The following is a 288,358-nucleotide window of genomic DNA, read 5'->3' on the forward strand; positions in this document are numbered from 1 at the left end:
TAATACTCTCCTCAGGGCTCTCTCTACTTCCACCCCATTCAATTTATAACTGTTCCGTAATCCCTCTATGTTTTCAATGAATTCAGCTGGACCTAATTTTGGATGTTTTATGTGTTCTGTAGCCTTTTATATATCACTGTCAGTCCATGGTCGAAAAACAGTCATAGTCAAGGGATATGGCTGGCCCAGTGCATCATTCTGTCCTCCCCTTGGGTTTGGGACCTCTATCAAGGGGTATTCCTCACCGTCCTCCACACCATACCTAATAGGAGGTTTACTTAGTCTCTTGGCTCCTGCTGGGGCACCTAGTACATGAGTTATGGCGTCAGTTAATGTTTCAAGGATTGATCTGTTCATCTCCAGGACTGAACTACTGTCTGGAGAGATTGAGGAAGTGGAATTGGGGTTTTGTTCAGAGGCGGTTCCTTTGATGGGTGGATGTCACAGGGAAGGTGTTACTCTGAGCAGTTACTTGCACCTGAGGGGGAGGACCACCATAGGGAGGTGGTCTCTGGGTACAGCAGATGAGATCATCCTCTTTGTCCACTAGGGGCAATTGGGCTTGGCATTTTTCCTTTGTTCTTCCTTCTACCCTAATTCTAGCATGCTGAAGCCAATATTCCGCCATTTTTAACTCATACTTTTTTTTGAACTTTGGGTCCTGATATTTTAAGCTTATCCACAGGACCCCAAAATAGAACTTTCTTTCTTTTTAATTTTTTTTTAGTATTCTGATTCAGAACTTAGCCTTTTGACTTATAAATGTACCCAAATATAAACAGCATTGCATCATTAACACTCCACAGTTGAAAGTCTATGAATTCCAAAAATAACTCCAATCCAATATAAATATTTACTTAGACTATTTTTCAAACTCTTTTTCCCACCAAAAGTCCTAATATTTTCACAGATGCACAAATTAACCTCTGTCAGGCAATCTGCATTTTCTTGTTTCTGAGAAACAGCTTCTTGACCTTCATAGCAATGAAAAAATCCTCAGCCTTTTTTTTTTCATTTCTTTTCACATTCATCAAGCCACCCGATAATTCTACAACATTCTATTTACTCCAAAATGCCATCTACCTTCTTTTTCTTTTATGCTAAGTTTCAATATATACAATATAACCCTTCTGTATTGTCATAGCTAATCAAGGGTTAACTTTTACAACGTCTTGCAGGATCAGGAGAAATCCTTCCATGAGGGGAGGGGGAGGGGGAGAGAGTTCAGTGAATTTGCCTTCTTATCTGCTGAGAAATACCAGCACAAAAACCATGTCAATACAAGAGAAAAAAAAACATCAACAAAGATAAAGTAAACACACACAGAAGAAAATTAGCCTTGCGATCTTTGTAGATCACTTAACTAAACAGCGCTTAAAATAGTCAGGCAATCAACCTCTGACATTCGGTATACCTCAAATCTTTTTGTTATCTGTCCGGACAGCGGGCGACGTAATTTTTTACCTTAGACAACGTCCCCAAGTGTCTCTGTCTACGAGCACTGGATCATCTAGATATTATACGATCAATACCAATGTCGGCAATTACAACACATTAAACCAGAAGCAAGAGAAAGAGAAGAAAAGACTCAGAAAGAATTAAGAATAATTTAAATTATCTTACCTCTCAAACACCTGGACTGGATCACACAAGGTTCGGAAACAGACAGTGGAATTCAGATCTATGGCCCCGCCCCTTTTTCACCAAATAACATTGATTGGGGGGACTTGTAAGGTTCGGTGAGCTTCAAAGCCCAATACTCACCGAAGTGTTGTCGGGCCGTCTGATCTGAAAACCAGCGTGTTGCTCCCGGCTCGAAAGACCAAAAATGTTAGGAAATTCCCTTGTGATCAGTAAAAAAAACATCAGGTGTTCTGAGAAGCAGACAATTTATTTCTGATGTGGCCCACAACAGGGAGACATGCTTACAGGACGAAAGCTGAAGAAAAAGTCTCCACAAAAGAAAGTGTTCCGCCCTCACATATCCCACAAGAATAACATCTCCGTGCTTCTATTGGCTGAGGGAACATAAATAACGTGTCATGGCACAGGCTTGCACTTTATTAGCTATCCATGTTCCCGTACATTCTTAGGCTATCATATTTAGTTAAATCTAATGATTCTACAACTTACTATGGAGTTAATTAAGACAAAACAATACAATGAGTTAATACAATAATGTGCTCAGAAGTAAGCTTTTTAACAAATCAGTCTCAGGACTATTGTTTTTCTAATAGTCACACAATAAACATTTAAAACTTTTCTAACATTTATACTCTGACAGGAGATTTAAACTATAATAATTTCTCAATGGGGTCTGTACATGGCTTAAATCAAGAAGCACCTGTGATGGGTTGCTTAGGAGGTGATATTGATTAAAGTAAGTTCTTATTCTTATACACAGAACTTTTCCAACAATCTGAAATGTTGCTTATCTTTTATGGAAAATAAATAATATTACACTGCGTATGACATATTTCATCAGCCAACCTGGAAAGATAATCAGATGACCCAATGAAAGATTGCTGTCCTATTGTTGGCAAGACAGCAAGACATCTACCTGTCTATACTAGTCTTATATTATATATATTTAAATAATCTATTCCCCTTATGGGGTTTACCAGGAGACTATAGCTTTCAGTTGTTCTCATTTAAAGCAATCTTAGTACATACTGAACAATCAAACTACTATTTTATAAAAATAAAAAAAATTATTAACTTAAAGCTGGCATACAGTGAGGAAAGCAGTCGCTAAAATAAAGTGATTTCTCTCAACATTTTACAATAAAACCTGGTAAACATATGCTCTATATGTATAAATGCCTCTATCTTAAGTGGATATTTTATGTATAATATACTGTAAACTGTACAGAATATACTATAAAGACCTGCCTTTAAGTATGCCTTCAAATATTCACCTGTTGTCTGCTTCAACCAGGACATACTGTATGCTTAACTGTTTTTGAAAAATGTGATAGACATGCAGGCAGGTGGCCAGTATGTTAATATGAATTGAATGCCTTAACAGTGTGTACACTTATTTACCAATTTAGGAAAATATGGACTATAGCTTCTAAAAAACTACAACTCCCACCCCTAAACGACTACACTCCCTTATGGTACAATAGGACCCTTCCTGAACTTCAACAAATTCCGGATAGTGAAATGTGGTGTAAATGGGGCATTTTCTACTTATCTCATATCACTATTAATGGAAAACTAAAGTCATTTCATAGCCTGCAATCAGAGTTTACTCTGCCCAATAGTCAGTACTTTCAATACCTACAGCTCCGTCACGCCTTTCATGCACAATTCCCTTTAGATGACCTCTCCTTAGGTAGCAACCCCTTGATGGAAGCCATCAAAAACCCTGACCCCAAAAAACTCATCTCGCAATTCTATGTCATGCTCTCACTCCTTCCGATGACCATGGTGGCCTACGCATTGAAGGCTAGGTGGGAAGGAGAGATGAATCCCATAGAGGATGATGAATGGAGTGATGCTCTGGACACATGTAAAATGGTATCCCCCAAACTCTCTGATTGATCGACCCAAATTTTTATAACTCATAGGGCACATCTCTTACAACTACTGCAGTGCTTGTCCTATGTGTGCTCAAGGCACTGGTACCTTTTTCCACCTTTTGCGGAAATGTCCCAAAATCCAGACATTTTGGTCACAAGTGGTAAGATTTCTGCATGACACGATGGGCTCCCCTATAACACTCCAGCCAAAACCGTGCCTTTTAGGCATCTTCCCAGACTCCAACAAATTTACCAAACTATTCCTACACGAAACATTGTTTTCTGCGAGGAAGGTGGTTGCTAGAGCGTGGATGAGACCCAATCCCCCAAACATCACACACTGGATCACAGAGGTTAATACTGTATTACCATATAAGAAGCTCATATACACCCATAGAGGCTGTCCTTCCAAATACGAAAAAATATGGGATCGATGGCTCAAGAACTCTGCAACATGTGTATAGTGAAAAAGGCCCTGGGTAGGCCCCTCAATGTATCCAGGGAGACCGCAGCAGGTATTTATTACTGTATTAAGAAAATCTGTACCGCATATTTGTCAATGTTTTGATATTTCTTTATTTTTGTATGTGCTATATTTTAATAAAAAAGATTTTGGATTAGAAAAAAGGGTTAACAGTGTGTGCTTTGGTGTGCCTCCCCCTGCATGCGTCACTTCCTGTCTTTGGTGAGTGAAATACAACAGGATGTCAGGCCTCATGGCTTTTGGGAAGTCGAAGGTGTGGCTTTACACTGAGAAATGTGATTGCTGTTTTTTAGTGGAGTACCCCCTTAACTGGACCCCACATGGGTCTGAGGTCTGGACTTTCTTAATATTGTCTTTTGATGACACAACTGGACTTGCCAGCTTGGAACACCACAGCATTTAAGTAAGAGGGAACCTATGTCAGAGCTCTCTGTAAGAAATGCCAAACTATCAAGTAAAGAAGTTCCACATTAAGTGAAGACATCTGGTCTGATTCTTTTGAAGAAGAGTGTGAATTTATAGAAAACATATTTGGTGAACAGTGTGTAACACTACAGGTTAACGCTTCAGGTGTTGAAGTAAGTGAAGTAACAAGAAGGAGGATCAGCCAGTGTTGGAGGTTCCGTAGATAGGGTTGTGTGGCACATGTTGCACCCTACTGAGCAGTTAGGCTCCTATCTTAGGGCCCACTGCAGAATGGAACCAGTCCTAGAGAACTGGCTTGGAATCATGGAGTGCGAGGCCTAAAAAATTTTGAATCCATCCATGCAGACCAGATTTTGTCATATTTGGCGGGGCAACCTCTACTATATGTCAACTGATACATAGGAAGTGCAGAGATAATCACCTAAAACCAATTGTTATAGGATGGCGGGCATGAGAGGAGAATCTCTGGCCTAGCATTATAAGGGGTATAAAAAAGTAGTAGTTGATCATGTTTCTGAATAGGAAGACAATTATAAATACCCAGCAACAAAACAAGGGGTCAAGTACAAGAAGATGCAGCACCTTGCACAGCCTATTTGCAATTTGGCCCCAATAAGCAAAGAGCTCAAGCGCATGTACTATTTAACTATGACCCCCCAAGCTCTCAGTGTCGTTTTCATTGGTTAAATTACAGCTGAAGAGAATCTAGGTTCTTTATAAACCAAAGTTTGGATCATTTGGGGTTATTCAACTATAGTTGCCTCCAGGTCTAAAGCAGGAATACCTTTGGGAAGAGTAAACCACCAATGTAGAGTTACCAACAAAGAGACCAAATAACAAAAAATAGAAGTTGGATAGAGCGGAACTGGCTGTGTCTATAGGCAAATCTGCTGTTAGAAATCTTGGGGCCCCTACCTGACAGCACCCCGCCTTAGAAAACTTTAATAGTACATTTTCTTCTATAAATACATAAAAATCACAAAATAAATCTAAAAGATAAAACCACGGAAAACTGCATTGCGTGAAGCTTGTCGCCCAAAAAAGAGCAGGAGCTTCTTTGGGCGACAAGCTTTGTGTGATGCTGTTTGTCACAATTGTCGCATGATTCTGTGACTTGACAATTGCAGCAAACCACACTGCGTTTGAGTTGCCATTAAAAATCAATAGCACCTAAACATGCATGTCGTGTTTTGCCATGATTGCAGTGCCAATTGGAATCACTGCAATTCTGCCCATGATCCCAAATCGCCAGAAGTGAACAGGGCCTTTTAAATCAATTACAAAGATCAGTTCCCCTTGTAGTAGTTAAATCAATTGATCCTCCTGTGTGTTTCAGCAGCAGCTGCAGCCCTCGGTGGGGAGAGAATGAGAACTGGCAGTGCTGTGGGAGGAGGGAAGATCGGTGATGAAGGACCCAGAAGGGCGGTGATTGGTGTGGCAGGGGGAGAAGTGCAGACACTGGAAGTGATAACCCTGCGTCTTTTCCTGAAGCTGGGAAAAGGTGGTAGAAGGGAGAGGAGGGGAAACCACTGGGCTTCAGGGGATGCCACAGGCGGATGTTTTATAAATGAGGCAGTACAGCTGGCGTTTCTGCTTGTCTGGTGCCCGAGCCCCACATGTGAACTGATGGGGCTTGGGCCCGGTACAGGAGGGCCAGTTGTACTGCCTAATCAGTGGCTCTGTCTATAGGGATTTGCAGTGTGGTAAGAGCTAATCTGGAAGATTTACCTGCCTATAGGAAATATGAGAGAATAGCATCAAATATGCAAAAAGTAGGAAGGGGAAGCTAGATTGGAGGGAAGATCATTTTCATTTAGTACTTCCCTACAATATTTATACAGCACTCAAGGAAAGAGTCCTCAGGGATGCTGTAGCAAAAAAACTGACAAAAAGACAGAACACACTCATATCAGACTGTACAGCAGGGGTGCACGACCTTTTGAAGAGTGAGGGCCACTTAAGCATCTTAGTAACCAGTCATGGGCCACAGTGAGCAGATGACAGTTCTGTGTCCACTCTGCATATGAAAAGCGGACACAGCCCACTCTACTCTATGGGCCCTCTCATCTGATCAAATGGAAGGGGACATAGCCACTTTCTGTTTTTTTTAGCAGATCGGATTGGAAGGAGGCAGGTGTTAATAAACACAATTCTGTTTACATCTGCCGCTCCATAGAGGTGAATGGAGGGTCCGATTGGGTCAGACAGATCATGTTAAAGGGGCCTAAGGCTACTTTTACACTGATGGTCTGCGATCTACCCACACCTGTGGCTTTCCTGCAGGTTAGCTGTACCTTGCCATAGAATTCTATCATATCCTGCAGGTGTGGTGCACTTTCTGAAAGTGCACCAAACCCACAGGTAAAACCAGAAGTCTATGGTTCAATGCAGGTAAGCCGCAGGTACCCTGCGCTACACCTGCAGATCAGTTTAAAAGCATCCCAGTAACCACTGCAGAACAGTTGCCTATGTGAGACACAGCTTTAACCCTGTTGAGAGGAACTATTCCACATAAACTGGAATTCCTTGCCTTGAAGTGGGCAGTGGTGAACAATTTGAAAGATTATCTGTATGAAGTGGACTTTGAGGTCAAGACAGATAATCCACTCACCTAAATACTCATTACAGCCAAACTAGATGTGATAAGATGTAGATGGCTGGCTAACCTATCTGGTGTCTGCTTTAGCCTGAAGTATAGCCAAGGAGCCTCACATAGAGATGGTGACACCCTATCATGAGGACCCCTTGACCCTGAGACTCCCCCAGAAGAGTGGACTCTACAGACATCAGAAGGATTCCAGGCCATATTCCAAGGGATAGAGCATTATGTCAAAGGAGCTACCAGAGCTGAAGCCATTTGAGTCACTACTACAGGTGCTCCCAAGCTCTACTGTGACCTCACTCAAGTGAGAGGTGGAGAGAGCTTACATTATAGAAGACCTAAAAAGGATCAAGCAGAAGACTCTTTATGTAATCTCACCCTGAAAGCCCTGGAGAGTGGTCACTCAGAGCCATTACTAGTAAACGCTACATATGAAGTACATTTGTTAACAAGGAGCACTATCTACTACAGCTATGTGAGGGGGTGGTCTACTGAAGAAGCCCCTTGGATGGTCAAGTGCCCTTGGTTGTGTCAAAAGAGCACCAGAAACAGCTGCAATTAGAGATTAAGAATACAAAACTTGTTTAGTATTCTGCTGGGTCCGCCTTACATCCTAGCTTGAGTCCCTGTGAATGCTGGGAAGAATGGGGGATTGTAGGAGAAGTAGTTCCAAACAGGCTAAGTTGCCTTATGGACTGAGCAAAAAGAAACTACAGATTTCAGAGCGATTAGAGATCTCAGTAGAGAGGAAAAGAGGGAGGTTGTTTTTCCCAGGATGAGGAGAAAAGCTGCTAGCAGACCGCTTACCACCACACCTGAGAGGAAGAGAGATGTAGTGGCAGACATCCTGGGACACTAAAGAGTTCCACAGATGCTGACTGAACCCACTGCCTAATCAAGGGGGAGGATACCAAACAGGGGGAGCTCACCTGCTATCACAAGAGATGGTGAGAGGCCACTGGCAAAACCCTACTACACTTTAACAAAGAGGAAATGTGTTGCCTGCAAGCATTACAAAGCTAGTGCCTTTATCAGCGCTTGAGAGGATATTATATTGAGCACGTGAACAAGCTGGCCAGCAGAAGATAGCGGGCATATTACAGATTGCTGATTTGTTATGGTGGCGTAGCTCTCCTTAGTTAGAATTGCCACAGCATAGGGTTTAGATTGGGTTGCTCCCTACACCAATTGTAAGTTTTCACTGTATATTTCTTGCCACCGTTCATCTATTTACAGATTATTTTTTTTGCTGTGTTTTTAACCGTTTGCTGTGTTATTACTTTTGTTCATATCTCTGTTGCTCCCAGGATACTGCATAAGAATCTGCTAAAAACATTCCCCACCCAGCCAGTTGTGTCCGAGTGCGTGGTGCTTTTTGAGGAGTTGTAAACACAGAAACAGGGGACCTAAGAAACAGCAACTCCTTTGGGGGTAAGCGAAACATAAGGAAGATACAAAAACACTGAATTTCAAAAGAGCCAACCTTCCCTAAACTATGAACTTTTCTAGAAGCTATAAATTGGGATAAAATCTTAGGAACAAAGAACACGGAGGAGAGATGGGTTGGGTTCATCATCAGCATTCAAACTTTATAAGAATTATAATTAAGAATTAAAGAATGCAACAAGAAATGTAAGTGTGCAATTAGGGCAGCTAAGATAGAACACGGAAGACACATAGCGGAGGTCACAGGAAGCACCCTCATGCATAATAGAGGACAGAATTAGAATTAGACTTGGGAAACTTAACATTAATAAATCACGGGCTTGCACCTGAGGGTACTTAGGGAACAGTCTGACTGGAATGGTACCAGTGGATTGGAGAAAAGCCAATGCAGCACCAATATACATCCCTGGGAATTACAGACCAGTTAGCCTAACATCACTAGCATGCAAGCTCCTGTAGGGGATGATAAGGCACTATATACAAGATTTTAGCAATGAAAATGGTATCATTAGCAGCAGTGGCATTGTTAAGGGGTGGCTATTGAGGCTGGAGCCCCGAATCTGGGGCCCATAGCCCCAAGTCCCGAGCTGTCTGACACCGCTTCCTGCACAGCCAGTGCACTCGGTGGTTCACCGATAGCCAGAGAAGAGTTGTAATCACTCACTACTATGAATAGCTCCTTAGCTTCCTTATTCTTCTCCTTCTCCAAACACCCCCCCCCCCCCCCCCCATCTCACCCTGCTCCTCAATTCATCTCTGCTCTAAAACTGAATATAGTACCAAGCTTTTTTTTCAGACCTGCTCTAATTGTATTTACATCAATATATCTACATTAAAGTGTTTGTAAACTTCATTCATAAAAGTTGACCACATATACATGTAGTGTTTACTTCTCTCTCTCCAAAGCTCTAATTGCCGTGTCTTTCTGCTGCTCCATTCTCCTGTTATCAGCAGTAATTTCTGACAAGTTCTCCGACACACGAGATAGCAGCTGAAAATTTGTGTCGGGGAGGGAGCTTAGAGATAGATAAGCAGAGAGCTTGTCTATTCACAGTACAGCTCTGCATGTTCCTTTGTTACTCTGCCTATGTGGAGTGGGGGGTGTGTGCCTTTCCTCCAATCAGTGTAAACCCAGACTCCACACCCACCCCTATGTGCTGCTGAAACAGGAAGAGAGATTGTTAACACGATCTGCACTTTCCAAAGAACCTGGAAAGGGAAAGACAGCAGATATACGTGTATATGTAAAACTTATATTGGGAGATTTTGTTTCATCTGTGTGTATCATCTGAGGCTGTTCACTTCACTGGGTACAGGAGAGGGTTCACAACCACTTTAATTAGTGTTTGAGTGTATTTCTTTTTTTTCCAGAGATTCTTACTAACATTCTATTCATAGAGACACTTTGTTAATCTACATTTTAGATTTTTTTAATATTTGTGGAAAAAAAAATCCTTTTCTCACATTTTTATTCAAGTTGCTTTTATTTAACAAAATAATAAAGAACATTTATATCTAGGTATTTCAGGGGGCAAGGTTTTTTGCATTGTTTTTGTAATATTGCATTTCTTTCTTCCACGTTTGCATTTAGATCACTTTAAGTACTAATCGTATCATAACAGACCTGTACATGCCCGACATCCTTTTTCATTCAGGCTGGGTTCACACCGCTGCGGGGGGAGAACCGGATGTGATTCGCACAGCAAATCACATCCGATCTCTGTAGCGATGCGAGTACAGCCATACAGATAGTATGGCTGAACTCGCAGCGGTCCCGCAGCAAACTCGCACGGGACCCTTTTTTGGGTCCGCAACGGAATCGGATCGCATGGGGGTTCACACCATGCGATCCGATTCCTGTGCGAGTCGGCAGATCGCACTGCGATATGCCGACGGATCTGGGGGTGTCATTAACATAACATTGACACCCCCAGCCGTCCGCATAGGGCAGTGTGAACTGCCGGCGGGAGTAATGCGATGCGGGAAAACGCCGCGGATTCGCGGCGTTCCCGCATCGCAGCAATGTGAACCCGGCCTTAGTGTGAATCGATGTTTAAAAACTCCTCTTCATGCAGGATCTCCATTCCCATGCTTAAGCTCCGAGGGGCAGAGCACGTGGTTGAGAGCGATAACACCAAATTTAACACACCTGCTCCCCATTCACACCTGAGACCTTGTAACACTAATGAGTCACATGACACTGGGGAGGAAAAATGGCTAATTGGACCCAATTTGGACATTTTCACACAGGGGTGTACTCACTTTTGTTGCCAGAAGTTTAGAAATGAATGGCTGCGTGTTTAATTATTTTGAGGGGACAGCAAATTTATACGGTTATACAAGCTGCACACTCACTACTTTTCATTGTAGTAACGTGTCATTTCTTCAGTGTTGTCATATGCAAAGATAAAATAAATATTTACAAAAATGAGAACGTGGACTCAATTTTGTGAGATACTGTACCACATAAGTACACATTTAAATATATATATATATATATATATAAAACAAAGATAGCACATTCCAATCACAGCCCACATGTATACAGTAGATCAAGTATTTAGAGTTTTATGCAGACCTCCACAATAATAATATACCCCAAATCCATCCTCTGTAGATCTTCCACAAATGCAATGTTACCTTGCAGATAGTGGCATCCCTAAACTAATACTGTCTACAAGTCGGACAATGCTGTCACCGATGGACAAAGTCACGACAACCATGAAAACATGACCCACACATAATGCCCCGATGGCTTCCCCTATGACTACTATAAAATATTCCTTCCAATCCTACTCCCGCATATTTTGAAACTGTTTAATGGTTTCCTGCATAAAGACTTTATATCATGAGATATGCAAGCTCCCTATATTATGCTAATACTGTAGCCGAAAAAAATAACACCTTATGCTCCAAGTATAGGCCCATTACGCTGTTACATTTTTATTTGAAAATTATTACAAAACTATTGTCTCTCTCAGATTGAATACAGTCCTCCCTTTTTTAACACATGGACAAAGTGGGATTAATACAATTTCGTCAAGTAGGGGCAATATTCGAAGGGTTATTGATTTTATAGATAACTCAGAAGAGAGGTGCTTCTATGCAGTTTAGATGCAGAAAGGTTTTTGATTGACTGAGCTGGACTTCTATTCGCCACTCTTGTATACAACAGCCTCAAAGGGCCCTTTCTCCACGCTATTAACACCTCTCCTTACTTCTGGTCAAAACCCCATATGCACCTTCCTCCCTATCCAATGGCACAAGGCAAAGCAGCCCACTGTCTGCTTGTCCATTGGCCTTGTGTATAGAACTCCTGGTGTCCCACATTAGGGAAAGACACAAATATACATAGAATTTCTGCTAGGAAAAGAGAATTCAAAATATCACTCTTCGTCGATGGGGAACTCCTCACTTTAAACTTGTGTCATCCTTCCTAAACTACACAAGACCCTGGGCACATAAGTTTCTTTTTCAGGGTACAAGATTAATCACTTTTAGGCCGCGTACACACGCGCGGACTGTTCGCCCAACTTTGTCCGCTGAACAGTGTTTGGGCGGACAGTCCGCTCGTGTGTGGGCTTTCAGCGGACAGTTTCAGCGGACAGTTTGACGAACAAGGTTTTACGGAATTTCCGAAAAACTGTCCGCTGAAACCTTGTTTCAGCGAACAGTCCGCTCGTGTGTAGGCTTGTTCGTCAAACTAAGTTCCGCGCATGCTCAGAAAGGATTTACACGCCGAAAGTTATAATGCAGTGTATAGGACGTCGTATTTTTCGTCCCGTCGTACGTGCCGTTCACGTCATCGCGCACGGTTTCATCAAACTGTTCGTCCGTCGTGTGTGGCCATGTCCGTCCATGCTAATTTTGAGCGGACTGTTTGCCGAAACTGTTTGACGGACAAAGTTGGGCGAACAGTCCGCGCGTGTGTACGCGGCCTAAGGCCTCATATACACTGCTGCTGGTAAACGGACGTGCAGAGGCAGTTGGATTCTTTTTTTCAACTGACCCTGAACTCATCCAATGTTATCTTATGTGTACATGTACACAGGTTCGGTTAATGTCGTTTTTAGGCAGTTTTAGGCGTTTTATAAGCTTTCCTTTGAAGGCAAAAAAAATGAGTACAGACGCCGAAGTCTCTGACGTTTCAGATGCCAAACGCAGTAACTCGCATTTAGCCGCATTTTGTTTACAGGCGCTGTTCATTTTTGGCTATTTTGAAGAAAAAAAAAAAACACGTATAAACACAAACGCAGTAAAACGGATGTTTTAAACATGGGTTGCTATCTGTCAAGTTAAACCGTTCAGGAGAGTTTGTAAAAACATCTCGTGTACATTAAGCCTAAGAATCATTAACCACTACTCTCTGAATTTGGTCTTTTAGACTGTTTTCTATCCATTTACAAACTTATTTTTCCAAGACTGTAAACCTTACCTTAAACATTAGCCATGTTTGGGGAACTGAGTCAAATGCTTTTGCAATATCCAAGTATACCACATGCACTGCTTTGCCTAAGGGTTTACATACCATCTAATAACAAGAAATCAGATTTGTCTAAAAACCTCTAGTCTCAAGAATCCATGCTGTCGACTGCTTAAGGTATTTTTTTTTTTTTGATCCAGCAAGAACTCATCTATGTGGTCTTTTATTTAACTTCTATACTTGGGAAGATACTGGAGAGTTTAACAGGTCTATAGTTACTTGGTAAAGACTTTGACCCCTTTTTAACCACTTGCTTACTGGGCACTTAAACCCCCCTCAGTCCCAGACCAATTTTCAGCTTTCAGCGCTGATGCACTTTGAATGACAATTGCGCGGTCATACAACACTGTACCCAAATGAAATTTTTATTATTTTTTTCCCACAAATAGAGCTTTCTTTTGGTGGTATTTAGTTACAGCTCGGAGTTTTATTTTTTGCTAAACAAACAAAAAAAGATGCAAAAAAATAAATTAAAAAAAATCATGTTTTAATAGTTTGTTATACAATTTTGCAAACGGGTCATTTTTCTCCTTCATTGAAGTGCGCTGATTAGGCGGCACTGATGGCTGCATTGGTGGGCACTGATGGGCTGCATTGGTGGGCACTGATAGGCTGCATTGGTGGGCACTGATAGGCTGCACTGGTGGGCACTGATAGGCATAGTTAAGGCGGCACTAATAGGCACAGATAAGGCGGCACTGATGGGCACAGATAAAATGGCATGGATGGGTGGCACGGATGGGCACTGATAGGTACCACTGATAGATGGGACTGATGGGCACTGATAGGTGGCTCTGATAGGTGGCACTGCTGGGCACTGATGGGCGGCACTGCTGGGCACTGATGGGCGGCACTGCTGGGCATTGATGGGCGGCACTGGGGTGCAGCACCTTTAAGGAAGATTGTGGGCACTGTGGGTGGCACTGTTGGTTGCACTGTGGGTGGCATTGTGGGTGGCGCTGTGGGCACTATGGGCACTGCTGGGTGGCACTTACTTTCATTCAGGATGGCACTGCGGTGGGCAGGTGGGCAGCTGTATTGCTGGCCGTGATCGGGACTTATGTCCCGATCACGGCCGCCGGTGATCGGCTTTTTTTTTCTCTCCTCGCGCTGTCAGCGCGAGGAGGAATAATAGCCGATTACTGGCTCCGTTCTGTCACATGATCAGCTGTCATTGACTGACAGCTGATCACGTGATAAGGGGTTGGATCGACCCCTTGCACGGATCGGTGATCAGGCGAGTCTCGTGGACTCGCCGATCACAGAGCGCGCCGCGCGCGCCCCTCAGGGGGCGCGCAGGCCGCTCGTAACCGGGACGACGTCAATAGACGTAGTCCCGGAAAAGTAGATCCGCGCTAATGCCGTCATTTGGCAATAGCGCGGATCTCAAGTGGTTAATGGCTGGATTGTCATAAGGCCAATATGGTGCCTATATTTAAAGAGTCTGTAAAAATTAGAAACAATGGCTTTGAAATTACAGAGATCAATTCTTTTAAGATCTGTGGGTGTATGCCATCTGGTAAAGGTGCTTTATTCATCTGTCTAAATATTTCTGGACCATATCAATTTTGAGCCATTGTGGATCATTTGGGGCTATGTCAATACCTTCCCATTATGGACATAAGCTCCCCCAAGCTCCTTTATATACAAAGAGCTAGCAAAGGAATTTAATAAGTTTGCCTTCTTTGTCCCCAGTCACCCACTCCAGATTTTGTAAAGGGCCTACGTGCACAGACCTGGCCTTTTTACTATTAATAATTTTGAAGAATTTTTGGGGGTTTGTCCTATCTTTTGCAATCTGATGTTTCGTTTAGAATTTTTGCTTCCTTGATTTCAATTTTTTAAGCTTTCATACATACACACACACATAATATACATTATATATATATATATATATATATATATATATATACATATATACACACACACACACACACACAATATACATTATATATATATATATATATACACACACATATATATATATATATATATATATATATATATATATATATATATATACACACACACACATATACATATATATATATATATTTTTTTTTTTTTACTTTGCCTGTGAGCCACATAGGTTTTGTTTTTGGGAATATATTTTTCAATGTGTTCACAGTCTTTGAAGAATTCCCATTTCTGTTCTTTATCAATGCCAATATACCCCTCTCATTCTAAAGTCTTGTAGAGCAGCCCTTATCCTTGGAAAACTTGCTCTCTTAATGTTAATTGTTTTTATTTTTCCAGTATATGTTTGTTGCTTACAGCAAACATTAAATTAAATCATGTTATGGTCACTGTTATAAAAGAATATCTGGGTATGAACATTAGTAATAAGCTCTGCATATAATGCTTCAGCCTCATCACACTCTCCAACTAGGTCCGCTTTCACACTTGCTTTGAGATCACTCCTCAGAGACAGACACCACCTTTCCGTTTTTTATTCCGTCTCTCCAAAGGAGAGCACAGCTAAGAATATTAATGGCCCAGTCATGTGAAGAATGAAGCCAAGATTCAGCAATACCATTTAAATCATAGTTCTCTTTAGCATATGGGTTGCACCCAAATCCTGCCCTCTTACACCAGGACTTTAGCCATGCATTCACTTCTCTAAACTCCATGTCTTCCCTGTGTTGCGCACAGCACAGGAAATATTGTGGAGAATTTCACCCTGAAGGTCCTTCCTTTCAACTTGGAGCCTAGTTCTTTAAAAGGATTCTTAAGGAGCCTCCACCTTCCATGTATTCAGGCATTGGTTTAAACATGGCCCAAGACAGCTGGGTCATACCCAGCTCCTTCCAGTAATTTATCAACCGGATCCACCACATGCCAAACCCTAGCTAAAGGGAGACCGCAAACCATTTGGTTGGGGTGATCCTGGTGACAAATTATTCAATCCATTATAGAATCGTCTATTACCACCACTAAAACTCCCTCTGACTACAGTAATCCATCTTCCTACTTGATCATCCTGACTTACCCTTCAACATCAGCCCCACTAACCACCTGCTTAGTGAGAATACCCCCTTTTTTTGCAAGGTTATTCTTTTGTGAATTGAGCATTTTACATGCAAAAACAAAGAAAAGACAAGCAACACAAAAACTTTAAATATTGTACCCCAGTAACATTTTGATATATTCAGCTCATAATCTATTGAAAGCTTTAGAAGTTCATGCAGTTACTCTTTAACCATTTGAAGCCTTAGACCAGTTCCTTCCTAAATCCTCTGAAATACCAGAGCATTTGTTTAAAAGAGGTCTTGGACCCACATTTTATACCTTTTAGCATTTATAGTCCACCTTACCTAGTTGTCAACCAGCCGCCGCAGTTGTACAGCAGGTTTGCACGGCTGCGCAAATTGCGGTCATTGTACATAGGCTGTTTTAAGAAGTTATAGGGGATGTTAGAGCTGGGCGATTTTCTCCACAAAAAAAAATAATCTGCGATTAAAATAAAAACTCGATTCATGATTCGAATCTTTTTTTTTTATGGACACCGCGCCGGTCCTGAAGAGCTGCAGGCAGGAGTTTTTAGACGAGGCCGCGGCTTCGGCCTATACATTAATCAGTGGCTATTTTTAGCTCTGATCACTGTATAAATGTCAATGGTCTGAAAAAAGTGTCAATAGTGTCCAATCTGTCCGCCGCAATGTTGCAGTCCCGCTAAAAATCGCTGCCGTTACTAGTAAAAAAAAAAAAAAATTACTAAAACTGCCATAAATCTAGCCCCTATTTTCTAGTTGCTATAACTTTTGCGCAAACCAATCAACATACGCTTATTGCAATTTTTTTTTACCAAAAAAATGTAGAGTAAGAATACATATAGGCCTAAATTGATGAAGAAATGTTTTTGGGGATATTAGAGCAAAAATTAAAAAAAAATTTTTTTTAACCACTTCCAATTCCAGCTATAGTCATATGATGTCTGCAGGAGGGATCTCCCACCCTGGGCGGGCGTCATATGATGTCCTGGGACTTCCCGTGCGCCTGGGGGGTGCATGCGTGCCGCGTTACTCGGGAGCTGATGCATGTGCCCGGCAGCCATGATGTCCGCCGGGCACCCCTGATGTGTGTAAACCCACATCTACATCCTGTCAGGTGAGGAAACCGATCATGTGTTCCCAGTACAGAGGAACACCGATCATTCTCAACCCCTTGTGAGCCCCCTCCCCCTACAGTTAGAATCACTCCCTAGGTAACACAATTAACCCCATGATCGCCCCTAGTGTTAACCTCTTCCCTGCCAGTGACATTTATACAGTAATCAATGCATTTGTATAGCATTGATCGCTGTATAAATGTGAATGGTCCCAAAATAGTGACAAAAGTGTCCGATATGTCCGCCGCAATGTTGCAGTCACAAAAAAATAAAAAAATAAAAATCGTAGATCGACGTCACAAAAAAAAAAAAAATGAATACATAACGGCCTAAACTGAGGAATTTTTTTTTTTAAGAAAACAATTTATAAATTGTGAGGTTATTTACTATAGCAAAAAATATTTTTTTTTTCACAAACTTGACGCTCTTTTGTTTATAGCGCAAAAATAAAAAAATCGCAGAGGTGATCAAATACCACCAAAAGAAAGCTCTATTTTGTGGGGGGGAAGGCTAAAAATGTAATTTGGGTACAGTGCTGCATGGCCATTGTCATTCAAATTGCGACAGCGTTGAAAACTGAAAATCGGCTTGGGCAGGAAGGGGGTGCAAATGCCCTGTATTGAAGTGGTTAAAATGTCGCTCTTTTTTGTTTATAGCGAAAAAGGTGATCAAATACCAACAAAAGAAACCTCTATTTCTAACCTCTATTGGGGAAAAAGGACAAATTTTGTTGGGGGTACAACGTCACACAACCGCACAACTGACAGTTAAAGTGACGCAGTGCTGGATCGCCAAAAAAAATAAAAAATGGCCTGGTCATTAATGGGGCAAATTATATCTGGTCCTTTAGTTAATACATCGTTTTTGTTCCTGGGACAGGGGCTTATAATCTGGATACATTTTTATTTTCTTGTTTTTTTTCTAAGAAGAAATAGTAAATCATTAGAAAAATTTTTAAATCTTAAATTTGTAAACTCCCATATACCGCAAAATAAAAATCAACAGTCTGTTAAATAAAATGTTACATAATTGCAATATTTTCATGTGGTATAGTGAAATGGTTAAGCTCAAAGTCAACATTGGTGTTTTACTTGGTTTGTAGTAGCAGCAGAAGACCCTGAGCTTAGCGCTAGATCCTGGCTGTCACAAATTAAGGGAGATTGACATCAAGCTAAAAATTTAGCAGGTTAAAAAAAAAAAATCAAAAAAAAAAAAAAAGAAGGTATGAAAGTCTGAGCAGCAACAGAAATCTAAAATTTTACATGCCCTATAAATCTCATTAAAGACAAAAAATAGTACTAACTAGTACCACTACTATTATTAAATGATATGAGATTTTTTTCAGTTTTCTTGGCTACATCAACAAAAAAAAAAAAAAAAAACAACCAAACAAAAAAAAAAAAAGGTTTAGGGACATTCAAATAAAAGAAACCTGTAATTGTGACAAATGGGAGTTGAGGCAATAAAGCATTCGGCAGTGAGCCTAAGGGTGTGTGGGGTTGAATGCGGGATAAAGCCTGAATGAGGTCAGTGTTGTAAAGTAATGAATTGCCAGATGTATAAAAAGTCCATTTGTAATTAGTGCCAGCTTACTTCCAACACTGGAATAGGAAAGCATTGTTAACATCCTCCCTTCTGCATTCCATTATATAATGATAGAAGGAACGGCAAGTACCAGCACCTCTTCGTACCCAATGATAAAAAGTATGAACTTTGCTCATTTGTGCTGCAACAGTTACAGATTTCTAGATTCTGTAACCATAATGCCAGAAATGTGAAATTCAGTAACCAATGCACAATCCAAACACATCGATGCACACCATAATAGGAATACACATTTTAGTTTATTCAATTTAATTTCTTTGTTTTTAAAAGTTTAAAAAAAACCTTACAAATCAAGAATAAGAAATACATTTTACAATACTAAGTAGAGATGCACAAAACAAAAACAAACTGGAGGATTAGGCAGGTGACCATGACTAAACCAGACCAAATCGCTCTGATCTTTTCCTCTTCTTTGCCTGCGGGAGAAAGAAAGCATACAAAATATTAACAAAAAAGTCTCACTCTGTAAAAGACTTAAATTGTGTGTGCTATGTTTATTAAAAATGAAAAAAAAAAAAAAAAAAAAAAAAAAAAACCCCAAAACCTTAAAACCGTTTAAAAAAATTGTTTAACTGCTTGCTACCCGCCCACCATCAAATTACATATACGTATATCATATGATGGCGGCACAGAACGGCCGCTCTCACGTGCCCTCAGGGGCACACACCGCGGTGATCACAGCCGCACTGTGTTGCTAGGACACATTGCGACCCTGATCTGTGTAAAGAGCCGCGTCCGTGGCTCTTTAACCATGTGATCGGCTGTGTCCAATCACAGCTGGTCACATGTAAACACGGAGATGCTGGCAATTGGCTCTCCTCACCTGCCTCAGTGCCCCGATTACAATATATAAAGTGTAAAAATACCATGCCCACCAATGCCAGCATACAGTGCCCACAAGTGCCACAAATCAGTGCCCATTAGCCATGCTAGTCAGTGCTGGCAATTAGTGCTGCCCATCAATGCCCAGTGTCGCCCATCAGTACCGCCTGTGACCACCAGTGCCACCTAACAGTGCCCATAAGTGCAGTATATTAGTGCCACCTCACCAGTGCCAACCAATTAAGCCTATCAGGCCCATCAGTTCTGCCTCATCAGTGCACATCAGTGAAGGCGAAAAATTACTTGTTTACAAAATTTACTTACAGAAAAAAAAAAGTGAAAAAAAACTTTTCAAAATTTTTGGACTTTTTGTAAAAAATTAAAAACCCAGTAGCAATTACATAGCAGAAAAAGCTCTATTTGTGTGAAGTAAATGATAAAAAAAAATTGGGTACAGTGTAGTATGACCAAGCAATTGTCATTCAAAGTGTGACAGCGATGAAAGCTGAAAAATGGCGTGGGCAGGAAGGGGGTGTAAGTGCCTGGTAGGCAAGTGGTTAAAGAGGAGTGCACTTTAACTAACTTACTAAACACTTCACCTTCCCAAGACAGCCTGAGCAATGACCCTAATTGGGAATCTATAGGTATAACTGGCAAATGACACTTTTCTCTCTCTGAATGGCATGGCCAGAATGGACACATTCTGGAGCTAAATTGTGCACATATAGTCTGGTACATATGCTGTGGTGAAGAGAACCGCCATAGAGAAGCACAGACGCCTGTGCTGAAGACTAGTACTCCCATGATTCCTCTAATAGCAGATATTATCCTCATATTGATGCATGTGAACAACAGAACTCTGACAGAGTATAAATGTGGTCATTTAAGTAAAACAGGGCACGATCACTACGTTTTAATGTACCGTGTTGTGCAGGTTTCAGTTCATATAATGGAACAAAATGGAGACAGACGCCTACGTCCTTCCACACTGATCGGTTTTGCCTTACCAAAAGCGGAAGAAAAATGCATGACCAATAAATCCTATGGAAGTCTTTACACCAGTCAATTGTGGGTCAATTGCAATTTTAACCACTTCAATACCAGGCACTTTTACCCCCTTCCTGCCCAGGCCAATTTTCAGCTCGCACACTTTGAATGACAATTGTACGGTCGTGCAACACTGTACCCATATGACATTTATAATTTTAATCACACAAATATAGATTTCTTTTGGTGGTATTTAATCACCACTGCTTTTTTTGCTAAATTTTAGCAAAAAATAAAACAAACACATTTTTGTTAAAAACATTTTTTGCAAATCTTTCTAAATTAAATTTGGCCAAAATGTATTCTGCTACATTTCTTTGTTGAAAATAACCCAAATCCGCATACACTATGTTACTAAAAGTATTGTGACACCTGCCTTATGAACTTTAATGGCATTCCCAGTCTTAGTACATAGGGTTCAATATTAAGCTGTCCCACCCTTTGCAGCTATAACAACTTCAACTCTTCTGGGAAGGCTGTCCACAAGGTTTAGGCGTGTCTATGGGAAAGTTTGAACATTCTTCCAGAAGTGCATTTGTGAGGTCAGCCACTGATGTTGGACGAGAAGGCCTGGCTCTCAATCTCTGCTCTAATTCATCCCAAAGGCGTTCCTACCGGAACAGTAGACAGTGCAAGGTATTTAAGAGGCATGGCAAGATTTTTGAAGATGTAATTTTTTTTTTTTTTTTTAAATACCGTCACCAGTGCAGTACAGGGTCATCATAACATGGGTGTGGTGGTGATCAGGATTGATTTTTTTTTTTTTTTAACACATTTTGACCAGAGCAATATAATAATGTTACCACGGTAACATTGTACTACTCTGGGGAAGTGATCAGTTTTTTGTTTTGTTTTTTACACATTAGGTTTGCATATATCTATGAATTTCATTACTCTATGCAAGCATTTTACTGAATTAAAAATCGATTCAGTTTGTTTTGTTGTGATTAGCCAGAGCTAAATCACAGATGAGCTGCGATTGGCCCAGTCTGTACCATGTGATCATACTGACCAATCACAGCTAGCAACACAATTGTATACAATGGATGGCTTGAAATTAAGCCATCCATTGTTTACAACTATCATGTGACCTGCTGTGATGGGTTACAGCAGTCACATGGTACAGGCAGTGAGCAGGTACAGTGGTCATCAGCTGTGCCCTGTGGACGTAGCCAATGACAGAGTGTACCTCTGTGGAACGCGATCGAGGAGGTGGTCATAAGACGCCTGCCCGGATCTACAAGAGGTTCCTGGCGGTGTCATCTTGTTATAGTCTGGACGGGAATCAGTTAAGTCATGCATGCTGCATTTTGGATTCACTGGAAATGTGGCAAATATGCTTATTTACCACATTTTTATAACCGTGCAACTTGACGCAGCCTTTGTCCTTGGACATGGTGCTTCTCTGCACAGTCACTCTGCATTTGCTTCTGCTGCAAACTGAGGCACAGTCTTGCATGTCTACAGCATCAGTTTACTTCAACCACTTCACATCCAGGTCAATTCTGACATGTCACTCCTACATGCAAAAATCATTTTTTTGCTATAAAATTACAGAGAACTCCCAAACATTATATATGTTTTTTTTTTTTTTAGCAGAAACCCTAGAGAATACAATGGCGGTCATTGCAACTTTATCTCGCATGGTATTTGCGCATTAATTTTTCAAACGTGTAAAAAAAAAAAAAAAGTTTCATGCTTTACCCAACATGTGATGCTTCAAAATTGCACACGCTCGTGGAATGGCGCCAAACTTCGGTACTTAAAAATCCCCATAGGCGATGCTTTAAAAAATTTTACTGGTTACATGTTTTGACTTACAGAGGTGGTCTAGGGTTAGAATTATTTCTCTCACTCTAATGTTCCCGGTAATACCTGACAAGTGTAGTTTGAACACAGTTTTCATATGTGGGCGGGACTTATGCGTTCGCTTCTGCGTGCGAGCACACGGGGACAAAGGTGCTTTAAAAAAAAGTTTATTTTTATTGTTAATTTTACCCAATTTTTATTTTGACACTTAAAAAAATAAAATTTTGATCACTTTTATTCCTATTACAAGGAATGTAAATATCCCTTGTAATAGGAATATGACAGAACATATTTACAGTGAGATATGGGGTCAATAAGACCTCTAGGCTGGGAAGTCTTAAATCAAAAAAGATCCTGGCTTCCCAGCCAAGGCAGTGCCGGTTTTTTGAATGCAGAGGCCGGGCGTGACGTCATAACATCGCGGCCAGCCTCCGACGATCGTAGAGACTCCGTGAACCATCTGGTCTGCCGGAAATCTCTATGGTGGACATCTGGGTCTGGCGGATCCATCGGTAGGTAGAAGCACCGTAGGGCGGGGGACGTCCCCTTTCGCCATCCGTAAGAATGATCAAGTGGTGGAACAGCCCCTATGAAGGGAATCTCCACCAAAAAATGCCGATATCTGAATGATACCTGTAGCCTCAGGTATCATTCAGATATACCACCGCAAAATTCGAGGCCGTCATATGACGGCCTGCCAACGGCAAGTGGTTAATGCAGCAAAGCTGCACACTTCGGGTGATGGTCATAAAAAAAGAAAAATTGCATAGCTATTTATCCTATGAAACCGCATGTAAAATTTGTTCTGTGAATGGGGCAGCAAAAACCAACATTAATAGATTCATTTAAAAGTTGCTTTTTTCATACAGAATAGAATGAATCTAAAAAAAAAATCCCTTATTACGGCCACTAGATGGTGCTGACAATAACAGAAAAAAGTATTTTCTATGACTGCCAGCTCCATCTAGTGGCCAATATACAGTATTTCACCTAATTATTTTTTTTTTCCTCTTACTTTGATTTTATTAAAAATATTTCCATATAAAATTGTACAACAAAAGGTAGTGCCCACATACCAAAGAAAGACATGTTGCATTATAAAAGTGTATATAATATAGAACATGAAACATATAAACATGTAAAAATCCCACAGGAACCCTTACCCAAATACGACAGATTAATTACAAAATACTATTGGGGAAGGTCTTGCATTACAGAGACCTCTAAATTATAAGGGGAAGTGTAGAACGGTATACTGCACTACTCATTATTTAACCCCAGGATATTGTGGCCATATTACAACAAGATTATAGTCTATAGTTTACTACTCCCCATCTTCAACTCCCACAGGGGTGTAGGACACATGACAGACAAAACAGAACAAGACTAGACCAGACAAAACATGACAGAACAATGCAAAAAAGAAAATATGTATAAATAAAAAATAAAGTGACCAGGGGAGGGCACTCAACTTACTCATCCCAGCGCTAAACAGAGTTCAGGACTTACAGACCACCCGTAGATATTTTTTTCATTTTGGGGGATTCCCTGGGAAATTTCCAAGGGAGCCAGATTTGACAACATTGTTCATATGTGTCTGATTCATTTGACAGGAGTGTATCCATCCTCTCAATATGGTCAATCTTGATAATCCACTCAGAGGAGGAGCATGTGCCGTTCGCCAATGGCACAGCATGACTGCTCTTGCTGCCGTCAACCAATGTCTAAGGAGGCCTTTTTTTCAATCATAGACATGTGGACATTCCCACCAGATATGCAGCAGTGAACCTTTGGCGGACTGGCAGCGCCAACATAGATCTGTGACATTTTGGTATATCTGACGAAGCAGAGTCAGGCATCTGTACCAACGGGAGAGAAGCTTGAAATTTGTTTCATGTGCCTTAGTTGCTAGTGACATACAATGGGTAAGGGTAAACACTTTCTCCCACTCCTCTGATTTAATTTGGACATTTAAGTCTGAATCCATTTATTTGTGAATCCCGAAAGATGAGGGTGAAGTTTTACAAGAACCACCCTATAAACCGCAGAGAGAATATGGTCTGGAATAGTATCCTATAAAAGAAAGGATGCAAAGGTATCCGGTTCTCTATTAAATACATCTCTTAAAGAGAAGGAGGATAGAAAAGGACAATAGTTTCCGATATTCCAGCTAATGTGTAATTGATTGCTGTTGTGTAGGAATCAGTTCTGACAGCAGTGGAAGAGTAACCCGACAAAGGATATTTGGCGGGTGGATTCCTTGCTCCATGACAGAAAAGGTGTCTGCGTCACCACCGGGGGAAACCGTGGATTACCAAACAAGGGAGTCATCAGTCCCACTTTTGGGGAAGAGTCCCAATTCAACTTGCAAATTATTCCACACATGCAGTAAGTGCACTGTAAGGAAGGATGAAGAAGAGAGTGAACCACGGTCAGAAATATCCAACCAGGGAAGCACCAGGAGATCATAGTGGGCAATCAACTGCTCTATATGAACCCATTAAGATGAAAATGGTGAAACCAGTTCACTAACCTAGACAGTGGACAACCCTGAAGAGTATCATTTTGGATTGAAAAACTCAGATACAATGATTGGTTGATCGATATTTTGGCACTTGGTTAACAGAGTGCCATAATTTTTTGTAACAAAACTGGTCCAAGTCCTATCTGCCCCAAAGTTTGTTCCAAAAAAGTACCAGCTAACACGATCAATGCCTTCTCTGCATCAGAGAGAAGGCAAGCTGATAGTTTTGCCAATTGGACATAATCAAGAAGCAATAAGGATTTAAGCGTGTTATTGCAGGTTTCTCTCCCCTGAACAAACCCAACCAGGCCTGTTGCAATTAAAGATATAAGGCGATAACTGGAACAAAGCCTTAGATCCTTATCCAGTTTAGGGGGTAGTGTTATATGAGCCTCAAGTGTTTGAGAAGGGAACCCCTATTGGTGGCAGATATGCTATTAAACACCGGTACCCGCTTTCAAGTCATTGACAAATTTGACAAATTTGTCCCAAACTGGAGAGGCGATTCATGCCTGAGGGGGGTTTCGCGCCTCGAGACATTTTGGATTTATGAATTGAGGTGCTACTCCCCCTTCGGCATGAATACAGACTGGGACATCAATAGCTTTATTAATCAGGCCTAATTTATCTTACTATGGATTATTAGTGCCTCATATTATCTCTGTTATTTATTTTGATCCATATCTTTATTATTTCTTCATTCCCTTTTTTTGGCTTTTACACACCAATATACCCAACATTTATTTTTAGGGTACTCAAGTTATACTTTTTTATTCATTCCTCAGTCTGTGTTCTCTGTGACACAATGTTCAATCTACCCTATACACTTTGCATTCCCATTTTATTTTTCCTTTCACATGCCCTCTTTTCAAATCTCTGTCCCTTGCCTGAATCTAGATATATGCGATTATTATGCATTTTTTCTAGATCACGTGGGATTGGGGACGGACACCCCTTGACAAACTTACTTTTTCACCAATTTTTAGTTTTACTTTTGGCATTAGTTGAGAATATGCCATATTTATCATATTCTAAGCTCACCCCTGGGTTTCAGGCACCTCAAGATTTTTCAGGTCAATGCGTGCGCAATTTGTATGCACTGCATTTGACCCATGCCACTATTCCCTATATATTTTTATTAGACACTACCTTTTGGTTATCAGTTGTAAAATCTCCTGAGTAAGATGTATATTCTGACTATGGAGTGATGTCTATTTTTTCTTTTACTTCTTTCTTGTTTTGTTTTTGTATTTGCGTCCCTTTACTTGTGGTATCTTTTCAATCCCAAGTGCCATGACGCTTTTGTGGTTGTCATGGTTGCGTCGGGCCCTATTAGTGGACGTGACGTGATGTTGCCACACCTTCTACATTCCCCGTGATTACCTTGGTTTTAATTAGCCCTGGATCTATCACTGCGCATGACGTGACGTAATTACGTCACTAGTCATGGCGCATGTGCAGAGTGACGTACTCTCGGATCGGCCCTTCTGCTGCTCGCCACGCCTTGTGGCGTGTGACGTTCACCACGTGGGAAATGGCGCCAGGTTCAGACGCCTCTCCCTTTCCTATACTTTTGTGGAGCGATGTAGTGCGTGACGTTCACGTTTACACGCCCCCTTCATACCTCTGCATAATGACGCAACCCGTGACGCTCACACATACACGCCCCACTCCGTCGTCACGCACTTGATACGTTCTCACGCTGCTCGTTTTGATCCGCAGCGTGGAACGCACAATATGGAGAAATTGGCGCCAAGCCTTGAATGTCCCCCCTTCCTTACATTCCTGCATAATGATGTGTAAACATACACGCCCTTGCTCTATAGATGTGAGCCCTTTTCAACCACTCCCACATCTAGTCACATGACATATACACTGAGTGATTGGTGGAGCCTTTCCTGTGTTATTGCACGTCATGACACTTTTGATCATCTGATCCGAACTCAAAAAGACTGATCAGCACGTATGAATTGTCTCCATGGTTACTCATGCATATCTCCAGGTTACACACTGCTAGTACAACAAGTAAGAGACATCCAAATTACATAATGACAGATCTCTATCAGACATTATTACTGAGACCTCCACAGCTCCATCTATGACTTAACACAAATATAAACTAGTCCTTTCATGTGATGGTACAATGCAGCCTATGTATAATTAACAATACATGTCTGATTTCTTTGTACTAGAGCTGGATGTGTTTTTGTACACGCTTTATATGTGCATTGAATCTTCCTGCATTTATGCGTCTGATGAGGCTATGAATAATGCAAATGCAAACTAGTACTTTCAGGTGAAGGTACAATGTAATTTATGTATATTTAATAACGCATGTCTGATCTTTTTGTATCAGTGCTGGATGTGTTCTCTGTATATGCTTTATATGTGAATTGAATCATCCTGCATCTATATACCTGATGAGGTTACGAACAATGCAATCTATTTAGTGCTATCCATGCGTGAGCATGGTGGCATATTTTTTATATATTTTTTAGATTTTATTGTTATCAATACCAATTTAACAGTCTGTATGAGTGACATTTTTAGATGTTATTTGTAGTTGCTTATTGTGTCTGAACAGGCTTATTCTGATCTGACTAAACTGTTCACTGTATCTTTAAGAGGCTGTCTGAGATCGGATTCCCCGCCTCTTGGTAGGTGGAACCTCTTTCTCATTCTTTATATATTTGTTAGCAATGTGGTGGGCTCCAACATGCCCCTGTTGAAGACACATATGTCGAAACGCGTTGGGCAAGCTGTTGGCACCCCACATTGCTTTTAATTTCATTTTATTTTTTATGTGATCACTAAGTCATTAATTATCTTTTGACTTCAATAAACCAACATTTTTTATACCGTTTGACCCGCACCATGTGGAGCCTTTTTTTCTTTTTTTCTCCGTTCTTTTGGTTTAAAACTTCACAACATCCCCCTCCCCATTCGGGGGAGATTGGAGTATTGGCACAACGGGCTGCGTCTGAGCTTGATTACAAACAACCCTGACGTTCCATCTGAAAGGATCCATCATTGGGCCTACAACCGCCCGGAGCTCTTCCATCAGCTCAACAGACCTCCCTCCTTACACTCCTTGGTCCCAGATTGTGACCTCAAGCCTTCTAGACTCAACCGTCATATGACTGTGTGAGTCCAACTGTTCCGGTAAGAAGTATTTATCTACTTTTCTCTGATGTTTACAGTCAAGCAGATCCACATGAATACATTCGCCTAGTGCAACTATTTTCCTCCTCTGACGGTTTGGTCACCCCTATGCCAGCTACATAGTGGAATGAGCGCCTGATGTTGGACTTTTATCTCTAGGCATTTATATTTATGCGATTTTTGTCATATTATTATTTCTATAATTCATGTTGATCACATTTATTATTATTGAAGCGCTACACTGTTTTTACTATTTTACTTGTGGAACTTTGTTTGTTTTTGGTGTTGGCTGCTGTTGTGGCCATTTTTTCACAAACTATAGCGCAGTGTTTTCCCTTTAATTGTATTAAACACCTGGAGCACAAACTGTGTTATATATTCCGTAGTCTTATAGAAGTTAGATGTGAATCCATCAGGGCTGAGACTTTTACCAGACTGTGAAGGAGAGTCTAAAGAATTCCCACTATCCTCATCCCTTTTTGGAATGTCAATTTTCTATACATATTTCGGTATGTGGTGACTAGAAGAGTTTAAGTCTACAGGAGACTATGGCAGAGCAAGGATGTACAAAGCTGTGAAATAGTCACAGAAGGCTTGTTGGGGAGTGTTTGGGTCTGAAGTGATTTCCCCTGATGGCAACGTAATACTTGGTATGAAGGGTGTAGAGACGAAGCAAGTGGTCTCCCAGGCTTATTTCTATACCGGTATCTTCCTAAAGCATAAGCATGTTGACCACTGCTATGTTAGACCTATAATAACTGCAAAAGTGATGAGCTGGTTAAGGATATATCAGCCAATAGCTCTGGAGACAGGGAGTTATGTGAATTCTCTAGAACAAAACTTGGACAGAGTATCTTGTATAGTTGTAGATCTTTCTTTTTTTGAGGTGGAATGTTGGAGAGACAATCCTCGCAGCACCACCTTCAGAGCTTCTCATCATGCTCATGGGTCAGCAATAAAGTTTTGTATCGCTACCACAATTGCCTCATGACAAACAGAGTCTGACATAAGAGTTTCATTTAGACGCCAGGACCAGACAGTGCACGGAGTCTGTGTAGGGCATAGTGTCAAAAAAAAGAAAGAAAAAAAGTGATCCGACCAAATAAAGGACCTGATCTCTAGAGAGGGATTCCATTCCAGTATATGAGGTCCCGCAAAAAGGTAGTCTAACCTGCAAGAAGATTGGTGGGCTGATGAGTAATATGTATAATTGCGATTTCTAGGATTTAAGATACGCCTAAGATCGAGTATTCTGTGTCCAAACAACTATTTTCCAAGGACCCTCAGATGGCTGTAAGAAATATTTGATCGCTTAGAAGTGTTATCTAGCTGAGGTTCTAGCACCAAATTAAAATCTCCTCCTACAAGGAAGGTGCCTTCTGCAAATTCTGTCAGAAGGTGAAGGTACAGAGTTATTGCCGTTATATTATCATGGTTTGGAATATAAAGATTAGCGATTGTAAAAATCTTTGTTCCAAAGCCGAAATTTAAGTCCCAGATTCTATTTGGTATGAAGAATACAATCTGATCTGGAGAGAAAATAGCTTAACATTCAGTTTTGCTACAAATTGTATAGAACAAATAAATATGCATGTAGTTTCATAGGATGAAAAGCTCTGCAATTTTTTTTTTTAAATAAATTAAGCCCTTACATTAGCTCACCAAACTGTATTGTAATTAAGAGTGCAGGGCTGGATTTTTTTTGGACGATGAAGTGTGTTGCGGCTTCTGATCAATGTTTATTAGAGTCCATATTTGTTACTGAAGTAAAAGAAAGTTTCAGATATGTAAAATGTGCAACAAAGGCTCTTACTAAATTAACAGATCTAACCAGGTGTCAAACTTACAGAGCATTATTACACTTTGCAAAGAAACCTCTGCATATAATAGAAGGGAATTGAGACGGTTTCTGCTCAGCTACTGACAGTCACTAATGGGTGTCAAAGAAGCAGGTCCAGATGGACATCAAGCTCATCTAGAATGACACTTCAGCTTTAATGGCACAAGAGGTGTCTGTAAAAGTCAAGTCATGCATTTTCCAATATATGGGAGCAATGCTAAAATGTTATGTGCAACACTTGTATTGTTACGAAATAAGGATGAGCTCAGGCGTGTTTTCAAACAGCACATGCAGAGCCCGCCAGGAAGCTAATCACAGGCAGAGAGACATTTCCCGATCTCTGCAGCCGTGCATCGGGAAATGTCTCACCGCTTATGATTAGCGCTCCGCAGTGCCGACATCCTGGCGGGCTCTGCACGTTCTGTTTGCGAACACGCCTGAGCTCATCCTTATTACTAAACCATGGCCCCTTTTACAGTGATGTTTTTCTTCTGTTATTGCCAAAAGTGGAAGAAAAATTCATGACCATTAAATACTATAGAGCTCTTCACACCAGTCAGTTGCTGCATGTTTGGTGCGGTAAAAAAAAAAAAAAAAAAGGTGCACCTTCCCAAAAAAACAAAACAAAATGGAAATAGCTTCAAACGCAGCAAAAATGCACTTTTGGTTGCGCTTGAGTCACATCTCCTCTTTTTCACAGGTGTAAAATGCACATATGCATTTTTACAATGTTTTTGCAACAGAGCAGTGTGAAAGCAGCCTAATGCCACGTACACACGATCGGAATTCTCGTCGGAAAAAGCTCTGATGGTTTTCCCGACGGAATTCGGCTCAAGCTGTCTTGCCTACACACGGTCACATCAAATTGCGATCATTTATAACGCGGTGACGTACAACACGTACGGCGTGACTAGAAAAAGGAAGTTCAATAGCCAGTAGCCACTGTCTCGTAGTTGACTCTGAGCATGCGTGATTTTTGGTTTTTGATCGGAATTGCATACACACGATCGGAATTACCAATAGAAAGTTTTTCCATCGGGAAAATTGAGAACATGCTATCAATTTTTGGCTGGCGGAAATTCGGACAGCTAAATTCCGATGGAGCATACACACGGTCGCATTTTCCGATGAAAAGCTCTCATCTGTCTTTTTCTGGCCGGAATTCCATTCGTGTGTACAAAGCATTAGTCCTTGGGTTGGTCCTTGGACATGGTGCGCTTATGCCCTTGTTTCTGCTGCAAACTGAGGCACAGTCCCGCATGTCTACAGCATCATTTTTCCTTAATGTAACTGCAAAGCACACTTGGGGGGGTATTTATATTAAAAAATAAATTGCAGAGCCATTCATCCTATGAAATGCCATGCAATTTTTTTTTGGTGCTAACAGGGCAGCATTTACCCCATTCTAGCAACGGAGCAGAGTGAAAACAGCCTAAAATATAAAATCAGAATAAAACCCAATAATGATAAATGCTTCAGAGTGGAGGAACAGTCGCCGCGTGCGGAGATTGACAGACATATCATAAACCATACACTCCCCTCTAATACATGCATAAGGTAGAGGAGCACCTTACTATATATATATATATATATATATATATATATATATATATATATATATATATATATCCTATTTGAAGGAATGATGTGGGTTTGGTTACAGGACACCATTTTCTAGGTGAGAGCCATGTCCATGGCCACCTTAAATGTGAGCCCTTTTAAGAGTTTGGTAGGGAATGTAAACGCCACTCAAGCTGGAACGGATGTAAAAAGGCTCCAGTTTATGCTGTAAAAAGTTGAAATGTTTGCTTGCACTTCAATTTTATAACAAAATAAAATAAGAGTGTACTGTATATTAGATACCCATGTAGTGAAAGTCCGCTCTGGAGATATTTAAGTGTACAGAATAAAAAAAAACGCCACCACTTCATTAAGTATTACAGACCATGTGAAAGCCGCAGTAAAGAAGCTCAATAAAGTATTACACAGCTGGCATACAGCGCTTTATGGACACTGCTTCCTGTTCTCACTTCCCCCACTCTTAGCAGCTCCCACTTAGGTGCCCTTTGACCCACGATAAGGACTAATTGGCCAGCCTTCCCCCATCCGAGGCTGTTAGGAGGGCTCCTGGTCTCTGTGGCATAGAGTTCACACTTCTGACAGAAGCCCTCATTTTTTAGCAAGGTAACCAAAATCCAGCAACATTGCATATTTGACCTCACATTCCAGTTTTACAAGCCACTGCATGAGTTACATTACAAACACATCATCTACTTCCAGCTGTGTTTTTACTGCCCGTGCAAGGCAACAAAGTATTAAGGAAACCATGTAGTGCCTCAAAATATATTTGTGCGACATACAAGTTTACAAATTGGCTTTAGAAATTCAACACTAGGAACTTACTAAACTATAAAAACATGTAATCAGATTTATAAAACAAGGATTTAGTGAAGTGAAAATAACACCTGCTGAATTCAGTTTAGCTTCTTTGAATGCTTGAATGAGGTGATGCACTCAAACTGGCACCTGCTACAAATCGTGATTTAGCACTGTGCAAAAGCCATCACTAGCCACATGAGATCTAGTACATGGGAGAAATTTAAAGCTCACATATCGGTAGAAAGTAAAGTCTTCAATAGCTTAAAGTGTATGTTTGGATTTTTTTTCTTTTTCCCTTTTAGTTTGTCCCAATCTATGCAATAGGTACACATTTTCCTAGGTTTTGTTTTTTTAACCACTTCAGCCCAACTCTGACACTCCTCACATATATAAAAACATCTACATTGTTTTGCTAGAAAATGACTAATATTGCTTTAACCCTTTCGCTGTTACGTCTTGAGGGACCTGATAAGCAGACTCCTGCGCCTGTCAGATGGAAGCTTTCGGGCATTGCGCTACCACCCAATTGCTGTCGGTTACGGATTGCTTCCACACACGTCCACTCTCCTCCCCTCCTTGTTGCTGACCTGGAAAGCAGCATAATTGTAATCGCTGGGTCTGCCTGTCAGTGTCCCTGGCTAGCGTGTCTGGGTAAAAATGTATTGCAATGCGATCTGCATTGCATTACATTCAGTAATGCAACATTTCTGTGATTGAATTAAAAAAAAAAAAATATGTTGCACTAAAGCACATACCACCCCTCCAAAAATAAAAATGTTTCAGAGTCTTCCCTCAGATACACACATATGCATAAAGGGGGGCATGCACATTAAAACAGCCATTGTGATACACGTTACATATTACCACACATGCCACAGAGCAATATTGCTAGCACCAAACCTCCTCAGTAACGCTAAACTGATCACCTATAGGGGGCTTTTAAATTGCCACCCATGAAAAATATAGGGTACTGAAGTTTGTTGCCATTTCTCTATTGTCTCATTGCAACCTCATCTTTTATATTTTACCAAACAATTGGGTAATATATTGCGTTTGTGTGCCCTAAAATGATCTTTATAAAGTGTATTTTTTACTGTAGCTAGTCGTTTCCGGTAATATTTTGTAACATTAAAAATTTGAATTACCAAAATTTTATTCTCTAGGATTACATAAGAGTTAGGGTGTTTTATGTAATCTTCACTACTAAAAATTTTTTTTAAACATGTGTGCAAAAAAATTGCAAATAATGTTCTGGAAGCAAAAGGGTTAAAGTAAAGGTTTAATTAAATATGATCACAAAATGCATGTAAAATACAATTTTGAAAACTAAGGAATCATAACAGAAAGCAATGTTTTTAAAAACTTAGCCGACTTTCTAGCCAGTAACTGCATATAAGAAACCCTGCAATTTTTTCCTGTTTCCTTTAGTTATAGTTATAAGCTGCAATTTCTGCACGTAAACTGGTCATAATTGTAAAATGTTGTGTCCATAAAGGATAGTGCTCATAATTACTGACAATTTTTACAATGATTTTATTTATGCGTCTGATCAGGTTGTCATAGAGCAGTGATGGCAAACCTTGGCACCCCAGTTTTGGAACTACATTTCCCTTGAAATTCTAAAACTACACTGCAGAGTGCCTGAGCATCATGGGTAATTTAGTTCCAAAAGATCTGGGGTGCCAAGGTTCACCATCACTGGCATAGAGGGACAAGAGGTGGAAAAAGAGTGGCAAAAAAAAACCCTTTAAAAAAAAAAAAACGCATTTTAAGCATACATACCTCAGAATCCTCGGAAATGGATGCAGAGTTTGTTACTATACCAAAACGTTCCTTCCTTTTCTTCAGCTTTTCATCATCTTCAGTCTGTATGGGTTAAAAAAAAAGTGGGTGGGGGGGGGGGGGGGGATTAATTTTCCTATACATATACTACATACATTATATACTGTATACATATATTCCAATACAATAATAAAGAGTGATTCAAATCAGGTTTCAAAAGACTTAATATATTTGCATACATTGCCTTCATAATTTCCTTAAAGTGATTCAGTGTGGAGTGAAATACTACTTCGCCAACTGCAGTTGCATGTGGTGGGCAAGCTGAAGGTTCATGTAGTAACCAAGGTTCATGGTTTTTCCTGAGTGGAAAGCTGAAGAAAGAGTCCATAAAAAGTGTACTCGTGTACTCAGTGGCCGACACACACTTAGCTTATAGCTAGAGCCTATGTGCAAGCAGATCCTTCCCCTTAAATTTGTAAAAAAATTCAGAAAAATACAATGGGCCTAGTGAAATGAAGGGATAAGCTTTGCAAAACCAGGAAACAGTAATGTTTCATTAGCCTAGGTTTGGTCACTACCCTTAAATGAAATATGCCATGAAAGGAATAGATGTAGGTTGCCACCGCTGACCTTCTCTTCTAAAATTGCTGGGTAGGCAACCTGAAAAAACGATTCTGGTTTCACTGATTTATAAACATAAAAACTTTAAACACTGTAAGGTAGTCACCAAATGATGGTAAGGTTTTAAGTACTTGCAGAAAAATAATAAAAGGATTAAAATATTATCCATGTAAAAAAATTAAAGCGAAGTTTGTGCATTTAAAAAAAAAATAAAACAGTATAACGGTCAATTGTCTCATTTGTTTTTTTAATAGACAAGAAATAGTTGTTTTCAAAACAGCTGCTACAAAAGGACACATCAATGATCATTTAGGATCAAGAAGGAATCCTTAGCACTACTGTGAGGGTTAATGGAAGAGCAAAATGTCATTAGGTTTATAAGCTATATAAATTGTAAAATTTCAAGTTGAATTAGCACACCTCCTGTGAATTTTCCCCAACTGCCAGAAAAGCACCACTGACTATTGAACTAAATCAACTCTTCAGAAATATCTAGCCCACTTGACCTCTAGGCCAGCAAGGGTCACAAGGAGGCACACATACAATGCTCCTCACTCTATCTTTAGCCTTATGCTGACAGCTTTTGATTCATGGGCTGCTGGAGCCCATCTGAGCTAAATTACCCCTATCCAAAAGCCATCAGGCAAGGCATTTATCAAACCTCTCCCTAGGTTTGTTTCTGCACCAGGCCATGCTCAAGTGCACCCACGGGCACCAAGCAGCTGTTAGTGACCTCCTACATGTTAAGTGTCAGATGGCGTATTTTCCTTTTTTTGTCTTACTTTAAATCTGACCTACATAGAAGTAGGTTTTCATATGTAATAAGAAAAAGATTAAAAAAAAAAAAAAAAGATCAAAGAAGTGAAAATGTGAGCACATGGTGGCAGAGATAAATTGGGTAAATTAGGAAAAAGAAAAAACAAAGATCAGCAGTTATAAGACATTGTGAATACAACTATATTATACAAAGTCCAGCAAACACGGGGATGCAGCTTTGCAGGAAAGAAAAAAATAAATAAATAGAGGACGATGATAATAAAGATCTATGGATATCGAATGCAACACGAGCCAGCCATGGTTTTAGAACGTCTAGCATTGTGCCCTGTCAGTATGAAATCATGGATAGGTAACTGAAATTACTTAAATGGTTATTGGTAATATATAAAAAAAAAAAACTTCAAATTACAAAATTATGCATCGAAATATATACGTTTTCCCACAAGAATGTATGTTTTATCATTCAAAAGCATTTACAACAACTTCAATTAAAGAAAAGAAAAAAAAAGGTGGTGGTAAAGAGTAGATGATTTCCATGCATAACTAGAAATCAGAGCAAATATTTAAATTGATAAATCCGCACAAGATCTTTTAAGGAAAAAAAAGGCGCAAAATTGTTCAATATCATCGGAAGGGTCTTTTTTATAGAGAAAATTTTTAATTTGTAACTGGATACAAAGAGTTTTGCAATGCCTTAAGACATTCATTTTTAAAAAGTCACAAAAAAAAAAAAAAAAAAAAAAGTTAACCACTTCAGCCCCGGAAGGATTTACCCCATCTGACCAGAGCATTTTTTGTGATACGGCACTGTGCCACTTTAGCCGACAAATGCGCGGTCGTGAGACAGTGTACCCAAACAAAATTGACACATTTTTCCCACAAATAGAGCTTTCTTTTGGTGGCATTTGAGCACCTTTGCGGTTTTAATTTTTTGCATCTTCTACATATTTTTGGTTAAAAAATAAATTAAAAAATGCAATAAGTGTATATTGATTGGTTTACGCAAAAGTTATAGCAGCTACAAAATAGAGGATAGATTTATGGCATTTTTATTATTTTTTTTTCCATTTTTACTAGTAATGGTGGGCATCTACGATTTTTATCAGGACTGCGATATTGCGGCGGACAGAATGGACACTTGACACTATTTTGGGACCGTTGACATTTATACAGCGATCAAAGCTAAAAATAGCCACTGATTACTGTATAAATGTCACTGGCAGGGAAGGGGTTAAACACGAGGAGGAGATCAAGGGGATAAATGTGTTTCCTCAGTGTAGTCTAACTGGGGGGTGGGACAACTAGAATATGAAAGATCACTGCTCCTGATCACTGGGAGTAGTATTCCCCTGTCACGTTGCTAGGCAGAACAGGGAAATGGCTTGTTTACATCTCCCTGTTCTGCCTATCCTCCTTGTAATCGTCGGCAAACAGAGTCAGCGGGAACCGCAGGCACGCATGCCCGATATTTGGAAAATACGGAAGGATGTATGGGTACGCCCTTTTGCGCACCTGTGCCATTCTGACGATGTAAATTGGCGTGTGGTGGTCGGCAAGTGGTTAACCTGACTTGGAATCTTTTTAATCTGTGGATGCGGCAAGCAAACGCCTTACCCAGAAAAGGCGCTGTGAAGAACGCATGCCAAGTGTGGTTTGGAATCTGGATGCAGTTAATTACATAGATCTCAGACTAATGGAAACTGAGTTTACTTTTCAGACTTCAGCACAGTTGAAGTATTAGCTTAAGTCCCTAAGACATCTGGGACTCAATATAGGGCAAGATATTAATACAGAATGCTAATATACAGTGCCTTGAAAAAAGTATTCGTATCCCTTGAAATTTTCCACGTCATGTTACAACCAAAAACGTAAATGTATTTTATTGTGATTTTATCTGACAGACCAACACAAAGTGGCACATAATTGTGAAGTGGAAGGAAAATGATAAATGGTTTTACACATTTTTTTTACAAATATATTTACAAATACTTTACTCTGATACCACTAACTAAAATCTAGTGGAACCAATTGCTTTCAGAAGTCCCCTAATTAGCAAATATAATCCACCTATGTGTAATTTAATCTCAGTATAAATACAGCTGTTCTATGAAGCCCTCAGATGTTTTTTTAGAGAACCTTAGTGAACAAACAGCATCCATGAAGGCCAAGAAACATACAAGCCAGATCAGGGATAAAGTTGTGGAGATGTTTAAAGCAAGGTTAGGTATTAAAAAATACTCAAAGCTTTAAACATCTCACAGAGCCCTGTTCAATCCATAAGCCGAAAAATGGAAAGAGTATGGCACACCTGCAAACCTACCAAGACATGGCCATCCACCTAAATGGAAAGGCCGGGCAAGGAGAGCATTAATCAGAGAAGCAGCCAAGTGACCCATGGTAGCCCTGGGGGAGCTGCAGAGATCCACGGCTCAGGTGGGAGAATCTGTCAACCTTTATGGAAAAGTGGCAAGAAGAAAGCCATTGTTGAAAAGAAAAAAAAAAAGCCATAAGTAGTCCCATTTGCAGTTTGCGAGAAGCCATATGGGGGACAGAGCAAACGTGGAAGAAAGTGCTCTGGTCAGATCAAATTTGAACTTTATTGTCCAAAAAAGAAAAAAAAAAAAAACTGTGGCAGAAAATACTGCACATCACCCTGAACCCATGAAACATGGTGGGAGCAGCATCATGTTGTGGAGATGCTTTTCTTCAGCACGGACAGGGAAGCTGGATGGAGCCAAATACAGGGCAAAAAATTGCATTTGAAAAACTGCTGTGCAAATACAGTGTGACATAAAATATTGCAACAACCACCATTATATTCTCTAGGGAGTCTACAAAAAAAAAATATATATATATTTAGATAGATAGATAGATAGATAGATAGATAGTTTGGGGGGGGGGGGGGGTCCAAGTAATTTTCTAGCAAACAAAAAAAAATGATTTTAACTTGAAACCAACAAATGTCGGAAAAAGGCTTAGGCCCCTTTCACACAGACGATCCGTTCAGGTTCGCCTGTCAGTTTTACAGGCGGACCTGAACGGATGCTCCATAGAGGTCTATGGAGTGTCGGATGTCAGCAGTGACATGTCCGCTGACCTCCAACCTGCTCCGATCCGAAAAAGTGTGACAGAGGAAAAAGCTATTTTTCCATCCGTCATCGGATGACGACGGACACTGCGGTCCGTCGTCACCCGATCTCCCATAGGGGAGAGCGGTGCTGTGACAGGTCCGTCCCTGCACAGTGTGCAAAGACGGACCTGTCATCTTCCTTCTCAGCAGAGATCGCTCCGGCGATCCCCGATGAGCAAGCGGATATCCACGGGGCGGATCAGCACTGATCTGCCCCGTGTGAAAGGACCCTTAGTGTTTAAAGCGGAGGTCCACCCTAAAGTGGACCTTCCGCTCATCGGAACCCTCCCCCCCTCCGGTGCCACAATCGGCACCTTTCAGGGGGGAGGGGGGTGCAGTTACCTGGATAATCCAGGTAACTGCACCCACTTCCGGGACAGCTCTCTGCGGAAAGGGGCGTAACTTACGCCCCTTTCCGCAAGTGCCCGCCCCTTCCCGCAAGTGCCCCGCTGCCTGCTGGGAAACACACAGCTCCCAGAGGCAGCGGGGAGCGTCCTTATTGCGCAGCGCAATTTGCGCATGCGCAGTAGGGAACCGGGAAATGAAGCCGAAAGGCTCCATTTCCTGATTCCCATACCCAAGATAGCGGCGGCAGGACCCGACAGACGACCTAGCGATCGGCTTCGGGTGCCGACATCGCGGGCGCGCTGGGCGGGTAAGTGTCACTATTTTAAAAGTCAGCAGCTGCAGTATTTGTAGCTGCTGGCTTAAAAAAAAAAAAAAAAAAAAAAAAAAAAAAAAAAACCCGGAGTCCCGGTGGACTCCCGCTTTAAGTGGTTAAACTTTTTTCACTTACACACAAAGTCTATTCCATTGACAAATTGTTACAATGTTTATACTTAAGTGCAACTGATAAAGAATGTTTTGATTCTTGGCAGACTGCCCAGTTTTTCTCTTCCTTTCTTTTGAGGGCTGTGGCTTTAGAAGAGCAGAGAGAATTCTTTGCATATAAAGAATTGTGAGAAACACTTTAGTCAAGATGGCGATAACTATTCTTGATGATTAATTGTGCAGCTCTAATCTGTGGCAAGACTTGAAAATTGCTGTTCACAGACACGTGAGATATACATTTAAAAAAACACATGGTCAATACCTCCCCCCCACCCTTTTTTTTAATAAGTGATCACATAACCTCTGTTCTCAGCTGCATAAGCAGCTCAGAGAGCTGGGAGGAGGAGAAACAGCAGAACATGGATCTTCCCAGTGAATGACTGTGCAGAGGGAGCATTTCAGGACAAGTCGGATCAGAAGCAGAGCAGACCGAGTTCTCAGCACTGCTAGAAAACTGACCATGCTGTGCTCTCATGACCAGTGTGCTAAAAAAAAAAATTAACAGGATCGACAGAAGCACCATGGATTTCACACAAAGGAAACAATACAAACAGGATACTTTTTTTTTTTTTTTATACAAGTACATGGTACAGCAGGCACATATCAAGAATATGAAATGTTGGGTTTACATATTCTTTAACTACATGGCTCTGTTTAATGGATTTTGCATTTTCAGGAGTTGAAAGAAAGCAAAAAAAACAAGTAAAGCTAAATAAGGGAACGTAATATATAGTACATTTTGTCTATACAGATATTGATTCAGATTATTGTACAAGAGTGAGAACTGTCTCTCTTTAATTGGCATATACTGTAATCAGTGGTCTTGGATTCACACTTATATTTAGAGCATCAGATCGCAATTTGCAGCCTTGTTTTGCCATCCATTTACAAATCATTAAGACCAAGTTGCTGAATTTTAAATACCTTAAATGATGGCTATGTTGGAAATAAACTTTGTATTGAAATGTATATATTGGCATAGGAGATTAATTGATATGCACAGAACACACTTCCTTTAATGTCTGTGCGAAAATATACTGTACACGGGAACGCCTCTGCCTGTTTGGAGATGAATGCTGGTCTTGGAGCAAGTTAAAGTATTTCTGAACAGAACTTCTGCAATTACATGCAGGACTTCACAGACAGCTGAACCATCTTTCTGACCTACTCAATAGGGAGTGGCGACATCTTGGCCCAAGGAATATGCAGCATGGCAGAGATTCAAAATTCCTGTTGCTTTCCTCCCCCTGCCGTGGTATATACCAACTCAGTGCCTTTATACCACCAACCACGAGACCCGACAAATTAAGGAAGTCTCCCTGTGGTTAGATTAGACTCGTTTGGATTACTTTATTTACACTCACTCAACCCTCCCCATTCTCCGTGCTCTTAAAAAACAGTAATTAACCCACTTGAAATCAAACTACAAACAAGTAATACAGTGAGACAATATCTAGAGGATGAAAATTAGGAAGCACTTGATTGCTGAAAAGGTTAGGCCAAGTTCATTCTCAGGGTAAGAGTTGTTAACACTTTCCTCTGAATCATGAGATTCATTCGCATCTTTACAATGTTTAGTGCATCTATAGAAGATACCTGACCAATGTCAAAATATTCAAATACAATAAAAGTTAAATAATGTAATAATACAAGTATTAGAGAGTACGGATCATAAGCTGACAGAAGTCCTGATATGTTAGGTGGCCACAATACACCCCAGACTGATGAACCCTATGTATCCTCCTAAAAAAAGATTCTAAAATGGGAGCCCCACTTAAAACGGTTTTAATTGTTTACCATTTCAAGAAAAAAAAAATCTAACTTACATAAAAATCACAAGTAATCATCATCTGTGACTTTTGTTCTTCTGTTTGTGCGCTGTTGTAGTGTCTGCAGCCGGGATATGCAATTAGCGGACCTCCAGCTGTTGCAGAACTACAAGTCCCACGAGGCATAGCAATACTCTGACAGCCACAAGCATGACACCCAAAGCCAGAGGCATGATGGGACTTGTAGTTTAGCAACAGCTGGAAGTCCGCTAATTGCATATCCCTGGTCTATAGACTGAAGATAACAGCTTCAGACAACAACTCTGTAGAGACCAAAAAGGAAAAAAAAAAAAAATGATGCACTTAGTCTGGCGGCGCTTTTGTTTCCTTTTGGCATCTCCTAGTTCATGTGCACACTGCCACAAAACACCAAGACCCCTTTCACACTAAGCCATCACGGGCGTCAGTGGTAAAGTGGCGCTATTTTTAGCGGCGCTATTCGACCATTAGCGGGGCGGTTTGAACCCCATGCTAGCAGCTGAAAAGGGGATAAATCCGCCTGCAAAATGCTGCTGGACCGGTGTATCCGCAGTGCTGCCCTATGGATTTCAATGGGGAGCAGCAGTGAGTTCACTGCTCCTTCGCTGCTCCAAAGAAGCTGCTGGCAGGACTTTTACTGACGCCCTGCCAGTGCACCACTCCAGTGTGAAAGCCCGAGGGCGTTCACACTGGAGTGAATGGAGCAGCTGTTTTAGGGCATTTTGCATGCACTATTTTTAGCGCTACAGCGCCTGCAAAATGCTCCAGGGGTCAAAATGTTAATAGGTTCTGACGGTGTAACATAGGCTTAGACAGCAGCTGGAAGCACACCCTAAATATGGATGTAACATTCTTCTAAAGGTAAAAACGTAGCCTTTAAAATACTGCAACTTCCATAACCTCTACCGGGTAAAAGTTCCACAGTTAACCATTTAGGGCGGCACAGTGGTGTAGTGGTTAGCACTCTCGCCTAGCAGTAAGAAGGGTCACTGGTTCAAATCCCAACCATGACACTACCTGCCTGTTTGCATGTTCTCCCTGTGCCTGCGTGGGTTTCCTCTGGGTACTCTGGTTTCCTCCCACACTCCAAAGACTTGCAGGTAGGTTAATTGGCTTCTGTCCAAAAAAATTGGCCCTAGTATATGAATGGGGACCTTGGATTGTGGGCTTCTTGTGGGTAGGGACCAATGTGAGTGTGCAATGTACAGGGATAAGGACAATTGTAGACACTCACTCAAGTTGAACTGGATGGACTGGTGTCTTTATTCAACCTTACTAACTATGTAACTATGCAATACTATGTAACCATAGAAGGGGACTCATGGTTTCCAAAAAGAAGGCATTGTAACCAACTTTTGTCAACTGTGTAATACATTTTTATTTGTTCTGTAGTTCTAGGGAAGGTCCGTTTTTTTACTAGTGTAATGTGGAAGGTGTTTGGTTTCGGTACTTTTCCATCAAACCCTAGGGCAGTGGTGGTCAACTCTCTTGATGTGGTGGGCCTCAAGTGCAGCCCCCTACATTACCAAATGGCCACACAAAATTCAATAAGAATAATAATTAAAAAAAAAAAAGGTCAGAGACCAGAAACAGCCAACATGGAATATATACAGTAGCCAAACGAGATGGTCAGAGATTGCAGATATGATCAGAAACTGAATGCGTTATAGGAGTTGCTAAAGACATGCTTCTGGAAACAGCCATAAACTGAAGACATATTACATGAGGATGCTAGAAATACCCACTATAACAAAGCAATTGGGAAACACAGATTAGTGCCTGCAAGGGCCCAAAGGGCTGCAGAAAATGTACAAAAGCGCTGCATATGCCCCCAGGCTGCAGGTCGAACACCAGAGACATAGGGACCAATAAATAAAAATACAGGAGATCAACAGTCTGAGGTGCTGCAACCACCATACCCACCAACAAGTATTCCACTGTCAGTCGCATAGCTTATTAAACTTTTCCATTCAAATATGGAGTTAAAACATGGAGTTAAACAACTGAACATTCTTCCCATATACATGTGCCTTTTTTAAATTGAGTTTCAGCCTCACGATTCAAAATTGTAGGATGTGGTTTAGTAAATTCTCCCATTGTGTCAAAGCAATAAATCACATATTTACTTAGTGAATGCTAAGTGAATGAGGTGCAGTTGTATTCACCTCAGTCATCCAAGCAATGGCCTTTTTTTTTTTTCCCTTGCAGAATATTAGGTATTCAAACCAAATTCAAAATACAAGTGGGCGCTTGTATTATGAATTTGGTAATAAAGCAGGTAGGCTTCTTGCATGTTCCATATGTGTTCTGTTCACACAGGCTTTTATACAGTATATTGTGTCCACAGAGAATCAAAAGGTTTCTGAATCTGTACATATTTCGATTTGCTTTAAAGATTTTTATTCAGCTTTATATTAGAGCTGCACGATCGTTAAAGAATCGAGATCGCAAATCAACCCCCCAAGCGATCTTAACACAGCATTTCTTAGATTCAGTGCAGAGCGTTCGCTGCTCAAGCCGACAGCTATCAAAAAAGATGAAGAAAAAAAAAAAAAAACAGGAAGATTGCCAATTTTATCACAACATTGCTCGGGCAAGATAAAAGATTACCATTGTAACATTTCCTTCTTTTAGAACAAAAATTAACTTCTGTCTGTAAATGAGGGCAGTTTAACCACTTATAGGAGTTATAAAGGCAGAAGGTTTTTTTTTATCTTAATGCATTATATATGTGTAGCAGCCTCCACAGCACCTCCTAATTACTTACCCGAGTCCCTTCTCACTCCAGAGATATCCACAAATGTCTAAACCGTCTGGGACACTACCCTTGATTGGGTGAGACACAGCAGCGGTGCCATTGACTCCCGCGGCTGTCAAAGTCAGTCAGCCAATCAGGGGCGGGGCCAGGTCGGGGCTCTGTATCTTAATGGATACACAGATTGGCTTGGGTGCCCTCATAGAGAGCTGCTGGCTAAGGAGGGCACTCAAAAGGAGGGAGAGGCCAGGAACAGCAAAGAGGGACCCAAGAAGAGGAGGATCCAGGCTGCTTTGTGCAAAACCAACTGCACAGAGGAGAGAAGTATAACATGTTTGCTATTTATTTTTAAATAACCAAGCCTTTAAAAATCACTTTAACCGATAGCCGGCCAGCCGCCGCATCTATACTTTGGAAGATCTGGCATCTGATGGATTTACCCGATTTTATTATAAAACATTTAGGCAAACCTTGGCCCCAAAATTTGTATTTGCTTTCGACTCAATATTAGAAGGCGATCCTTTCCTGAAGCATACTTCCCAGGCACATATCACTGTATTGATAAAGCCTGCTAAAGACCCCTTGCTCTGTGCCAGCTACACAAAATTGCTTTCCTTAAAGTACAGTAAAGTTAAATAACATCTACTTGCCTCAACTGCGCAGTTCGTTTTGCCACAGTGTGGCCCCAATCCTTGACTTCTGGGGTCCCGCCCCGCATCAGATAACCCCCTAGTAGATGCGATCGCCCGGGGGGGGTTACCTTGCAGGCATGCTCCCGAGTCGTCCATAGACGCCGAGTGTAGGACTCAAACCCCCGGTCACCGAATTTGATTGACGGCTGCACTGCTATCAATCTATCCAATCAAGAGCTGAGAACCCCGGGCAGAGGAAGAGCACGTCTCTGCTGTGGAAAATTCCAGGGCTCAGGCAAGTAAAAGGGGGGCTGGTCACTGCCAGGTGTTTTTTCATCTTAATGCATCCAATGCACAGGGGTTTACAAATCCTTTAAGACTTAAAGCTATTTACAAATATATTGGCAATAAGATTTCTTCCCTATCTGGAAAGTATTATTCATGCAGATTAGTCAGGCTTTGTGCCTGGCAGGGAGGCGGGGGACAACACTACCATTTACAAAAAACATAATAGGAGGTCAAACCCAAACATTTTCAATTTGTATTCAATCAGGCAGGCCCTTGCACTACATAGTTGAAGGTAAATCTAAAGAAAATTGTATAATGTATGGCCAGCTTAAAGCAGATTAGTAAAAGAAAAAAAAAAAAAAAAGAAAGAAAAAAAACTCAGCAAGGGCATTCTTTATAAAATGTTTCAATGTATTTTAAAATGAAACTCATGTAAGTACCCGATTTTGTCTTGGTATTAGCCTCCTTGGCATTAGGAAGCAAATGTCAAGTAAAAAAAGGACTTGCATGAGTTTCATTTAAAAAACCCATCATGCAATCAGGCTGGGAAAAGGAGGGGCGCCACTAGGAGACAAATCCATTGTGCTTTAGTACACAAGAGCTGGTAAAGTACATATGACAAGCGGAGTACAAAGAAAAATAAACAGAGGAATGAACAAGAGGACGACTCATCACTATGGTACTGCTGCCCCTTCACCAACCAATACAAGCATGAAACAGGGGGTGAGCAGGCTATATTTGACTGCAGTTGAAAAAAGTCCATTCACCAACCTAGCTTTAGTGCCTGGTAAGGCTGTTTGTATATTAAGACTGGAATGACAAAAATAGAAAATCTTTTAGACCTAGAACTCTCTCTCTCATTTATATTAATACAAACACACATACACACACCTCAACATATTTAGAAATAACATTGCTAGGGCTTGTATATAATCAAGGCTGCAATATATGGCATGTATGTCCATTTCTGCAGGTCTATTATTTCAATAAAATGTAACCATTTAGTAGTCCCACGGAGGAGTTGAGGGATGTAAATTAAAGTTGTAACCCTAGTTACACCACTTGTGCCTATGTGTAAACCTATAATAAGGCATGGTTTAGGAGAGATTTACCGTATAAGCTTGCATCAACCTCATCAGCGCATGCACACTAAACAGCTCGCTTGTGCCGTTTATTTAGCAGCTGTACTGCTCCCGCTCGCATTGCACGGGAGTGACATTATCACAGCTTTGGCCAATCACATCGCCGGAGCGGGCAAACCTGGCAATATCTCCGGGAGACATGTCGCCGGTCACAGCAGTGTATGGGTACCGCTGCAACGATCTAAGGTATTTCATAATGAGCTAGTATGCAATGCATACTAGCTCAATATGCCTTTGTCTTACAGGGTTTGTTTCTCTTTTTTTTTCCTTTGGGTTTACAACCACTTTATGTACTAGAGCAATATATTCATTTTCTTTGCACACAAAAAAATCTGCAGTTTTGGCTATAAAAATTACTTAAAACCCACACAGAACTTAATGTGTTTTCTTAACCACTATCAGACCGAACCATTTTGCTGGCTTTAAGACCAGACCACTTTTTGCGATTCGGCACTGCGTTGCTTTAACTGACAATTGCGCGGTCGTGCGAAATGGCTCCCAAACAAAATTGGCGTACTTTTTCCCCCCAAAAATAGAGCTTTTTGGTGGTACTTGATCACCCCTGTGGTTTTTATATTTTGCGCTAAAAAAACAGCGACAATTTTGAAAAAAAAAAAAAAAAAGATAATTTTTTACTTTTTCTATAATAAATATCCCCCAAAAATATATATAAATTTTTTTTCCCCCTCAGTTTAGGCCAATACGCATTCTTCATATTTTTGGTAACAAAAAACAAAAACATAAAAACGCAATAAGCGATTATTGATTGGTTTGCGCAAAAATTTCTAGCGTTTACAAAATAGGGGATCGTTTTATGGCATTTTTATTAATTTTTTATTTTTTTTACTAGTAATAGTGGCGATCAGCGATTTTTACTGTGACTGCGACATTATGGTGGACACATCGGACATTATTGGGACCATTGTCATTTATACAGCAATCAGTGCTATACAAATGCAGTGAAGGGGTTAACCAGGGGGCGGCAGTGTAGGGGTTAAGTGTGTCCTAGGGGCGTGTTACTGTGGGGGGCTGGGCTGTGTGTTGGTGAACACTGATCTCTGCTCCAATCACAGGGAGCAGAGATCAGTGTCACTTGTTGCTAGGTAGCCTTCCCGTGAGACAATCGTGGGTAATCCTGCTGCGATCAAGTCAGCGGGACCCGCGACCGGACTACAGGGGTCCCGACCGGCAGGTGCATGCGCCGCTATCAGCACGCACGCGATGGCACGGTGGTAATTTCAAATGGACCTACCTGTACGCCAATTTGCCTGCCCGTGCCATTCTGCCGACGTTCATCGTCGTGCGCCGGTCGGGAAGTGGTTAAAGTGGAGTCCCGTAGAATAAAAAGGTTGTTGTCCCAATTAAAAAAAAAAAAATAATCTTGCATAATATTTCCGCAACTGTTTATTAAATGCATATTTTCAGAATCAAAAATTGAATAAAATTTATTTTAGGGCAACATGCACACACACATACAATACTTTGTTAAAGGGGTGTTCCAGCGGGGAAATTTTTATTTTAAAAAAGTCAGCAGCTAAAAAAAATTAGCTGCTGACTTGTAATAATGACTTACCTTTCCAGGTCGCCCGCCCAAGGCTGACCTGTCTCTCGGGTCCCAGCGCCGCCATCCTCACTAAGGGAAACAGGCAGTGGAGCCTTGTGGCTTCACTTCCCGTTTCCTACTGCACATGCGCAAGTCGTGCAGCGCTTTGTGAATGGGAGGTGCTTTTTTAGGAAACACAGTTCCCAGAACACAGCGCACCCCATTACCCAGAAGACAACGCAAGGAGGAGAGAAGACCGAAGATCACAGCGAAGTAGGAAGAGGCAGATTAGGAAGACTGCCTAGCAACAGGGATTTCTGGTAAAGTAAACCTTTTTCTTCAGATGTTTTTTTCTTCATTTTTTTTTAAGAATATTAATGCTGTTTTTTTTGTTGTTTTTTTTCTAGGGTGGCCCTTCACTTTAAATATAAAAAATGAGGTTGCGCCACGTAAATAGATACCAAACATGTGAAGCCTTGAAATTGCAAGTGCCCATAAAAAGCTACAGCACCCAAAAATCTCTGAAGGCAATGCTTTAAAATTCCTAAAAGCCCATCAGTTTAAAATGCAACTGTGAGCTCTGGTGTTAGAATTTTTGCTCTTAACTTTATTGCTATCACAAGTGGTTAACAAACCCCCATGTGATAGCACTGGGCAGGTGACAGGCACTCTTTATGGAGACATTATTGTCCCGCCTGTCATCCAAAGCATCTAACCAAGCACAGATCATGGCTGGTTAGATGCTTCCCTGGCTGTATCAGCCTGGAAATGATAGCGCAGAATCCAGAAGCGATGAAATCATCATTGCTTCATTGCTTCCCGGCGGAGGAAATCAAGGAATGGATGGGAGATTGCCGCCTGCAGAATAAAAGCGATCAGGTGGCTATACAGCTGCTTGATCGCTTTCAGTTTACAGCCCGAAACTGGCTGAGGAAAACAAGCACAAGTGGATGGATGCTACAGTCATCTGCTTAACTCTTCACTCTTTGGTTGTACGTAATATGTCCAAGGAGCTGAACTGGTTAAATTTCTAAAATCTACTATATACATTCACTACATTACCAAAAGTATTGGGATGCTTGCCTTAAACACATGAACATTAATGCCATTCCAATCTTAGTCCGTAGGGTTCAATATTGAGTTGGCCCACACTTTGCAGCTGTAACAGCTTCAACTCTTCTGGGAAGGCTGTCCACAAGGTTTAGGAGTGTGTCTAGGGGAATGTTTGACCATTCTTAAAGAAGCGCATTTGTGATGTCAGGCACTGATGTGGACGAGAAAGGCCTGGCTTGCAGTCTCCACTCTAATTCATCCCAAAGATGTTCTATTGGGTTGAGGCCAGGACTCTGTGCAGGCCAGTCAAGTTCCTCCACCCCAAACTCGCTCATCCATGTCTTTATGGACCTGGTTTGTGCACTGGTGCGCAGACCTTTTGGAGCAGGAAGGGGTCATTCCCAAACTGTTCCCACAACAAACCTATTTGTCCCCTGCTCCATCTGTCAACCATTTGTCATATGAAGCTTCAATAAAAGGATTTTTGGAAGTGCACCCATCCGAAATTATTTCTTCATGGTTCACAGCATGAGAGCTGGGCTAGCACCTGACTAGTGTGTGTGGGGATTAACCAGAGACTAGCTCACCTGTTGTGGCTTTTCTTGTTCTCACAACAAAAGTTGGGAACATGAAGTTGTCCAGAATGTCTTGGTATGCTGACACCTTAAGAGTTCCCTTCACTGGAACTAAGGGGCCAAGCCCAACCTCTTAAAACAACCCAACATAATAATCCCCCTTCTACCAAATGATTTGGACCAGTGCACAAAGCAAGGTCCATAAAGACATGGATGGATAAGTTTGGGGTGGAGGAACTTGACTGGCCTGCAGGGAGTCCTGACCTCAACCCAATAGAACACCTTTGGGATGAATTAGAGTGGAGACAGAGCCAGGCCTTTCTCGTCCACATCAGTGCCCGACATCACAAATGCGCTTCTGGAAGAATGGTGAAACATTCCCATAAACACTCCTAAATCTTGTGGACAGCCTTCCCGGAAGAGGTGAAGCTGTTACAGTAGCTCACAAAAGTGAGTACACCCCTCACATTTTTGTAAATATATTATCTTTTCATGTGATAACACTGAAGAAATGACACTTTGCTACAATGTAAAGCAGGGGTGCCCAACCAGCGGCCCGGGGGCCACATATGGCCCACGATCTCCTTCTGTGGGATGGCAGATTGGCAGGCCCAGATCATGGGTTGCAGACCCGCCATCCCAGAGCATCTGTGTTAATGAAGCCGGCAAAGCAAGTAGGTGTGGAGCAGAGCTGTATAAGTTGATGCTTCCTGTACAGCACTGTCTCTTGCCACAGGTGGAGTGATGCCAAATGCACTCTGCCGGGGACAGCAACAGCAGGCGATACTTGAATGGAAGACTGTTATTAAAGGTCAGTTAATTATTAAAATTTCAGTATATATATGGGCATACCTGCGCAGTGGTTACTGGGCTGCTTTCAAACTGATCTGCAGGTACAGTGCACCTTCAGGTTACCTGCACTGAGGCGTAGACATCTGTTCTTACCTGTGGGTTTGGTGCGCTTTCAGAAAGTGCACCACACCTGCAGGATATAATAGAAGTCTATGGCAAAGTGTAGCTAACCCACAGGAAAGACACCGGTACACTGCGCTGCATTAGTGTGAAAGGCCCCTTTCACACAATCAGTCTGACTCAATCGAACCCTGCTTTCACCTCTATGAAATGGAAGATGTAAACAGATTTGTGTCCCTTTACACCCGCCTACCTCCAATCTGATTTGCTAAAAAATAAACAGAAGGGGATCAATCCCCTTCTGTCAGGGCGGATCGGAGGTCCCATAGAGTAGAGTGGGCTGTGTCCGTGTTGCTCTTTCATCTGCCTGCTCTGCTCATTGTGGCCCACGACCGGTTACCAAGTCGCTTAAGTGGCCCTCGCTCTTCAAAAGGTTGGGCACCCCTGATATAAAGTAGTGAGTGTACAGCTCGTATAACAATGTAAATTTGCTGTCCCCTCAAAACAACTCAACACATAGCCATTAATGTCTAAACCGCTGACAAAAGTGAGTACACCCCTAAGTGAAAATGTCCAAATTAGGCCAAAGTGTCAATATTCTAAATATCGGCATCGGCCAGAGAAAAACCCCATATCGGTCGACCTCTATACTCTACATTGTAGCAAAGTAATTTCTTCAGTGTTGAAAACAATATAACAAAATATTTACAAAAACAGGAGGGGTGTACTCACTTTTGTGAGAAACTGTATAACTGCAAAGGGTGGGCTAACTTAATATTGAACCCTACTAAGACTGGGATGCCATTAAAGCTCATGTGCGTGTAAAAGCAGGCGCCCCAATACTTTTGGTAATATAGTGTATATCTGTATGGACAAATGCTGTATAGTTTTCTTTTGAGAGTTAAACTCTGTTCTGTAATGAAGCTCTCTCCACGAGATCTGTGCAGATCTTCAGTGGGAGAGATCTGGCTCTTTCTGAAACAATTATTTACCCCTAAATTCTTTGGAGAGAAACATGTTTTGGTGCGGATGTTTATGAAAAAATAGAATTACGCAAACCTGACTAATATAAAAACCAAAAACAAATATCAGTAGGGGTTTTATTTATCGTTTTCACATTCCTCTTAAATTAACTACCATACTGCCACAAAACAAATATAAATGTGGACAAAATTGTTGCTATCCTATTAGCTCATTGAAACCATGCTTCATTACTCTTGGAAAGTGAAGAAAGGAAAATGTACACTTGTATGCATGTCCCAGAGTAAAGCAAACAATGTTTGAAAAAAAGACTTGTTACCTCTAGAAAAAAAAAAAAAAAAAGTATAAATGTGGAAATTATGATATTTCAAACACTTATTTTAATACTTTATTTAGGAGGTTAACCAAAGCATTGACATATGTTTTATATACATATACAGCATTTTTTCAGGTTGTCATTGCACACATAAGAATCAACAGATTTATGTTCTAGGTATGCAGTATCCAGGGGCGATCATCTGCCCAACAGTCATTTTACAACTGATTAACAAGGAGTGTTCACCCACCTTTCCTTGGACTGTGCCCAGTACAATCTCAGCCAGGTGAGTATTAACCACTTGACCACTGGGCACTTAAACACCCTTAATAACCAGACCAATTTTCAGCTTTCGGTGCTCTCGCATTTTGAATGACAATTACTCAGTCATGCAACACTGGACCTATATGAAATTTTTGTCCTTTTTTTTCACACAAATAGAGCTTTCTTTTGGTGGTATTTAATCACCGCTGGGTTTTTTAGTTTTTGTGCTATAAAAGAAAAAATACAGAAAATTCTGTAAAAAAATGAATTTTTCTTTGTTTCTGTTAGAAAATTTAGCAGATTAGTAATTTTTTCTTCATAAATTTTGGCCAAAATTCATACTACTACATATCTTTGGTAAAAATAAGTACAAATTGGTGGATATTATTTGGTCTTTGTGAAAGTTAGAGAGTCCACAAGCTATGGTGCCAATATCTGAAAATTGATCACACCTGAAGTACTGGCGGCCTATTTCAATTCTTGAGACCCTAACATGCCAGAAAAGTACAAATACCCCCCAAATGGCCCCTTTTTGGAAAGAAGACATTCCAAGGTATTTAGTAAGAGGCATGATGAGTTTTTTGAAGTTGTCATTTTTTCCCACAAATTTATTTTACTTTTTTTTTCACAAAATTGTCATATTATCAGGTTATTTCTCACACACAGCATATGCATACCACAAATTACACCCCAAAACACATTCTGCTATTACTCCCGAGTACGGCGATACCACATGTGTGAGACTTTTACACAGTGTGGCCACATACAGAGGCCCAAAATGCAGGGAGCGCCATCAGGTGTTCTGGAGCACCCAGGACAATTCTGACATTTCTCTCCTACATGTAAAAATCATCATTTATTTGCTAGAAAATTACATAGAACCCCAAAACATTATATATGTTTTTTTAGCAAACACCCTGGAGAATACAATGGTGGTCTTTGCAACTTTTTATCTCGCACGGTATTTGCGCAGTAATTTTTCAAATGCTTTTTTTTGGAAAAAAAAACTGTTTTGTGCTTAAAAAAAAAAACACAGTAAAGTTAGCCCAATTTTTGCATACTGTGAAAGATGAAGTTATGCTGAATAAATAGATAGCTAATATGTCACTCTTCAAAATTGCACACGCTCGTGGAATGGCGCCAAACGTCGCTACTTAAAAATCCCCATAGGCGGCGATTTAATTTTTTTTTACTGGTTATATGTTTCGAGTTACAGAGGAGGTCTAGGGCTAGAATTATTGCTCTCGCTCTAACGTTCGCAGCGATACCTCACATGTGTGGTTTGAACACCGTTTTCATTTGTGGGCGGGACTTACGTATGCGTTCGCTTCTGCATGCGAGCACATGGGGACAGGGGCGCTTTAAAAAAAACATTTTTTTTATTGTTCATTTTACTTTATTTTAGTTTGACATTTTTTTCCCCAAAAATAATTTTTTTGATCACTTTTATTCCTATTACAAGGAATGTAAACATCCCTTGTAATAGGAATATGGCATGACAGGTCCTCTTTACAGTGAGATATAGGGTCAATAAGACCCCACATCTCACCTCTAGGCTGGGAAGCCTGAAAAAAAAAAAAAAAAAAAAAAAAGATCCTGGCTTTGATCGTATTAGCGATTTGGTAGAAGCACCGGAGGGCGGCGGGAGGGGGAGGGGGGGGTGTCTATGGCTGGGTATTGCAGGGTATCACTGACTATTGCTGGGTATCTCAGAGTATGGCGTTGCAGAGCATTGCAGGGTATTGGCGGGTGTTGCAGAGCATTGCAGAGTGTTGCAGGGCATTGCGGAGCCTTGCAGGGCCTTGCGGAGCGTTGCAGGGCCTTGCGGAGCGTTGCAGGGCCTTGCAGAGTGTTGGCAGGGAATTGAGGGGTTAAATTTCGGTGAGCAGCGATGTGGGCACTGCAGATGCAGCCCACATCGCTGCTGACACCGATCTCTTCCCCCTCCGCTGTACCGATCGGGTGCGCGAGAGCAGAATTCTGGGAGGCCGTTAATTAACGGCCTCTCAGAGTTAACCACTTGCTTACTGGGCACTTAAACCCCCCTCAGTCCCAGACCAATTTTCAGCTTTCAGCGCTGATGCACTTTGAATGACAATTGCGCGGGCATACAACACTGTACCCAAATGAAATTTTTATCATTTTTTTCCCACAAATAGAGCTTTCTTTTGGTGGTATTTAGTTACAGCTCGGAGTTTTATTTTTTGCTAAACAAACAAAAAAAGATGCAAAAAAATAAAAATAAATAAATCATGTTTTAATAGTTTGTTATAAAATTTTGCAAACGGGTCATTTTTCCTCCTTCATTGAAGTGCGCTGATTAGGCGGCACTGATGGGCTGCATTGGTGGGCACTGATGGGCTGCATTGGTGGGCACTGATGGGCTGCATTGGTGGGCACTGATGGGCTGCATTGGTGGGCACTGATAGGCTGCACTGGTGGGCACTGATAGGCATAGTTAAGGCGGCACTAATAGGCACAGATAAGGCGGCACCGATGGGCACAGATAAGGCGGCACTGATGGGCAAAGATGGGCACAGATAAGATGGCATGGATGGGTGGCACGGATAAGTGGCACGGATGGGCACTGATAGGTACCACTGAGATGGGACTGATGGGTGGCTCTGATAGGTGGCACTGCTGGGCACTGATGGGCGGCACTGCTGGGCACTGATGGGCGGCACTGGGTCGCAGCACCTTTGAGGCAGATTGTGGGCACTGTGGGTGGCACTGTTGGTGGTACTGCTGGATGGCATTGTGGGTGGCACTGTGGGCACTGATGGGGGGCACTTACTTTTATTCAGGATGGCACGGCGGTGGGCAGGTGGGCACTGGCAGGGGGCAGGTGGTCAGCTGTATTGCTGGCCGTGATCGGGACTGATGTCCCGATCACGGCCGCCGGTGATCGGCTTTTTTTTTCTCTCCTCGCGCTATCAGCGCGAGGAGGAATAATAGCCGATTACCGGCTCCGTTCTATCACATGATCAGCTGTCATTGGCTGACAGCTGATCACGTGATAAGGGGTCGGGATCGACCCCTTGCACGGATCGGTGATCAGGCGAGTCTCACGGACTCGCCGATCACAGAGCGCGCCGCGCGCGCCCCTCAGGGGGCACGCAGGCCGCTCGTATCCGGGACGACGTCAATAGACGTAGTCCCGGAAATGTAGGTCCGCGCTAATGCCGTCATTTGGCAATAGCGCGGATCTGTAGTGGTTAAACAACCGCCCTGAAGCCTTTAATCGGCAATGGGCGGTTGTTAAGTGGTTAATCATGGGGAGTTGTGAGACTGGAGGAAAATGACACGATGCATGTATAGTGTGCAAATGGTAGACAAAGGGGGAGATTTACTAAAACTGGTGAACACAGAATCTGGTGCAGCTGTGCGTAGTAACCAATCAGCTTCTAACTTCAGCTTGTTCAATTAAGCTTGGACAATAAAACCTGGAAGCTGATTGGTTACTATGCACAATTGCATATTCTGTGTTCACCCGTTTTAGTAAATCTTCCTCAAAGTGTCTTCCAATAGATACAAGCTAAATTCAATGGTCAAGGTACATTAGTTTCTGACCGCACCATTGATACCTTTTTGAATGACAGTGGGCTCAAGGTAAGATGACCAACGAGGACTCTACTGTTGAAAGAAAAAACAAACCAACCAGACTGTAATGTGATAAAATGCATGACAACAAAATTACAAAATCCTTCTGGGACAGATGGGACAAAACAAGAGCTTTTTGTCATGTTACATCAGAGACAATTAAAACAAAAGCATCTAAAAGAACAGAACATACATGGAGGAAGCTTGGTGACGTTTTGGAGTTTGGCCGCGACTAGCACCTTGAATACAGATTATTCAGGGTACAATGAAATCTAAAGACTACCAAAAGGAATTCTGTGACAAAATGTACAGCCCAACGTCAGAAAGCTTTCTTGGTTCAAAGTGATGGGTTTTTCATCAAGACGACGACCCAAAACACACAGCTAAAAGCACCTAAGAATGACTAAGAACAAAACATTGGACCATTCTGGAATGTCTATGAGCCCTGTACCTAATCCTATTGAACATCTATGGAAAGAGCTGAACTATATGGTTTCGGGAAAACAACCTTCAAATCTGAAATATCTGGAGCAGTTTGCTCATGAAGAGTGGAGCAAACTACCTGTCGTCGGGAGCATAAATCGAATTTCAAGCAGAAGAAATTGCATTTGTGCAGTTATTGCCACTAAAGGTTGGGCAACAAAATATTAGTTTAAGAGTCCCATTTTTGTCCATTCTAGTTTCATTTGTACATCAAAAGCAAATACATGGATGCAAATAACTTTTTGTGGTTTTAAAAGGTTCTTCTTTCATGTTGATGGTTACCAAATCTTTCCAAATCTGTAATAGCTTTCCCGGCCAAAGGCAATTCTGCTGATAAATGTATACTTTATTAGCCACTTGCAGACCACACAATAGCCAAAAGATGGCTATAGCATGGTGGGCTAGTTCTGGGAGGGCATGCTCTGTGACCGCTGTGTCCCCTGGACACAATCACAGATCAGGGTAAAGGGCCAGAGTGGCCCTTTACAATGTAATCAGCAGTGTTCCATCACAGCCAATCACATGTAAACAGACTTGTCGGTTATCAGCAGTCCTTTCCTCATGCTCTGTGTATGTGTGAGGAAAGAAGATCCAAAAGGATTTGTGGCAAAAGGTAGTTGAACTGTATAAAACAGGAAAGGGATATCAAAAGATATCCAAGGAATTGAGAATGCCAGTTAGCAGTGTTCAAACTCTAATCAAGAAGTGGAAAATGAGGGGTTCTGTTGAAACCAAACCACGGTCAGGTAGACCAACTAACATTTCAGACACAACTGCCAGGAATGTTGTTCGGGATGCAAAGAAAACCCCACAAATAACTTTAGGTGAAATACAGGACTCTGAAAACATGTGGCGTGGCTGTTTCAAGATGCACAATAAGGAGGCACTTGAAGAAAGATGGGCTGCATGGTCGAGACGTCAGAAGAAAGCCATTACTACGGAAATGCAACAAAGTATCCCGCTTACAATAAAGCAAACAGTGCAGAGACAAGCCTCAAACCACCTGGCACAAAGTCATTTGGAGTGATAAGACCAAAATTTTGCTTTTTGGCCACAACCATAAACGCTACATTTGGAGAGGTGTCAACAAGTCCTATGATGAATGGTACACCATTCCTACTGTGAAACACAGAGGTGGATCCCTGATGTTTTGGGGATGTGCAAGTTACAAAAGGCACAGGAAATTTGGTCAAAATTGATGCGAACATGAATGCAGTACGTTATCAAAAAAATGCTGGGGGAACATTTGCATTCATCAGCCAGGAAGCTGCGCATGGGACGTACCTGGACATTCCAACATGACAATGATCCAATATCCAATCACTAAATAAAAACTTCCGCCTTCACCTCCTCAATATCTTCAGAATTCGACCCTTCCTGACTAATGACACCACAAAGCAACTCATTCACTCCTTGATTATTTACCGCCTTGACTACTGCAACTCTCTCCTTAATGGCCTACCCTTAATCTGGCTATCCCCCCTTCAGTCTATTATGAATACTGCTGCTAGACTAATACACCTCACTAATCGATCCGTGACTGACGCCACTCTCTGCCAATCCCTTCACTGGCTTGCCCTACCCCACCGTGTAAAATTCAAAATGCTAACCATAGCATACAAAGCCATCCACAACATCGCCCCCATCTACATCACCAACCTCATCTGCAGATATCGCCCAAATCAACCCCTCTGCTCCTCCAAGGACCTCCTGCTTTCTAGCTCCCTTGTTACCTCTCATGCTCACCTTCAAGACTTCTACAAAGCCTCTGTCCTCCCCTGGAACTCCCTGCCCCAGTCTGTCCGATCAGCCCCTATCCTGTCCAGCTTTAGGAGATCCCTGAAAACTCATTTATTCAGGGAAGCCTATCCCACACCTACCTAAAAACTGACCCCGAGCCACCCCCATTAAATCATTCTCTGCAGCTATTACCTTTTGTACCATCACCCCCTCCCTTTAGAATGTAAGCTCTACGAGCAAGACACCTTTTGTATTGAACTGTATTGTAATTGTGTTGTCCCCCCTCTATACATTGAAGCACTGCGTAAACTGTTGGCACTATAAATCATGTATAATAATAATATAATAATGATCCAAAACACAAGGCCAAGTCGACCTGTCATTGGCTACAGCAAAATAAAGGTTCTGGAGTGGCCATCTCAGTCTCCCGACCTCAATATCATTGGGCCACTCTGGGGAGATCTCAAAACGTGCAGTTCATACAAGACAGCCCAAGAATTTACAGGAACTGGAGGCTTTTGGCCAAGAATGGGCAGCTTTACCATCTCAGAAGATAAAGAACCTCATCCACAAATACCACAAAGACTTCAAGCTGTCATTGGTGTTAAAGGGGGCAATACACAGTATTAAGAACTGGGCTATGTAAACTTTTGACCAGGGTTATTTGGGTAGTTTCTGTTGCCATTTTGATTTAAAAAAGGAGAAAACACAGTTGATTCATAATAACTAACCACGAGTGAAAGAAAAGTTTGTTATCTTTCATATTCTCTGAAAAATGGCTAAGAAATCATAAATACTGCCAGGGTATTTAAACTTATGCACACTACTGTATATAGTTTAGTTTGTGGACTAACTTACTGACTAAAACGGGTGTAGGCAACCTTTTAAACACAGTGAGCCTAAAAACAAAAATGAACAAAACAGAGTGCCAGCTACATAAAAAAATTGTAAACTTAACACTTTCAACCATGGAATGGAATCAAACTAGCAAATGCTGTAAATTACGAGAATATTAGTAATCAAATATTGAGCTTTGCACCTGCACAACTGATAACGCCAATCCCTGAACCTTTGCAACCCACATTACTCCAATTTCTGTATCTTCACAACTCAGTTCACCCTAATTCTTGCACCTTCACATCACACCAAAATCAGGCCCAATTTCTTCCCCTTCACACCTCAGATCAGCCCTAATTCCTGCACCTTAACACCCCAGATCAGTCACAATTTCTGCACCTTTAAACCTCAGATCAGTCCCAATCTCTGCACCTTCACACACCAGATAAACTCCAGTTCCTCTGCACCTTCAGACCCCAGATCATCCATTTTCTGCACCTTCAGACCATATCAGCCCCAATTTCTGCACCTGTAAATTAGTTGTTCCCAATAGCAAACGTGGTTAGGAATCCAAAGCAAAACAGTGTTCAGCAAGGTGAAGGATGGGGTCAGTGGGGTAGTGCACAAGGGTCAGTGAGGCAGAGTACAGAGGTCAGTGGGGCAAAGAATGTGGTCAGCAGAACAGTGTACAGGAGCTGCATATAGGGGTGTTGGAAGGGCACAAAGAGTTCCTCCTCCCCAAACAGCACATAGCTGAGATGAGATTATTTTACAGACACAGCGTCCATTCTGCACAGTGTTTAGCTGGCTACTGCAGCTTTGCTGATGTTTTGATCTGGAGATTTCACGGGTTAGAACCGCGACATAGCAGGCAGATGGAGGCTGTATTTGTAAAATAATCATATTTTAGCTATGTGCTGTGCGCATGGGTGGGGATGGGAGGAGCGGCTAAGCAGGCTGGGCACAGCGTGCTTCGAAGGAGGGGGGCGCAATGTGCCCTATATGCGGCTGAAAATTAAGAACCATGTTGGCTAAACGAATGCCAGCCGAATGAGGTGGGAGGAACAGGAGGCGGGAAAGGGTTAGCTGTGCTTCTTGTGTAGCCAGCTGCAAGAATCGGATTGGCTGGTTATGTGGGTGTCCAACCCTTCGCGTGCCATCCTAAATGCAGCCACCTGCAGGTCTGGCATGCGCAGGGGGTTGTCGAACCCCTGGACATAAACACCGATTTGGGTTATTTTCATTAAAGGAATGTAGCAGAATACAGTTTGGCCTAAATTTATGACGAAAGATCATTTATTTGCAAAATTTTAAAATGGAGATGAAGAAAAACACTTTTCCCCAAATGTTCGTTCTTTTTTCTTTTATTTAGCAAAAAATAAAAATCACAGCGTGATTAAATACCACCAAAAGAAAGCTATATATTTGTGGAAAAAAATAATAATATATGTAGGTACAGTGTTGCATGACCATGCAATTGTCAAAGTGTGACAGTGTTGAAAGCTGAACATTGGCCTGGGCAGCAAGGGGGTGAAGGTGCACAGTATTGAAGTGGTTAAGTTTTCTTGCTCAAAATGTTATGAATGTTTTATTTCTCAAAAACAGCCCAATCTTTGGTGGCTCCTAGGAAGCTATACATGATGTCTTGAGTATACCGCTTGATAAATATTTTGCTGTAATCACTGACTGTAGTAAACACAAGAACACTCCGCTTTAATGGAACAATGCATGCCTTGTGCTTTATGCACTTAATGCACAGCTTTATTAAAAGAGAAGTACTTTTTTAATTTTTTTTAAATTATACTTACCTAGGTGGATGCAGCATCAGAGCAATGCTGCAGCCGTCCCTCGCCGTCTCTGCACTGAGAACTGAGCCAAACATCGCCGATGGCTTGGTTTTCACAGATCCTGAGAGGAGAGCTGCTGACTTTCAGTCAGCGTCTCTCCTCTTTGCTCCTCCATGTTGGAGCATTGAGCTGTAGAGGGGCAGGAAGCAGCCATCTCAGGAGCTTGCTGAGACTGCCATCAATCAAGTCAGCTGGTGGATCCAGACTTGGGAAGTCGGGATGATGTGCTGCATCAACTGATGGCAGTGATGTCAGTGGAGTGCGGACTTCAAAGCATTGAAAAGCGATCACAGGAGTGCTAAACGAATCGCACTCCTGTGACCCATACGAGAAGCCCAGCCTAAAAAGCTCAGGCTGGACTTCTCCTTTAAACAAAGAAAACCCAAAATACACACAACTGAAAACAGACATACAACGTGAACAAAAGACTGCCCAAAACAGTCAAATCTAGTTTCATATGCACCAAGTCATCTTTGGGAAAGAAAACGGATCTACATGAATCAGAATTTTGCTGATTCCCAGTCATTGAGCTACTTGTCTCTAGTGATTGTAAATCAAGTCACAATGGTAAAAAAAAAAAAAAAAAAACATGCCATAACAGATTATAGGAAGAAAGGTAAATATTTGCCAAGATGTCAAACTTTATATATTGTTACATTGACCTTTTCACCAAAGGCTAAAAAGAATTGCGATCAGAAAATGTAAATAGTACAAATTATATTTTATATTAGAATTAAGAGTTTTAAAATGGCTTTGATAGGCACGACAGCATATCATAAATAGCCATTCATTTAAACAAAAGGACAACATGCTTGTAATAAGGAGTGAGCCTTACTGAACTTGTTAGTTGTAAGGGAACAGGAGGGGAGGGGAAAAGTATTCTGGATTAGGGTTCTGTATGCAGGAGAAAAGAGGCAGCGGAGCGTGGGCTGAGGGCCATCTGAAAGCAACATTAGCCTCTGTGATTAGAGCAGCAGGGAAGACTAGTCGACCGAAAGATATCTGCCTTTGTTGTTAGGGTGGGGCGGAAAATTTGCATTTATATAAATTACTTTCACTCTAACAGGATTGGCAGAGAATTTTTTTTTAATAGATGGGCAATATGACAACTGAAATGGTGCAGATAACATTTGTCTAAGATTATGAAGCTGCTTTGAGACTGCAGTAAGCTGCCTAATGCCTTAATAACTTGAAAGCTTATTGACAGTTGGTCTTTAATTACAAAAGTTTAAGAAACCAATTCAATAAAAGTACACACTGGTAATTTTATAAACGAACATCGGGTGCCAATTGTGCTGACACTTAAAAAACCCAAGAATCTTGGAGTTTACATACACCTTAATGTTGCACATATGCTCAGACAATAAATTAATCTTATTTGCTCCTTTTACGATCTGAAATATACCAATGAAAGTTTTATTATATATTCAACAGTGCTTCTGCACTGTTATCAATTAGTGCCGGTTTACAATAGGGCGACCTGTCAGGCGACTTAGCTGCCCGACAAGTCGTGCTCCATGTAGTGCAATGGAAACGTTCTAGTAGGAGCGACTTAAGTCGTTCCGACTTAGAAAAAGGTTCCTGTACTAATTGGGAGCGACTTGCATTGATTTCTATTAAAGAAGTCGTTTTCAGGCCGCGCTGAGGTCACGCTGTGCAGGGTGGCTTCAGAGTCAGGCGACTTTGAAGCCGCCCCAGTGTGAACTGGCCCTTTTTTCCTGCTATGGACTACAACACCCCTCACCTCTTATGGAGAGCAGATGGAGGTTCTTTTGTAGTCCTAACACCCCCCTTCCTAGGATGACAATGCTGCTCATTACAGTTGTCACCTCGCTACAGGAGTGAGTTAATGGCAAAATTACTTGGTTAAAAAAAAAAAAGGGGGGGGGGGGGGGGGGGAGAAAAGAAAACTATTGCAGCCACCACATCTAAGGACTGGTAAGCTGCAATATTATCTACCAATTTATGTTCTTGGGTTTAGAGTGCTGAATCATGGAAACCTGCAAGGTAACCACATGATTTGGAAAACAAAAAAAACTAAATGGCCAAGTTTGATATTCTAGCATAATGAAAAATTAACCACATTAATTAGCATTCCAGAACACTAAACCATATAGAACAGTAAAGGCCTTAAATATCATTACTGCATATAGCCTCTGTCTTAAAGTGCAAGATAATCAGTTGTGCGACACTGCTTCTTTACTTTAAATATATATTTATTAGGGATGCAGCCAAACAGTTGAGCCTTTAATGGCAAGACTGGCACAGTTCACCTCAGTTGCTCTTTCAGCTTGCTATGCAGTGTGTGTGACTGCTCCTGTGAGGCATTGTTCTACATACAGCAAAACACATGCTGGACACATGTCATTAGTTGACAGCATCTACTGATCTTTTGGTTCATTGGAAAACATGCTTTGGAAGGTTTCCATGGAGGTGCTAAAAGGCTGGGTTGGTGAAAGACTTGCAGCGTAGAGCTCTGTACACATCTATGTTTTTATTTGCACCACTATGCTCTGACAAGCAGGGTTGGTGGCTCCTAAAAAAACTCAACAGTTCATGACAACGCTCACTGAACCAGAAGCGAGGGGGGAGGTTGATGAGGTAAGAGGTTCTTGTAGTAGTGACAAAGACTAGTTTTGTTTCACAGCAGGGATACATGAAGAATAAAAATCGGTCACCATGTGGATGGAGATCAGCCTTCTCCCCATTTTATATTTTGGGGTAAAAAATAAATACATTTTGGGGGGTGGGAGAATGACCATTTGAATTTTTTTTTTTTTTTTTAGAAAAACACAAGTTCTCTTAAGAAACTCCACAGCAAAGAAAAGATCAGGCAATTACTAAGTTACTGCGATTAACTCTGCTCAATTCTACTTGTTTGTATATAGGAAGCAGGCAAAGCGCTCTGTTTCAGTAAAATACACAGCAGTTTGAAAACCACTAATATGAGCAGGAAAGCCCAAAAATGTCAGCATGTAAACTCGAGTCACTATATTGTGGACTCGCTCATCTGTAATCTTCCTCTGCTAAACTCTGATGCCCTGCAAAAGTGGAAGGGACCCCAGGCTTGGAGGACTTTAGGGTCCATGGATTTTCGCAGAAATCGCTATGGGACTTGGATCCCAAGGTCTGAGACTGGTGAAAGGAATGCTTCTTGGAAGAGGATGGAGCAGCAGGTTTCTGAACCACAGGCTTTGACTTCTTTTTGAGTGGTAACAGGGTACTTTTAGCCACCATTACGTTCTGAAAGTATTCAAACGTTTCTCTTGAAAAGGTCAACGTTCCACATGCTTCCTGCAGGATAACTTCATAATCAACACTTCTGTAACACAGCACAGCTGTAAGATTCTAAAACAAATAAGTTGTTGAATGTAGTCCTTCAAGGTATCCACTAAAGTGGAGTACACGTGGGAAATCGTCCACGTTTCTGCTTTTTTCGGGATCCCACTCTATCATACCACAGGCTCATAAGCTGGTAATCGCTGGTAAAACTACAGATATAGGGAAAGCTTGCCCCACCCCTATTTTTTTAACCAAGATTACGAATACCACCAAACACCGCTATAAAGATAGGACGCCCCCATTGAGAGAGTATAACATTGTGGGTACAGTGTTGGCCAGTACTACAGAGGAAAGATTTGGGGTAATTTCAGGATGATTGTACAATGAGCAAACAGTGTGACCAGGCAGTGGGAAAAGTAAAACGAATTCTAGGACGCATCACTAGAGCAAACACCAGCAGGAGGAGGGAGGGAGGTCCCGATACCCATACCGGGCCTTGAAAAAGTATCCATACCCCTTGAACTTTCACATTTTGTCACTTTACAACCAAAAACGTAAATGTATTTTATGTGATAGATCCAAACACAAAGCGGCACCCAATTGTGAAGGGGGAATAAAAATAAGATAAATGTTTTTTTTTAAATGTTTACAAAGAAATGTGAAAAAGAGTGGCGTGCATTTGTATTCATTCCTCGTGCCAATACTTTTAGAACCACCTTTTGCGGCAATTTTGGGTATGTCTCTAATAGCTCTGCACATCTAAAGTGAAATTTTTGCCCATTCTTCTTTGTACAATAGCTCAAGCTCTGTCAGATTGGATAGAGAGCGTCTGAACAGCAATTTTTCAAGTCTTGCCACAGATCCTCTATTGGATTTAGGTCTGGACTGGGCCATTCTAAACAAATGAATATGTTTAGAGGTTGACCGATATGGGTTTTTCTCTGGCTGATGCCGATATTTAGAAATCATGGCGGCCGATATATGATGCCGATTTTTTTGGGCCGATATGTTAGGCCGATTTTATTTTTTTCCTTTTTTATTTATTTTTTTTAATCCCCCTTGATCTAACACACCTTTCCCACTGGGACGTTTTTCAGGCGCTTTTGGGCTAAAAATAGCACCTGTAAAGTGCCTGCAAAATGGCTCCCCTGCAGTCTGTGTGAAAGACAGAGTGCTTTCACACTGAGGCGATGCGCTGGCAGGATCTTAAAAAAAAAAGTCCTGCAAGCAGCACGTTTGGAGTGGTATATACCGCTCCTCCACCACTCCTGCCCATTGATATGAATGCCCATTGATATGAATGGGCACCACTGCCGAAGCGCTTGCAATGCGATTTGGCAGCAGTGCTTCATGGGCGCATTGAACCTCTTCCTTGGCCGCTAGCTGGGTTATATGTGCCCCACTAGCAGCCAAATAGCACCGCTAAAATGATGGTAAAGAGCCGCTAAAACTTGCGTTTTACCATCAACGCCTGCCCGCTCCAGTGTGAAAGCAGTCTTCATAAGTGATACAGAAAATTTCTTACATTTAAACATTAAACAAAACAAACCTTCAATCAGTTTACTTGTATGTATGATTTAGATAAAAAAAATATATATATATATATTAAAACAGGTAGTCTTTTGGACGAAAAAAAAATGGGCTAACTTTACTGTTTTTATTTTATTTTTATTTTTTAAATAGTGTATTTTTTTCCCAAAAAAATGCATTTGAAAGACCTCTGTGCAAATGCCGTGTGACATAAAATATTGCAACAACCGCTATTTTATTCCCTAGGATCTCTGCTAAAAAAATATATATAATTTTTGGGGGGTCTAAGTGATTTTCTGGCAGAAAATACAGGATTTTTACTTGTAAGCAACAAGTGTCAGAAAAGATTTAGTCTTTAAATGGTTAAACTGAGAACTTCTACACACAGAGATGACTTCATTCATTCAAGTGTAAACATTGTATCTTTCTGTTCTTTTCTTGGCAGCCTGCCCAGAGAGGAGGAAAGACGTTTCTATGACGACTCAGCAACTTACACTGACTTCTATTACAGAAGTCATTTCAAAGTCCCACTGTAGTTCTAAATCGGCTTTTTATCAGCACAATCGGCCGATGCCGATTATTTAAAAAACTGCAAATATCGGCCGATATATCGGTCGACCTCTAAATATGTTTTGATCTAAACCATTCCATTGTAGCTCTGTCTGTATGTTTAAAGTGGAAGTAAACTCCCCTATCGTTTTCAGCCACAGAAGCTGCCATCTTTGCCTCTGTTTAATCTTCAACTGCTATGGTGCTGCACATGTGATTCGTTAGGACACCAGCCATTGGATGGTTTGATAGTTTGGCTGAGAGCACAGCCAATGTACAGTTAGCATTCCCGGCATGCCTTTTTTTTTTTTTTTTTTTTAACTGTTTAAATCCATGGGTTTACTTCCACTTTAAGGCTGTTCTGTCTGCCGCAGTCTCGAGTCTTTTGTAGACACTTAACAGGTTTTCTTCTAAGGTTGTCCTGTATTTGGCTTTAACCTGTTTCCCATCAACTCTGACCAGCTTCCCTGTCCCTGCTTCAGAAAAGCATCCCCATGATGCTAGCACCACAATGTTTCACGTTGGGGATGATGTGTTCAGGGTGATGTGTAGTGTTACGTTTTCCACCACCAGCGTTTTGCTTTTAGGCCAAAAAGTTAAATTTTGGTCTCATCTGACCAGAGGACCTTCTTCCATGCGTTTGCCATGTCCCCGATGCAGCTTCTCACAAACTGCAAATGGGACTTATAGCTTTCAACAATGGCTTTCTTCTTGCCACTCTTCCATAAAGCCCAGATTTATGGAGTGTACGACTAATAGTTGTCCTGTGGACAAATTCTCCCACCTGAGCTGTGGATCTCTGCAGCTTCTCCAGAGTTACCATGGGCCTCTTGGCCGCTTCACTGATTAATGCTCTCCTTGTCCAGCCTGTCAGTGTAGGTGGATAGCCATGTCTTGGTTGATTTGCAGTTGTGCCATACGCTTTCCATTTTCGGATAATGGATTGAATAGTGCTCCGTGCGATGTGCAAAGCTTGGGATTTTTTTTTCTTTTAATACCTAACCCTGCTTTAAACTTCTCCACAACGTTCTCCCTGACCTGGCGGGGTGTTCCTTGGCCTTAATGGATGTCATTTGTTCACCAAGGTTCTCTAATAAACGTCAGAGGGCTTCACGGAACAGCTGTATTTATACTGAGATTAAATTACACACATGGATTATATTTACTAATTATGTGACTTCTGAAGGCAATTGGTTCACTAGATTTTAGTTAGGGGTATCAGAGTAAAGTGGGCTGAATACAATTGCACACCACACTTTTCAGATATTTGTAAAAAATGTTTAACAACAAGGTTGGTTTTTATTGAGACAACATCATAACAGTTTGGCATTCAAACAGTACAAACAGGTGTGTACAATACAGGAGTGGCTTACAAGAAAGCAACATTAGTTCCAGACATCAAGTGAGACAGTATTACAGAAAGGTGTGCAAATGGCTAAACCAAGCAAATGACCTCACTGAAGGGGAGAAGTAGAGAGGGGGGAGGGAAGAAGGTAGAGGAAGGAAGGGAAGGGAAAGGAAGGGAAGGGGAAGGGAGGGTAAAAAATGTTGAAACCATTTATCATTTACCTTCCACTTCACAATTATGAGCCACTTTGTGTTGGTCCATCACATAAAATCCCAATAAAATACATGTTTTTGGTTGTAACATGACAAAATGTGGAAAATGTCAAGGGGTACAAACACTTTCAAGGCAAGGTGTACAGTTCTGGAGACCCCACTTAACCCAAAATCAAAAAGATACAAAACATGCATAAGGGGGGGGGGGGGGGAGACACCACAGGCAGACTCAATAAACTACTCTGTCTTTTTTCTGTCACTTTATGCTTCCATGTTATAGGATTACATTACCTGTGGCCTTAATCTACCTCAAATATAAATCAAGGTAAACAAGGAAGGGTACATCTGTGGATAAGCACTCTGTGGGGCATCCACCATACTGGTCAGTAGAAGGTACGCCGTCTCAGCCGATCTGTGGGCTCTCCTGGCCAGCAGGAAGATGGTATGGTGGTGGAGAGCTGGATAAGAGGCTTGAACACTTCCTGGATCACAGTGCTAGAGGGGATGACCTCACAGGGTTGATTGTGACATGTTTCTCGGCTGGCACACGCTGGTGGTGGAAGAAATGCACGCTCCTTCTACTGACCAGTGTGATGGACGAATATTTGTTTTTTCTTGCATATCTTTGAGACTGCCTCTGCTTCCCTGTTCAGGCTGGCCCTGAAACAATAGACTATTTTAGACTGCATAGCAGCCCACTGGCCATGGAGCTTAAGTACTATAGGATCTGTTTCAGTACCAGCGCCACATGTATATTTGTTTGTTCATATTTAAAAGGATGACTACTTATGAGTGTTGAGGAAAAACCTTGTGGCATACTTCAAGGGGTTATAATTTTTTTTTTTTAAACAAACATATAATACATACCTCCACTGTGCAGCTCGTTTTGCACAGTGGCCCCGGTCCACCTCTTTTAGGGGCCCCCGGCGGCGCTCTCAGCTCCTTCCCACATTGGTAAACCCCCTGGGAGAAGGGCTCTCCCTGGGGGGGGGGTTACCGTGCGGGCGTATGCCCGAGTCCGGCTTTTGCATCCATAGACATAGAATACCGGACTTGGCCCCGCATCATTGGACTTGATTGACAGCAGCAGGAGCCAATGGCTGCGCTGCTATCTATCCAAGCAAGAGCCAAGACAATGGGCAGAGAGGGGGGCTGGTCAGTGTCAGATGTTTTTTCACCTTAATGCAAAGGAACCTCTTGCAGTCTATAAAAACGAAGTCCAGAGATAGCGTAATCAATGGCTCCTGCTTAGACTACCAACTTAATAGAAGCCCAACCTCTCTGCTCGGGTGTATTAGCCACAAACTGAAAATACGTCTAAAAAGATTTTGCTTTCAGAAAGAGCATAGATGCCATATATTGTAGTGTATGTGCAAAGGGGTTGACTGAACCACCAAAGTCTATTTATAGATTTAGCAGGGGGGGAGAATAGGGACGTTAGTCCCCTGGGTCAGAGTGATCCTTAACTGACAATAACTCCTTCATAGGGAGAACCCCCCTTCACACAAGACTCAGGGTTACAATATGTACAAGAAGAATGAAGTCTTGCAATAAAGGTGTGCTTCCACTTGTCAGCCACCCAAAAAATGTCCTGGATGTACTCAGGCAATGAGCTCTGTGACCAAGGACCACTGCAGGTGGCCTGAGGTAGTCTGACATGTGTCTGGCCAATGCTGTATCAACTAAAAGTACTTTGTGATTGCCGTGTAAGCACTGGGAAGCTGCCAGAGTGCATGCAGAAGCAGGTGTGATCACGATAGCTCTGCCCCCAGCCATGACATTATAAAGCCTAGAAAAATAAGTAAAGATAACTGCAGTACATTGTACCAGGCTCAGCTGCCGCACAAAACATACATCAAAGTGCTTTACACAATAAAAAGGAAGGTTCCCAAACCTGCCACAGAAATAAGAAAGGAAGCAATGGAGGTTGCAGCACATAAAACAGTACTCAGCCATTGCACATGGCATTAAAAAAAAAGGCACCCAAGAGCAATAAAAAGCCCCTCACCCCAACACAGAAGGTGTAGGCTGTTGAAGCTCACCTCAAGGGTGAGCAAACAGAAGCATGCAGAATACTGGCCTGACTTATAGCAACATCTTGTAAAACTGAACACAGATGGGGTTACCAAGCAGTAATTCCAGGCTGTGGCAGAGCGAACACCAGAATACTTAATGACCTGGGAAAACCTGCACTTCTTGGCTGACTGAAGAAACTTCTAAGAATTCAGGGCTGTGGCAGACAGAGCATCAGTATACTTAATGAACTAGTGAAATCTGCTCTCATTTGCTGACTGGAGAGACTTTCAGGGTTTTAATATATGGCTTGAATCTATCAGCAGCTGCTGATGGAAGAAAAGTTGTGCAAAGTAAAAAATAAAAATAAAATCAACTGTAGAAAAAAATGTCTTGGACTCTCCTGAGCAAACAAGCAAACAAATAAACAAAAAAAACTGAGGGTTGTTGGAAGTGGAAGGGGTTATGCTGGGCTGTTTGCCATTGTCCCTTTCTCCCGTAGGTGGCAGTATAACCCAAAGGCAAATTACAGCTCAGTATAAGTTCATACTGTACAGCGAATAACACATACGGCTCAGTACACTGTCAGTAAGTGCCGGAGAAGCAATGTATAATGGACATGTAGTCCTGGGCAGGAGAAGGAGGCGATTTAAAGCAACTGTAAAATGCAGAATGCCTTCTATGCATTGGGGTAAAAACCCTTCTGTGGCCAGATCTCCCCAGACCCCCCTGTATACTTGCCATATCTCGATCCTGAACCATGGGCACAGCACTGCTCTCTTGCCCTCCTCACAGAACTCGCATGTTGTCAACCAGTGAGAAAGGAGCAGGGGGTGAGGCAAAGCACACAGTGCAGCTAGGGATCAAACACACACTAAATTATATAAATTACACACACACATATATATATATATATATATATATATATATATATAACTCCCTTCTTCCTCTTTTTTAAACCCCCTGCGATTTATTGTATACTCCTCTGATATTGTTTGTTCCCTTATTATTCCCCAAGCTATGGCTGGGTGGACAATCCAATGCTGGCTAGCCTGCCCTCTTCATAACTACTGTTTAAACCTGGGGTCTTAAACTGGTGGCCCTCCAGCTGTTGTGAAACAACAAGTCCCATGAGGCATTGCAAGGACGACAGCTACAAGCATGACTCCCACAGGCAGAGGCATGATGGGACTTGTAGTTTTGCAACAGCTGGAGGGCCACCAGTTTGAGACCCCTGGTTTAAACTATTGATGGTGACATTGCTTACCAGATCTATATCGGACTCTAAGTGTTGATACCTCGCTGAGCAGCTTTGGTTATTGTGCATCCTTCAGCAAATTTCCAGTGAATTCTGTTGTGATAGCCGTTTGGTACAAGATTGCATGCCAACTATCCAAAAAAAATTTAAAAAATCGTTGAACTCGAAAAACGGATAACTAGTGTCATGCTGCTGATCTACCAAATGACATTAGTCTCAGAACTTTGGGGAGCATTTAAATAAAATGTAATAAGCTAGAGACCCTAGGGAACCCCAGGTTCTATTGTTGAGGATTGCTGCTCTACAGGAACCCGAACCTATTTTTCTTCCATCTCTTGAGCTTCTCTGAACATGGATCCCAACCCTCAACACTTACAAGCGGGAGCTCCTATCAGATCAGTATTACAAACTTGTGCATATTTTATTACGTTACTGCTGCTTGATTTTATTTTTATTTTTTAAATATGCTTATCAGGCTATTCTTCTACTGATAAAAAAAAAACAAAAACTGGATTATAGAGATAAACTAAGGCTTGACCGCTTTCGTACTAGCATGTAATATCCATACATTACAAGACCATTTTAATTTTAAAGTGATTGTAAAAGGCACAGCCCAACTCTCCCCTAATACTTTCCTGAGCCCCTTCTCAATGAGGCGATGTCCATGAGAGCCTTGGCTCTCTGGGGACTTGTACTTTCGATTTACAGTTAATCACAGGCAATGAGCCAGAGACGGACGGGGTTGGGCCGAGTTGCAGCTCCATATGTGAATGGACACACAGAGCCACGGCTCAGGAGCACGCCTGTTGTAGGGGCAACCGGCGGGAGGGGCCCGGAGCACTGACGGGGGACCCAAGAAGAGGAGAACCTGGGCTGCTCTGTGCAAGACCATTACACAAAGCATGTAAGTATAACATATTTGTTATTTTAGAAAAAAAAAATACAGAAAAAAAACCCCACAAGACTTTAATTTTGCTTTACGTTAACCACTTCTGGACTGTCCACCGCACATATAATGCAGCAGGGCAGCCTGGCTGCACGAAATGATGTACCTGTACGTCATCTCATGCATGAGATACTGTGGGCAGCCACACGCAATCGCAGTACAGAGAGGCAGAACGGGGATCTGACTATGTAATCAAGGCCGATCTCCGTTCTGACAGGGAACATCATGGAGATCTGCTGTTGAAATAGGTAGTTGGAAGCCCTCTCTCAAACTATACTCTTGCAGGTCTGAACATCCCCCCCTTATTCGGACTATGACTAACAAATCCGAATGGTAACAAGATTTGTAAATACAAAAAGAAAATTATCACCACCATAAAAAGTAATGCAGGCCAGTAAAATGACAAACCACCTTAATAAAAAAAAAAAAAATTAAAATAAAAAATAAAATGCAACAAAAATAACTTCACACTGTAGAATGTATAAATATAAAAAAAAAAAAATTGTAAAAAATCATGCATCGGTTACAGAGATGAGACACATGTACCACTAGCAGGGGTGCTTACAACGATTAACTTTTTTAAATGTAAAACATTTACCCCAGAAAAGGGGAAAAAATAAAAATAAAAAACTGCTGTAACCGATAAAGCGTTAGCTGGAGTTTGGCTTCAATCTAATACTTTCCTCCCCCAGACATGACCATGCTGCTGTCCAAAGGTGCCCTGTGTGCTCATTCATCCAGAGCGGGTACACTAATAGAAGTGGCGTTATTGGCCAGATCACCGAGTGAAAACAGGGGGGGGGGCCTACAAAAGAAACCTGATGCAGCCACATCTAATGATTGGCAAGTTGAAATATATTACATTTTTGATTTGGGGTATATTAAAGCTTTACCTTTATTGCTATTGCAAGGGGCTAAGAAGCGGAAGAGCTCTGGAACCACAGCAGGCAGCATCAGCACAATTGCAATACTGTAAAAGTGATCAGGCAGCTCTACAGCCGTTCAGGTAAAATTTTACCTGCAGGTAGTTAAAGGTGATCTATAGCATTGATATACCATTATAATAGCATTACAAGCAATATTTAATTTTTGATGATTCTATATAAGTTTACTTGAAAAATCTCCTTTCTTGTTGTGAGTGATGCCCGTCTGCTGACCATATTTTCAACACTTCCTAGATTTCCCAAGTGCTTTGTAGTTTCTTTACTTTTCTTAACTAGACATTTCTTGATTTCATGTCTAATTACTGCAAGTAAATGCATGGGATTCTTAAAGAAATAGCAAGAGAGGGGAGAGAAGCGACAGGCACGTTCCTAGTACAGCAATAGAAATGTATTTAAGATTAAATTCTTTAACCACTTAAGGACCGCCGTATTGCCATTGTACGTCAGCACAATGGCACAGGCAGGCACAATCACGTACATCTACGTGATTGCCTTCCAGCGGGTGGGGGGTCCGATCGGACCCCCTCCCGCTGTTTACGGCGGTCCGATTCGGTCCAGGAGCGCTCCGTGATGAGGGGATGGCCGTAGGTTCACCGCCAGGTTTTTATAGCGCTAGGTACCCCGATATACTACCCAATAATGGTTTTAACCCCCTGATTGCTGCTAGTTAACCCTTTCACCCCCTTTCACCAGCGATCACAGTATAAGTGTCACTGGTGACGCTGGTTAGCCAGTTAGTTATTTAGGTTCCCCGTCAGGTTTTTATATAGCGCCAGGGACCCCCATATACTACCTAATAAAAATTTGAACCCCCTGATTGCCCCTAGTTAACCCTTTCACCACTGATCACCGTATAAGTGTTACGGGTGACTCTGGTTAGTTTGTTTTTTATAGCATTTTATATTCAAATCCGGAAGGCAGTGCTTGGTTTTCGGGGTCCCGTACGTGGCTAGGCTCCCAAAAAGTCCCCCACATGTGGTATCCCCGTACTCGGGAGAAGCAGCAGAATTTATTTTGGGGTGTAATTTGACTTCTGCCCATAGCATGTGTGAGCAATATATCATTTAGTGACAACTTTGTGCAAAAAAAAAAAAAAGTTTGTAATATTCCCGCAACTTTTGGCAAAATATAAAATATTCCATGGACTCAACATGCCTCTCAGTAAATAGCTTGGGGTGTCTACTTTCCAAAATGGGGTCATTTGGGGGGGTTTTGTGCTATTTTGGCATTTTATGGCCTTCGAAACTGTGATAGGTAGTGAGGAGTTAAATCAAAAATTTGCACCCTTAGAAATCCTGAAGGTGGTGATTGGTTTTCGGGGTGCCGTGCGCGACTAGACTCCCAAAAAGTCCCACACATGTGGTATCCCCGTACTCGGGAGAAGTAGCGGAATATATTTTGGGGTGCAATTCCACATATAACCATGGCATGTGTGAGCAATATATCATTTAGTGACAACTTTTTGTAAAAAAATTTTTTTATTTTTGTCATTATTCAATCCCTTAGGACAAAAAAAAAAAAATATTCAATGGGCTCAACATACCCATCAGCAATTTCCTTGGGGTGTCTACTTTCCAAAATGGGGTCATTTGGGGGGGGATTTGTACTGCCCTGCCATTTTAGCACCTCAAGAAATGAGATCGGCAGTCATAAATTAAAAGCTGTGTAAATTCCAGAAAATGTACTCTAGTTTGTAGACGCTATAACTTTTGCGCAAACCAAAAAATATACGCTTATTGACATTTTTTTTTACTAAAGACATGTGGCTGAATAAATTTTGCCCTCAATGTATGACTAAAATTTAGTTTATTCGATTTTTCTTATAACAAAAAGAAGAAAATATCTTTTTTTTTCAAAATTTTCGCTCTTTTTCCATTTATATCGCAAAAAAAAAAAATCGCAGAGGCAATCAAATACCATCAAAAGAAAGCTCTATTTGTGGGAAGAAAAGGACGCAAATTTCGTTTGGGTGCAATATTGCATGACCGCGCAATTACCAGTTAAAGCAGTGCAGTGCGAAATTGCAAAAAGACCTCTGGTCCTTAAGGTGTTTATTGGTCCGGAGCTGAAGTGGTTAAATGACAGTAAATGGATTGCACTCATGTAGTGCTCAGTGAATGCAGGCTTGCCCAGTCCAGTGAGAACAGAAAACCGCATGGTGACTCTTGGATGATGTGCTGCGGTCACCCGGAGGTTTTCTGTTCTGGTGTTTTTGTCCCCTCTCTTGCTTTTATCTTATACAGATCCTGGGTTCCCGGCCCTTACTTGAAGCAGCCTTGCCACCCACTGCAGGAACACAAGACTCATTTAAAAAATCTTCACTTTGAAACACTGTTTATGTTTCTCATAAACTTTCATCTTTCCACCTTTTTCATATCAATATGATTTATGAGCATTTGTGTACCCTGATTGCAAATCAGATTCCTTTAGCACTCAATTTCACACAAGCTTTGTGCATGCTTTATCTTTTAGTTACTTCTTAAAGAAATACCTTTTCAAACTTCAAGATTGTTTAGATTAATAAAAATATGCTAGAAACTGAAAAATACAAATGTTGAAATTAATATAGAATTTCAACTTTCAACCACAGATGCACTTTAAAGCATATCTAAACCCTAAAACAGGGTGGATATAAAGCAATGATTCAAAAATAAATCTGATATTTTCTTAATTTAAAATAGATTTTTGATTATCAAATTTTAATACCGTAAAATGCTTTTAGAATAAAAATCTCTCTAAATATAGTTTTCAATTTAGGATACATCATTTTTTTTTTTATTCAGCATGAAATGGAGCTTAGTTATGTAGCATGAGGCTGTATATTCTGCAATATTTACATGTTTGGTAAACTCATTCAATGAATCCAAGCTCTGCAAGCTGAGATGACATGCACTGCATTCACACAATGTCACAGTAAACATGAGATAAAACAAAGTTCAGGAACATTCCTTTATCCCATTGTTTTGCAAATCTATGTACACTACAAACTGTATGACTGAATTGGTTCTGATATCGCTGTTTTAACCACTTTCAGACCGGACCATTTTTTGCGAATTGGCACTGCGTCGCTTTAACCGACAATTGCGCGGTTGTGCAATGTGGCTCCCAAACAAAATAGACGTCCCTTTTTTTCCCCACAAATAGAGCTCTCTTTTGGTTGTATTTGTTCACCCCTGCGGTTTTTATTTTTTGCGCTATAAACAAAAATAGAGCGACGATTTTGGGGGGGGAAAAAAACGCATTCTTTTTAACTTTTTGCTATAATATTCCCCCCCCAAAAAATTATATATATATATATATATATATATATATATATATATATATATATATATACACACACACACACACACACACACACACATTTTTTTCCTCAGTTTAGGCCGATACGTATTCTTCTGCATATATTTTGGGGGGGGGGGGGAATAAAAATAAAAAAAAACGCAATAAGTGATTATTGATTGGTTTGCGCAAAATTTATAGCGTTTACAAAATAGGGGATAGTTTTATTGCATTTTTATTAATATATATATATTTTTTTACTAGTAATGGCGGTGCTCTGCGATTTTTATTGTGACATTATGGTGGACACATCGGACACATTTTTGGGACCATTGTCATTTATACAGCAATCAGTGCTATATAAATGCACTGATTCCTGTGTAAATGACACTGGCAGTGAAGGGGTTAACCAGGGGTGGCAGTGAAGGGGTTAAGTTTGTCCTAGGGGCGTGTTACTAACTGTGGGGGGCTGGGCTGTGTGTTGGTGAACACTGATCTCTGCTCCAATCACAGGGAGCAGAGATCAGTGTCGCTTGTTGCTAGGCAGAACGGGGAGATGCTGTTTACATCGACATCGCCCCGTTCAGCCTCCCATGAGACTCGATCGCCGGACTCACTGGGGTCCCGACCAGCGCGCGCATGCAATGGCAGGGCGGCAATTACAAATGGACATACCTGTACGCCAATTTGCCTGCCCGTGGCATTCTGCCGACGTACATCGTTGTGCGCCGGTCGGAAAGTGGTTATTAACCTGACAGCTTATTATTCTAAATAGGAAACCTTCATTTTGTTTGCAAATATTAACGATTCTAACTACCAGCAAGAATAAGTCCTTACATTTAAAGAACACCTGTCATTTCAGGTCCATCATGGCAGTGCATGTTAGCTGCCACGTCTCTCACCTTGTTGTGTCACTGCCGCATCACCAGCCGTCCCATTAAAGTGAATGGGACTGTCAGCAAGTCAACAGCGGGTCAGAGGAGAAGCCGCTGTGGGACACTGATGACAGTTGCTCTTTAAAAAATATGATTTAAATCAAGCCTTTTTACTAGCGATTTAAATCAAATCCACCCTGCCCTATAATAATAGCTTAGCGGTCCTTAGACATTGTGGCTGCATTAGCTATCCTTTTTCTACCTTGTGATCCTACGCATTACACACTTCCTGTCCCTGGATGGCTACATTTTCTTCTCCACTAGCAAAAACATTACATAAGACTTTGACAAAACAAACTGGATAAGTACATGACTTACACCAACCGAACCGTCTTAAGAGTAGACTGCTAGTAACCAAGCATACATTTTTATTTTATTTTTTTGATAGAGCAGGACTCCTTTAAACCAAACCATTGACCTTCTGGACTTTATTCTTTAAACCATTAAAATCCTTTCAGCTGGACATTTTAAAATGTGTGAATATATAAAATTGTTTTAATTTGTATGGCTACCATGGAGTTCAAACCAGATTTTCAGACAATCATACAAAAAGCCAGACAATTCCAAAAGGTTTTCCCTGCAACTGTATACTCCACACTAGAAGATCATCTTTAGCAAGGTTTGTATTGCCTAGGGCAATATTTACAAACACTGTGAAGGATATATTAACCAAAAACTTCATGCAGGTGAACCTTCCTGGAGAGTGTACTTTATGGCATATCTAGAACGCTGTGAATGTCTCTGGATGTTAAAGTATTACAAATATACCATAAATGTAAATTTTGGGAAGAACTGTGTCTCGCTACCATAAATTTCAAAACCCATGCAGAAAACTGTTGGGAAGGAAAGCTCCATTTTATAGGGGCAATACTGACAATGTTCATTTAAGAGACATTTTGGATAGATGAGGTGTAGTAAAATAAATAAAAATTCATAATATAATTTTATATATATATATATAAGAAATGTGTACCCAGCTTATACAAAACTGTGCCTTAAAACATACAGTTCATATTCAATATCAACAGTACGGAGTCATAAGTTTGATTTAAACACTTTACTAGAGTAACACAATGACTGCCAGTGTATTGAATTTCTTAACGCGACAGAAAATAAGCAGGTAAAATAATAATCATAAAAAATCTGAATTAAGCACGCATGTGAACCTCAAACAATCATACCCATTCTTCTTGTGCCCCCTGCCCTCTCCTGTAGCTATTTTGTACACACATTAACCCCGCAGGACTGCTGACCTCTGCCTCTCGCCTGCCACAAAAAAAACGTCATCAAATATTTTGCCTGCCAGTTTGGGGCAGCTAATCTTTTGCAATGAGTGACCACAATTCCGCAGGGACCACATTTAAAATATGCCCTCATTAAGAAGAATTAAAAGGGAGGAGGGATAGGGGGTGACAAGGTTGAAGCCATTCAGGTTAGAAAGACCTTCTCAAACAGACTTATGGGCTGGTTAGGGGACACACACTGGTAAAGAAAAACTGAAGCTGTGCAACAAATACTTCCTATATCTTGCATGTCAAAATAATATCCAAGAATATTCAATTCATAGCTCTAGAGAAAAGTCCATATTGCGCAAATCACTTGAAGTTAGATTGAGGAAGTTGCTTAGCAATTATGATTCCTGTGGAGAATAAACAAGCTCTATAGTTTGTTGGACAAAGAAATTTGATGTTAAGCATTCTCGAAGCAGTAACAAACGTTAGACAGCATTTCAGGAACCAAAAAAGGAATTTTGACTTGCTGAAAATTCTATACCCTGGAGTACAGTACAGGACACAGGCAACTTATTTATACCACCATGGGATACAGTCTTATACCTTCAGGTGATTGGACACTGGCAAGCTCTTGAGGACTCAAGGGTCGCATGCCGCCCCCCCCCCCCCCCGAGCTTCAGTTCTGAGATACATAAAACATAGGCTATGTTTTGGAAAAGGCTACCATGTTGGCCAGGGATTCTTAGGGAGTGTCTCCAGTGACAGCAAGGGTGGTTACTGCACAGGAAAAAGAAGTTAGGGTCTCCAGGGGGCACAGGGTGCCATAAAGAGGGCCTGATACAAGGAGGAACTTGAAGGTTCTTGTGCAGAAAGACAAGCCTGAGGCCTTAGAAGAGATGGATAAAGCTGAACCCTGACCTTTAAGAGTGTAGATAGCTAGATTCTGGTCTTAAACGGGGCAGGGGGCCTAGACTAGGGGTACAAAATAAACTCTGGAATTGAATATACTTCTCCAATGCTAAACAAGATTTCCAGGAACAAAAATAAATACTGAATGTGGCTTTTTCTTGCATGCAGCAAGGTAGCAATGACAGAGTTAGAGATCTCTCTGTTCCTTTGGATCTGGGTTTCAACAGCTTTGGCTGAAAGGCTAGAGGCTGTGAAGACTGCTGAAATTGAGGGTCTTGATTAGAAAGGGGCCAGAGGTCTTCTGAAGGAAGTTTGAGGGTGACTCTGTATCAAGATGTTCTGGACCAATACAGTATTTGAAGAAAATGGTCTTCCTATTCCAGCCTATATAATGGAGTAGGGGAGTAAAATGCTGAGCGAAAGAAAGGCTCGAGTGGCTGGAAGCTAAAGCAGAGGATAGTTATAATAATTAAGGGTAGACTTGGAGAATCCGTGGGAAACGAGAAAGCACAACTTCTTGCGATAACTGAAGATTAGGCTGCCCACTCCCTGTATTTCCTAAATGTGGCTTAACACACTGTATATGTCTGAATGAAACTACTACTTTACTTGGTCCAGATGGTGGGAACTGAAAATAAGCTGCCCACTTCGAAGTGGTGGATTGGAGAAACTTGTGGACAATGAGTATTTGTCAAATAATAAAAAATATTGCCTTGCTCCATATTTACACACACATTTTTAAATGCATACACTGAGAGGTTTGTTTAGGACAGGGACTGCAGTCAACCACAGGTATAGAACAATAGAACATTTGTATACTCTATCTCAACTGGAGAGGGTTCAGAAAAGTCTTCATAGACTGCCCATTCTATCTGTTCATGAACAGTAATTGTTTTAGAAGGCTTAGTAGGTCTCTTTGTGCCCAAAGGGGTTTGGTAAGGCAGAGGTGGGTCTACCTTTTACAATGCCAGACAGACAATGGACAGCTGCAACAAGCTTTTAAACATCAGCAAGCATATTATGGGAAGCTCCTGCTTCAATATGGTGATTATGCGGGGGAGAAATATCTTCTGCAGTTTCCTCCAAAACTGCTTCTACATCCTCTTTCCCCCCAGGATTCTGCCTCATCTAGGACTGATAAATTAGGGTCTGACTCTGGTTGAGAAACAGGAGTAGGAGAAGCAGAGCGTTTTTTACATTCTCTGGACAAAGATGGTTGCATTAGGGCTGTAATTTGCCCAAGAAATTGTGACAGATGCAGAAAATTGCGCTTTTGTCAAATAGACTAATTTGTTGCATTACACAAAATAGAACTAGAATTAAATGTTGTTATAGTACTGGTTCTTGCTCCAGTGCAAGGCAGCATCACTCCAATGCTCATTGGCAGACCATGTTTGCCTGCTGTTTCTAGTTGGCTACCTTTTGCATGGTCTCAGCCATAGCTATAAGTGAAGGTATTTCATGCAAAAAAGGCTTTAGGTATTTTTCAACAACTTAGCTTTAGCAAGTGCAAATTTAATATGAACAAGTTAATATATTGATTCTAAATTAATGATAAAGCAAAATTCTGAAATTACTCTTTACAGAAAAGGCCATCTCCCTAATTTGGCAGATTGGCAAGACGTCTTCAAACTAGGAAAACCTAGCTGCCACTGAATTAAGTGGTTTAGTGTATAAATAAAAACTATAAAAGTAAAACTGCAGTTTAAAGCTTCCCTGTGAGGTAAATAAAATTGTCCAGAAGGATATCCCTATAAAAAAAGAGTAAATTATTACTTCTGCTGCTGAACGGCACTCCGTTTTGATGGCCCCTCTGCAGACCTCCACATTGCTACTGCAGTTACATAGGAGTCAGCGGGTAGAAGTCCATAAAGTTAACTTGCAACAATTTTTTTTTTTTTAAAACAGCCAGGAGAGGTCTGGACTGCAAGGAAAGAGCATTTGAGGTGAAGACCACACCTTTAAAACTGGTTAAAAAAAAGTAGCTAAAGTGGTTTTTGCAGTACATACCAAGGAGATGAGTGTACACCTGTGGCCTCTCTACTACCCTGCTCTTTACTTTAAAGTACTGTATATCTAAAGCACTTCCCCCATCCTTCCCAATTTGGGTAGACTAGGGAATGGTAGAAACCAGTCAGTTTTTTTTGTAATTTCTGTCCCAATATTTCACTGTACCAGACAGAACTGTCGCTGGTTCAGATGCTTCCTTTCAAATACTTTTTTTCCTATTCCTGTTCTTGTGACAACTCCTAATTTAGGATTTCCCTTTATTTTAGTTCCAGTGACAGCGGTCACCAGTACAAATGGAGAGGGTCATTCTCCACAGTAGGGATACGCAGACAGCGCAAAAGCCCAAATGCCTGAGAAACCATCAAAACTCTCTATAAAAAAATAAAAAATCATTTGGCTTTAGATACATTGTATGATGTTGTAAAGCGGTGTGTTAATAACCACTGCCATCTTGAGTAACAGCCTCTTGATACTTTAATCCTTTCCCTGAAGAAAGGGAGGGTCTCCCTGAACTCGCTTTATGACTGATGTCCCTCCCGAGGGCAGGACTTTGTTTGACAGAGTCCAGTGGCTGCAATCTTCCTCCAAATTAACTCTGGCCAAGGCCGTGTAATCTGTAGGAGTAACAGGATGCCTCCAAACACTGCTGTTCTGCTCTACAGACTTCCTTTTCTGTGAGTGCATTTTTTGATTATTTTCTAAATGTTACCACATTTTAACTTGCTACATTATAGGAACCTTTGCGCTGTTCTCTCTGCTTGTGCCTGCATGTACCTGGAGCTCCCCACTCTGGATTGGCTGGCTGCTTTGGACTAATTTCAGTGTTATTATACTACAGAACAGTAGTACGACTTTCATCCTACTTTGCTCTGCGACATCAGTCCTACATTGGTCCTAAATCCATCAGACTTTCATGAACAGTACAACTTGTCCTTTGACCAATCAAAACTAACACACAATGGGAGGGGCTACAGCAGGGGGCAGGAAATAACACAATGTCGGATGCCAAAGTCGGATGGTTAGGACAAGGATCTGACTTTTATCCTACTTCAATGATAGTCAATGGGTGATAGTCAATGGGCTGAAGTAGTATCAAAGTCAAACCAAAGTAGTACAGGGAGCATTTTCAAAGTCGGACAAGTTAAGATGGCTCCCATAGGGAAACATTGATTTTCACACGTCATGCGACATAAGCTCCCAATGTCGGAGTGTTTGTCGTACCAGTGTGAACTCGGACTTAAGATTTTTTTTTTTTCTTTGTCTACTGCATGGGACTAGCCTTAGATAGAACGTTATGATAATTAAGGATTTTTGTTTCTTTTTCATCTTTTATTAGACAATTTCATTTTTTTTAATTGAATTTGTTTTTAGTCAGTGCTATCTAGGCAGACCGCCTGTTACAGGTTAAGTCATTACCCATTACTGATCACAAAGCATTCCTGCCCCTATATCTGCATATTTACTTTTGTACTGTGTGTCACTGATTATTTGGCAGTCTGTTTGGCATGGTTAAGGGCTAGTGGTTTTCTGTTTGATGAGGCATTGGCAGAAAAACTGTAGAAAATTACAGCAATCACATTTCGAATTCCAGTTGTCACAAGATTTCCACAATGATTTCTAGTTGACTGCTGTACTTTGCACATTATCATTGCCCTACGCACTTCGTTGAATAAGTGTTCATGCATGATCTTGTGGCAACAAATGTCTAGTTCTTTTGGATATTTAGAGAGTAACCAAAGGCCAAACGTTATCTTTAATTTTTGGATAGTGTGAAGAGGGATTAGAACACCTGTGCATTTTTAATTGCTGTCTGTATCCTTGTAGGGAGATTCACCCATCCTATTTGTCCTGTTTACTATTATCACTGAAAGTGAAAGTAAAACAAAATCCCACAATTTGGCTTGACACCAGAACAGCATTAGACGGGACACTAGGTGACACTGGCGACACTAGGATTCTCTCCCTTTGGAGGAAATGACTTACTTCTGGTTTTGGAAATGGGACAGAAAGTGAAGGAAACCCTCTCCTATAGGCAAACAAACAAAAACTCCTGACAGGGGTTATAAAGCTTTGCTTTAAAGTGTATGTAAACCCGATTCATGAAATTTGAGCTGGGTGTTTTGTTAGCTCTCTTTAAAGCACTAAGTCCTGTGGGCTGTCTCCTCCCCCGTTCTTATCAGCCTTATAACTCCTGATTAAGGATGAGCTCAGGCGTGTGCAGAGCCCGCCAGGAAGTTTGCACTGCGCTAATCACAGGCTGTTAGACATTGTCCTGATGCGCGGCTGCAAAGACCGGGAAATGTCTCACTGCCTGTGATTAGCGCAGTGCCGACTTCCTGGCGGGCTCTGCACGTGTGCTGTGCGAACACGCCGGAGCTCAGCCTTACTCCTGATAAGTTCCATGTCACATATGATAAAAGGAAGTATAAAAAATTGTATCCGCGATTAGAAACAAAAAACAAAACAGCTGCTGTACACTATAACCCAGATACCAGGCACAAACAACATGTAAATAAAGAGTTCAGCGCTAAAAATATACTTGCAATATATAACAATGCATATAACAGGTGAAAGATTAATAAAGTGCATTCAGTGCAATCAATAGTGTCTGAACAATATATGAAATAGCAAACTATTGCATAAAAAAAAAAAATGTGCAAAAATGTAAATAAAACATGTACTAATCAAAGTGCAATAAGTTCCATCAGTTGAGCAAAAAAAAAAAAAAATTTAACTAGAGATGAATTTCAAGCATAAATATCAGTGCAATATATAAAAAGGGTGCAAATCTCTGGGACTAAAGTCCATGTGTAAATTCCATTGCAAAACCGTGTTGAAATGATGATCAAACACTCAGCTGTCTGACACCCATCACCAAAGTAAAAAAATGGAGGCTTACCAGAAAGCCTGTGACCACCCCTTACTCAAGGAGGTCATACAACGCTTGACTGGAAATCTGATCCACTGAAGAAAAGCCCAGGTGTTCTCTCAGGTGTCCTTAATTGGGAAACCAGAAGGCTCTCAACAAACCAGGAAGTAGTGCCAAAAACCATCAATGGATCAGCTAGCTGAAATTTATATGGAATAAAAGACTCCACGAAATTTAATAAAAGGTAATGCACTTACATCAGATTAGTAAAATGCAGGCAGATAGATGCATAAATCCAAACGAAAATCTTGCAAATGGCCAGATAGTGATTGCGCATTCACAGTAGCGTGTGTACATATCAGTCCCGACAATCGTTTCGTCATTAATGACATCAGGGGTACCTATATATTGCACTGATATTTATGCTTGAAATTCATCTCTAGCTAAATTTTAGGTTTTGCACACTTGCTGGCACGTATTACACTTTAATTAGTACATGTTTTCTTCTATTTTTTGCATATTTCTTTTTTATGCACTATTTTGCTATTGATTTCCTATATTGTTCATACACTATTGATTGCACTGAATGCACTTTATTATTTTTTGCACCTGTTATATATTGCAAGTATATTTTTAGCACTAAACGTTTTATTTACATATGATAAAAGCAACCTGAGTTTTGTTTTAAAAAAATTCAGAGCCCTGAACTATTCAACACATCAGCTCTGAAAGTCTCCACCTATGAGGAGAGGGGATGTGTGGCCTTTCCTCCAATCAGCTGTCTTGGCTGTATGCCCAGGCTTTACGGCAGTGCTGAGCAGGAAGAGAAAATCTAACATGATCTGCACTTTCTAAAAAAAAAAGTATATAAAGCTGAAGACAGCAGATGTACATGCAAAACTTATGTAGGGAGATTTGCTTCATCCCTGTGTATCATCTGAGGCTGTTCACTTCACTGGGTATGTGTGAGGGTTTACATCCACTTTAAGTTTACTTAATGTGGGAAAAAACAACAAAACACTGAAATGTATTAAACTATGGTTTGTAACTTTTTTCCCCTAGATTTATTAAACAATTTAATATTTCTAAATTACAGTTGGAAAACAAATACATCCTAGCCAGAAACAAAAAACACAGAAAATGTTCCAAGATAACTGTTTCAAATTTGGAATGCTGCTCACAAAAAATAGAAGGAATAAAAGAGCCATAAATTAGCTGGGGGAAGGGTTCTTGTATTTATTAAAAAGAAGCAATAACCTTTCCAACAAGGAGGTGTGAATATGTCATGCACAGTGCAAGACAAAGGCAGTTAACTGGACCCTCATAAATGCATCTTATTGCAGGATAACACTACAGTGTGAGATTTACTTTGCTTGAGGTGGAATTTTGTGAAATGGTGATCAGATGGAGGCGTAGCACAAGGGCACACCTGGGAGGGTCAAACATACACATTACAAGTGACTCTTAGTTAAGAATTGTTGGATTAGATAAAAGCAGTTGCTCTCCCTCTACCCTCCTTCCATATGTTGGTCAGTTCTGCAAAACGGCAGTAGAACCAATATTCAAGCCAAAAGTAATAAAAAAAAACAAAAAAACAAAAAACAAACAAACACAAAACCACACACAGACAATGTAATACCCAAAAGGTTATGACTTGTTTACACTCTATCTGCAGTCGTTACAGAACACTGAACAATGTGCCTTTATATAAAGCATCTGCAAATAGTAAAATGCACAACTAAAGAATCAGAACACATTTGGCACAGTAACATTTCATGCTACATAAACTGAGGAAGCCTTTGTGCTATTAAGCTATAAACTAAGGTCAAACCCCCCAATTGTGTTACAACAGTTGTAAGGGGGGTTTTGAGAACCTCGATATGTTTTATTAAAACATTTTATGAGAAATGTAATTTTCACATTTTGTATGTCAAATAGTTGCTAAGACAATGCATATTCATTTCTAATTACTACTCGATTCCAACCAACTACATTCCTGTACCTATACGCCTTTAACAAGTGTAATGAAACCAGCCAGACCAAACTGCGTACTTTATTAATATTTTGCAGATTCAACATTTTTAACTAATATATATATATAAATTAAACAAAAATCTCAACACAGATGATGTTCGTATTGTACAAATGTACAATACATTTCAGAATACAGATGGGTAAAATCCCTAGCTAGGCTATAAAATGCTTCTGGTATTCCGAAAAGCTCTTTTGCAATTAAAACATTTAAAATATTTATAGCGTAACTTGCATACAGAAATCTATGTAATCTGGATTTAATTTTTTTAAGTAACCTGCGGCCTAACGTTTTCACAAAGTTATTCTTGATCATCCTTCCCATTTGCCTGTATGAAAGGCAAATCCAAATGTTGCTCATACTCAAACAACACACAGGAAAAAATTAGAGCATGGTCTGGCCTTTAACACATTTATAAAATGATGCTTGCATCAAGCTTTTGTGACTTTTGTGTCATGCATATCAGAGTGCCAGACCTGATCAGAGTTATGCCCCATACACACGGTCAGAAATTCAGATGGAAAAGAAGTCAGATCGGATTATGTTGTCACAAAATCCGATCGTGTGTGGGCTCTATCGGACTTTTTCTGTCGGATTTTCCGACTCACAATGTTTGAGAGCAGGATCTAAAATTTTCCGACGACAAAATCCGATTGCATAAATTCCAATTGTGTGTAGACGACTCCGACGGACAAAGTGCCATGCATGCTCAGAATAAACTAAGACGAAAGCTATTGGCTACTGGCCCATTTATAGTCTCGACGTACGTGTCGTACGTCACCTTGTTCAGAGCGATCAGATTTTCTGACAACTTTGTGCGACATTGTGTATGCAACACAAGTTTCGGTGTACAGGGCATATGGGCTTGTTTCCTTGAAAACACATGCCCGATTTTTATCACACGTTTCTGTGTATGACCATGTACCTGGTATGGCTAAACCCTAAAATGGAAGTCTGGGTTACACATGTCCTGAACTCTCTTAAAATAAGGCTCTGTGGGGTTGATTTTCTAAAACTGGAATGCGCAAAATCAGGTGCAGCTCTACACAGAAACCAATCAGCTTCAGGTTTTATTATCAAAGCTTACCGTATATACTCGAGTATAGGCCGACCCGAATATAAGCCGAGGCCCCCAATTTACCCCCAAAAAAACTGGCAAACTTATTGACTCGTGTATAAGCCGAGGGTGAGACATGCCTGTCCATCCCTGTGTGTGTGTCCGTCCATCCCTGTGTGTCCGTCCATCCCTGTGTGTCCGTCCATCCCTGTGTGTCCGTCCATCCATCCCTGTGTGTGTGTGTGTCCATCCATCCATCCATCCCTGTGTGTGTGTGTCTCCATCCATCCATCCCTGTGTGTGTGTGTCTCCATCCATCCATCCATCCCTGTGTGTGTCTCCATCCATCCACCCATCCCTGTGTGTGTGTGTATCTGTGTGTGTGTGTATCTGTGTGTGTGTGTGTGTGTGTGTGTGTGTGTGTGTGTGTGTGTGTGTGTGTGTGTGTGTGTGTGTGTGTGTGTGTGTGTGTCCAGCCTACCTTTGTCCCGAGCCTCCGTCCCGTGCCTTGCCTCCTTGCCGCCGTTCCGTCCCGTGCCTTGCCTCCGTTCCGTTCCGTCCCGTGCCGTGCCGTGCCTTGCCGTCGTGTCGTGCCTTGCCTTGCCTCCGTCCCGTCCCGTCCCGTGCCTTGCCTTGCCTTGCCTTGCCTCCGTCCCGTGCCCTCTTCGGCGGCCATTGTAAAATTCAAAAGCCGCGCCTCCTCCTTCGCCTGTGATAGGCGGAACACTGAATTTCCCAGCAGCCTGTGTTCCGCCTATCACTGACGTCGTATCATCCTCGTCCGTAGTACGAGGATGATACGATGTCCGTGATAGGCGGAACACAGGCTGCTGGGAAATTCAGTGTTCCGCCTATCACAGGCGAAGGCGGAGCCGGAGGCGCGGCTTTTGAATAGAATGGCCGCTGTCTGTCTGCTCGACACGCTGATCGAGCGGGCAGACAGCGATGACTCGAGTATAAGCCGAGGGGGGCACTTTCAGCCTCAAAAAAGAGGCTGAAAATCTCGGCTTATACTCGAGTATATACGGTAATTGAACAAGTTGAAGTTAGAAGCCGATTGGCTACTGTGCACAGCTGCAACAGATTTTGCACTCTCCATTTTAGTAGATCCAGTGTCTCAAAAGATATTGGTCATATACTAGGCTGTTTTTTCCGTTATGGTAAAAAAAAAAAAAAAAAAAAAAAAAACTAACTGTCGTCATGCAGAAAACTAATAATCCCTTACCTTTTTTGTGACTGGAGAAACGCTGACACCAAACCTTTGGGCTCTCACTTTAAGTTTATCAACATTCACCTAGATGAGAAATATTTTTCACCAATTCATAAAAGTTTGTTTATGATTGGGAATATTTTAAGAAAAAAATCCATCATGGTGAAAGAATCTAATACTAGGTTTAAAAACTTTCAAACCAAATAACTGCTGCAATTCTGCACTAAAAAAAATAAAAAAACAAAAAGAAGCGACAATGATGTAACCTTTACCCCAGGTCCAAATATTCATTTTTACTATTCAGTAAAAATTTAACGCTAAATGCATTATTAGTCTAATCTATTCCATTAGACTATGGGTGGCAATAATGCAAACTTACCAGGGATTTTGCACCTGTGGTCTGCCCTAAAAAAAAAAAAAAGAAATAAAAAAATTGTTATTCAGAAGAACTGCCACAAAACATAAATAAAGAGGCATTAATACTTAGAGCAATACAGATAAACAATTGATAAGGCTTCATGTACACGGGATGTTTTACAACCTCCCCTGAACAAATTAACTTTATGGAAGGTAAAAAAAAAGTATTTTTTGCCACAATTGTGTTTAGGAGTTCTTAAAAAATAAAAAATAAAGTCAAATAGTTAAAAATGTATCTCAATTAAAAAAGCCTGTAAACTGCAATGCCTGTAAACGAAACACGAGTTACCACGTTTACAAGCCGTTACAAGCATTTGATGTTTCAAATGCCTCTGAATGCATTTTTTTTGCCTATAAACTACTATAAACACCCCCGTGTACATGTACTGATAACAGAAGAGAGTTAAGGGGCAGCTGAAAAAAAATGCCCAACTGCTCCTAAACGTCTGTTTATCAGCAGCAGTGTACATGAAGCCTAATTCCCAATGCTGACAACTCCATTCTTATTCTCACCTTTCTGCTCAGTGGAAGGAAGACCAAACCTTACAAGGAAACAAAAAGCAAATGGTGAGCACATGTAATGGAGAATATTTAAATACAAAGATGAGGTTGCAGTATATTCGTGCATAACTGTCATAATTAGTCTGCATGTGCTACATATGCAACTGCTCCAAAATGACAACCATAAAAAAATACTTACCGTATAGCACGAGCTGCCTTTTTGCTATCCAAATTGGCAGGAACATTAAACCTTTCAGCTCTTTTCTGAAGTCTCTGTGGGGAGGCAAGAAAAAAAAAAATCACCAGATAAGACATTTGCTCTGCAACATTTAATTGACTGGAGTGTGACCACCTAAACTATTGCTCTGCACAGATAAATAAAAATGGGACATTAAAGTAGAAGTTTCAGGCCAACAGTAAATAACTCTAAATCTACTGGCAGCCACATTCTAGGACTAAATTTATCTAAATCCTGTAAAAGCAAAAATCCCTAAACATAACTTTTCTGCAGCCAATCCGGTCCAGTCTCAAGTGGTGGATATTGTGTGAAAGACAGCCGACAATGGCTGGAAAATGCCTGGGAAGTGACGTCACCCATATACTTACTATGGGGCTTCCATTGTCAGCTGCCTCTCCTGCACACGCCTACACAGAGAAACCACAGCTGACAGCTCAGCGTGGATTGGCTGCAGAAAAGGTATGTAGGTATAGCGATTTTTGCTTTACTGGTTTAGATAGATTGATCTTAGAATGTGGCTGCCAGTAGATATATAGTTAGTTTTGGGCGGAACTTCTACTTTAATACAAGTGTCACTAGTCTACATATTTATGCAATTCCCCTTCTACGAAGTGGAGGAGAACAGAAATGGAATTGAAGGAGTCCTCCACTTTGACAAGGAAGTGGAAACTCTGGGATATGTTGCACACTCAGAAATCCTGACCAATTACTTGATCATTAATTGTAAAAGCAGTTTCTACATTTTTTTTTTTTTTTTTTTATAGCTTTAGCTAAAGAGAAAATCCTTGGGCTTATAGAGTGAAGGCTGCCATAGCTAGCAATGTCCTGACAAGGTTAGGGCTGGCTACCATGCTAACCCTCCAGCTAGTTTTTTTTTTTTTTTAAATCATCGATGTGGAACAAGTAACAACCAAGTGAATTTAAAACTTCTGATCTTTAAACAGATTGAAGACTACATAAGTACTGATGGGGAGAAATAACACGACAGCCAGGCAAGACGCAATAGAAGACAAGGACAACAGCCTCCTTATTTCTCTCATGGAAGGTTTAATTTAAGAAGCCTTCAAGTTAATGTTATATAGTGCATGTATAACTGATCTACAGTAGACACAGATGAGAAAACTTGGAAGATTTCCACAGTCCTTTTGAATGGGCATTGGTTGCTTTTTTTTCTTACTAAATAGGGGGCAACAAAATAAGAAGTAATGCTGTAAAAAGATGTTTCTATAGCATTTGCAGATAGTATGAGGCGGCTATAATGGAACACAGGAAAGAGATTCTCTTACACACACACACACACACACACAAAACTGCCATTCCCAAAAAATCCCACACAAGAAAATCAGTTATTCTGCAGAGAAGAACAGACTGCAAGGCAATATTACACAAGTCTTAAAGATCTAAATTTCTGGACAGGTGTATACCTTTAGGTATAAGTTGGTATTGGTAGTTTTCTGAACTTCGTGTCATTTTGAAAAAAAATTATTTAGCAGTCGTAGGCACCGAATGCATCATATCAGTAATTTACAGTCAGTTTAAATAATAAAAATCTATTTCTTACATCAGCCAGAGGCACCCCACTTGTTATCTTCACCACTTTCGTCTCTGTTTCTCTGTACAAAATAGAAGACAGAATATATTAAGCCACATTATCTTTCATAGATTTAAAAAGTTAAATATATTATAGTAGTGCAAGGTTTTAGATGGTTGACCATCATGCATCATCTTTTGCTGTAAATGGAACTTAGTTCAAGGTAAAGCATAAAAATGGCAAGACATCTTAATTTGGTACATGTACAACATTATGTTTCCACTGTAATTTTAGAACAATTATTCAAAATTTCCAAAATGTATAGATTAAACTGTTGCAGTCTTCAGGTTCACCAAAAGCAGGATTCTGAGTGAAGTCAATCAAATGAACTGGGAGTGGCCACATGGACTGCGTACAGGTATTTCCTTCATTATGAAAACACAGGGACCATCATCTGGAAGTGAAGGTGGTCTTTCATAGAAGAAAGATTCAGCAAGCAATAATTTAATTTGCAACAAGAGGACGAACGTGTCAAACTTGCCCCTATGGCTGTGACACAAGGACATTTTCTTTGTAGGAAGTTCCCAGGCTTTAAAGCAAAATGAAAGTCAAGTGGTGTCAGGCCCTTAAAAAGCTTTCTCCCATAAAGTGTGGGTCGTAAGAGCCCCATAAAAGCAGAGGTGCTCACTCAGGGGGAACACTGCAATGCTTTTGTTCCAAAATCTTGGAAGAAGTTTTTCCCATGGGGCAGTAAAAGGTTTAACAACTTTCACAGGAAGCACAGTGGGGTCATAGGACAGGACGTGCCATTCCACACACCCCAGAGAAGTCAATACGCACTGCAAGTTTTAGGACTCATCAAAAGGCATTTTAAAATGTGCCATTTTCTTTGTGCCCATAGTTTAGTCAATGTAACATCAGGTCACAAGACAATCTGTCCATTCCAAACAACGTGACCACCATGGCTGTTCTTTCTGAACCCTTGCTAATTAAATAAAGACAACTGTGATTCTTGGAGGGGGAGACACTTACAGGAACACCCGCTCAACTTGACCACATCACCTGCGTACAAGTGCTGCGTCATAAAAGAGTAAGAAGCATGCATCTACTATAATAATACTACTAGATGAAAAAAAAAATTCATCCTTTTAACAATGCATGCAAGAAACCAAGCCAATAAGGAGTATGAACATGATTGAAACCTTGTTTCTTTTTCTTTAAAGTATGTCAAATCATTAGATATAGAAAATGTGTGCACTGAAAAAAAAAGAAAAGGGGAGCAGATTTCCATGGGGCTGTGTTTTTAAAAAGGTGCAGGGACCTTTTTTTCTGCAGGAATTGCAGGAACAGCAGCCCATTCAAATAAATGGGGTACTGTGCACCACAAACACATGTGAGCATGCAGAACTGCTTACACATAAACCTAGTCTTAAATCTCTTCCCAGGAAGATACAGATAGGCAACATTTGTTAACATGTTATTAACATGAATGCCCTGTAGGTAGAAGCATGTTGGTTGCAGGCTATAAAAGGTTCAGTGCTGCCAAGACTGGCGAGTAGTTACATAGAAGTATTCATATAAAAATAGAACAGAAAGTGTCTTTGTTTCCAATGACATACATGAAATACAGTTCAAGACACTCAATCTTTATAGATCATAACTCTATGTAGATTGATATAAATGTATAGTATGTAAAGCACTGTCAGCATTTTTTTTAAATACCTGTAATAAAGCAAACTCATGCTTGTGCTCCATAAAACAAAAAACAAAACAAAAGGTAATTTATACCTCAACAATGAATACCTTATATTTGCTTAGTTTTTCCTTTAAATAAAAAACTGAAAGTACCTTGTTAGAGCTGTTCAATGCATGCAAAAATTCTGGTTTATTGTGCCAAATTACTAGTAAGGCAGATACCTTCCTGCTCTTTCTGCCTCAATTAGCACTGTTTCCAGTTCTCCATGGACTACAGAACACCTTCTTCATGCTATGGAGGTGAAAAGATAGCAAGGTATTCTGCAGCCCTAATACACTTCTTGCCTTCATCCCCAGGTAAAAATACATAAAACCCAATGCAGACATCACACCAAGGGTATGATAAGATGCAATATATTATACCAATATATTGTTCCTGGGTTTTGATGCACATTATGGTATATGTAGTATCTTGAAACAAACTTAAAACGTATTTATTTTTTTGTGAAAACTTATTAAACTGAATTATGTAGATGAGCAAAAAAAAAAATAAAGCAGTTAACTAAAAGTAATTTGCTGGTGACCGCTACAAACTTGCAATTAAATATACATCATTTTAATCTTTTACTTAGCACTCAAACTTATAACTCCTACATGATTTTATTTGATTTTTTTTTTTTTTTTTAAATAACAGTTCTTAACAATGATGGTGTTGCACAGTTCTTAACAGATGCAATGTTCTAAAGTAAAATTGTTACCCTCTTTAGATGAGTACACAGTGCCATCTACTGGTAACAACCACACACAAAAGATCATTTAAGAGGAAAACAAAATAACCCTATAGAAACCCTATAAAACAAAAAAAAAAAAAAGGAGGCCTAGTCTAAGCTCATGCAATTTTAAAGTGGTTGTAAACCCTTACAAACCACTTTGACCTACAGGTAAGCCTTAATCTAGGCTTACCTGTAGGTCAAAGTGGTTTGTAAGGGTTTAAGGCTTACCTGTAGGTCCAAGAAATATCTCCTAAACCTATACGGTTTAGGAGATATTTACCTGAAGACACCGCTGTCTACGGCGTGCAGGAGCACTGGGTAAGCCGCAGATCGCGGCGATATGCCGCGAGTGTCGGCTTCTGTGCGCATGCTGTGATTCGCCGGAACAGCGAGACCCACCAAGAAGATGAATGCTCTGAACTACAGGGGACAGCAGTGACTTTGCTGGCTCCTGTGTCAGGTAAATGACACATAATGGACTACTATGCGAAAATTAGAATATTGTGAAGGCGTTCAATATCGTAGACTTATGGTGTCACACTCTAATCAGCTAATTAATTTAAAACGCAAGAAGTGAGAGGGAGAGAGGCGCCAGGCAACCAATGGTGTAGCACAGTTCAATATGGAGACGTATATGAAAAAAAAAAATAAAATAAAAAACACAATAAAAAGGTTCCACTCACAAGGTGACAAGCAATGCCCTGACAGGCTCTGGGAGTGATTCTGCACGGGACCTAAGAAACAGTCCCCTCTGATCTCATCGGCTGAGAAAGGAGGAAAGACTAGCCTCTGAAACGCGTCCCGACTGGTTACTTCACCCGAAGGGCTTGACAGGACTCAGTCTCTTGACGGCTCATGCTCTCATCGTCTTCCTACACTCCCCCTTTAGAGCCGCCGTTCAGGCGAGGCCCGTTTCTTAGATCCCTTGCAGGATCACTCCTAGAGCCTGTCATGGCATTGTTTTTCACCTTGTGAGTGGAACCTTTTACTGATTTTTTATTTTTTTTTATACATCTCCATATTAACCAGTTCCCGACAGATATACCGCGGCAGAATGGCTCTCCTGGGCAAAATCCCGATTATATACAGGTTTGCCCAGGATAGCCACCAGAGGGCACGCGCGAGCACAGCCGGAGGCACACGCCCACTGCACAGAGGGGGAACCTGATGCCTGTGGCTGGCAGACACGAATGCCCCTGGCCACACACGATCATGTGCACGGGAGCCAGCATGGGGATTTGTGTGTCCCTGTGCTGCCAGAGGAGAGAAGACTGATCATGTGCTTCTACAACGTAGGGACAGCGATTGGTCATCTCTCAAAGTTAGTCCCATCCCCACACAGTTAGAACACAACGAGGGAACACACAGTTAACCCCTTGATCACCCCCTAGTGTTAAACCCCTTCCCTGCCAGTGGCATTGATACAGTAATCAGCACATATTTATAGCACTGATTGCTCTGTCAATGGTCCCAAAAATGTGTCTGATCTGTCCATCGCAATACCACTAAAAATCACAGATCACCGTCATTACCAGTAAAAAAAAGTTAATAAAAACCGCCATAAATCTTTCCCGTAGTTTGTAGATGCTATAACTTGTGCAAACCAATCAATATACGCTTACTGCGTTTTTTGTTACCAAAATATGTAGAATACATATTGGCCTAAACTGATGAAGATTTTTTTTTTTACATTTGGGGGATATTATAGCAAAAAATAGTTTTTTTTCCTTTCAAAATTGTCACTTTTTTATTTATTTATTGCGCAAAAAAAAAAAAAAAATTGGATTTTTACATCATACTTACCTGTAAATCCTTTTCTTTGAGTACATCATGGGACACAGAGTCAGGCTAACATTCATTACCTGCTGGGTTATATTCCATCATTAGGTGAATGGACACTAGACCAAAGGTCTTTAGACAGAAGTGATCCCCTATATAACCCCTCCCATACAGGAAATACTTTAGTTTTGTAGCAAGTACTAAATCCTCAAAAAAGAGGGGAGGGATCTTTGTGTTCCATGATGTACTCGAAGAAAAAGATTTTACAGGTAAATATGACGTAAAAATCCTATTTTCTTTTTCATACATCATGGGACACAGAGCCAGGCTAATATTCTTTACCTGCTGGGACATCCCAGAGCAATAGCCTTGAGGGGCAAGTACACTGCGACCGAAAGCCGAATCCTCGGCTGCTCGAACATCCACTTGATAAAATGCCGTGAACGTATGCACTGAAGATCAGGTAGAAGCCTTACAAATCTGAGCCATAGCTAGCTGATGGAGAAAAGCCCAGGAGGTTCCTACACCCCGTTAGAATGAGCTCTCACCCTAAAGGGAGGAGCTTTATGGTTTCAGACCGTAGGCCTGAATGACCAACTGGTGGACCTAATTGGCAATGGAAGCTGCCTGCCCCTTCCTGGGTCCTTTTTTATTTTTTTACCAAAACTAAAACACAAACTAAAAAAATAAAAATAAGAAAGGTCTGCTCCTTTGATCTCGACAGATCTAAACAGATAAACCTCGACTGCCAGGACAACGTCCCGATTTAAATGAAAGGCCGACGCCACCTTTGGCAAAGAGTATAGAACAGGTCTTAACACGACTGTCATGGAGAAGGATCAAGTACGGTTCCCTGCATGAAAGGGCAGCCAACTCGACGCCCTTCTAGCCGAGGTGATAGCCATCAGGAAGGCTGGCTTGCGTGACAGCAAGTCTAAAGGAATTTCCCCAATAGGTTCAAATGGTTATTTCTGTAACATGGACACCAAGTTCAAGTCCCAAGGACACATAGGTGATTGAGAGGGGGGGGGGGGGGATAGTTGCCCCTCGAATAAAAGTTCAGATCAGTAAATGGGAGGCTAAAGGCCTTTGGAAGAATACTGATAGGGTTGAAACCTGACCTCTGACTGTACTCAAAGCCAAATTTGATTTCTACAGCTGACTGTAGAAAAGAGAATTCTCCCAATCACATTTCCGAGGATGCCATTTTCTGGCTTTACACCAATACAAGTCTTCCAGACCGTATGATAAATCTTCCTAGTGACAGCTTTTGTAGCGTTCACTAGAGTAGACACCACTGGTCCCGAGATGCCACGGTCCTTTAACACCCTGGCTTCAATAGCCAGGGCTGTCAAATTTAGAGTATAGGACCTTGAGACAGTAGATCGGGGCGACGTGGAAGCATCCATGGCCCATCTATCGTCACTCTCACGATCTCCAGGAACCAGGGCCTTCTGGGCCAGGCTGGTGCCACCAGAATGACTGGAAACGCCCCTTTCTGAATCCTGTGCAACAAATGTGGAAGGAGAGGGATCAGAGGGAAAGCAAAAAACAGAAAGTACTGGCTCCACAGAACTATCAGAGCATCTGTTACAATTGCCAGTGGATCTCGTTCGAGACACAAACAGCTGTAGTTGTTTGTTGAACCTGGACGCATTAGGTCGACCTCTGGCCATCCCCAACGTTCCAAGTTTCCAGGAACACATCTAGGTGTAGGGACCATTTCCCCCGGGCAGATCTGCTGGTGGCTGAAATAATCTGCCTGTTCTCTACTCCCAGGATATGAATTGCCGATATTAAACAGCACATGTCACTCTGCCCAGGCTAGCAAGTAGTTCACCTCCTTCAGAGATAAAAGGACTCCTGGTACCGCCCTGGTGGTTTATATCAGCCACTGCTGTGGCATTGGCAGACTGAACCCTGATGGGGTAGTACTGAAACTCCACCATCTAGGACCGCAGGGCCACACGTACTGCTCGTAATTCTAGGACGTTGATGGGCAGGGTCTGCTCTGTTCCTGACCATTTCCCTTGAGCTGTGAGCCTGTCTAGGGTCGCTCCCCAGCCTGAGAGACTGGCATCTCTAGTCAGTACCCTCCAAGTTACCGGGAGAAAGGATTTTCCCTTTTGCAGGTTCTGATCCTGCAACCACTAGTTTAGGCTTAAGCATGCCTGAAGAGATAAGCACATTGGATAATCCAGGGCTTTTCTTCCTCTGTTCCAAGCCAACAAGATGTCTTGTTGTAACGGCCTACAATGGAACTGGGCATAGGGCACTGCCTCGGAGGATGCCATCCTCCCTAGAAGACTCATACAGAGGCGACTGGAGGGTTAGCTGGTGCCCCTCATCTGATGCAGCTGATCCTTCAGGGCACAGATCCTTACAGATGGCAAGAATACTCTTGCTTGAACTGTGTTTAGGATCAAACCTAAATACCTTAGACTTTGAGCTGGTCTCAAGGCTGACCTTTCGGTATTTATGATCCAGCCTAAGCTTTTTAAATACCACGCTGTATACATTATGCTCTGTTCTAGAGCCTGTACTGAGTGATCTCTGAGCAGGAGGTCATCCAGATACCCAAGCACCAGGATCCCTTGGACCCTTAAAAGACCCAGTACTGGTGCTAGGACCTTTGTGAACACCCAGGGAGCTGTAGCAAGCCTGAAGGCTAGAGCAACAAACTGAAAATGACATTCTACTGCAAAACGTAGGAACCTCAGATGAGGCTGAAAGATAGGTACGTGCAAGTACACATCCTTTTCATCGATGGAGGCTAAAAAGTGTCAACTCTGGAGTGGGGTTACTACTGAGCGGACAGACTCCATCCAAAAGGATTGTATCAATAGATACTTGTTCAGGGACCTTAGGTCCAAAGCGGGGCTGGTGTCCTTGTTTGGTTTCTGAGCCGTAAACAGGTCTGAGTAAAACCCTGTGCCCCTTTCGAATACCGGAACCTCTACAATCACTCCTTCATGCACTAGATGATGTAGTGCCTGAAGCAATAAGTTTCTTTTTGGAGGATCCGAGGGATCGCTGGATCTAAAAAACCTCTGAGGATGAACTACCCATAACTCCAGCTTGTAACCGCGAGTTATAATTGAGGTGACCCACTCATCCTGAATTGTTTTCCAAATGTCCGCAAAGTGCAGCAGCTGCCCCCCCCCCCCCCCAACTGATGGAGTGGGGGCGTCCCCTTAAAAAGGAGGGCTTGGTGCTGGGTTTAGAAAAATGTTGGACCCAGGGCCTTTTCTGGCCCTATGGCTTGCCCCTGGCCCTAGCACCCTGTTGGTGGCGGAACAGCCCTGACACTGACACCTTTGAGGAAGCAGTCCCTGGAACATCTGGTACTTTTCTTCACAGAAAGTAGAAAACTCTTCCCTTCGAAAATCTTTTGGATAGATGTGTCCAAATGATCACCAAATAAACGTTCTCCATGAAACCAGCCAATAGCTTTTTACAAGGAAGCTCAGTTGATCAGTTCTTAAGCCATAAAAGTCTGCACATATGTACAGACAAGAGAACCAGACGAGAAACCTGCTATATTGAATCCTTTAAAGCAGGGGTTGACAAATTTGCTTGGAATCTAGGAGCCAGCTAAAAAAGTTAGGAGCCGGGTCCGTGACGGCGATCTGGACCTGTCCCTGGCCTGACATGGAGACGAGTGAGGGGAAGATAGCGCCCCCAGCCCCCCACCTGTCTCCAAGTCATTGCCCATAGCTCTTAGAGGGACATTTTTAAATTGCATTTTAGTGTAAATATGAGATGTGAGGTCTCTCTGACCCCAGATCTCATATATAAAAGAGGACCTGTCATGCTTTTTTCTATTACAAGGGATTTTTACATTCCTTGTAATAGGAATAAAAGTGACACACATTTTTTTTTTTTTTTTTTTAAAAGAACAGTGAAAAAAATAAAAATAAAAGTTAAAATAAGAAAAAAAAAATGTTTTAAATGCGCCCTGTCTTGCCAAGCTTGCGTGCAGAAGCGAACGCATATATGAAAGCGGTGTTCAAACCACACATGTGAGGTATCGCTGCGATCGGTAGAGTAAGAGCAATAATTCTAGCCCCAGACCTCCTCTGTAACTCAAAACGTGCAACCTGAAGAATTTTTTTAAACGTCGCCTATGGAGATTTTAAAGGGTAAAAGTTTGTCCCCATTCCATGAGCGGGCGCAATTTTGAAGCGTGACATGTTGGGTATCGATTTACTCGGCGTAACATTATCTTTCACAATATAAAAAAAAAAAAAAATTGGGCTAACTTTACTGTTGTCTTTTTTTTTTTTTATTAAATAAAAAATTTTTCCCCAAAAAAAGTGCGCTTGTAAGTCCGCTGTGCAAATATGGTGTGACAGACAGTATTGCAACGACCACCATTTTACTCTCTAGGGTGTTAGAATAAAGAATAATAAAAAAAAAAAATATATATATATATATATATATATATATATATATATATATATATATATATATATATATATATATATATATATATATATATATATATATATATATATATATATATATTTTTTTTTTTGTTTAGGGGTTCTAAGTAAAGGGATGGAGAAAGACTGGCCCATTAGCATTGTTGGTTGTAATTCCAACGGCCACCACAAGAGGGCGCCAGATTCCAGAAGGAACCATAGGATCACAGAAGGCCTCAAAGCCGGGGGCTCAATTACCGGCCGCCTGCGGCGCGGCCCGACGCGATCGCGCGGGGGGGGGGGGGTCCACGGAGACGGGATACCCCCAGCTATGCTGCCCCAGGCGCAAGGTCGCTGATTCTAGTCGCCAATGCGACCTGGCGACCGGGTTTTGTCGAGCCCTGCTTTAAAGCATCAACAGCAAAACACAGCACTCAAGGAATATGGTTAGGCCTATTTGGCAGTTTGACCTGATCCTTTACGAACTGGCAAATACCAATTGCTGCAACAGCTGGCTGAATAGCTGAACTTGCCAAAGAAAAGGAAGCCTTTAATAATAACTCCAATTTCTTGTCAAGAAGGTATTTCAAACCCTCTGCAGATCTATCTACTGGACAAGTTAAGTTCTTGTTGAAGGAAGAGACTGCTGCATCTGCGGCTGGCATGCTACATTTTTTAAACAAATTTTTCATCCAGAGATACCAAAGAGGACCAGGGGGCTCAGTCACCTCTGCAAAAGGTAACTTAAAGGCAGAACAAACCATTTTGGTCAGAATCGGGATCAAAAGCCTCTGTGACAAACATCAAGTGGGTATCTTCTTATCCAGATTGCTCGGAAGCACTAGTCTAAACCCCATCGAATCCTGATCTTTAGGATTCTTCCCCATTCCTGCTGCAGACTAGGAGACACCAGGGAGGAGGATCTGTCATGCTTCCTACCACCCTGCGGGATGGAGGCAATCATGCTGGCAATCCTGTGCTCTAACCCGGCTAGGGCTGAGGACAGTTCATCCTTAGTGATAAAGGGCAGGGTTGACTGTAGGCACAATACCAGATAGGCGTGGATAGGGAGCCTCTGGTCTTTCAGGGGATACGACACTAGGGATATGACTAGGTTCATCAGGAACAACTAATGACATAGGTGTGCCCTTCCCTATGACGTTAGTCCCACTCTTTTTGGAAGACATTAAATTCCACAAACAGTACTTGGGTGTAGTTAAAACACCTCAGAAGGGAGACCCTTTAATGGGGCTCATCAAGCCCCTATGCAACAATCCTGCTAAGCAACACCTGGTGACTCACGTAACCCGTGTAAGGAAAAATAAACCACTGCAAGTGTCTGTTCAGAGCCTGCTCTGTGTCCCACAGCTGCCTTCTGGAAACACCACATGCTTGGCCTGCACAGCTTAAATAAGCTGGGTGTGCGCCAGAACGTTCTATTCATGTGTGCGCACGCCCACGGTCCCGGCGAGCATTTGTGACTATTCGCGTACAACCCAAATCTGTGTGCCCAGATAAAGGTTACGGCACATGTGCAGCAAAGCCATGGCCGCCAAACAAACTGCTGAGACCAGCGGAGCTCTAGCGAAACACGTGAGCCATGGCGAAGTGGTGCACCATCTCACGCCATCATACAGCTAAAAAACAGCCAGGTACAAGCAAAAAATAGGATTTTTGTACTCACAGCAAAATCCTTTTCTCTGAAGTTCGACAGACACAGCTCCAGTAATCTTGACTGTAGGGTTATTATGCCACCTTCAGGAGAGGACTAGGCAGAACATGTGATACATGTGAAAAACAACAGAACTTTACAGTTCTGCCCAGGGGGCGGTCCCTCTGGTAATAACCACTCAGCCTGCTTCCTGCAGCTCAGTACGTCAACAGGCAGTAGAACGTAAACCAATAGAAGGGGAGGGTGCTGTGCCCATCAATGAACTTCAGAGAAAAGGATTTTACTATGCGTACAAAAATCCTATTTTCTCTTTTGTTCATTGACTGACACAGCTCCAGTAATCTTGACCGTAGGAATGTCCCCAAGCAGTGTCATAACGAGGGGTGGGAACAGCAACATAACTTCACAAACAACAAAAAGTGCTCCCTAACGGGGAATCACCATTTGAACCAACTGCATCAGAACTTGCAGTCAACATACGCATCAGAGTGCATTAACATTCAAAAAAGGTAACTTTTTCTTAACATAAACAAGAGTGTAAAATTGCAACTTTTTTTTTACTTCATAAATTTTTTTATTCATTTATATAATAATTTAACACCAAGAACATAGCAATAACAGAAATTACAGTATAAAAAAAAAAAGCAATTATGAAAAATACTTTCTTCACAACATAAATGTTACAATATTCTAAATTATATCAGATAACAATACTATTTCCTCAGCTACCCAAACCCTCCCACCCTCTTCCTAGCTTCCCCCCACCCCTGCACCATATAAGTGTACTTGTATCCACTAATTATACGAAAAAAGAAAAAATTGCAACATTACCTGGCTGCCTGCAAAACTCTGCAGCCAAAGCAGGCATCAGAAGATGCGCTTATATCCACTTTGCAGAATTTTGCAAAAGTGTGAACAGACGACCATGTCACCGCCTTACACACTTGAGCGACAGATGCTTGATATAGGAAGGCCCAAGAGGTCTCAATTGCCCTGGTGGAGTGGGCCGTGACTGGAAAGGGGGGCACCTGTCCCTTCAAGGCGTAAGCCTGGACCACGATCTGTCTGATCCACCTGGAAATGGATCAAGACCACCATTCCTTTTTTTGGACCAGGTACCGAAAAGAACAGAGTCTGACTTCCCGGAAAGGGAGTCCTGGCAGACAGATATACCCTTAGAGCCCCGGACCACATCCAGGGAATGGAGGGCTACCTCCTTAAGATGCGTTTAGGACACAGAGATGGCAAGGTGCTCACTAGAGAGTGAGATGCCAGGGGTCATTGGTAAAAGACAGCCAAGGCTGATATCTGTCCCTTGATGGTGCTTAAGGCCAGTTTCTGGTCCACTCCTCGCTGTAGGAACAACAGGATCCTGGAAATGAAATAGGTGCGCGGACGCCACCCCATCTCCGCACACATGGAGATATAAGCCTTCCACGTACGATGGTATATCTTCCGAAAAGATTTCTGTGCCCTTAACATAGTGGAAATCACTGAGTCAGACAGACCTCGGTTCTTTAGCACCTGGCTTTCAACAGCCATGCTGTTAAAACCAGTGACAGTAAAGCAGTATGGAGAATCAGGCCTTGTGACAGAAGGTCTTCTCGCAAAGGAGCTTCCACCACCAGGCGTACTAGGTCGGCGTACCAAGGACGCCGAGGCCAATCTGGGGCAATCAGTATCACCGGAATTCCCCTCGGCCTCCACTCTGCGGAGCAGACGTGGTAACAGTTTGAGCGGAGGAAAGGCGTAAATCGGCCGGTACTGCTCCCATGGAGCCATCAACGCGACCGCCCAAGGATCTCTTGTCCTGGACACAAACCTCCGCACCTTTTGATTGAGCCGAGAGGCCAGGAGATCCACATCTTTTATGCCCCACCGCAGGCAAAGAAGCCTGAATACCTCCGGATGCACTGACCACTCTCCTGGGTCCAGCATCTGGCGACTTAGATAGTCCATCTGCCAGTTTTCTACTGCCGGGAAGTATATGGCCGACAGGGCCGGTACGTGCCGCTCAGCCCACCGAAGGATGTGAACGACATCCCGCGCGGGAGCTGAGCTTTTTTGTTCCTCCTTGATGGTTGGCATATGCCACCGCAGTGGCATTGTCTGACTGGATCCTGATTGGACGTCCTCATAGTCTCATCGACCATGTGGAGAGGCATAGCCTGATCGCTTGAAGTTCGAGCACATTGATCGGCAACTGGGATTTTTCCCTTGACCAGAGGCCCTGGGTCGAATACTCCCAGCACTCCCCCCCCCCCCAGCCGGTCAGGCTGGCATCCATTGTGATCACTGTTCAATGAAGAGGTAAGAACGACTTCCCGGACACAAGGGCCGGAGATCTTGGCCACCAGAGAAGAGAGTCCCTGACTAACTGGCTCATCTGATCTGTTGATCCAGTGATAACGGAGATTTGTCCCATTTTGACAATATCTCCTTCTGCAAGACTCTGGTGTGAAACTGGGCGTACGGTTCTGCAGAAGCACAGCAACGACCACCTGCGGTTCATCAACAGCTTCACAGTGGCTCTGAGAGTCTGCAGTTTGTCTGAAGGGAGAAACACCAGTCTCGAGAAAGTAATTTCTATTGTTTGGGTGTCATGACACATGTCATGACACATGTTTGTGTGTAATGTTAGTAATGTTTGTTAGTAATGTAATGTTAGTATGCGTTTGTGATGGTTTTTGGTTTGTGTGCAAAATCATCAAATGCAGCCTCACCAGCGCCCGTCAATACAGCCTATCAGTGTCCATAGAATGCATGAAGGTGAAAAACCTCCATTACAACCACATTAACTGTTTTGGGGAGGGAGAGGGGTTAATTAATCTACAATGCCATTTGTAATATGCAGCACAAAGGGGTTAATGTATTACCAATGGTCACTGATGCATTAGTGACCAGTGGTAATTAGTGAACCCCTTTGTGCTGCATTAGTGGCACCGTGGTCAGTGATTATTAACCCCTTCATGCTGCATCATAAAGGGGTTAATTAGCACTGCCACTGGTGCCACTAATGCACCACAAAGGAGTTAATTGTCACTGCTCCCTAATGCATTGGTGACCAATGGCAATATATTAACCTCCTCCATGCTGCATATTACAAATAGCATTATAGAGTAATTAAACCCCCCTTCCCCTTTCAAAAAAATAAATAAATAAAAAAAAAAGTTAGGCACTACAGCAGGAACACACAGATAAGACACAGCATTAGTCAGCAATGTTCTCAGCCTCTGCTCAGTCACTTGTCCATGACAGTGGACGCTCCAAACAGGTAACAATTCCTGTCCAGTTGAGAACACTCCGTCCAACAGTGAAGTGTCTGCGTGAGTAACATTAGCCAGGTGCGGGAGCGCACTGCAAATATAAAACTGTAGTAGCGGCCATAGGGTGACCACCATTCCAAACTGCCATTCAGGGACACCCCACTTCCAAAAAAGGTGGGTGGTCTAGTCTCGGGGCAATTTGGCAGCGGGTGTTTTTTTGGGCGGATGGCTGGTGTTAGCACTTAGATCATCCCGAAACCATGCTTGATATGGTGTCAGGATGATCAATTCACATTATTTGTATTACCTACTTTGTAATATAAAAATAAATGGTTCAACTTACTATAATGCAGAATTAGTGGGAACCCTGAGCATGTCACTTGCCATCAGATGCAGCTTGCCTTCGTTGTCTGCTACCAAATGCAGCTTTTCACTTGCCACTGTTGCCTGCCTGCCGCCAGATGCAGTGTGCCACTTGCCACCCGCAGCATGCCACCTGCAGCCATGTCACTTGCCATCGTTGCCTGCCACCAAATGCAGTGTCTCACTTGCGCCCATAGCCTACCACCAGATGCTTCCGTCTGCTGACCAGCTTTATTGAGATGCCAATTTCATATTCCAGTAAGACTTGGCACCTGCCCACACTGCCAAAAGTACCAATAGTCGATTTAATGATCATGGTAACACTGTGCTTGATTGGCCAGCGAATTCATCTGACCTAAACCGTATAGAGAATCTGTGGGGTATGGTCAAAATGAAGATGAGACACAAGATTCAACAATGCAGATGAGCTAAAGGCCACTATCAAAGCAACCTGGGCTTCCATAAAACCTCAGTGATCACATGCAAAAGGACCCCCGACCAAGTATTGCTTGCATACTATACAGACATATTTTTCAGTAAGCCAACATTTCTGTATTAATCTTTGTTTTTATTGGTCTTGTGTAATATTCTAATTTTCTGAGATACTGAATTTTGGGTTTTCACTACCTGTAAGCCATAATCCTCAAAAATAAAAATAAAAATGCTTGAAATATCAGTCTGTGTGTAATGAATCTATGTAATATGGAAGTTTCACTTTTTGTATAGAAATACTGAAATAAATTAACTTTTTGATGATATTAAAATTTTTGGAGATTCACCTGAATATATTAACTGGAACCAAGGGGGCCAAGCCCAACCCCTGAAAAACAACCGCACACCATAATCCCCCCTCCACCAATTTATAACCTTTTTTTGAAATGCGGTTTTCTGGATTTTTTGCTATTCGGTCTCTCACTGTTAAAAGGGTTGTAAAGTCTAAACATTTACCTTAATTAATTCCTTGCATTTAGGTAAAAAATGTTTAGGTGTCAGCATCGCTCCCTCAGCCCCCCTTTCAATCCAGCAGCGTGCATGTCCACAGATCATTTCTCCCCTCACTTTCGGGTCTCATATTAAAATTCCAGACTGATCATTTCTTTGCCCACTAACATGCAAAATCAGCAGGGGATCAAATACTTTACACACACACACACACACACACACACACACACACCTCAAAATATTTAAAGGAACACTTTTTAAACAGTATAGCATCAAGTCAATTAAACTTTTGGGATATTGACCTGGTCATTTAAGTAGCAGAAGAGATGTTAATCAGTTTCAGCTGCTTTGGTGTTTGGTGCACTAGATGAACAATGAGACGACATCCAAAACAGGAAAGGTTTTACAGGTGGAGGCCACTGACTTTTTCCCTACTCATCTTTTCTGACTGTTTTTCACCAGTTTTGCATTTGGCTAGGGTCAGTGTCACTACTGGTAATATGAGGCGACACTAGGATTCTATAGAGGTTGCACAGGCAGTTCAGCTCCTCCAAGATGGCACATCAATATGTGTCATTGCCAGGTTTGTCGTGTCTCCAAGCAGTCTCAAGAGCATGGGAGATTAAGGGAAGCTGGACAGGGCCATAGAAGGTCCTTAACCCATCAACAGGACCAGTGTCTGCTCATTTGTGCAAGGAGGAACGGGATAAGCACTGCCAGAGCCCTACAAAAATTACCTCCAGCAGTCCACCAATCAGAAACAGACACCATGAGGGTGGCCTGAGGGCCTGACACACTCTAGTAGGCCCTGTGCCCACTGCCCGGCACTGTGAAGCTCGATTCACATTTGCCATTGAACACCAGAATTGGCAGGTCCACCATCGGCACCCTGTGCTTTTCATAGATGAGAGCAGGTTCACCTTGACCACATGTGACAGACATGAAAGGGTCTGGAGAAGCCCTGGAGAACGTTATGCTGTCTTTAACATCGTTCAGCATGGCCGGTTTGGTGGTGGGTTAGTGATGGTCTGGGGAGGCATATCCATGGAGGGATGCACAGACCTCTACAGGCTAGACAATGGCACCCTGACTACCATTAGGTAGCGGGATAAAATCCTTGGACACATTGTCAGACCCCACACTGGTGCAGTGGGTCCTGGCTCCATGTGGGGAGAGTATGCAGCCAGTTCCAGGAGGATAAAAAAAAAAAATAATAATTGTATACCACTGAATGGCCCCCACGCTCACCTGACCTAAATCCAATAGAACACCTCTGGGACATTATGTTTCGGTCCAACTAGGGCTGCCATGGATCGTCACCGATCCGCGATCCGAATGGGTCGCCCTGTTCGGATCCGCACATGCCGGAGTGCTCCGTGGTCTTGGCCTTAGAAAAGGCTGCGGCTTTGGCCTAGTTCCGGAGCGGCGGCCATCTTGGTGCACCCGTCAGCGTTTACAATGTGATCGCTCCGTCAAATGACAAACCAGGGGAGAAATCGGATGCCAGCAGCTCGGCCATACCCAGCCATGCTCAGCCAATATTACATTGGGGGAGATGACGGGGATATTACAGTGGGGGAGATGTATATTACAGTGGGGAGATTGTGGATATTACAGTGGGGACTATATTGTGGTGGAATTTTCTCAGGTTTTTGCAAATTCAATTATTATTTGTTGATCTGAAAAATGATCCGATCCAAGGAACGATCCGTGAGTTTTTTGGCTTGGTCCATATCTGGGAGTTAACACCCCAGGACACCATCTGTCGTCTCATTAGGAGCATGCCCCGATACTGTCCATTAAGATTTTGAGTTGCTGCAATGAAATTTCAGCAAAATGGACTTGCCTACTGCATACTTTTTTCACTTTGATTTTCGGGGTGTCTTTGAATACAGCCCTCTGTAGACTGATAATTTTCATTGCCAAACGATGCGACATCTTTTCATTCCTAACACACTACTCAGTCCATATCAGTATAGATATCAAGCATATTTTTCCCCACCGAGATCAAAATGTTCCTTTAATTTTTTTGAGATAATTTTTCTATCTCATGACTACGAAGGGGGATGGGGAGATGAAAACTATATAATTATCTCCTTCACTCCCAGCCCCACCCCTCTTGGTACACACTTCACAAGTCTGCAAAAATGAAACTACCGTATATACTCGAGTATAGGCCGACCCGAATATAAGCCGAGGCCCCCAATTTACCCCCAAAAAAACTGGCAAACTTATTGACTCGTGTATAAGCCGAGGGTAAGACATGCCTGTCCATCCCTGTGTGTGTGTCCGTCCATCCCTGTGTGTCCGTCCATCCCTGTGTGTGTGTGTGTCCATCCATCCATCCATCCCTGTGTGTGTGTCTCCATCCATCCATCCATCCATCCCTGTGTGTGTGTGTCTCCATCCATCCATCCCTGTGTGTGTGTATCCATCCGTGTGTGTGTGTGTGTGTGTGTGTGTGTGTGTGTGTGTGTGTGTGTGTGTGTGTGTGTGTGTGTGTGTGTGTGTGTGTGTGTGTGTGTGTGTGTGTGTGTGTGTGTGTCCAGCCTACCTGTGTCCCGAGCCTTTGTCCCGAGCCTCCGTCCCGTGCCGAGCCTCCTTGCCTCGCCGCCGTGCCTTGCCTCCGTCCCGTCCCGTCCCGTGCCGTGCCTTGCCTCCGTCCCGTGCCCTCTTCGTCGGCGCCTCGGCGGCCATTGTAAAATTCAAAAGCTGCGCCGCCGCCTTCGCCTGTGATAGGCGGAACACTGAATTTCCCAGCAGCCTGTGTTCCGCCTATCACGTACATCGTATCATCCTCGTCCGTAGTACGAGGATGATACGATGTCCGTGATAGGCGGAACACAGGCTGCTGGGAAATTCAGTGTTCCGCCTATCACAGGCGAAGGCGGAGCCGGAGGCGCGGCTTTTGAACTATAGAATGGCCGCTGTCTGTCTGCTCGACACGCTGATCGAGCGGGCAGACAGCGATGACTCGAGTATAAGCCGAGGGGGGCACTTTCAGCCTCAAAAAAGAGGCTGAAAATCTCGGCTTATACTCGAGTATATACGGTACCTGTCAATCACCAGTAACTCCACCCCAACCAAATTTTTTTTACAGGAAATCAAATTTGCTTTAACAAGATGGATATCATTTGCGTGCTGTCTGCAATGTTTCTGGTGTGTTTACACATGACTGAGTAACGGTCTTGTTTATTTTTGTCAAAGTCATGTGACCGGTGCAGCGCTGGCCACAGGGTGGAAGATCACAGCTTCCTCTCCTGATGTATCTTGCACAATGTCAGCAGTAATCTGTGTGCCTCCTACTCAACTCCCTTGCCTCAGGACGAGGGAGAATATAGGACACGTGACATCGCTAAATCGGCTCAAAAAAAAGGTATTTACACTTTCTATATACATCCGACATACACAAATGCAGGGAGACAACAGGAAGTGGGAGGAAATCTACCCCTAGGAAGGGAATTTCACTCCTGAAAGTTATCATGGGAAACAGCTGTCCCCACTGAAGCTATTTCACCAATCCCGGTTTCTATGACAACTCAATAGACAGAAAAACAAAACATTACGGGGTTTTAACCCTTCCCTATGCAATCCAAAAACAATTTTGTTTTTTGGCTGGAGTAGCACAAAAAAAAAAAAAAAATGTACCCGTTCCAACTTGCATACAGATTCAAGGCAAGTACAAACCTAAAGAACCTATCTTCTATGTAACCCAAGGACTGCCTGTATATCATTACCGACATTACCAATTTCCTCCAACTGCTTAGCCATTGTAAAAATTGTGTCCATTAATATAGAGCAAACATATTGGGGAAACTGACTAGGTGGCACAGACAAAAATGACTGTAACTCCCCCCCCCCCCCCCCCAATTCATCTACAGTACTTAGTTTTGCAGATCTTTTTCACACAGTCACAGGTAAATAGCCTGTGTACTTCTGATATGTTGCAAATTACCAAAGCAGTGCATCTACTTGTTAGTAAGCTTAAAAAATGCACTGTGGGAAGTCACAGGACACTTGTGTAAAATAACTTAAAAGTATGATTTAGGATACCAAAATGCATTGTAAAGCCACATCTGGGCCTCTGTTGGAGGCTGCTGGCGTTTTCAGCACGTCCGCACAGCACAGATTGCCATCTTGTGTGGCACAGTGTCCCCCTTCTACATGTTCCTATTCATTTCCATTTCACATGGAATTCTATAGCAAAATGCCACAGGATTCCAGGACCCCCTCTAGTGAAATATTTATTTAACAGATTTCTTGATAATAACGCATAGCAAGATGACCATCTCCATTTGTTCGTATACTACCCCGATTATCAAACAGCATTTTATTCCAAGGTATAAAAGCACAAAATCTGAATTTACATGTCAGCTAATCCTCCTTTAGTGACATCAGAATACACGTTTGAGAAGATTAAGATGAAAGTTTATCTGAAAAGATCTTTTTGTAATCTGCATGGGAAACCGCTAAATGAAAAGGGGGAATAAAGGGTAAGAGGAATTGTTAGGTAGATACCCTGCTGCAGGCACTAAGCCCTTTTCATAAAGTAGAACTTAAAAAACGACAGGGCAAACATCTATAGTTTAAGTCAGAAGTTTATCTGAGGACAAAGAAACTTGCACATTACGTAAATTCCACCATGCACTGAAAACAAATCTACCAGTCTATAAGTATGTAAAATGTACTCCTTACATAACCTTCTGAATAGTGGAATTAAATTCTGTTAAACCAGATTGTTGAATTAGCTGACAAAAATGCATAGTCCTACAACTCCAACAAAGTGTGTTATACGTTTTCCACCAGATTGGGACACTATAGCTCCTAACCATCTTTTAGTAGAACATCCACTGCACCCAGAAATCAAAATAAAGAACATTAACATTAACCAAAGTTAATGAAGGCATGAACATCCCACACAATGTTCAAACCACGCTTTTGAAAATGTACTGGATATATGAATTGAAGTCTTTTTCCGCGTGGTTTGAACATTGTGTGGTACATTAACGCCTTTATTAATAAGGGTTAACGCTTTTTTTATTTTGAATTCTGGGTGCAATGGATGTTCAGTTCTCTCTAGAATACATTTTATATCGTGTTTGTTTTTTGTTTTGATTACAATGTAATTTTAGAGTACATTGTTTTAAGGAATGTAGTACTGTTGGGTGGATCCTGTGTCATGGGTCCACCTCATGGTGTCAATCTATTTAATACTTATTCCACTTATCCCCATTCTAAGGTTTCATGTTTGTCCTTAGACAGTGTCATTTTTTTTTTATTTTGTTTATTTTTTGGGTTTAGTCGGATTATGCCTTCAGTTAATTTACCTTTTTTTGTTTATATTTTCCCGTTTGTCATTGGTGTCATTCTGTGCCAATGTCATCTCAGATTTTCTTTTTAGTGAGGTCATTTCCGGTTTGTGACTCATGCTCTCAGTGTAATATATGGTTTCTTTTTATTTAGTGACACCGTTTCTGCCCCCAACCTCTTCACAGCGAGGCTTGGAGAGCATTTGGCAGTGCTGGTTTGCTTGTTCCTAGAGGTGATGCCGTTTCCTGTTCTGGCCTCTCCAAAACAAGGCTTGGAACACATGCTGCAATGACATCCTATTAGTTACTGGAAGTGATGTCGCTTCCAGTTTCTGTCATTTCAGAATGAGGTTTACTTATTATACAAGTACAGTGCCCTACAGAAGAAGAACATCTCAGATTATGTCTTTTAAGACAAAACGCATTGGGATGCTCTGCTGAAGTCACAGTTTTATTCCCAAGCGCTTTTCTTATCTACTAAAATTTGAGTGTATTTCCTCCTTTATTGAATAAATTACTTCAGAGATTTAAATAGGATTACACTATGTGCCTACTTATTCTTCCTTTTCATAAATTTGTCTTATTGGAGCAACTATCAATGTGGCTCTCTGTCCATTACGTATACCATGGAGGTCCATTGTCAGAGTTGGTCTTCTGGTTGGAAGTCGTGTGCTCTGTGACAGTTTCCCCTGGGTGTGTGGCCCTACAAGCCTGACTGACCCATTGGGTGTACACTCATTTGTGTGCAATTGCTTCAATAAGCCTTTTGACTCTCTGGTGGTGGATCACTTATCAAATTTGGGCATGTTTTCCTTTAAACACTTGAACTGGATAATGAGGTGACAGTTATTTTCAACCACGTTTTGGATATCTACAATTTGTTTTGTTCACCTGTCCAAACACTACAAATTAATTTTAAAATTATTTTTTCCTTCACATTATTGGACATCATTCACTCATATTTTGATTGTCACATAGTACGTTATTTTTTTTGGTCTATTATACACATATATTTTAGTGTTTGTACACATTGTCCACATATATATGTTGTTTGAGTTTCTTCTTAGATCTCATATTATATATTTTTTCCAGTTTATTTTGAGCACTGCACTTACTGTTCACAACAAAATTGAGATGACTAAAACTAAAATGCCATTTTAGTCAAAAGACTAAAACTAAATTGAAATTTGACTTCAAAATTAACACTGGTCTGTAGTTAATGTTCATACCTCAATACCATAAAATAACAAAATTAGATTTTTCACTCCAGCAGTATATAATGAGTTTGGAAATTGTAGCGAAAGGTTTAATGCATTACAATTTAATTACACCCATTTGATTTTAGACAAATAAAATGAGTTTTAGTCGACTAAAATGTATTGAAAATTTTAGTTTATTAAAACATAGGACATTTTAGCTGACTAAAATACTGGAGATTTAGTCCAATAAAACTAAAACAATTGCAAAAGACTAAAGTGGGGCTAAAACCAAAATGCCATTTTAGTCCCAAGACTAAAAATAAAATTTGCTGTCAAAATTAACACTGTACACAGTTTTCAAACTAGTAAAACAGATTCCCTAAAGGTGCCCTCCTAAACCCACTCAGCAATATTCAAGAACAGACCAGCATCTCTACGGGAAAAAAACTATTTTAAAGAATTTAAAAGCTTTCTTGATGGAGGCATGTTTGAGCATAGAGATGGTAAAAACAGTAATTGTGAAGGAGACCTGTTACCATTTCATTGACTGGGAATGTAAATAGTTGATAGATGCAACATTTAAAAAAGGCTCTCTGTTGTAAATAGAGTTAAAAGTGATGCAGATTCCCAGATGTCTCAAAAACATAACCTGTTAGTAAACATGGGGAGAGAAAAAACAATGACCTAAGAAAACTTTATGCCAACCACACTTGGATGCAATCAAGATGTTTACTTCTCTGGGACACCTTGTAAATAGTTACAGATGTTAAAGCGGGATTCCACCCTAAAGTGGAACCTCCGCTGATCGGATCCCTCCCCCCCTCCGGTGTCACAATTGACACCTTTCAGGGGGGAGGGGGTGGAGATACCTGTCAAAGACAGGTATTTACACCCACTTCCGGGCATAGACTCCCGTGGGAGTCTACGCCATTTCCTGCCCTGCCGCGCTGTCTGCTGGGACACACACGGGTCCCAGTGACAGCGCAGAGATTTCCTATTGCGCGGCACAACTCGCGCATGCGCAGTAGGGAACCAAGAAGTGAAGCCGATTCGCTTCACTTGCTGATTCCCTCACCTAGAATGGTGGCGGCAGCAGCCGAGGGATCGCTGGAACCCGGGACAGGTGAGTGTCCATTTATTAAAAGTCAGCAGCTGTAGTATTTATAGCTGCTGGCTTTTAAAAAAAAATTTTTGGGTGGAATCCCTCTAAGTTTTTCCCCCAAAAAGACCATAAAACCTCAGTACTCCCCATCAATTAATTTTCTTGGAGTCTATTAAGGCTGAACTGCAGGAATTCAGCCACTTTGTAAAATGTGTAGGCATCCTATGAGTTAAGTCCAACGAGGTGCATGGCAGCTTCTAGACTTCTCTTTAAGATGACTGAAAAAAAAAAAAAAAAAAAGGTCACCACAAGAGGGAAAGGACAATCTAAACAATATAACACCAAACTTGAATTGATGAGATGCTAATGAACCAAAAACATCACAAAAGAGGTGGAACAACAAAATCCTGAAAACGACCAGAAAGAACTGAGGATGAAGCCAAAATATCTTCTGATATACAAGGATGTGTCTATTGGAAATAGGGTGAATTTGGCAACGACTTGTCTGACTGCAGTAGAGGTCCCTGATGATAGGATAATCAGCCTCACCCAATGGCGTCAATGGAGACCAAAGAGGTACACCCCATAACCACAGGGTAACTTGATTTCAGACTTCCAGGCAATCAATACTCTCAGTGGATCCAATGACCCCACAAGCCTTACGAGAGTGTGAACTGGGGTTAACTGTGGTAGCCAGACTGTCTAAACACTGACCTGTTGTAACCATGTGGTGGCAATATAACTAGACTCAAGGTAAGAGACAACACCTCAGTTACTCAAAACTCAGGAAAATGGTGGCCAGAGGAGATAAGAGTCACAGAGTAAGCAGATAGTAGGAACAGACCAGAAATGTCAGCACCTTGTGGTGAGTTTGCAAAACAGAAGCAGCACCGGAGTAAAGCTTCCCCAACATTGACATTACACTCAGTGGAGGATGTCAGCACTCAGTCCCTAGCAGAAAAATTGAAAAGCACCCCGGGGTGCAAATACTGAGGTAGCCCTTGGTGCTCTGACTAATCAGCCAATTTAAAAAAGAGTTAGAGACAAGCAAGCAATGACAAATGCCACAGCTCTGGACCTGAAAAAAAACTGTACTAACTTTTACCAGTATTTAAAAGTCAGCAAAGCACCACAAGTAAAACCCAGTTCACAAAGGTCATTCCAGGCTAGCCCTGCATGTCCAGTCCAGATAAGTCTGGGTATCACACTCTCTAAAACCAAGCTGAGGAAATGCTGATCCAAATAGCTGCCATGTAGAGACCAGCTCTAGCAGCGACATAGTGAGGTGTCTTGATTTAAATGAGAAGTATGGCTCCCCTGCACTGAAAACCGACCTATCGTACACCGCCGATCACTCGGTTTTCAGTTTTGTGAGCAGAGAGCTGCAGAATGTCAGGTCACAGCTCAATGCTCTTCTCCCTCCATGCTCATTGGAGCACTGAGCTGGGGAGGGGGCGGAGTGGCTCGCTGAGAGAGGTATCCGTCAAAGCACCTTGCAGATCCGGACTTCCGTTGTCTGGATGACTGTGCATGGACTAAAATCCCGCTCTCTGCTGGAAACGGGTCACAGGAGTGAAAACGCACTGCACTCTAGTGATCCAGAGGAGAAGCCCAGACAAACGAGCGAGAGGCTCCTCACACCTAGCACAGGAAAGACATGATTCACATCATAAAAAGACCGCCCATAGGCCATGGCCCCTCAGTATTAACAAATAACTGAAAGCACAGATAAAATTATAAACACTTTCATTGGTACAACTAACTTAGCGTTACATAATTATTCCTACAAAACAGGGACGACGACTGATTGACGCCTTCCTGGAAAAGAGCGTTAACAGGCAATAACCCAATTAAGGCAGTCCTCCAAGGCCTTCTCCAGGTTCCACAAGAACCACAGGGAGGCAACAACACTGGCATAACATCAGTATTTACCCTTTGCACCAACTATAAAACACCGGGTGGGAAACCAGGCTATCCTGGAAGACTCCTAGGGGGAAAAAAAATAAAAAATAAATAAAGTTACCGGTAAGGCTAACTCTGGTTTTCTCCCATCATCTTCCAGGGCAGCCTCTGAGATAAGAAACTTACTCTGCTAGGGCAGGACCACTGCCTGGAGGACCTCTCACCCAAACATCTGTTCCTTATCAAAAAAATAGGTCCATGCGGTAATGCTTTGTGATCGTGGAGTAGCTGGACCACGTTGCTGCTCTGCAGATCTCCTCCGGTATGGCACCGGCTTTCTCTGCCCACAAAGCTGACACCACCCTGGTTGAATGTGCCTCAACTAGGGGCACTTGGCTCCCTGCCAACCTGTATGCCTCTGTAATTGTGATTTTTAACCATCTGGCAATAGTGGATTTTGACGCTTTACATCACTTGCGTGCTCCTGCAAAGTACACAAATAACAACTCTGACTTCCTGAAGTCTCTGTTGACTTCTAGATAAACTAAAAGACTTTCACCTGATCGTCTCCTAAACTAAACTTTCCTTCCTCATAAACCTCTGAGGAGGAAGAAAACATTGGCACGATGATGTCCTGTGTAACGTGGAAGATACTTTGGGGAGGAAACTAGCATCTGTTTTGAGCACAACCCTATCTATACTCCAAAATCAACAAAAATGCCTCTGATTGAGAGCGCCTGCAACTCACTCTTCTGGCTGAAGTGATTGCAATCAAAAAATCGCCCCGAGGAGCCAAAAAGAAAAAAACTGCCCATGAGTGCCTGCCCCAGACCTTCACCACCACTGTGATTGGGATTAAACAGAGGAAGAGCCCAGCCCTTCACCGGTGGTTTCCCATCCAGGGAAGGACATTTGGTCACAAGGACAAGCCCCCCCCCCCCACCAAGAATAAGACATGGTCCACCCCTCAAGCTTACCTGAGAGGTGCTGGTGCCAGAAGAACCGGAATCACCCGTCTGAGAAGCTTGCCATAGCCTCTGCCACTGGCTCTGGATGCATTACACGTCCACTCTCCACGCTCAGGTGACCAGAACCTAGTCTCCAGCACGCCTGATGATGTAGCTCTGCCGGAAGTAATCACATCACTTCCGCTCGGAGCACAGACGCCCCCACCTTCGGCACACAAAGTTCCTCTTTGCCAAACCCAGAACTACCGGGTGAACAGGCGCCGCTCTGGTCCAGACATGCACCCTGCAACCGAGCTGGACACCACCACCCATCCGCCAGACCGGGGGGGTAACAGATGGCAGCGGAGGAATGAGGTAACCAGCGCAATGTGGGAGGGGTCATGCCACATTTTCAGGAGTCAGACTCTGAGTCTTACGGCAGCAGTAGCAGGACCAGCAGCCCTCTCTTTGCTGGCTAGAGAAATAGCCACCGAGGCAGAGGAGAAGGTAACTTCAGGTGCTCACACAGGACAGCCCTGAGCATGGAGCTCCCCAGGTTCCCAACATACTTCCTTCCCGTCTGGCAGGAAACACAAAAAACTGAAGGGGAAGCCCTGGAGGACCGCCTTTAAACAATTTGGGTGAACGCATTTCCTGTCCTGGAGAGAGGAGCCATATGTCTCAGAGGCTGTCCTGGAAGGCGATTGGCTAGTAAAACATTTTTTCTCCCAAGTTAAAACAATGGAGGGCGGAAGATTTAATAGATGGAAAGTCGAAAAGAATGACTGAAGTTACGCTTTAAAGGAAATTTCTTGGGGTCCACCAGAACTAGTGTCCTCATCACAAGATTTCCCCACTGTTTCTTTTCTAGGGACAACCAAAATTTGGGATTTTTTTTACTTTCAGCGATAATGGTAAACAGGAGAAATAGAGAGGGTGAATCTCCCCAACAGGGGCACAGACAACAATAAAAACTGACAGAGGTTCTAATCCATCTCCACTCCATCCAACCCCATAGATTGATCGATATGCTCAGGTTATACAAAACTTCTGTATAATCTTTTGGCTTCTTCCAACTCATCAGCTGCCAGCAGTATCCATAGATCTGTACAATTAGAAACTTAATGCACATTTTATTGAAATTGTTTAATGTATTATATCTACTCTACCTTTGTGTGAATAAATGTAGTAAATTTCCTCCAGCAAAATTTTTTTTGGTATACTGTCAAAAGTGAATATGCCTAAAGAGAAAATGTCAAGATGTCAATCACATACATACATATGTACGTACATACGTAGGTATGAATGACAATTGCTTATGTAGGTATGACACACAAGAACTTGAGAACTCATTGCAGGATGAATATTAAATGTGAATTAGAGAGCACCTGTCAGGATATATAGGGCAGAAGAACACATAGCAAGATCACTATTTCATGACAGAAAACACCTGACAGAATATTAAAAGCACCATAACAAATATTACATAAACACCATAAAACACCCACCGGGAGAAATATGAGAGCTTTAGGAGGACCCAGATGTGCAAGCATCCATGGTAGGTTACATAGAACGAAAACATTACAGATTTCCTTGCCAGTATAACCATCATAGGAGCACCCACGGCAGGATAAATGTTATGAGCACATTAGTGCAACAATGGTGAGAAAAATACACTGTGGAAGCGAACGTCGCGCAAAGCAAAACATATTTGAATAAAACAGCATCACTGAATGTTGTTTATTTGTGATGCATACAACATCTTCAGTTAGTTTATTTCTGTTGCTTTGGGATACAACTCAGCTCTGCCATGGTCCCTGAATCATGCAGCTTTGTGACTTATCCTAAGGCAGAGGAAATAAACATTTGCTTGCGTACATAAATCCACAGCCAAAAGGAACAAAAAGAAGCAAGGAAAGAAGAATCAGTTTTGTAGAAGTTGCAGGATAGATTGTACAAGTCAATATGAAGAAAAAACATTCTCTGTTAGAGAACCTTGCTAAGCAATATTTGCATCCAAACAGGTCACACATTGCCCAAGTTTTAGCAAGAAAAAAAATAAATAAAAAATAAAAAAGTTCATTGTATACAGGAATTTTCTAACACAGAAATATGTTAAAAATGTTGAAAATCTGAAACTTTTTTTTTCTGGCTACTCAACCTCAACATGCGATATCATCATTATGATGTAGGGGAGGGGTAGGCAGACAACAGTGTTCAAGGCATCCTTCCATGTCAGAAATTTAGTTTGCAAAAAATTCAGGTAAAGTGTTACAAAGGTTTTATTTAGCAAGTTCAAAAGCTGCACACTTTAAAACGTTTCTCCATTTGATCGGAGCGTTATCAAAATGCTAAGAGCACTTGGCCAATGGTAATAACCTGCAAAACTTTCCAAACTTTTTCCCGATGCTACAATTTACACAGCATAGTGCAGTATATGCAAATGAGGCAGACTTTTTAGATCAAAGAAAAACTAAAAAGATCTTGTGCCCAGTAAATAGGTTTAAGTGCATAAAATTACTAAATAAATAATTCCTGTGAATTTAGCTGCTGTGGATTAAAACAAGTGCTATTATAATCAAAACACTGAATACAAAAGACAATTTTATAAATAAACTGCGCTGTGCTAAACCTTCATAGACAAAATATAAAGCATGACCATAACAGACATGCTATAGTGATAATAAATAACATTAAGGCTAAGTAATCATATAAAACTGTGAAAAAAGGTTTATCCTCCTGTTGGGGCACACGCTGGTTTGCTATACATGCACAGCTGTGGCCATTTTTCCTCCACATAGCCAGTGCTGGTTCTTATAGGCACCTACAAATGCGAGTACATTTTTTACAATATTTCTGTGTTTTAATAAAATCAAAAATGTTTTTATGCTATGAGACCCTCCCTGGCACACAATCTGAGAAGGACCCATAGGAACAAGCCACTGGAGACTTAGGAGTATATCCTCAAACACAAACACTACTGACCTGAGTAGCAATAGTAGGTCAACAACTTGTGGCGAGTGTCTGTGTGGGAACACTGGAGGCACAGAGAAGTGGAAGTGGAGCACCTGATCTAGGACTTCTTAGGTCCCTTTCACGCAGGCTGTCCGATCAAGTCCGTCTATCGGTTTTTCAGGTGGGACCCTTCATTCTCCCCATGGAGCGGTGGATGTCAGCGGTGACATGTCCGCAAAATCCAGGATGGATGGTGGTCCTATTTTCCATCTGTATGGAGAATCAGATGAAAACTGACAGGCGGTCTGTTTTCACCCGATTTCCCCATAGAGGAGAGTGGACTTGGGTCTGTCTCTGCTCCGCAGAGTTAGCAGAGATAGACCTGTCATCCGCCTGCTTAGCAGGGATCAGCAGAGCGATCCCTCCCAACAAGTGGAGTGCATCAGGCAAAGGCGCCCACGTGAAAGGAGCCTTACTTGATTTATTTATGGTTTATGATTACTTAGCCTTAATGTTATTTTGTAACGCTATAGCATGTCTGTTGTTGTCGTGCTTTATATTTGGTCTATGAACAGCAGCTTTTCAGACAGTTGGTCTCAAGGTACTTTTGGTACAGAGTTGTGCAGTTAAATGCTTTCAGCTCCAAACTCAGGGAAATACTGCAAAGCCAACTTTCCAAGTGGAGGTTCTAAAGAGGACAAGATAGTTACTCTTACATTTCTCCTGGTTTGCCAGAAGGCTCCTCCTCTTCCTCCTCCTCCTCCTCCTCCTCTTTCTTCTCAGGAACATCTACAGGTTTTTGCTCTTCTTCCTAAAATAGGCCATAATAAAATCTCTATAAACAAAAGTTTTCGATCACTGTGAAACTGCTACAGTACATTCAGCTTTACAAATCCATTTAATAGGATTTCAATATTTTAACCTTTTCACTGCCAGAGCTTTTTTTGCATTTTTTTACTCACACATGTAAAAACAACATTTTAGGTCTGAAGATTACACAAAATACCCAAACATGATATATTTTCTAAAAGCAGACACACTAGAGAATAAAATGGTGGTAGTTCGGATTTTTTATTACAATATTACCGCAAAGGTCTAGGAAACGCAAAATTTCAGCAACATACACGCTAAAAGTGAATTCTAGGGCAAAAAATAAAAAAATAAATCACAATAGAACAACCCATATTTTTAGTAAAATATAACAGATGAGGTTGCACCAAGTAAATGGATACCAAACATGTCAAACCATAAAATGTGTTTATCCGTTAAATGGCAACAAGCTTCAGTACTCTATTTTCTAGAGGCGACGCTTCAAAGGCCCACTATAGGTCCATCAGTTTAAGTTTAGTGTTACAGGGGGGGTCTGGTGCTAGATTTATTGCTCTCACTCTGGTGTGTGCAGCTATATGTAACGTGTACCGCAATTGACGTTTTCTTGCATAAGTTCCCCCGACACATTCGTTCGTAAGTGCACAGTTGTGCTCATAAGTTTTCATACCCTGGCAGAATTTATGATTTCTTGGCCATTTTTCAGAGAATATGTATAACACAAAAACTTTTCACTCATGGTTAGTGTTTAGCTGAAGCCATTTATCATCAATCAACTGTTTTCCGTTTTTAAATCATAATGACAACACAAACTACCCAAATGACTCTGATCAAAAGTTTACATACCCCAGTTCCTACTACCGTGTATTGCCCCCTTTAACATCAATGACAGCTTGAAGTGTTTTGTGGTATTTGTGGATGAGCTCTTCATCTTCTCAGACGGTAAAGCTGCTCATTCCTCTTGGCAAAAAGCCTCCAGCTCCTGTAAATTCTTGGGCTGTCTCGCATGAACTGCACGTTTGAGATCTCCCCAAGTGGTCAATAAAATAGGACTGAGATGGCCACTCCAGAAGCCTCACTTTATTCTGCTGTAGCCAATGAAAGGTCGACTTGGCCGTGTGTTTTGCATCATGGTCATGTTGGAATGTCCAAGTACGTCCCATGCGCAGCTTCCTGGCTGATGAATGAAAATGTTCCTCCAGTATTTTTTGATAACATACTGCATTCATCTTGCCATCAATTTTGACAAAATTCCTTGTGCCTTTGTAGTTCACATATCCCCAAAACATCAGTGATCCACCTCTGTATTTCTTAGCGGGAATGGTGTACCTTTCCTCATAGGCATTGTTGACTCCTCTACAAATGTAGCTTTTATGGTTGTGGCCAAAAAGCTCAATTTTGGTATCATAACTCCAAATGGCTTTGTGCCAGAAGGTTTGAGGCTTGTCTTGGAGTTTGGTTTATTGTAAGTGGGATACTTTGTGGCATTTGCGTAGTAATGGTCTTCTGGCAACTTGACCATGCAGCCCATCTTTCTTCAAGTACCTCCTTATTGTGCATCTCGAAACAGACACACCACATGTTTTCAGAGACCCTGGCAGTTATGGCTGAAATTTTAGTTGGTCTACCTGACTGTGGTTTAAGTTTCAACAGAACCCCTCATTTTCCACTTCTTGATTAGAGTTTGAACACTGCTGACTGGCATTCTCAATTCCTTGGATATCTTTTTCAATCCCTTTCCTGTTTTATACAGTTCAACTACCTTTTTCCCCACAAATCCTTTGACAATTCTTTTGCTTTCCCCACGACACAAAATCCAGACATGTCAGTGCAGCACTGGATGAAAGATGCAAGGGTCTGTCAGGAATCCATTAACTTATTGACCTTTTATACACACAGGCCAATTACAACCAAACAGATCACAGGTGAGGATGGTTACCTTTAATAGCCATTCAAACCCCTTTGTGTGACCATGTGTGCATGTTATCAGGCCAAAATCAGCAGGGTATGTAAACTTTTGATCAGGGTCATTTGGGTAGTTTGTTGACATTATGATTTAAAAAGAGTAAACACAGTTGAGCGATAATAAAATAGCTTCAACCAAACACTAATCATAAGTGAAAGAAATGTTTTTGTGTTATTCATAAATTCTACCAGGGTATGTAAACTTATGAGCTCAACTATATATGCGGAGGGGGGGGGGCAATTTTTTTGGGGGGGTGTTCTGATTTTTATGCGCTTCGGTGTAACTATTTAATTTTGTAAAATGATTTTAGCTGGGGACACAGAGAGGTTGACCCAGAAGTGAGTCATAAATGCCGCTTTCTAGGTCACAGCAAGAAGGGGAGGAACGTGAATGTGTTTCCGCTCTTCTCCCTTTCCTCCATGTCAGTTTAGGGCCCATAGATGGGCAAGCAGAGTGCAGCCGCCTGAATGTTTTCAACTGGCAGGTAGCAGTCTGCCCGTCAGTTTTATACACAATTCCCTTGCCGTCAGGTCCATACGATGTACAGGCCTGGCAGCGAAAGGGTTATTAATGACTGACAATGCTTAAGACTGAATTGCAGGGAGATAAAGACACAAGGCTAATTCAGTTAGATTTTAATTAAATTAAGTAGAATTGTAAAAATAAGAAATATATTTTTGAAATGTAACTAGTTTAAAAAGTGGTTGTAACCCTCTCCTATACCCAGTGACGTGAATAACCTCAGATGATACACAAAGATGAAACAAATCTCCCTATATAAAAGTTTTACTTGTACACTCTTCAGAAAGCGCACATTGTGTTAGAAATCTTTCTTCCTCTTTCAGTAGTGGGTGGGAAGTCTGGGCGAACACTGTATGTGAGCTGATTGGAGGAAAAGGCACAGCCCAACCCAACCCCCCCCCCCCCCCCACACACACACACACACACACACACACACACACACACACACACACACACACACACACACAGAAATAAAAGAAGACGCAGAACTATATTATGAAAAAATGACAAGCTCTCTGCTTATCTACCTTTAAGCTCCCTCTTCAAAACTAATTTTCAGCTACAGTTATCTCGTGTGTCAAAGAACTTGTCAGAAAGATATGATACTTAGAGCTTTGGAGAGAGTCAAGTAAAAACACTACAGATATATGTGCTTGGGTCAAATTTCATGAACAGGGTTTACAGTGCCTGAATTTGACTTTGTATCGACTTCTTGGAATCCTCTGTATAGCAAAACTTAGCCTGGGAGAAGAAGAGACACAAAAGAATCGTTCATACCCTTTTGCCGACAAGAAACATGTTGACAGATGGAGAGAAGAGTGATGAACTTATCACTACTACTTTACTGTCCAATCACAGGCACAGGCAGGGGAGATTAGGAAGTTACCAGGTTGTATTGCCAAACTGCAGAAGAGAAAAAGTCATCAACCTGGCTGTGCTATGCTTTGTAAATCTCGGACCTGATGGATAGAAATACAACTCCTTTGACATGTAAAACAGCTTTTATACATTTTTTTAACTGTGTATTTGGCAGTTTGCCTAGAGCTCAGCTTCAAGGCGACACAGCTTTGCCACATAGCACAGCCCTTTCTGGCAGGGCAGGAGATCTGATTTTTCTCTGCTGCAGTTAAAGGATAAGTTCAACTTTTTTTCCCCTTTTTTTTTAATAAATAAATGTACATTTTGTTTTTTTTAACTAGGAGCCTGGAAAGCATTGCACCCGCAATCAGCAGATCTACAGACTTATCAGTGTATCTGTTTGCTCATAAGGGCAGGCAGTTACACATTGACAGGAAGAGACAATGAACTACTGCACGCCACAATGCCCTGGGTGGTTCATTAAGGACTTCAAACTGAAAGCCACAAAGACGGTCAAGTACTTGTAGATTCCTGTTCACAGGATTCTGAATGATGTGACAGCAAGTGAGGGTATAAGATCCCCACTTGCTGGCACTAGATGCAGAGGATGGAACATGCAACTTGTTCCCAAAGGAGAACTTATCCTTTAAAAGAAGTCCAGCCAAAGCTTTTTGGCTGTACTTCTATGGATCACAGGAGTGGGGTTCGTTTTGCACTCCTGTGACCCATTTTCAGCAGAAAGCGGGCTGAAATCCGCGCTCAGCTGACGTCACCAATTTCAGCCCAGGCACCACGTCATCTCCACAATAAAATCTGGATCCGCCAGGTGCCTGGACTGACACCTGGCTCAGCAAGTCGCTAAGAGCCTGAGATGGCTGCTCCGCCCATCGACAGCTCAGCGCTCCAGAAAGCGAGGAGGGGGAAGAGCAGAGCTGTGACTGACAAGACAGTCTACAGCTCTCTGCTCACAGAGCTCTGAAGACCGAATGATCGGTGGTGTTCAATTGCTCAGTTCTCAGTCTAGAGTCAATTGGGGACAGATGCAGCATTGGACCCATGCTGCACCCGCTGAGGTAAGGATGATTCGGGAACAAAAAAAAAAAATCCTTTACTTCTCTTTTAAAAGTAAAATTTGCAGGTCCTGTCCCTCCCTCGGTCTGTACCTGGACAGTGAAAGGAGAAGGAGCACATTGACCAGCTCAACTTTAGGTCACTCTGCTCTCTACCAGCATGATCCTTGTTAGCACATAAGCACTGCAGCACAGGCTCTTTTACTGCTTCTCTCTTTCAAACTGAACTCTGCTGTACAGGGAATGCGAATGGCTTATTCGGGTACTTACACTGCTTGCATTGAGAAAAATATATTTAGGGCCCGTTTACACTAAAACGCAGTGCGGGAAAGCTACATTCCCATGTGCCTTCCTACACCGCATTCCAATCCCCCTGGCCTTACGATCTGCTGCGGGGGTCAGTGTAATGTTAACGACACCCCAAACACAGGTCGCAAATGCAGTACATGCTACAAAAGTACCATGTGGTTGCTGTGCATTTAAAATAGCGCATGTACCACTTTTGGTGCAGTGAGATTTCAGCCTATTCAAAATGAATAGGGCTGAAATCATATGGGCATGTGAATCACCCAATGTTCCTGTGCAATTCACATGCAGTTCCTAGTGGCGGAGGGTGGCTCTCTTTTACAGCGCTTTGGAGCCTCGTCCCCCTTCCCTCCCCAAGCGCCACCTGGCTGTAAGCAGTTGGGTTAGCTGCCCATAGTAGAGATTTAGGAACATCTGTTCCCTCGATCTCCTCTGACTAGTGAAGCCAGAATGGACAAGGAATTTGTCATTTTTGGTTTCAGGGCAGTTTCTCTAGCCATTACAGCTATCTGCCATCTGATCAAACACAATCTCTGCAAGTTCAGGGAATATCTTGGGGACTAACAGACCACCAGAATGAGTGTCCTCATTGGAAGATTTCCTCTCTATTACTTTTCTGGGGACAACTTAAATTTGGGATTTTACTAATAATGGTAAACAAGACAAATGGAGGAGGATGAATCCCGCTAATGGGCACAGACAGCAATAAAAGCGGACAAGCATTCTAATCCCTCTGCACTCTATTCAAAATATAAAAGATGATGGAAAAAAACAAACAAAACCCCCCCCCATAAATATGCACTTAGGTCCAGCACGCTAATGAAAGCAGTGATTGTACCACACATGCGAGATGCTTCCACGAATGTTCGCGTGAAAGCAATAATTTTAACGACATAGCTCATGTTTTAACTCTAATACGAATAACCGTAAAGGCATTAAAAGAGTCACCTACAGATAATTTTAGTCAACATTGTTAAATACTGACGTGCTTGGTATCTATTTACTTGATGCCACATTATCTTTTTATAAATATTGGCAAAAAAAAAAAAAAAAAAAAAAAAAAAAAAAAGCAGGTACTATACTGTAATCGTGTGTACGAATATGTATTTAAACATGTTACGGTTTCAGAAATGCCTGTGCAATTATTGTGCAACATAAAAAATTGCGACAACCACAATACTATTCTCCAGGGTCTCTGCCTTCAGAAAATATATCATCATGTTTGGAGGTTGCAAGTAATTTTCTAGCAAGAAAGAAAAAAAAAAAAAAAAAAAAGGACAGCAGGTGGTTAAAATGGTATTACCTCAGTTTCATCACCAAGAACATCTTCTTCATTGGCCTCGTCTTCAGCTGTTGAGTAAAAAAAGGAAACGTTACATTTTAAGACTATGTTCATTTTAAAGGCAGAATGACAGCCAGTATTTTATAAGTGTTAAAGTAGAACTATAGGCAAAAAAAAAATTTTTGGATAGCGTAAGGGAGGGTTATAACGCATGAGATTTTATTTTATTTTATCATTTGTCCCCCATTGGGGAGATTTCCTCACGTCCTGTCTCATAGCCAAAACAGGTAGTGAGAGGAAATCCCTTAAAAATGGGAAAACCTTGAGGCCTCCCACGTCACCAGAAATTGTGTCCCCATTGGAAGATTTCCCCTCTATTCCCTTTCTGGGGACAACCCAAAATTTGTGAGACTCATTCACTTTCCCTAACGGGGGGCACAGACATTGCAATAAAAACCCAATAGGTGTTCTAATCCATCTCCACTGTCTTTACACACAAATAGAGCTTTCTTTTGGTGGTATTTATTAATAAATAAATAATAAAAAACAAAAAAACACAGAAAATGTTGAAAAAAAAAAACAACTTTAGTTGGTCAGAAAATCTTGTAAATAAGTATTTTTTCTCCTTCACTGATGAGGCACTAATATACAGCACTGATGGGCACAGACTGGCATCACTTGTTGGGCACTGATGATCAGTGCCCCAATTACCTGTACAGTCTCCCCTCACACTCTCACATTTACATGTGATTGAAAAACAGCCGATCACATGGTCATATGTCTTCCCAGAACGATAGGGGATCCCACCCGCCATTTCCCTATACGGCGGGAGGTGGTTAAGCAATGTCAGCCTCTATGTTACTTGGATAGGCTTTCTATAAATAGAGGTCACTTGAAAAATTTACTTTAGTAAATCAAATATTTTATGCATCAGGCTCACCAACTTACCAATATACAAATGCTTTGTTACTGCAAGGCAAAGTGACATGTTCACATTAACGCTGGCCCCTGAAGAGGCTTACGTGTACCTTTCCTATGTTCCGAAACAGCTCTGAATATGAAATCAACATTACATATTTCCAGTCACTCCCGTGTGACGGTTCTAGAGCTGGTCATTCTATGATGAGTTCTAAATTTTTACCTGGTTTGGGAATTAGTACTATGTGGGCTTCCCTCATGGACGGGGGTAGGGAATTTGATTAAAAAATGTATTTAAACAGTTCATGGAGTTTAGGGACTAGAGTATCTGTGTATGTAGTGTAAAATTCCAGGGGGAGGCTGTCCGAGCCAGGGGCCTTGGACGGATTTAGCTTTGATAACGCCTGCTCCATCTCATCCCTAGTAATGGGGGCCTCCAACATCTCAACCTGGACTGGCAAAAGTCTGGGCAGCGCAGTCTTGTTTAATAAGGCAGTTATTTCAGCCCCTGGAGTGGTAGCAGTTGACTTGTATAGATCAGCGAAAAACACCCTGAACTCCTCCACCACCTCTCCAGGGTCAGTAACCAGAGATCCATCCAATGCTTGGAGGGCGACCACCGAAGGGGGTCTATGATCCATGTGGGCCAGGTAGGCTAGCAGGCGCCCAGCATGCTCTCCGCATTCGTAAGATCTCCTGTTAGCATAAAATATCATCTCTCAGCTTTTTCAAATAGAGGTTGGACACTACCCTGGATTGCATTTTAAGCCGATCTGCCGTGACGGTGCGAGGGGTGGTCTGCAAATTCACGCTCCGTTCGCGTCAGGGACTGCTCAGCCTGCTGCACCACCCGGGAGGCGGTCCTCCGGTACCTGGAGATATGTTGAGATAGGTACATTCGAGCATGTAGCTTGAAGGAGTCCCACATACCCCGAATGGTGTGGTGTCTTTATTAACTTGAAAATAGAATTCCCATTAACTGCCCGCTGCCTCCAAGGCAGGAACCACCTTTAGCCAGAATGGATTGAGCTTCCAGGAGTATGGCGCAACTGGCGCGTCGATTTGGAGCTCCATCCAGTATAGGGAGTGGTCGGAGAGGATAAGAGGATTAAAGCCCACTTTGCCTAGGCGAGGAAGGAGGGTTCTAGAAATCAGAATCAGGTCTATAAGTGACATGGTTTTATGGGCGGCAGAAAAACAAGAGAATTTTCTTTCCGAGGGGTGCTGATGCCGCCAGGTATCAACCAGGGCAATATCAGTGAGAAATCTGCCAAACCTAGTGTGCGAGCAGGAAGCACTATCGGAGGGGGCAGTCCCAAGCCTGTCTAGGTCCCTATTAGCCCCGGTATTGAAATCCCCTAGCCAAATGGCGAGGACAGTGGGGAAATTGGGCCATGAACGCTAACCCCTCGTTTAGCACCGTAAATTGAAATGGAGGGGGAACGTATAGCCCCAAAATCAGTATCTCTAGGCCATGTAATTTAGCGTGTGCAAATAGGTATCTGCCCTGTGGGTCCATCTTCAACAGCAGCAGGGAAAAAATGCACAGTCTTGGCCACTAGAAGGGCAACCTCTCTGGAATGGGTGGTATGTGGGGCCTGGTACACCCATCCCACCCATGGTTTCTTAAGGGACAACATCAACTGGCTTGTAAGGTGGGTCTCAACCAGCACCATTATATCAGCGTTTTGTGATTTAAGATAGGAGAGAACTGCATTTATCTTGGATTTAGCCCGGAGCCCATGCACATTCCACGTTATACACTTCACATTAAGCATTTCATCCACATACAAGTATAATCATCCCATAGTTGTGTGCCCCGCGAACCACCAACCCAGGAGGGCTGAGCGCCGGGAACAGCACATATCCGCAGCCCTGTGCTCACCAAAAAATTGGGGGAGCAACGAAGACCCGGGGTGCGTTGCAAGCGGCCAGCCGGCAACGACATGCAACAGTGCTGCGCCCAGTGAAGCCCATGAGGCAACAACAGGGGATCAGCACCCTGCTGTATCAAGAACTATTGCCATATCTGTAAATCCATAGAAAAAACAAACAGAACAACCAAAAGAAAAAAAAAAATTCTTCTTAAAGTCAATAGTGTAACTGAATGCTCCGGAGTGGCCACCATGGTGGAACAGTGTCCAACACACCAGAGCTGCCTAACCCGGGGAAACCAGGCTTGTGAGCTGCTAGGAACAGTGCAGCATCCAGTCAATGAAAGCTGGCTCTCAGAGCCACACAGCTAGGGGGCGATTTATCGCTGTATAGCTAGCAGCAGTGCGGGGGGCGCAAACTCCGGGGTTACCTGAGCAGGATAGTTCACAGGGGAAATTTGGTGGAAAGGAAGGTGATCGGTAGGCAGTCCCGGGCTTCTCCAAGTACGCCGCCGCCAGCAATGGCTAAGTTCAGTTTGGAGCTGTAGGAGCGGATCGGTATTCAAGATGGGCTTGATAACAAGGGAGCCTTGCACACCAGAATGGATGAGGGGAGAGGGACTCAACAGATGGGTAGTAATGTAACTGTTATTGGTCTTGGGGGGGGGGGGGTGGACAGCCAACGGAGTGTGCAGGAGTGTAAAGGCACAGTACCTGACAAAGGTCCAAAATCATCCCCACCAGGATTCCATCCACCTGGGATCCAGATCGCTAGAGCCGGGTACCCCGGGCAGGAGAAGAGAGTTGACCTAGGTGGGCTCGCGGGCCGGGGCTGCTCGGTTCTCCAGCCAGGTCAGCACAGCCTCTGGTGTGTCAAAAAAAAAAAAAAAGTGCTCTGTCCTCCCCAGCAACCCGAAGGCGGGCCGGGAAGAGCATTGCATATGAATAATTACGGATCCGTAGCTGGCGCTTGGCCTCAGTAAAAAGGGCTCTCCTCTTCTGGACCTCCGCAGAGAAAACCTTGATCTCGACATTCTTAAAGGGGATGTTGCGTTTCCGCCTGGTAAGGCGTAGGACAGCGTCTCGATCCCGGTAATTCAGTATCTTTACTATGAATTTCCACGGTGGTGCCCCTGGGGGGGGGGGGGGGGGGTGTATGGGGGGGTTTACCGGCCAGTCTGTGGGCTCTTTCCACTAGGTGGAGAATTCCACGCGGCCAAAAGGTGGAGACAAGGAGTTTTTCTAAAAACAATGGAGGGTCCACACCCTCCTCACCCTGGGGCAGGCCGACGAACCACAGGTTGCACCTCCTGAGGAGGTTCTCCAGGTCGTCCTGTTTGGCCATCACCGTGGAGAGCTGGTGTTGTAGGTGCTCGGTGGTAATTTGTAGTGGCGGCATTTCATCCTCCACGTGGCCTATGCGGGTCTCTGCCTCAGTCACTCGGTCTCCGAGTTTCTGCAAATCCTGACGCAGGAGGGAGACACCCACCTTCACCTCCTCGATCTTCCCCATCAAGGTGCTCTTGCAGTCGGATATAGCCTCCAGTATCCTAGCATTTGGGTCTGGCGGGGAGTTGGGGCCGGTGCCATCTTCCTCCTCAGGTCCCTTCTCGGCATGGCGGTATCTCGCCAGCTTTGCAGCTGGGTCGTGCTTAGCTTTAGGTGGCGACATGGTCCCGTCAGCAGCAGAGAAGCTGTGGTGTCCAAAGGCCGAAGTCTGTAGGTTAATAAACCCCCAGGATATTAGGGAAACGGATAATGGGCTAGCGGAGCTTTCGTGTAGCACTCATACCATGCCAGTCAGGCCACGCCCCTGTTCTGCCTGAATTTTTAAAATGTTAATGGGCAAGGCCATTCCTGATCTTTCTGTACCCCAACCTAAACAAAAAAAAGGTTGGCATATGTTGATTTCATTTCCCAGGTAACTGAAAGAAGGATTTTCCCCTTCTCAGATTTTTGTATGTTAAACAAACTGAGGCTCTGGTGCACTCAGCCTACAGTACCTGGTATTTCATCCGGGTACTAACCAGGCCCGACCCTACTTAGCCTCCAAGATCAGACGAGATTGAGTATCATCAGGGTGATGTGGCTGTAGGCTTTGGAGTCAGAAACATTGGGAATATAGAGCTTGAATTCTCTGCTTCAAGCAGATAGGATACTGCTTTGCAGCAGTCTAGAATGAGATTGAGCATAAAGAACGGCCTCAAATGAAGCCACCATCTTTCCCGACAACATCACCCAAAGTTGAATTTGGAGAAAAACATCTTGCTTCAACTACATAGATCAGTCCTTTATGATGCTGATCTTAGCCTGGGGTACAAATACCCTTTTCTGGGTGTACATATGATTAGACCCAAGTATTTTCTTCACGTTTTAAAAGAAGATTCCTCCTAGGTTGAGAATCTGACCTAGATATTCCAGGTAGTCGAATGTGGTGACCATACTTTTGGTCTAAGCGGGCTACTGACTGGTCTAACAAGAACAGATCGACTAGGTAAATCATAATCGTTATACCTTGGGCCCTCAATCTGGCTAGAAAAGGAGCCAGAATCTTGTACTTGAGGTGTAGCAGCTAGATCAGAAAGCAGAGCTACATACTGAAAAAGAAGATTTTCCACCTTGAAAGAAAATTACTACTAGTAAGCGAGGAAATAGGCATATGGAGATATGCATCTTCATGCAAAAAGGGGGAGATTATATTCAGCAACTGAATTTTAGATTTTTGAGATCTAGAATGTCCATTTGGATTTAACCAAATGCCAATCTCTGCTCTTACATGGGGGCCACCACGAACACTTTTTGCCAAAAGATGGACCAATGCTAGAGAGATTTTTTTTCTTTGGATCCTTAGGAACATTTGATCTGAGAAAATGAGGAGGCAGAAACTCTTGGAACTCCAGTTTGTATGTTGGAGCTATTGAGGAAGGCCTCCATCCGTCTTGACATTCCTTCTGCCAGATCCCTGAGAACTGTAGAAGAATTCTCCTTATTGAGCAAGTGGGAGCACCTGCTCATAAGGAGGCTACAGCATCTTGTAGGCTTCTTCCCTCAAGACCTCTTTTGTCCCTGGGGTTAACCCTGAGAATTACCCTTTGAACCTGACAGCGGAGACCGTCGTGACTGCCTGGAGGCAAATGCCCCTGGCACAGAAGAAGCTTTGAAATTAAACATTTACTCCTTCACTTAAAAGATAAAAGGGGGCATCTTTCTTTTGCTAGAAGTTCTTGGATATATCCAAAATATCCCCAGATAGCTGTCTTACCGCAAAAGGAAGACTAGCCAGGAGCTTCTTGCATGACACTTAGCGCAGGCGCAATCTGTCATAGCAACTATTGCAAACATAAAGCTGCCTTCCTGGACCTGCCGAGCAGGATTAAAAACACCTATTAAAACTGGTTTCTCAATGATTAACCAATTACTGTCAGCGCAGGTTGAGACACTCAACCTGCCAGAGAAAAAAAAAAGTTATTTTTTTTAAAAATAGGAATTCCAACCTTTTATCCATTGGATCCATAAGTATTTGAGTAATGTCTGCCGGACAAGTCAAACTTACTCACAAAGGATATAGTAGCGTTAATTGCTGGCATACCCCACTTAGTGAATTCTCACTAACATAGGATAAAGTGTGAAAACTTTTTAGAATGGAAAATAATGCTTATCTGGGTGATTCTCCAGATTCAAATTTTTTTTCCCAACAAGAATGGACAGGAAAAGGCCCGCACAGCTTGAGGAGGCTTTAGCGAACCCAAACTCTCAGCTAAGGGTACATAAATGTGCAGCGGATCATTCAGCGAGAAATTGTACCGTCAATCTTACAGATTGTGAAAGCTGACTCTACCGCAATTGCCACCTCACAAGAGGAGTCATCAGCCTCACCACGGTCCGCTGAAGGAATCGTCTTCTCCTGCCCCTAGTTCCTCAGCCTGAGAGTCTTCTAAAAATGTAAGAGAACCTGTCACACCTTGACCATACTGGGATACGATTAAAGACGCTAAACTTTGTTTAAAAACCTACCATGGTTAAGGAAGAAAGTAAAATGAACGGGGCTGCAGTGTTGAAAACAGTTGCAAACATTTCATGGCCCTGATGCTCACTGACCAGCCACCACCTCTCGCTCTTGAAGGATGCCAACATTGTGCTAAGCCCCGCCAAGTCTGTCATCTACGATCCCCGTTCTCTTTCAAACAGAGTTTTCCCAAGCGAGCGTGTTCTTCTGAGCCTATGGGATCTTACAGAGAGGGGAGAAAATGGCGCAGAGAGCCTGAAAGCCGCCGGGTAGTGCGGCGTGCCGTTTGCTTTTTTGGTGCTTCTTCCTCTTGAACAGGGGTAGCATATAGCACAGGTGGGGGCACCTGGTGGGGAGGAAAAACCCCTAGACTTACCGGGGGTCTGTTGATGCTGGGAGGAAAATGGAAACAGCTGCTCGGGACACATTGTGAGCTCTATAGAGGAAGCCCCCAGTGGTGACACATAAGCATGACAACATTTACTAATCCAAAAGAGACATTGATAAGAAAATTCTAAATTTCTTAGAAAAACTCCACTTACCTTTCATGCCGCAGGGTTTTCTGTGGTAAAACCAACAGACTTCACCCTTCACTGTGGATTCCGTTAAATCTTCAGGGAGCTGGGGATCCTCGAGGAAACCCACAATCCTGAACCTGTAATAGCACCCCGCTAGTAAAACTTTATGGCCTCCAAAAAAACAAGGTCTTGCCTGTAAACGCTTGTCTTTTAGACATGAGGTACCATTCAATTCGGCCTAAAAAGACACTTTGAATGGATCTGGCTGCATGGCTAGGCCCAGCAAGGATTGCTCCAGTGGAGCTCAGCACAGGACATCTTCACTCGTGACCAACACCTTAGACACTGGCGGAAAAAAAATTAGATACTCCCAGTAGTGGGAGGGGTTATATAGGGCGTGCCAGGGTCCATCACCTGAAGGCAGCCTATAACCGACATAGTAGCTACTATGGCTCTGTGTCCCGTGATGTACGATAAGAAAATCTAATTTTTTTGAGATGCACCTGTATGCTACCAACCAATATCAAAGCATGATATTGAGCTTACTTTGTAATGAAATGCAAACGCAATGCTTATGTGCAAAAGGCAGTAATCCAGAGCAAGTCGTTTTCAGTTTACTGTATCCGGGGTCAGCTTAAAGAATTTGACTGTTTACAGGTTACTGCACTTTAAGTATACCTAAAACCCCAAAAATAAATAAAAGTAAACCATAAAAATATTGCAGGTTAGTAGCCCTTGGTGTTACAGCTGCATTTCTTTTCTTTTATCAAGCTTTTTTCACCTGGTAATCCTGTAAATACTACACTTTCTGTGCCAGGGTGGCTACATCACTCCTCCACTGTGTCTATGAAAAGGGGGGGGGGGGGGGCATAGCCGTTACTTTAAGCTGTGATCCTAATATGGACTATAAAACAAGTTTGTATTTCTTCATCTTCATTTCACGCGAGGCAGGGCAATTGGTGGTTTTCAGAAGATAGCCAAGAAGGGTGCAGCTCAACAGAAGTGACAACACTGCATTTCTTGCAAGACCAACAGGTATTTTCTGTACTTGCCGAACATATTCTTAGCTTGAGAAAAAAACAAAACAAAAAAAAAAAACAAACAACTAAGGCAGCCCTCACATCCAAAGACATTAAGTGGAAATATATTGCTTTAGTTTAGTTGGCCTTTAACATATCAATGTTCTACCGACCAAGCATAAGGGCCAATTCACACCATAGAAACGCAGTCCGGATGTGTTACAGGTGCTTTGCTGAATGCGCGGTTTTGATGTGTTCCAGTGTGTTATTGATGCATTTTTGGTGCGTTTTTGATGCAGTCCAGTGCTCCCCCCCTTTTTTTCTTAACCTTAAGAAAGGAGAAGTGTGATACAATGCGTTTTTGGTGCATTTGGGTGCATTCCGGTGCGTTTTACAGCATTCCAGTACAGTCCAGTGCAGAAAAATGCAGCATGTTCTACTTTTTTTTCTGGAACTGGAACGCACTGGAACTGCATGCACTGGTGTGAACTATGCCACTGGAAACCATATAACCTACTTTTCATGCGTTTTTGATGCAGAAAAAAAAACGCACTGGTCCACATGTGGTGTGAACTGGCCCTAAATTAAACTTTTCCCTGAACTTCCAATGACCACAGCAATATTTTTTTTTCTAAAGTGGGAGTGAACTCCCTAAGATTTTTACCTATAGGCAAGTCTAGAAAAAGGCTTACCAATAGGTACAGTAAATATCTCTTAAGCGTGCACAGTTTAGGAGACATTTACTTTAGATGCAGCCAGTGACATCAACTGCACATGCACTCAGAAGGAACTGAATAACCATATCATTCCTTCAGAGCCGTTCAGTAAACAGTGACTCGTGCGCATGCGTGGGAGTGCCGTCATCACCGACTCGGTCATTCATATCGTTGAAGCCCTCAAACCCGGAAGGAAGACCAGGTGAAGATGGAAGCACCTTCAGCGGTGACAGCACACCACTGGAGGGCTTCAGTTTCAGTCTGTCAAAATGTGCTAGTAAGCGATGCATACTAGCACATTATGACTTAAAGCGTTTGTTACCCAACATTCCATATTCCTGATATGTGCCCGCTGTACCATGTATCCGGTTGTCTTTTGTATTGCTTCCTTTATGTGAAATCCCTGGTGTTCCCGCTAGTTCCTCTGCTTTCCTATTACAAAATGACCACACTAAGCAGGAGAACACACTGTGGTCAGTTCTCTAGCTATGCTGGGAACTCAGTATGCTCTCCTCTAATGATCAGACTTGTTCCGATATGCCCCCCCCTGCACAGCCTGTCACTGGGAAGCTCAGTGTACTGTTGCTTGTCCTCCCCCAGCTATTATGCAGCTGAGAACAGAGGAGAGATGATCACATACACACAAAAAATGTTTTGCCTTTCATTTTTAAACTGAATGGATTGTTTTACAAGGTGATTGTTTCCAATCACTTTAAACTGCCCGCTGCTTTTTTTTTTTTTTTTTTTTGCAGTTTACTACCACTTTACTACAATGAATCACAAAACAGCTTATTAAAAAAAAAAGAAAAAAAGTGTCTAAATTAAGCACATTTCTATTACACACTGCCAAGTAAAGGGTCACCTTATGTTTCTATAGCAATATAGTAGAAAGAATCCAATAAAGGATTTTCTAAGGGCTCGGTTACATCTGCGATTGCGGGGTGGTAAAACCTCATGGTTGAGTCACATTTTTACCAGCCCTCAACGGCTGCCACTTTTGCTGCTGAGGCAAGCATTGGGGTTGTACACATGCCACTGTGCTACGCTTCACAGCCAAGGCAAAGAATTTGTGAATGTGGCTGCAATGCATGCAGTTGTCTGGCATTTAAAAGGGTTAAGCAGGCAAGGAGGGCATACATTGCCTCTTCATCAGCTGTCTTTTGCCATCTGAAGTGTGATCAGGACACGGATTGTGCTTCAGCCCAGCCCTCGTTCACACTGGAGTGATTTGTCATGCTATTTGACAGGTCAAATCACATGACAAGTCACAGCCTATTGCCGGCAATGGCATCATTCCATTCAGTGAGATTTACGACTTTGCGGCGCCACACTGAGTCGCAAAACCAACATTTTTTTTCTTGTATTTTAGTGTAAATATGAGATCTGAGGTCTTTTTGACTGCAGGTCTCATATTTAAGAGGTCCTGTCATGCATTTTTTTCTATTACAAGGGATGTTTACCTTCCTTGTAATAGGAATAAAAGTGACACAATTTTTTTTTTTTAAAAGCACAATGCAAAGAGGTAAAATAAATTTAATTCAAAGCGTTTTTTAAATGCGCCCCGGCCCGTGTGCAGAAGCGAACACATATGTGAGTAGCGCCCGCATATGAAACCACACATCTGAGGTATCACCGCAATCGTTAGAGCAATAATTCTAGCTCTGGACCTCCCCTCTAACTCAAAACATCGCCTATGGAGATTAAAGCGTAAAAGTTTGTCGCCATTACACGAGCGGGTGCAATTTTGAAGTGTGACATGTTGTGTATCAATTGACTCGGTGTAAAATCATCTTTCACAATATAAAAAAAAATAAAAAAATTGGGCTAAGTTTACTGTTGTCTTATTTATTTTTATTCAAAAAAGTGTTTTTTCCCCAAAAAAAGGGCGCTGGCAAGACTGCTGCGCAAATACGGTGCGACAAAGTATTGCAACGCCTGCCATTTTATTCTCTAGGGCAGTAGTCATCAACCCTGTCCTCAGAGCCCACTAACAGGCCAGATTTGCAAGATAACTTAAATACATCACAGGTGATATTTGCTGCTCTGTGATTGCAGTATTCTAGTCTGCATCCCCAAGGTAATACATAAAACCTGGTCTTTTAGTGGGCCCTGAGGACAGGGTTGATAACCACTGCTTTAGGGTGTTCTACATATAGAGAGATAGAGAATATAATATATATATATATATATATATATATACACACACACACATACACATATACATACACACATATACATATACACACACACACACAGGGGACGGAAAGCATTCAGACCCCCTTACATTTTTCACTCTGTTATATTGCAGCCATTTGCAGTTCATTTTTTTCCTCGTTAATGTACACACAGCACCCCATATCGATAGAAAAACACAGAATTGTTGACATTTTTGCAGATTAAAAAAAAAAAAAAAAAAAACTGAAATATCACATGGTCCTAAGTATTCAGACCCTTTGCTCAGTATTTAGTAGGAGCTCCCTTTTGATCGAATACAGCCAGGAGTATTTTTGGGAAAGAGGCAACAAGTTTTTCACACCTGGATTTGGGGATCCTCTGCCATTCCTCATTGCAGATCCTCTCTAGTTCTGTCAGGTTGGATGGTAAACGTTGGTGGACAGCAATTTTTAGGTCAAGAACAGTCACAGAGTTGTTGTGAAGCCACTCCTTCGTTATTTTAGCGGTGTGCTTAAGGTCATTGTCTTGTTGGAAGGTAAACCTTCGGCCTAGTCTGAGGTCCTGAGCTCTCTGGAGAAGGTTTTTGTCCAGGATATCCCTGTACTTGGCCGCATTCATCTTTTCCTCGATTGCAACCAGTCGTCCTGTCCCTGCAGCTGAAAAACACCCCCACAGCATGATGCCGCCACTACCATGCTTCACTGTTGGGACTGTATTGGACAGGTGATGAGCAGTGCCTGGTTTTCTCCACACAGACCACTTAGAATTAAGGCCAAAAGTTCTATCTTGGTCTCATCAGACCAAAGAATCTTATTTCTCACCATCTTGCAGTCCTTGAGGTGTTTTTTTTTAGCAAACTCCATGCGGGCTTTCACGTGTCTTGCACTGAGGAGAGGCTTCCGTCGGGCCACTCTGCTATAAAGCCCCGACTGGTGGAGGGCTGCAGTGATGGTTGACTTTCTACAACTTTCTCCCATCTCCCGACTGCATCTCTGGAGCTCAGCCACAGTGATCTTTGGGTTCTTCTTTACCTCTTTCACCAAAACTCTTATCCCTAGATAGCTCTGTTTGGCTGGACAGCCAGCTCTAAGGGGGGTTCTGGTCATCCCAAACGTCTTCTATTTAAGGATTATGGAGGCCACTGTGCTTTTAGGAACCTTAAGTACAGCAGAAATGTTTTTGTAACCTTGGCCAGATCTGTGCCTTGCCACAATTCTGTCTCTGAGCTCTTCAGGCAGTTCCTTTGACCTCATGATTCTCATTTGCTCTGACATGCACTGTGAGCTGTAAGGTCTTATATAGACAGGTGTGTGGCTTTCCTAATCAAGTCCAATCAGCATAATCAAACACAGCTGGATTCAGATGAAGGTGTAGCACCATCTGATAAGAAATGGACAGCACCTGAGTTAAATATATGAATGTCGCAGCAAAGGGCCTGAATAATTAGGACCATGTGATATTTCAGTTTTTCTTTTTTTTAATAAATCTGCAAAAATGTCAACAATTCTGTGTTTTTCTGTCAATATGGGGTGCTGTGTGTTAGAGGTCGACCGATATATCGGCCGGCCTATATCTGGCGTTTTTTAATTAAACGGCATCGGCCGATTGTGCTGTTAAAAAAGGCAGATTATAACTTCAGCACCACTTGCAAAAGACTTCTGTAATAGAAGTCAATGCAAGTTGCCTCAAGACTTCAATGGAATGACTTTGTCTCCTCTCTGGGCAGTCTGCCAAGAAAAGAGCAAAGAGATACAAAGTTTATAATTATCAATGAACTGAACTTACTGTTTAGGAGTTCTCAGTTTAACCATTTAAAGACTAAATCTTTTCTGACACTTGATGCTTACAAGTAAAAATCCTGTATTTTCTGCTAGAAAATCACTTCGAACCCCCAAAAATTATATATATTTTTTTTTAGCAGAGACCCTCGGGAATAAAATAGCAGTTGTTGCAATATTTTATGTCACACGGTATTTGCGCAGAGGTCTTTCAAACGCAATTTTGGAAAAAAAATACACTAATGATTAAAAAATAAAAAAAAGAACAGTAAAGTTTGCCCATTTTTTTCATCCAGAAGTTTTGATTACCTGTTTTTGTGTATTTAATATATATTTTTTTTTGTTTTGTTTTTTAAATCTAAATTAAACATACAAGTGAACTGATTGGAGGTTTGTTTTGTTTAATAAATGTTTAAAATGTAAGAAATTTTCTGTATCACTTATTACTTAAGGCTGCTTTCACACTAGAGCAGGCCGGCGTTGACGGTAAAATGCTGCTAGTTTTAGCAGCGCTATTCGGGCTGCTAGCGGGGCACTCATAACTCAGCTAGCGGCCGAGGAAGGGATTAAATGCGCCCGTAAAGCGCCGCTGCCAAATCGCATTGCAGGTGCGGTTTACACTACTCCAAAAAGGTGCTGCTTGCAGGACTTTATTTTTATTATTTTTTAATGTCCTGCCAGCGCATCTCCTCAGTGTGAAAGCACTCGGGCTTTCACACAGACTGCAGGGGAGCCATTTTGCAGGCACTTTACAGGTGCTATTTTTAGCCCTAGGATTTGGGGGAAATAAAAAAAAAAAAAAAAACACGGCCTAACAATCGGGCAAAAAATAAATAAATAAATAAATAATCGCCATCATATATCGGCCACCATGATTTCTAAATAAATATCGGCATTGGCCAGAGAAAAACCCATACCGGTCGACCTCTACTGTGTGTACATCAGGGCTTGACAAATTTGCTTGGAATCTAGGAGCCAGCTAAAAAAGTTAGGAGTCAAGTCCGTAACGGCAATCTGGACCTGTCCCTGGCCTGACATGGAGACAAGTGAGGGGGAAGATAAACTTAAATGATTTTAGCAAATGGCTGCAATATAACAGAGTGAAAAATGTAAGGGGGTCTGAATACTTTCTATCCCCACATATATATTTGGGGGTTCCAGGTAATTTTCTAGCAAAAAAGAAAAACGATTTTAAACTAGTAAACAACAAGTTTGAAAAATAGGCCCGATCTTAAAGTGGTTAAATAAATCAGGCCTACAAAATAATGGAATGTCTGTAACATTCAAAGTATCCCCATTTATTTTGGGAAATTCACTTTAAATACAAAACATTTGCAACCAAGTCATTTGATATGAGATTTTTAACATCAATAATTTTCCAACCGTGTTCATCTAGATATGCTTGAAGCCTGCTGATCAGGTCACTCTTATTCCCTTTCACGTCCAAACCTCTGGCCAGGCATTCCTGTTTGAGCTCTGCCAGCTGCAGAAATAAACAAAAAGAAATTGGAAAACTCAGCATTATATTCAACCATATTCTACAGTTAAGGTACAGTCAAATATCAAGGTCTGTTTTCTAGTGCAGTTTCTTTAGGTAGAATTTCAGGTAACCCTAACTTAGTTCTAAAAATGCTTCCTCCCCCACCTAACACTTCTGTTGATTAACCTGTGTAAGATGTATATACTTAGCTATTCTTGCTCGCTCTAGTCACGCGTTTCCCCTGGTGTCAGCCAGTGGCAGATGCAGGGGAGAAGAAAGAGCGTTGAGTGCCTCGGAGCAGTGACGTCACCCCTATGCTCCTATGGTGCATCCAGGTGGTCCCTTCTCTCCCCTGCAGAGAACTCAAGAGTAAAACAATTCCTAACAGCTGATGCCAACACCTTCCAGCATAAGTTTCCTGTAAAAATATAAATCGCTCTTTTCTATTGCCACCTCAGTGTCCGTGAACCTGGCACAATTCCCATAGGGGCCTAGACCTTGGTTATCATCTAAGCCTGCCTTTACCCATCCTGCTGTTAAAATAGGAGGAAGTCTCAGTGGGTAAAAAAAAGACGCCCCAACGTAGCCCATTTGTACCCGTTCACTGACTACATGTCTCTCTACATCAGTGAAATGTGCAAATATTTTTTTTACAGAGACTATGTACACAAGGCATTTCCTAATTCCTACAGTGAATGTTTTTATATTCGGTAACGAGTTTATAGCAGCATAAAGATCATTAGTGAAATATAAATTAGTGAGCTAAAATCATTGAAGGTGCAGCCTGTAACCTGGGGGGGATCCTGCATAGAGAATGAGCGCATCTGTTATGTTGCTTTGAACTAGGCGGGGACTGAGCGCTGTCATGGGCAGTCGGGCACCATGTCTGGTGTTATGGCAACTGCGGTCATAATTAAATTTCAGGTCAGAAAGTGGTGCAGGGAAAAGGGGAGTGGGCACCCTCGGGTGGTTGGAGGGTGTTAGTGCAGGTTGTGCTTGTTCACTAGCCTGTCGCCCACCACTGTCTGCGGCCCATGGGGTGGGGACCTTTGTTCTACTAAAGTAGCAAGTGTGTGCAATGATAGCCACAGCTCAGTGACTGCAAGGAAATGTGGTACATGTAGCATTAAAACAGGCCATTTATGTAGCTCCCCGGCAGGCCAAATGGCAAGCATTACAAAAATAGTGGAAACAAAAGCCAAGCCAAGGATGCTTCTCTAGGCTATATGAGGGTGGCACATAAATGAATGAGGCTTTAGCGCAGTACCTTTGGTACAAAACAAGATGAACCCGGTACCTGTGTGTATTCACCCAAACTGAAATTAAAAAGTTAAAAAAAAAAAACAAACATAAATAAAAAGCGCCATCAACAGATTTGTTTAAAATTATGTAAAGCTAGTGAACAAGTTCTCAGTAAAGGTCAATTTTTTATTTGAGCATTAAAGTGGTTGTAAAGGCAGAAGGTTTATCTTAATGCATTCTATGCTTTAAGATAAAAAAAAAAAAAAATCTGTATGAAGCAGCCCCCCCCACCTACTTACCTGAGCTCCACCTTTATCCAGTGCCCGGGACACCAAAACATGACAATGGACTAGGGATGCACCGAATGGGTATTTTGGTGCCGAAAACGATACCGAAAATGAAAAATACACTAGGCAGAAAACCGAAACAGCACCAATAGTTAAAAAAAAAAAGATTTTTATACAGGAGATGGTCAGAGACTGGGGACATGCTACAGGAGATCAATGCAGCCTCACCAGTGCCAATCATGTGCTGCCTCACTGTGCCCAGCAGCCTACCCGTGCCCATCATGCAGCCTGCCTGTGCATATAAACATACACATATAAACAAACACACAAATAAAAACACAAAAATATATAGATCGCTTTTTTAAAAATTGGCAGCTGCAGCTCTGTACCTTCAATCTCCATGCCGGGTACTGCACTGTAGGGGGAGGCAGAGAGCACAGCACACACTGTGCTAGACATCTCTCCCTTGCTTTCACTTTCACAGTAAACAGCGTGACCGAGCTCCTGCATAACCGATTTACACATCACCTGAGGATCCACATGCAGCCAACATTTGGGGAGAGGGGTCCCCCACGGGCCATCTGCAGCATGGGTGAGGAGGGAGGGAAGGAGGAGAGAGTAAGGATGGGCGCTGCAGAACGACACCCCCTTGATGGGGGAGGCACCAGGGACCGGGACCCGCCCAGCAGTCATTATCGGCGTGAATTTTCTTTTGGCAAATTGCCAAAAAGGCCATTTTCGGCCAATATGTTTCAGCGGGCGAAATTTCGGTGCATCAGTACAAATGGACAGCCACAAGAACAAGGTATAGGACCCAGGAGGCGACGCGTTTCACACTGAATATAGTGCTTCTTCAAATGGTTTCAAACCATTTGAAGTACAATGTCAAAGTACAACAAAAAAATAAACAAAAAATTCTCATAGTTAAGTGGTCACATAACTGCTATTCTGCACAGTATCCGTGACTGGGGTAGATATCTAATAGGAATAGATAAGACTAGTATCTAATACTAGACAGCAGGTTTCCAGCAAAGTGTAGCAAAGTGGGCCAGTGGGCAGTCTCACGAGTCTGCTAATCAGCCTAAAGCAGGCCATAAATGATGCCATTTTCTTTCCTGCAACCATGTTACCAAAAAATAAAATAAAAATAGATTTCCCCATCAGCACACTAAGTTTTGATGGGGTAATCCCTCCCAAGGAGCTATTGTGTTCTCCAGGCGGAAGGAAAGTGGGGAGTCATCCCTGTCAAGAGAACACCAAGATTTTTGCTAGGGGGCTATAGGCACTGGAAATAATCACATTCTGGAAATCCGACATGCTGCTATAGTTAATGAAGTACTTCGATACAATCTGCCTGCCCATACATGGATTGAATCTTGGCCAGTCCATGCTGAACAGGCTTAAGCTGGCCATAGATGGATCAAAATTTGGCCAGTTCACTGGAGACCAGTCAACTTTCAAATCGTATGCAGCCTGTCCAGTTCAAGAGCAGATGATCTAGTGATTGATTGCTCATGAACGGGCTTGCAGGAAAACTTTAGTTCGATTGGCAATGCAGCCAATAGGCTGCAGCACTGATCAGTGTATTTTGACAGTAGAGGAGTCCAGCTGACACAATAGTGTGGATGGGGGAATTAGTTCAGTTTTTTTCATTCAGCAGTGTATGGGCAGCTTTACTGTGCATGTCTGTCAAAGCTACCACTGAACAGAACAAAAAGTTTGAGAAGAAGGCTGGAGACTAGCAGATTCACCAGGCATTTATGACATTTTGAAGGTACAAGACACAAAAGGCAGGCATAGGAAATATGCAAATCAATATTTAAAGGATTAGAGTACTGTTTTTAAGTTTACATACACCAAATGCCGAGTGGTTTAAATTTATAGGCTAACTTTATGCGATTACAATCCTAATTATGCAAAACTGGAGAAACTCGAGTTTTGCATTAGCTATAAAAAAAGTGACATTAAACAATAGTTTTATTCAAAAATAAAAAAATAAGTTAACAAATAGCCACTATTTAACGACTTCAGCCCCGGAAGAATTGCCTATATGGCACTGCATTGCTTTAACTGACAATTGCGAGGTTGTGCGACGCTGTACCCAAAGAAAATTGTCAGGCGACATGGCTGCCAAACAAATTTGACGTCTTTTTTTCCCCACAAAATCGCTTTCTTTTAATGGCATTTGATCATCTCTGAGGTTTTTATTTTTTGCGCTATAAACAAAAAGAGCAAATAATTTCAAAGAAACACAATATTTTGTACTTTTTGCTGTAATACATAGCCCCATTAAAAAAAATATATATATATATAAAAAAAAAGCTATTTTTTTTCATCAGTTGAGGCTACATATTTATGGTAATAATAAAAAAATAAAATAAAAAAACAATAAAAAATAAAAATCACAAAAAGTGCATATTGATTGGTTTGCGCAACAGTTATAGCGTCTGATGGCGGTGATCAGCGATTTTTATCGAGACTGCGACATTATGGCGGACACTTGACACATTTTTGGGTCTATTGACAATTATACAGCAATCTGTGCTATAAAAAAGCAGATTACTGTATAAATATCACTGGCAAGGAAGGGGGTTAACACTAGGGGGCGATCAAGGTGTTAACTGTGTTTCCTGTGTGTGTTCTAACTGTGGGGGAAGAGGACCGACTATAGGAGATGAGGGATTGTGGTTCCCAGCTTGTAGGAACTCACAATCTCCTCACAGAACTGGTGTGTGTGAGTATGTATGTATGTATGTATATAATAGATAGATAGATAGATAGATAGATATACACACACACACACACACACACACACACACACACACACACACTAGAGCTGCAACTAACGATTAATTTGTCTGTCGACTAATCTATCAATTATTTTTTCGATTAGTCAACGACTATCTGATCATTTACCAGTAACCAGCGTCATGTCGGAGCGATCACATTGTAAACGCCTGGGTGTAGAAAGATGGCCGCCGCTTCGGAGCTAGGCCGAAGCCACGGCCTCTCCTAAGACCGAGACCGCGGAGCGCGGCATGTGCCGATCTGACCGGGGTGACCCGTTCGGATCACGGATCGGTGACGATCCGTTGCACCCCTAGGGATGGCGGCAAGGAGGGGGAGAAGAGAGGGGGACGGCGGCACGGAGGGGAAGAAGAGAGGGGGGCGGCAGCACGGAGGACAGCGGTAGATACTAAGCACTGTGACGCATCGACACCCTGCACGCACGTCAACGTATTTTTGTAGTCGACATAATCGATTACGTCGACTCGTCGTGGCAGCTCTAATATATATATATATCCAGGAATGTTGGCGGACCTCAATTTCACTGTCGTGATCTTGGCCTGGACCGGCTCTGTGACGTCAGCTGAAAACAGGCCACAGGAGTGCAGAATGTGATCCACAGGAGAAGTGCAGCCAAGCGAGTTTTGGTTTTACTTCTCCTTTAACCTCTTAGGGATTGCCTCTTGGCCCTTTAAGAGGTTTATGAGGGCGGGACTTAAGACCATGTAACCGCCAGCATTGGCTGTCCCATGGCCCCAAAAACTTCAATAAGGTGACGGCAACTGTGCTGGGCGCACGCTCTCGGCACAGGTGTTTTGTAGCAATGCCACCAAATGCGGCCCTTTGGTTCCAAGAGGCCACATATTTGCGTACGACTAGTGCCAAGGGGTTAAGATCTAGGGTGTGGCAAACATTGCTGTTCACTGTTCAGTTTCAAAACAGCAAAGATGTTCACGTAGAAACTACGCTGAACTTAAATCGCTGCATCGCGATTTGGTGTCCCGGGGGGGGGGGGGGGGGGAGAAAAACGACCAAGCGCCAAGCATATAGTTGTTAATAACTGTTTTAATAAATCCTGTGTTACAATCAATTAAGTGCCCCATTGTAGGTGCTTTTCTTATTAAAAATTCTAGAGCTTCATACCTCATTAGTCAGTGTGTGTGCGCGCGCGCGCGCACACACACACGCGCACACACACACACACACACACACACACAATACATGCCTCTCATGGTACTACTTACAGTGAGCCCTTAGACGAGCAGGTGACACGGGATCACCCAGGGCGTGGAGTCTAAGGGCCAGCCGGTATTCTGCCAGGGACCCCCTCACGAGGATTTGGGCTTAGCTGCGTGCTGACCCCAGGTCACGACCCCCAGGTTCACCCTGCTCACTAGGGGAGTACCAAAAGACACTGTCAGACAGGATGGATGGATGAAGCAAAGGAGAGCCGGATGACGAGCCAAGGTCTGAGCGGGCTGCAGACAAAGTAATCAGGAGGACAAGCCGAGTCGGTACACAAGAGATCAGTTCACGAGAGGTCAGGTTAACTACTTCCCACCCAGCCACTGCATATATGGCCGGGTGGGCGCTCTCTCCTTCTAAGTGGACGTTCAGGAACGTCCATCAGAAGGAGCGGGTTCCCGCGCAGCGGCGTGATCCCCATGCACGACGCATCTTAGATCGTCAGAAGGGCTCTGCGATTGGCCCTGCTGAGTATGATGGCCGTAAACAATGTGATTCATGTGATGTAAACAAATAGCCGGTTGCTAGGCAATCGGCTCTCCTCACACCGAAGTTGTCGCTGAGGAGAGGAGAGCGGATCTCTGCAGCCGACTGGTGATCAGTGAGTATGAGCTGTTTTTTTTACAGCTTTTTACTCACTGGATCACCAGTCTAGTGTCACCACACAGTAAAAACAAACAAACAAAGGTCCCCACATAGTAATGACCCCCCAAAACACACGTTCCCCACATATATAACCGTAAAATCACATGTCCCAATGATCATTTGCACACATACATTTGTGATCACCTGCGCACATCTGTACATGATCATCTGTACACATATGTCCGTGATCACAAACTATTATACACTTAACAGGATTTTTTTTACCAAAAACATGTAGCAGAATACATTCTGGCTTAAATTTATGACAAAATTTGATTTTATTGCATTTCTTTTAAAATAGAAAAAAATATTGTTTTTTTTCAAAGTTCCTTGCCAATTCAAAGACATTTGAAAGCATAAAAGGGCAGAAGGGGAAAGCTCAGGAATTCCAGCTGCTAACCAGGGGCCACTATGTTGGGGACCCACTCATCCTCAATCTCCGCCTGCCAAACTTCAGTGAAGACCTGCAAATTTTCCCCCACCGAATCGATTGGGGACTACCATTAATTGTGAGGACTTGTCCCCTTAGGAGTCCAGGTCTTTTTACGAAACTGGGAGTGGGATTTGGAGCCTGAGCTTAGCGAAAGGAATGTTTTTTTTTTTTTTTAACCTCCCTGGCGGTATGATTAGTTCTGGTTTTAGGTGCTGAAAGCGGTACAATTATTTTGCATGGAAATTTGGCGTTTTATATTGTAGTCCTGTAATTCTTAGGAATAACTCTCTTAAATCTGTTCAAACCAGAGTCTAGCAGACATCCCGGTTATGATAAAGTTTATAATATAATAAAAATTATTCAATAATGTAATCAAATCCAAAAACACTGAAATTTGCTCATTTGCAGAATTGTCGCTGTCATTAGATTTAGTGTTTGATGTCGAATTTCTCCACAAATTGCTATCGCTCAATTCTGCAAGTCAGGGGTTGACAAATTTGCTTGGAATCTAGGAGCCAGCTAAAAAAGTTAGGAGCCAGGTCCGTGACGGCGATCTGGACCTGTCCCTGGCCTGACATGGAGACGAGTGAGGGGAAGATAGCCCCCAGCCCCCCACCTGTCTCCAAGTCATTGCCCATAGCTCTTAGAGGGACATTTTTAAATTGCATTTTAGTGTAAATATGAGATGTGAGGTCTCTCTGACCCCAGATCTCATACATAAAAGAGGACCTGTCATGCTTTTTTCTATTACAAGGGATTTTTACATTCCTTGTAATAGGAATAAAAGTGACACACATTTTTTTTTTTTTAAAAGAACAGTGAAAAAAATTAAACCAAAAGTTAAAATAAGAAAAAAAATGTTTTAAATGCGCCCTGTCTCGCCAAGCTTGCGTGCAGAAGCGAACGCATATATGAAAGCGGTGTTCAAACCACACATGTGAGGTATCGCTGCGATCGGTAGAGTAAGAGCAATAATTCTAGCCCCAGACCTCCTCTGTAACTCAAAACGTGCAACCTATAGAATTTTTTTAAACGTCGCCTATGGAGATTTTAAAGGGTAAAAGTTTGTCGCCATTCCATGAGCGGGCGCAATTTTGAAGCGTGACATGTTGGGTATCGATTTACTCGGCGTAACATTATCTTTCACAATATAAAAAAAAAAAAAAATTAGGCTAACTTTACTGTTGTCTTTTTTTTTTTTTTATTAAATAAATTTTTTTTCCCCAAAAAAAGTGCGCTTGTAAGTCCGCTGTGCAAATACGGTGTGACAGACAGTATTGCAACGACCACCATTTTACTCTCTAGGGTGTTAGAATAAATAAATAATAAAAAAAAAATATATATATATATATATATATTTTTTTTTTGTTTTGTTTAGGGGTTCTAAGTAAAGGGATGGAGAAAGACTGGCAGGAAATCAATTAGCATTGTTGGTTGTAATTCCAACGGCCACCACAAGAGGGCGCCAGATTCCAGAAGGAACCATAGGATCACAGAAGGCCTCAAAGCCGGGGGCTCAATTACCGGCCGCCTGCGGCGCGGCCCGACGCGATCGCGCGGGGGGGGGGGTCCACGGAGACGGGATACCCCCAGCTATGCTGCCCCAGGCGCAAGGTCGCTGATTCTAGTCGCCAATGCGACCCGGCGACCGGGTTTTGTCGAGCACTGTTGCAAGTGATTATAATTTATTATCACCGTTTTCTAGTTGGTCTAAAATCACTTTTGACATAAAGGGACACTTTTTGGTTGCTATGGACAATCTCCAAATTCCAGGCAGAAAAAACAGTATTTATAATATAAAAGTGCATGCAGGGCACTGCACAGACCACTAGGGACAAAGGGGGTGTGTCATTTTTTTTTTATACAGTACTGTAATGTGTAAGATTACAGTACTGTGTGTGTTTTGTGTATTTTTACTTTTTTGAATTTGGCGCAACGTAACGTCGCAGGGAACAGAGCTCGGCGGCATTGGGGCAGTGTGTGAATCAAGCGGAGGACAGCTCGATCACACAATGCGGAGGACATCGCTGGATCCAGGGGACAAGGTAAGTAACTTCTCCCTGTGTCCAGCTCGGGGTTACCGCTTATGATCGTAAAATCCTAACCCGAGCCAGACTTGAGATTACCGCCAGGGAGGTTAAGGTGTGGCAGGTTTTTGTTCCATAGGCTTCAAAGACTTCTTCAGTGGCAACAGGGTACTCCATCTTACAGCTACCTTTCGGATGTACTCATCCAAAGCAAGACCAAAAAAAAAAAAAAAAAAAGTTTCCTTTGAAAGGGCAAACGTTCAAAATGTTTTTCTTGTTGGGCAACTCCAAGGACCAACACTCTAACCATAAGATCCAGCGCATGTGTACTAACAAGACCCCAAGTGGGGAACGTTGTTGAATGTGGTCTTTTAAAAAGGTATCCACTGGGAAACTAAAGGGATGTCGGAAATCTTCCAGGTATCCCCGCTAGTAGGGACTCTCTTGTCATGTGATAGGCCCAATCGTTTAGTCTCTGGAACAGCTGCAATTGAGGAACTAACTGAGCCCCACAGGATACATTGCAATGGGGGCTGCATCCAAGTTCCTCCCTGCCCCATGAATGCATTTGCAACCCCTCTCCCCCTAAATACCCTGTTATTTGCAATCGCTGAGACATAGCGTGCCAACAGCAAAAATAGGACTTATGCTGGGAACCAGCAGTCCAAGTCAACTAAGAGGGTACTGAGGAAAAATGCACCAGTGCACTGGTTACCCACAGCCTCCTATTTTCTGCCAGTGCCCCACTACCTTCACTGTGTGGGCTCAAAAAAAACAAAAAAAAAATTGCTGCTACCACAGTGCCTTTAAGCATCACAAAAAATGTAAAATATTGCAAATTAAAGAGAGTTCACAATACAGTTCTTGTCCTGACCATGAGGGGGAAAAGGCGGGGGGGGGGTCACAATTGAGGGAAGGGGGTAACAGCAGGAACTACTGCCAGGACACACTATTCCATGCCACAGGATGGGGTTGGGGGGAGGATACAATCTTTACCTCAGGGCAGGTCAGGCCACAAGGGCATTCAGGGACTCGACTCCCCAGCTGGAGATCACTGTTCTGGACCAGTATTGCACCCTGCCAATCTACAAGGCAATACATCATTGCACGGGGTCCCATCATGCACAGTCCAGTGCTGACTTGCAACACTACAGGCTCTCCCTACATGTCTAGTGCAAGGTCTGGGTACCATTCCTCTGAACATAGTAAGCTGTAGCCAATGAACCCCGAAGAGCTAGTCTCCTAATCCCAGATGGAGCCATCAAGAAGCTATTTCCATGCAGACTGCACAGACATGACCATCACCTAAGACACTAGAACAGTGGTCTCCAAACTGCAGCACGGGGGCCAGATGTGGCCCTTTACTTGCCTTTATCTCTCCCTTGGGGCATTATTCCTCCAACTGACACCAATGATAGGGCATCAACCCCCCCCCCCCCCACCTGCCATTAAAACCAATGATGGGGCACTGATGCTGGGGCAATTTCTACAACCACTGGACACAGTCTATCCCGCCCCCATGAAGCCTAAAGGAAAGAAAACTGGCCCTTTGCTTAGAAAGTTTGTAGACTATTGCAATAGAAGAAGAAAAAAAGAAATAAACAAACACACACCTAAAAGTGGTTCTAAAGACAAGTTTTTTTTTTTATATCTTAAAATAGGAGCTCCAGGCCCCCCCCCCCCCCCCTTTTTTTGTTTTTAAAGTCAGTAGCTACAAATATTATAGCTTCTAACTTTTAATATTAGGCATCCAGCAGTGTCCTCACCCGAGCCAAAATTTTCATCAGCTATCAGGTGCTGCTGCTGCCATCCTAAGAGAAATTGAAGTTAAGCCTTATGGCTTCACAGACGTTTTTATACTGCGCATGCACAAAGCACGCCAAACATTCTGAATGAGATGCAGCCTTCTGGGACCTGTGAAGTGTCCTAGTTGGCTGTGGGGGAAGAACTTATGGCTCAAATTTGCCACAGTAAACTGAGACAGAAGTGGGAGCGAATACGTGCTCTCCCCTCTCCACCAAAAAGTGCTAAAATGGCAGCGGGGATAGAATGGATATGAAGATACCCTGTGTCCTGGGATGTACAGTAAAGAAATCATGACACGCAAAATAAATAAGCATGACATTGCTTCCAGATTACTAGATCCGAGACCCAAACGAAGCATCAGCTTTGTTCGGGTCTTCAGCCGGCAGACGTGTCGGCTTGTTGCTCGAGCCTCCCGGTGGGATGGGAGAACCCAGGCAATCGGCAGAAGGCGGCGGGGGTTGGCTAAGCCGCAGTGGTTGTTATTAAAATAAAGCTGACCGTCCGCTCTAAAGAATGGTACCAGGCATCACCCCAGTAAAACTCCTTGAAGCAATATCAGTCTAGTTTGCGACAAATACCAATTTTTTCAGAAAATGCTGATATCGGCCTGATCGATAAATCAGTCAATCCCTACTTTAAACCTTTTTCTGCCAGATCCATAGGTTGCACAGACCTGACAGCAGGGGGTTTCACACACAATCCGGTGGCTGCAGCCACTGGGGTTGTGTGTGTGGCAGACTCCTGCCAGTCAGGTTAAAGCATTCAGGTGACTGCACTGCTGACCTATTGCTCACACACACCCCAGCACTGGTGCTCGCCCCCCTGCTGCAACGTTTTCTGGGCTCAGCTCGCCCATCTGCGGGTCTAGGAGATACATGGCAGGTGCCGGTGGCTGAAGGGGAAAGAAAAGAATGGACACACTTTCACTCACCTCCCCTTCTTGTTGTGAAAACAACATCTATGAGGTCACTTACGGATCAGCATCTAGTATAGCTGATTAGTAATGTTTTGCAATGCGATTTCCATTGCCAAACATTCAATGGTGCCCAGAGGAGACATGCAGGGTGTTTCAGACCCTGCATGTCTCATTAAAGAGAACCTGTCACCTAAAAATCATCACATAGGGAACTTTTTCCACCCGATGGGATGAAAAAAAAAAAAAAAAAAAAGGTTACGTAAATCAATTTTATTTATGCAAATAAATGAAATGGGACCCAAGCACCCCTAAAAAACAAAATTTTTGAGGCCCCTCGCCCCAAAATATATGCATGTACAAACATAAATGCATACGGCGGGGGCGCCAATGCAGGAAAATGTTGTTTGCGATATGTTCCATATTGCTGCAAACGCCAGTGGGAGAGATACAAATCTAACACAAGATCTCTTCCGTAACACTAAACTGATACCTATAGGGGGCTTTTGCAGCATCGCCTAGAGAAAATATAGGCGACTGGAGTCTGAAATGTTAATTATCTATTTTCTCAGGGCAACCTCGTCTTTTATATTTTACCAAAACATCTGAGTAGTTTATTGCGTTTGCTTGCCCTACAATTCACTTTGGTGTGATTTTCCTGCTATTTTGCATTTCCTTGACTTTTGTGGAAACCCAACCCATGTGACATATACCATGTGACACCGCCCCATTGTCACTATATAAGTGACCGCACAGCGCGGCTCTGGCATTCCGGCCGGAGAGCTCGTCGAGTCAACATCTCCAGGAGAAGAAGAAGAAGAACAAGAAGAAGAACAAGAACGGAAGGCGGCGGCGGCGACGACAGCGGCGACAGAAGACCGGGCCACCGCCTGTAAAAGAGCTACAAGAAGGCGCGGTGGCCCGGCAGAAGAACCGAAGGCGGCGACAGAAGAACCGAAGGCAGCGGCGACAGAAGACCGGGCCACCGCCTGCAAAAGAGCTAGAAGAAGGCGCGGTGGCCCGGCAGAAGAACCGAAGAGGGGGACAAGACCCCCGAAGTCGGGAGAAGAGGCCGGCGGCGGGGAGGAAGAAAGCCGGACTCCTCCGCTAGTAAAAGAGCTACACACAGATAGCGGAGGAGTCCGGCGAGAAGACCCCCGGAGCTGTGCAATAAAATATTTTTTCCCTGTGTTGTGTTTTTTTTGTACTTTATTTCACAGGTGAATGGGTAGGGGTACATTGTACCCCATACTCATTCACATAGGGTGGGGGGCCGGTATCCGGGGGCCCCCTTCTTAAAGGGGGCTCCCGGATTCCGATAAGCCCCCCGCCCGCAGACCCCGACAACCAACGGCCAGGGTTGTCGGGAAGAGGCCCTTGTCCTCATCAACATGGGGACAAGGTGCTTTGGGGTGGGGGGGGCCGCGCGGCCCCCCTTCCCCAAGGCACCCCCCCCATGTTGAGGGCACGCGGCCTGGTACGGCTCAGGAGGGGGGGCGCGCTCGCTCGCCCCCCTTTCCTGGCCGGCCGGGTAGCGTGCTCGGACAAGGGTCTGGTGTGGACTTTGGGGGAATCCCCACGCCGATTTTTTTCGGCGTTGGGGTTCCCCTTTAAGCCCATTCCAGGCGGCGGAGCCCGCGACGTCTCCCTCGCGGGCCCCGCCTACCTGTACACGCGCTCGAAATGGGCGGACTTTCCGAGCGGGAACAGTTTGCTCATTTCGAAAGTAGCCTACACACGGGCGGACTGTTCGCTCAAACACAGTTTCAGCGGACAGTTTTTCGGAATTTCCGAAAGACTTTGTCCGTCCAACTGTCCGCTGAAACTGTCCGCTGAAAGCCCACACACGGGCGGACTGTCCGCCCAAACACTGTTCAGCGGACAAGGTTGGGCGAACAGTCCGCCCGTGTGTACGCGGCCTTATACCTGCGATACCTCCAAAACAAAAGTGACGCTAAGGCTTAATGTACACAGGATGTTCTACAACGGGGGTGCCCAACTTTTTGAAGGACGAGGGGCACCTAAGCAACTTGGTAACTGGTCGCAGGCCACAATGAGCAGATCAGGCGGATGACAGGTCCGTGCAGAGTGGACACAGCCCACTCTACTCTAAGGGACCTCCGATCTGCCCTGACGGAAAGGGATTGATCCCCTTTTGTTTTTGTTTTTTGCGAATCAGATTGGAGGTAGGCAGATATAAAAGGACACAAATCTGTTTACATCTGCCATTTCATAGAGGTGAATGGAGGGTCCTATTGAGTTATACTGATTGTGTGAAATGGGCCTTTCACACTATTGCAGCGCAGTGTACCTGTGTCTTTCCTACACTTTGCCATAGACTTCTATTATATCCTGCAGGTGTGGTGCACTTTCTGAGAGCTCACCAAACCCACAGGTAAGAACAGAAGTCTATGCCTCAGTGCAGGTAACCTGAAGGTGCACTGTACCTGCGGATCAGTTCGAAAGCAGCCCAGTAACCACTGTGCAAATATGCTCATATATACACTGCAATTTTAGTAATAAACTGACCTTTAATAACAGTCTTCCATTCAGGTATCGATTGCTGTTACCGGCAGAGTGCATTTGGTATCACTCCGCCTGTGGCAAGACACGGCACTATACAGGAAGCATCAACTTATACAGCTCTGCTCCACAGCTGCTTGCTTTGCCGGTTTCATTAACACAGATGCTCTGTGATTGCGGGTCTGCAACCCATGATCTGGGCTTGGCAATCTGCCATCCCACAGAAGGAGGTCACGGGCCACATCAGAGGGCTCTGCGGGCCACTGGTTGGGCACCAGTTGTACAACCTCTCCTGAACAATTTAACTTGACAGATACTACCCAACATTTAAAAATGTCTGTTTTGCCACGTTTACATGCAATGCTTGTGTTCAGAGGCTTTTGTTTCTCAAATAGTCAAAAATCTATCACCATTAAAAACGCCTGTTACAAGCTGTTACAGGCGTTTGGGGTTTCAAATGCCTCTGAACATCTGTCCCGAACGCATTTATTCATTTTTTTCCTTTCCAGAGAATGCTTCTAAACTCAACTGCCTAGAAACTACCCCGTCCGTGTACATGTACTGATGAGATAACAGAGGAGAGTTCAGGGGCAGTTGAAAAAAATGCCCAACTGCTCCTAAACGTCTGCTTTCCAGTAGCAGTGTACCTGAGGCCTTAGCCGCGTTTGGCGTCTGAAACGTGGAAATCATCGGCATCTGAACTCATTTTTTTGCTTTTGAAGAAACTCTGTTAAAAGTGGTTGTAAACCCTTTACAACCACTTTTTACTACAGACAAGCCTACAATTAGGCTTGCCTGTAGCTACACTGGATATCTCCTAAACGTGCACGGTTCAGGAGATATCCCTGTATTTGCATGTGCCAACGTCATCGGCACATGCACACTTAAAGAGGGATTCCACCAAAAAAAAAAATATTAAAAGCCAGCAGCTATAAATACTACAGCTGCTGACTTTTAATAAATGGACACTCACCTGTCCCGGGTTCCAGCGATGCTGGCAGCCGAGGCCGATCGATCGCTCGGCTGCTGCCGCCACCATTCTAGGTGAGGGAATCAGGAAGTGAAGCGAATCGGCTTCACTTCCCTACTGCACATGCGCAATAGGAATTGTCCGCGCTGTCTCTGGGACCCGTGTGTCCCAGCAGACAGCGCGGCAGGACAGGAAGAGGCATAGACTCCCACGGGAGTCTATGCCCGGAAGTGGGTGTAAATACCTATCTTTGACAGGTATCTCCACCCCCCTCCCCCCTGAAAGGTGCCAATTGTGACACCGGAGGGGGGGGGGGGTTCCAATCAGCGGAAGTTCCACTTTAGGGTGGAACCCCGCTTTAAGCAGTGACACGTACATGTTGTTGCTTTAGCCTGTGCTGTTACTGGTGGCTCCCATGCGCTTGCGTGGGAGTGATGCAATTGCGGCTCAGGCCAATTACAGTGCCAGAGACGCAATTCCCGGAAGTGACCCCTGGGAGCAATGTCAGCCACTGGATCGGTGAACGAGGACCGCTGCGGGGGCTTCGATCTCAGGTAATTCATAATGAGCTAGTATGCTATGTACACTAGCTCATTATGCCTTTGTCTTGCAGGTTTTTTTGGGGGGGATTTTGTTTTAGGGTTTACAACCACTTTGAACGCAACTGCCTAAAACAGCAATAAATTAGACTGTGTACATGGTCACATAAGAGAACATCAAATGAGTTCAGGGGCAGTTGGGAAAAAAAAAAAAAAAAAAAACGTCCAACTGCTTCTGAAAGTGCGTTTAGCAGCGTCCCATGTACATGGGGCCTAAAGCTGAATAAAAGCCTCTCAAAAGCTGTAGGTTCTGTAAACGAGCATTGCCATAGACTTCTATGGAGGCTTTGAAGCACCGCTAAAGTGATGTGGGGTTTCATTTTTGAAGCAAAGCAAATATGTGAACAGAACTGGAAGCTAACTACTTTATTTAGTGACCGAAGCTATATAAAAAAATAAAAAAAAACACGTGTCTGATGCCATGTTTTGAAGCAAGTGTACATGAGCCCAAGGTCTACACTAGGCATACTGTACCCCCCCGAAGGGACCAATTCTTAGAAATATGTACACTTCCCTAGTCTAAATATTCACCATGATCACCCCCAGCACCAGAGTATGCCTAACTCTGACCAGCTGTTGACTTATACATTGGATGTGCTGGGAGTTGGCAACCAAGGTCTCTAGTCCAGAGGGAGGTGGAAGATGCCAGGAATAGAGGACAGTGTGCTCCTACATTCCTCTACAACACGAGTATGTTCAGTACTGAGCAGTCCTCACTCCCACACACATCAGCCCTTCTCATATATGAGAGAGTCCCCATTTCAGACCACACAAAGCACCTCTCAACTGGTTTCTGTTGTTTCCGCCATACCTTCAGCTTCAGAATATCTACAGTTTCCGCCATGTTTCTTACACGCCTCTGTAGCCACACTCCCGGCGATTGGCCCGTCGCACGCGTGACGTCACGTCCACAACAAAGCGCGGGAGTTTTCACCGCTTTTCTGTTTCCCGAAGCCGCAGGTAAATCCGCCGTTGGAACTCCCCCCGGTACAACTCCACAAGCCGCTTGACTAAAACGAAGGCTCCGCCAACCGCTACACAACACTTACTTCTCTGCGGGCCGGTCACCTGACTCGGAAGTTCTTCTCATTGGCTGGCCACGTTGTAAGGTAGGGAGCATGAGCCAAACAGAGAGAAGGGGAGGAGGAAGCGTGTGTGGGAGCGAATCGGAGTTGTGCGCAGGAGAAATACGTCACACCGTCGTCGCCATCTTTGTTAGGTTCAGAGACCTCATTGTGATAGCGGTAATAGGGCTGGGCGCCATGTTACGTGCGGAATGTCGTCACTTGCTCTCCGCCCTGAACTTGTGGTAGCGGAAGTGGCGGCGTTTCCTGGAGACCGGTGACAGGCGGGGGCCCTAGCTACAGGTATATGGTACCGGGGGTGGGGATCGGAGAGTGTGGCGCCCCCTATCATACTGCATAAGATACCACAGAGTGCAAAATGCATGCGACTGTCTGCCCAATGGGTCTCCACTGCAGAGAAGGTGCCGGGCCTCCATCATGGGGCCTCCTCCTAGGAAGTCCTAAACTCCAGGCACATGCACAGACTAAATCCACTCTGTATTTACTAAGAGGTCATCACACGAAGCTTAGTCTTTAAGTGGTTAAACTGGCCTCATCCAAGGGTCCTTCAGGCCCACCCCCCACTAGGAATAATAGTCCTCGTTGTCCATTAAAAAGGAAGTAAAGCCTCAGGAAAAAAAAAAAAAAAAATACACCCTGCAAGGCAAAGGCATAATGCACTAGTATGCATAACATACTAGCTCATTATGAATAACTTTCCTGAGATGGAAGCCCCCAAAGCGACCCTCGTTCGCCTCCTCTGACACCGACATCTATCCCGGAGTGACTTCCGGGTATCGCGGCTCCGGTGATGTGACTGGCCGGAGCCGCGATGACGTCACTCCCGTGCATGCGCGCTGGTGCCACCACTAACGACATGATCGATGTTAGAAGCGGCATGCTCAGTGCGCCTGCGCCCGATGTCTATGGTGCAATTTCTGCAAATATCTCCTAAACCTTTTAGGTTTAGGAGATATTTTTTGCACCTACAGGTAAGCCTTAATCTAGGCTTACCAGTAGGTTAAAGTGGTTGTAATCCCTCCCTGATGACTTTAACCTATAGGTAAGCCTAGAATAAGCCTTACCTATAGGTAGTGGAAATCTCTCCTAAACGTGCGCCCTTTAGGAGATATTTCACATGTAGTCGGCGCATTCGCTGTGAAGAAACGGACCTCCGTGCCGTTTCTTCCCCCGGCGTGTGCTGTTACTGACGGCTCGCATGCACGGGAGTGGAGTAGCGTGGCTCCGGCCAGTCACAGAGCTAGAGTCCACGGAAGGAACAGGGACAAAAATACCTGCTCAGGGGACAGCCATGGATTTGTTTGCAGGTAAGTGTCACATTATGCTTTTAATTTGCAGGCCTTGCGGAAGCAAAAGAGAAAGTAAAACCCGCAATGGTACAGTAAAAAATAAATAAATTGCGGCGCTAACCAAAAAAAGCATATACAATCAATAATTGACTAAAAAATATATAAAGTGCAATAAGTGTGAATCACCTCACAAAGTGCAAATTGTGCGATTCAATAAATGTAACTAAAGTAATTACTGCGATAATAAATGTGCTCACATAATATATACATGCCCGAAAAGAAAAAAAAAAAAAAATTGTAAAATCCAAGGACATTAAAAAAATGTGCAAAAAACAATTTTATAAAACCAAACAAATATGTAAATAATAAATGCTCATTAATTCCAGTTCATGCAAATGCTTCGTGAACAATAAAACAAAGTCCATGCATAAAGGTGACTTCCACAGTGTGTACTAATCCAGTGATTCAATTCAGTGCCAAGCCAGTGCACCACCTGTTTCCCCCAGCCTCTCACCTCAAATACTTGATAAAGAAGCACAATTTAAAAGCCAAAGCTATTCCATCCACAATCGTCCAGCAGCTAGTATCCAGCTGAATCTTTCTTTCCCAGGTTCTTCACCTCTCACATAAGTATAGAACAAAAGGACAGGGGGGCTCTCATGTGTAGTATACAGATTAAACGATTTTAATAACAAAAAGTAGCAACTTACAATTAAGTAGACAACAGCGAATAGATGTAATATCGATCCGAACTTCCGGTCTCGGCCGCGACCGGAAGTGGCAAGTGCAACACCACAGCTCCTTCCCTGACGCGTTGCGTCACGATCACATGACTTTTTCAAAGGGTAATGAAACCCGCAATGGTATTTATTACACCGTATCAAACTGTCCCATTTGACTCCAGGGCACATTCATTAACATTTGTGGGCATTTAGGTATTCATTTTTTAACTCCTACTACTACATATTGGCCTTATTTCTGCTTCTATATGTGCTTGTAAAGAAATGTAACAAATTAAAATAACCCTTTGTCTTGCAGAATGAATGTTGGGGTGGCTCATAGTGAAGTGAACCCCAACACACGTGTGTTGAACAGTCGAGGAATATGGCTGGCTTACGTTATTCTAGTGGGTTTTCTTCACATAATCCTCCTGAGCTTTCCCTTCTTCAGTGTTCCTGTTGTCTGGACCCTGACTAACGTCATTCACAATTTTGTAAGTTATTTATTTTAAATATACTTTATCCTTTATAATATGTACAAGTACATTTAGGGTAGCCCCTGTTTGTGTGTTTTAAGTTTTGGGGCGGTTCCTTCCCCCCCCCCCCCTTTCTTTCCCCTTTCTTTGCCATTCTGCACTATAAAGTTTCTCTAAAATGTTTTTTTTCCTATAGATCCAGAAGGGGACAATTAGAACGTGTCAGGTTTTTATTTTAATTTTTGGGAAAACTATATTGAATATTAAAACAAAGTCTGGACAGGCCTGGGTGCTTGGTAGTGTTGTTTTGGTAATTCGTAGAGAATTATCCTTCCTAGCAATGTATAAACCAATAAAGAACAAAAAACAGTTTTTTTGTTGGGTCCCTTCTGCTGGCTAGTGGAGCTGGGTTCTGAGGGATTTGTATTTGTTAGTAAAACTAATCAGCTTGTTATGCTTGCCCATGTCCACATTTTGTAATTCTTTTTCTTATGCATTTTTCTATCAGGTCATGTACTTGTTTCTGCACACAGTGAAGGGGACTCCATTTGAAACCCCTGACCAGGGTAAAGCTCGACTTCTCACTCACTGGGAGCAAATGGATTATGGAATCCAGTTTACATCCTCTCGCAAGTTCCTCACAATAACCCCAATTGTTTTGTAAGTAATTAATTATTTTTTTTGTGCTGTTTATGCCATTGTACAGTACATAGGAAAAATTGTTAGCAGGCCAAAAAGGACTTTTAGGCATACAGAGTCTCTTCCGACATAAAACTATAGCTGCTAACAAAGTAAAGTGTGCATGTTCTGGGCACATCAGAGATTGAGATGGCCAGAATGTAAACTTTGCACAATAGTGCTTGCATTTAGATGATTCTGAGTGTGGGCTGTCCATTCCACAGTGAGTAACAACTAAAAAGTATCCGGTTTCCTAAGTGAAAGATTGCTGCTTCAGTTTTACCTGCCACTATTGGTTATAGTAATAATCTATAACATGCTGCAGTCCTGAATCTTAAGTGCTGTATTGGATTTTTTTATTTTTTATGTTGCTTAGAATGAAGATTGCGATTCTCGTGGCGTAACAGCTTTCACATTATACAAAAAACTGAGCTAACTTTACTGTTTAGTGTTTTTTTTTTTTTTAATCCATTAAAGTGTATTTTTTTCCCAGAAAAAGGCTGCTGCGCAAATGCAGAGTATTATGGGTGCTGAAATTAATCGATACATCGCTATTCAGGTGTCCCCGATGCGGCATCGATACGACCAGTAAAAATCGATTGCCGGGTGACGTCATCCCGACTTGCCCTGCCCCTCGTGGGAGAGCATTCCGAGCATATTGTTAAAATAACTTTTTTAATAAATCCTGAGTTACAATCAATGAAGTGCCCTGCTGTATGTGCTTTTTAAAAAATAATGGAGCTTCAGACCTCGTGTGTGTGTGTGTGTGTGTACACACATGCCGCTCATGTGACTGCCCAGCCCGCCTCTCTTTCACAACGTCAGTGGGGAATTCTCAGCTGACGTGAGAGGCGGGCTGAGCAGTCACATGAGCGGCATGTGTGTACACACACAGAAATGAGGTATGAAGCTCCATATATTTTAAAAAGCACGTAAAGCAGAGCACTTCATTGATTCTAATTTGGGATTTAGTAAAAGTTATTTTAACAGTAAGTAGAGTACAAATGTGTTTGTACTCTACTTACATCTTGTACACGCTCTGACAGTTCCCTGGCTTCCCCATTTGCACTTTCCAGCACATTTCCACGTTTAACTCCTATTGTGCTGGAAGGTGCAAAAGGGGAAGCCAGGGAACTGTTAGCACAGAGACAGTACAGGGAACTCCACAGGGCTGTTTGTCAGATGTGGATTGTAATTCCTCCTGACCTCCCCAGCAGGTGTGTGTGTTTGTTTATGCCTGTACCCTGTAGTGCACCAGATTAGTGCACTTTTTAAGGGAGTGAGGTTATTTTTAATTCAAAGCGGAGTTCCAGTCAATTTTTTTTAATTGAAAGTCAGCAGCTACAAAAAAAAGTGTATCTTCTGACTTTTAATAAAAACACTCACCTGTCCCACAATCCAGCGACGTGGACACCCAAACCCTCCCTTCTCTACCACGGCACTGGCAATACTACTGTGGGCATCCGGCTGTGACAGCTTGCAGCATCAGTCTGGTGCGGACATCTCACTGCGCTGTCCTGCATAGTCGGGCAATATTCTGGGACCTGTGATGTGTCCCAGAAGATTGCAGGTAGGAAGGGCTGCCTAGCCATCCCAAGCAGAAGTGGGAGCACGTCGGTAATAGTGATGCATCGTGGAATCGAATCGACCAGATAATCGAATCGTGAGACCAGTGAAGATGTGCACCTCTACTGCGTATGTGTGTGGTGTGACAGGTGTCTGCTTGAGCGGATAACTCTGTGCACTGAATCGAGGAAATGCTTTTTTAAGATTGGGAGAGGAGTAGAATTGTGCTCTCGATTCTTTAACGATTAATCGTACAGGTCTAGATTCAAGATAAGGGATGTGAGTCAGAACGCTTTCAGGTTATGTAAATAAACTGCTACATATCTCTAACAGCAGTGCATGGATTGTGTTTTGTGAAGTTAGAACATTTCACAGTTGTTCAGATAGAGTATTAGATGACCACAGAATTAATTGTTTGCGTACCTAAATCCCCTTTCTCCCCCCCCCCCCTTTTTTTTTTTTTTTTTTTTTTTATTATTTTGCACTGTAAATTCATTAGTATTAATAGATGCTAATGGCCTAGCAAAGATGTCTGCTGCCATCATACCAACAAGTGGGAACCCAGAGAGGGGAAGGGGGAGCCGCTGCATGTTCCCTGACCAGCCAGGCCCTTCTTGGCACTTGCCCTAGTGGAAATAAACCAGCCTTAAAACCACTACAGAAAAAAAACGCTGCTGCCTACGCCAAAGAGGGAGTTTACTACCAGCTAGGACTGACCATATGTGGTGCTGCTTTTTTTTTTTTTTCCTGCTTAATGTCCTACTACTGTAGGTGGTGATATAACTTTCAAGTCTTGCCACAGATTCTCAATTAGATTTAAGTGGAGACTTTGACTGGGCCATTCCATTGTAGCTCTGGGTGTATGTTTAGGGTCGTTGTCCTGCTGGAAGGTGAACATCTGCCCCAGTTTCAAGTCTTTAGCAGAATACAGGTTTTCTTTTAAAATTGCCCTATGTTTGGCTCAATCCATCTTCCCATCAGTTCTGACCAGCTTCCCTGTCCCTGCTGAAGAAGAAAAGCTTTCCCACAACGTTGCCACCACCATGTTACACGGTGGGGAAGGTGTGTTCAGGATGATGTGCAGTGTTTGTTTTCTGCCACAGTTTTTTGCTTTTGGGCCAAAAAGTTCAATTTTGGTCTCATCTGACCAGAGTGGCTTCTTGCAAATTGGACTTCTTGTGGCTTTCTTTCAACAATGGCTGTCTTCTTGCCCCTCTTCCATAAAGGCCAGGTTTGTAGAGTGCACGACTAATAGTTGTCCTGTGGACAGATTCTCCCACCTGAGCTGTGGATCTCTGCAGCTCCTCCAGAGTTACCACGGGCCTCTTGGCTGCTTCTCTGATTAAAGCTCTTCTTGCCGGGCCTGTCAGTTTAGATAGATGGCAATGTCTTGGTAGGTTTTTTTCTCTCTTACGTTCACTGACTGACACAGCTCCTTTATTCTTGACCATTCGTTTGTTATGCCACCTTCAGGAGAGGCCAAGGCAGAACATGTTAACATATACAAAAAACAGAACTTTCTAGTTCAGCCCAAGGGGCGGTCCCTTCAGTAACAACCCCCAGCCTACTTCCTGCAGCCTCAGTTTTTTTTCTGCCTAGTGAAGGAGATGGACTTGGGAACCCTGTGGGCCCATCGGTCCGTGGATTTTTTCTGCAGAAGTTTTCCTTTTGCGCAAGATTGTGATCTATCAACAGCCGGCTGGGTGACAGGCTGGATACCCTCATCCTTGTAGTCTCCCCAGCCTGGCCAGCGAGTGTGTGCAGACCAGAGCTCCGTGTTGGGTCAGCCACGACATGCCCCTCAGGCTCCAGGGGCGGCCGGTGAGCGCAATGCTCCAGGGCACACATATGACCGGCTACTGATGTCTGCGTCAGTGTGCCGGGCCGGCAGCCACCCCCTACTGACCGCAGAGTGGGTCTGTGATGGAATGTCCCCCAGCTCATCCGGACTGGTAAGTACAGCTCTCCCTGCCTCGTGGGGCTGAGCAGCTGGGCATTCCCTGGGAGGTAGATTCGGGGGTCCCTCGCCTCCCTATCTTCCCAACCCCCCCCCGAGGGGGATGCAGCATGGGCTGCTGAGTGGTATGTGTGCCACATGGACAGGGGCCCCCTGGGGGGGGGCTCTCACCTTGGGAGGGGGGCTGCTCTGGGTGGCTCTGCCCTGGGTGTCTGTTTTCTCTCCCCTGGAGGTCTGTTTATGCTGATTGCTGTAGCGCTGTCTGCTGCCATTTTCTCTGCCTTTTTTCTCCCTTCATCTTTTAGGACAGCATCTGGAGAGAGCTCAGCTCCACCCACTTTTCCCAGGAAACACTGCAGATTACTTTAAAGACAGGACACTTCCACCATGGCCTCAGTTGTAGTGTTTCCTCCGGCCATGGTGGAAGCGCTGCAGGGAACCAGGGGGTGCTGCACTTTCTCCAGGTGGGGAGAGTTGGAGGCATTCCGGTTGTTGTTGTTTTTATTTTTTATTTATTTTTTTCTCTTTTTGTCTATAGACCTGGCCCAGCTTCCTCCCTTCATGCGCGGGGGTTGCTCCAGCGTCCGCTCTCCTTCATACCCAGGGGGGTTAGGCTGTGGGGAGTCTCTGCCCTCTATTAGACCGGGGGCAGAGGCTGAGACGCGGCTGTGGTTCTTATCTCGCGCCCTTTGCACAGCCTCATGCCTTCCGGGGTTCGGATGGAGAGGGCATCATTCTGGCCAGGGGCAGGACTTCCGAAGATGCGGCTTCTGGTTCCAGCAGCTGGAACACAGGGAGAGGTGGGGGGATTCACTGGCTGAAGGGCAAATAGAACTTGAAGTCTTAGTCTTTTCTATTTGGCAGCATGTTATCTCTTTGTGGTTGGTTTTCATGATTTAGATTGGGGAATGATTTCTTTTTTTTTATGTATTTCAGAAGGTGAAAGAAAAGACCAAACATTCCTCCCCTCATAGCAAGAGGAAATGTCCGTCATGTAAAAACATACTTAGAGAATCCTGGACCAAGGTTTTATGCAGGTCCTGCATAAACGATTTGGTTAAGAAAGAAGCTGCTTCCACTACTCCTGCGTCTGAGCAAGGAGCTCCTAAGCTCCTTTCGGAAAGAATTGTCAGATACTTTTGAATCTTTCCCGTCTTATTTAGATAGACGCCGAGCTGCAGGTAACAGCTCAGCACCCCATTCTCATTCTTCAGCTTCTGCATCCAGAGGGGGCAATGACTCGGAGGATGAGGATCATAGCCGGTCCTCAGCTTCTGAGGAGGAAGCAGAGGAAGTAAAGGAGGCTTCCTGGTACATCCTGGTACAAATTATCTCTAGAGGAGGTGGATAATCTTCTGAAAACTATCCACACTACTCTGAACATCATAGAGGATAAAGCCCAACTGTCGTAACATGATAAAATGTTTCAGGGTATGGGCGAGGTGAAACACAGATTGTTCCCGGTGCATACGTTTCTATCCGAAACTATTAAAAGGGAATGAAAGGACCCAGAGAGGGCTCCTTTCTTTTCCAGATCCCTCAAACGCGGGTTTCCTTTTGAAGAGGATAGCTCTCAGGTATGGAACAAAAAACCTAAACTTGACGCAGCTTTTTCTCAGGTATCAAGGAATACGGATCTAGCGTTTGAGGACATGGGTATCCTAAAAGATGCCATGGACGAGAGGGCTGACTCTCTTCTAAGGAAGGCTTGGGATTCAACCATGGCAAACTTAAAGCCAGCTATGGCATCAACAGTGGTAGCCAAAAATCTGGAACACTGGCTGGAACAGTTAAAAGCCCATATCGAGGCAGGAACTACTCGAAAGGATCTGCTTGATACTCTGCCTGTCCTTTTAAAAGCGGTAGGGTATATGGCAGATGCCTCGGCCGAATCCATTAAGATGTCAGCCAGATCCTCAGCCTTGATAAACTCAGCCCATAGGGCTTTATGGGTTAGGACATGGACGGGGGACGGGGGATACTGCCTCAAAAACCAAACTATGCAGTCTTCCGTTTGAAGGAAATTTTGGTTTTTGGCCCCGATCTAGAAGCAATACTTGACAGAACGGCTGACAAGAAGGTCTTTCCTGTAAAGAAAAAGGTGAACCTCCAGGGTACTAAGAGACAGAGAAACTAAAGAGACAGGATATAAAAGGCCCTGGAGGCCTCAGAGAGGGAGGGGCAAGTCGGGGGTGTTATTCTGCCCCCCTACTCCCCAAACCCAAAGAGCCAATGACGGTCTTCCAACTGTGGGAGCAAGGCTACAGGCCTTCTTTCCACAGTGGAAGTCAATAACAAACAGTCTGTTTATCCTCAAAACAATAAAAAAAGGTTACATATATGTGCCCCCCCCACCCCCCCGAGGAGGTAGGGCTGGGGTGTTACTCACACATTTTTCTTGTAAAGAAATCGTCGGGCAAATTCAGATTGATTCAGAATTTTGAAGATTTAAAACAAATCAATCAGGTACAGGAAATTCAGGATGGATACAATTTTCTCGGTAAAGAGTCTCCTGACTCCAAACTGTTTTATGGCATCCATAGACCTAAGGGATGCTTATCTCCATGTACCTATAGCATTGCAAAAATATCTATCTAAGGTTTGCGGTCAGGGCGGGAAGTTCAGTCCTACATCTTCAGGTCAGAGCTCTTCCGTTCGGGCTGTCCTCATCTCTTAGGATATTTACAAAGATCGTAGCAGAGGCCCTAGCCCCCATCAGAGTAGAGGGAATATCGATCGTCCCATACTTAGACAACCTTTTAATATTTGCCAGTACAAAGCATCTATTAGAGAAGGACTTGGGAAGGGCGAGAAGACACTTGGAAGGTCTCGGTTGGTTAATAAACAGGGAGAAGTCAAACATGATTCCATCTCAGTCGATAAAGTTCCTGGGATTCACCATCGCCTCCATACAAAGAATTTTTCTCCTGGAAGAGAAAATAGAAAAGGTCCAAAGTGCAGTGAAGAGGACCCAGATAAACCTGCCAATTTCTATCAGGGCAGCTATGACGGTTTTGGGTCTCCTCACGGCATCCATTCCAGCAGTACAATGGGCGCGCCTCCATGCAAGGGATCTCCAACAGGCAATATTGAGAAATTGGTCATATGGAGAGTCCTTGGAGAAGCTATTCAGAATGCCCCCCTCAAGTTCAGAAGAGGCTCTGGTGGTGGAGTCGTCACTCAAACCTAGACAGGGGTCTGCTTTGGTGTTTCCTGGTAGACCGGATGTTAACAGATGCAAGCTCCTGGGGGTGGGGTGCCCACCTGGAGGGACAGATGGCCCAGGGGAACTGGACAGTCAAAGAGGCCAGGAGATCCTCCAATTGGAGGGAACTAAGGGCCATCCTGTTGGGACTATGGGTCTTCAAAAAGCTGGTTCAGGATCACCATATCCAGGTCTTATCCGACAACGCCACAGCTGTATCTTGTATAACAAGACGGGGGCACAAGAAGCAGGGGTGCTGCTATCTGTGGCCAGTCAGATTCTGTCCTGGGCGGAAAACAACCTGAGGTCCCTATCAACGGTACACCTAACATGCGACCTGAATTTAGTAGCGGATTTTCTGAGCAGGGAAAAAATTTGGGAGTCAGAGTGGAGTCTGAACCCCGAGGTTTTCCAAGAACTAACAGGAAAAAAAGGGGATTTCCTCAGATAGATCTGTTCGCATCATAGAACAACACAAAGGTTAAGGGCCTTCTTTTCTTTAAACAGACAAGACCAACCGTGGAACTTCCACTTGTGCTACGCCTTCCCTCCTTTTCAGATGATCCCTTTTGGTTCTGAAGAAATTGCAAAGGGAGACCACGAGTATGATTCTAGTGGCTCCTTTCTTGCCCAAAAGGACGTGGTCTGCAATCGTACAGAGGATGGTGGTGGGACCGCTTCGGAGAGATCTCCTAACCCAGGGACCTCTTCAGCATCCAAATATCAAGCAACTCAATCTGACAGGGTGGTTACTGAGGAGCAGATCCTAAAAAGAAATGTTTTTTTCCGATAAGCTGGTCTCAACCCTTTTAGGGAGTTGAAAAGAGCAATTTTTATTTTAAAACATGGAAACATTTTAACTCCTGGTGCTTATCGAAAGAATTCCCTCCACAGGAGATACTTTCAATTCTAGAATTTCTCCACGAGGGTATGGAGCTAGGGTTGGCGGGCAGTACCCTGAAAGCCCAGGTGGCCGCGTTTTATCTTTTTTTTTTTTCTTGAGAGACAGTTATCTCAGGAACCGCTTATTAGATTTTTTTTTTTTTTAAGGCATTGACTAGAGCTAGGCCAATACCTTTTTTTTAAGTTTTTTCCGAAGTGGGACTTATCACTGGTTTTGCAGGCATTGACCAGAGAAACCTTTGAACCCCCAGAGGAAGCAACGATCAAGTTATGGTCGTTTAAACTAATTCTCTTTAGTGGCGGTTACATCAGCTAGATGGGTAAGCGAGCTGCAAGCCCTATCTATAGTAGAGCCTTTCTGTTACATATTTCCAGACCGGGTAGTGCTAAAAACTGATTTGGGTTTTCTGCCAAAAGTCTCAACAGCCTTTCATAGGACACAGGAAATAATTCTCCCTACCTTTTTGGCCTTCACCATCAAATTCTAAAGAGAGGTCTTTCCATAGCCTAGATGTGAGAAGGTGTCTATTACACTATCTAGAGATAACAAGAAAGTTCAGGAGGTCAAACTCTCGCTTTGTCCAGTTCTCAGGACCATGTAAGGGCTATAATGCTTCCAAAAATACTATAGCTAGGTGGCTACGAATGGCTATTAGAGAAGCCTATAGAGCATCCAGAGTAGAGCCTCCCACAGGGGTAGTCACCCATTCCACTTGTGCAGTAGCAACGTCCTGGGCAGAAAGAGCAGGGGCCTCTCCGAGTCGGATCTGTAAAGCAGCTACGTGGACAAGTTTCTTCACCTTCACCCGCCACTACAGGTTGGACTTGCTATCGGCATCGGATCAATCGCTCGGCAGAAAGGTTCTGCAGGCGGTGGTCCCACCCTAGAGTAAGTACTCTCTTATCTCCCAGGTGCTGTCCTGAAAGACAAAGGGAGAAAACCCTAGTTAGACTTACCGGTAACGGTATTTCTATGAGTCTTTCAGGACAGTGCCGATGACCCGCCCTAGATTGTATTTGAAAAATGTGTTATTGCTATGTTCTGCTTATCTAATTTCAGCATGGCGGGAGGTATTCTATGAACAACTGAGGCCATGGTGGAAGTGTCCGGTCTTTAAAGTAATCTGCAGTGTTTCCTGGGAAAAGTGGGTGGTGCTGCGCTCTCTCCAGGTGCTGTCCTGAAAGACTCGTAGAAATACCATTACCGGTAAGTCTAACTAGGTTTTATTTATTTATTTTTTTCTTACTGTCCCTCTCTGTATACAGTGCTTTGGCAGCCATGTTTGGTGTGACCAGGGAGGAGCATGGTCAGGAACCATTTTTCTGTAGTTCGGCACCCATTTTCCCTATGATTATGTCCTTTATACTGGATGCTCGGTGGCCATTTTGTTGTAGCCTAGCACGTTTTTTCATACCCAGCGCTGATCCCTGAGGCTCAGAACAGCACGGTTTCCTCTCACAGACACTTGGGAGCTGACACAGGCACACCTAGCCGGTGGGGGCCCCTCAGCCTGCAGAAGCTAGGAGGATGGGACTATACACCTGTCCTAAGTCCCCAACAGGTGGCAGACAGGGTGGGTCAGCATGGTTCAGATGTTTCTTCCCCCTAACTCCCTGCAATTGCAACCGGCATGTCTGCAAACAGTGCAGTGCCTTTGGACACCTTGTCGACGTTCCTGAAAATGTTTGTTGCTAGTGTGGAGGCGGTGTGCGGGGCAAGGTGGTAGAAAGTGGCCCCTGCGCCCCTCTCCTCCTCTGGGGAGAGCTCTGACGCAGACTCGGGCCCCGCTGAGATTGGTGGCCCCTGCTCTGTCGTTCAGATGACGCTGATCAGGACCGATCGGACAATGAGGATGAGACCCCATCTGGGTCCGCTCAAGAAAAGCGCTAGTTGGAGCACTTATCACAGCTGTGCCTGATACCCTGAAGATCAGGATACAGCAGGTCCTTCTGCTGCAGTAGTGGTCCCGTAAGCCAGCCCGTACACTTAAGGTGTTTCCGTATTGGACTTATTTCATTAAGTTCATATACAGCAATGGGGGCGACCGCAACGGACCCTTTCAGTCCCAAAAAGCATGGCAGTGTGTTACGCCCTTGTGGAGAGCCTTCTGCAATAATGGTCAGCTCCTCCGGTCGTTATTTGCAAAAAACGTTTAACCATTTATCATTTTCCTTCCATTTCACAATTACGTGACACTGTTTTGGTCTATCACATAAAAATTCCAATAAAATACATTTACTTGTTTGGTTGCTGTTAACATGTTGGCATGACAAAATGTGGACAATTTCAGGGGGTATGAATACTTTTTCAAGGCTCTGTATACTTAATGGTTGTAAAGGTTAGTTTAAAAAACAAACAAAAAAAATGTCATACTTGCCTCCGTAATGCATACTAGCATTATGCCTTTTTGTGTGGCAGGGTTTTTTATTTTTTGGGGGATTTTTTTTTTCAGAGGTTTTAAGACGTTTTGGTCGCTGTATTTGGTATATCCCTCTGTTTTAGAGGGCCATATACCTGCAAACATCTGTAATATTCATGGTCTGTCTTTTGCCTCCTTAATCTAGTAAGTTCTGATATCTTCTCATGTGCCGTCCTGAAAGAGAATTTGGGAAATCCAGAATTGGATTTACTGGTAACTGTTTCCAGGAATCCTCCCACCCTTGCGTTAGCTTTTTTTGATGTATGTGTTTTAAGTCTCATTAGGTCCTTCAGTTCTCATTTATTTATTTATTCTCCTTTTATAACTGACAGGTTTGACAGAAGAACTTTCTAAAATGTTTTGTTGTTAATATTTTTTTTTTTTGGTGATCTTTTTCCTGTTAGAGGAGGAGTCTTCTATCTATCCTGATAGACCCATGAAAGTGGAATTCAAGGCTAAAATGAACAACTTTGTTTATTGTAAACGATCACCTTGTAAAACAAGCCATTCGGTTTAAGATGGACATGAAAGGCGAAACATTTTTATATAGCTATCAAAAATTTTAACTATATTCTTCCCCCCACACCCCTGCTTTGTGTGTGTTTTTCTTTTTTTTTTTTTTTTTTTTTTCCTCAGCTGCCTAAGAGTTGGGGGAGGAGAAGCATTACACTGAGCTTCCCAGTGAATGGCCGTGCAGCTGGGGCATGTCAGGAGAAGCCTGATCATTGGAGGAGAGCAGGCTGAGTTCCCAGCAATAGCTAAAGAACTGGCCATGATGTTCTCTCCTGCTTAGCGTGGTCAGTTTTTAATCAAGCAGAGGGACTGGCAAAAACACCAGGGATTTCTCACAAAGGAAGCAATACAAAGAACCGGATACTTTCTCATACAAGTACATGGTACAGCAGGCACATGTCAGGAATGTGAAGTGTTGGGGTAGCAAATGTTGTAACTGCTTGAAATAAATAATAATAAAAAAAATGATTTTAAGGGATTACAAAAAGTTTGTACACTGGTATGCATTATATACTACAAAAAAAAAAAAAATAGCCATATAAAGTTTGCTATGTGGAGACCATACAGTATAAATGACCCATTAACCTCCTCTGTTTTCTTTCAGATATCTCCTTGCAAGTTTTTATACCAAATATGATGTAGTCCATTTCCTTATCAACACTTTGTCATTGATAAGCGTCCTCCTTCCAAAACTTCCACAGTTCCATGGCGTCAGGATATTTGGGATAAACAAATACTGAAGAGGACTTTATATCCAGATATCTGCCCTCTGCCCGTCAGATAAGACACAGTCTGTTTTGCAGAGCTTGCTGGGAAAGTTGATATTTATTCTTGTGCTGAAGATAACTGGCTATGTTACGTAGTGTGCAAAGCAGCTCTTCTTGTATGCACTTGTCTTTTCTAACAGCTCTCACTGAATGTGGGCAGATGGATAACTGTTCATCTCACGTGGCATGTCAAAGCCCATATTTTAGACATTACATCTCGGACAATGCCTTTGTGCTTTAAAATCATTTAGTTCAATCAGCCATATGTTGTTTTTACTGACAGATGAAAAACGTACAGTGATAATCACCAGCTGTGCTCAAAGGAAGGAAAATGTGCTTCAAAGTAGTCGGGGTAGTGTCTTTTCCCAACTACTGTGAAAGATTTTTCTGTTTTTACCCTAGATTGATTCTGCAGTGACTTCTTCAGCATCTATTTAAATGTACAATCCAGTCAATTTAAATTCCCGAATGTATAAAGGGAAAACAAACATTCACCTATCCGGGTTATGATAGATAGATAGATAGATATATATATATATATATATATATATATATCTATTTTTTTTTTTTTTTTTTTTACATTGAGGTGTTGCTGTTAATTTGGTGTTCTGGCCCTAGTTACCTCTCTCCCCCCCCTTTAAAAAAAAAAAAAAAACATTAAGCAGGGTTAAATGTTCATCCCTTCTGCTTTGGTCCAGTTCGTCTCTTCACTCCAGGCCCCATCTGCTGCTTTTGGAGCTTGAATAATTGCCTGGCTACTACTGTCATGGTGGTAGCCAAGTGCATCCTGCATAAAGCACATTTACTCTGGAAATAAGGAATCTTGTAGATGGACATAATTATAATGTAGCTGTTCACTAGATGACTAAAGTGGTCTGGCTGAAATCTCAGTCCATGCTTCACAAGAATTTAGAAATTTCCCAAGGCAAGGACACTTTTTAGACACCGTGGCTTCACGGTTTGGTCCATTTACTTTTTGTTGGTTTTCTAACTTGTCAGTGTTTATTTCTAAAAGGCAGTCAACTCTTAAACTTGGGATCCAGTGCCCCCCCCCCCCCTTTTGCCAGTATTAGGTATAGAATATATAACTTTTTTTTTCTGCCCCAGTTAGATCTGGCTCATCTATTCCTTATTATTTTTTATTTCAGTTCATGATTTTGGAGCAAAGCACACCTTATGGGCATAATGTAGAAGGGAAAAAAACGTGTAGCTGTTATGTGCTCCAGTTGCACCATACATGCCATGAATGTTATTGCTTCAAAGTGTTCCTAAACCCACAACAGTAATATCAGTCTGTATATTCAGGAGAGCAGTGGTTCTCAACCCTGTCCTCAAGTATAGGCTGTTTGATCATCCACTTATTTTACTATACCCAATCCATCGCCCTAATAAGACAGAGCCTTTTGAGTCACTCTACACATGCTCAGTTTGGTGCGTGTTGCTAGAGTTTTTTTTTTTTTTTTTTCTGTTTTTGGTGCATGTGCTCTGCGCAGGGCCAATCAGCACTGGTCTGGGGTCTTGCGGCCTCATAGGACAGTCAGAGGAGAATGAATACTCCACCTACATGCTTTAACCAGACAATGATAGAAATCACAAGACTGCTATATACTGCTGATGCCCTAATAAGCAGACCTTGCATTTACTGCAAAGACTCTTTTTACAAAGAGAAGAGAAGGTGCTGCTCAATCCCCTCTAAACTGCTGGCATAATTACTGTCAGTTGTTTTCAGCTCTAAATTGTACATTGAGGGTTGGTAGGCTACAGAGCTCCATATTAACACCATTCATAAATACCTTTTAGCTAGAATTTTTTTTAATTTATATATAGTTTTTATATCGCTTGCATTTATAGGCGATGGCAGTATCAAAGTTACTGTTCATATACAAACCTACCTGTTGGTAGGGGTTGGGAAAGTCTATGTGAACAGGTCTAATGCCCTGTACACATGAGAGGATTTTCCATAGGAATTTCCATCACACAAAATTTGAGACCTGGTTCTCAAATTTTCCGACAACAAAATCTGTTTTCGGAAATTCTGCTTGTCTGTACACAATTCTGACGCACAAACTGCCACGCGTGCTCGGAATCAAGCAGAAGAGCAGCACTGGCTATTGAACTTAATTTTTCTCAGATCGTTGTATGTCACAGTGTTCTTGACGTTCAGAATTTTCTGACCAACTTTGTGTGACCGTGTGTATGCAAGACAAGTTTAAGCAAACATCCCATGGATTTTGTTTTCAGAAAATCCTATCGTGTGTACAGGGCATTACTGTTTATCTGTGTTTCATGCCCCCGATTCCATCCAAAAAGAATTTGACCACAAAAAAAAAAAACATGCTGTGGCAGGCAGGATTATAGTGTTTTATTGGCTTACAGAAATTATCCAGCAAGCAGTTGCTTTGTGAGAATTTTGGCTTGTTGCTTTTTAAACATTGCTGGCATGAAAAGCTGTAACATTTCCTTGCCCTTCTCATTCTGGTTAGGCAATAGCCAAGTACCCATGGGTTCTTCTATGGATAACAAGATTTGAACGCAGCTAGGCACCACTACATCTGTATTTCTGTTTACACATTCCATTGCTATCATGTAAGAATTATCTCAGCACCATGTTAATATTTGAAACCACAGCAGAATTAATTGCCTTTGCTAATCTGTTAAGCTTTAGCTGTTTTTTATGACTTTACCTGCTCCTTGGAACTGCATGCTAGAATTATATTAGGGGATCGGTAAAGGAGAGAATATCTGAGCATAGAAAGTAAAGGCAACTATGCAAAATGCCAGTAGCTAGAACTGCACAGTAATATGTTGTATTAACTATCGCAAACATACAACAGAGAAATTGGAGGTCATTTACTAAAGCTGGAGAGTGCAAAATCTGTTGCAGCTGTGCATACAATGTGCAAACAATCCTCTTCCAGGTTTATTGCCCAAACGGAACAACTTGAAGTTAGGAGCTCCAGTTTTAGTACATCTTGCCCATTCATGGCAAAGGGACAGTGTCAATTGTAAAGGGCAACTCCCACACCAACTGCCAATATCTTCTTTCTACTTCTGTCTCAGCAGGAAAATCCCTAGAGTCAGCTGACATGGTAGCATCATTCCATCCATTTACTAATTGGTTGGTACCTAAGCCTTGTCACATGGAAGGTGGTCAGGTTTTCTACCATACAAAGAAAAACTGGGTATTGTCACTGGTTGCAGCAGCAGGTTGGGAGTACTAGTAAGGTGACAGCGGAGTTGATTTGCAAAATCTGGTGCAGCTGTGCATGGTAGCCAATCAGCTTCTAACTTCAGTTTGTTCATTTAAGCTTTACAAAAAAAAAAAATGGAAGTTGATTGGCTACCATGCAGCACTGCACCAGCTTTTGTACTCTCCAGTTTTTAGCAAATGAATCCCAGGGTCTCTAACTTAAAGCAGTAGTAAACCGCAGCTGTTTAAAAAAAAAAAAAAAAAAAAAAAGACATGCCCATTGGTGATAGTGGGGAGTGTATAGCATATTTTGTGGCATAAACATAATTTCATTCTGTGTTCACTACTATAGTATACTGCACGGAATATGTTGACTATAGGTACAATTCTATGCAGGGGTGAACAAATAGATGGTGCTTAAATTCTACAACAGCTCTAGGCTTGCAAAGAGTAGAGACAGTCTTGTAGGATGCATTATAAACATGAAACCGCAGTTTTCAACTTTGCCTTTTAAAGTGTATTTCTACTTCTGCAGCCAAATTTGAGAACCCCCTACACTGTTTGTGTTCTCATGCACACAGCATCCATGCATATCATTAAAAAGATTTCCAGTTGTTTCTTTGAAGCAAGTGTGTGTGAAAATTATATATATATATATATATATATATATATATATATATATATATATATATCTATCTATACACACACACACACACATGTATAACTTCAAGTGCTTCTAATAAATGATGTTAGTACAGCAATCTGCCCTGCTGTTGTGTTTTTACAGGGAGATGGCCCCACCAGACCACAATGGTAAGCCATTGGCTGAGAGAGCTGATCGAAGGGCCAGTCAACAGACCTTTTCTGGTCGTGAGACTGCGACAGCAGCCAGCCCAACTGCCATATACACACAGGCTCCATGTTGGCCAGTTTCTATTGAACCGGCTGACATTCAGCCCATGTGTACTAGGCTTAAGGGAGGTGTTTTTTTTTTATTTTTACATACAATATACCACCCAAGCTTTCAGATTTTTAACCATTTGTTAAGGCAGACAGTACACATCAAATTTATAGTAGATAATGTTTACTATACCTGCGTATCTCCTCAGCCCTCTTAACATTACATATCGGGGTAAAAGTTTTTGGTTTTGTAATTTTCAGGAAAGAAACCCCCCCCCCCCCCCCCCAAAAAAAAAAAAAAGCATTTTTCGCAAATAGGTGTTATGTAAATTTGGCTGCAAAAGTGGAAATACGCTATTGGGAGGGGAGGGGGGGGGGGGGGGTTGCACGCACGCCTGTTGGCTACCCGAGTCATGAAATTTGTCCAGCCCTGATTTAGCGCAAATAAAGATACAATGTTCACAGTAGATGTTATTGCTAATGTGACCTCTGCAGAGTGTACAGCAGGGAAGTCTTCTCAGCCCTGCGCATGTCCAACTTCTGCGTGAAGACATTACTGGAATGCACAATATATATTTTCAGGTGTTTACAAGCTCCCGCATATACTATATAGAGCAACAAAAGGACTTGAAGGAGAAAAAAAAAAAAAAAACCACAACAGGTTGACCTTACAAAAAGAGAGACCAAAGCCTTCTGTTTTTCAGTCATATCTTTTGATGCCTAATCTGTAAGTGTGTGTACATAAAATGTATATTTCCAATGTAATGTTCTGGCAACATAAACCAATAAATGTGACAAACAATTAGCCCATATTTTTTTTCCTCCATTCATTCATGCATGTTGACTTACATAGTTTTCAAACACTCTTTCAGTTTCCTTCCAATGGCAGACATTTGGAACTTGAGCTCAAGTATTAGTTGATACATTAGTCTGAATAGCCAGCATGGCTTTGTAGAGAGATTTTTTTTTTTTTTTTTGTAAATTGATGTTTCTCTCAGCCCCCCGAAACAGAAGTACATTGATTTAAACCAAAAGGTCAGCATGAAGGTTTGTCTGGACTTTTCCTTACTGGCTGTGCACAGTTGGCAGATCCTCACGATCCATTAATCTGACAGCTACTGTATTTAGTGCATGTCCAGTGAAACACAGAGATCCCAGTTCGCTGAGGGGAGAAGAGACAGACATACAAAGTATGAACACCAATCTATCTTCCCCTAGCTTCAGTTAGAACACTGAGCAGGGAACCCAGTTAACCCCTTGATCGCCCCCTTCCCTGATGGTGACATTTTACAGTAATCAATGCATTTGTGTCAATTGTCCGATGTGGCTGCCAGAATGTCGCACTCACAATTTAAAAAAATAATAATTCTATAGATCTATCCCCTATTTTGTAGACTATAACTTTTGCACAAACCTATCGATATACACTTATTGAGATTATTATCAAAAATATGTAGAAGAATACATATCAGCCTAAACTGAAAAAATAGCTTTTTAAAAAAAAAAAAAAAAAAAAAAAAAGAAGGGGGGGATATTAGTTACAAAAATCCTATTTTTGTACTTTTTACTATAACAGCTTACCTGTAAAATCCTTTTCTTGGAGTAAATTACAGGACACAGAGCCATAGTAATTACCATCTGGGTCATATGGCACCTTCAGCTGATGGAAGCTGGCACACCCTAAACAGGAAGTTCAATTCCCCATATAACCCCTCCCCTTACCGGGAGTACCTCAGTTTTGTAGCAAAGCAATACATGTGTAACCAGAAAGAGGGGAGGGACCTCTGTGTCCCGTGATGTACTCCCAAGAAAAGGATTTTACAGGTAAACTGTTATAAAAATCCTATTTTCTTTATTGTACATCACGGGACACCGAGCCACAGTAATAACTGTCTGGGCTGTCCCAGAGCAATGCCACCGGAGGGGACACAAACAAAAGTAGGGTGCAATTAGACCTGAGGACCTATACTGCTGCCTGCAGCATACTGCACCCATAAGGTGATCTCATACCTTCTTACATCCACCTGATAGAATCTGGTGAATGTATGGACTGAAAACCAGGTTGCAGATTTGATCCATGGAGGCTTGGTAATGCACTAACAACAAATATCTGTTTTCCGACTCTGAGCAGTCACCTTTAAATAGATTTTGACTGCTCTCAGTACATCCAAAGAATGTAGTGACTTTTCTTAGAACAGGGTTCTGGAAAAAATGAAGGTAAAGCAATATCCTGGTTTAGGTGAAAACCTGAAACCACCTTTGGCAGAAGGCTGGGATGAGGACGCAATACTACTCTATCCTTGTGAATGATTAAATATGACTTTACAATAAAGGAGTCGCCAACTCTGATACACTTCTTGCAAAAGAAATGGCTACCAGAAAAACTAGATTCCTTGTCAAAAGGACCAAAGGAATATGTGGTACCGCCTCAAAAGGCTGTTTCTGTAATGCAGACAGAACTAAATTTAATTAAACAGAGGGGTAGGGTGCGCTATGGAATCTGTTATACAGAGAGTCTGTAGTGTAATGTAAGGTAAGAGCAGCCTCTATTATGTTTCCATCCAGATGGATGGAACAGTAAAATAGGGGAAAGAAGAAAAATAGATGTGGCGCTATACCTTATAAAACTCCCTAGAAAATATAATATAAATAAAATTGTACAAATTTTCCAGCTTGCTGGCTAATATTTTAAAAAACAGCGAGAAACCTTAATGGACTATATAGTAAAATCAATAGTAAAATCAATAGATAATAATAAAGTGCTAGGGGTTAGTCCTTATTAATTAGTGAATGCAAAGTGAATATAAATTTTCCAGCCTACTGGTTAATAAATGCAATAAAACTGTACGGTCCACTCAAATTAGGTAAAGGTGAATAAATAAATATTTAGATAAATAAAACTATCATGAATCAATCAATACTTAATAGTGAAAGCTACTAGAGTTGCTTGTGACTGTGATTGTAGCACAACCAAATGAATGGACACAAGGGGAACAATCAAACCTATATAAACGTGAATACTGGTGGGGTGGTGGGTGGCCAATGTCTCCCCTGCCGTACAAGTAAGAAAACCAGTAGAAAAATTACAAAATTTACTTCAACTACCAACGGGAGAGAATTCAACATTAAGGAACTCATTTCATGCAAAAGTACGCACGTTACGTACATTATAGAATGTCCTTGCCATAAACAATACGTGGGTAGAACCACAAGAGAATTGCATGTGAGAATCAAAGAACATATCAAGAATATTAGGAAAGGATATGACAAACACAGTGTCTCACGTCACTTTAGAGACTTTCACAATCAAGATCCGAAACAGATGACTTTTTATGCAATCGATAAAATCAAGGGACATTGGAGGGGAGAAGATATGACCAAGAAAATTTCCCAAAACGAAACCAGATGGATTTTTAATATGGAAACAATGCAACCAGATGGAATGAACATAGACTTGGACCTCAATTGCTTTCTAACCAATTTTTAACCAATTTTTAACCGACTCCTGTCCTAACACATCGTGTGGAGATCGAATGCCACACAATCAACGAGGTCTTTAATGAAAAACTTATGTTCTATGTTCTATTACCCTAATGTCCCAAACACTTTAACTCTCCTACCCAATGCAAAAGTAGCAACATTCTTATCCTATTCTATTGTTAACCATATTCTATTCTACCTTTTTAACAAAAAGTTTAACAAAAAAGTTTTTTCTAACAAAAAAGTTTTTAATATACATGGTTTTAATATATACTTTTTAACATGTTTCATATATTGATAGCTTTGGACGAAAGAGTTCTTTTTCCCTTCCTTTAAATGTATCAAGCATTCTAGTCCTTGGGCAACATAGCATAAAGTCCAATTTTTCAAAAGTAATACATCCAAGCATGTCAAATATAAATTTTCCTTGGTACCCAACTAGCCTCCTTCATATCTGAGATGAATTTTAATTTTAATTTAGGCAGTACCGATTTAATTTACCTTCAGATTCTATAATAAGATATATACACATAGACTAGTCCCCCCTTCTAGTCCTTCCTTCAAATCTCTCCTCTGATTTTCAGTCTCCCTTTTACAGATTTTCATGGTAAATTTTTTAATTCAATTCTTATTTTTATTTTTATTTTAAATATTGCTAAACTATTGTAATTCCATAAATATTGGCAAATTATTGTAATGGTTATTTTTATCCTTTATCTTTGTTCTATGGTTACATCAATTTATGTGTGTGCATAAAGGTGTCTTAATAGCATATATTCCACTTAAGTAGGAATAGTGTCCGATCTGCGTTTAACAAACAACAGCAGACGCAATGATATACTGCCTGCTGGGTCGGCATAACAACAGGCTTAGTATTGACAATTCCCCCAACCAACATGGCGGCCGGGCCGGCATAATAATAGGCTTAACATTGAAAATTACCTTAACAAACATGGCGGCTGTGACCCCGCACATGCGCGATTGGTTACTATACCCTATAAAAGTGGAAAGGTGTATGAAGATGGCCGCTCCAGATGACGTCTGAATGACGAAACGCGTAGGGCGTGGCCAGATACGTACACCTTCAGCACAAACGGCGTGTCAGCCGAGTGGATGTTCCGAACGCTTTTAATACAATACACGTTTTTTTCGTACTAAATGTGAGTATTTTTAAGGTTGTTTCAAATAAACTGAGTTTCAAACATACTACACCATGGGCAGTCCTCTTTTCTATCATATGTAAACGAGGTACAACATCCCCACGGAAGAACGAAGGATCTCCCCAGCAGCATAGCAGAGACAGCCCAAGAAGCGACACAGTGGCTTATACTGTGGAGGCTGATCCACCCCGGACGGGGTCATATCTCTGGTGAGAGTAAAATCCATAAACGTTCACTGCGAACGAATATCGATGCCACTTTCTTCACTTACTTTTTTCACCACCAAATATTCATTTCATGTTTAAATATTAATTTTAAACTTTATTCAATTGGACTTTCATATTAGACTTATCACCGCAAGACTTTTTAGATTTTTTACTTTTTACTTTTTACTTTCTGGACTAAAATATTTTTAATTTTTTATCATTTTTCATTTCCTCACTAGTTTTAATTTTCTATTTTCCAATTTTTTATTGTGGTATTTTTTGGCATGTTTTGATATTTGACACAGTGTGTTTACACCCACCACCCCACCAGCATTCACGTTTATATAGGTTTGATTGTTCCCCTTGTGTCCATTCATTTGGTTGTGCTACAATCACAGTCACAAGCAACTCTAGTAGCTTTCACTATTAAGTATTGATTGATTCATGATAGTTTTATTTATCTAAATATTTATTTATTCACCTTTACCTAATTTGAGTGGACCGTACAGTTTTATTGCATTTATTAACCAGTAGGCTGGAAAATTTATATTCACTTTGCATTCACTAATTAATAAGGACTAACCCCTAGCACTTTATTATTATCTATTGATTTTACTATTGATTTTACTATATAGTCCATTAAGGTTTCTCGCTGTTTTTTAAAATATTAGCCAGCAAGCTGGAAAATTTGTACAATTTTATTTATATTATATTTTCTAGGGAGTTTTATAAGGTATAGCGCCAGAACTAAATTTAAGTCCCAAGAGTTCAGGGGTGCTCTAACTGGTGGATTAAGCCGCATTAAACCCTGTATAAAGCTTCAGACCAAAGAACGTGAAGCAAGCAGACGTTGAAACAATACTGATAAGGCCGAGACATGGCCCTTGATAATACTCAGGACCAGTTTAATCTCTAGCCCCATTTGCAGAAAGGCAAGAATTCTACCTATGACATACTTCCTAGGATGCCAACCCCTGGATTCACACCAGGAAACATATGCCTTCCAGACTCTGGAAGCTGGCTTCCTTGCATTAAATCAAGGTAGGCATCACTGAGCCTGAAAGCCCACGATTCTTCAGAATGTGGGTTTCAATAGCCAAACCATTCAATTTAGCGTTTGTAAAAGTAGGATGGAACACTGGTCCGTGCAATAGCAGGTCTGGATGTGGTGGTAGGGGCCATGGTGCTCCTACCACCATCTTTACTATTTCCGCATACCAAGATCTTCTGGGCCACAAGAACTACCAACTTCCTTTCCCGCTTGATCCTGAGAAGAAGTCGAGGTAGCAGCAGAATAGGAGGGAATGCATAAATCAGTGAGAACTGATCCCACGGGGTCACCAACGCATCCGTTCTGCATGTGAGTGGATCCCTTGTTCTTGACACAAAGTTGTCCACTTTGTTGTTGAACATGGACATAAACAGATCTACATCCGGGATTCCCCATCTCTGGCATATAGCCAGGAAGATGTTGGCGTGAAGGGACCATTCCCCCGGGAACAACTACTGGTGACTTAAGTAGTCTGCCTGCCAGTGCTCAACCCCTGGAATGAAAATTGCAGATTTGCACGGCCCGTTTATCTGCCCAGGTTAGGATATGGTTTACCTCCCCCTGGGCTGCCTGACTTCTGGTGCCCCCTTGGTAATTGATATAAGCCACTGCTGTGGCATTGTCGGATTGAATCCTGACACAATTCTTCAATCTGAATGTCCAGGCCCTTAGGGCTAGAAGCGCTGCCCGAATCTCTAGAATGCTGATGGGCAAGGTCCTTTCGGTTTTGGACCATTTCCCCTAGACCAGTGATGGCGAACCTTGGCACCCCAGATGTTTTGGAACTACATTTTCCATGATGCTCTGGCACTCTGCAGTGTAGTGGAGCATCATGGGAAATGTAGTTCCAAAACATCTGGGGTGCCAAGGTTCGCCATCACTGCCCTAGACAGACACTTCTTCCAGGACTGCTCTCCAACCTGAAAGGCTGGCATCTGTTACCACCATTCAGGTAACCGGTAAGAAGGATTTCCCCTTCTGCAGATTCTCAGATATCCTCCACCAATAGAGGCTCTGGTGCACTTTTTGGCGACAAACACATTGGAAAATCTAGTGCCTGAATCTTCTTGTTCCAGGCCAATAGGATACTGGTTTCAACTAAAACTGAGCATAGGGAACTGCTTTGAATGAAACCACCATCTTCCAAACAACCTCATACAAAAAGAGGAATGGAAGGACCCTTCTTTGCCCTGACCCTGTGAACCAGCTCCTTTATGGTGCTGATCTTTGCCTGGGGTAAAAACACCTTCTTCTGGGCTGTATCTATGACCAGACCAAAAGTGCTCTAATCCTCTTACTGGCTTTAAAGAAGATTTCTCTAGGTTGAGGACCCAACCTAGGTATTCTAGGTAGTTGACTGTGGTGACCATGCTTTGGTCCAAATCGACTACCAACTGGTCTATTAAGAGCATGTTGTCCAGGTATGCTATTATTGTTATACCTTGAGTCCTTAATCTGGCCAGAAGTTTTGTAAACACCCGAGGTGTAGTAGCTAGACCGAAAGGCAAGGCTACAAACTGAAAAGTTTTTCTACTTCGAAACGCAGATACTTCTGGTGAGCGGGGAAAATAGGGATATGCAGGTATGCATCCTTGATGTTGATTGAGGCCAGACGTTCTCCCCCTTGGAGGATGGAGACTACTGATCGGATTGACCCATGCGAAAAAAGCGAATCTTCAGGAACCGGTTTAGATCTTTGAGATCTAGAATGGGTCTGACATCCCCATTTGGTTTTGGTACCCTGAAAAGGTTTTAATAAAACCCCAACCCCTGCTCTTCCACGTGGACCACCACGATCACTTTTTGCGACAAAAGACGGTCTAATGCTAGAAAGAGAGACTTCTTTATCTCTGTATCTTTGAGGACATTTGACCTGAGGAAACAAGATTGGAATTCTCAGAACTCTAGTTTGTAACCTAGAGCTATTGTGGAGACCACCCATCTGTCCCTAAATTCTTCCCGTCAGACCTTTGAGAACTGCAGAAGTCTTCCCCACCCACTCAAGCGAGCTGGGGCGCCCCTTCCTAAAGAGGCTTTAGCGTCTGTCTTATGGGTTTCCGCCCCCCGGACTTTTGTCCCTGGGGTTGACTCTGAGGTTTACCTCTTGAACCTGATGGTGGAGGCCATCCTGACTGCCTGGAGGCTGATGCCCCTGGCACTGGAGAAAGAGCGCATTTGAATGAGGGACGTTTACTCTCTCTTAATTGGCAAAAGGGTACTTTTCACACTTGATATTGTTTGGATATATTTGTCCAAATCCTCACCAAACAGCTTTTCACAGCGGAAAGGAAAACCAGCCAGGAGCTTTTTTTCATGGCGCTTCGGCTGACCAACTTTTCAACCATAAGATTCTATGCATATGTACCAACTCAAGCATAAGGAGAGAGGTTTGAAGAATAGAATCTCTGATTGCATCAATTGCAAAACACAAAGCCACTGGCAGCTCAGCTACCTCCTGGGCCTGCTGTTCAGGGAACACTTGAGTACCCGTTTCAAATGGTCTCTCAAGGACTGACATATCCCAATTGCCGCCAATGCAGGTTGAGCCACTGAACTGGCCAAGGAGAAAATGTTTTTTTAAAAAGGAATTCCAATTTTTTATAAGTTCGATCCCTAAGCATTCGCACGTTGTCAACCAGACAAGTCAAACTTTTATTCACAAAGGATATAGCGGCATCAATTGCTAGTATACTCCACATCCTAGTAAATTTTTCCTCCATAGGATAAAGTGTTAAAAACTTTTTAGGAGCGAAACAGTGCACATCTGGGTGATCCCACACAATACATAAGCTTTTCTAGTAATGAATGGACAGGAAAGGCACAAGGCTTGAGGAGGCTTTAGTGGCGCGGCGGCGCATGGGCACAAGGGGATTCTCGGCTGAAAATCCGGCAGTGGCCAGCCGGCCGGAATGAAATGACGATATCGCGGCTCCGGCCACTCACAGCACCGGAGCCGCGATACCCGGAAGAAACGCTGAGGGAGCATGCCAGCTCCCTCGGCGTGGATCGGGCCAGATGTCGGGGCCTCGTTCTAAGGTAAGCATTTCATAACGAGCTAGTATGCGGTGCATACTAGCTCATTATGCCTTTTGCTTTGCAGGTGTTAAAAAAAATAAAATTAGCGGGTTTACTACCGATTTAACCACTACAATACAGGGCACTTTCGCCCCCTTCCTTCCCAGGCCAATTTTCAGCTTTTCATCATTCTCACAATTTCAATGACAATTGTACCCAAATTAAATTGTTATCATTTTGTTTGCACAAATAGAGCTTTATTTTGGTGTTATTTATTAACGACTCCTTTTATTTTTTGTGATACAAACAAAAAAAAGAGCGGAAATTTGGAAAAAAAAAACAATATTTTCTACTTTCTATTTTAAAAGAAATCCAATAAAATCTAATTTTGTCATAAATTTAAGCCAAAATGTATTCTGCTACATGTCTTTGGTAAAAAAAAAATTTTGGTTAAGTGTATAATAATTGGTTTGTGTGATCACGGACATATGTAAGCAAATGATCATGTACATATGTGTACAGATAATCATCAGGACATGTGATTTTAGTGGGACATATGTGGGGGACATGTTTTTTTTATTAGGGACATGTATGTTTTGGGGACATAGTGTTTATACTGTGCGGTGTGTTGTGTGTTTACACTAGGCTGGTGATCAGTGAGTAAAAAAGCTGTAAAAACACAGCTCATACTCACTGATCATCAGCCGGCTGCAGCGATCTGCTCTCCTCAGCGATGACTTCTGTGTGAGGAGAGGAGGAGCCGATTGCCTACGAAACGGCTGTTTGTTTACATCACGGCCGTGATTGGACACGGCCGTCATGTGATCAGGAGGGCCAATCACAGAGCCCTCCTCCCGATCCGAGATGCGCAGTGTCCGGGTGACATGAGCGCATCGCGCCGCTGCGCACCCGCGATCCCCCTCCTTCTGAAGGAGATTCAGGAACGTCCACTCAGAAGTAGAGCGCTCCCACCCGGCCATATATGTACATTGGCCGGGTGGGAAGTGGTTAACCACTTCGCATCCAGGCCAATACTGACATTTCTCTCCTACATGTAAAATTCATAATTTTTTGCTAGAAAATTACATAAAACCCCCAAACATTATATATATTTTTTTAAGCAAAGACCTTAGAGAATACAATGGCAGTCGTTGCAACTTTTTATCTCGCACGGTATTTGCGCAGCAATTTTTCGAACACTTTTTTTCAGAAAAAATACAGTTTCATGCTTTTAAAAAAAAAAAAAAAAAAAAAATAAAAAAACAGTAAAGTTAGCCCAGTTTTTTTGCATAATGTGAAAGAGGAAGATACGCCAAGTAAATAGATACCCAATATGTCACGCTTCAAAATTGCAAACGCTCGTGGAATGGCGCCAAACGTTGGTATCTAAAAATCCCCATAGGTGACGCTTTAAATTTTTTTTACTGGTTACATTTTTGGGTTACAGAGGAGGTCTAGGGCTAGAATTATTGCTCTCGCTCTAACATTCGCGGCGATACCTCACACGTGTGGTTTGAACACCGTTTTCTTTCTTTAACAAAAGTTATTATAAATTTACATTCCAATACAATAGGCTTACATTCAGATTTCAGTGCAGGTGTTTCACAGTATAGTATAAATTCAAGCAGGCTGTTGCCTAGCAATGTAAACATTTCCTGTGTCCGGGCGGACCTGGGTTTTCACATAACTGCAACAGAAGCGCGTCGAACAATATACAGAAAGCCCATAGTAATCATCTGCAGTAAATTGGTAAGACGAAAAGAGGAGAAGGGAAGGAGATGTTCTAAGGGTCAAGAATTGATTAGAAGAGTTTTTAGAATGGAAAGCAGGTGAGGAGTAGTGAGGGTCAAAAAAAAGAAGGAAGAGAAGTCGGGGAAGGGAGGGGGGAAAGAGAGAAGGGAATGGGTTCACAGGGTGTGCCCAGTCGGCCCTTACAGTGAGGGTAAAGCTGTCATTCTGGGCGTAGTAGTGCAGTGATTGGTTTGCCAAGAAGTGCCTCGAACGGATCTCTTTTAAGATTTACTCGAAGTAGACTACAGAGTAATGCGTAAACCCTGACCCATAGTCTGCACACCCGCGGGCACGTCCACCAAATATGGGCCATGGTGCCCTCCTGGGCACATCTCCTGAAGCAGAGAGGGGAACAGGTTAGGACAAAGTGAGCCAGGCAAATCGGGGTGTAATACCACAGGTACAAGACCTTATAGGCATTTTCCAAAATTATTACGTTGCGCGAGCATTTGGATATGGCTAGTCATTGCCTGCCAGTCCTCCGGGTCAAGCTTCTTCCCCAACTCCCTCTCCCACTGCCGATGATAGGACCGTACTGGAGGTCTCTTCATATTGATCAGAGCTGAGTATATCAGAGATATCAGACCAGGAGAGTGGGGCCTGGATCTACAGATGCTCTCAAACGGTGTCAAACTGTATGGGGCGTCTTGAGATTTAATGAGACTTTGGAGGAAATGACGGATCTGTAGATATCTGAAATGTTCTCGTAAAGGTATATCATTTGACGAGCGCAAAAATTCAAATGATAAGATTCTAGTGAGAGTAAGCAAGGAATGTACGTCCACAAATCCATTCATGGTCCACCATTTGAATTGTGCTGAGTTATCAAGGCCCGGGGGGAAAAGTGGGCAACGAAGGAGCCGCATCACCGGGAGATGGGGAGAAACCAGCCCTGCATAGTACTTCACTGAGTCCCAAACTCGTAACGCGTGATTCATACAAGGCCCCGTAATTGTAGGGCAGTGTATAGGTGGGAGCCATGGTAATGAGGAAATTGGGACGGGGTCAACTTCAAGCAGATCAATAGTAGCCCATAGTGGGAGCTGATAAGTCTCGTGAAGGTGGGAGAGCGGAGCTATGGTAGCTGCTACGTAGTAGTCTCTTATGTTTGGGACCGAGGCCCCCATTAATTCTTTTGGCGAACATGATTTGTTTATTAATGCGGGGGGCGAGACGATCCCCAGATAAATTGCAGGATCCTACGCTGATGGGTATTGAGGACATGTGAAGGAACTGGGATAGGAAGAACCCGAAAAATAGTATAGTAGTGTCGGGAGATACGCCATTCTGATGGCTGTTATTCTCCCGAACCATGAAAGAGGTAAAGAGGACCACGCGGACAACATATCCATTAATCTTTTGAACAATGGTGGATAATTCGCCTGATATAAAGCCTGATATGTAGAAGTGAGACAGATTCCCAAATAAGGCAAGGAGGAGACCCACTGGTAAGGAAAGTCCGATTGCAAGTCCCCCAGCAACTCAATAGAGAGGTTAGTGAACAGTGCCTTCGACTTTGATGGGTTAATCTGGAGCCCTAAAAGAGATGCAAAGGTCTGTAACAGTGTGTGTAAGTTTTGATAGGGAAGTTCTAGGAGAGGTGACAAAGAAGATTGTCATCGGCAAATAAGGAAATCTTATGGGGATAACCTGCTATTTCAATGCCCCCGATATCCGGATGAGTTCTTATTGCTTCTGCCAGGGGTTCCAATGCCAATACAAAAAGAAGGGGCGACAGCGGACACCCCTGGTGGGTTCCCCTTCGGATATAAAAGATGGGGGGATTCAAATCCGTAATATTTAATTTTTGCTGGGGGGGGGGGGGAAATCATATAGGGCTGACATCCAAGTCATGAATGAGATCCTGAATCCATAATGCCACAGAACAGACATGAGAGGTAGGGCCAAGATAAGGAGTCAAAGGCCTTATTGATCTCGAGGGATAGAAGCATGGATTCAAGAGAGCGAGCGTGGGCTATATGTTGGAGCATCAAAGTACCTAGGATGGGAGGTCTCAGAAAAATGCGTCTCCTGTAAACAAGCAATGTCAACTTGTTGCTTGCGCAGATATTTAAAAACCTTCACCCTCTTATGGGGGGAGTTCATGCCCTGCACATTCAGGGACAACCAATTGTCATTGGGATATCAATGGGTGGCCACTAACCTGGAAGCAGAGTGCACACCCTGCGAACCCAGAGGAGAAAGGAAGGGATAGAAGCAGTAAAGAGGGGGAAAGAAAAGTAAAGTGTCATGTCAGAAAAGGTAGTAGAATCATACAGTGCTGTGAACAAATAACTTTTAGACAGCAAGATTGCTATGGGTCGTGGGTTTAAAATCCCACTACTTGGTCGGGTGTTGACTCGAACGTTAGTCCGGGTCAAGTACCACATCATGAGGGTGCAGTGGTCCGTCGGAAACCATTCGGCATAAACAGTAATTATGAATATTAGAGAACATGTCAACAATGGCATATAGGTGTAAGCATGAAAAAACAAGTGAACAAAAGTTTGAGAAACAGATTAGTGTATGTGGCGAACCTCAGCTCAGAAATAAACAACATGAACCCAGTGACATCTGAGTTGAACATAAAAACGGGTGTACCTGTTAACCGCGGGGCGGGCTCAAGGCCTCACCCCATCAGGGTGATAGCGATCAGGGGCCAAGCCAATACTGTATGTACAAAAAAAAAAAAAAAACAACATGTTCCATAGTCCTCAGATGGCCATGGTAACGCAATATATAAAAATATTCAATATTGGGAAAATCTGAAGAACAAAAAAAAATAATAAAGAGGAATTTAAAAAGTTTATGTAACGGGGGGGAGAAGGCAGTCATTACCAATACAACAATTGTTCAAGGAAAGATCAAGATGGTTCCCCAGTCCACCATCACCAGCCCGCAAGGTGGGCCGCTATAGTCCGGGGTTGTGGATCAGCATAGTCCATTTGAAGTTTAAATGAAGACTAGTTTGCTTCTCATCAAAGTCACAGATGGGGTTTTTCGCACACAGGGGTTTTTCGCACACAGGGGTGTTTCGCTCCATCCTCCCAGCTGCATAAAATTGCAACAGGCTCAAGAGCTGTATGCTGGCCAGCTGTATGGAGGCAGGAAAAAAAAAAAAAAAAAAAAAAACAAACACAAACAAAAGGTGGAATTAGCAATTTTCTAACGATGTCTGTCTGTAGAAACCTCATGAAATCTCTGGGCCTTGAGAGAACGGAGGGCTTGGGATCCGTGCTGAGAGGATTGTGAGGATCTCCTTGGAGCCTGAGAGGGACCCGGGTGGGCCACGGAAGCTTCAGGTTGAGGAGGGAGGTCAAACTGCAGCTCCTGGAATTGCCGCCACAGATCCAGCAAGGATGAGGCGTGAAACTGACATCCCAGGTGGTAAAAAGAAAAGGAGAGTTTAAAGGGGAACCCCCACCTATAAACGGATGTTTCTGGCTTGCAGGATTTGCAGATAGGGCTTCATATTCCGCCTTTTAGCGATAGTGACCGGGGAAAGATCTGCAAACAGTTGGAGGGAGTTTCCCTGAAATGTAATGTCTGGTAATTCTCTGGCCACTTGGAGAAGCCGTTCCTTGGTTCTGTAGAAGTGAAATTTTATGATTACATCCCTGGGGGGGTCCTCAGTTGGCTTGGGGGCGAGGGACCTATGTATACGGTCGAATTCTAGGCGTTTCGTAGGTATATCAGGTGCAAGCTCCTGGAAGAACACTGTAGCTGTTCCCTGGAGGTCTGTAATGGTCTCCGGGAGGCCGCGTATACGCAAATTTCCTCTGCGAGCCCTATTTTCTGAGTCCTCAAGTTTTTCCTGGAGATTAATAAGTTCAGCATTCAGTTTCTCCACCTCTTCCTCATGTCCCTCCAGTACCATGGTTGTTAGGTCCATCCTCTCTTCCAACTGATTAGTGCGGTGTCCTAGCTCTTTAAGACCCTTCACCAGCTCAGCAGATAGTTTGCGAGAGGCTGCCTTGGTCTCGTCCCTTACTATGGTGCGGAATTTCTGTAGCAAAACTTCAGAGTTAGTGTCCAGAGGACTTGTTAGGTTAGAGGGGAACAGACAGGCTATCGTCTGAGTGCTGTGTGGCATCATCAGGTTCCGGAGGTTCAGGCGCCATCTTACCCTTACCTTTCGCCTTCCCCCGGACCGGAGAGGATTTCTGTTGTGATCTGTTGCGGGGACGGTTCCGGGGCGTATTGTACATACCAGCCGGTTACCCAATAGCTCCCGCAGTGGTTGGGGTAGATGTGACAGTGATTTTTAGCGGGATATGCCTTATCCACCAAGTGAAATGTTCCGACGGCGCGGTGCTAGGAAATTATGCTGCCACTGTCCCAGCATCAGCGCATGCACCCCCACTCAATTTACATGTCCATCCCTGGGGCCTCCAGGGCCTCTGTCATCTGGTTGGGTGGTATAAAGTACTGGAGGAGGGCCGGGATCTGTCTCTGGGAGTGTGAGGGGCCTATTGTGGTGGACTGGGTGTACCAAGATGGCCACCACCTACCTCAGCCTCCAATGTGTCTTCCCCCGCAGCGTGTGGCCTGTTGGTGCTGGGCCCTGCTGCAGAATCTTTGTCCCAGGCCTCGGGGGTCGCCGTTTATCCGCCATGTGTGCGTGGGTCGCCGCTCTCCGTGCGGATCGCGGCACTCGAGAGCGGAGGCTCCGGTGTCCTCAAAGGCCGCAAGATGGCGGCCAGCGCCTGAGGAGTGGTGCAGGCCTCGGGCCCGATCGCGGGACCCACGGATGGTCGAGAGCGGTACTCCGGGGAAGTACAGGGAGTGTGAGCTGAGCTGTCCGCCGGCCAAAATCCAGCCTGGTAGCTAAAACGCGTCCTCTCCTCACCGCTTCTGGCCACGCCCCTTGAACACCGTTTTCATATGTGGGGCGGGACTTACGTATGCGTTCGCTTCTGCGTACGAGCTCACAGGGACAGGGGCGCTTTAAAAAAAAAAAAAAATGTATTCTTAATTTTACTTTTATTGTATTTAGTTTGACACTTTAAAAAAAATGTGATTACTTTTATTTTTATTACAAGGAATGTAAACATCCCTTGTAATAGGAATATGGCATGATCGGACGTATTTACAGTGAATTATGGGGTCAATAAGACTGGGAAGAAAAAAAAAATAAAAAAAAAAAAAAACAGCCAAAGCGGCGCCGTTAATTTGAATGCAGAAGCCGGGCGTGACGTCATAACATCGCGCCCGGCCTCCAAAAGATCATAGAGACTCCGGGGATGATCTGGTTAACCGGAAATCTCTATGGTATCATCTGGGGGCCGGCGGATCCTGTGACCAACTCACCGATGGAAGCGGAGAGTCGGTAGAAGCACTCGAGGGCGGCGGGAGGGGGGGCGTCCCCTCCCGCCGCCTGTAAGAGCGATCATCAAGCGGCGGGACAGCCGATATGATCGTTCTTATGGTGCAGGGAATCGGCGGCTGAAAATTCCGATATCTGAATGAGGTCTGTAACCTCAGGCATCATTCAGATATACTGCCACAAAGCCCACAACGTCATATGACGTAGCTTGGGCACCAAGTGGTTAAAGGAGAGAGAAAAAAAAAAAAAAAAAAAAAAAAAAAAAAAAAAACACACACAACACACACACATATATAAAAATTAGGAAAATTCCTTAGGAATCTCCCTTACCTTATTCAGCTGCGGGGTTCTGTGGTAACAGACCCAATCTTCACCACTCACAGTGGGTTCCATTAAAAAACCTTCAGGGACTGGGGCCCCCTTTTTATCAGGGGATCCACAGCCCTGGGCCTGCAAAGCACCCCGCCAGGAATATGGCTGAAAAAAAAAAAAAAAAAAAAAAAAAAAAACACCAAACACTGGATCCTGGCATCCAGCGAAGGCATTACAGGTAAAACCTTATTTCTTTGGACAGGAGGCCAGGGTACCATTCAATTCAGCCTGGAAAAGACACGTTGAATGGATCTGGTTGCATAGCTTGCCCCAGCAAGGAGTATTCCAGCGGAGCTCAGCACAGCACATCTTTACTCCTGACCAACACCTAAGACGTTGGCGAAAAAACTGAGGTACTCCCTGTAAGGGGAGGGGTTATATGGGGAATTGAACTTCCTGTTTATGCTGTGCCAGTGTCCATCACCTGAAGGTGCCATATAACCCATATTCCTGTGGCTCTGTGTCTCATGATGTACGATAAAGAAATGGTGTTTTATTTCAAAATTTACGTTTTTTTGTTTATAGCGCAAAAAATAAAAACCACAGAGATTATTAAATACCATGAAAAGTAAGCTCTATTTGTGGGCAAAAAAGGATGTAAATTTTGTTTGGGTACATAGTCACATGACCGCGCAATTGTCAATTAAAGCGACGTAGTGCCGAATCGCAAAAAAATGGCCTGGTCTTTCAGCAGCCAAATCTTCCAGGGCTGATGCGGTTAAAGATGAACCAATTTGTCAGACAAGTTTACCCTCTTACCGATCAATTAAAGCCCGAGTTCAGAAGCCATCATCTACTGTATCCCTACAATCATCCGACTATAGGAGGTATAAGATGGAGCCCACAAGCAAACTAAACTGGAGCCTTTCCCCTGCAGTGCCTCCTAGTGGAAGATATGCATATTTCTCGTTTGATATCGCATTGAAAAGTACAGTGTTACTTGAAATCATATTTGCAATAATTTTAGGCTTTACATATAATCTTGCCAGGAATCTTTAAGGTCTTCATGCTATATAGTATAGCAATAAAATTGTATTCCATTTAATCATTGTAAAAGAACATATCCCACACTTTTTTACATTTTTCTGTTTCCTTTCCCAAAACCCTAATCCCCCCCCCCCCCCCTATTTTTTTTCCAGGCCTCCCCAGCTCTACTTGCTACATATCGACTCAGCGGCCAGTATAACAGCCTGGTTATGACTAAACAAAAGGATCTTCTTACTTTTTTTAACTGTTAAACAGCAATATAAAGAATGTCTTTGGCTCCAAGTAATGAACAGATGACACAAAACCATAAAAGTCAAAGCATAAAAGTTTTAATTTAACAAAATGTGATACAAGACCATTTTACCACTCAGTCCCGAAGTTCACCCTCAGTCCTGTACAGCCATTCACAATTGAACTGTTCCCTCTTTTTAAAACACAATATAAAACTAAAAAGGGTTAAGAGGACTTTATTAGGAAAGGTGCATTCTATGGAACATAAAATGGGACCCATGCTCAATTAGGACTGCCATGCTCATTTTAGAGGTGGGCACCAGTGCCACACTTCCATTAGTATTGGGTTCCAATTGTCATTTGCTTTACAAGAGAATATAATGTTCACTTGTCTTGGGATATTACAAACAAATCATTTGTACAGTGCAGACATGGGTGAATCACTAACAAAATGGAAACAAAATGATGTGGCTGATTTATATATAAAAAAGAAAGAAAAAACCTGAGCTATGGCTATGAATCAGCTTTCATTATTCAAATAAATAAGCTATATATGACTTTGTGATAGCACCACTTTTGCTTCAGGTCTCAAAAACCAGCACCTACATAATCTAATCTCAATAACTCTTTACTGCAGTTTTTCACTTGTGTAATAAAGAACCTAAATTAATTCTGCCAAAATGCCATAGAAAGCAAAAAAGTGTCCTTTTGATACTAAAACCTATTATTACAAATATACATCAGCAAAAATTTTAAGGAGGCGTTTCCACTACCAGGTTTGATAATGTGCAACTCCCCAGCTTTAAAATGAATCCCTAAGTGCACCAAGAAACTTTTGTTAGGTTAAACACAAGGTTACCTGTCCTGCAGTATTACAGGGGGGGGGGGGGGGGGGGGGCCACCTGTATGAGGATGAGCCTCAGGGCTGAGAGGTATTACACTTGTACAATCAGAAAATATAAAATACTCAGAAACAAAAACACAACCTGTTAAAATTGATTGTCCTATACACTGTTCCTGCAGAAATTTACCATATAATAAGATCTAGATCTGAGTGACCACCTCAGATCAAAATAAAAAGCCAGCATTGCAGCAGCCACAAACCATATCCTTAATCTCAAATACTGTTCACATGGAAGCTTGGGATGGCTCTCTCACTTGCTTTGCCTGAGTATGTAGCATAAAATAGGGAAATGAAAGCAGACAGTCAGGGTGGTGGTGTACATACGATTATGATGATTGTTGGTACGAATCACTTGCATGGCAGACAATGACAGCATCATGACTTGAAAGCAAAAAATGCATGTTCAAGAGTTTTACAGAGGAAAATATTTAAATCAACAGTAAATCCCAATTACAAACAGGCTTGCATAAGCAAAAAATAGCAAATATGCATTTAGCATCCTACTGAAAGCAAAGATTTGAAAAATGAGGCCATGTTTATAGCTTAGAGAATAAAAAAAAAACAACAAAAAAAAAACGTATTTATGTGACTGATAACACTAGCTCACTCTCCAACAGCAATTGATTTTTTTTACCATATGGATACTTTTAAAAGTAATATTAAAAAGGGTTTTTTTTGTTTGTTTTTTTAAACTAACAAACATGTCACACTTGCCTGCTCTGTGCCGTGGTTTTGCACAGAGCAGCCCCGATCCTCTCCTTGGGTCCCCCACGGGAGCTCCTAGCTTCTCCCCCCTGACCAGAGCCCCCAATACAAGCCGCTTGTTATGGGTGCACTGGTGCATACTCGCTCCTGAGCCCCACTCTATGCGTCAAGAGATCCATGGCTCAGTCTTTTTCTCTTCATTGGCTCACTGGCTACGATTAACAGCAGTGGGAGCCAATGTTTCCCACTGATGTCTCAGCCAATGAGAAGAGAGAGACCCGAGACAGCTGAGGCTCCTGTGCACATCGCTGGATCAAGGAGGGGGCAACACACGGAAGGTTTTTGACCTTCATGCATAGAATACATGAAGTTTAAAAACTTTTAGCCTTTCCAACCACTTTAAAGAATAAGTGCACTTTTGCTCTTACTCCAAATGCTGTATTTACACTTGACCATGCAACCTCCTCAGAGAAAAAAAAAGGGACAAAAAACTGTTATCTTTACTGCTAATAACCTAAGCTTCTGAAAATGTGATTTTCAGCCTACCAACACTGTTCTGGTTGGTGAACAAGCCTCTCAGTCAGCTCAAAATCTACAGACAGGAGGCTGGCTGCTCACTTAGTCAGTCCCTTGTCTCTAGTTGCAGCCAAGGACAGCTTGGCCATTAGCCAGAAGATTGAAACTCAAGGTCAATTCACCCCTCTATGTTGTGGTGCACTGAAGATGTTGTGCACCAAGAAAGATGCTGCGTCCGTTTCAAAATACACCTTCAACAAGATAAAATAATAGAAAAGAAACACATCTCCTTTATAGAGATGTGGATGCAGCCTCTGTGCCATCAAAATTGACGGGGGTAAGCTGGTATACCTGGCTGTAAAGGAAACCCATACAAAGTATGAATACAGCACTTACAGAGGTTGTAAACCTCTGAATATGCATTGCATACTAGCTCATTATGAAATACCTTAAAAACAAAGCTGTTGCAGCGGTCCCCGCACACCGCCGTCATGGCCGACATCTTTCCCAGAGCTTCTTCCAGGTTTGCGGGCTCTGGAGCCGATAAGCCAGAGCCACGATTACATCACTCCCGCGCATTCACCCAGAAGCCATCGTTCACGGCACAGGCTCGGAAAGAACTGCACCCATGGGCGTTCCTTCAGAGCACATGCGCCAATAATGTCACTGGCTGCACGCACTGGAAATATCTCCTAAACTGTACCGGTTTAAGAGATATTTTCAATTCCTTCCTATAGGCAAGCCTCATTATAGGCTTACCTATAGGTAAAAGTTTGCAGAGGAAGTTTACTTCCTCTTTAGGGCAGATCATCATATGCAAATGTTGGAAGATTTACCATATTAAACAATGCATACAGTAGACATAAATGTTTTTGAATTTTCACTGTCCACCACTGCATTGATAGACTGTACTTTATGGCTACTTTCACACTGAGGCACTTTACAGGCGCTTTAGCGCAAAAAATAAAAAGAGTCTCTCTTGTCACTCCAGTGTGAAAGCCTGAGTACTTTCACACTGGAGCGGTGCGCTTGCGGGACATATAAAATAAAAAAAAAATAAAAAATGTAAAAAAACACCAAGTCCTGCAAGCAGCATCTTTGGGATGCTTTAAGCTCCTAAAATGCCCTGCCCACTGAAATCAATGGGCTGCTTTGCGGATGCTATTAACCCCTTCATCAGCCACTAGTGGGGTTAAAAGTGCCCCGCTAGTGGCCGAAAAACACAGCTAAAACGACAGTAAAGCGCCGCTATTTTTCACCAATGCCCCCCTGCCCCAGCGTGAAAGTGCCCTTAAGAACATTAGATCACATTACAAGATAGCTCTGCAAGTACTTTTAGTTGTACAATTCAGGCTCCATGCACACTAGTGGTTTTTTTAAGCTCCTAAAAGCAGTTATGAGCATTTTTATGCTCCTAGAAGCTAAACAGTGTTATCCTATGTGTCTATGCACACTACTTTGGGCTAATAGCATTTTTTTGAGCTTTGGCATCTAGGAGCAGAAAAAAAAAAAAAGCAAATTTTTGTAGAGTTTCTTGGGGGGTTTTTCCAGCAGAAACATTCCTAAACGCTAATAGCGTTTTTTTAGAGGAACTGTAAAAATACTAATGAATACACTAACGCTTCTAAAACCGCTACTACAAAAAACCATTACCAGCGTTTTGTTTTTTTTAGCTTAAAAAAAAAAAAAAAAAAAATATGCTAGTGTGCATGGAGCCTAAAATGCCAATTCAATCTTTTAGACAAATTCAGTATGGTGAGGCAAACAAGCCAATTCATCAGATTTGCAAACAATATTATTTTAGGCTTGCAGGGGGCTCATGAGGTTTATTTCACAGCCCCTGAAAAATATTGAACTTTTGCATGTTGCTTTGAGGATTTATTGACCAAGAATACACGTTCTGATAAAGCGTTTATGATTACCCTAACCGAAAAACTTGTAACTAGCAAATGAGGTTTGTTAAGCATGCAGCCAGTTAGAAATCCTGAACTACTTTTACACAGGGAGAGGCCATCAGTACTGGCCTACGTTCTTCTCATGACAGATTTTCTTCAAGAGTTTTATCTTTAGGCTTCTATGTTTCAGGCCCCTTAAAGCAGTATTAAACCCAAAACATAATATATTGCAACGTGCCAATCCTTAGCTTTATTGTTTTACTGTCACTCTGATGTACCAATAAACGACACTTCAAGGATTACAATGTTGGCTCTTCTTACTACCAATCTTAGATATCGTGGCTGCATTTGTTTTTTGTCTTTAGGATTTTTCTCTTTGTTTTTACCTGGTGGCAACGGGGCCGCTCATCGAAAAGGGGGGGAAGCGCTGCGCAATAGGAAAAGGCAGATTAGGAAGACTGCCTAGCAATGTCGTTTTTTTATATTAATGCATTTTTTGCTTTGGGTGGCCCTCCACTTTAAAACTCCAGCTCACATTACATGTTAAAGCAGAGGTCCCAAAAAACCCCGGGCCGCTGCCGTTCTGTGGCATGTTGTGGGCCGAATGGTGGGGGTGGCGAGCAAACAAGGCTCGATCGATTTGCATTAGCGGCCACTCACTCGCCTGCCTTTTGTCTGGTCAGCAGCGGGGTCCCTGCTAGGCGCTGCACTTTCAGGGAAACTGGATCCATGTGTGGGTCTAGTACCCTGCCACTCCTTCCACCACCAGAGGGCACCTGCTCCTTCTCCCAGCAGTACTACTCCCTTTGCACTTTGTGGTCATCTCCTCTGTATGTAGTACAGTAAGTATATTAATAATAATAATAATAATAATAAATAGAATCTTTACTTGTATCCTATTGGCTGATCACATGAGCCTTATATTAATCTTTGATATTTTATTTTATGTAATCAGCCAAACATACAAATAAGGATTAAAAAAAAAAAAAAAATCATATATTTGTTTTATATATTAGTATTATTGAAACAAAACCATTATTATAGAAAAAATATATTATGATTTTTTTGAAAAAAAATAATAAAATTCAACAAAAATAAGAGATGTGAGTGGCAGGTGAAGGGACAAGCTGCAAACTCCTGACAACTCCTCCCCAGCCCGCAGAGGGGGTTTTCTTCGAAAAGGCCAGTCCCTGGTGCCAGGACAGTTGGGGAAAGTTGTGCTACAGCAAAAATTTTTTCCCTTTTTGGATAAACGTTTTACATTATTAACTGCTTCCCGACCACCTCACGCCGATATATGTCAGCAGAAGGTCACATACAGGCAGAATCGCATACCTGTACGCGGCCTGGGGGGGGGGGGTTTGGAGGCGTGCGCCGCCGGCGTGCTCGCGGGAAGCTCCATGAGTCCGGTCACGGGTCCCGCAGACTCGATCGCCGTGGGGATACCCGCGATCGCCTCACGAAGAGGAAGAATGGAAAGATGCTAAAGTTCTGCCTAGCAACAGTGACACGGATATCTCCTCCCTGTAATTGGAGCAGAGATCAGTGATGTGTAAAACACCACCCCCCAGGACACACTTATCCCCTACATTGCCACCTAGTGGTTAACCCCTTCACTGACATTTACACAGGAATCGGTGTATTTGTATAGCACCGATTGCTGTATAAAATGACAATGGTCCCAAATATGTGTCAAAAAGGTCCGATGTGTCTGCCATAATGTCGCAGTCATGATAAAAAAAAAAATCGCTGATCACCACCATTAAAAGAAAAAAAAAAGCCAAAAACTATCCCTATTTTGTAAACGTTATAACTTTTGCGCAAACAAATCAACAAATTTCTTATTGCGATTTTTTTTACCAAAAATGTGTAGAACAATACGCATCGGCCTAAACGGAGGAAAAAAAATTGTTTCTATATTTTTGGGGGGTATTTATTATAGAAAAACATTTTTTCTTCTAAATTGTTTATAGCGCAAAAAATAAAAACCGTAGGGGTGATCAAATACCAAAAGAAAGCTCTATTTGTGGGGAAAAAAAAAAAAGGACCTGAATTTTGACTGAGAGTCACGTCGCATGACCATGCAATTGTCAGTTAAAGCAACGGGGGTAAATGAAGTGGTTAAAAGTTGATCATTGTAAGCACCCCTGCCATTGTTAATCAGTTTGTCTCATCTCTGTAAACGAATACATCTGGCAGAGAGCTTGTGGTTTTGAAAAACATCAGATCACCAAATGAATAGGAAGAAAAGAAAATATAGCCATCACATCTAAGAACTGGTAAGCTGCAATATAATAAACATTTGCTTTTGGGTTTAATACTGCTTTATTTCTGCCCCTTAACCAGCAAGGAAAGCACTGCTACCTTCCTGTAAGAGCATCCGTTTGAGAAAAGCTCCAAAGCTACCAGTTGGTTGCGGTTGATCCATTGTATACAATGCCATGCAGACTATTCTCAGAAAACCATAGCAAAGCTTCAGATTCCGAGCCTGGACTGATGTCACAGTGAGAAAAAAAAAAAAAGAAAGAAGAAGCTGTGTACAGAAAAAGCAGTGCACCCCAAGGAATGGCAACAAAACAGCTACTAGGAAGCCTTGTTTTAACAGAATATTACTTAATAGCCTAAAGATGCAAGTTTAAGTCCCTTTCAAGTTTACATTATTTTTCACAGCACTACCTCCATCTTACTCCTTATCAGAAAGCAGTCAGTAAATTACAATACCTATAAGCGGTGTCTATACTAATTTGGTACCAAGCAAAATCTGAAAATCTGAAACCACTGCACACAAAGATTTAGGATTAAATTTGAATGCCACCCCAATAGATTTCTCAGTTGAGTCTTTACTGCTTTTTGGGAGCATGGCAGGGGATAGGCACAACCCCTCCCCCCGAACTGCCATGACAGGGTTGAGGTCAGCTTTCTTTTTGATATACAGCATTGGTGGTAGGTTAAGTATCTGTATATTGCTATGAAGAATCCACTAGAGGACAAATGTTACTACATTTCTTCTCCTACATGTGCTCCAACAGCTCAGCTGATTAAAGCGGTAGTAAAACCCGCTTTGTAGTTTTTACCTAGAGGTAAGCTATAATAAGACTTACCTGTAGGTAAAAATGAATATCTGCAGCTGGAATATGGCTGCAGCTGGTGAAATCACTGGCGCATGCCCTTTGAAGGCCCGGCATACCTTGCTGAAACTTCAGAGCTCCGTGCCGGAACTGAGGCATGTGCGAGTGGGGCGTCATTGCTGCTTTGGCCAATCACACAGCCCAAGTGCATGAACAGAAGAAAGCCCTCTCAGCACGCTTCATTCTAAAAGTAAGCATTTCATAATGTGCTAGTATACTAGCACCTTACGCAATTGCCTTACAGGTGTTTTTTTTTTAACCAGCTGCTTTAATTCTCTGCCCTGTCCTATAAACAAATGTATCAGGAGAGTTTATAATTTAATTACCTTGATCCTATGCTGAAGTTTTTCACTTAATGATTTTCAGTCACAATAATCCTCTTGCAGCTAAAAAAACTAGATATATGGAATCCCTTCAGACCAACTCTTCTTTGTAGTGTTTAAAATGACAATAAGAAGCATACAAGACAATATGGGAAAATAATTTCACAACAGAATGCACAAAATGCCTTCTCACTAACAATGTTAAAAAGGAAGAAGAAAAAAACAAAAAAACACACATTTGCGCCTTCACTTTTCTAATGCTTGAAACTCTTCACAGCAGTTTCCACAGCTTTATAACAGAATAACTGAAGCAAGAAGTACTATATTAGATTGTCCCAGAGCACTATATAATCCTGGGAGCAATTGTGTTTCCTGGCGCAATGTACATTCATACATTCTATTCACACCAGAGCCCAGGTCTCCAGGCACTGCATGCGCTGAAGTCTTGCAATATTTCCGGTAAAATGTCTACACCAGCTTTCTTTGGTATGAGAATAGGTTTCTCGTTAAAATGGAAAAAAAAAAAAAAAAAAAAAAAAACAACCTTTTCTATCTGTGAATTTGTTAAAAAGGTGTTTGCAATGAAAGCCTTGCTAGTCGCCACTGCAACAGGAGTACAAGGTGAATGGGAAAAAAAAAAACAAAGACGACCATTAGTGAAAGCCCTTGGCAGCTTGGTTCTAGTCAGCACATGATGATCCGACTTAAAACCACAGGAGACTACATAGTTAGGAAAGAGTTGTGCGACTGGTGTCCCAGCCATCCCACCCTGATTACAAGGCAGCTGGAATATAGGAGAGTAGGTCGATCACCGCTGAACAGGACGCCTCATTTTCTTCTTCCGTTTGGACTTTGTGTCACTCTTGGAAGCAGAGTCAGGTTTAGATGGTCCAGGAGGGGACTGAGCTCCATGCGGGGGTTGTTGTGGAGGGGTGAAAATGTTCCCATTGGGCATCTGAGCTGGAGAGCCCTGGAATATTCTGTTCAAAAGATTCTGCAAATCAGCAACCGAAGTAGGGCTACTTTCTGATGGAGCCCTGCAAAAAAAGAAAAAAGGAAAGGAGAATGTAATAGGAATTCTGACAATTTAAATGAGCATTGCCACACAGTCACGCTAAACATCTTCTTTTAAAGGGTTCGTACGGTAATTGCAAAAATGTATCAATCTGCCATTTACCCATAGAAGTGCTTCACCTACTTTCATTCACACCCACAGAGGTATATGGTTTTGACTGGCGATATTGTGGTCAGGGGTTTGTTACTGCTGGTTAATACCTTATTACTTCAAGTCCTGCCTGTGTAACCCAACTCCACCACTATTTGGTGGTACTGTGCATAAACACACACACACACACACCAAACTTCTAATTCTAGCCCCATGGACATTGTTGGGCTCAAAAATATGTGCACTAAAGTGCTTCATTTAAAAAAAAAAAAAAATCCAATCTAAGGTGTACATATATTTATATGTGGATATACATATGGACACAGATATTTTGACTTTGTTCCAAAGAGCTTTGCTTTTGTTTATGTCCACCATTATTTGTTTCTACAATTTGCTTTCTTCATACAGCTGGGTAATTGGATTATAACAAATCTAATAAGGCAAGGAAGACCCTAACAACTTCTGTTTTCTCTGTTTTCCAATAAGGCTCCTATAATGCCCACTGAAGTTGACATGACAGTAGGATGCAATTTGCATGGTACTCAACAAAGTCGTCAATCTTCTAACAAAAAAGTCACGTTAAATGCTATAATAGCAAGCGCCTGATGTTGTCTGCTCTTATACAAGACTCATGGCCTGTACACATGATCTTAAAAAAAATAAATAAATAAATAAATAAATACTGCTTTCGAAGCAATCGTTACGATAATCTGATATTTAGTTTTTGGAGGAGCCAATCCATGGGAAATTATCCAATGGGACAAGCACACAAATTTCTCATAAGATACCAGAGCCGATGATTTTCGTTTAATCAGTACAGTTGTCGTCCGAAAATACAATACAAATACATGACATTGCATCATTTATTAATTTTTATTCTGCCGTACGAGAATTTTCCCCACCCTCGTCATTTTTGTTAGGAGACCGATATGCAAAAAAACACGCACAAATGATCATTTGTCCGAAAATCTCAGCGTTTACCAGGCATTAGGCTGGCTATACATTATGCAATCTTTTCTTCAGCCATGGGTTGAAGGAAAGAAAAAAAAATGCTTAATTTACCAACTGTGTTCATGGTGGAATCCCTCCTGCTGCACAATTGTATTTTGATAGCGAACGTTTCCCCACTGTCAGAATACAATGATCAATGCTGCAGGCTACAGTCAGCAGCAGTGATCATATGAATAAAACCTGACAGGCTAGCTGTACTGAAGTTTATTGATGGAGCGACTTAACACAACTGGCAGTAAGTGCATGTTGGTACCCACAGTAGGACTCTGAAACAATTTAGTTTTTTTTTTATCCTACCTAAGATACAAAGATAGTGTATTATAGGTAGGATTGAATAAAAGTTTTTTAAATTTAATGATCCCCAACTTTGACTCTGAGCATGACCAGTTGAGCAGGGACTTCAATTCATGTATGGCCAGGCTGATTGTACTGATCGACTTCTGTACAGCCAACCTGTCGGGTTTTTCATGCTTGATCACAGTATTCTGAAAGCAGGGAAGTCTCTCCACTGTCAGAATACAAAAAAGGTACAACAGGAGGATTGCCCCATCTACGTTGAATGTGTGGATGGGGTAATTTTCTCTGTTTGAACGAAAAAATAAATAGAATAATGTATGGACTGCCTAACCTGACCTACAGCAAACCCGGATGTAGCTTTTTTTTTTTTTTTTTTTTTTTTTTTTTTTTTTTTTAAAAGCTTTAGGCCCCTTTCACACATGCAGATCCATTTTCGCTGACTCCTCTTGCTAAGCAGGGATCAATCCGCTGAACCGGTAGATGCTAGGTCTGTCTCCGCTGTTCAGGATATTGGCCTGGAGACACCTGAAATGGGCATTTACTGCAGCAATCGTTGCTACCAGGAAACCATAGCTGAGCGGAGGGAAATTGCCAGATCACCTTCACCTTTTCTACCTTCTCCTCTGTGAGATAGATCGCAAGACCTGTGTCGGGGTTAAGTTCGGCTTCTCCCTGTTTATTAACCACCCAATGTTTTTTTTTTGTTTTGTTTTTTTAGAAAGAAATGGCCACCCGCAGAGCTCCTTGTAATTGGAGCACGGAGTGGGCAAAAAAAATAAAAGGTCGTCCAAATATGGGATGACCGATATCCCTTTCAGTCTCTGGGAGGCCAGTGCTTCTGCCAGGATTTTTCATTAAAATCCTGTGGGAGGAGGACAAGCCCAATGGTAGGGCCCAGAATCGAAAATGTCGGACCTGCCTTCGCCACTGGATTGCCACCCTCAAATTTTAAGATTCCTCGTGAATGGGGACATGTAGATAGGCAGATGGAGGGAGGCCATGAAGCAATCTGGGGGAAGAATTGACTTCTACAAAAAAATTTGTTTAGTAACTTCAAATTTAATATTAGGCGGAATTTGCCCGATTGTTTCTTTACTACAAAAACACAAGTGTAAAAATCGTGGTGTACATCTTGCTGTGGCACTGGAAGAAAAACCCGCTGGTCTACTAAGATGCCAATTTGTGACAAGGCCGTTGTCTTCTGAGGATCCCTGGGAGTCGTGGTCAAACGTCCTTGCGGGCGACTAGATTAAATAGCCTTCCCTGATTATCCTCAGTATAAATGTGTTTGGGGTAGTCTTTTCCCCACTGTGGGAGGAACTGCCCAATCTCCCTCCCACGGGAACCAAGTCACTGATTTTTTGTTCTGTTTTTCTCTCCTAAAAAAAACAAGACACCTTTCTGCTTTTCCCCTCCCCACTGTTTAGGGGTTGACCCCTTAGGAGGTCTGTCGCTGTGATGGCCCATCTTTGGGGACAAAAAATAAATAAAATAAAAGCGTTTTCCTGGAGCCTTCTTACTTTTGGTAGGGAAAGCCTTTTTCTTGTCTGTAGTACTGTCTAGCACTTTCTAGATCCTGCCCAAACAAGAGATCTCCTTCAAATGGGATGCCACACAGCCTAACCTTTGAGGCCGGGTCCACCGCCCAGGATTTTAACCATAACGCCCTGCAAGAGGAGTTTATAAGGGCAGCGGTCTTTGCTGATAGCTTGACCGACTCAGCAGATGCATCTGCCATACAGCCTGCTGCCTTATGCAGCATGGGAAAGGAATCCAAAAAAGTTTCCTTCCTGGAGGTCCCACTTTCCAAATTACCTTGTAATTGGTCCAGCCAGACCTCCAAATTACGAGCCACTATTGTTGTAGCCATTGCAGGTTTCAGATTTGTCATGGCTACTTCCCATGACCTTTTCAGGAGTACCTCCATCCTCTTGTCCATCGGTTCTCTAAGGACACCCATGCCCTCAAAGGCGAGGTCTGTTGATTTGGTGCACTGGGAAAAGGCTTGCGTCCACTTTGGGCACCTTGTTCCAAACATATGTGGAATCCTCACTGAAAGGGAATCGCCTTTTTTTTCTCCGGTTCCACCCACTCATTTTAATAGAGTCCACCAGTGTGCTGTGTACCAGAAATACCCTGTTTTGGTCATCTTTCAGGACATGACCACATCTGGTCACGTAGGGATAAGGAGACCTGCTCTTTAATCTCAAGCGCTTCGTAGATCACCCCCAATAAGGCATCAACCTCCTCGAGTGAGCTTGTATCTGGGTGAACTTGTTCCTTGGCTTGGAATATCTCTGGATGATGCTGCCTCACTTGGTTCATCCAAATTATCCGATTCGTCTCCCCCTGATTTGTCACCCACCTCTGGGGCTGAAGCGGGGTGGTTGGCTGGTTGCTTTGGGGTTTCAAGGTTAGCCAGCATTGTCTTAATGGCTTTCATTTCTTTCTGAACACCAGATATTCACGAATTATGAATGGGTCTGGATGAATGTGTAAAAAGGTCACACATGAGGAAATTCGTCCCTTTTCACTGTTGGTTCAAGCCGAGTGGCTGCCTAAGCCACATGGCTATTTCCCTTTACCATCTGAGACAAGCCCGATTATACAAAGCCTCGGAGAGCCTTGTGACATGTATTTTTTATATTCTTGTATTATGTTCTGGTTATATAATTTATAAGTTTGTAATATACAGTGCCTTGCGAAAGTATTCGGCCCCCTTGAACTTTTCAACCTTTTGCCACATTTCAGGCTTCAAACATAAAGATATAAAAATTTTATTTTTTGTGAAGAAACACCAACAAGTGGGACACAATTGCGAAGTGGAAAGAAATTTATTGGATATTTTAAACTTTTTTAGCAAATAAACTGAAAAGTGGTGCGTGCAAAATTATTCGGCCCCTTTACTTTCAGTGCAGCAAACTCACTCCAGAAGTTCAGCGAGGATCTCTGAATGATCCAATGTTGTCCTAAATGACTGATGGTGATAAATAGAATCCACCTGTGTGTAATCAAGTCTCTGTATAAATGCACCTGCTCTGTGATAGTCTCATGGTTCTGTTGAAAGCGCAGAGAGCATCATGAAGACCAAGGAACACACCAGGCAGGTCCGTAATACTGTTGGAGAAGTTTAAAGCCAGATTTAGATACAAAAAAAGATTTCCCAAGCTTTAAACATCCCAAGGAGCACTGTGCAAGCGATCATTTTGAAATGGGAGTATCAGACCACTGCAAATCTACCAAGACCTGGCCGTCCCTCTAAACTTTCAGCTCAGACAAGGAGAAGACTGATCAGAGATGCAGCCAAGAGGCCCATGATCACTGGATGAACTGCAGAGAACTACAGCTAAGGTGGGAGAGTCTGTCCATAGGACAACAATCAGTCGTACACTGCACAAATCTGGCCTTTATGGAAGAGTGGCAAGAAGAAAGCCATTTCTCAAAGATATCCATAAAAAGTCTCGTCTAAAGTTTGCCACAAGCCACCTGGGAGACACACCAAACGTGGAAGAAAGTGCTCTGGTCAGATGAAACCAAAATCGAACTTTTTGCCCACAATGCAAAACGATATGTTTGGCGTAAAAGCAACACAGCTCATCACCCTCAACACACCATCCCCGCTGTCAAACATGGTGGTGGCAGCATCATGGTTTGGGCCTGCTTTTCTTCAGCAGGGACAGGGAAGATGGTTAAAATTGAGGGGAAGATGGATGCAGCCAACTACAGGACCATTCTGGATGAAAACCTGTTGGAGTCTGCAAAAGACCTGAAACTGGGACAGAGATTTATCTTCCAACAAGACAATGATCCCAAACATACAGCAAAATCTACAAAGGAATGGTTCACAAATAAACGTATCCAGATGTTAGAATGGCCAAGTCAAAGTCCAGACCTGAATCCAATTGAGAATCTGTGGAAAGAGCTGAAAACTGCTGTTCACAAACGCTCTCCATCGAACCTCACTGAGCTTGAGCTGTTTTGCAAGGAAGAATGGGCAAGAATTTCAGTCTCTCGATGTGCAAAACTGATAGAGACATACCCCAAGCGACTTGCAGCTGTAATCGCAGCAAAAGGTGGCTCTACAAAGTATTAACGCAAGGAGGCCGAATAATTTTGCACGCACCACTTTTCATTTTTTTATTAGTTAAAAAAAAGTTTCAAAAATCCAATAGATTTTGTTCCACTTCACAATTGTGTCCCACTTGTTGGCGATTCTTCACAAAAAATTAAAATGTTGTATCTTTATGAAATGTGGCAAAAGGTTGAAAAGTTCAAGGGGGCCGAATACTTTCGCAAGGCACAGTATCTTTAATATATGTTATGTTAGCGCTTTGCTATGTTCTTGGGAAACAAATACGATTTTGTTTTATTAACCACTTCAGGACCGCCGTATTGCCATTGTACGTCAGCACAATGGCACAGGCAGGCATAATCACGTACATCTACATGATTGCCTTCCAGCGGGTAGGGGGTCCGATCGGACCCCCTCCCGCTGGTTACGGCGGTCCGATTCGGTCCAGGAGCGCTCCGTGATGAGGGGATGGCCGTTGGTTTTCGGCCACCCCCTCTGGATCGCTCCTGGCCAATGAGAAGCTTCCTCCCCTGTGTATTGTTTACACAGGAAGGAGGAAGTGATGTCATTCTCCTCGGGGCGGTCTTTTTGACCGGACTACGAGGAGAACAGTAAAAGTAAGTGTGCACCAACACTACACTGACATGTAGGTACACACAGGCACACAAACCCCCCCCGATCCCCCTCCCCGATCGCCCCCCGATCCCCCCCCCCGCCCCCCCTCCCCCCCCAGTCACAGTGTCACTGATTGCATTGATCATTTCTTTACTGATCAATGCATTCAGTGTCAGTTGTGACAGTAAAAACTGTCAGGACAGTTAGTGTTAGGTCCAGGGTAGCCCCCTATCACCCCCCAATAAAGATTTAACCCCCTGATTGCCCCTAGAGTTAACCCTTTCACCCCCTTTTGCCAGTGTCACTAAGCGATCGTTTTTCTGATCGCTGCATTAGTGTCGCTACAGTCGCTAGGTAGCTAGTTATTTTTTTAGGTTCACCGCCAGGTTTTTATAGCGCTAGGTACCCCGATATACTACCCAATAATGTTTTTAACCCCCTGATTGCCGCTAGTTAACCCTTTCACCCCCTTTTGCCAGTGTCACTAAGCGATCATTTTTCTGATCGCTGCATGTGTCGCTAGGTAGCTAGTTATTTTTTTAGGTTCACCGCCAGGTTTTTATATCGCTAGGTACCCTGATATACTACCCAATAATGTTTTTAACCCCCTGATTGCCGCTAGTTAACCCTTTCACCCCCTTTTGCCAGTGTCACTAAGCGATCATTTTTCTGAACGCTGCATCAGTGTCGCTAGTGTCGCTAGGTAGCTAGTTATTTTTTTAGGTTCACCGCCAGGTTTTTATAGCGCTAGGTACCCCGATATACTACCCAATAATGGTTTTAACCCCCTGATTGCTGCTAGTTAACCCTTTCACCCCCTTTCACCAGCGATCACAGTATAAGTGTCACTGGTGACGCTGGTTAGCCAGTTAGTTATTTAGGTTCCCCGTCAGGTTTTTATATAGCGCCAGGGACCCCCATATACTACCTAATAAAAATTTGAACCCCCTGATTGCCCCTAGTTAACCCTTTCACCACTGATCACCGTATAAGTGTTACGGGTGACTCTGGTTAGTTTGTTTTTTATAGCATTTTATATTCAAATCCGGAAGGCAGTGCTTGGTTTTCGGGGTCCCGTACGTGGCTAGGCTCCCAAAAAGTCCCCCACATGTGGTATCCCCGTACTCGGGAGAAGCAGCAGAATTTATTTTGGGGTGTAATTTGACTTCTGCCCATAGCATGTGTGAGCAATATATCATTTAGTGACAACTTTGTGCAAAAAAAAAAAAAAGTTTGTAATATTCCCGCAACTTTTGGCAAAATATAAAATATTCCATGGACTCAACATGCCTCTCAGTAAATAGCTTGGGGTGTCTACTTTCCAAAATGGGGTCATTTGGGGGGGTTTTGTGCTATTTTGGCATTTTCTGGCCTTCGAAACTGTGATAGGTAGTGAGGAGTTAAATCAAAAATTTGCACCCTTAGAAATCCTGAAGGTGGTGATTGGTTTTCGGGGTGCCGTGCGCGACTAGACTCCCAAAAAGTCCCACACATGTGGTATCCCCGTACTCGGGAGAAGCAGCAGAATGTATTTTGGGGTGCAATTCCACATATAACCATGGCATGTGTGAGCAATATATCATTTAGTGACAACTTTTTGTAAAAAAAATTTTTTTTTTTTTTTTTTTGTCATTATTCAATCCCTTAGGACAAAAAAAAATAAATATTCAATGGGCTCAACATACCCATCAGCAATTTCCTTGGGGTGTCTACTTTCCAAAATGGGGTCATTTGGGGGGGATTTGTACTGCCCTGCCATTTTAGCACCTCAAGAAATGAGATCGGCAGTCATAAATTAAAAGCTGTGTAAATTCCAGAAAATGTACTCTAGTTTGTAGACGCTATAACTTTTGCGCAAACCAAAAAATATTCGCTTATTGACATTTTTTTTACTAAAGGCATGTGGCTGAATAAATTTTGCCCTCAATGTATGACTAAAATTTAGTTTATTCGATTTTTCTTATAACAAAAAGAAAATATCTTTTTTTTTTCAAAATTTTCGCTCTTTTTCCATTTATATCGCAAAAAAAAAAAAAATCGCAGAGGCAATCAAATACCATCAAAAGAAAGCTCTATTTGTGGGAAGAAAAGGACGCAAATTTCGTTTGGGTGCAATATTGCATGACCGCGCAATTACCAGTTAAAGCAGCGCAGTGCGAAATTGCAAAAAGACCTCTGGTCCTTAAGGTATTTATTGGTCCGAGGCTGAAGTGGTTAAGCCGTGTGCTTGGTTTCATAGCTAACCTTGTATTATTGTGATAACAACAGTAACATGTGATCTGAGTTTTAATAGACTAGCTAACTATAGGGATAGACAAGTTGATACATAGGTACAATGATATTTAATTATTGAATTTTACTTCATATTTGGCCAACCCCTGTTCTCCATACAATAAAATGGTACAAACCTTTGTCGTCCTGCGTTTACTGAATTCTTTGAGCCAAACGAAATGTGATATGGGACCCGATGAGTGTCTGGAGAGATTACAACACGCTGACACCCTGCCCATTCTATAAAGAGAGAGACGGGGCTTAATTAATACAGAGAAGCCAACTGTATCATATAACTGCATCCTAAGTCCAAAAAAAAAAGTGAAACTATTTTCTATGATGTGTTGGCAACTTTAAAAAACAAAACAACTTTTAGTCTTCCTCGAGTATCTTTTCAACCTTATGAACTGTGTAACTATGCATGCTAGCTAACAATAGGAGTTTCTCGGTCAGGCTTGGGGGATGGAATGCCACAGGCTGCTCTCCTACTCCAAGTGTAGCTTTAGATTGGAGAGCAGTCACGTGACCGGCCAGAAAGAATAGAGCTAAAAAGGTATATACAGGCGTCTGTTTAGAATGACACTGACAGTGTAGGAAGGATCTACGAGAAGGGACTGGCAGTGATTTTTTTTACCTTTGAAGTAAGCTGGCAGGGCTTTTTTAAGAGACTGGGGATCTCCTGGCAGTGCAGGGGGGTATGCCATTTAGTATTTACTGTTTTAAATAAATACTGTTGCCGTCTGCTGTGTTCAGACTTTGCTACACGCAGGGAGTGTTTTTTTTTTTTTTTTTTTTTTATTTAAGAGCAAATAAAAAAAATAAAAATTTGAGTTCTTCTGACTGCTTGAATTTTTTAAAGAAAATTGTGGGCAGCAATAGTGATGCATCGTGGAATCAAATCGAAACATTGAGAGGATAATCAATCTAAATCGCGAGACCAGTGAAGATGCGCACCTCTAGCTAGCACTATACTCCCATGGCTCTGACAGAGGAGATGCGGTCTTCTCTAAAACAACATCTCTGCCTGCTCCCCCTTCTCCATTGTTCATTCACAGAAGCATTTGTATTTTGCGAATGACTCCACTTAAAACAAAGTGCTCTGTGACTGGGCAGGAGGAGCAGAGAGGTGGGCACAGCAGCTGCTGAAGCCCGAGACAAGAGGGTCCAGAGCACCAGAAATATAATAGCTATACTCCCAGCACTCAGTAAAACTGATAAATCCACAAAGCGACATGCACTTTGTTGGACTTGAGGTTATACACTAGATGAAAAATCTGTCATTTGGACAGTTCATTTGTTTATAGTGCACTTAATAGGCCTCAGTATCTCTTTACAGTACATGGCAAGGCTTCTGTGTTGAATAATGTCAGTTATCAGAGTATCCAATGATATTCAAGCTAATTTAGCACAATCTAGAAAAATATTAACTGACTGATTGCTTTGGAGGGCACCACTATCTTATCCGTTTTAGTTTCCATAATAAACATTGGAGCAGTACAAACCTATAACAAAACCAATGGCAACAGTAAAATCATACATGCAACCTTCTGCAAAAGAATACAGACAAGTTATGTCTAAATGTCCAGCCTTCCAAGTTTCTGTTAACATTTGCAGCTGCATTAAGTCACCCTCTGAAAAGTGTTCACAGTGGATCACTTTTCAGAGGAAACTGGACAGGCAGGTTGGGGACATGTCTCCTCTTCCCCACCTGTGTTAACCACTAAAAGCCCACAGCATCGCACCTCAATCACGTGCATTACACGCTGTTGTGGCATGGTCCCATGCAACTGAATGGATGAAATATGGTAACCTTTTAACTGAACCGCTACAATTGCTGCCCATGTTAAACATGTAGCTTGGCAGTCAAGGGGCAGTAAAACTGCAGCTCAATCGCCTGTTCTTACCATCCCCCAGCTGCCCAGGTAAAACGAGGCCAAAAGGTCAAGCTTGGCTTGTCCTTGCCCACCTGTTCCTGGACTTCAATGTAAATGGCTTCAGTGACCCAAGGGGAGTCTTGGGACATGGAAAAGGATGTGGCCACATTTAACCCTCACAAAAAGATCTTTTCATCAGAGACCGATATACATGGCCAAATCACCACGTACCCACTCTACACTAAACGTGATTGGGTGGTGCAAAAAAAAAAAAAATAATTAAATAGCTAGATACAGTGATGTATGACCAAGTAATTGTCCAATTATCACAGCACTGAAACAATGCCAGGAAAGGAAGAGCGTTTGATATGCCAGTCCCCGAGTGGTTAACCAAATTTCATTTTGTTGAAAAGTTGTGAATAGGAGATTCACACAGAAACCATGCCAGTCCCTTTATTGGTCCAACTCACCTGTTATATCAAACACTTTGCCCTGCATCAAAGCAAAGTATGTGATTTTAAGCCCAAGCATGCTCGACTCTGCCCAGAAATCTCCTTCTTCCGCAGGATGCATTTTCCCACACTCAGAACAGTAACGAGCATTGGCAGGGTCCCGGTCCATTTCAAATCTCCTGCAAAACATTGATCTTTTCAATTAAAATAAAACAGAGAATTTCTATAAAACTAGATTACGTTAAAATACATATTCTAACAGTGCTACCACAAAAGCTTAGTTCAGACCTGCTAAAATGCAGCATGAGAACAACCAATGGAACATCCATGAAATTGCAGGCAAATACACGCATTCTTAGCACAACTGTATGAATGCAATCAGCAGGTTTCACCCAAGGTCCAATAATCACAGTGGCTCGCTCAATTTGCCACACCCAGTAAGCAAACAAAAAGGAGCTACTTTTTTACTTGGAAGTAAGAGACTTACACAACAAAGGCCTTTTCTTGGTGCAAAAGGGTACGCTTACCCTTAGTGATTTTCTTAATCAAAAGTAGGAATGTGCCAAGAGGCATTTTCTATTAAAAGGCATGTGCAGTAAGTGCTTCACAACCAAACACTTGATCCAAAAGGTCTTTCACATGTGAACCTAGAGGAGCTCTATGTGGAAAACTAGGTGCATGACATCTGCTAGTCCATCCAGGGAGTAAAAGCAGAGTTGTAAGCATAAGCTCCAACTGTTGGAGAACCAATGGATCCAAAAAGGACAGAACTAGTATAACTAGGCATATCCCTAGCCCAGACATTTAAAAAAAAAAGTGTTAGTAAACCCATGACCCTGCATTCACTCCATCTGGTCTCCCACACTACATGGACATGCAATAGTTTTAGTAAATATAAACTGCTAAATACTTTCTCATTAGCAGTTAGCATAGTCTTGTGATGTCTACCAGTGTCTGGTTAAAGCTTGCAAGAGGAGTTTTCATTCTGCTCCAATTGTCCTAAAAAGGCTGCTTGACTCCTGACCTGTCTGGACAGTGGCGATTGGCCCTGTGCTGATCACATGCACTCCCCCAAGAAAAATACATCAAACTGAGCATGTGCAGCTTGTCCCATAGCCTCTGTTCTTTCAGGAGATAGTTTGGGGACAGTGGAAGAAGGGGAGGATTGGAGAAAACTGTATCACAGCCTTTTTACACAATGCAGAGGATTAACATCTTAGGTTCCACAGCAAGTATAACAAGCATGCTTTACTGCATATACAGACTGATTTTGCTGTTGTGGGTATAGTAACACTTTAAGGTCTGACATGCAGACATGGCTGCAATAGCAGGTTGAATAGCAGGGCCTACAAGGGCAAAAAGGGCCTCTAGGCATTTGTCCCAAGGATCTTTAAATGCCTGGATGTCCTCCACAGGGAAAGTCCAATTCTTATTAAAACAGGAAATGGCTGGATCCACTGAAGGGACAGTTCACTTCCTAACAACCCTTACTCAAGAGGATATTGCTGAGCATGAATGGGCTAATCTTTGCGCAACATGGGTTGCAGGAGTGAAAGCACAGAGGAAGGCTTTGACATTTGGGTACTCTTAAGAGAACCCAAACTGGCAACTGTAGGGTGATTGACACGGATCACACAAGTCTAAGCAAGTAATTACTGCATCCACAAGGACTGAATGGCATCCTTGCACCAATTCATCTGTACGGGATAAGGTGCTCTCCCCCACTGACCATGCAGAAGCAGCTGCAGCTAAGGAAATTAGAGATGGCCATGAGGAAAAAAGTAAACATACAAGTGGATGCCAGCTTCTAATAAATAGGAGCAAGCACTAGGTGTTCACTGAAGGTGGTTTAGATTGTCAGGAGAGGCTCCAGAAGGACATCCAGTGCAGACCAGACAGACAATCTTTACTCTTTTGGCAGACATACCCCAACATGTGTCTTCAGGGACAGGCTTTCACCAGACAGGTATAGCATGGCCCTGGACGTGTAAAGTGCTTTGTGGCTAGCTATAAACAGTACACCGACCAACAGTTTTGAGAATGACAAATATAAAATGTTCACGTCTGCTGCTTCAGTGTTTTTAGATCTGTTTGTCAGATGTTACTATGGTATACTGAAGTATAATTACAAGCATTTCATAAGTGTCAAAGGCTTTTATTGAAAATTACATTAAAGTGGTTGTAAACCCTTACAAACCACTTTGACCTACAGGTAAGCCTAGATTGAGGCTTACCTGTAGGTCCAAGAAATATCTCCTAAACCTACACGGTTTAGGAGATATTTACTAAAAAGACAGTGACAGCCGTCTACGGCGCATGCACTGTAGACAGTGGCACACAGGCGCACTATCGCTGTTAGCAGCATGCCGCCGCTAACGGCGAGATGCCGTTAGTGGCGGCTCCCTTGCGCGGGAGTGACGTCATCGCTGCTCCAGCGCTGTGAGTGGCTGGAGCAGCGATACCCGGAAGAAGATGGATGCTCCGGACTACAGGGGACAGCGGTGACATCGCTGGCTCCTGTGTCAGGCAAGTGATACATAATGGGCTACTATGCGATGCATAGTAGCCCATTATGCTTTACCTCTGCAGGGAGACAAAGAGGAAGTAAACCCATCAGGGTTTACTTCCTCTTTAAGTTTATGCAAAGAGTCAATATTTGCAGTGTTGACCCTTCCTTTTCAAGACCACTGCAATGCACCCGGGCATGCCGTTACTCCACTTTTGGGCCACATCCTGACTGATGGCAACCCATTCTTGCATAATTAATGCTTGGAGTTTGCAGGTTTTTTTGTTCAACTGCCTCTTAAGCATTGACCACTGGTCACTGGAACCAAAATGTAGATGTTTTGCTCCCCAAGCCACTTTGGTATAATTTTTGCCTTATGGTAAGGTGCTCCACCATGCTGGAAAAGGCATTGGTCATAACCAAACTGTTCTTGGATGGTTGCGAGAAGTTGCTCCCAGAGGATGTTTTTGTTCCTTTCTTTATTCATGGCTGTATTCTTAACCAACATTGTGAGTGAGCCCACTCCCTTGGCTGAGAAGCAACCACACACACACGAATGGTCTTGGGATGCTTTACTGTTGGTATGATACAAGAGTTATGGTAGCACTCACCTTTTTTTCTCCTGACAGGGTTTGGTCTAGATGCCCCAAACAATTAGAAAGGGGATTCAGAGAAAAAGGACTTTACCCCGGTCCTCAGCAGTCCAACCCCTTGTACCTTTTGCATTATATCAGTCTGTCCCTGATGTTTTTCCTGGAGAGAAGCAGCTTCTTTGCTGCCCTTGACACCAGGCCATCCTCCAAAAACCTTTGCCTCAATATGCGTGGAGATGCACTCACACCTGTCTGCTGCCGTGCCTGAACAAACTCTGCACTGGTGGTGCCCTGAGCCTGCAGCTGAATCAGCTGTAGGAGACGATCCTGGTGCTTGCTGGACTTTGAGCACCCTGAAGTCTTCTTCACAAATGCAGTGAATTTTTTTATTTATTTTTTCCTTATGGGATCAAGTTCATTTTCATGGCAAAGAGGGACTTTTCAAATAATTGCAATTCATTTGGTCACTCTTCACTACATTCTGGAGTATATGCAAATTGCCATCCTAAAATCTGAGGTAGCAGAATTTGAAAAAATATATATATATTTGTGTCATTCTCAAAATTTTTGGCCGCAACTGTAGGTGCCTGGCAATTGCATTTATTTATTGCGTGTAGCCAACCACAGAATGCTTTACACATTCAAGGCCATGCTACACCTGTCTGGTGAAAGCCAATCCCCCAGGTTGATCCCGCATATTTCTCTCAGCAGGATCCTGGAGCGCTCTCCAAGGCTATGCCAAGTACCGATCAATCTGGAAAGCTGCAATACTGAGCACTTTTAGACTATACAGCTGAGAATCTTGCTAGAGGAAAACAAACAAACGTCTTAATAAATAGCAGAATTTTTTTTTTTTTTTTTTTTTATAAAGTATGCATAAATAAAAAAAAGAGAGATAGACATATACACATATCTCTAATATACACACACACAGACACACACAGACACACACAGACAGACACACAGACAGACACACACAGACAGACACACAGACAGACACACACAGACACACAGACAGACACACACAGACACACACAGACACACACAGACACACACAGACACACACAGACACACACAGACACACACAGACACACACAGACACACACAGACACACACAGACACACACAGACACACACAGACACACACAGACACACACAGACACTCTTTTTTCACTTCTCTCAGTAGAGAGGCTGTCCAAAGTCTGCAAAGTCTTACTTCTCTAAATCTCCTCCTGTTTCCCCCAACGAACAATTAGGAAACACTAGTTACCTGACTGGTCTCTGGGCTTAGCCCTTTCAGAGTTACAGGCCCAAAACAAATACCCAAAACGGGTGCATTTAAAAATAAAATAAATAAATAAAAAACAAAAACCATTATCTGCATACTTGTCCCTGGTTACTAACTCAAAAAAGTGCTGAACCCAACGAATCAGCAAGAGTCTAGAAACCAGAATTTGAAGATACGAGTATGTGTTCCTGTCAGTACAGGTTTCCTCTTTTCGGGAATCCATTTTAAATCTATTTAAATCATGGGTACCATCTGTATTACACAATCCATACTGTACCGGTGTTTTCCCTGACATTTGCTGCACATCATGCTGTTCATTGCCTCTTTTAAATCATCTTGCAGTTTAGAAAGAAACTCGTTCATGGACTTTGCTAGCTCAGTTTCTGACATTCGTTTCCTGATTGAAAGAAAATAAATGACAAATGGAAAAAAAAAATAAAAAAAAAAAGGGTTAGTTCATTGTATTTATACATCTGTCAAAAAGTATTACAGTGTGGCCTCTGCATCAGTTTCCTCGGACTGCTGTAGTCATTAAGGAGGGATCTCACTCACCCAGTTATTTTAAAATGTGAGGGGGGGGGGGGGGGGATGGTCGCATGGCCTTATAAACAGTTGAGATGTACAATATAAAATATAGTTGATCACTAATGGGGTGTGTTGGCGATATCAACAACAAGGTTTCTATAAACAGGCCGATTAGGAAGATGGTGAACATTTAACTGTGTCTGACCAAAGGGACCCATCTGCAATGACCCAGAGAGTCTGAACATCCAAATCACAGAATGAAACCTGCTGCCTTTAGAACAACTCTAAGTTCAATTATGATGAGGTGATCACCTTAGTCTGGGATCACACTTAGCAGCTCACAAGCAGGAGGTCTGGTGCATGCCTGTTCCCATTTTGTCTGTGTCTAAGGATGGAGCACAACACAGACAACCCTCCCTGCAACAGTGAGGCACAATATGACAAATACGGTGTCCCTCCGCTGGCATCTCCCATAAAAAAAAAAAAAGCCTCCTACGACGTGCTTATGCTCTATGGTGACATCACTCTAGCTGGTCAGGAAATCAGCTGGAGTCCTCTTCCGCTTTGCGCATGCGCGGGCACAAATCGATAGAACACCAGCTTTACTGAGTGCCGGTCACAGTCTCCTGGCATGCAAATTGGATGCGGGGGAAACCTACACCCAGATTGCAATAGCGTTAACCCAGTGTTAATTGTTCAAATCGTCTCAGCTACTGGGTTTCAGAAAACATTTATACATTATGGGCAAAGCAGTGTCTGTGCATGCATGAAATACAAAAGGGTTTAGATTACTGGATCATTTTCTAATGAATAAAATATTTCATGTACAAAAACCATTTTAATTTTTATTTTCTGGGAAATTTTCAGCCTAAAATGTTCAGAAATATATATATAAAGTGTTTTCTAGAAATCATTTAATTAACCTTGATAAATCATCAATGCTGAAGCATACTTATTCTTACAGTTCATACTCCTTCCTCTTCTCTGGGTTGCTTACTGTATCCCACGCTGCCCTTAGTACCTTAAAAGCTTCTTCAGCATGAGGATGATTGTTCTTGTCTGGATGGACCTGTCAATATAAAGAAGGTGCAGCTCCTTCCAATAAATAATGGTAACACAATCTTCATCAAGTTGTTATATAAAAAATAAAAAGGTTTTACTGAACCATTGAAGGAAAAAAATAAAAAAAATAAAAAAAAACACAACAATTAAAGAGACTCATGATGAGCATTAATTTACCTGACTAGTGAAAGAACAACACTTTCCGCAGAAGGCAATTACTGCTCATGGCAACTCCCTGCCTATAGCAAGCCATTAGTAGAAGAAATCAGGTGGGCACCAACCACAAAAGATCCTAATTGTCCAATTTATGCAATAAGCTGATGTACTGTATGTTAGCCTTCCTTGCAGCTTCAGAAACTTATTTATATTATGTATATTTAGGGAACTAAACAACTGGAGACATTAACTGGTGGGAAAACTAAACTGGCTACTGAAAAAAAACAGGCAACTTCCACTGCCTACACTAATGACTACTTTATATGCAGAATTACCCAGTATCCAAAAATCCAGGTAACTATTAAGCAAACAGTAACCAACACTTACATAGTCATGCTGTGACGTGACCCCACCCCTTCCGTTTCCTTTCCATTCCTATTGGCCACATTTGGTCAATAGGCAGGGGAATGGAAATGGACAGAATCGTGAAGGCTCTGGTCACGGTTTCCATAATAGCAACAAAGCCCATCCTTTTAAAAAACTAAAGCCAGCCATAGACTGATCGATTTTCCTTTCCTTAGAGGAAAGAAAAATAAATTAAATTTTTCGCAAAATTCCCCCATCAACACTGTCAATGTTGATGGGGGGGGGGGGGGGTGTTATGCAGAAAGCTGCCCCTGCCAGGAGAACACATTGATAACTGCTAGCAGCTGCAACAGCCGCTAGCAGCAATAAATCACATGTAAAATCTGACAGGCTGGTTGTACCAAAGTTGATCGATCATTCAACCTGCACATACATGGTTCGGATCTCAGCTGGTCCATGCTGAACTGGTGTCCTGTCGAGAAATGTCCCCCATCAGATAGTGTCCGCCCTATACTGCGCTTGCGTAGTACAGAAGACAAAGGAGACGCCGAAAGTTTCCGAAGATGAGCGACGCCTGCGCACTTAATAGTACATTCTGCCCCGAGTCCAGATTCAAGCCCCACCATCCAAGTGGTCTTGGAGTTAGAATAAAAATATGCAGAGCGAAGCAAGGCCGTGCCCGAAGTGTGGCGAGCCCACGAGGGGCCCTGATATAAAGTGCGGTTTTACAACATCGGGAACGTGTGAAAGGAAGGTACTATTAAGTGCACAGGCGCCGTTAATCTTCGGAGACTTTCGGGTCTCCTTTGTCCTCCGTGCTGTGCCTGCGCAGTATAGAGCAGACACTTCTCGTCAGAAGACCGGTTGAGACTCAAACCAGCTTAAGACACCCAATAATGTCACTTTTACCTATTGCATCATAAAAAAAGTGAAAATACACATTCTTTTTATCCTCACATTGCTAAATCCCTTGTAATGCAAAGAAATAAAAAAAAAAACGAAAAAAGCAAAACATCGTAAAACTCACCAAAACAGCCAGCTGGCGATAGGCCTTTTTCAGCTCTATCTCAGAAGCATCGATTTCCACTCCTAAAACCTGAAAAGGGTTTAAATCCTCCTCTGGAATGTCAGCCATGGTTAGCAGACGTTCCACTTCATCTCTAGCCTGAAAGCGACCTGTACTTGTTGACCCCATTGAGGCTCTTGTGGGGTCTTTATCTGTCCTTGACTTCAAAGACCATAATTTCCCTGTCCATTTTTTCAGCCGACTAAAAAATAGTTTGTATATCCTGTTTTGGGTCACTAAGACCCCGACTCTCTGAAACTTGGAGGAAATCCAGGATCGCAAGTTGCTGTCTGCTCCAAGATTGTCACCTGTTTTCTTAATATAGTTCCAACAGACTCGAGCACAGCCCATGGAAAGAAGCAGCAGCGAGAATAATAACGCACATAACATTTTCATTACATGTACAATCCATAAACAGCAAAAGCAAACAAAACTCCATAAGTCTTTAGTACGATGCTGTGCCCATACACCAAAGGTCCGAAGCCGACTTTTAAAACTGCCCAAGTCATGAGCAGGTAACCATAACCAGATATATAGCTTCATGCCAAGTGCCTCTACATATTCACCAATCCACAGCACAAAATCTATAAGCACCTGGATACAGCAATTTGAAACCCACAACAATGGCTGAGGAACTAAGGCTCTCAGTTGGTGTTTCCCTTCAACACGGCTCTTCTTGCGACCTAGTTTGTGCTTGCTGCTGGAGGATGGATGTTGACGGCCATCCTTTCTCAACTCATCTCTTGCATGATTACGAGATTTTCCTTTACGGACTCTTCTTCCACTTGCCGGCTTCAAAAAATCCTCCTCTGCCAGCCTTCCACGATCTTCATCATCATCTTCTTTTTCTAATAATTCTTGCTGGTAACAAGAATAATCACCCAAGTCTTGGCTACAGATATGGTCACTAATATCAGGGTATATGCCTCCAGCAGACTCTATGCTATCACTGATGTGCCCACAGTCTGGGAACGAGGATTGTGCTGGTCCACAATCACAACCATAGTTTTCCTCTATTTGATGTTTAGAACTGCAGCCAGATTCACCAATTAGATATTCTTTAGATGTGTCATCAGAAAGGAACTGCTTAGTCCACATATCTTCAGCTGCTCCTTGGTTTTGTGAAGATCTGTCAAAATCATACAAGCAGTTGTGCTTGGACACATCAAATCTCTGATTTATGTACAACCCTGCTGCGGATTCTGGAGTTCCTTTACCACTTTTCTGAGATGCAGATTTTGAATTTAAATCTGCAGAAAGGTTATGGTTTCTTCCTTCATTTTCTTCCTTCCTTCCATTACTTCCTGATGTGTTATTGCAAGGACGATGGACCCTGGCCATGCTTTCGCAGTGTTCTGTAGTTCTTACTTGCTTGTCCATGTTTTCTTCTGGTCCCTCCAAGGGGGGAGGCACATGCTAGGTTACTGCATTCATTTTTGTTCTGCTGTCCTGCATGGAAAACATAAGAAATATATAAGCCATACCTCAGCTTCAAAGATCAAAAGGCAATAGGCAAAAAAAAAAAAAAAGGAAGAGCAGTGTGTCAAACGATCAAGTTAAAAGCACCAATCATTTTTTATAAAACTTAATTTCACAAGCATCAGGTGCCGTTGTGCACAAGCGCAGTTCACGTGTTCATAACTGGTGTTGCCCAGTGACTCCGTATTTTCCTAAGAGAATCCTTCTAGTGACGCAAACTGTGGGCAAAGTTAAATTGTGTACAAATGCTTTGCCGCTTGAGTGCTTGATCAGATATTGATATACAGTGGGGACAGAAAGTATTCAGACCCCCTTACATTTTTCACTCTTATATTGCAGCCATTTGCTAAAAGAATTTAAGTTCATTTTTTTAATGCACACAGCACCCCATATTGACATAAAAACACAGAATTGACATTTTTGCAGATTTATTAAAAAAGAAAAACTGAAATATCACATGGTCCTAAGTGTTCAGACCCTTTGCCCAGTATTTAGTAGAAGCACCCTTTTGATCTAATACAGCCATGAGTCTTTTGGGAAAGATGCAACAAGTTTTTCACACCTGAATTTGGGGATCCTCTGCCATTCCTCCTTATAGATCCTCTCCAGTTCTGTCGTGAATGGTAAACATTGGTAGGCAGCCATTTTTAGGTCTCTCCAGAGATGTTCAATTGGGTTTAAGTCAGGGCTCTGGCTGGGCCATTCAAGAACAGTCACAGAGTTGTTGTGAAGCCACTCCATTATTTTAGCTGTGTTCTTAGGGTCATTGTCTTGTTGGAAGGTAAACCTTCAGCCTAGTCTGAGGTCCTGAGCTCTCTGGAGAAGGTTTTCGTCCAGGATATCCCTGTACTTGGCAGCATTCATCTTTCCCTCAATTGCAACCAGTCGTCCTGTCCCTGCAGCTGAAAAACACCCCCACAGCATGATGCTGCCACCACCATGCTTCACTGTTGGGACTGTATTGGACAGGTGATGAGCAGTGCCTGGTTTTCTCCACACATACTGCTTAGAATTAAGGCCAAAAAGTTCTCTTGGTCTCATCAGACCACAGAATCGAATTTCTCCCCATCTTGGAGTCCTTCAGTTTTTTTTTTTGTTTTTTTTAGCAAACTCCATGTGGGCTTTCACGTGTCTTGCACTGAGGAGAGGCTTCCGTTGGGTCACTCTGCCATAAAGCCCCAACTGGTGGAGGGCTGCAGTGATGGTTGACTTTCTACAACTTTCTCCCATCTCCCGACTGCATCTCTGGAGCTCAGCCACAGTGATCTTTGGGTGGTTCTTTACCTCGCTCACCAAGACTCTTATCCCTAGATAGCTCTGTTTGGCTGGACAGCCAGCTCTAGGAAGGGTTCTGGTCGTCCCAAACGTCTTCCATTTAAGGATTATGGAGGCCACTGTGCTCTTAGGAACCTTAAGTGCAGCAGAAATTATTTTGTAACCATAGCCAGATCTGTGCCTTGCCACAATTCTGTCTCTGAGCTCTTCAGGCAGTTCCTTTGGCCTCAAAATTTTCATTTGGTCTGACATGCACTGTGAGCTGTAAGGTCTTATATAAACAGTTGTGTGGCTTTCCTAATCAAGTCCAATCGGCATAATCAAAACACAGCTGGACTCAACTGAAGGTGTAGAACCAACTCAAGGATGATCAGAAGAAATGGACAGCGCCTGAGTTAAATATATGAGTGTCACAGCAAAGGGTCTGAATACTTAGGCTGCTTTCACACTGGAGCGGGAGCAGCGTCGGCGGTAAAGCGCCGCTATTTTTAGCGGCGCTTTACCGTCGTTTTAGCGGCGGTGTGCGGGCGCTAGCGGGGTGGTTTTAACCCCCGCTAGCGGCCGAAAAGGGGTTAAACCCGCCCGCAAAGCGCCGCTGCAGCGGCGCTTTGCCGGCGGTATTGCCGCGGTGTCCCATTGATTTCAATGGGTAGGAGCGGTATAGGAGCGGTGAATACACCGCTCCTTCACCGCTGCAAAGATGAGGCTAGCAGGACTTTTTTCACCGTCCTGCCAGCGCATCGCTCCAGTGTGAAAGCCCTCCGGCTTTCACACTGGAGTTAAAGGGGCCGGTTTTTTTCAGGCGTTACACAGGCGCTATTTTTAGCGCTGTAACGCCTGAATACCGCCCCAGTGTGAAAGCAGCCTTAGGACCATGTGATAATTCAGTTTTTCTTTTTTAATAAATCTGCAAAAATGTCAACAATTCAGCGTTTTTTTGTCAATATGGGGTGCTGTGTGTACATTAATGAGGAAAAAAAATGAATTTATATGATTTTAGCAAATGACTGAAATATAACAAAGAGTGAAAAATTTAAGGGGGTCTGAATACTTTTCGTCCCCACTGTATGCTGCTCATATACATTATAAGGAGAAGTTTGCACATCAAATATACCTATAAAGCTGCAAGCTCACAAGTGTAAATAATTTAAGACCCTTTCATACTTAGCGGTAAAGCGCTGCTCATTTTAGCAGTGCTTTACCGCTTTTTGGGCGCTAGCAAGGCGCTTTTAACCCCCGCTAGCGGCCAAAGGGGTTAAAAGCGCCTGTGTTGAGGCGCTTCGGAAGTGCTGCCCATTCATTGCCGCTACAAAGATGCTGCTTGCGCACCGCCCAAGTGTGAAATCACTCAGGCTTTCACACTCCAGCAGCATGGGAGGCATTTTTCAGGCGTTTTACAGGTGCTATATCTAGCGCTAAAATGCCTGAAAACTGTCTCCATGTGAAAGGGCTCTAAAACAAAACTGATGTGTTTAGTGCTGCTCTACCAATACAAAAAAGATGCTTTCTAAATATGTAATGGATTAATATCACTAACAGTGGCAAATCAATAAAAATATATATGCACAAAATGTGGGCCCTGTAATTATTCAAGAGTTTTTAAGAGCTCAAGGTTTTTTTTTTCCTTCATGCATGTCGTGCATCAAGGTAAACTCTGTACAGCAGCCCCCCCCCAGCCCCCCTAATACTTACCTGAACCCCACTGCGATGCAGCGATGTGCACAACAACTGACTCTCTGGGGACTCATCGGCTGAGGCAGCATTGCCATGGACTCCCGCTCCCATCAATCACAGCCAGTGAGCCAATGAGGAGAGGGAGAGCTGGTGGGGCCGAGCCACAGCTCTGTGTGTAAATGGACATGCAGAGCAACATCTTGGAGGGGACCTGCTCGGGTGTACCCACAGCAAGCTGCTTCCCCTGGGTGCATTCAGAGAGAGGGAGGGGCCAGGTGCGCTTCTGGGGGATCCCAGAAGAGAAGGATCCAGGCTGCTCTGTGCAAAACCACTGCACAGAGCGGGTAAGTATAACCTTTGAAAATGAGCCAAAGCTTTCAAATTGCCGCTCCAGGCAGATATCCCATGGCAAGCAAACACCACTCTATAGTGTGCTCTACATAGTGTGCTCAACAACAGACTCAGTTTTAGACAGAAGCTCAAAAAAGAAAAAACAAAACAAAAAAAAAGCGCCTCATATTGTACATGGTTTACCATTTGACGACCGGTCAGTGGTAATTTTACTGCTGGCTGGCGGCTCCCCTGGGCACCGCAATGTAAATCACACAAAACTTCTTGGGGTTACAAACGTACACCTTTTGTGCTGTGGTTGGACAGCGCGAGTTCGTCAACAGGCTCGCAGCCAATGATTTTGGCTGTGAACCCAATTGCTTTGGCCAATAGGTAAAAGCAAAAGATGGAAGTTTTTTTCCACTAACAAGTTTCTTCTTTCCCCATGCTGTGAATTTATAGAAACTAAATTTTGATCGGAGCTCCACTTTAATATGATCATTTTGCGTAGGAGTAGAGGAAAAATTAAAGTCCATGCCCAGCCAAAATATATCTTCTTTGGATAAAGTAGGGAAGGGTTAGACCCAACGTGTGATCTGAACTGTTAGCCAGGGCTCTTTCATGACCTGTCCTGCTGACAATGTTTTATTGTTCAAGGCAATCCAAAAAACACAAATGATTGGCTTAACATTTACTTTAAAACATTCCTGTCACTTGCTCAGACAGCTATTTCATGGAATAAAACAGGATCAAAATACCCCAGCTAGAAACAGCTAGCAAACTTTTGCTTTTTCGAAAAACCTATGAACTAAAAATTTTCCTCCTACAAATTAGCTGCATCTATTGCGCACTTTGAATATGCCTTCCTCTAGTGAAGAAGCATATCTTGCACCACTTTCATGAATGGAAAATTAAGAAATGTATGGTGGCTTGGCATAAAAGCCTTATCCTACAACCTCAAAGACAGTCTCACTATGCCCCCACTCATTGTACATGTCTGTCATGTCGTCTGCCGGGTTATAGTAACGCAATTTTACAACTCGTGTACAGCTGGCCAGAAACACATTAAAAGAATTACACATTACAAGAAGAGGGCTCAAATTATCACAGGGTTAGGCAGAGAAGTAGAGTAAGTGCCGGACAATTTCAACCATAAATAGTGTCTCTGGTACTCGGTGTGTCTGGCCAAACCAGTACACACATTCCGCTGGCAATTTTTGCTGAGAGCTTCGCAGATCTATTCTAGATCTATTATAGGAGTAGCCTAAAATACAGAACTCCAGTCTAGGTAAAACATTTCCCACAGAATCTAATGTCAAGGTTACTAAATATAACATGTTCATTTGTTTCTGATCCTAGGATGGATGAAAATGAGTTAAATCTGTCAAACCAGACACCTAGGATTATTGCCCTGCTTCAAAGTAGATCAAAACCCTAACCTGATGAGGTTTAATCTGCTCAAATACAAATATGAGAGTTAGACTTACCGGTAACTCTGTTTCTAGGAGTCGCCCAGGACAGCACTAGAGAGATAGGCCCCGCCTCTGGAGGTGGAGCCTATCTCTCTAGTGCTGTCCTGGACAGACGACTAGAGAAAAAGGATTTTTACCTTAATGCAGAGAATGCATTAAGGCACATAAAAAAAAAAAAAAAAAAAAAAACTGTATGCCTTTAGAACCAATTTAAGTGTATTGCTATCATGAGGGGGCTAACAAGCCCCTTGTGATAACATGTGCAAGTAAGAGATCCTCTATTAGACCCACAATGTCTCCTTTGCCCCCTCCACTACAGATAATCAAGCCCGGATTGTGCTCGATTAGCTGCATCCCTGGCTAAAAGTAGTCAAGGAATGACAGCTGTGAAACTGGAAGTAACAATACATATAACTTGTGGGTTCATTAGTCGCAAGGGGAATCAGGGAGTAGATGTTGCCCTCTAAAGGTCTACTATTATTTAACCAGAGAAGTCAGAGCCAGCTAATGGACACTGGCCAGAGCAATATGCAACGACTCACTAGTTTGAATCCTCAATTTAACAGTGAGAACCAGTGGATTCAATCTTCAAAACAAAAAAAGGAGGTCCAACCACAGAAAAGAAATGGGGCACACTTTTATCCAGTACAGAGAATCCGCTAACAAATGTTTTTTGCCCCATTTGCACAGAACTGATGTACATGTACTTTCACTAGGCAAACCACTATGCAACGTTTCCTTTTTTTTTCCTTAATACTCCCCTAAGAATAAACCACAAGTCAAAAAATGAAGTACAAAAACTACTAAAATGATAAAATAAAATAAAAAATGCACCTCTCATACGAATGTCTTATAATTGCCATTTAATCTGCAATAAGCAGAGGCATTACTGATATCCAATTTTGGAAACTCCAGTACTCAAATCTAAAGTCACATGAAAATCAATTGGCACAATCCATATTTGATGAGCCCCACAGGCAGAAGCAGTCAGCATAGGTTCACATTGCAGAACACGGCAAACAAACAGCTGCATACAATACCCAAACACACAAGCCTCAAAGCACATAAGCCACAATAGGGCTTATACAATATAAACATTTTGTTTTACATTAAAATTTAGCAGGCTTAACAATGAAATGAATTTTCAAAACGTATCTGGTTTTACTGAGGGCCCCACTTATAAAGCAGCAGCATGGCATTACCACAGCTATACTGCTACATTCACAAAAATACACAGTTTTCACGTTACCTGTCAAAGACAGACGACACTCCATTTCTCCAATCACAGCGTTTCCTAAGCAGCTTTAGGGTCCTTTCACACCGATGCATACCCATTGACTTATAAGGTAAGGTGCCTTTTTAGGTATGCTTTTGAAAAACTGCACCAAAGATGCAGCATTCAAGACTTTTCAAAATGCAGCATACCTGTAGTGTGAACAGTTTCATAGGACTCAACAGCGCATCAGAGGGAAAAGTCCACTTAAAAAGCCTCCCCACACCTCTTAACGACATGGCATCTTTTTTTTTTCCCTTTGGGGGGGGGGGGGGGGGGTGGTTAGCCAACGAAACAGGAACCCATTCCCACTTCAGCTCGGATCATTTAGGCACGGCACTGGATCCTGGGACAGGCGAGTCTGTTTATTAACAGTCAGCGACTACAGTTTTTATAGATGCAGACTTTACATTTTTACAAATATGACTGCAGCGCCTTATTAAAAGGATACATTTACCTTTTAAAATATTATATGCACTTTTTTGCAGGTAAGAAAAACGTGCATTATTTTTTTCTTACAGGAGCCTATAAAAAGCATTGCACCAGCGATCGGCAGGTCGCTGATGCCATGCAGGACTCCTGCAGACCTGTTAGTGTATCTGCAGGCTTGTACGTCATACAAGCAGGCCGATAGACTCGTACAGGAAGAATCATTGAACTCCAACAGCACTCACAGTGCCGTTGTAGTTCATTGAGAACTACAAGCCGACAGCTGCTGGGTCTTTTAGTTTTCCATTCACCGAGGACTGTAAAGGGTAGGTGAAGCCCAGCACGGACACTTTTTTTATTTAATTTTGACAGCTAGCAGGGGCCTGTCCTCATTTCATAACATTTTACACCTTGAATATGATGTAGAAAATTTGCCCTCAGCTTCCTTGAAGTTTGACAGACTAAAACATGCTCCTGACCATTTTTTGTTTGTGAAAATCTATCACATCTTCAGTGGTAAATCTGTTGCAGACCTGTGCAAAAGCGGTCATGCATTGCTGCCCAAGTTTATAGGTGCAGGGGTCACATATACACATAAAAACTGTCACAGACTTTGGTAACAATTTTAGATACAAATCAAGCTGGCTGTCACTTGCCAATCTTCACAATAAGTGCCCCTTTCTGTGTTTCTAAGCAACCATGAGGACTCGTTCACATCAACCTGCACACTTACCGTATATACTCGAGTATAGGTCGATCCGAATATAAGCCGAGGCCCCTAATTTACCACAAAAAAACTGGGAAAACTTATTGACTCGTGTATAAGCCGAGGGTGAGACATGCAGCAGCTACTGTTACAGCTTAAAAGAGTGGAAAAGAGGGTCAACAATGCCCATCGGCAGCTGCATACCTCCCGGTGTCCGTCCCTGTGTCCCGTCCCTCCCTGTGTCCCGTCCCTCCCTACCTGTGTCCATCTGCAGCCTACCTGTGTCCATCTGCAGCCTACCTGTGTCCATCTGCAGCCTACCTGTGTCCATCTGCAGCCTACCTGTGTCCATCTGCAGCCTACCTGTGTCCATCTGCAGCCTTTGTGCCATGCCGCACCTCTCCTCCTCGTCTGACAGACGGCGGCCATTCCACTGTTCAAAAGCCGCGCCTCTCTGTCTGTGATAGGCGGAACACTCAATTTCCCAGCAGTCAGTGTTCCGCCTATCACGGACATCCTCTCATCCTCGTCCGTAGTATGAGAATGAGCGGATGTCCGTGATAGGCGGAACACTGACTGCTGGGAAATTGAGTGTTCCGCCTATCACAGAAAGGGAGGCGTGGCTTTTGAACAGTGGAATGGCCGCCGTCTGCCTACCTGATCTGCGTGACTCGAGTATAAGCCGAGGGGGGCACGTTCAGCCTAAAAAAAAGGGGCTGAAAATCTCGGCTTATACTCGAGTATATACGGTATATGCATGCCGGCTGGTGTTCAATGAGTACAGTTGATGCATTGCATTGTTACAAGGCAAGACATGGTGACACTTAAATCAAGTCTCTTTGCGTCACAACACGACATGTTACAGAGGGTTGTGCTGCAAAGAAATGCAACATGTCTGTATTTTACGCAATGCCCTAAAACAAACCTCAATGCAATGTTGTGGTGTAAACAGGGCAAATAGAAAACAATTGTTTTCTATGTGCCATTGTGTGAACAAATCCCAAGAGTATCATCTCTTGAGGACTTTCAATGCACTGCAATAGCCTATGAGGAGCTGTCCTCATGTTGACTAGCAATCTAGTAGTCCTCCATGTACTCCCACCCAGACATCTCTATATGCATGAGCCACAATAAGCAAAGACTGAACAGCCCTGCCTCCTGATGTCATTCACCCACCCAACATCTTTTTCTGCAGCCTGGAGATTCCTTGGTGGCCAAACAAAAGGTCGTGTGACTAGATCAGACCCCATCACCTGGAGCAAAATGGGAGACCAACAACAAAGAACAGCTTTCAAAAAAAAAAAAAAAAAAAAAAGTATGTCCACGTTTAGGAAAATAAGGGAGCAAAACAATAATCTTTGACAGGTAACTCTGCAAAATTAAAGTGTATCTATTGCCATTTTTTTTTCTAGTGTGGAATAGTATCTGGGGCGTCGTTAGAGATTTCCCTTTTCTTCATGTCCTGGTGACATCCGTTTTACCAGACAGAAAGCGAGAAAAAAAAATCTGCAATACAGAAACCAACAATAAAAAGCAGACAGTTCTTCTACCTGCTCAAAGAGGAACATTGTCTTTAAAAAATAAAAAAAAATTTAAGAAGTTACAAACACTGTAGCTATTGACTTAAAACTCAAGTACTTAACAGTGCCCAGAGTCCACTAGTGTCTTCCCGCAGTCCCAAGTGCTGCCATCTTGGATGAGAGGCCGCTGTGACTTCCAGACGAATTAACCGATTCCTGACCGCCTCACGCAGATATACTGCGACAGAAGGGCATGTACAAGCAGATTAACGTACCTGTACGTAGCCCTTTAAGAGGCGGCTTGCGGGCACGCCCAACGGGAGCGCCGTGATCGTGGGTCCTGCGGGGGGATATCTGCGATCGTTTCGTGGTGAGGAAGAACAGGGAGATGCTAATGTAAACAAGCATCTCCCTGTTCTGCCTAGTGACACTGATCATAGCTCTCTAATCAGGAGTGGTGATCGGTGTCGTGTCACACACAGCCCCTCCCCCCACAGTTAAAATCACTCCCTAGGACACACTTACTTTACTGCCAGTCACATTTATACAATTAAAAATGCACTGATCGCTGTACAAATGTGAATGAAAATCGCACCAAAAGTGTCCGATGTGTCCACCATAATGCCGCAGTCACGATAAAAATAGCTGCCATTACTAGTAAAAAAAAAAAAAATGTATCAATAAAAGTGCCATAAACCTATCCCCTATTTTGTAGACGCTATAACTTTTGTGCAAACCAAATCAATAAACGCTTATTGCGATTTTTTACCAAAACTATGTAGAAGAATACGTGTGTATATATTATTTTTTTTCAAAATTGGCGCTTTTTTTGTTTATAGCGCAAAAAATAGAAACCGCAGGAGGTGATCAAATACCAGCAAAAGAAAGCTCTATTTGTGGGGCTAAAAGGACGTCAATTTTGTTTGGAAGCCACATCGTACGACCGCACAGTTAAAGTGACACAGTGCAGAGTCACAAAAAGTGCTATGGTCTTTGCCCAGCCAAATTGTCCGGGGCTTAAGTCGTTAAAAAGGTACCTCCTCACTGTGTGTGCAGAAAATGGTACTGCGCTGTGGGACCAATCCTGCAGCCTTCCAGCATGTGTGACATGTCCCAGGTAGAGGTCGACCGATATGGGTTTTCCTCTGGCCGATGCCAATATTTAGAAATAGCGGCGGCCAATGACAGATATACGATGCAGATTTTATTGGGCCGATGTGTTAGGCCGATTTCTTTTCTCTTTTTTTCCCCTTCATCTCAAAATCTAACCGTTAGACCCCTTTCACACTGGGCGTTTTTCAGGCGCTTTTGGGATAAAAATAGCTCTTGTAAAGTGCCTGCAAAACGGCTCCCCTGCAGTCTGTGTGGAAGCCTGAGTGCTTTCACACTGAGGAGGTGCGCTGGCAGGACGTTAAAAAAAAATAAAAAAAATAAAGTCCTGCAAGCATCTTTGGCGCAGAGTATACCGCTCTTCCACCACTCCTGCCCATTGAAATGAATGGGCACCACTGCCGAAGCACCTGCAATGCGATTCTGCAGTGGCGCTTCACGAGCGCATTTAACCTCTTCCTCGGCCGCTAGCTGGGTTATAAGCGCAGCAGCTGAATAGCGCCGCTAAAATGACAGTAAAGCGTCGCTAAAACTAGCAGCGTTTCACCGTCAACGCCTGCCTGCTCCAGAGTGAAAGCAGCCTTATGTAATAAGTGATACAGAAAATATCTTACATTTAAACATTTATTAAACAAAACAAACTTCCAATCAGTTCACGTGTATGTATAATTTAGATAAAAAAAAAAAAAAAAACACTATCTCTTAAATATTAAATACACAAGAATGGGTAATAAAAACTTTTGGATGAAAAAAATGGGCTAACTTTACTGTTTTTTTTTTTTTTTTTTTTAATCATTAGTGCATTTTTGCCAAAAATATTGTGTTTAAAGACCGCTGCGCAAATACCGTGTGGCATAAAATATTGCAGCAACTGCTATTTTAATCCCTAGGGAATTTCTGCTTAAAAAATATATATAATTTTGGGGGTTCTAAGTGATTTTTTAGCAGAAAATACAGGATTTTTACTCGTAAGCAACAAGTGTCAGAAAAGATTTAGTCTTTAAATGGTTAAACTGAGAACTCCTACACATGAAGTTCAGTTCATTGATGAATATAACATTGTGTCTCTTTGGTCTTTTCTTGGCAGACTGTACAGATAGGAGAAACAAGTCATTTGCAAGTCACGCTGAAGTTATAATTGCCCTTTTTTTGTTTGTTTTTTTGTTTATCAGCACAACCAGCCAATGCCGATTAAACGCCAAATAACGACCGATATATCGGTCGACCTCTACCAAGAGGCATGACTAAGTGCATCTAATTCCCACCTAGGCAAGGTTACCTGTCAAAAAAAAAAAAAGAAAAGGACCAATTCCTGTAAAAGTAAAAAAATAAACAAATAAGGTATTAGGGGTGGGCTGAGGAGGAGGAATAGCAGCATTTTCAAATGAAGGTCCACTTCAAAGTGGTTGTTAAGCAGTCGGGAGGGGAGGCAGAGGGTCACATGAGCAGCGATTGAAGCTCAGAGATATGGTAAAGAACCGCTTATTTTAATAAAACACAGGCACAGGGGCAAATAGGATTATTCAGACAGGATAGGATAAAACGTTAAATGAAATGTCAGCGGCAGGAGGAGGCGGGGGAGGGGCACTGCCAGAGGAGCAGGCAGGGAGGTGGGAGAGGAGAACAGGAAAGCTGCGGATGACGGAGGCACGTAAACTGACCATGGCGTCAGGGCTCAGCAGCCATGATACACCATGGTCAGTTTACAAAGGTGAGGACAGAGCCAGGCAGGATCAAGCAGGTATTTCAGGTGACGCAGCGGGGCAAATTACATAGCACAAGCACTGTGCTGTATAACATGCTGTAAGGGAACAGGTTAATTTTTTTTTTTAGGTTAACAAACACTTTAAAGAAAAGCATCTATAATGCTGTTATTGGAGAGCATCCCTCACTTCCTGTGTGGTAAGACTGTCACAAGAGCAAGAAAATCTCTCAGTCTCAGATAGCAGTAAAAGACAACAGGGGTTCTAGTCTGTCCTCACTCCCAAAAACCCAGAACAAGGAAACCATAGCTACTGATAACCTTTAATAGCTGCAAAGTGTAGGTTTGGGAAAATATTTTTCTTCACTGTCAATAATTGATTCCTCAATGTGGACTTCAACCACCCCCCCCCCCCTTCTCCCAGCAGCCCTTTAGCTGGGTCCTAAAGTGGAACTTTATTCAGAAAATTAGGTCCCGCTAGCTGACTTCAGGCTGGCCCTTTTTGCAGGTATAGCTATGGAAAACATTAAAAAAATGTTTAGGCACTGTCGAGTTTGTAGAGGCCGATCTGCTGACAGCTTTAAAACAGAATTAAACCCTCCTATACTTTACAGCCAAGAAAGCTGCTTATGTTTCATCTGCAACTGCTATGGTGCTGCACATGTGATCAGTTATGACACCAGCCATTTGATGGTTTGACAGTCCAGAGCACAAGCAAATGTGACAGTTTTGAAACCGTTAAAAAACGATTGGTTTAGCTCTGCTCCGATTTACTGCCAGGCCTCTGGGTTTCAGAAAAAAGGCAGCCTCCAGCAAAAAGAAACAGGAGCAATGCTGGAGGAAATTTACAGCATGCACTCAGTTTGGTAGCATTATTAACGTGGAAAGTTTGTTCCTAGTTACCAAATTTTTTTTTTATCAAGTTGTTTTGAGTAAAGTTCTGCTTTAACCCATTGTTTAAAGCGGAGTTCCACTCAAAAGTGGAACGGGTACCTGTTTTTGACCACTTCCGTGGTGCCGTCACTCGGAGGGTTGCCCCCCCCCCCCCCCTTCCTCCGCCACACCTAAAAACTCCTGCACACAGCTCCTCAGGAAGAGTGCAGTGTCAAAAATCGCCCAACTCTATAGGAGAGTTAAGTTAAAAAACTAAACTCCACCTAGATAGGCCGTACCTCTTCCCAGAGAAGACGGTGTCGGCCTTGGGAATTATATGTGTCTAAATAGCCTTGCACTCTAGACCCACCTAATGGTATAGTCTTAGTGACGAGCGTTCTGTCTGAGTTGGTATAGATATGTTGCCGTTTGTTTTCCTACAGTTGTACTGTTATCTATGCTGTTGTTTGTTCTGATCCCTGTATACTGGTCTTCTTGTATTAAATAAAAAATTTGAAAAAAAAAAAAAAAAAAACTCCATTGATTTAAAGCGGAGTTCCACCCAAAAATGGAACTTCCGCTTTAAGGGAGGTGACCCCCTCACACACCACATTTGGCATGTCGTTTTTTTGGAGGGGGGAGCGGATACCCTCTTTTCAGAGTGTCACAGTTCCCACTTCCTCCCAGGGATCACCTCTCCCCCCCTCCCTCTCGCCAATCATCTGGGACACGTCACAGGTCCCAGATGATTTCCTGGCCAGGCACAGCTCGCGCCTGTGCAGTGGGTGCCAGCCGGGGCGCCCACAGTTACAATGCTGGCACCGCAGGGGCAAGAGGGAGACGAATGGGACTTTGCTGCCCCGCAGCACTGGACCCTGGGACAGGTAAGTGTCTGATTATTAAAAAAAATTCAGCAGCTGCAGTATTAGTTTTTTGTTTTTTTTTAAGCAGAACCCTGCTTTAACTACAACCCAAAACAGTTACATTCAAGAAATGCTGTAAATGATAACTGTCTCCAGTACACATACTCTCAACCCAACTATCAAGCCATCAAATGGCTGGAGTCATAACTGATCACGTGTGCAGCACCACGACAACTGTGGGTGAAACAGACCAAGATGGCGGCTTCCTTAGTTGTAAAGAGTAGGAGGGTTTAGCTCTAATTTAACACGTGGAGGGTGACACAGACTTCCCGATCACTGACATCAAACTGTCACATTATTATAAGCCTGTCTCGCTGCCTCATGATCATAAACAGAATTTAGGAGTCGCCTGTGACAGCTCGCTTACTCTGCAGGCAGCACAGAAACCTCAGCTGCTGACAGATGATTGTGCAACTGTAGCACCAGTAAAATGAAGCTAAGATGCACCGCCTCCGGCACTGTGATGTCACCCCCACCTGGAAGTGCTGCCTCCCTGAAGAATTAGTGGCCTCCACCTATAACAAGGATGTTATTCAACTTTAGTTAAAGATGTCACTTACCTGCACTGGCAGTTTTTTGGTGAAAGGTAACCCAACCCTTTAGGATCTAAAAGAGCAATTATTTCTCCTCAGAATTTGTAATGAGTTTGGATAGAGTGCAGAGGATATAGAACCCCTGTCAGGATTTTATTGAGGTCTGTGTCCCCGTTAGGGAAAGTAAAAAAAAAAAAAAAAAAAAAAAAAGAGAATCCCACGTTTTGGGTTTGTTCCCAGAACAGGAACTGAGGGAAAATATTCCAATGGGGACACTAGTTCTGGTGACAAGCAAAGATTCTTTCACTTTGGAGGGATTTCCTCCCACTTCCTGTTTGGCTATGGGACAGGAAGAGAAAGGAAATCTCAATGAGACACAGATGGCAAAAACACCGACAGGGGTTATAACCCTCCCTTACTTTAACCAAATTAGTTCCACTTGAATATTAGGACTCTGGCAGTGTGACTGCCCCCCCCCCCCCCCCTCTATAGACAAGCAGTAATGTGGACCTGTGCCCCCTCCTCATAATGTTACATAGGCTTTAGCTAGGACTCTGCCCACACCTCCTCCTCCTCACGTCATTTGGTGCCCTCAGAGCTGTAGGTAAGTAGCGGGCCTCGGGGAGGCAGCCTTAATACACCACCCCAGTGAGGTGCTCTAAATAGAAGCCGACGTGTGTCCTTACCCGGCCCTCCGAAAGAAGAGTGGGGGCCGCTCTCAACAACGGCTTACCGGTCACAGCCGTCCTCTCTCCCCTAACTGTCTCCGTTCTGCTAACTGCTGCCTAACAGGCAACACACAACTCAACATCACTTCCGGGAGCGACGTGAGCCGAGCGTCAGCGTCGCGTGACGTCAGGCATCCCGGATCCCGACCTCTGCACTGTGATTGGTCTCCGCTCTGCTCCCAGCTTCAGTTCTACAGCTGTGTCACTAGAGGGGGCGCGAGTGGGGTTCCTCTGCTCACTTCTGACCAATGGGAGGGGAGAACTGCTTCTTTTATTTGTCTGCTTTCACATAAAGGGTGCGCATTACGTGGGAAGGAGTTATATCTCCCAGTCCATGTGTAGAAATGGGGGCCAGTGTACTCCACATTCATTTAACAGTTTCAATACTGGGTACTTTTACCCCCTTCCTGCCCAGGCCAATTTTAATCACTGTAGCACTTTGAATGACAATTGCACGGTCATGAAACACTGTACAGGCAGTCCCTGAGTTATGAGCAGGTTAGGGACTGCCTGTTTGTTCTTAAGTCGGATCTGTACGTAATTCGGACGCGCATGTGCAGAATGGTGTTTTCCGATGTTTTCCAATGTGCCCGCCAGCGCCACCTGCCATTCGTAAGTAGGAGTTGTTCATCGTAAGTCGGAGATTCGTAACTCGGGGACCTCCTGTACCCATATGAAATTTTTATATTTTTATATATTTTTTGAGACAGATAGAGCTTCCTTTTGGTGATATTTAAAGCGGGACTGTACTGGGGAAAAAAATATTAAAAGCCAGCAGCTATAAATACTACAGCTGCTGACTTTTAATAAATGGACACTCACCTGTCACGGGGTCCAGCGATGCCGGCAGCCGAGGCCGATCGATCGCTTGGCTCTCGGCTGCTGCAGTCACCATTCTAGGTGAGGGAATCAGGAAGTGAAGAGAATCGGCTTCACTTCCCGGTTCCCTACTGCGCATGCGCGAGTCGCGCAGCGCAATAGGAATTGTCCGCGCTGTCTCTGGGACCCGTGTGTGTCCCAGCAGACAGCGCGGCAGGACAGGAAGAGGCATAGACTCCCACGGGAGTCTATGCCCGGAAGTGGGTGTAAATACCTGTCTTTGACAGGTATCTCTACCCCCCTGAAAGGTGCCAATTGTGACACCGGAGGGGGGGAGGGTTCCGATCAGTGGAAGTTCCACTTTAGGGTGGAACCCCGCTTTAATTACCACTGAGTTGTTTTTTTGTTTTGTTTTTTGCAAAAAGACCGAATTTTTTTTCGTAGTTCTTGTAAAAAAAGTAATTTTTTCTCCTTCACTGATGTGCGCTGATGAGGTGGCGCTTATGGACGCGGATAGGCTGCACTGATGGGCACTGCTGAGATGGCACTGAAGAGGTGGCACTGAAGTGGGCTGATGAGAGGGCATCCATTCCAGATGCTTAAATGTGACATCACATACAAGCAAAGAGAGGTGGATCAGCAGGGTGAGTGCCAGGACAGGTAGATGTGTCTCATCTCTGCTTCCTTTCACCACTCTGCATATCACACATATCATAGATGAGAAAAAGGGTACAGCGTTGGAGCAGATAAGCAGAAGGGTACAGAGGTGGGCAAAATGAGCAGAAGGGGTTCAGAGGTGGGACAGATGAGAAGGAGGGTACAGTGGTGGAAGAGATGAGAAGGGGCTTCAGCAGTGGGGCAGAAGAGCAAGGGGGTACAGTGGCGGGGCAGATGTGCAGGGAGGTATAGTGGTGGGGCAGATGAGAAAGGGGGAACATTGATGGGGCAGATAAGCAGGGGGTATAGAGGTGGAGCAGATGTGCAGGGGGTATAGTGGTGGGGCAGATGAGAAAGGGGAATATTGATGGGGCAGATGAGCAGAGGGTTACAGTGATGGGACTGATGAGCAGGGGGTATAGAGGTGGAGCATATGTGCAGGGGGGACAGTGGTCTGAAGTGTGAAGTTGCAGGAATTGGGGCTGATCTGAGGCATGAGAATGCAGGATGTTAATTTCTCACTAATACTCAAGTAGTTTACAGCATTTACTTTATAAAAAATCCTTTTCATGATTGAGAGTGTGAAGTTGACTTTTTGTGGTATAAAATCAGCACTTTCAATGTCTTTAAAAATATTTTTCGGCACACTGTGCTCAAAAGGTTGCCTACCCCTGCTCTACCCGCTCTTCTTAGGTTTTCAGGTCCTATAGCATTTCAGCATTTCACACTCCACTTGCTCAGTGGATGACACATCCACCTCCGCTCGCTGTGAGACAAACCCAGTCCCGATCTGCTCGATGGGGAAATCGGGTGAAAACCAACCACCTGTCCTTTTTCATCTGATCATATTTGATCCGATCTGCCAAATGGATGGAAAATAAGACCACCATCTGTCTGGATTTGGCAGACAGGATGGGATCGGACGGATAGCGGTGGACATGTCACTGCTGACATCCACCATTCCATAGGGGAGACTGGAGGATCCGATCAGGTCCGCCTGAAAAAATGAAAGGCAGATCTGATCGGACAGCCCGTGTGAAAGGGGCCTAAGGCTCTAAAATCCAGTAGCCAGCGAGTAGACTGTTTACTGACTCGTAGCTGCTATTGCAGAACCCACTATTAAAGAAGCTGTGAACCCTAACTAATGACATTTAGTTTACTTAAAGTGAAACTAAACAAACATTAAAAACTATTGCGAGCAGGCAGCTCTGTATTGCAGAAGAGACGTGCTATAGTATGTCTGTTCTGCAATAAGGCAAACTTGCCTGCTTAAAAATATATGGATTACAGCACTCGCAACCGTGCAAAATTAACTCTTCAAAATAGTGTACGAATGTGTCACAAAAATATTCTCTTATAGCGCTCTTAAGCTACAAATTAATTCATGACATTTGCAACAGTGTACAGGTTAATACCAATTGTATATATGAACAAATCTGAAAATAACATCATCAATCTTGTGCTCCAATCTTCTACAAAGTGCAACATGCTCCATATTTCCGCTCTGTGGTGTGACTCCCCTTCTGTGTCCCCACTCACCAGATTTATTGGACCCCTAGCTTTTCAGTTTAAGGATCAAACAAGCAGATATCCAACAGTGGCTGATGGCTTGAACAGGTCCATAAAAGCTCTCCCCCAGCACAGCAGTTTATGAATGGAAAGAAAGGGAACTAATAGTGAAGTACTGTAAAATAGGTGTTTATTGCGCAAACATTGATCCCTACATACAAAACGTACCTTCTTGTTCATAGTCTTCTATTGCATGCTGCATGCAAAGCTCAGTGGACATTCCCAGCACACTGTGGTGGTGCCCAGGGGCGGACTGACCATTTGGCCACTCGGGCACTGCCCGAGGGCCCCAGGCCAATAGGGGGCCCCATCAGGGTTGCCAGCCTCAGTAAAACCAGGGACAGTATGTAAAAATCTGTGTTTTATTTACTTCTGTCTCTGAAATGTCCCTTACCGACATCCTTTTGGTTTAAAAATCCAGAGATTATAGCTGCCCCACCTCTCCAGTACCTTCTCAGCCAATAGAAACATGTCTGTGTATACTGTGTGTACATGTATGTGTATACTGTGTGTGTGTGTTTGTGTATACTGTGTGGCCCCATAATCTCTGATTGCCTGGGGGCCCCATCATTTCCTATTGCCCGGGGGCCCCATGAGTTGTCAGTCCGCCCCTGGTGGTGCCTGAGGCCAAAGATCCAGCAACCAGAAGGAGCTTGGGGAGAAGATTTCAGCTGCCAAGAGGGATCTACTGGCCACATTGCTGGAATGTGGAGGTGAGTATCTAGGGACTTTATTTCCTCTTAAAAACTGTATATCATAATTAACTGCCATGTGTATACATATAATTTTCACCTTTTTTTCTTCTTATGTTGCATCTTGCAGTTGCTGATCTCCTGCATCCTCTTTGCAGCTGCTTTCTGTCTACAAACATGCATCCTAGGAACATGCTTGTACATCAGCATGGTCACATGTATTCTTCACTGGGAGAACATGTGACGGGGTGATAATGCAGGAGCAGAACTGGTGGACAGTTGACAAGTGTCTGCACAATGACCTTTATGACAGGATCACCAGTTATTATTTTTAAAGTGGAACTTTAGGCAGAAAATTAAATCCTGCTAGATGACTTCAGGCTGGCCCCTTTTGCAGGTATAACTATGTGAAACATTAAAAATAAGTGTCTATACTGTTTAATATCCAGTAATACACTGTCTCACCCTGCTCTGCACATGCTCAGTTGCTCTCCATTTTTAGGCACTGACGAATTTGTAGAGGCCGATCTGCGCATAGCCTTAAAGCAGAAATTAACAACCCCCCCCCCCATCCTATCCTATCCAATCTTATTCTATCCTATCCTTTACAGCAGTGGTCATCAACCCTGTCCTCAAGGCCCACTAACAGGCCAGGTTTGCAATATAACAGAAATACATCACAGGTGATATAATTTGCTGCTCATTGATTGCAGGATTCTAGTGTGCATCTCCCCAAGGTAATACATAAAACCTGGCCTGTTAGTGGGCCCTGAGGACAGGGTTGATGACCACTGCAGCCAAGGAAGCTGCTTCTGTTGGAACTGAAACTGCCATGGTACTGCACATGTAATCAGTTATGACACCAGCCATTTGATGGTTGACAATTTGGTTGAGGACACAATCTAAGTTTGCATTTTCAGCATCCCAGGAATGTAACAGTTCTTTGTAACTGGTAAATTGATGATTTTAGCTCTGCTTTATGATTTACTGCTGAAGCTTTGGGCTACAGCAAAATGGCAGCCTCCAGCAAGACGGAACGAGAACAGTGCTGGAGGCAATTTACAGCACACACTCATTTTGATAGCATAATTATTAATGTGGAATGTATGTTCCTTGCTAAAGAACACTATTTTTTATCACATTGTTATGGGTAAAGTTCCACTTTAAGAAAGATGCAGATTTAACCACTTGGCCTCTGGAAAATTTACCCCCCGGCATGACCAGGCCATTTTTTTTGCTCTACAGCACGTTATCTTAACTGACAATTGCATGGTCATGCAACATTGTACATAAATTAATTTTTTTTTAAGTTTTTTTTTATATATATTTGGTCAACACTGGGTTTTTTATTTTTTGTGCTATAAACAAAAAAACTGTCCATTTTGAAAAATATATATATATATTTTTTTACATTCTGCTATAAAACATATATAGTAAAAATTAGAAAAATTTAATTTCTTCATAAATTTAGGCCAATATGTATTTTGCTACAAAATTGTTTAGTACCGTATATACTCGAGTATAAGCCGAGATTTTCAGCCTCTTTTTTGAGGCTGAAAGTGCCCCCCTCGGCTTATACTCGAGTCATCGCTGTCTGCCCGCTCGATCAGCGTGTCGAGCAGACAGACAGCGGCCATTCTATTCAAAAGCCGCGCCTCCGGCTCCGCCTTTGCCTGTGATAGGCGGAACACTGAATTTCCCAGCAGCCTGTGTTCCGCCTATCACGGACATCGTATCATCCTCGTACTACGGACGAGGATGATACGACGTCTGTGATAGGCGGAACACAGGCTGCTGGGAAATTCAGTGTTCCGCCTATCACAGGCGAAGGCGGCGGCGCAGCTTTTGAACTTTACAATGGCCGCCGACGAAGAGGGCACGGGACGGCACGGCACGGGACGGGACGGGACGGGGGCAAGGCAAGGCACGACACGGGACGGATGCAAGGAGGCAAGGCACGGCACGGGACGGAGGCAAGGAGGCAAGGCACGGGACGGAGGCTCGGGACAAAGGTAGGCTGGACACACACACACACACACACACACACACACACACACACACACACACACACACATGGATGGAGACACACACAGGGATGGATGGATGGATGGATGGAGACACACACACACAGGGATGGATGGATGGATGGATGGAGACACACACACACAGGGATGGATGGATGGATGGATGGAGACACACACACACAGGGATGGATGGATGGATGGACACACACACACACAGGGATGGACGGACACACAGGGATGGACGGACACACAGGGATGGACGGACACACAGGGATGGACGGACACACACACAGGGATGGACAGGCATGTCTCACCCTCGGCTTATACACGAGTCAATAAGTTTGCCAGTTTTTTTGGGGGTAAATTGGGGGCCTCGGCTTATATTCGGGTCGGCCTATACTCGAGTATATACGGTAAACAAAATCTCAATAAGTGTATATTGATCGGTTTGCGCAAAAATTATAGAGTCCACAAACTATGTTATATATATATTGTCTTTTTTTTTTTTTTGCTAGTAATGGCAGCAATCAGCGACTTATAGTGGGCCTGCGTTATTGTATCGGCCAGTCTGATACTAACTGACACTGACACTTTGTGGTAACCAGTGACACTAATACAGTGATCAGTGCTAAAAATATACATTGTCACTGTACTGATGACACTGTCTGGGAAGAGGTTAACCATCTAGGGCAATCAAAGGGTTAAATGTGTGCCTAACCAGTGTTTTTGTGTTTCCTATGTGGTGCTTTCATTAAGTCATCAACCCTGTCCTCAGGGCCCACTAACAGGCCAGGTTTTATGTATTACCTTGGGGAGATGCAGACTAGAATACTGCAATCACTGAGCAGCAAATTATATCACATGTGATGTATTTCAGTTATCTTGCAAACCTGGCCTGTTAGTGGGGCCTGAGGACAGGGTTGATGACCCCTGCAGGGATGTGCTGGATTTTATTCCCTGCTTAGCAAACAACTAAATACACAGATAAAATGTGATGTGGAGCGGTCATTTTAATAATGTTTAAAGTGAAATGTTAAACATGCAGATTCCTTTAAATAACATGTCTGGGGGATGCCCTGAACCCCCCAAAAATATATACCAGACCCGTATTCTTGATAATTGTCTGGTATGGAGATCAAAAGGGGACCCCCCTAAAAAAAGGACGTCCAAATTCCATACCAAATTTCATACCAGACCCTTTGTTCAAAGTACTCCTACTTATTCACAAAAAAACAGTAAATGATGGCACAAAACTTTGTGACCTTTAAGTTCTTTTGATTAAAAAAAATAAAAGTCCCATGATGTACATCCATCGTCAATCACGTCATCCAGTGATACAGATCCACATCAGTTACAATGAATGATGCATACCAACCCACTAAAAGAAAAAAGTCCCACTGACCACCAACACGATTCGCTCCCATTACCATACCAACTCACACCAAATGGCATCTCCTGGGCTCGGCCACTTAAAAACAAAGGGGTGTTGTCTACTGGGATACGTAATTGCTAAAATATAGCCATAGAGCTAGCTCAGCTCCTTTGTTTAAATGGCTGCGGATTGAATGAGGCCTGAAGGTGTCACTGGTTCCTAAGGACAAGGTAGGTGGTGGTTGCTTCTCCAACAACCATTAACAAGAAGGAAGCTGGTAAATATAGTAGCAGTAGAAATATGATGTTTGACTCCTAAAGGAGGGCAGGAGGCTATGGATAACGTTGTATGGCAGTTGTAAGTATTTTTTTTCGTAGGGAGAGCAGAAGCCAGTGGAGGGATTGGCAAAGATGGGTGGTGGACACTTAACGGTTGGTAAGGTGAAAAAGTCTGGCAACAGTATTGATGGTAGACTGGAGGAGGAGATAGCCTGTGTAAAAATCAGATTATTTGCATTAGAATTGTAGATCATATACACTTTTGAAGTCATTGCAATATGCTTGTTTGCTTTGAAAATAGTTACTGTGCTACATAAGATATGTTCAGCTTTTGCTTGTTGCCATGGTAGGTTTATGTAAAGACACCTAAGGAATACTAGTATAAACACAGAATTCCACCTACTTACAGTATCTACCACTTTATGCAAAAAGCATAATGCAAATACTTCCCACTGAGTATAGTAGATATGACAAGGGAGAAAGGCAACTAATAATGGATACATCCTTAGTTCTGCTCCTCAGCTCTGGGCTTTATTATCAATTAGGTTATCAAATTAAGGTAAATATTTTTTTTTTCACAACTTACCAAATTCAAAGATGCCAAATGTTATTCCCAGTGCTAATTTGAATGTATTAATATACATTATTCCTAATGTAGCTCCCTCTAGTGTGCTACTAGAATAGTGTAGACAAATTTATTTGACTCATGGTAAAGTGAGTCTGAATCTGGGTTGGGTTATTAGAGGTCAGGCTGGATGGCTCTACAGTGCAGGTCTCTGGTACCTCCCTCTGGGTCTAGAGGCTTTGAGAATCTTCTGTAAGTTAGTTGGTGGAGGCCAGGAGGTCCTGATCTGCATACTTGAGGGAGCCTGGCCAATCCCAAGGCAGAGGGCCTGGCAGGGTGGCTGGGTCAGCCCTTATATATGGGTGAGCCAGGCTAGCGGGAAAGTCAGGTGGAAGATGAAGTGCTGAGGAGGCTGATGGTGGTCTAGGAGGGGGTCCCCTAGGTCTGGGGGGGGGGGGGCTTTATCTCCAGGCTGGGCTTGGGCTGGTTTAGGAAGATCCAATCCGCATCACAGTTTGAACAGGATTCTTGCCTGAGAGCAGTGGGAGCAAGCAGGACAGAGTGTGTACATCAGTACACTCAGGGATTCACAAGGGGAGAGACTGCCACATGTAGCATGCTTTCAAAAGGACAGCGCTGTGCTTTAGCCCTTTTATTCTTTGCCATGGAAGAGCTTCAGAGCAGCACCCAGGAGGGTTGGTAGTACCTGCAAGCAATGGAGTTGGGAGCAGCTCTACAGAAGAGAGGAGATATTCCTGCCTGTAGCTTTTCAACATTTGTGCTATTTTGTAAAACTAAGCGAAAGAGCTAAAACCAAGAGCTCCTAGTCCATAAGGGACTTTTGCTACTGTTCCATAAAGACTATGATTATGTCTAGAAAGGTGAACGGTCCAGGATCTTATCTCTATACATAAGGAGGAAGTTCTCCTCCAACTATTGTTTTGTCAAGTTGGGGATCTCATAAATTCCTCTACCCCATCCAAGTTGTTACCCCTTATAAAACAACAAAAACAAAGCCAATGGACTGGCTTCTTGTGTCTAGATCCAAATGGAAAATGCACGTTGCCTGGCTGTGCAGGAATAGGAGCGCCAGTTACCAGCAGCCCTACATTAATTTTAAAAAATAAATTGAGCACGCTAAAGTAAACATTTCCCAGTAATCTATTTGTTAAAACTCCCACTTCAGCACTTGCAGTTTACAAATTGTAATGCTTCTTAACAGGAATGCATTAACAGTGACAATGCAGTCTCCAGTCAGCCTGTTAGTTTGGAAAAGGGGAGAAAGGAGCTGGAGCATGTCTTGCCATCATAGGCTACAGGGCTGTGTGTTTCTGTTGATGCACACGGTGTAGAGAGACACAACTGTAGTCCCTGCATGAAAGGTTGACCCGGAAGAATGCTGCTAGTGAAAGAAGCTACCCTGAAACAGGAAATCTGGGGTAGCGGTCATGGTACCAGCTTAAAATAGAATAAATCAGCTACTGAAAGTACTTAAAGGAGCTGTAAAGGCAGGAGGTTTTTTCTCAAATCGCCTTTCAGGACAACCCCGGAGAGAGAGTGTAGCTCCACCTTCTTCTCGGGAAACACATGCCCACTTTAAAAACACCTCCTCTTCCCCCATGGCTTCAGTTATTGTGTTTCCTCCATGGGGGAAGCATGTGCCTGGAACCAGGGGGAAGCTACACTCTCTTCAGGGGAGTAAAGTCTTACCTTAAAGTGGTGGTTGTTTCTTTGGCCCCCAGCAGCATCTCCACTGGGAGAGGTCTCCTGGAGCCCCTGGTCCCGCCATCTCACGGGACCGAGGACCCTCGGAGTGCCGGCGTTGTGTGCCCGGTGTCCGCTGGACAAGCGCAGGGAGGGCTCTGCTGCTGGTGGAGGTCGCTGCGGGTCAGCGGCGTAGCTCAGTTTTCGGCGGCGGGTCCCGGGCGGCGGCAGCATCGTTTACGGTGACGCTCGGCTGCTCTGAGGGGATGTGGCGCCGTGGTTCAAGCTCCTGGAATGCAGGCACCATGGGGCGGGTCAGGTGACCGAGTGCTTCTGCTTCCGGCCAGCCCTGATGACGCGGCGGCCAGGAAAATTCACATGGATAGCTTAACTGATTGAAAGAAGCTGTTTCACTCAGCGGAATGGAAGAGTGTAAGTCAGCAATGGCGGAGGCAGGCGCCCCTAGCACCGGTCCAGCCCAGGTATGTAAGGTGCAGCGGCACCCTCTTCTTTACTATTGGGCTATGCTTGTGGTATGTTTGTCGTTTCCCCCCTCTTGGGGGCCTGTCGCTGCAGGTTAGAGGTGACTTCACTCTGACCTTTGCAGCTTAGTTCAGGGGTCTCACTAGTGGTCTGTTTGGTGATGGGTCTCTGCACTGGCTTGGTGTTAGCAGCTGGTAGTTAAAACATTTAGTGAATTTAACCTGTATGTCGTTTCAGGAAAGGTCACTAGGAAAGGCTAAACTAAGTCAGAGTAAATGTCCTTCTTGCAAAAACCCCCTTAGAGACTCGTAGCAGAGCTTGTATCAGGGAGTTGGTGGAAGAGGAAACATCCCAGCAGTATAAGGAGTTATTTTCCTCGGTTAAAGAACTGACAAGCTCATTGAGTTCAGTCAGGTCCATCCTGATACAAAACCCTGCCGGACAGACCGAGCCTCAGAACTTGCCACCTAGCCCCAGGGCATCGTCATCCAGACCGGTAGAGACCGAGGACTCTGGAGATGGAGGTAGTACTCTTATCTCCATCAGGAATTCTGAAGAGGAGGAAGAGGAAGAAGATAGCAGGGGCTCTCGTTATAAGCTATCGCTAGAGGAGGTAGATGACATCCTTAGAGCAATCTACATGACTCTAGAAATCCAGGAGGAAAAAGTACAACTGTCAATTCATGACAAAATGTACCAGGGGTTGGACAAAACAAAACAGAGAGTTTTTCCAGTCCATAGGGTTCTCTCAGATACGGTGAGAAAAGAGTGGAAGGACCCAGAAAAAGCCCCTTTTTTCTCCAAGGCCCTCAAGAGAAGGTTTCCTTTTGAGGATAAAGACTCGGAGGTATGGAACAAAAAACCCAGAGTCGATGCAGCTTTCTCGCAGGTATCCAGAAGAAAGGATCTAGCCTTTGAGGATATGGGGATCCTAAAGGACCCAATGGATAAGAAAGCTGACTCCATCCTCAAGAAGGCCTGGGATGCAGCGTCAGTCAGTCTGAAGCCAGCCATGGCTGCTACGGTAGTGGCCAGGAACCTGGAATGCTGGATGAAGAAACCGAAGAGCCATGTTGAAGCGGGGATGCCACGCAAGGATCTTTTAGAGTCTTTCCCACTAATTCTGAATGTGGTCAAATATATGGCAGATGCATCAGCAGAGTCGGTCAAGCTAGCCGCCAGGTCTTCGGCTCTTGTGAATTCAGCCAGAAGGGCAGTTTGGCTGAAAACATGGTCTGGGGACACAGCCTCTAAAGTCAAATTGTGTAGTCTGCCTTTCTCAGGTGACTTGCTCTTTGGCCCCCGATCTAGAGTCAGTTCTGGATAGGATGGCTGATAAAAAGAAGGCCTTTCCAGCCAAAAAGAAGCAGGTTACCAAAAAGAATTTTCGTGCTCTTCAACAGTCCCATAAAAAAGACCAAGACCGTAAGAGCCGATGGGGTTCACAGAAAGGTAGAGGCAGGGGTGGAGTCCTCTTTAGATCTCCCCCAGAGCAGGCTTCCAAGAACAAGTGACAATCTCTCCCCAGTGGGGGGGGCAGACTGTCAGCTTTTCGCAAACAGTGGGACAAGCTGTCTCCAAACTTGTTTGTGAAAAGCATAGTCGATCAGGGGTACAGGTTAGAGTTTGCAGAACCATCCCGAGCAGGTTCTATGTGACAGCTTTGCCGAGGGATCAGGAGAAGGCTTCTGCAATGAAGATCTTATTACAGGAGCTGATACAGCAAGAGGTTCTAATCCAAGTCCCAGTAAATCAGCAGGGCAGAGGGTTTTACTCTCATATCTTTCTGGTGAGGAAACCCTCAGGGAAGTACCGTCTAATCCTGAACTTAAAAGTTCTGAACAGGTCTATACGGTACAAACATTTCAGGATGGATACAATTTTTTCCATCACAAAGTTATTGACCCCAAGTTGTTTTATGGCATCCTTGGATCTAAGGGATGCCTACCTGCATATACCCATTCATCAGGCGTCACAGCAGTTCCTGCACCTGGCATTGAATTTGGGGAGTTCAGTGTGGCACCCCCAATTCAGGGCTCTGCCATTCGGACTCTTGTCCTCTCCCAGAGTCTTTACAAAGATTATGGCAGAGGCTCTGGAGCCCCTGAAATTAAAGGGGATTTCAGTCGTCCCTTATCTGGATGACCTTTTGTTTTTTGCGGATTCCAGGGAATAGGTCCTAGTCAATCTCCAGATGTCCCAGTCTCATCTCGAGGACCTAGGGTGGCTTCTGAATCTGGAGAAGTCAAACCTGATCCCCTCACAGGAGATGAAATTTCTGGGGTATACGATAGATTCGGTTCTCCAGAAAGTGTTCCTGCCGCTGGAGAAGCAGGAAAAGTTGCAGTTAGCGGTAAAGCAGATACAGGGCAACCAGGCAGTCTCGATCAGGACGGCTATGGCAGTTCTGGGTCTACTTATGGCAACAATCCTGGCTATTCAATGGGCCAGGTTCCATTCCAGACCCCTTCAGAGGGAGATTCTGTCAAGCTGGTCCTATCAGGATCCTCTGGAGAAGCAGCTAAAGATTTCGTCAAGGACGAAAAGGGCTCTTTGGTGGTGGAGAGACCAAGCAAATCTCTCAAGGGGTCTGTTGTGGACTTTTCCCATGGATAAGCGACTGACAACAGACGCAAGTGCCTGGGACTAGGGGGCCCACCTGGACGGTCAAACATCTCAGGGGGTCTGGTCCAAGCAGGAAGCCCAAAGATCGTCCAACTGGAGGGAGCTGAAGGCGATTTTTCTGGGATTAGTGGCCTTTCAGCAGATTTTGAGAGGTCACCATGTTTAGGTGTTGTCAGACAACACAACAGCGGGAACCTACATAATGAAACAGGGGAACCAGGAGCAGGAGCTTGATGGAGTTAGCCAATTTGTTGTTAGCCTGGGCAGAGCAGAACACAGCCTCGCTATCGGCAGTGCATCTGAAGGGCTCTCAGAATTTGTTTGCAGATCTCCTAAGCAGACGGAAATTGTTAGAGGCAGAATGGAGCCTGAATCAGGAGGTGTTCCTGATGATTTCTGAGGCCTGGGGGGTTCCACAGATAGACCTTTTTGCCAGTCAGCAGAACTCAAAGGTGGACAAATTATTTTCTCTTCACAGAGGAGACGCAGCAGTAGGGTTGGATGCGTTTGCTCACCCCTGGCACTACCAGCTGTGCTACGCCTTTCCCCCCTTTCCTCTAATACCAGTAGTTCTGAGGAAATTCAGAGAAGAAAGGACGGACTTAATACTAGTCACTCCTTTTTGGCCAAAAAGACCTTGGTTCGCGGGACTTCGAAACCTAGCCTCGAAGCCTCCATTGAGGTTACCACCCAGAAAAGATCTGTTATCCCAGGGGACAGTAAATCATCCAGAGGTGGAACTTCTACAGCTAACCTGGTTTCTGAGGAGGACCTCTTAAAAGCAAAAGGGCTTTCAGATAAAGTGGTAAAGACCCTGCTATCCAGCAGGAAAGCAGTCACTCAGGCAATTTACATGAAGGTCTGGAAGAAGTTCAACTCCTGGTGCAGTTCCAGAGATCTCAAAGTCAAGAGCACGGTGTCCATCTCGGAAGTTTCTCCATGAAGGAATGGAGAAGGGGCTAGCAGCCAGCACCCTGAAGACTCAGGTGGCGGCCTTATCTTTTTTCTTTGAAAAGACTTTATCAAAAGAGACTTTAATTTCTAGATTTTTTAGGGCTCTCGCTCGAAGTAGACCGGTAGCCCTCAAAGACTTTCCCAGTTGGGATTTGTCAACAGTTTTGCAGGGTCTCTCGGGAGCACCGTTTGAACCCTTACAAGAAGCCTCTTTACAGAAGGTAGTTCTGAAAAGGATCTTTTTAGTGGCCATCACCTCGGCCAGGAGGATCAGCGAGCTGCAAGCTTTGGCAATTACGGAACTCTTCCTTAGAGTCTATCCGGACAGAGTAGTGCTGAGGACGGATCCAGCATTCCTACCTAAAGTATCCTCAGCTTTTCATTGATCGCAGGAGATAGTGTAGCCTACATTCTCTGCAACCCCAGCTAATGCAGGAGAAGAAGTTTTCCACACACTAGATGTGAGAAGATGCTTACTGCAGTTTTTGAAGATGACTAAAGACTTTAGAAGATCAAACGCCCTTTTTGTGATATTTTCAGGATGACGCAAAGTGGAGAAAGCTTCTAAGAGTACGCTGGGTAGGTGGCTTAAGCTGGCTATAGCAAAAGTTTATAAAGCAAAAGGAGAATTGCCCCCCTCAGGTATTGCTGCTCACTCTACTAGATGCACGGCAGTTTCCTGGGCTGAAAGGGCCAGTGCGATGCCTGAACAAATCTGCAAGGCTGCCACTTGGTCCAGTTATTCGACATTTCTCCAGCACTACCGGTTAGATCTACTGTCTGCGGCATATCAGGCCTTCGGCAGGAAGGTACTGCAAGCAGTAGTCCCACCCTAGGGTAAGTTTCTCGGTTATCCTCTCCGGGGTTGTCCTGAAAGGCGATTTGAGAAAAACTGAGTAATGCCGCGTACACACGAGCGGACTTTTCAACATCCAAAGTCCGACGGAATGATTCCGTCAGACTATTCGATCGTGTGTGGGCTGCAACGGACTTTTGATTCGCAAAAGCCTAACGGACTTTAGAAAATGGAACATGCTTCAAATTTTTCCGACGGAACGCCGCCGGACCCGGTCCCTCCGAAAAATTCGCTCGTGTGTATGCTATTCCGACGGACTAAAACCGACGCTAGGGCAGCTATTGGCTACTGGCTATGAACTTCCTTATTCGAGTCCAGTCGTACGTCATAACGTTCGAATCCGTCGGAGTTTGGCGTGATTGTGTGTGGCCAAGTCCGCTCAGTCGAAAAGTCCATCAGAACTCTGTCGGAACTCCGGCAGAACTCCTTCGGAAGTCTGTCGGACATAAGTCCTCTCGTGTGTACGGGGCTTTAGACTTACCGGTGACGGTATTTCTAAGAGCCTTTCAGGACAACCGTTACTTCCCTCCCTAGGTTATTCTTAGTAAATGTATTAAGTTCTACCATGGTGTTGTGCTTTCTGTGCTTTGTTTTCCAGTGTCGGAAGGCCACAATAACTGAAGCCATGGGGGAAGAGGAGTTTTTTAATCTTAATGCATTCTATGCATTAAGATAAAAAGCCTTCTGTGTGTAGCAGCTGCCCCAGCACCCCCTAATACTTACCTGAGCTCCATCTCTATGCCCACGAGTCCCTTGGCCATCCAGGACTCTCTCTCCTGATTGGCTGAGACACAGCAGCAGCACCATTGGCTCCCGCTGCTGTCAATCAAAAACAGTTAGTAATTCAAATGAGAGAGAGGGGGCGGGGCCGAATGGCAATTGTCTGAATGAACACACAGGGCAGTGACTCGGCTCGCACAGCAAGCTGCTTACTGTGGGGGCACTGAACAGGAGGGAAGGGCCAGGAGCAGCGAAGAGGGACCCAAGAAGAGGAGGATCTGACCTGCTCTGTGCAAAGCCACTATACAGAGCAGGTAAGTATAATATGTCTGTTATTTAAAAAAATAAAACTGAACATTTAATATCACTTTTATGACACTTAACACTCTAGCTAACCAGACCATCGAAAGATTCATTTTAGCTTGGTCATATTAATAGCTCCTGTAATCCACAGGTCATTTCTTTACTTACACAACTGGTACTCCTAATCTACTCTTATATTTGGTATCATCTTTATTGTCACAAATGGAAAATAGTCTTTTGCTGTATCATTTTTGCCTATTTCCTAATAAAAGTGGTTATACCAGATTGATGCCTGCACTTGCAGTCATCATTCTGGTATGTATCTTTTCAACAGGCGATCCCCCAACAGGCAGAAGTGATCAAGTGGCTAATTAGCCACTCGATCACTTCTGTGGGTGGCGTACTGTGGTCCCACCCCCTCCCGCTGCTGCCTCTCCCGGGCTCTAACGTATGAACGTGATGCCTGGGAGCGATGTGGCCAGCGGCGATGGCTGCCCTAAACAGAGAGAGAGGAACTGACATCATTCCTCTCTCTCTGTAACCCTGGAAACCAGGAGCGACAAGTAGTTTGTCACTTCCGGTTCCGCATCTTTGTTTACCTGGCCGCCAACGATCTATGTCTGATCGTCTGCATGGAAGGCTAGAGGCCCTGTTACAGCCCATGCTTTCACAAGGGATGTTGTTCACCTCTTGTGATAGCAATAAAATAAATAAAAGTGTAAAAAGTTAAAATAATCAAAATGTAAAAAATAATTTAAAGCATCCCCATGCTACCATGCTTACGCGCAAATGCGAACGCATACGTTACTCCCGCATGCATATTTAAACAGTTATCACACCACACATGTGAGGTATTGTCAAGAACGTCAGAGCTATAATTCTAGCACCATATCTCCTGTGCAACTCCAAACTGGTAACCTGTAAAGACATTTAAAGTGTTGCCTATGGAGAATTTTAAGCATGGTAGTTTTACGCCATTCCACACGGCAGATGCAATATTAAAGCATGATATATTGGGTATCTATTTACATCATCTTTCACATTATACAAAAAAATTGGGCTAACTTTAGTGTTTCGTTATTTTCTTTAACCAGTTAACAACCGGCCCATAGCCGAATGACAGCTACAGGGCGGTTGCTTAACTCTGGGAGGCCATCCCAGAATTCCGCTCTTGTGCACCCCCTGGGGTGCGCACTTGAGAGCATCCGTGACCACCGTTTACCACGTGATCGCTCTGTCAAATGACAGAGCGATCACTTGTAAACAAAGTTCCTCCCTCCGCTCTCTGTACCGATCGGTGCAGCGGAGGGGGACAGATTGGTGTCAGCAGTGCTGTGGGCTGGATCTGAGCAGCCCACAGTGCTGCTCACCGACAATTAACCCCTCAATTCCCTGCCAATACTCTGCAATGCCCTGCAATACCCTGACAATACTCTGCGATGCCCTGCCAATACTCTGTAATACCCAGCAATGCCCTGCCAATACTCTGCAATACCCAGCAATAATCTGCAATAGCCTGCAATACCCTGCCAATACTCTGCCATAAATTGCCATACCCAGCAATACTCTGTGATACCCTGCAATACCCAGCCATACTCTGCAATACCAAGCCATACTCGGCCATGCTCAGCCATACTCGGTGATACCCTGCAATACACAGCCATACTCGGTGGTACCCTGCAATACTCAGCCATGCTTGGCTGTACTCAGCCTCTGTATGTGGCCAGGCTGTGGAAGTCTCACAAGTGTGGTATTGCTGTACTCAGGAGCAGTAGGAGAATCTATTTTGGGGTGTAATTTTTGGTATGTACATGCTATGTGTTAGAAATATTTTATAAATGGACAACTTTGTTGTCCATTTTAAAAAAAAAAGCATTTTAACCACTTCCCTCCCGCCGGCCGTCATATGACGTCCTTGACTTTGTGCGGGATATCTGAATGATGGGTTCACTACACCATAAGAATGATCATTATGGCTGTTCTTCTGCTTGATCGTTCTTACAGGAGGCGAGAGGGGACGTCCCCTCCCGCCGCCCTCTGGTGCTTCTACCAACTCACCAATACGGTCAAAGCCAGAATCATTTTTTTTTTTTTTTTTTATTTCAGGCTTTTCAGCCTAAAGGTGAGATGTGGTGTCTTATTGACCCCCATATCTCACTGTAAAGAGGACCTGTCATGCCATATTCCTATTACAAGGGATGTTTACATTCCTTGTAATAGGAATAAAAGTGATCAAAAAATGTATTTTTGGGTAAAAAAGTGTCAAACTAAAATAAATAAAGTAAAATGAACAATAAAATTTTTTTTTTTTTTTTAAGCGCCCCTGTCCCCATGTGCTCGCATGCAGAAGCGAACGCATATGTAAGTCCCACCCACATATAAAAATGGTGTTCAAACCACACATGTGAGGTATCACTGCGAACGTTAGAGCGAGAGCAATAATTCTGGCCCTAGTCCTCCTCTGTAACTCAAAACACGTAACTAGTAAAAAAAATTAAAGCATCGCCTATGGGGATTTTTAAGTAGCGACGTTTGGCGCCATTCCACAAGCGTGTGCAATTTTGAAGGGTGACATGTTAGGCATCTATTTACTTGGCTTAACTTCATCTTTCACATTATGCAAAAATATTGGGCTAATTTTTCCTGTTTTGTTTTTTTTAAAGCACAAAACAGTTTTTTTCCCAAAAAACACGTTCGAAAAATTGCTGCGCAAATACCGTGCGAGATAAAAAGTTGCAATGACCACCACTGTATTCTCTAGGATCTTTGCTTAAAAAACATATATAATGTTTTGGGGTTCTATGTAATTTTCTAGAAAATAAATGATGATTTTTACATGTAGGAGAGAAATGTCAGAATTGGCCTGGGTGCTCCAGAATGCCTGATGGTGCTCCCTGCACGTTGGGCCTCTGTATGTGGCCACACTGTGTAAAAATCTCACACATGTGGTATCGCCATACTCAGGAGTAATAGCAGAATGTGTTTTGGGGTGTAATTTGTGGTATGCATATGCTGTGTGAGAAATAAACTGATAATATGACAATTTTGTGAAGAAAAAAAAAAGGAAAAATAAATCTTGATTTTGCAAAGAATTTTGGGAAAAAATGACAACTTCAAAAAACTCACCATGCCTCTTACTAAATACCTTGGAATGTCTTCTTTCCAAAAAGGGGTAATTTGGGGGGTATTTGTACTTTTCTGGTATGTTAGGGTCTCAAGAAATTAGATAGGCCGTCAGTACTTCAGGTGCGATAAATTTTCAGATATTGGCACCATATCTTGCGGACTCTCTAACTTTCACAAAGACCAAATAATATACACCAATTTGTACTTACTGTTACCAAAGATATGTAGTAGTACAAATTTTGGCCAAAATTTATGGAGAAAAATTACTAATCTGCTAAATTTTATAACAGAAACAAAGAAAATGTAATTTTTTTTTACATAATTTTCTGTCTTTTTTCTTTTATAGCACAAAAAATAAAAAACCCAGCAGTGATTAAATAACACCAAAAGAAAGCTCTATTTGTGTGAAAAAAAGGACAAAGATTTCATGTGAGTACAGTGTTGCATGACTGAGTAATTGTCATTCAAAATGTGAGAGCACCGAAAGCTGAAAATTGGTCTGATTATTAAAGGTGTTTAAAGCGGGAGTCCGCCGGGACTCCGCGTTTTTTTTTTTTTTTTTTTTAAAGCCAGCAGCTAAAAATACTGCAGCTGCTGACTTTTAAAATAGTGACACTTACCTGTCCAGCGCGCCCGCGATGTCGGCACCCGAAGCCGATCTCTAGATCGGTACTCGGGTGCTGCCGCCGCCATCTTGGGTATGGGAATCAGGAAATGGAGCCTTTCGGCTTCATTTCCCGGTTCCCTACTGCGCATGCGCGAGTAGCGCTGCGCAATAAGGACGGTCCCCGCTGCCCCTGGGATCTGTGTGTTTCCCAGCAGGCAGCGGGGCACTTGCGGAAGGGAGCAGGCACTTGCGGAAAGGGGCGTAATCTACGCCCCTTTCCGCAGAGAGCTATCCCGGAAGTGGGTGCAGTTACCTGGATTATCCAGGTAACTGCACCCCCCTCCCCCCTGAAAGGTGCCAATTGTGGCGCCGGAGGGGGGGAGGATTCCGATGAGCGGAAGGTCCATTTTAGGGTGGACCTCCGCTTTAAGTGCCCAGTGGTCAAGTGGTTAATCGATTAAAAAAAAAATTTCCCCCCAAAAAATTGCACTTGAAAAACCGCTGCACAAATACCATGTGACAATAAAAATTGTAAAACCCACCATTTTCTATAGGGCCTCCGCTGAAAAAAAAAAATATAATGTTTGGGGGTTCTAAGTAATTTTCTAGCAAAAAAAACTTCTAAACAATAAGTTTGATAAATAGGCCCGGTCCTTAAGTAGTTAAACTGCATAATAAGTTCTTTACTGTTGGAGCAGAAAAGATGTGGAACTGTTGGATGGACATGTCTATTTATTCAACTTTACCATATATGTACAGTAACTAGGTGTTCTCTGTCATGGTTATGCAATAGAGTTTGTCTGTCAGCTTACCTGTATCTATGTGTTCATCTCTAGAGACCAGCTGTCTCTCACCTGACTGCTTTTGTAATCCCTCCTCTAGCATGGCTCCACCCTAGCTCCTATCAGAGAACTCTATATTAACCTGTGTACTGCAGGCCAACCCTGCTGATCAACCTTTGTGTGTTTGGCTCCCTGTTTTCTGCCTGCGGTGTGCTCTACATTTGTTTCTGTTACCGACCTTGGCGTGTTCTCTACTATTCTTGTCTGCTCATGACCCTGACCTTTTGGCGTGTTCCCCGACTATCCCTGTTTACCTGCGACCCTGAAACTTTGGTGTGAACTCTGTTGTCCTTGTCTGCTTGTGGCCCCGACCTTGGCTTATTCCCTTACTATCCCTATTCTCCTGTTGCCTACTGCAGGCATGAGCTGGGGGACCCCGGGGGTCGAGACCTGGAGCCAGTTGCAGCCCAGTCCATTCTCATCACTAGAGGCTCTGGTGAACACCTGCTGGCTCTTAGACTCCGCACCCTAGGGAATCTTATGCTCTAACCCCGGTGGGATCTGTCTTGGTGTTCCAGCGGCCCTGCCTTCCTTACCACCTTGACTCCCATTCGCAGCAGTCAGCCATAGGGTCCACTACCTTGCGTTGCACTCCTGATCTCAACAGTGTGCATCTGTCACCTAGCCTCAAGGTGACCTGACATTCCCGCTTTAAAGTTTTTCTTAGGATTTCGATATTTACCGTAACCCCGAGCATTAGGAAGTAGTGATGGATGAACTTCCGAAGGGACGTTTCGCAAACCGCGAACGCGGCCAAAAGTTTGCGAACCGCAAAGTTTGCAGCGGACCCCATTGACTTTAATGGCAGGTGAACCTTAAAAACCTCCAGATCATATTTTCAGGCACAAAATACTTACCAACTGTGCACACATAGTCCCACAACATGGACACTGACATAACAAAAGTAATAAGTGAATCTGGGATCGACGACAAGCATTCTATTTTTATCTGTGAAATTTTGACAATTCAGGAGCGCACAAAGGCCATGGAGGAGAGGCAAGGTCAGGGCAGGCTATGAAGGGGGTGCAGGAGATGATCAGTGCCACAGTCAGGGCAGCGCAGTCCTGTGCCAGTGTCCTAGTGTGCCAACCTGTGCTTGAGCCCCTCCCTCTGCCCGGGACTTACCCCCACCTATGCAGGGCTCCACTGCAGTGGTCCGGAGGTGCCAGTCCAGTGCTGATCCTCAGCCATGGTGCTGGCACTGCCTGCTGATTGGCTTCTCCACTGCTATCTCCCTTTACTAACACCAGCACTGAGATAGAACACCGACACCAGCACCGTGATAGAGAGAACTGACGCCAGCACCGAGATAGAGAGCACTGAGACCACACCAGCACCGAGATAGAGAGCACTGACACCAGCACCGAGATAGAGAGCACTGACACCAGCACCGAGATAGAGAGCACTGACACCAGCACCGAGATAGAGAGCACTGACACCAGCGCCGAGATAGAGAGCACTGACACCAGCGCCGAGATAGAGAGCACTGACACCAGCACCGAGATGAGAGCACTGACACCAGCACCATGATAGAGAGCACTGAGACCACACCATCACCCTGATAGAGAGCACTGACACCAGCACCGTGATAGAGAGCACTGACACCAGCACCGAGAGAGAGCACGGACACCACACCAGCACCGAGATAGAGAGCACTGACAGCAGCACTGATACCAGCAACTCGCTGCAGGACCCAAAAATATGACACCGCTCAACCTCCTCAAACAGGAGGGTACGGGCATATAGTTTGGCGTGCTTTTTTTTGTACAAGGAAGTGAACCGAAGGTAGAAAAAAGGTCCATGTGCAGGATTAAATAAATCTTTATAGAGTTATGCATATACATGGTCTACTGGTCACATGTGTTGAATTCCTCCAAGATCCATGCCTCATTCATTCAGGTAGTCAACACTGTCGTGAGCTAGGTGAGTGCGCTTATCGGTCACAATCCCCCCTGCTGCGCTGAACGTCCTTTCGGACAGGACACTGGACGGGGGGCAAGTCAACAGTTCCATTCCAAATTGGGCAAGCTCTGGCCAGAGGTCAAGCCTGCCCACCCAGTAGTCCAGGGGTTCATCATTCCTCAGAGCGTCCACATCGGCCGTTAACCCGATGTAGTCGGACACCTGTCGGTCTAGGCGTTCCCTGATGCTGGATCCGGATGAGACCGGACGATGGGTGGGCTGAAAGAATGACCTCATATCAGAAGTCACCAACACATCTTCAAACCACCCTCTTCTTGCAGGCGCTGTTGGATTGGTACCCGCAACGCTTTCTCTGGGAGTGGGAATCCCTCCTCTGCCAGCGCAAGCAAAAGCAGAATGCAGCAATTCTCGAAGCAAGGCCTGTAAGTGCTCCATTCTGACAGCCCTCTGTGACGGTGGTAACATTTCCACCATTTTGTGTTTGTACTGGGGGTCTAAGTACGTTGCTACCCAGTACTGGTCCTTGACCTTTATGCTTTTTATACGGGGCTCCCTGTTAAAACACTGGAGCATGAAGGCCCCCATTTGCACTAAACTGGAAGCGGTGTGATGGCCTGGCTCCTGCTCATCATCCAGGATAATTTTGTCGTCCTCCTCATTCTCCTCTCCCCATCCACGCACAACAACAGGGATCCCAGAAAGGTTTAAAGCATGCTCTTCTTGCTCCTCCTCATCCGCCCCGGCACTATCCTCCTCTGACTCCTCTTCAGACTCATGTTGTTGACTTGTCTCAGATAGAGTAGCCCCCCCTGGGAATTCATCCAGCATTGCAACTTCCTCATCTTCCTGCTCCTCCATGGCTTGATCAATGACACAACGCAATGCACGCTCCCTAAAGAAGGCATAAGGTACCATGTCACTGATGGCGCCATGGCTGCGACTGACCAGTTTGGTGATCTCATCAAATGGCCGCAGAAGTTTGCATGCATCGCGCATGAGCAGCCACTGGTGCGGTGAAAAAAAACCAAGCTTCCCAGAACCTGTTCTGCCGCAGAGTTTGTGCAGGTAGTCGTTAACTGCACGTTTCTGCTGGAGCAGCCTATCAAGCATATAGAAGGTTGAGTTCCATCGCGTCGGGCAATCGCAAATAAGACATCTGGCTGGCAGATTGTGTCGCCGCTGAATGTCAGCAAGGCGAGCCATGGCCGTGTAAGATCTTCTGAAATGGGCCAAGATTTTCCTTGCCTGCCGCAAGATGTCCTGGACCCCAGGGTATTTGACAACGACTCGCTGCACGACCAAGTTTAAGACATGTGCCATTCATGGCACATGTGGAATTTTGCCCTGTTTCAATGCGCTAAGCAGATTGGCACCGTTGTCACACACCACTTTACCAACTGTCAAATTGAATGGTGTTAGCCACTGATCTGCCTTTGAACGCAAAGTAAAAAAGCACTTATAGGTTTAACCATAGGTTTGTTTTTTAATAAAATTCTCCTTTAAGAGGGCGTGACAGGGGGTGTGTCCTATGCTGCATACTTTTACTAATAGGTGTCCTTCATTCCCATCTCAAAAAGTTGTGAGGTGTGATACACTAGTTAATAATACTGGTGTTGTACTATTGCGCTGCACTTTTAAAGTAGGTTCCATCCCTGACGGACTCCCTCCAGGTTTTTGCAGCTGGATGATTTGGCTCCTCAATCACCAAGTCCCCTCCTAGTGTCTCTCCATCTATCTGGTAATTGCTACTATGCATGAACAGACCATCTCCAAGCACCAGGGGTTGTTAGGGGGTTATAGCCATATACTGTGGAGATCTCTCCAGGAACTGCTGAGATAACCCCCCATCCCCCCTGATCCCGCCACCATCCAGCATGCCTCCGCCTGTGGCCCGATCAGCTCTCATAAAGCAGTATACTAACGATCAAATTATAGTATGATCACTTTAAGGCCTCATGCACACTGGACGTTTTTGGATATTTTTACAGCAGCTGTTTTTGGCAGTAGACTTTTTTTTTACAGTCATTAAACTCTCCATCATGTTATCCTATGTGTCCATGCACACATAGGCTGTTATCAGCAGTTTACGGCGTTTTTGAGCAGTAAAAAAACAAAACAAAACTAGTGGGATCTGAGAGACGTTTTTCAGCTGTAAAAACAAATCTAACGCTGATAAACGTTGATAAATGCTCAAAAACGTTGCTCACCAGCATTTTGTAACATTTTTTGATCCATTGAAAAAAAAAATATTTTTTTCTTTCTTAAGAAAAAAAAACGCTAATGTGGAAAAAACACTATAAAATGCTAATAAACGCAAAAAAAACAATATTGCAAAAACTTTGAAAAAAACTGAAAAAAGTTTAAAAGAAGTTGAAACTACTGGTGCTTTTAGAACGTTATTTTAATGTCCAGTGTGCATGAGGCCTAAAAGCGGTGTTTTTCCTACGATTTTCTGATAGTGTGTATTAGGCTTAAAAATTTATTTTTATGTCTGTAGGCAATGGAGGAAGAAAGTGAGCGGCCAGTGGGCTTCCAGGCACAACAGACGCAGCACAGCATGGCAATGTCTCACCTGGCATGTCGAATAGGTTCTGGGGATCTTGGGCGGCGCAGCGGAAGAGACGCTAGCAGCGGAAAAGTAGGAGTCAGCCGAGGAGGAGAGGGAGGAGGATGGAGTAGAAGAAGGAGAAGAAGAGGCAGGCATGCATGCAATCCGTGGCGGTAAAACCAAATCTACACAGGTTACATGCTTGACGTCTGTCAGAAGGTTCACCCAGTGGGCAGTAAAAGTTATATACCTTCCCTGCCCATGTTTGCTAGACCACGTGTCTGTGGTCAGATGTATCTTGGCACGGACACTGTGTGCCAGAGATACATTCACTTGCCGCTGAACATGGCCATATAGCTCTGGGATGCCCTTCTGTGAGAAATACTTCCTTCCTGGGACCTTCCATTGTGGTGTTCCAATGGCCACGAATTTTCAAAAGGCCTCCGAGTCCACCAGTTTATATGGCAGTAGTTGGCAGGCTATCAGTTCTGACAAGCCAGCCGTCAACCGTTGGGCAAGAGGGTTATCCGGCGTCATCATTTTTTTACGCTCGAACATTTGGCCCACGTAACCCTGCCTTTTTCCAGAAAAACGTGAGGACGGCATGATGGAAGGTGGAGTGGAGGACAATTGTGAGGAGAGAGGAGAAGGAGAAGATGAGGCTGGACGGTGAGAGCCTGGAGTGTGGCTTTGTGGGTTCTGTTGCTCCCAATGGGCTTGGTGATGGCAGCTCATGTGCCTTCTTAAGGCGGTCATCCCTAGGTGAGTGTTGGGCTTACCGTGATTTATGCGTTGACTGCAAAGATTGCAGATGGCAACACTATTGTCAGCAGTGGACACGTTAAAAAAAGCCCACACTGCGGAGCCATGTGCCGGCGTCCTGGGAGCGCCAGATGTGACCGTACATGGTTGATGCCTCGCTTCTGATACATTAGCAGTCTGCTTTGTCCCTCCTGTGCAATCTAAGTTCCGCCTGCTTCTCCTCTCTATCTGCTGGTCCATATCGCCCTCTGAACTCCCCTCCTCTTCCTCTCTTGTAGGCACTCCGGTGACATCACTAGACACGTCATCATCGACATCACCTTCCCCACCGCTATAATTGGAGATCTCGGAGTAGGCAGCAACAGCAGGGACCAACCTCCTTGGGCTGATCTGGGTACTGTCGTCATACTGCTGAGTGGCGGTTGTTGCTACCTCCTCTTCCTGATCCAATGCCAAGAAAGGCTACTCATCGGAAATGTGGTGGATCGGAAAATAATTCCTGTGACTCAAGCGGAAGGTATATGGTGGTGGTGGTGTTGGTGGTAGTGTCTTTGGGGGTGCACACAGCAGAGAGTGAAGAGGGTGCAGATCGAGAGGATAAGGAGGGTGCAGAAGAGTAAGGCTGAGTAAGCCACTCAACCAAGTCTGGGGCGTCCTATGACGTAATCGCACGCACCTTCTGCAATTTGCCACTTTGGCTCAAGCCTTTTACTCCTGCCCTACCCCTACCACCCCTGCGGAAGGGCCTGCCTCTTCCTCTGCCTGTCATTTTTTAAATGACCCTGTGACAAAAGTCTCTAGAGAAGTGCAGTATGTATGTGGAAGAAGGTATATAACACCCCGCTTCAATCTGTCGTTTTTGGGGGTCACTGGTCTGTCACACCAGTTATAATACTTTTTTTTAAATTGCGTTTGTCACTCTTTGTAGTATCGCTGCAGAACTGCTCAGCAGTCACAATGCTGCACAGTGGAAATGCACTATACCAGTGATGGCGAACCTTGGCACCCCAGATGTTTTGGAACTACATTTCCCATGATGCTCCTGCACTCTACAGTGTAGTTGAGCATCATGGGAAATGTAGTTCCAAAACATCTGGGGTGCCAAGGTTCGCCATCACTGCACTATACTATGCTTTCTATATGTGCAAGTATTTTATACATGTATTACACCCCTATATACTGCACACCAAATAGTACACCTATACCAGTCCTTAAAAGGACCTTTGTGGACCTAATAGTAGCTAGCTAGTAGCTAGTGAATTGCAGACTGTGCCTGCTCCAAAAACCAAACTGTCCCTCCCTACACTGAGAAACGACAGCTGCAGAATCGGTCAGCAACACTGCATGCAGTGCACTATAATATGCTTTCTATATTTGAAAGAAAGTATATTATACGTGTACAACCCTATACACTGTACACCTATACCAGTCCTGAAAAGGACCTTTGTGGACCTAGTAGCTAGTGATTTGCAGACTGTCCCTCAGTCCCTACACTGATAAAAGACAGCTGCAGAATCGGTCAGCACTCAGCTCAGCAGTCAAGTATAATATGCTTTCTATATTTGAAAAAAAGTATATTATACGTGTACAACCCTATATACTGTACAGCTAGTGATTTGCAGACTGTCCCTGCTCCAAACACCAAACTGTCCCTCCCTACACTGATAAAAGACAGCTGTCAGCAAGCACTCAGCAGCACAGAAGTCAGCAGTGCATAATATACTTGAAAGAAAGTATATTCTAAGTGTATTACACAACCCTATATACTGTACACCTATACCAGTCCTTTTGTGGACCTAATAGTAATAGCTAGTGATTAAACTGACTGTCCCTGCTCCACACAGCGTCCTGTCCCTACACTGACAAAAGACAGAATGTAAAATGGCCGCCAGATCAGGTCTATTTATAAGGTAGGGGGAATGTCCAATTATCCATGTGCTGAAATGTCTCAATTGGCTGTCCTGTACCCCATGATGGATGTGTCATCATGAGTCAAAGTTCTTTCACAATGTAAATGCATATGTCCTCCGCGTGAACAGCGCCAGAAGTCCGCCGGTTTAGCGAATCGCGAACGAGCAAAGTTCGCCACAAACCGGCTGCGGGGGGGAAACCGCAAGGCCATCCCTATTAGGAAGTTTAAATGTTATTTATACCTTATTCAATTCTGTACATTTATATATAGCTACAGTATATTATTCTGATTTCCTGGAAATTGTGTTCCCATATAAGTATGTGCTTTTTATAACTTATTTTAAAGATTTGTTTACGTTTTTCTTTTTTCTTTTCTACAGTTCATATTTTTTGTAGTCCAGCTGATCAACATTTTACCAACTACACTGTTACTATGCTGCATTTGCTTTTGCTCAAATGTTTAAAGTGATTCTAAAGGCATTTTTTTTAATTGGGTTAGAATAGGTTCACACTTGCCTGCACTGTGCATTCCATTTGCAGGAATTGCATCAATTCCTGCACCCGAAACCACTCACAGCCGGATCTTGCAAAGATGCCTGGGGCTGCCATTCAGCCCACAGCACAAATGCAGGTGCGGGAACCGAAGGGAAACTACATGGTCAAAAAGACCATGCAGTTTCCCTGCAGCCATGTTTTTAAAAAGGTGCATGCACCTTTTTTGTGCATTTCACGTGGTACAGCAGCTGTGCCCGAGCAAACGCAGGATGCATGGCCCACACTAGTGTGAACCTAGCCTAAAATATAAAAAAATTGTATACTTGCTTGCTCTTTGCAACAATATTACACAGAGTGGTCACTTATCTCTTCTTCTGGAGTCCCCCCACTGGCGCTGTCTGCTGATCTTTGCCTGCATGTGCCCCTATAGTAAGCTGTGTTATGAGGGGGCACCCATGCTCCCAAGCCAGGCTGTGCGTATCCATAGACACACACACCACAGTTTGGCCACACCCCACCCCCACTCCTTCACAGGATTCGACTGACAGCAGCAGGAGCCAATGGCTTCCACTGTTCTCAGAGTCTCCTGTGAGTCTCACCCCCTCCCCCCCCCCGCCTCTCTGCCTGGGTCTCTTGTACCACGGTAATCGGCTTTGATCAGATCTCCGATGTAGTAACCCAACAGCGCCGATTTAAAAAAATTGAAGGGATTTAAAAATGCATATTTTGGTGTTTTGAATACTTTGAAGTGCAGAGGAGAGGTTTGGTGTCTTTTAGGCCCCAGATCCCTCCATAAAGAGTACCTGTCAGTGCCTATTACAGTCACAAGGAATGTTTACATTTCTTGTGACAGCAATAAAAGTAATAAGAAGTTTTTTTTGTTTTTTTAAAGCAACAGTGTAAAAATGATAATAAATAAATAAGAAGATTCCACGAGTGTGTGCAATTTTAAAGCATAACATACTAGATATCTATTTACTCTGCATAACATCATCTTTCACAATATGCAAAAAAAATAAAATGGGCTAACTTTACTGTTTCGTTTTTCTTTTTAATTCAGTGAAGTGTATTTTTTCCAAATAAATTGCGTTTGAAAGACCGCTGCGCAAATACCATGTGACATGAAATATTGCAATGACCGCCATGTTATCCTCTAGGGTCTTTGCTAAAAAAAAATTATGTATAATGTTTGGGGTAATTTTATAGCAAAAAATACTGATTTTAACTTGTAAGCAACAAGTGTCAGAAATAGGCTTAGGCCGCGTACACACGCGGGGACTGTTCGCCCAACTTTGTCCGTCAAACAGTTTCAGCAAACAGTCCGCTCAAAATTAGCATGGACGGACATGGCCACACACGACGAACGAACAGTTTGATGAAACCGTGCGCGATGACGTGAACGGCACGTACGACGGGACGAAAAATACGACGTCCTATACACTGCATTATAACTTTCGGCGTGTAAATCCTTTCTGAGCATGCGCGGAACTTAGTTTGACGAACAAGCCTACACACGAGGGGACTGTTCGCTGAAACAAAGTTTCAGCGGACAGTTTTTCGGAAATTCCGAAAAACCTTGTTCAGCGGACTGTTCGCTGAAACTGTCCGCTGAAAGCCCACACACGAGCGGACTGTCCACCGAAACACTGTTCAGCGGACAAAGTTGGGCGAACAGTCCGCCCGTGTGTACGCGGCCTTAGTCTTGAAGTGGTTAAAGTCCCTCACATATGAAATGATTGCTGCTGTGTTGGAGCTGATCACAATTACTAAAGCTTCCCTGCTAGCTGATTAAGCCACCATTTATGTAAGATAATTGGTCTGTATTTTGGGTACAAATCTGTGTGTACTAAAACCATCTGTTTTCCTGTTTGCTGCCCTTTCCATTTTGTACAGCGTATTAGGTTAAGCACAGTCATATTTATTTTATTCAAAGGTAAGCTTGCTCTCAGTTTAATTAGTCCTTACAGCAGTGATACCCAGGGAATGGAATTGGTGTCACACCCTAGCTTCAGAATGACCTTTTTAATATTGTATGTGCCAGCCTGTCTACCAGGGACGTGCAGTCAGGGGAGGCAGGTGAGGCAAAACCTCACCTGCCATGAATAGAAAAAAAAACAAAAAAAAAACAAACAAACCAATCAAGCTTTGAGGGTCGTAGCTCAACGACTTGGGGTCACAGAGACTCTCACTTCTTGTCAGAAGCTCTGAGCTTAATGGACAGCTTGGAGCCTTGGACCAATGGTAAAGCACTATTGGAACAAGCTGTCTCATAAAAATGTTGCAGTGGAGGCACGCCTCTCACTGCAGTGTCATATAAGTGTCAAATACTGCAGCTGCTGACTTTTAAAATCGTGACACTTACCTGTCCAGCGCGCCCGCGATGTCGGCACCCGAAGCCGATCTCTAGATCGTCTGTCGTGTGCTGCCGCCGCCATCTTGGGTATGGGAATCAGGAAATGGAGCCTTTCGGCTTCATTTCCCGGTTCCCTACTGCGCATGCGCGAATCGCGCTGCGCAATAAGGACGGTCCCTGCTGCCTCTGGGATCTGTGTGTTTCCCAGCAGGCAGCAGGGCACTTGCGGAAAGGGGCGTAATCTACGCCCCTTTCCGCAGAGAGCTATCCCGGAAGTGGGTGCAGAATACCTGTACTGTACAGGTATCTGCACCCCCCTCCCCCCTGAAAGGTGCCAATTGTGGCGCCGGAGGGGGGGAGGGTTCCGATGAGCGGAGGTCCACTTTAGGGTGGACCTCCGCTTTAAGAAGGAAAATGAGCTGCTGAAAAGGTACTGTTTTAATCAAGCTAAATCATATATTGATATTCTATGTTATAACATAATAATTTATTATTTATCTATTTACTGTGAAATTACTGGTTTGAAGTTATAACTTCAAACTTCAGTAATTTGTCCGTTAAGCCACGTGCTTGAGTACAAGTTTTGAAAATCTAGTAAATTATCTTAAAAACAATTATATAATAATTATTTGTATATTACTTATGGTAATTAACCACTTGCCAACCAGGCCAATTCTGACACTTCTTTCCTACATGTAAAAATCATAATAAGCCAGTTTTCACCTATCATGTCCTGCTTTTATATGGGTATTTAATCCTTACCAGCTGCAGTCTTGAAGAATACATAGACATGTGTCTGTTTTTGGTGATTATTTTACACAGTGGTCTCATTTCAAACTATTGTTTGCTTTTATCTGATTGAAGTCCAAAGACAAATTTTCTAACTATACCCACTACTACTTTTATAAGGAAATAGACTGTAACAGACAGGTAATTGACTGCTCTGCTGCTGTTATGCAGCCAGTAGGGGGCACTAAATCATTTGCTATTGATGTTCTGCATTAACAACGGCTAGCATCATGTTCCATGTTAGATATTTATAAATTTTGGAGCTAGCGGAAGAGTTTTGCAGGGCAACTGTATATTAAGCATAGTATAGTAAATAACAACTAAGGTCGCTTTCACACTGCCGCACTACGGTTTTATGCAGTTTTTGTGCGGGTTACCCATGGTTTACCATAGACCTCTGTTTTGTCCTGCATTTTAGAGTGTTTTCTAAAAGTGCACCCAAAAGTCCTGAGTGCTGCATCTTTAGTGCTCTTTCAGAAAAGGGTTAGGGTGTTAATACTACAACTACTACTCCCAATAATAATAATAAATTATTAAATAATTGTAAAATAAATACACAAATAAATCAAAATAATCATAAATAATTAAAAAATAAATACAATAAATTAATAGTATGTAATAATAAATAAATAATTCATAACCTTAACCCCTAACCCTTGAAACAATAAAAAATATAATAATAATAAATAACTAGACACTCTAACCCTAACACAAAATAAATAAATAAATTATTATGATTGTTGTTTTTATTATTATTAATAATAGTTTTGCTTTTAGGTGTTTATTATTATTATTAAATAATAATAATTTATAAATTTTTTGTTCGGGTTTGGGTGTTTATTATGATGATTATTATTAACAACAATAATTTATTTAATATATTTTGTTAAGGTTATTGATGTTATTCAGTCGTTTGGTCATGTCCGACTCTTTGCGACCTCATGGACCATAGCGCTCCAGGCTTCTCTGTCCTCCGCTGCCGGAGCTCGCTTAACTTTATGTTCATTGTTTTGATGATGCTATCCATCCATCTTATTTTCACCCTCTTCTTTTTTTTTCCTTCCATGTTTCCCAGCCGCAGGGTCTTTCCCAATGAGTCCTCTCTTCGCATTAGGTGTCCAAAGTATTTGAGTTTCAGCTTCAGGATCTGTTCTTCTAGTGAATATTCAGGGTTGATTTCCTTCAGGATTGGCTGGTTTGTCCTTCTTGCCATCCAAGGGTCTTTCAAGAGTCTTCTCCAACACCATAGTTCAAAAGCATAAATTCTTCGACGTTCAACCTTCCTTATAGCCCTACATTCACAGCCATGTGTTACTACTGGGAATACCATAGCTTTGACTATACAACACTTTATCGATGGGGTGATGTCTCTGCTTTTTCTAATGTCTAGTTTTGCCGTTGCTTTCCTCTCAAGAAGCAAGCGCCTCTTAATTTCATGGCTACAGTCACCATCTGTCATGATCTTGGAGCCTAAGAAGATAAAATCTTTCACCGTTTCAATTTCTTCTCCTTCTGTTTGCCAAAGGGTTAATTATTATTTATTCATGCATTATTATATATTATTAATTTATTTTATGTATTTATTTATGATGATTTTTATTTATTTACATTTTTTCATTTGAGCAGAAAAATGCGCAACAAAATGCGGGCAAAAAGGGCAAATGCTGTGTCTCCATTAATTTCAATAGAAAACACAAAAAAACTACAAAAAAAGCTCCAGAACTTTTTTGAGTTTCAGGCGTTTGGCTTCAAGCGACTTGGTGTGGAGATGTGATCCATCTCTATAGAGAATAATTGATTTTTTTTTTCTCCTCCAGCCTTTTGGAACTTCCTGCTTCAAGTTACAAAACGCTGAAGTGTGAATTGGGGCCTTAAAGATATTTTAAAGGGAACCTTTAGAAAAATGAAAGATGCTGACTTCTTGTGAAAATAGTAGTTATCTGGGTGTCTTGCAAAATCAATGTCTTCAATGTTTTTCTGTCCAGGAACAGAAATACAAATAAATAGCTCTTTCACTTAAAGTGGAGCTCCACCCTCTTTTTCAAGTCCCCTGCATCCCCTTCTTCTCTGGCCCCTTAAACACATTTGGAATATAATTTTTTTTTTTTTTTTAAACTCACATTGTTATCTTTAAAAGTTATCTTGCTTCCTGTTTCCGGCCGCGGCCTGAACACTTCTTCCCCCGTCCTCTATGCCTCCTGGGAGATGTTTTTTATCAATCCCAGAAGGCACTAGGGGCCGCTGGGCTGTAGTATCGCGTGATTTCCGAACCGGAAATGACGCAATACAAGGCGGCGCCGGCCGGCGCCATTTTAAATAAGGGCAACGTTGCCTTTGTTGCCAGTGTTCATATAGCAGCAGTAGAAGAAGCAGCAGCAGCAGCAGCAGCAGCAGAAGAAGAAGAATCATCATCATCAGCCTCCTCCTCGCAGAGAACAAACGCCTGGAGGATAAAGAAAGCAGCTACTGCTCATCGTAAGTACATGTGTGCTGTGTGCTATGTGCTGGGAAGGGAAGGGGAGGGAACGTTTAATTTGCTTTGCTGGTGAGGTGTTTTTTTGTTTTTTTTGTCTGTGCTGTGCCATGTGGTGAGGAGGGGACATGTGATGAGAGGTGAGATGTTTGCTTTTTTTCATGGAGATCTGTTATGTGGAGAAGGGTTTGCTTTTTTTCATGGAGATCTGTTATGTGGAGAAGGGTTTGCTTTTTTTCACGGAGATCTGTTATGTGGAGAGAGGATTGCTTTTGAGATCTGCTGGGGGGGGGGGGGGAGACGGGAGACATGTGCTGTGGGGGGTGGGGAGGCTGTGTGTGTGTGTGTGTGTGTGTGTGTGTGTGTTGGGACATGTGATGGGAGGTGTGTGTGTTGGGACATGTGATGGGAGGTGTGTGTGTGTGTGTGTGTGTGTTGGGACATGTGATGGGAGGTGTGTGTGTGTGTGTGTGTGTGTGTGTGTGTGTGTGTGTGTTGGGACATGTGATGGGAGGTGTGTGTGTGTGTTGGGACATGTGATGGGAGGTGTGTGTGTGTGTGTGTTGGGACATGTGATGGGAGGTGTGTGTGTGTGTGTGTGTGTGTTGGGACATGTGATGGGAGGTGTGTGTGTGTGTGTGTTGGGACATGTGATGGGAGGTGTGTGTGTGTGTTGGGACATGTGATGGGAGGTGTGTGTGTGTGTGTGTGTGTGTGTGTGTTGGGACATGTGATGGGAGGTGTGTGTGTGTGTGTGTGTTGGGACATGTGATGGGAGGTGTGTGTGTGTTGGGACATGTGATGGGAGGTGTGTGTGTGTGTGTGTGTGTGTGTGTGTGTGTCTGCGCGTGCGCTGTGATGGGAGACGTGTGGTGGGGGGGGGCGTGTGTGTGTGTGTGTGTGTGTGTGTGTGTGTGTTTGTTGGGACATGTGATGGGAGACGTGTGTGTGTGTGTGTGATGGGAGACGTGTGTGTCTGTGTGCGCGCGCTGTGAGGGGTGTGTGTGTGTGTGTGCGCTGTGTGATGGGAGACATGTGCGGTGGGGGGGGGCACGTGTGTGTGTGTGTGTGTGTTTGTTGGGACATGTGATGGGAGACGTGTGTGTGTGTGTGTGTGTGCGCTGTGTGATGGGAGACATGTGCGGTGGGGGGGCACGTGTGTGTGTTTGTTGGGACATGTGATGGGAGACGTGTGTGCGCTGTGTGATGGGAGACATGTGCGGTGGGGGGGGCACGTGTGTGTTTGTTGGGACATGTGATGGGAGACGTGTGTGTGTGTGTGTGTGTGTGTGTGTGTGTGCGCTGTGTGATGGGAGACATGTGCGGTGGGGGGGGCACGTGTGTGTGTTTGTTGGGACATGTGTGGTGGAGGGACGTGTGTGTTGTGATGGGGGGACATGTGCTGTGTTGTGGGACATTTCCTTTGCTGTGATGGGGTACATGGGACATGTGCGATGCTGTGGGGGGGCCATGTGAGATGTGCGGGGGACATGCAAAGTGAGCTGTGGGGGCATTGGGTTTGGGGGGACGTGGGCTGTACTGGGGGACATGGGAGGTGTGGGGGGACGTGTGCTGTGCAGGTTGATTTTATATCTCTATACCCCTCTATTCCCACGTCACCCTCACCTGCCCCCTTCTTTTCAACTTGCCCACTACCCCTTATCATAGAATGAAGAAATATAGTCATTAAATATATTTATTTATTTTCTTGCAGAAGCTGTAGGACTGTAGAAATTCATATTTACTTGGTCTACGCCATTTACAGGTAAGCAATGAACAAAATAATGCAAGTTATTAACAAATGTGTAGATTTATTATTTTTTTTTTTTTTTTTTAAATGTCTAATTTATTTTTTGTTTTATTGTTTTAAATCTCTAGGTTGAAGATCGAATTGATTTTGTGACTTTTGAAACCAAAAAATTAAGACATATAGTACGAAAAGGTTCCCTACTCTAAGCTCAATAATATTTTTAAAGTGTCTCCCCCTCTGTGTCTCCCCCTCTGTGTCTCTCGCGCCTCTCTCTCTCGCGCCTCTCTCTCTCGCGCCTCTCGCGCCTCTCTCGCGCCTCTCTCTCTCGCGCCTCTCTCTCTCGCGCCTCTCTCTCTCGCGCCTCTCTCGCTCGCGCCTCTCTCGCTCGCGCCTCTCTCGCTCGCGCCTCTCTCTCTCGCGCCCCTCTCTCTCTCGCGCGCCCCTCTCTCTCTCTCTCTCTCTCTCTCTCTCGCGCGCCTCTCTCTCTCTCGCGCGCCCCTCTCTCTCTCTCTCTCTCTCTCTCTCTCTCGCGCGCCTCTCTCTCTCTCTCTCTCGCGCCTCTCTCTCTCTCGCGCGCCTCTCTCTCTCGCGCGCCTCTCTCTCTCTCTCTCGCGCGCCTCTCTCTCTCGCGCGCGCGCCTCTCTCTCTCGCGCGCGCGCCTCCCTCTCTCTCTCGCGCGCCTCTCTCTCTCTCTCGCGCGCCTCTCTCTCTCTCGCGCGCCTCTCTCTCTCTCGCGCGCCTCTCGCGCCTCTCTCTCTCGCGCCTCTCTCTCTCGCGCCTCTCTCTCTCGCGCCTTTCTCTCTCTCTCGCGCCTTTCTCTCTCTCTCGCGCCTTTCTCTCTCTCTCTCGCGCCTTTCTCTCTCTCTCTCGCGCCTTTCTCTCTCTCTCTCGCGCCTTTCTCTCTCTCTCTCGCGCCTTTCTCTCTCTCTCTTGCGCCTTTCTCTCTCTCTCTCTCTCTCTCGCGCCTTTCTCTCTCTCTCTCGCGCCTTTCTCTCTCTCTCTCGCGCCTTTCTCTCTCTCTCTCTCGCGCCTTTCTCTCTCTCTCTCGCGCCTTTCTCTCTCTCTCTCGCGCCTTTCTCTCTCTCTCTCGCGCCTTTCTCTCGCCTCTCTCTCGCCTCTCTCTCGCGTCTCTCTCTCGCGTCTCTCTCTCGCCTCTCTCTCGCGTCTCTCTCTCGCGTCTCTCTCTCGCCTCTCTCTCGCGTCTCTCTCTCGCCTTTCTCTCGCGTCTCTCTCTCTCGCCTTTCTCTCTCTCTCTCTCTCGCCTCTCTCTCGCCTCTCTCTCGCGTCTCTCTCTCGCCTTTCTCTCGCGTCTCTCTCTCTCGCCTTTCTCTCTCTCTCTCTCTCGCCTTTCTCTCTCTCTCTCTCTCTCTCTCTCGCCTTTCTCTCTCTCTCTCGCCTTTCTCTCTCTCTCTCTCTCTCGCCTTTCTCTCTCTCTCTCTCTCTCGCCTTTCTCTCTCTCTCTCTCTCTCTCTCGCCTCTCTCTCTCTCGCCTTTCTCTCTCTCTCGCCTTTCTCTCTCTCTCGCCTCTCTCTCTCTCTCTCGCCTCTCTCTCTCTCTCTCGCCTTTCTCTCTCTCTCGCCTTTCTCTCTCTCTCGCCTTTCTCTCTCTCTCGCCTTTCTCTCTCTCTCTCGCCTTTCTCTCTCTCTCGCCTTTCTCTCTCTCTCTCTCTCTCGCCTTTCTCTCTCTCTCTCTCTCTCGCCTTTCTCTCTCTCTCTCTCTCGCCTCTCTCTCTCTCTCTCTCGCCTCTCTCTCTCTCTCTCGCCTCTCTCTCTCTCTCTCGCCTTTCTCTCTCTCTCGCCTTTCTCTCTCTCTCTCTCGCCTTTCTCTCTCTCTCTCGCGCCTTTCTCTCTCTCTCTTGCGCCTTTCTCGCGCCTTTCTCTCTCTCGCGCCTTTCTCTCTCTCGCCGCCTTCCCCTCTTCTGTAATTATAAAAAGGCTTTTTACAAATATTGTTTTTTATTCTGTACATTTAATTGCATATTTAATAAATTTAACATACAAATAAAATTCTATATTCTCATACATTTATGTGGTCGTTTTTTTTTTTTTTTTTAATGGTTATAGGTCAGATTATATCTAAGGTCTGTATCTCACACTCATGTTACTATAAGAATATATACATTTATTATTTCTATATCACACAAGAAAGCAAACCAAAATCTCTTGAGAGTGGAGATATATTTTTTGGTGTAAATACATTAGTCTTTGTTGTGCACCTGGTGACACTATTTATGGCAGAAGTGTGTGGCGACAACTGATGAATAATTAAAATTTATTAAGAAACATTTAAATAAAAAGTGTGTTTGAAAATTTATATATTTTTTTTTTTATTTTTTTTTTTGTGGTGGTTATTGACAGATGCTCTATTCACTTTATTTATCAAAATAATGAAACTAGTTAGATCTAAAAACGTTAATCTTTTATTTCCCCCAATTACACTGACATATAATCTCTCTCGCCTTCTTCCCCTCTGTAATTATAAAAAGGCTTTTTACAAATATTGTTTTTTTTTTTTTTTTTTTATTCTGTACATTTAATTGCATATTTAATAAATTTTAAAGATGCCTAACCGGTTCCCGACCAGCGTACGTCTGCAGAATGGCATGAGCAGGCAAATGTGTGTAACTACGTCCCTTTAAATTTGCCGCCCTGCCATCGCGAGCGCGGTGGTGTGCTGGCCGGGACCCCTACGAGTCCGGTTGCAGGTCTCGCGGGCATACCTGCGATTGTTTCACGGGGCGGCTGAATGAGGAAATGCCGTTGTAAACAGCATCTCCCCGTTCTGCCTAGCAACTAGTGACACTGATCTCTGCTCCATGTGATTGGAGCAGAGATCAATGTTCACTAAATTAAAGCCCAGCCCCCAACAGTTAGTAACACACCCCTAGGAAGACTTAACCCCTACACTGCTACCCACTGCTTAACCCCTTCACCGCCAGTGTCATTTACACAGGAATCACTGCATTTATATAGCTGGGATTGCTGTATAAATGACAATGTTCCCAAAAATGTCTCAAAAATCTCCGATGTGTCCGCTATAATGTTTCAGTCACACAAATCGCTGATAGCCGCCATTACTTTAATAAAATAAAATAAATAAAAATGCCATAAAAACATCCCTTAGTTTGTAAACGCTACTACTTTTGTGCAAACCAATCGCTTACTGCGTGGCTGCTTTTTTTTTATTTTTATTTTTTTTTGACACATGCTGAATTACCTAATCGAGGGTTGCCCAACCGCTGGTCCTCTGATGTGGCACACCATGTCTTGCTCTGAGATGGTGGGTCAGCATGCCCAGATCGCTGATCCTTGACCCGCCATCTCTGAGCATCAGCGCAAAGAACTGAGCTGTTCTTAAAGGAAGCAGAGCCGATGTTTCCTGTATAGCGCCAACTCCTTCACAGGCGGAGTGATACCAAATGTACTCCCGCCTGTGACAGGAAGCATCAGTTCTGCTCTCTACAGCAGCCGCATGCTTCTGCTTTCTGTCACACTAATGCATTGGAACGTTGGTACCAGAGCCAACCATCAGTAACAGCCAGCAGTACCAGTCAGTGGTATCAGCTGGCATTAACCAACAGCAGTAACAGCCAGCAGTTCCAGCACCTGTCCGAAGTACCAGCCCTTGAGGACAGCCAGCAGCAGCCACCAGTTATAACCACCTGGGGGACAGCAGCAACCAGCTGCAGGAATCCTGAGGAAGAAGTGAAGATCAAGGTCAGTTGAGATGCAAGAAAAGAGCCGTGCATCCGTGTGAAAGCGGCCTTAGGCCCCTTTCACAGTATTAGTTCGGGTCTGCCTGTCTGTTTTTCATGAGGACCCAATCTGACCCTCCATTCACCTATATAGAGTGGCAGATGTAAACAGAGTTGTATCTGCTTACAGAAGCCTATCTCTAATCCAATTTCCTTAAATAAATAAATAAGATGTGTCCCCTTCTGTTTGGGCAGATTGGAGGGCCCTTAGGCTAGCGCGAGGTGCGTCTGTGTCTGCTCTACATATGCAGAGTGGACACAGATCTTGCAATCCGCCTGCTATGCTCATTGTGGCCACTTTACTGGACACTTTATTATGTACAGCTTTCATAGCATCGTTTTGAGTGTAGAACTGGGAGAACACTGTAGCCATAAAGGGATGGACATGGTCAGCAACAATACTCAGGTAGGCCGTGGTGGTTAAACCATACTCAATTGGTAGTTAAGTGGCCCAAAGTGTGGCAAGAAAAATATTGCCCACACCATTACACCACCACCAGCCTGAACCAGTGATACAAGGCAGGATGGATTGATTCATGCTTTCATTTTTTTTTTAATGCAAATTTAAGACCCTGCCATCTGCTTGTTACAACATAAAATGAGACTCATTAGACCAGTCAACATTTTTTCAATCTTCTATTGACAAAATTTGGTGATCCTGTTACAATTGTAGCCTCAATATCATCATGTACTTAGATGACTGGAGTGGCACCCAGTGTGCCCTTCTGCTGCTGTAGCCCATCTGTTTGAAGGTTCAATGTGTTGAGCATAAAGAGATGGTATTCTGCATACCTTGGTTGTAAATAGTGGTTATTTGCGTAACTGTTGCCTTTCAGAAATCTGTACCATTAAAAACTCAAATATGAAGTAGGGATTTTAACACACACATAACAAATGGTCCATACTGGTGACACGCACCGCACCCCCTATCCATGCCCCTATATCTACATGCAGGTTGATGGATGCATGGATTACAATCAGGGGGTTGTTTATTTTTGTAAGCATTTGATTAGAGCCATGGGCTCTAATAGGCTTCAAGAAAGAGTGACAATGGCGCAGAGAGCACCGTGCTCAAAGCCCAGCCACTTGTGTGACATTAGCAAATTTAAAATCCTGATTGTGACACTGATTTCCTCCTGGTCAATCATGGGCAAAGGGTCCTGAGACACAACTGGGTGGGAGTCCTAACTAAGACCTGATTGGCCATGATGAGAAGCAAACACCAGGACTCGGGGGAGATGCAGGGGTAAGCCACTGTAGCCGTGACATGGATGGGGTAAGTGCGGGACTGGCAGTCAGTCAATGGGTGAGCGAAGTGGCGATCAAACGATGTTGTGTGGGTGGAGTGAGTTTGCAAGGTGGACCACCCCATCCCCCCCAAAAAAAAATAAAAAATCAAGCAAAGGGAACCAATGCACATAGATAATACTCTATGAATATTTAAAGCGGATGTCCACCCTAAAGTGGACCTTCTGCTCATCGGAACCCTCCCCCCCCTCCGGCACCACAATTGGCACCTTTCGGGGGGAGGGGGGTGCAGATACCTGTACAGTACAGGTATCTGCACCCACTTCCGGTATAGCTCTCTATGCCCCTTTCCGCAAGTGCCCTGCTGCCTGCTGGGAAACGCACAGATCCTAGAGGCAGCGGGGACCGTCCTTATTGCGCAGCGCGACTCGCGCATGCGCAGTAGGGAACCGGGAAATGAAGCCGAAAGGCTCCATTTCCTGATTCCCATACCCAAGATGGCAGCGGCAGCACCCGAGAGACGATCTAGAGATCGGCTTCGGGTGCCGACATCGCGGGCGTGCTGGACAGGTAAGTGTCACTATTTTAAAAGTCAGCAGCTGCAGTATTTGTAGCTGCTGGCTTTTAAAAAAAAAAAATGCAGAGTCCCGGCGGACTCCCGCTTTAATGAATTTTAACGTGATTATATATCTATATAACATAGAGAAAGTAGTTTGTGCAAATAGTTGTAAATTTAAAGTTTTTGGTAAAACTCCCACCATCCCATCTAACACCATAACACACCACCCCCCACCCCCCATTAATTAATATGCTCAGTTTGTATATCTTCAGTACATCTAGAATAAGATGCATAAATGAATTTTGTTGCTGAGATTTGTTTTTATTTTTTTAATGAAAAGCTGTACAGAAAAAAGACGCTGGGTGTAGATATACACACATATATAGACACACATAACGAGAAACATATATAACAAGATATATACACACACACACTCTCTCTCTCTCGATGCATATATAACAAGAGATATAGATATATCTATATAGATATATACATACACACACATAACAAGATACATATATATCTATATAAATATATACATATACACACATACACACATATCAAGATACATATATTACAAGCTTTATATCTCTTGTTATGTAGATATGTCTGCACAGAAGCAAATGATTTAGTTTACAATTAGTATATTTACTTACCTTTTGCTGCTGGTGTCTGTTGTTATAAATGCAGTATATTTCCTGGTTCCTGGAGGGAGGAGGGGAGGAGAGGTTTGCATAGCTAAGGGGCGGCAACTTCCTCTGGCACTGCCGTTGCTATGGAAACCTGACCTGAAACATATTTCACTGCTTGTGCAGCACTGAGCATGTGCGAGATTTGCAAGGCTGAGATCCAGGAAGAAATGCTGTCTGGCTTCAGATGCCCACACCTAAGATGGCCACAGTCTGCTGCAAGTTTATAAAGTTACAAAATGCTGTAATAACCTAACAAAACGGACCTTTGATTACAGACTAACTTTACTAGAATGCTTTAAGCTTGTGTATGATAAGTGTATGATAGGTTATTTTTATTTAAAAAGTCACATTTTGGCTGGAAAACCACTTTAAGTTGTTTTCTTTTCATTATGGAATGAGTAAGGGAGGACTATAACCCTTCTCAGTGTTGTTTTTGCTGTGTCTTATTCAGCAATATTTCCTTTACTGTCCCATATCCAAAATAGGAAGTGAGAGGGAATGCCTCCAAAGTGAGGGAATCATGGGGTGTCACCTGGGTACCCAGAACTAGTGTTCCTTTTGGAAGATTTCCATTGTCTTCCCATTCTTGTGACGATATGTGGGATTTTCTTGATTTTCACTTTTGGTGATGGTGGTCACCATGATAAATGAAGAGAGTGAATTTCCCTAAAGAGGGCACAACAAGCGCTAAAACCACAAAACTAGAAAAAAAAGTCTTGCCTTTATACTTTAAATGTATACTTTTTCTGGACTGGTAACATAGAAATTAAAGTGGTGTTCTACCCAAAAAAAAAAAAAAAAACATGAATGTGCTTAAAAAGAAATAAAAAAAAAAATTGAATTTTTTTTTTTTTACTACCTCTAAATGGCTGTTACTTGGGGGTCCCTTGTAGTCTGCCTCCTTCAGTGTCTGGGCTCTTGACGTCACTTCCCCTCGGCGCAGGAAGAGCTCAGCTCCACTCCCTCCCTCTTGTCAATCATCTGGGACACGTGACAGGTCCCAGAAGATTTCGCAGCCAATCACGGCGCCGCTCGCACATGTGCAGTGGGTGCCCGGCCGGGTGCCCACAGTTACAATGCTGGCGCTGCTGAACGGAGGGGGAGACGAGCGGGTCTTCGATCCCCCGCATCGCTGGACACTGGAACAGGTAAGTGTCCGATTATTAAAAGTCAGCAGCTGCAGTATTTTGTAGCTGATAACTTTTAATTATTTATTTTTTTATAATGGGAACACCGCTTTAAAGAGGAAGTAAACCCTGATGGGTTTACTTCCTCTTTGTCTCCCTGCAAAGGTAAAGCATAATTGGACTACTATGCATCGTAGAGTTGTCCATTATGTGTCACTTACCTGACACAGGAGCTAGCGATGTCACCGCTGTTCCCTGTAGCATGAAGCGTCCATCTTCTTCCGGGTATCACTGCTCCGGCCACTCACAGTGCCGGAGCAGTGATGACGTCGCTCCCGCGCATGCGTACGGGAGCCGCCACTAACGGCATATCGCCGTTAGCAGCAGCATGCTCAGTGCGCCTGCGTGGCGCTGTCTTTTTGTAAATATCTCCTAAACCGTGTAGGTTTAGGAGATATTTCTTGGACCTACAGGTAAGCCTTAATCTAGGCTTACCTGTAGGTCAAAGTGGTTTGTAAGGGTTTACAACCACTTTAAGTATTGAAGTCAGAGACAGTCTGGCATATAGCAAGCATTTATATTACAATAGATTTGGCTTGGTCCTAATTGGTACAGTTATGCATTTTTTCAAAAGCCCTACAAACTTAACTTTAGCGCACTGGCTTATTTAGTAAATACAACGTCTATTTGTAAGAAACAATTGGTCACTTATGACAATCAGATTTTACATTTTTAGAGTGTTTACTAGTTGCATCTGTGAATAGTAGTCTGATGGGATGAAAATAATAAAACGCATAATGCACTGACATACGGAATGGGTTTATCTAGTAGTTCACAGCCCTTCAAAATTTTTGCTCTGACTGTGCTTATAACAATGCTGTACAGTTGCCGTTTGGAAAATCCCCCATAATCCCCTGCATGAAACAGCAGGCTATGTGTAGTAAAAGAATAGAGAGGGGGCGTGATAGGGATAATAAATCTGAAACATTTGTATCTTTACCCTCTCTCTCTCCACTAGGTCAAGGACTGTAGAACAGTGGGTGCTTTGTGTACCCCTTTGGACCCGAGGCAGCCAAGCACATGATAAGGAGAAGTCAGACTGTGACAAAACTAGAAAGGCATGTCAGATAGGGCAGCATTGATACAGACACTCATTCTTCTGCAGCACCACAAACCAGTGAGTGTAGTTTTCCAAGCACAGCCACCAATATTGGACTGGTCTGCAGGCATAGGCTCAGTTACATGCTGTAACTAGTAGTGGAAGGCCTACTTCACCAATAAATGAACGCAGTGCTTTCACCCAAAGAAGCTGCTGTTTCCCGGGTCCCCTATTTCCTGTGCCCATGTCTATGCAAGGAGCAACACGAACTCTGACACACCTGGACTGAAGGGGGAATATCTATTGTAAATACACTATATTACCAAAAGTATTGGGACAACTGCCTTAACACGCATATGAATTTTAATGGCATCCCACTCTTAGTCTGTAGGGTTTCATACTGAGTTGGCCCACCCTTTGCAGCTATAACAGCTTCAACTCTTCTGAGAAGGCTGTCCACAAGGTTTAGGAGTGTGTCTATGGGGATTTTTGAACATTCTTCCAGAAGCGCAATTGTGAGGTCAGGCACCGACGTGGACGAAAAGGCCTGGCTGCAGTCTTTGCTCTAATTCATCCCAAAGGTGTTCTATCAGGTTGAGGACAGGACCCTGTGCAGGCCAGTCAAGTTGCTCCACCCCAAACTTGCTCATCCATGTCCTATGGACTAAGACTGGGATGCCTTTAAAGTTCATGTGCATTTAAAGGCAGGTGTCCCAATACTTAAATATAGTGTATTTACAGTACCCCAACAGTTTAAGGCTCATTTACACTTGCTTTGCTGTTTGATCCGAGTTCAGATCGCTCTTCAGGCAGAAACAGACAGGTGGTGAATAGGTGTTGTTTCGCCTCCTCATTGCCTCTTTTAACCCTTTAAACACAGAACAAGTGTGCCGCAACTGCACGCATTGTACGCATTGTTGCGGGGTGGCCCTATTCACTTGAATAGGTACTGCTTACCAAGCGTGACAGGGGGTATAATTCCTGCTGCAGCATGTGTACACCATGGGCACTGTCTCAGCAGCAAAGGGGGGCAGTTGAGGGATGATAAAAATGAGGTTCAACTGCAGGGTTTTACCGTTACCCAATCGCAAGTGTAAACAAGGCCTAAAGAAAAAGAGAACAGCAGGAATTTGCTAAAAAAATTGTAAAATAATGGTATTTAAGATGTACAGTTGGTGACAACAAGTAGAACAAAGTGTGGTCCTTAACCCCTATACTAGGGGTAATTCTGCCTAAAGGGAATAGTACCACAATTATAGTTTGACGGTCTATATTAAACCCTTTTACCCTCTTTGATGGTCTATATTAAACCTTTTTACCTTCTGGCTAGCATGTTGGGGCCCATATCTGATGTTGGAGTGCTTAGGATAAAGTTCCTCCAAATATCTATAAAGCGCCTGCACTGTGAACCACACGGGCAATGCTGCTCCTTTTAACAGGGTGTGGCTGGCCAGTGGGCTCTCATTGACTCCTGTGGCAACAGATGGCCTCCCTTAATTTCCCATCAGTGGCTCCATAAAAACAGCGTCCGCAGCTCTCTCCAACAACTGGGCAGTGGTTTCAATCAGTTTCAGTGACTATCCTGGGTACCAGGGAGTGTCCTCTGTGGTGGCTCTCTTCCTCTCAGATGCAGTGATAAGCATCTCGCCAGCATCCAGATACCTACATTCTCTAACTTAAAGAGGAGCTCCAGGCTCCTTCAGAAAAAATTAAAAGTCACAAATAGTGTAGCTGCTGACTTTTAATATAAGGACACTTAGCTGTCCAGGGACCTGGCGATATCCTCACCTCATCTCTAGTAAGGGAAACAAGAAGTGATGTCTTGCGGCTTCACAGCCTGTTTCCTATTGCGCATGCGCAAGTTGCAGTGCGCCCTATGAATAGTCCCATAGTCTTCTGGGACCTGTGATGTGTTCCAGAAAAGTGCGGGGGAAGGAGGGGGGCCAAACTTTCGGCTCAGTTTGCCACGGTGGTTTGAGCCAGAAGTGGGAGTGAGTACCTGTCAAAACCAGTTACCCACCCGCTCCTCCCTTCCCCCCCAAAAATGTGCCAAATGTGGCAGTGGAGGGGGGAGGGTGCATACAAGCAGAGCTTCCCCTTTTGGGTGGAGCTCCACTTTAATGTCCTCCTTGCATCTCCCTCACCCAGGGAAGAAACCTCTTCCTTTTACTTTCCTCAGAACTCCAATGACTCTGGGGTCTGAAGTTCCTTTGATTAGTCTACAAAGCATTCATAAGCTGTATGGAACTATCTCTCCCACAATCCTCTGTTCCTCCCAGCAGTTCAAGCAGTCCACATCCTCTTCCTCTGTGTGGTCAGCGGGCTTAATAAGCTACACAAAGCTCTGTAATCACAGTCTTCAATTAGAGCTGTGCCCATCCCTCTGTAAACACAAACAGGGACAGCAGCGGAAACAATGAAACTGCAGTCGCATCTTTCTGCCTGCATTGAGGACCAGGGCTACACATATGCTGCGTACACACGGTCGGATTTTCCGATGGAAAATGATCGATGGGAGCTTTTTGCCAGAAATTCCGACCGTGTGTAGGCTCCATCGGACATTTTCCATAGGAATTTCCGACACACAATATTTGAGATCTGGATCTCAAATTTTCCGACAACAAAATCTGTTGTCGGAAATTCTGATGCATGCACGGAATCAAGCAGAAAAGCCACACTGGCTATTGAACTTAAATTTTTTCAGCTCATTGTACGTTCTTGACGTTTAGAATTTCCGACAACATTGTGTGACCGTGTGCATGCAAGACAAGTTTGAGCCAACATCCGTCGAAAAAAAATTCCATAGATTTTGTTGTTTGTGATCATGTGTTTGTGTGTACGCGGCATAAGGCTCCGGTCACACTAGTGCAATTTCTTCTGCGTTTGCCATTGTGCTGCCATGCATGACGTTGGAAGTCACATTATTCTCTATGGTGCTCATATACATCAGTGCAACACGGTGCAGTGTGATTTTTGAAAAGGTGAAGGTGTTTCTTTTGGTGTGCATAGTGCGTTTACGGCCCCATAGACTTCAATAGGAATGCATGAAAAGCGCATGCTAGAAGCATGTAAATGCATGTATATGCATTTTAAGTTTGTTTTTGGCAGAGTTTTGTGTATAAAATGTGAATATAGGCTAATAGTGCAGTATGGAAGTATGAACAATCAATTTATAAATGTAACTTCTGCTTTAGGCTTCACAGTTTTACATCCCACTGCATAAAGTTGGTGCTAACAATGCCAACTCCAGCCACAATTGGGAAGGGTTACAACCTCTGTCAGATTTTAAATTGCCCCGTGTCCCCGTTGAACAGATTTCCCCTCATTTCCTGTTCTGACCCCTGGACAGGAAGTGAGGTATATTCCTCCTCAAGAGTAAAAAAAAGCCTATGCCTTCCTCACCAAAAAATTACTGTCTGTCTAATTTTTGAGGCATTTACCCTCACTTGCTGTTTGTCTGGCATCCATCAGTTCTGTCCAAAACTCATAAAAAGGCAGGAAGTTATGGAAACCTGACAGTTGTTCTGACCTTTTCCCACTCCAAATCTAAAAACTGATGCAGTGGGACTTTAAACTCATGTAGTCAGGTGTCCAATATGCATTGCATGGGAATGGTTCTCATAATTTGGTAATAGTAACAGAGGCCCCTCCTTTTGTATGTAAACATTAAATATGTATATGTAACCATATCACACAGGGATGGAGTAACTCATGTCGACATGTTTTGCCTTTGTGGGCTTCTTCAAGGGCTTGGAGGGGTGCAGTAACAATGAGTTACATTTTTACAATGGATTATGACTCGGGATCCAGCAAAGAATCTCACTTCATGTGGCCAAGCACCAAATGGATCAGGACACTGGAGGCTGGATAGGCTAGGGCACCAAACGGCACCCCAATATGGGGGAAGAAAAAGGCGGCACCACCCTCACTATAAGATGTGTTTAAGATGCCAGCTTAGGTAGCATGTGTGTATAATTCCAATGGAAGGCAAAGGGTGAGCAACTGCATCAAAGCTATGTACAGTGCCTTGCGAAAGTATTCGGCCCCCTTGAACTTTTCAACCTTTTGACACATTTCAGGCTTCAAACATAAAGATATAACATTTTAATTTTTTGTGAAGAATCACCAACAAGTGGGACACAATTGTGAAGTGGAACGAAATCTATTGAATAATTTTAACTTTTTTAGCAAATAAAAAACTGAAAAGTGGTGCGTGCAAAATTATTCGGCCCCTTTACTTTCAGTGCAGCAAACTCACTCCAGAAGTTCAGGGAGGATCTCTGAATGATCCAATGTTGTCCTAAATGACTGATGGTGATAAATAAAATCCACCTGTGTGTAATCAAGTCTCTGTATAAATGCACCTGCTCTGTGATAGTCTCAGGGTTCTGTTGAAAGCGCAGAGAGCATCATGAAGACCAAGGAACACACCAGGCAGGTCCGTAATACTGTTGTGGAGAAGTTTAAAGCCAGATTTGGATACAAAAAGATTTCCCAAGCTTTAAACATCCCAAGGAGCACTGTGCAAGCGATCATTTTGAAATGGAAGGAGTATCAGACCACTGCAAATCTACCAAGACCTGGCCGTCCCTCTAAACTTTCAGCTCAGACAAGGAGAAGACTGATCAGAGATGCAGCCAAGAGGTCCATGATCACTCTGGATGAAATGCAGAGAACTACAGCTGAGGTGGGAGAGTCTGTCCATAGGACAACAATCAGTCGTACACTGCACAAATCTGGCCTTTATGGAAGAGTGGCAAGAAGAAAGCCATTTCTCAAAGATATCCATAAAAAGTCTCATCTAAAGTTTGCCACAAGCCACCTGGGAGACGCACCAAACATGTGGAAGAAGGTGCTCTGGTCAGATGAAACCAAAATCGAACTTTTTGCCCACAATGCAAAACGATATGTTTGGCGTAAAAGCAACACAGCTCATCACCCTCAACACACCATCCCCACTGTCAAACATGGTGGTGGCAGCATCATGGTTTGGGCCTGCTTTTCTTCAGCAGGAACAGGGAAGATGGTTAAAAATGAGGGGAAGATGGATCCAGCCAAATACAGGACCATTCTGGATGAAAACCTGTTGGAGTCTGCAAAAGACCTGAAACTGGGACGGAGATTTATCTTCCAACAAGACAATGATCCCAAACATACAGCAAAATCTACAAAGGAATGGTTCAGAAATAAACGTATCCAGGTGTTAGAATGGCCAAGTCAAAGTCCAGACCTGAATTCAATTGAGAATCTATGGAAAGAGCTGAAAACTGCTGTTCACAAACACTCTCCATCCAACCTCAATTAGGCAGCTGGACCACAGTTTTTCTGCTCCCAACTGCCCGCCCGAACAAGGACATGCAGGCACTCATGGCTGTACATATGCCCTGCTTTGTGGCCACATCAAAAATGAAATAGCATGTTGCTTTCAGCCGGCAGAACCGATACCAAACATGACCCATTCCGGTGGATGGGGCAAGGGGTTTCAGCGCAGTGGTGTGGCATTTTGTGGGTTAAAACAGGTGGAGAGAAAGCAACATATTACCTCCTCACTGTCTGTTAGATGTCACCTGAAAAGCGATCCGCAGAGGAGCAGCTGTGTTAAACCATATCAGTTGATCTTGACAGAAATCCATCCTGTATACTCTGCCTGAGCTGCAGTGAAATCTCAACAGTATTATTCGCCTTGCCCAGTTCTCTTCCGAGGACCACAGAACACCTCCCGCTATCAGGAGAGAGCAGCCTGGAATTCAACATTCCGTCCCAGATACAGTACAGTGAGTTGGCATTGTTGCACAGGGATGAGGAAGTGTGTTACTGGCAGAATCACAAGGTAAAAATAAGGGCAAAAAAGCCTTCAAATATGAAATATGAACTAAAGCACTGAGTCTCATTTCTGTCTGCTGCCTGGTTCCTCTGTTATCAGCATCGGTCACTTCTGGCAGCTTTTCCTGAATCAAAGAGTTAAAGGATAAATTCACCTTTTATAACATATTACATATTACACCCTTATTCAGGGTGTAACATGTAATATGTTACTGATGCAGCAGTCCCCACACCACCCTGAGTCCCTATTGTGACAGCCAGTGGGGGATCTTCTCCCCACACCAGCTGTCAGAAATGTAACAAAATGTGGCTATGGGGGCTCCAATAACCCAGCCACATCATTCATTCAATGGTTTCTGTGGGGAGGAACTACAACTAATGCCAGTCATTGTGGCTTTTGGTTGGAGCTCTCAATGAACTACCAGGTCCCTGATGAGCAGTCTAGGTAGTTCATTTATGCTTCCTGTCATTCAATAACTGCCTGCCCGTATGAGGTATGGGTGGGCGGCTACACTGACAGTTTGCAGGAGCCTAAGATTGCACCCTTGATGTGCTGATCATAGGTGCAATGCTTTATAGGCTACCAACGCAAACCTAATGCAAACACCACATCTAAGGACTGGGGTGCTGCAGTTTATAAAGTTTGTTCCTGGGTTTATGAATCCATGGCTTTAAGCCCCTTTCATATGGGCTGTCCAATCAGATCCGCCTGTCAGTTTTTCAGACGGACCTGATTGGACTCTCTATTCGCTCCTATGGAGCGGCGGAGCTCAGCGATGACATGTCTGCTGACATCCGCCACTATCCGATCCTGTCTGCCAAATCTAGACGGATGGTGATCCTATTTTCCACCCATCTGGTGGATCGGATCAGAAAGCAAGCAGAGTCCGTCCAATGGAGGCACCCGTGTGAAAGCGGCCTAACTTAACACTGACCTTGCTTGCTAATGCAGACCTGATCTAATTCAGTAGTGTAGTATAAATGAAATGCAGTATATATGGAGATCACCTGGGTGTCCACAACATTGTTGCCCAAGTTAACAGCAAGAATATTTGCTGATATGCAGTGAAAGTTCAAAATCCGAGGATATGGGATTGTGATCTTTTTTCCAATCTACTAATTACCATACTAACGTATAACAAAGATATGTCTGCAAGCCCCTGGGACCCTTGAACCTGGGAAAGCTGCCATGTGTACGGCAATAGCTGTGAATTGCACCCTGCATCTAACAGTTCAGAACACGGACCCCTCTACTGGTCTTGTTGACAGATGTGGGTGGGGGGGGGATGTCATAGTTCCAAACTTTGGCTGCAATTCAACATTTATACGTAGTAAACATAAGGCTTCAGAAGATATTAGGGTGTGCAGAAGCACTTTTAACAAAACAAAAAAAGGTTGAAATGAGGAGTCTGATCTGAAGTAAAACAAAGACACTGGCACACTGACAGCTTTGCTTTAAACTACAAGTCCTTGAGGACGTAAATGCAGACCCAGGAGGGTGGGCAACAGTAGCATCAGAATGGGGAAGGAAGGGTATTTAAGTGACTTTGAACGTGGCATGGTTGTTGGTGCCAGATGGGCTGGTCTGAGTATTTTAAAAACTGCTGATCTACTGGGATTTTCACACACAACCATCTCTAGGGTTTACAGAGAATGGTCCAAAAAAGAAAAAAAATAACCAATGATATGCAGAATATCATCTCTGAATGCACAACACATATAACCTTGAAGCAGATGGGCTACAGCAGCAGAATACCACCACAGGTGAAAATTCCAGTCAGCTAAGAACAGGGAACTGAGGCTATAATTTGCACAGGCTCACCAAAATTGTACAATAATAAAATGGAAAAAGGTTGCCTAGTCTGATGAGTCTGGATTTCAGCTGTGACATTCAGATGGTAGAGTCAGAATTTGGCATAAACAACATAAAAGCATGGATCCATCCTGCCTTGTATCAACGGTTCAGGCTGGTGGTGGTGTAATGGTGTGAGGGATATTTTCTTGGCACATTTTGGGCCCCTTAGCACCAGTTGAGCATTGTTTAAATGCCACGGCCTACCTGAGTATTGTTGCTGACCATGTCCATCCCTTTATGACTACAGTGTCTTCTGATGGCTACTTCCAGCAGGTTAATGCACCATGTCACAAAGCTCTAATCATCTCAAACTGGTTTCTTGAACATGACAATGAGATCACTGTACTCCAATGGCCTCCACAGTCACCAGATCTCAATCCAATAGAGCACATTTGGGATGTGGTGGAACGGAAGATTAGAATCATGGATGTGCAGCTGACAAATCTGCAGCAACTACGTGATGCTATCATGTCAATATGGACCAAAATCTATGAGGACTGTTTCCAACACCTTGTTGAATCTATGTCACAAAGAATTAAAGCAGTTCTAAAGGCAAAAGGGGGTTCAACCCGGTACTAGCTAGGTGTACATAATAAAGTGGCAAATGTGTGTGTGTGTGTGTGTATATATATATATATATATATATATATATATATATATATACACACACACACACACACACACACACACACACACACACACACACACACACACACACACATACAGTGCCTTGAAAAGGTATTCACAGCCCTTGAAATTTTCCACATTTTGTCACGTTAAAATTATTGGGAATTTATGTGATATTCCAACACAAAGTGACACATAAATGTGAAGTTGAAGGAAAATAATAAATGGTTTTCAAAATTTTTTACAAATAAATACCAGCTTTGCACATCTAGAGAGTGCGATTTTTGCCCATTCTTCTTTCCAAAATAGCTCAAGCTCTGTCAGATTGGATGGAGAGCGTCTGAACAGCAATTTTCAAGTCTTGTCACAAATTCTCTGGACTTTGACTGGGCCTTTCTAATACATGAATACGCTTTGATCTAAACCATTCCATTGTAGCTCTGGCTGTATGTTTGGGGGCGTTATCCTGCTGGAAGGTGAACCTCCACCCCAGTCTCAAGTCTCTAACAGGTTTTCTTTTAAGATTGTCCTATATTTGGCTCCATTCATCTTCACATCAACTCTGACCAGCTTCCCTGTCCCTCCTGAAGCAAAGCATCCCCACAACATGATGCTGCCACCACCATGTTTCACGGTTAGGATGGTGTGTTCAGGGTGATGTGTAGTGTTA

At 43.1% G+C, this 288,358-nt stretch overlaps 3 protein-coding genes and 1 long non-coding RNA gene across 6 annotated transcripts; 2 read left to right on the forward strand and 2 right to left on the reverse strand.

Annotated features, from left to right (window-relative positions):
• Positions 1-18,898: 18,898 nt before the first annotated feature.
• Positions 18,899-156,644, reverse strand: SARNP (SAP domain containing ribonucleoprotein). Of its 2 annotated transcripts, XM_077483438.1 has the most exons (11): positions 156,413-156,644; positions 140,028-140,127; positions 125,662-125,708; positions 119,525-119,619; positions 90,511-90,562; positions 88,911-88,984; positions 88,724-88,752; positions 88,173-88,198; positions 87,809-87,877; positions 34,044-34,127; positions 18,899-19,094 (listed from the first exon to the last, which is right to left on the reverse strand). In XM_077483438.1, exons 1-11 carry the CDS (start codon positions 156,443-156,445, stop codon positions 19,053-19,055), a joined length of 651 nt encoding a protein of 216 aa, XP_077339564.1. In that variant the 5' UTR covers positions 156,446-156,644; the 3' UTR covers positions 18,899-19,052. The 2 variants fall into 2 exon arrangements, with proteins under 2 accessions (XP_077339564.1, XP_077339565.1); XM_077483439.1 differs by lacking the exon at positions 87,809-87,877.
• A 186-nt stretch (positions 156,645-156,830) lies between these two features.
• ORMDL2 (ORMDL sphingolipid biosynthesis regulator 2) lies at positions 156,831-176,081 on the forward strand. The gene is made up of 4 exons (XM_077483440.1): positions 156,831-156,968; positions 159,014-159,188; positions 159,679-159,830; positions 171,017-176,081. Exons 2-4 carry the CDS (start codon positions 159,015-159,017, stop codon positions 171,150-171,152), a joined length of 462 nt encoding a protein of 153 aa, XP_077339566.1. The 5' UTR covers positions 156,831-156,968; position 159,014; the 3' UTR covers positions 171,153-176,081.
• Positions 176,082-192,970: 16,889 nt separating this feature from the next.
• Positions 192,971-235,797, reverse strand: DNAJC14 (DnaJ heat shock protein family (Hsp40) member C14). 2 transcript variants are annotated; one of them, XM_077483441.1, is made up of 7 exons: positions 235,663-235,797; positions 219,639-221,126; positions 217,990-218,096; positions 216,780-216,899; positions 212,135-212,295; positions 209,928-210,030; positions 192,971-201,396 (listed from the first exon to the last, which is right to left on the reverse strand). In XM_077483441.1, the coding sequence occupies exons 2-7, from the start codon at positions 221,055-221,057 to the stop codon at positions 201,168-201,170; spliced, it is 2,139 nt and encodes a 712-aa protein (XP_077339567.1). In that variant the 5' UTR covers positions 221,058-221,126; positions 235,663-235,797; the 3' UTR covers positions 192,971-201,167. The 2 variants fall into 2 exon arrangements, with proteins under 2 accessions (XP_077339567.1, XP_077339568.1); XM_077483442.1 differs by having other exon boundaries at positions 235,710-235,794.
• Positions 235,798-269,040: 33,243 nt separating this feature from the next.
• LOC143984449 (uncharacterized) lies at positions 269,041-271,334 on the forward strand. Its single transcript, XR_013274866.1, has 3 exons — positions 269,041-269,156; positions 270,869-270,919; positions 271,033-271,334. It is a non-coding gene; the product is annotated as an uncharacterized LOC143984449 (long non-coding RNA).
• The last annotated feature ends 17,024 nt before the right edge of the window (positions 271,335-288,358 follow it).

Source organism: Lithobates pipiens, unplaced genomic scaffold, assembly GCF_037356315.1.
Source record: "Lithobates pipiens isolate NorthernLeopardFrog02 unplaced genomic scaffold, aLitPip1_a1.2 Scaffold_16, whole genome shotgun sequence".
Taxonomy (NCBI): Eukaryota; Metazoa; Chordata; class Amphibia; order Anura; family Ranidae; genus Lithobates; species Lithobates pipiens.

What these genes read in the sequence shown, in the direction of transcription:
- SARNP (XM_077483438.1), bottom strand. Translation starts at nt 156,445, where the DNA reads ATGGCGGAAACTGTAGATATTCTGAAGCTGAAG. An exon ending in AAGGCAGCTCGTGCTATACG is followed by an intron (nt 88,753 to 88,910) that starts GTAAGTATTTTT and finishes TTTCCTTGTAAG; the next exon opens with GTTTGGTCTTCCTTCCACTG. An exon ending in TTTCTCCAGTCACAAAAAAG is followed by an intron (nt 34,128 to 87,808) that starts GTAAGGGATTAT and finishes TAACCCATACAG; the next exon opens with ACTGAAGATGATGAAAAGCT.
- ORMDL2 (XM_077483440.1), top strand. Translation starts at nt 159,015, where the DNA reads ATGAATGTTGGGGTGGCTCATAGTGAAGTGAACCCCAACACACGTGTG. An exon ending in CTAACGTCATTCACAATTTT is followed by an intron (nt 159,189 to 159,678) that starts GTAAGTTATTTA and finishes TTTTTCTATCAG; the next exon opens with GTCATGTACTTGTTTCTGCA. An exon ending in ACAATAACCCCAATTGTTTT is followed by an intron (nt 159,831 to 171,016) that starts GTAAGTAATTAA and finishes GTTTTCTTTCAG; the next exon opens with ATATCTCCTTGCAAGTTTTT.
- DNAJC14 (XM_077483441.1), bottom strand. Translation starts at nt 221,057, where the DNA reads ATGGACAAGCAAGTAAGAACTACAGAACACTGCGAAAGCATGGCCAGG. An exon ending in AAGAGGAAGGAGTATGAACT is followed by an intron (nt 216,900 to 217,989) that starts GTAAGAATAAGT and finishes TCTTTCAATCAG; the next exon opens with GAAACGAATGTCAGAAACTG. An exon ending in CAAAGTGTTTGATATAACAG is followed by an intron (nt 210,031 to 212,134) that starts GTGAGTTGGACC and finishes CTCTCTTTATAG; the next exon opens with AATGGGCAGGGTGTCAGCGT.